Genomic DNA, 235,545 nt, shown 5'->3' on the forward strand with positions numbered 1-235,545 from the left:
CCAGCATGGCCGGTACCAGAGCCATGCTGCACCGAGATGAGGTGCCCCGATGGCAGGAGCCAGGATTTGCCCCTGGGTGATGGGGGCTGCTGCGTAAGTCATGGTGCTTCGGCCAGCTCTGTGCCATGAAACCACCCCGGGCACCTGAGCTTGTGCTCCTGGAGGGGTGTGATGGGCTGGGACCGAGAGCTGGTCCGTGCCCCACATGGGCACTGAGTATTCCAGGAAGACCCATGGTTCTGTGCAGAGTGCCTTAGGCAAAAGGGTTTGGGTGCAGCACGTCCCTCAGAGCACATATCGCACTCATGCAAGGCAAAAAAAGGGGGTGGAGGGTGGAGGCAGGGGAGAAAGGAAACAGCTGCCTCGCGTATGAAAAGATTTGCCGAGCTCCCATGGTTAGATTTAATAGCTGGGTGCTGTGAGCCCAGGAGAACAATGTAATTTATGTCATTACTGCTAAAAGGCTGGTTTGATGGCGAGGGCTTCATTTGAGTTGCCTAAAACGTTTAACAAAGAGGAAAGTGAAAACAAACATGAACGTGGTAATAAAAGTGATGAGGATTTTGGGGAGACTGCCAGGCACATTTTTGCAGCGGTACAAAGTTCTCTCCTGAAAAGCGGCTCATTTTGTCTATTTTAACTCTAAGACGTGAAGCTGGAGTTAGAGGTAGAAGGAAATAATGAGGTTTTGCTTTAACTACACAAGTTGCTGGAACAGTAGTTAAGTCACCCTGTTGTGCTTGAATAGCAGAAGCGATGGTGTGCTTTTTTCATTCAGAATTAATTTCCTCTTCTTGAAAAATGACTTCTTAAGCATCTTTTTAAAGTATTTTGGGGGTGGGAATGGAAGGAGACAGAATGGGTCCAAAGGGAGGAGGTCAGGGTGTTTGCGCTAAACCTAGCTTTTCTACCAGTACATTGAATACGACAATCCCATCCTCACAGGAGCAAAAGCAATGTGTGTGGCTAACCCTGCTGTTTCTCTTGTTTGTGTGTACGGTGCTATTTTTAATGCATCATCTTGTCCAGCATTGAGTGGAACGTGGCGGGAACTGGAGTTAAAAAATGCAATCAGCATTGCCATGCTGCCTCCTCTTAATTCTGGCTCTTAATGAGGCCACACGGTGCTGGGTACCGCTGGTCCTCTCCCCACACCTCAGCAAATGCCACTGTATGCTGCAAGGGGAAGCGCAGCTCAGAGGCAGCAAATTTGCAGGTTATTTTGGCGACGTGTTGGGTCAGGGTGCCTTCCTGGACTGCCTGCTCATCCTCTGCCAGCAAAACACACTGAAGGACTCATGCAGCCTTGTAGTGAAAACTGAGGCAGCATCAGCTTCTGATTTACCGTTTGGGCTGAAGCGCTTCTGTGGGGCACTTTTACCTTGAGCAGCCGGTCGGTGTCGGCTGCCATCCTAGCCAAGTGTCCTCCTGCAGCATCTCTAAGGGTGGTGGTGGTTAAATGACTGATATCAGGAATTCACCGCAAAGCTCCCCATCCTGCAAAGAGGGCTGTACCTGCCTGTATTTGCCCACTATTTGGCACCGCTGGGATCACTGGGAACAGGCCAGGTGCCACCAACCCCTTCCCTGCAGAGACATGTACTCCTCCCACTGCTCCCCGCTCCCACCATAAAGCCCTTCTCCTTTGCACAGCCACGGACAACCGCCCAGGGGGACATTTGAGATGATGGTCAGCCCACCCCCATGCAGCAAGGCTGATCTTTGCTTGCTGTTAATGCCAGCCAACTGGGTGGCAATGATTTTGCAACAGAACTGCTACCAAACCATTTGGATTATCTGCTCCAGCGCTTTGAGGGACAGCTGGTAAAGCAAATAGTAACAATCCAGAGAAATTATCTTTATTTGCCTGTAAGCATAGCATTGTAATGCAAGGCTCAAATGAACCTCTTTTTTTTGGCACGCAAGGTCAGCGTTGCCTTTTGCATATGGCATATATTAGAGTAAGTCCCAGCCAGGCACAGCGTCTCTTTACCAAGAAGCTGTGTTTAAAACTTAGATGTATTTTGCTGTTCTTGTCAGAGATCAGCTTACAGAACAGGCTGGCAGTGAGCTTTCCAGTCTCATGTGTGCAAATAATTGAATACTTTCAGATGAGTTTTAAGAATATGTTATTTCACTTTTTCTTGTTTTAGACTTGTTGCTACACACAGGAGATGGTGACCAATTGCCCACCAGCTTTAACAGTATGAGATGAGGGACGTGCACCCCAGAAAATCCTACCCGATTTTCACAATGCTGTATGGCCCGTTCCCCCTCCCTTCCCCCTTGCGCAGCTAATGTTACATGGTGGTTTCTTATAGTGAAAAATATGCCTTTTGTTGAGCAAGCCAGACCCATGGACTCTGAACATCTCTGTGATTTAAGGGTTTGCCATTGGTTTTCTGTGCCTTTCTTTGCATTGGCGTGTGCTTTGTGGCCCATTCTCCTCTGACTCTGACAGCCAGGGAAACACAGAGGCAGGAGGGAGGTGTTGTAGGCAGGACACGCAGGCAGCAGTGCGGCTGCCGGGGCATAAGCATCCTGGGCCGTTCGCAATGCGTCATTACACGAGACCTCCACAGTGGTGGGGCATTTGTGTCAGGACCCCCCAGGAAACCTCTGCACTCTGTCTCAGCTGCCGCTGTCAGTGGGTCCCCACCCGAGCATCGGCGAGGCACGGCACACGCAGCCAGCACTGCGCCAACCTGCTCGCGAGAAACTTCTCTTTTAGTCAGTGGACCTGCAGTCTGTCCTCTGGCTGGCTCCTCCATGGAGGTTTCCAACAAGGAGATGGCTTTGGCACTGGAGCCAGCTCGGAGCGGGTGCTGTACGGAGATCTGACTCAGACACACAGGTTGCCAGATACCCACCAGCTGGCAGAGTATTTTGATCATTAATAATCGCAGGATTAAATGCAAAGCAGCAACCGTGTTTCCAGAATGAGCCAGGACTTTCAGCCTTACTGCCGCTGAAAACAAGTTGCTTTTCCTTAAAGGATCCAGATCCAGTTTGTATAGTGCTCCTGGAAGGACCTTCGCTCTCCTTCAGGTTCTGTTCATCACGTTTGTACTATACCTCTGCTGTCACTGTCACTGGATGAGGAGGTCACCAGAAAGGGCCAGGCGCTATTCCTGGCATAGAAAGTACATTTGACTGACTCCCCTGGACCATCCCACCCGAGGCAGAGCATTTGATACACTTTGTCTTTTCCCTGGTTTCCAGCAGTGGCTACTGAAATTTCAAGACATTGATTTGGGCAGCTCTGGAGTATTATGAGTGTTGCTGTGCTTTTGTTCCTTCCCATCACTATCCATTTAAGTGTTGTATGCATTTCAGTGCTATCAGTTTCGGGACTGCGGTTATCACATGCAATAAACTCCACTGCCTTGTATTTATGCTGTCTTCAGATGTTTTCCATGTTGGTGTTGCTATGAGAAGGTGCACGGACTCTGCGGGATCTACATTTGCTGCAACTCACCGACTGTCACATCTTCACCTCTTAGTCTCATCGTATTAGTCTCATCTCTAACTCAAACAATTCGCATTTTTTCACTGCTGACTGCAGAAGTTTTATGTATCGCTAATCCTTCTTGTTCTTGTCTCTGGCTCGCTTTGCTGTTTCTGATGTATGCTGTGAAATGGCATGCTAATCACGCTCTACAGTATTTCAAGTGAGGGTACAATAAATTTATAAAGAAGCTCAATAGTTTGTCCGTTTTGAGATTTGCTGTCTTTTTTGAGGCCAGGTTACTGATCACAATAAAATGCAATGATGCCTAGATCAAAGTGACTTGAATTAGTCTAGGACATATGGTCCATATATGATGAAAACTTTCAAATCATCCCTTTCCATGTGCATCTCAAAAAGGATTCCCACCCACCGTTGTGCTATGTATCTAGTTTTCCCAGTTAGCACCAGGGCCCCCCAGTCTTCCCCGTTATTTACGAAGCTAGCTGTATATTTTGCTACCAGCCAGTTCTGCCCCCGCACTGCTGTTCCAGGTCATTAACAGCTCTATTAATCACTGTTGCCGGTTTGGAAGGAGAGCATACCCGATTCCTCACCTCTCGCTGCATTAAAATGAATCATTTTTCCCTCCTGCTTTGTCTCCTGCCTGTTTCAGTTGATAATCAGAAACATCTTTTACCTGCTCTTGCCATTTAGGTGCCTTGAGTATCTTTACTAAGCGAGTGGGAATGACAGGTTTGACAGTGCTGGTGAGCTCTTCTGCTGGGTGGTTTTTGCTGACCAAGTCCCAGAGTTGTTAGTGCTGAAGAGGGCCCCAGCAGGGCACGGCGCTCAGCTCTGAGCAGAGCGGGGAGCGGTGGGAAGATAAACTCCTTAGCAGGTTTCTGCAGCGTAAGTAGGATGGCGTTTCATTGAAGCACTTGAGCCTATTCCCCGTTCGGCACTAACAGTACTATTTCCTGTGCTTGCAGATGGGCAAACAGTCTGGCAGCCAGCCTTGAAGACTTGGCGATCACTTGATCTGTGTTCACGAATGTCCAGGGTAGCTCCAGGTGGGAGATGCTCGATACTTCCCGTCCCGCGGCCCTGGAAGAGGCTGGCAGAGAGGAGGGCAGCCTGCAAAGGCGTACGGCACATTTGCTACCCAGAAAGACAGCCAGCAGGAGGATTCACAAAACAGTGGATTTCAAACGCCTGCAGACCAGGCTCTGGAAGTGAATTTCAAATTCACGTCAAGCACCAGCAGAAGGAAGTTGCTTCTAAAAGCCGTACTCAATCAGGGAATAGATATACCCTGCGACCTTGCATCCCATCAACACTGCCTCGATGCCATGAATCTCAATTAGCACTGGCAATGCTCACAGCAAACATTAAACAAGCATCTCCCGGGCTGGAACGACTCATTCAAAAGCTGTTGGGCGGGGAAAGGAGAGAGCACATTGTCACTAAAACTTATCACCCATTGAAACAGGAGAGAGTGACAGCGTCTGTGAGTACTTCGATGAAAGCTGCTTTTAGCTCGAAAATATGGGGAGAAAAGGAAGACAATGAAATACAAAGCCCAGCTCCTGTCACGCACTTAAGGACACCCCTGCTGACTCTGTCTGAAGGAGGTCAAATGGGGAGGCTGCACTTTGCTGCTTCCAGTTTCTAATGATTATTGCCTGTGCAACAGGTGATGAGCGCAGGTTCTGCAAGTGGCCTCAGAGGAGCTTGTACCCACTCTTTCGCCTGGAAACCAAAGGTCTCTCTCTTCACTGAAGAAGAAGAAAGCGAGAACATACCAGCACGCTTTCAAAATGACAAGGTCACTTGCTCAGGCTGCAGGTACAAGAGCCTCCTTGACCACAACCTTCATTGAACAAGTTACAAGCAAAACTATATTTGGCAGATGAGGCTTTCATCACAAGGTGGCACGTTAGCATGCGTCCCACAAAAGGGCTGAGTGCTGGTACCGATGGAGGAGCAGAGGCCTGACCACTGGCCTTTCTCCACCAGCAGAGAAACCCCACGGCTGTGGCCCGGCAACGGGGCAGTCCCAGGGAGGAGGCCCTGCTCCTGGAGGCTCCACAACACGGCTGGGCCTGCTGCCAGTAGAGGCGGCCAGAGGCCTCCATACATGTGCCGGCTCTGCCACGGTGCTCGCCCACAGCGGCCAGCCGGGACCTTGCAGCCCTTCTGGTGTTTCCTCCCCTTTATCTCCCCTCCAGCAGCTCCCATTGAACCGTGAGGGAAACCACCAGTGAAAACCCAGCCACACGCCATCTTCTCCGCCTAGGCCGGGGCCAAACCCTTCCTCGGGAGGGTCGGCCGTGTCTCACCAGGCTTGGCTTGATGACACCCAAACTCTTTGATGGCCTCATCTGGGAAGACACTTCTGTGTGTGCCTCCCTCCTCCTTGCCCAACTCAAAGGCGTACAGGTCTGAAACAAGATTACATTTCTCCCCCCCCCCCTTGGAGGCTGTTTCAGGCAAACTGATTTTACTATGAGATGTCAGCTGGCCTCAGCCTGAAAATGGTTTTTTTTGGAAAAATTGTTTTTAGCAGCTCTAAGAAAGCGTTTCCCTATAGGTACGTGTCAGTGGAAACTGCCTGCTTGAATCACCTCACAAGGACCCTTCAGAGCAGCTCTCAGACACAGGCAATTTTGTTGGTGAGAGCAGGCATTTCAGCTATCGCTTTTGCTTTCCTCTTTAGGAAAGAAAGAGCATTTCGAGGGGTCTTTTTGGTGGATTTTATTGGATTGCCATCGTTTCTGTGGGGGAAGTTCACATGCCGACTTCTCTCCTGTAGCCATTTTCTTACTGCTCCCTCTCCAGCTGCAAATGTCTCTATCAGTAACAGCAGTTACTATTATTAAAAACTTTTTTCCCCACGTTTCTGCTGGGTTTTGCATGACAGCCAAAGTCTGCCTGTGGAATCACTCTTTCCTCAGTCCGTTCAGGCTATCCCACGCACTCATAAGCCGGAGTGCACCATGCTCATCACTTAAATAAGTGGCTGTAGGAAGATCTGCATCCCTGGGGAAGGGCTGGTGAGTCCCCAAATGAGCTTGCTGTTCATCACCACGCTGCCAAACAGACCCGTGAGCTTGCTTTTAAGTAAGTAGCCTCCAAGATCAGGTTCACAAAGCATTGCTCTGTTTTTTCCTTCTCCCCCACCACTTAAAGATCAGGGAGAGCATTCAGCATCTAGAACCAAGGCGTGTGCAAGAGACAAGTTCCCTCCTTGCTTCTTCCTTTCCCATCCAGCAAGCCAGAACCCAAAGACCTCCTCCCCCCCCCCCCAAAGCATCTTACATTCCCTCTGACCATTACATTTGTGAGCAGAAACATGCTGTTACACACAAACACACCCTTTGCAGTTTATAACAGCCCTTTAAAAATAATTCTAGTAATTTACTAAGCCTGACCTCCTGTTTCCCTGGCATGGCAAAGGCCGGCTGTATTCAGGCTGTCCCTTTCCAGGAGATTCCCCATTCAAGCGCTTGAAGTGCTTTTTGTCTCTTTTGCCATATACAGCACTAAAAGGACTGGAGTAGAGTTTATGTTTACCCAGACTATTTTTATAAGTACAAGACTTACAGAGCTACTTCTTACTTCATTGGGATTTTTCAAACAAGGGCAGGAGAAAAACTGAAGCTCTGAGTTTTTATAACAAACAAAAATAATACAAACTTTCTTTCCTCCCCTGTTGCCTTACACTCTGTACCTGTTGATACACTTAGAAGCAGAGTAGTTCCAAAACCAATGGTTTTTCAAGTTCCTTTAGTTTCAGAGTTCAATTTTTATTGTCATTTATTTTTACTACAGGAGGGAACTTTGCTGAGACACATGCATTTGGGGATCCCTTGTGCCATGGAGCACTCCTTTGGGCAAATAACTATCTCTACAACTTCCTTTCCGTAAGCATGAAATGAGGATGTAACGCATCCATTTTGCTCAAGAGTTTAAAGATCATTGCCCGAGAGCATGATACAGACTACAAACCCAACAAAGAGAAGCCAAAAAAATCATGGTTTTTTAAACAAATTTCACTGCAAGTGATTGTTAGCCCATTAAAACAAAAGGCTGATGATAAAGATCACATGCATGTCCAGATAAATTACTAGTAAAGGGTCTGTTAAGTATCAGTAGAGAAAAGGATTTCTTATTCCCAGCCTTGAACATGACACCTGTGCAAAGGTGTCTCCCCCACAACAGAAAAAAGCTGGGAAGGACAACTCATTTGAGATCCTGTGCCCCTGGGGTCCTGAGTTTAACTCACCTTCGAGGCACTCAGCTGATGGAAAAGCAAGTGCTCACCTTTTCCAAAGTCTTTTTACAATAGTTGTGCAGAAGAAAGAAGTCAGAAAAATGAGTCTTAGCTGGAAACTAGCTTTGTTTTCACTGAGGATCAACTACTACCTTCTTAAAAACGTTCAACAGATATTACCAGGTATTTTACTTTTTACAGACTTCTAAGATAGGCTTTCAAAAGCCTGCTTTTGCCATCAGCATCTGACTAGTCCTGGCAGAACATTTTAAATGCTGTTGTACTGCAATCAGTAGATGAGGAGCCTTGCCAAGTTTCACTAGATTTTAATTTGAGTCTTCTGTAGGAGTCTCAGAAACTTTCTGGTCTCCATGACTCTTCCGTACAGGAAAAACTGTGCTGCACTCTCAACTAGTTGCTTCAGCTGGCTATTAGAATAGCCAACACCGAGTGTTTTGCCAGTGACAGCAGTAAGTTGTGCCTCTTGAGGGATGGGCAGGTAAGAAATACCCTGTCCTTGGAAGAATCTCAGATGTGCTGGTAAAGAGACGTTCAGAGAGAGGAAAAACATCCTACGCGCTACCCTGACACAAGGTTTCCTATCACCTTCCGTGCCTTCAGTGACTTGCAGGTGGCCAAGTCCTCTTCTCACACCCTGAACATCTCTGAGTAGAGAACTGATTTCCACATCTCCCTTGATGTGTCCAGAGAGGGACCCCACCAGAGAGGGTCCCCCGTAACTGCGACATACCATTTCCAGCACGAGGACACTTCAGCTCTGGCTTGGACAGAGGGCAGGCAGGCCAAGGGCCAGGGCCTGAGCCACCCTGCAGTGGCATGGTCTGCAGCTCAACCGCAGGTAGCGGCACACAGGTTTTAACGCTGTTGTCAGGGTGCAGTGCAGGAGGCACATCCTGGAGAAAGCCGGCTAGAAACGCTCCCACAGTGCAGCATTGTGGGCATTTCATAGCACTAGAGACCAACACAAGCAAGACATTGCACTCTGGGGCATCGAGCCACTTTGCTCTTGGTGCAACTCAGCAAAATTAATGCATCCAAGCATCCTAACAAATCTGACAGCACAGATGCTGAATTACCCCGCTGATACACCTTTGGCAGCATGTTTATCTTGGCCAGTATGCGGTTGCTTCATCAATCAGGCAACGGCCAGAGCTTTTATGGAGTCTGTCCACACAAAGCCAGGGCAATAGGAGGTCTGCTCTAAGGGGATTAGACTAATTAAGCAGAGATTCCCTCTAAGAGGGCTGATCTCAAAGAGATTATTTCTTACACAGAGCAAAAAGCTACCAAGTGATTTTTGGGTCAGTCAATTACTGCATGTATCGGACAATGTGACAGAAAACAGCACCGGTTAAGACTTTTGATCCAGAAGAAATGTGGTAGCAGAGATATTTTGGGACCATACCGACAGGCCGCTGGTCAGGAGGAAGTGCAGGCTGTACTCCTCTCACAGGGTGGCAGAACAGCAATCTCTGAAATCACGGTGGCCCAATTAGCCCAGCTTATCTGGAAACATCCTCCTTGGTGGCTTCTTGAGGCAGAGCGAGCATTCAGCATGCTCTGGTTGCGCAGTTCCTGACCAACACTTTGAAGAGAAGGATGACACCCCACCCTTCCTCAATGGACAGCACTTGAAGGTTGATTTTTTTTAAGGAAAACACAGGTTTAAGAGCAATTATGTGATCAGTTAAAGTAGCTGTGTGTTTCTAAACATACTAAGTCCCACCTGTGATCTGCAGGGAAGCTTTGCTAAAGAAGGTGAATCTAGCAGCTGCTGCAACACTAATCCAGCCTTCCCAGTGCTCACAGCACCATTGCTGGAGCATGCTGCTCGTCACCCAGCACGTGTACGATGTGGCAGAGCACTTCCTTACAGGGAGACTTGTACAGCTAGAACAGTGAACTTCCATTTTTCTTGAACTTCTATTATTATTACTACCATCAAGCCCAGAGTGATCACCTGCTTTCATCATTTTATACTTGATCAGAAATCTTTATGGATTATTTTGATATTGCCATCCAAACTCAGTGAGCAGTCAGACCCCCCCACCCTCCCCCGAGTCTTCCCTTTTCCCTACTTTTTATTTGCATTTATAGGTTTCTGGACACTTACAGGTAAGAAATAGTAGCTGGGACTTTTTTTTTTGGAGTTACCAAGATGAGGAAATCTGAATTGGTCTTGGATTATTTTCTATCTGGTTTTTACTGTTTGGTATTTTTCGTTTGGTTGGTTTTTAAACTTTAGACAAACAAGCTGAAATTTGGAACAAGTGAAAAGTTTTAATGAGGAGGCAGCATTACAAACTTTTTAATAATGTGGTCTTCATAATTTCTTGGAAAACTTTGCCATTTATAAACAAGCAAACTAGGTTTATAGTTTTAGTGATACATAGGCTCTCTGTACATTTCCGAGTCAGAAGGTCTCCCGAGAGCAGGGGCTAAGTGGCTTCTGCCATGAACTATTGATTCAAGAACACAGAGTGGCTGCTATGTGTAAAGCCAAAACAAGATTAAAAAAAAAGGAAAAAAGGGGGAAGAACCTCTCTTGACCTACATGAAACAAGTTGTTCTCCACGTAGAAAAAAGCTGAACATGAGAACAGGATGCTCACCCAATGGCAGAGGTGACTTGCCTAGGGTGAAGAGCTGTGTACCTTGATGAGCAGTACATCTTCCTGTCACTATCCTTCCTCCATACGGACAAACATGAAATTTTTACCAATGTATGTTTCTGGACAAACCAAAGAGCTCTGAAACTGAGGCTGCCTTCTCCTGATGGGGAGAAAACAATGTTTATTACTCTTCAGATTTCTTGTAACCATGAAAAGTGACCCGGAAAATGAGCATTTTGCTTCAGATCTGAAGCAGAGACAAGAGCCCCCTCCCCACTGTCATCTCATAGAACTTGTCTCCAGGTGGATGCTGTCTTCCTGGATTAACGATGTCCACCTGATGGGTTAACTCTCACTTTAAATGCAGAGATTAGGGATTATCCGAGTAAACTATCATGCATGTCACACATAGCATTCCCCTGCTGAAAAGGGGAACAGGTAGATAACACACTGTAAATGCACCTCCACACTTCACGGTCTCTGACTGTTCAAGTAAGCACATTTCCAGAAGTAACCACAAATACCACCTTCATCAAGAAAGGATGCTTGAGTTAACCTAATAAAGAGGTGCCAACTCTTATGAAGACTTCTGGAAAATCTTGAATCTTCACAGCCATATCTCTCTCTGAGAAATTATGCAGAACTAGCAGAGGTTTTGATTATCTCCCTCCATCTTAAAACACAAAGCTAAATATGAAATCAATACTGCATCTGACTCACTTCAAGGGTGGCCCTCCCCACAACAAATTTACAATAGAGCCTCACAGGAAAAAAAGGTAAACTTAAAGAAACACCCTGAACTAAAACTCAGTTAGAGAAACACACAAGGTCTTTCCAGAATCCTACCCCTTTACAGCAGCACCAGATACTTCTCAAATTCTCCATGAAGCCTCAAGAGTTGTGTGTTAATTCACATTGCATTGAGAGTCCTCATCCATTTACTTTCTATCAATAGGACACTTACATGTCATCCGTTTTGCTTTGCAGAATCCCATCTTCTTTAATCAATTACTTGTGTTCCTGTAATTAAAATCTCACACAGCAAATATTGTAAAGGTTAACTTATTATTGCCTTACTTAAAGAGAGCAAGACTTCAAAGTAAAATTACACAAACACTTTTGGGAAGCTTTTCTAGTGTCACTGGGGTGGTCACAAGCCATCAGGCAGGTTATGATGTTCATGCGTTCAGACCAGTCCTCTACCACTGGTGTTCATGAAGTCCACCTCTGAACCTGCTCCTAGAGGACTTCACTGTCAGCAAACCTGATTTCTACAAGATACATTAAGATCTACAGTTGGAAATCCTTCCTGCTGAACAGTCTCATCCTACTCTTTCCCACTCTGTTTCTCAGCTCCTACCCAGTGTGTACGTATATGTGTATATATATATACACACACATATATAGATGTGCATGAGGACTGTACCTTGCACTCAGCAGTTACTATATATGAACTACAAAGGGCCAAAAGCATATCCACTGGCAGTGGAAGAGTTTATATGCAGACTTCTATCCCTCTTCATGCTAGGTAAACCATTTTTTCAAAGGCTTATATCTTGGCCAAGTTTAGACCCATGCCCTGAGATAGTGGGTTTTTAGGGCAATTTCCCAAGGGTTCAAACCAGAAAGGTGCCAGGTCTTAACAGAATGTTTTCAAGAATTTAGCATATGCAGAATGATGCATCTTCCTTAATTTTATCCTTAGAAACAGCTGAACCATTAAAAGAAGAGAATAACCAACCACTCCCCAAATCTGGGACAAGTAGATCACCCTGAGAAAACTGGAGCTCTACTAGATAGTTTGGAAAGCAATAAAAAAAAAACTGATCACATTGTCTCATATTGGAAAGTGCCAGGCAACCTTTATTGAGTTTGTTTATCTATTCCATGTGCAAGAACAGAGGGTGAATAGTAAAAAGAAGCCAATGTAATAACCAAAAGAGCTGTCATCTAGAGTATATTCTCAGCTGTAGGATGAAAGCATGTTTTGTTTTTCTAAACTATGTTGTACAACTGGAAAGCTAAGGTGCCACATCTCAAGTATTTGGGGATGACATTTGGGGATAACATCTCTTGGCTATTAAACTGTACAAGGATTCTAAAAGAAAAAAATCCAAGTATTCAGAATCTTTCCCTTCGACATCTCAAGAAGCAGCTTTATACTTCTTTCAACTAAAAGAGATGTCTCGTAGAAGGCTACTCTTAGATTCAGTTCTCTGATTTACCTAACTTTAGCTAATAGGCGTTTTTGTGTAGGAATACTCATAATCTTGGTCTGTGATAAACACCGTATTTCTCCCATTCAACATAACACTCTCTCAGTCTGCCTATATATTTTTCTTGAACAATCTTTCAGTTTTATACTTGCACCTCTTTACCTAGATCCCATCCCCATTCCCCTCCACTCCTGCCAGTTAACCACCTCACTTTCCCATTCTTCAGTGAGATTCTTATGTGTCTGTCTGACCTTGCAAACATTCCTTAGAAGAGCGGGCAGGCATGTTAGCCAGTTGCCTACATATGTGGTTCACTGCACCGTGAAGAGTTTGAAACAAATTCTCAGTGCTCCCCAACCTATTTCATATTCAAGTCAAACCAGAATGTGCGAACTTGAAAGTACACAAAAAAACAGTTCCAGCAGAGTGGGATGAAGATTTGCTGTTAGCGATTCCAGTATTGCTGGTGCCTGGTTCACAGCAACATTGCTTTTCCTTCCACCCACTTGCAATCCAGCCTGTAAATGCAACCCACCGTCTGAACATCGGTGTGGGCTCTGCCTGGTCTGTGCCTCAGAGAAAGAACTAGGGCAATGCCAATTCCTGCTTCCAAGCTGGATTGGTTTTGCTATGCAAATAGGCACAAAATCTAGTAAAGCTCGCACAGATACAACTCTGACTACAGTTAGGTAGCCCAACCATGGAGACGGTTCAACATCAAAGACTTATTTTTTTGCATCAGCTCCTATATTGTGCTTATCATGTGGTCTCTTAATATTTTCAAATGGCACTTTTACTTGAAAGCTGACCATAAAAGCATTAACTTGATACTTTTAACCTCCAATGTGAGAAGGTAAGAAAAACTTATGTTTGTTGTCTGATGGCCAAAGCCCAAATAAGTAACAACCAGGCTCAGAGTCCAGATGTATTCACATAGGCATTAACTGACCTCCCCACGAAGAAAGATGAGAAACCTGCAGCTCAAAATGTCTGCAAATTCAGGGACTGCAATTAGCACAGAAAAGGTCTTTCTGCAGGTTTTAGGGCAAAACAGGGATTATGTATAAGATGGCTGACTAGGGCACTAGTGCATCCAAACAGAGCTAGCAGAAACCAGAAATTTATGTTTGTTAAAAGAGAATTATCAAGTTGGTGCCTGTAAAAGGAAGACATGACTACATACCGAGTACACTCGTGTGAGCCAGACAGCAATAAAACCAGTTGTCAGCAATTTCAGAATAATTCTTCCTGCTCTTAGAAGAAGGATGCCATTTCAATGGAGAAGAAAGCACAAGGCAGCAGGTAAACAGCAAGGGAGAGAATGCTATTGAAAGTAACTTGGGATAGAAGATGTAGTCCAGTGACTCCCTGGTCAAGCAACAGAAGTAGTGACCAAAGATTGGTGATCCAGTAAGACTGATACCTGTGGAGGATTGATAACAAGATATTTATTTCCAATCAAAATATTTTACAAAGCTTTCTGAGAGAGTTAATGAGTTTCCTGCAGTAGCTACAAAACCAAAAAACAAACAAACAAACCACCCAAAAAAACGGGGCCCAGAGAAAGTATTTGTTAAGAGTACAATATTCAAAGTTTTCTAGCTGTTCAGTATTTGAAAAGAGCATGTCACAGACTGGCATTTTTTTGAACTGTTCAGAACAGCCCAATGAATTCCTATTGTCCCTGTATAGGTATCTTCTCGGGCAAAACAAAAGGATATTACTAAATTAACGGGGCTGCAAGAACCCATGAGCAAAAATTCCCTGGAACTGGTTTACAGAATGAATGGGCAAATCAAAAACATAAAATTAGCAGTATATGTCAGCCTTCTATATTATCCATAGAACTAAGAGCTTTTAAGATGTGCCAGCCTCAGGCTTCTTGTTCCTTATGGCATGCTTGACATGAAAACAAGAGACCACCAAGCATCCATCATTACTGAAAACAGGGTATTTTAGTGATGCTGGCATGACTAAAATGTAACTGCTGATCAGTGCCAATTAGCTAGAATAATCCTGTTGGCATTAGCTCAACCGTTCATTTATAAATCTCTGCAACTCTAATTGTATCTGAAGTTCTTTCTAACACTAACTTCTTTTGTATGGTGCTGAAAGCCTGCAAAACACTCATCAATTGAACAGCTGATATAACAAACAATCCTTTTTGTAACCCTTTGCAACCTCAATGTTATAAAAGTAGTTCTGCATATTAACTATAGCATATATTGACCAAGGTCGTACATCATTTTATTACATTTTACAATAAGCACTATTCTCTTGCCAGAGCAAGAGCCATATCTTATTGAATACTGAGTCTTACTGATTGTTGTCAATGTATATCCCTGTAAGAGAAGTAAACAAAAACCCCTTTTGCTATGGCTCTTTATCAAGCTTATAACTTAAATCACAACATGCACCCATCCACAAAAATTAAAGTATATTTGCTTTTTACTTATTGTTATTTAATTTGTACCAGAAGAGCATTTTGGCAAGAAATACTTAGCTGAACCGCAAATAGTTGACAGTGTTGTTTGAAATTACGAGGTAGCCTCATCAGCTTTGGATGAACTTTTTGATCAAATCAAAATAGACAATACAGGAAATGCAAGGGAGATTTCATTAAATAAATTTATTTGTTAAAATAATTTAACTCCAAATACAACTGCTGAGTTTGCATTGAGTTCTATGTACAATTCTTGTTTTATTTGAAACATCAAGGTTTAAACAACTGACATAGTTACAAAACAAACTGTTGCCCCATTTTAAGTTGCCAGTTGTATTAGAGCTCAACAATTAACTGTGAAATACACTAATTCACCCCTAGGAAACTCCAAATCAACAGCGTTAAGCCTGATTTCAGAACCCACTTCAGTCTTTCTTCAAACCCTGATCAAGAATTAACAGATGCACAACAATGCAGATAAAAGCCTCCTGCAGTTGTCAAACATTTGCTTTTGTTTGCGGAGTTTCACAATTAAAGCCTAACCAGTGCTTTGATGGCACACTGGTAAAAAAAAAAACAAAAAAAAAACCAAAACAAAACAAACATGCATAAAACCCCCCAACCAAATGGCTGACATCTTTAGGCAACATTCTATACAGGAAAGCAAATACCAGTAGTTTTCCCACAGAAAAGTAATGGCAACTGTAGCACTGGGGTTAGGGAGAGGCTAGAACCAGAACAGAAAATGTCCCCAAAATTTTTTTGATGCTCTGAAGGGGCGGGCGGGGGGACAGACATGACAGGAAAAAACAAAACAAAACAAAACAAAACCCAATGCAATTATGTTTAATACTCTTGATCTGATCCTGGTTTGTTTGCTTTGACTAGTTTTTGTGTGTACTTTTAAGGGAAAGAGGAAACAATTGCTCTCACTATCATAGCTTAAAAGAATAAAAGTTGCAACATTTAAAAAAAAAAAAAAAAAACAAAACTGGAGAAACACTGTCTTTGTAGAAAAATACAAAGCTCTACAAGAACAGCCAAAGGAAAAGTGGGTCTTTGGAACAAATCATAATATTTTAAGGCATGTTATAAGAAACTTTCAAATACTATAATTGGTAATCCTATCAGGGTACAAATGAAACAGTGACCCAAGACCAATGACTCCCGCAGGGTGGCCACGCAGCTGCTGCATGGCTCACTTACCTCTCCCCCTTTTCTGCTACCCCTAGAATTTGAAAAAATCTGTCGAGTGCAACTGTCATTGATTCAAGCTCCACTATCTTCACATTAGTGGAAATACAAATAGTGCATAACTACTTCCTCAGAACTATACAATGAAAAACACTTACACTTCCCCCCCCGCCACGTTGTGCAGTAGCTTACATATGGCCTAAATTTTTGAAAATATAAGTGTGTAATGAAGAAACGAGACTGGGAGATATTTTCATTAATATTTTCTGTTAAAAATTTTACTGTGCAATTTTTCCTATATTAAAAGCCCATCTGTTTTATATTATGAACTTCATGTTAGACTGTTCATATTGTACTTCATGCCATTTTCTTGGCTGATGAACAATCTGTGAGGTAAGATTTTAACATCTCTGTAAATAACATTGCATAACATGCACTTCCAACTCAGTTTCAAATTTGGGTTTGGTTTTTGTTGGGTTTTTTTTTTTTTTTGGGGGGGGGGTTGAGCGCTTATGCAGTGGAAGTCACACTGACAAGCTGTTTTACAGATAGGTTGTACTGCTCAATAAACTGTTTCCCAATCTAGATATTTTAAACATTGAAGTATCATTAATTCAACATCTTGCATCTTGCTTAAACATGGTGGCTGACACACTGGGTGGGCGGCGGGGAAGAGAACATTCATACTATCTAGTTTAGGCATATAAGTTGTGTGACTCGGAGGATCAAAGTTAAAAGCCTAAGTTTGCTATATAGTCAATGGAAAGAGGTAGGTGCCTCTAGGAGGGCGATTCAGAGCACCCAAAATGGGCATTCAGATGCCAGAAATAAACAGTGTGCCTATCTCCCTAAGAGAACAAAGTACAGTAACAAAAGCTCTGCAAGGTAGATGGGAAATGGGCTACATTTATATTCTAGTAAGGCTTAATGTTTTGTGACATCTAATGCCCTTTGATACATTGGTTGTGGAAAGGTCTTGAAAGATTAAGGGCAGAGATGGCCAGTTCTCTTCCATTAATATGATTTCCTTTAGTTATCATCCACTGAACTATAATTCAAAACGTTAAGGATATTTATGTATGAAAATCTGCAAAGCATTTTGTACTCAAGTTTCCTTTGTAGCAGATGAGAGCGTTTTTAGGAAGTTCTGCAGATGGAGGCAAAACTCTCCAACCTAACTCCAATTACAGCATTTCTAAGGGCCATATACACACACACATACACGCTCAACACACACACACACACCCCAGCACCCCTGTTTTCACTCATTTAAACACAAGGAACTACACTGTTACTGCACAAGATTGAAAAACTAATAAACGCATGGTGTTATTTAGACCACAGGCTCAGTGACTCTGTATTTTTATGGCCAATTTTAGCTATAAAAGATCCAGCTCAAGACAATCTCTCCAGCATTTAAAATCTAAACATTGTGATTGAAAACTCCTCTATACTTTGATTGTAAGACTTCGGAATAGGTATTTCTGTGCCATTAGTCATGCAAATGATAAATACTTCACTGCTATGAAACTAGCAAGTCAGAGCTCGAGCATCCTTTCAAAATAAAATATTTGCTCCCACCATTTAACACTCCAGTAATTGGGGCAACCTTTGAATAGTGTGCCAGGCAATTAAAGAGCCATTTCCACACTCACCTAAGGTATTACAACCGTAACTATTTCACCTCTGAACCAAATGATTTCACATGGTTATTCAATTTAAGTTTTCAACATTAAAGCTATCAAATAGCAAACTTGATTTTCAAAGGTTAGTTAGGGATCACACCAGAGAACGTAGCCCTTAAAGGCAAGAAAAACTGTTGTCTTTAACAAACTTAAAAATGCAGGATGTTCATACTGTCCCATGAGGTTTCTGCAGAAGGGAACATATGGATGCAACATGGCTTAATTTTCCTTACAAGATGGTACTAGTTAATCCATTAAAGTGTTCCTTGTTAGTAAGGCTCAGCAATTTTTTTTCATCACAGTTGCTTCCTCCTGGTTCAGTAAAGTGATAAATAAAGATGCTTCCTGCTTTGTAAACAGAGGGTTTGTTTGGCTTTTTGCAGACCAAAGCCTGAAGCGATCCTCCATTTTTGAGCAGCAAAATGACAATTTAAAACATTCCAATGCCAGACTGTTTCTTCACCCGTCATTTGTTTTCAGATCTTGCCCCTCATTTCACACACTGATGCAATGTTTTCTATTTCAAGATGTGGGATAAAGTGTAGAAATAATAGCATCAATTTTGAAAAAAATCCAAACTATATAGGTCTCTGGTAGCCTCTTCCTCTAACAGTCAGAAGTTCTGGTGAAAGCAATATATTTGACTGAACAAACTTGGCCACAAGTGATAGCGCACGTCTTGAAGCATGGTAGTTAGACACTGAAAGACTTGGCTCTCCTTTCGCGCTTATGCTAGTTGTGGATGGTCTTCAGAGATATTCTCTCCACTGCTTTTGTTTCCCATTTCCAAAAGTTTTCCAACTTCTTCAGAAATAGTTGCTGTTGTTGCTGTCTGACATGACAACACATGCACGCTCCACCGGAACAACCCTGTAGATCAACTGGCTATGCCATAAAATTGCAGGTGCTCAAAGGGAAAAACGGGTGAGATGTGGTCATTTAACCCAATTCTATTCAGAGTCAGTGATTGACTTCCAATGCTCAGCTCTGAGTTAATGTTGCTACTTCACTACAGATGTATTTCAAGTGACCCACAAACCAGGAAGTGAAGTAGACAGTTTTACCACCTTACAAAATTTCTGCAAATTAAGTCCAGGTTAGGTAATTTTTAATGCTATTGTATATTACACGCGGAACAGCATGGATCATCTTTGTCTGGCTGTGCTGCATAGTTCATTTGTCTAACAATTTCCGCAAAGAGCTCATCCACCATTGTTTTACTTTTAGCAGAGGTCTCCATAAAGGGGCAGCCCCATTCTTCAGCTAAGGCTCTGCCTTCACTCGATGATACTTCTCTCTCACTTTCCAGGTCCACTTTATTACCAACCAGAATTACTGGCACCTTCTCATACCTACAGTTTAAAAAAAAAAAATAAAAAAGCAAAACAAAAAAACAAACACAAAAAAACAACAGCAGTAATTATATTTTAAAAATGGCAACATTCTAAATGTAAGCATCTATTTGCAAATAGTATAGCCCCAACAGGAAAGAGACATTTGGATGATCTTAACATTTTACGTTGAAAAAAATGCTTTGCATATTTCACATTCTAGCAATTTCTTGCACATATCTTTTCCCCCAGAGCTTTCTTAAGACTTCTAGGGAATGCGTCCTCCTCTGAATTTTCTTGCCCACCAGGAAATCTGCCAGGAACACTTCCACACTACAAAAACTAGGAATATAATGATATTTTCTATGTTGGCCATCTCAGTTAGGGTGTAAGAACAGGATGGATGTCCAACCGTCCCTTCAACATCATGTCCTCCTTTCTCCCTGAACCGGTATCATGTTGTATTTCCTGCTTGTGATAAGGATGTATCACTCTCCCTTTCAAAGGGTACATTTATCTTTGATTAATATATATGGAACTCTCAGATTAGCAATAAAAGGGAGAAAACCAAAGGGCCAGTAAATTCATTTGAAATTTCAGGAAATGTAGCCTACTTCAAGTACTATATACACATAGAAGTATTGTTATATAAAAACATGTATTGACTAATACAGAATATATAACTCTCCCTTGCAGCATTCACATCATTATGCCAGTTAAACAAGCTGAAAAGAAAAAAATATAAAAAAATTAAGTTCCAGGCAATACTATCACAGTTCTGCTTCATAATCAACTTGGACAGCACAATAGATCATATAAGCTATGAAGGAATTTATTGCTTTGCACCTCCTTGTGAGGGGATCCTTGCCAATTTTTTTTATAAATTAAAATGCCTGCCTTATATGCATAAACCCTTCTTCAGACATGAAGCTAAGTAAGTGTTCAGTCAGGTTTTAAATTTACATATTTGCCATAGCAGAGAAGAAAACAGTGGGCCTATTTCCAAAACACTCTGACACGGGTTTTCTCATGAAAGCAACGAGGATTGAGTGAAAAAACAGATTCTGGCTTTTAGCACTTAAAATAAATGAAGATCTAAGAGAAACAAGATGGTTCCCTCTTAATTTAAACCTGATTTTCTACTTCGTATTAGCTTAGTAGTACTGCTTTGAGTCAAATCACTTGACTAAGACTGAGCTACGGACAGACAACAGTCATAGCCGACACCTGCAGCAGTTGAAGATGTCACTGTCCTTAAGCCACCCATTACTCCTTCTTCATCCCTCCCGCTCACCCTCCCTGCCTCCCAGGCAGGGCAGCAGAGCAGAGCTGGTGCATGTGCCTCAGCTGGTCGAGGGAAACATCCAGCAGCTTGGTCTAACCTACCAGCCATGATGAAACTCAGCTGTCAAGACTCTGCACTGGAACAGGGAACCTACGTGTTCCTGTTGGCTCTACTGCAGGGACAGTGGGCTCCCACAGAGTCAGAAAGGATAAGAGAGCAGTAACTTCTCAAACCACCTCAGCAACTCTTACACCACCACAGCAGTATCAAAAATTGGTCCAACTATGTCATAAGCTGCAGCTGAAATTCTAAACTTTGTTATGTCTCTTTGCTAACTGTGGGAATGTCATTTAATCCACAGTCTAGCGCTGTGGTCAATAATGGTAAAGAATTCCCCTCACTTTCACCATTTATCCTATCCTTGTTTACCATCTGAAGAGACACAATCCATTTCTTACTCTGTGGATATACAGTATTTAGCACAATGATACCTTTGGAACTCTTGCAAGAGCTAAGCTGCCATTAATTAAGTACCAAAATACACACAAGCATCTTGAAATCTGTCCTCCCGCGTTTAAACACATGATAGCATAGTCTTTAATTACATAAGATGGATGGCATTCAACAGATAAGACAGCAATTCAATATTTCTTTTTATCTTTATTGTTCAGATGCATGTGTCCTATTGTATTTGCTGTACAGCATTAAAAACCCTTAAATGAAAGTGGAATCAGGTACACCTTCACTGCATTTCTTGGTATCTGAGGGCCCCAAACTTCCCCCTGCCTGCCCCCAGCTCCTCCAGGTATTCTGTATCTTCTTAATTTTACCAGTGGGAAAAACTGAGAAATTTAAAGCAGCCACTTGAGAAGCATTCAGTGAAGAAGTAGATGAGCCAGAATTAAAACAGAAGGTCACCTCTCTTCTCGTTCTGCAAGACCACTCCAATTTGTTGAGAAACATATGAGGAAAAAGCCCCACACTTGCTGCAGATTTATAGCCAGTTCCACTGAAATATTCAAGTGCTCAAAAAGGTTTAGGAACCCTAGAAAAGCTGGGCAACTAAATATCTGTGGATCTGTTTACTACGAGTACTCAGCACCTGGGAAATGGAGCGGCAGAAATAGTGAAGTTTTGTACTGCAGAAAAAAAAGAAGAACTGATGAGCTGACAAGATAGATGTGAAAAGTCTAATTTATTTGCACAGGACCGTCTAGGAACTATTAAGTGGAACAGATCGGAGCACTTTTCTGTATTGCTTTTTCCTGCTTTTGCCTCTTGCATTTACCCTATTCACTACCTACCTTCACTACTTAAAATGAGACGGGAATTCTACAGTCAATAGCCTTATTCACCTTATAATCCAGATTCATCCAATAACCACTTTACAACATTGTGTAAGAAAGTGTTTCTGCAAAACTCTCATTATGTCATCTTATCAAATACCTCCTCACAGGGCAAAAATAAAGTTGCTTTTGCAAAATACATCCTTGTATTACCTAAATTTTGAGTAGTCAACTTTACAGAGAAAATACTTTTTATATATGTATATTCTGTGTGACTTTATATATATGAAATATATATAAATATAAAATACATATACTTATGCCGACCTATAATATAAAACCTGTCTATTTTTTATATGTATATATACACACACATAATATATAATCACACAATTTGTCTTTCTACATAGAAAAGTCAGTATCCATTATCTAGAATAATGGAGGTTGGAATACGGCAAATAATGGGAAAACAGTCCATGGATACTGAGCAGAAGACTGGCTCCAGTACGGGCTTATGAACGCCAGTGCAGTATCAGTCCTGCCAGACCCAAGCTGAGTATGGGAGAGCCAGACCAGATGTCTGTGCATTGTATTCTCCAAATATGATGATGATGGTCTGACTGTGTGTGAACTAATAGGCCTTTACAGAAACTATGTGGTTCCATGTAGGGGTTCCAGCCCCTGCCTCCCTTCATTCAGAGTCCCTTAGGGGTCTCTGCACTGTACCTCCCAGCTTTCGGGTTCTGGTAACACACCATGGAAGCTCTAGCTCTCAACTAAATCAAGCCCTACAAGCTCTGAAGTTCAAGTTGTCTCTCCACCCTTTTACCTCCCAACACTGCTAGAATTTCCTGCCTGACTTCGTATCCTGGGCAAATTTATTTCTGATGAGTATGGGGGAAGATCCCTGGTTCAATGCTCTCCTTACCACGGCTGCTGATCTTGCTGGAAGCGACTTCTGCCTGCCCCTGGAGGCTCCACTCGCTATTCACAGAGCTTTGGACTGGCCAGATGTTGGCACACCCACTGCTGAGGTGGTGTGCAGCAGCACAGACCCGCAATGGGAAAGGGGCATTTCTCAGATGTGGCAGAATTACATGATTCTAATGAAATTTGAAGGGAAGAAGAACGTCTCTTCCCCACAGGCTTTTCACCCTGTTGAATTTCAGTGACCCAACAGGAAAACAGCTTCTTTACAAAGGAAAAAAAGAGCCGCCTTGCAACGCCCAAGCAACAATGCAGAACCCTTCCATACAACCACACAAATCAAACCCAGGAATTCACAAATCCTTCCAAAAGCTTCAAGTAGGATCTATCCCACTCACAAATACTTCTAGCAGAGCAAAGGAGGCTAAAACCCTACCACCTATACCAGAGCCCTGAAAAGCCAGACTGCTGCTGCCATCACAGGATGCGTGAGAGGGCAGCTCAGCCCACTAAGGGAGCTGGGCAGAGGTCTTGCCTGTCAGTGCAGCCCATCTGCCCCTGCCTGTCCCCTTAGCACTGGAGAAGTGGCACAGTTCTGCTCCCCATTCCTGAAGCAGGAAAATCCAATTTTCTCAGGACTGCTGAAAAGCTTTGAGCAGCACTAACCATTCTTAATGAAAAGCATGAGGGCCACCTGAAAATGAGAACTGCTGCCCGTTTCCTCTGTATCAGTGCAGCACAGTATGTATTCTAGGGCAAGCATCATAGCAGAGCATAAGAAATATACTCAAATGCAGCACGGGAAGGCTTGACTTTTCAAGACCTCTTCAGGAACAAATTTTTGCAAGACCAATTACACGAGTTTGCAGAACATGTTTAAAGAACAAGGTACTTCACCCTGTTTAAATGATCTCACTATCTTAGGCTCCAATATGACAGACACTGAGCAGTGGCAACTCCTGAGGAGATAACACAACTGCAGTCGTTTATAGCTCCATGAAAGACACTGGTGCAGAGTCACATATCATCATATCTAGGATATCACTACTGGCAAGATACAGTCATTGATCCATAAAAGACAATCAGCATGTATTTCCCAGTCCCAGGTAACTATTCAATGCTAAACCCCACCCTGTTATGTATCTTTAATGAGCTTCTGGGACCAACAGGCCACAGTAAATCCCTCAGTTTTCCTCAGGATGGACACCACAGCCATGTGGAATCAATAAATACATGGACTTTAAATGTTTCGTGTGGCCCAGCTATGCACCGCTGACCACACAGCCTTACATGCCACACAGCAATAAACAGTTTCTACGTTTTATCTTAACTCACACGGCACACACATCATCCACTTTTCTGTTTAAATTAATATGTATACTTTGAATAACAGCTTAAAACATTTAGAAAGCCTTAAGATGAATAGCATGCAAATGATCTTCAGAGATTTTTACCTCCCATTTTTTCTACCTCCAGTCTTATTCAGAGAGAGAAAAACATGAGCAGTACCTGACATCACATCTCAATCTCTTTTACAACGTACTTTTCAGATTTGTTATCAGACCTGTCATTGGATAAAGACAAAACCAAAGATGATGTGCAGTGAAAAAATAATAAAAATGGAGAATAAAAAAGTAAGAATTAAAAAAAATTATGTACACCAAGGTTAATAAACTGATCTGATTCCCTTAAACCGTGCTAGACATTGCCCAGTACCCTTAAACTGGGAGTGGGAGGGAGAAGCGAGCTGGACTAATATAGGAGAAGACATTAAAAAGCTCAAATGGGTTCCTGCTTTCTAATTTCACATTCTGGAAGTGTTGCATCTTTCCTAGGATTTTTGCCTGAGCCAAATATGTTCAACCAAAATGCAGAAACTTTCTGTATAATAAAAACAAATTAAGAGGAAAAAACATGTGCGTTCTTAAAGACTATTTCTTATAACTAGCTTACGTCCTGTTGAAGTTTATGGAAAGATGTATGATTTCTAGCTTTACATGTTAAATACTGGGACCACTGATATCTATCCATGATAACTATTCCTAATCATCAAAATGAGTTTCCAGTACTAAGCCACGTTTATTACCTTCTTCTACACGCAGGGTGTCTTCCCCTCTCCCCCCCCCCCCCCCCCCCAATGTATTTCTGGCATTTTTGATAGTATTTCAAAAAGGAAAGTAATTTAAGGGATAAAGATATTAGGGACAATGATGATGCAAATAAGATCAGAAGGTCACAAAATAATTATTCTTCATTTTAGACTCACAAAAAAAAAATTGTGGTAAGAATCCTAACAAAACACACAGTAAAAGAATTCTGGGCAATATGAAATAAGGTATCAAAAATAACAGTTAAATCTATTAGATTGTTTACAAATTCATACATAAATATTACTAAATATTCTTTTGTAATGTAACTTGCAAACTTTGATTGCCTGCAGTAAAATCTGTCATACCTTGAACTACACATTTCCTCATCTAGAGAAAGAACATATTCCAAATGTAACTATCAAGATCTTTTCTTATCCCTTTCACACAATTCCTTGGATGTTTAATGCAGAATCCTCAATAGTTAAAACTCGTATCAGCTTCAGAGGATAAGACAAGACACACAGTGTTCCCTAGTCTGATTCTGAGCCTCTCAAACACCAGGACAAGAGGAAGTAAGACCACAGAATTGTCAAGGGAAAAACAAACAATCTTAACCCTTTGTTGAAAGCTTCTAACACTTGAACCAAAGCAGCAGGAAAAATACAGACGTACTTCTAAAGCAACTACTACCTTGTCTTAAGAAATTTAGGCAGAGAGGATATTTCACTTTTTCCAAACCCTGATTCCTTCTATTTTGGTAGCTTTAAAAATTTTAACATTATGAGTTAAATCAACAGCAGGGGCTCAGTCTGCAGAGCTTGATCTTTTTCCGTGGAGTCCTGCAAATATACAACAATGAAGATGTGCCTATACCTGTATACATGTAGAGAATGTCCCAGGAGATAGATATGTAAATCTAAAAATAAGTAGATTTCTACAAAGTTTGAACACTTTGCTCTCTAATGGAAATTATTACAGCTTCTCAGGTAAATCCATCCAGAACAGCTGTAAAACCCCCACCATTCTGATGCAAACAAGTCATTCCAGTTTACCAATTAACTGCATTTAATATTCAGTTTTGTAAGCTATATTGTGTAAGGATTTAATTACTTAAGCAACAACTCCCAACTAAAAAAAAAAAAGTCTTAAAATCATTTTTATAAATGAGTAGATGTTAAAGAGCTTATTGGAAGTCCCACTGCAATTAGGTGGCTGAGTCATGAATTATTTTGCTATAAAGAACAGTGTACGGCCTAATTGCAGGACTAGGGATCTAACATTTTATTCTAGGCTTTGACATGAACTCCTTATATAGCCTTTGGGAAACAAACTCTTCAGATGGATAGACTGAGGTATATAAAGTCAAGATAATTGTACTTACTCATAGGACAGCAAATTAAATAATAATTGTAAAACAACTCAAAGAATAATATTAGAATAATAAATAACCACCATACCATATCGCTTTTGAGGAGGCTTCAGAAACCATCTTTGTTCTTGTACATGAAACTTTCTGGAAATAATAACCTCAACTTAAATAAAATACTTTAAAGCCAATTCAGTTCTGTGGTTGTTATAGTCAGTTTACACTTTCCAGTTTGGTTTCAAGGTCTAGGAAAGTCTCAACCAATGCCAGTTTTGCTGAAATTGTTTGGCAGGCTTACCCTTGGTACTGCGCTTGTAAGTAGAGGAAATAGCTCTCTTCCAAGCAGAAGCCCAAGAAACAACAACAAAACGCAATGTAACAAAACACTATACATATTTGCTTCCCAACTGTTACTGTAAGCACTTTTCAGCCAAAGCACTTGAACACATTACTTCTAGGCAGCTTACAGCTGAGACCTTCCAAGGGACAAGAACAGTGGATGGTACTATCCGATATACATACTCAAAGGCTATCTAGTAAACCTACATTCCTTCACTGCAACAGAGGCAACAGGATGATGCATAACATTTCTGCATGAAGGACACTAAAGAACTTTCCAGGTTATTTTCAATCACTTCAGAGAGAAAGTCTTATCTATAGAGGATTCTCTGCATCTAAGATCTCATGGGGCAACTAGAATAATGATAAACTGCTTCCACATGTTCAACCTGCTTCTGCAAGTCACTGCAGATAAACCCTATCTTTGCTTCTGCAAGTCACTGCAGATAAACCCTATCTTCAGCTCTGTCACCTGCTTAAATGGTAAAACAGCAAGTATACCTGAAAATTCAATGGCCTGCCAACATGCCCTACGGGAGAAGAGTTCACTATTCACTAAAGGAAAGCCCTGAAGAAAAATCCCTGATCATCAAGATCTTAGAGAGACCTTTCCTCAGCAAGTTTGCAGAACTCCATGCATGTTTAAGCTATGTCCAATGCCATTATCAGTTCCCCTCGCAGCAAGGCGCTGGCATAGGAAGTGACAGGCAAACAGCAGTTTGAGCACTGGGGATGACAACAAGGAGCCTATGACAGGAGTAACAGCAGTTCTCATCCACTGCCATTTCAGATGCCCAAAAGCCTTCGCAAACAAGAGGTTAGCTTTCACCTTAAACAGGACACCTGTCTCTAGTATCTACCATTGCAATTCATATTTAACACTGAAGTCTGTTACCAAGACTGAAAAGACTCTAAGCGATATGTAACATCTACCTGCTTAGCAGCAGGTTTGCTGTGAGCATATCCAAACAATATTTTAATCCTTGAGTTCCCTCTCTATGCCAATCAAAATTCTCGTCTTACACAATCGAGCATCAACATCATCTTGTTGAAATCCTGAAGTGCTGGCCACGTTTAGCAACTTAGAAACACTGGAATTTTCAAATAAGAATCTTCTGTTCCTTGGTATAGTTTAAGAAGCAATAACCTCAAGTTTCAATTCTATATAAAATGCAAGGCAAGTGCTTTACCTGACTTTTTCCATCATTACTAATTCTCTTGTTTCTAAAAGCAACAGGAAAATCAGAATGTCCTACAAGTCTGAGATTCTCATAGGTAGATTGATTTCATTTAGTTCCTGTCTCTATACTCAGTTCGCATTGAAAGAAGTCTAGTTGTCAAGAAAACTATGAACAGATTATGAGGCACAGTATGGTTGCTTAAATACAAAAGTTCTTCCTCAAAATTACCAGACACTAAAGCTGAGAATCTAATTTTTTGAAAAATCACTGCTACTAGCTGTAGGAATGGCTCAACATCTTGAAAATTAGGCCTTATATTTAATTGGGTCCATAACTGAAATTATTCTTAATGACCATATTAGTTTTCTGACCTTAAATGTTTTTTAAGCCAGATGCCATGGTAATATATTAATGTTTATTCCAGTATAATGAGCTTGACTGGATACGTCAAGGTTTTCAGTACCTACCAAATGTACAACATATGGAAGATACTAAAATTAAAGAGACTACCATCTATCTTTTATTTGTACTTTAAAGACTTAAAAACAAGACAATTCTTTAAAATGGCTGGTTTTTTCCAGACATAATCACTTACAATTAAACTTTATCCTCTGATACCTTGCAGAAAACACAGTAAACATCAAGCAAGAGGAGTGCTGACACACGATTTAAGACATGTGGGTTCAGTTCCATACCCTGCTACATATTTCCTGCGCAATTTCTAGCAAGTCCCTTGAGCTCTGTTGTCCATGTGAAGAAAACAACAGTCATCAGATTTAACCTCTGAATGCCTATTGCACATAAACACTTCTGAGGTCTTCCATCCTTAGCAATGGAGGCAACATGAACATCCTGAAGGATGCATTAGCAGTTTCGCTCACTCTTCAAGAGAGAAACATCCCACATCCCAGCTATTCTCAGCAGTAGGCTATGTAAACACCACAAATCTTCCCATTTTCTTTACAAGTATTGAGAACAGATACGTTAGGGCAGATTCTGCACCAACATCAAGCTTGCCAGCAGAAAGAATAAAGCTATTGGATTAGGTGTGCCTCAGACCAGGAGCAAGAACACGAGCATGGGGGACAAAGCCAAGGTTGTTACCTCACTTCAACTCCACTGGCTTGAGCAGAAACTGCAAGGGCTCACAATATCTTAAAACATATGCTGACATTGAGGGATTTCTCCTCCTCCTTTCTTCTCCATACAAAACTTCTACAAGGTCAAAAAGCCTGCCTATTCTGATGATGTAGGATTGAATAGGTCCCTTTGCAAAGGCAATGAAAAATGCAGATACCTACTAAAACCAATATAAGCCTCTTGCACATCATACAGCAAATCAACGGATTCTAATTGTTTCATATTTTTAATTTATTACATTGCTGTGTTCAAAGAACTTAACAGTGACCCTAACATGCATTACCATTTATCTATCAATACATGCTTTGTCACAAGAAATTTCCCTCGGAAGCGTATCTCTTGACACGCAAGCCTTTAGATGAATTACTGTAATATTTTAAAATAGACTGTAAACCTACTGCACAAGGAAGGATTGACAAAGGTGGGGAAGGAGAATGAAAGTGACCAAACAGATTTGTACCAATTCAGATGTATCAAAGTTTATGCCTGTAGCTGGGTTAAAGAAAAATCTTTGAGACAAATATATTGTTAATATTCCATTTGGAAAAGCTGAAGCAGCATCCAGCCCTTCTACAAAGTACAGAGTCTGGCAAGTAATTTATGAGGACAACGGCAGGTCTAGTTTCTTATAGATTAAGCCAATGCTGATATCTAAAGCTCTAGTTTCCCCTTCTGCCTACAACTCTTCCCCTCACCATTCTCCAGTCCATAATTAGGGTTGAGCAATTGCCACAGTTTTTTTTACACAACTATAGCACTGACAGGGTCTCTTTCCCACCAACAATTCAGAATGAACTTAATCATTATTTAGATTTCTAATTCGTTCCAGACTTCAAACCGCAGAACCACTGGGGCAGGAAGGGACCTCAGGAGGTCTCTAGTCCAACCCCCTGCTCAGAGCAAAGTCAGCCAGGAGATCTCAACCAGTTTGCTCAGGGCCATGTACAGTTCATTCTTGAAAACCTCCAAGGACAGACCTTCCACAACCTCTTTGGGAACTTGTCCCACCATTTAATTTAGTTCAACTTTGCCACAGAATTCAAAACTTCCTGGCAGGTAATGGAGGAAGAGGAGACAAGCAGACAACTGAGTTGCATTAGGCTTCTTTGCGTAGAAAATGGGCTGAGAAACAAATGCCAAAGCTATACAAATATTTATAGCTATTTGTTTATGCAGAGGAACTGATAATCATACTTACAGGGCTCAAGATAGACATATATCCTAGTATTATGAAAGCAAAGTGAATCAACCAGATTTTACAGAATTAACTAAAGCTCAAGCATAAGTTAGTGACAACTTCAATCCCTTCATCCTTGTTTATTTAAACTATAGAAAGCAAAACTTTTTAGTGGATACACAAAGTAAAAACTGTGGCTAGCAAGAACAGTCAAATGCATATGCATTTTGGAAGGGCCAGAAGGCTATAGTCCTGTAAGGTATCATTTCACTCTTCAAAGTGAACACACTCTTATATTCCCTTAACCAATTTATAATCACTGATAAAAATCCCACTGCAAAACTTATTTAAACTATTCTAATAGGATTTTCTCTAGCTCATTAAAATTACACTTTTACAGTCTTCAAGAATAGGCCTAACAATTAATTCAAAACCTTCTTAGCAGCATCACCTGCTTCCAAAGGATTAGAGTTCAGGAACGATCATGTCATGCTGTCCAGTCAGAACCACACAAAAAGCAACAGCTTCTCCTCCATGTCAAGGTAAGAGCCTTCTTACTCCAAGAAGTCCAAGCTGCTGACTTTCAGTACTAGCCAGATTTAGCCTCTGAAACATATGCAAGTCTGGATCACAAAATTCACCTCTGACAATTTGATTGCCACTATCTGGTCTGTAGAATCGAGCATTACATATGTATATGAACTGCATTTCCATAATGGCTTTTATTTATTTACTTTTTAAAGAATTTGACCTTTTGCAATGAGCCCAGCTTCACGTCACTTAAAACTTAAGTAAAATAAAAATAATGGGATTAACAGGCAACTGACCTGGCATAAATTTCTGCTCTCTCATCAATTCCCATGTAGAAGCTAAGGCAGATAGATACCAGAATTTATATGATATTGCATAGCCTGAAGAGAATTTGTGTGTCTAGTACGAAGCAGAAACTTCTTTGTTGCCCTAGTAACCAAAGAAGAATACAGCTTAATGTCCTTCAAGCTAATGAAAATATCCTACAATGCTTATAAGAAAACTTTGCAAAAAGTGCTCTGTTGAGACAAATTTCCCTCACAATGGTACGATTAGGTTACAACTCTGGGTATTTTTCAGAAGATAGACTATTTTACAGAAACTCTAAGCCAGTGGCCATGTTGGTATAGTGAACCAGTTTAGGAGAAAATAGTGCAAGTTCTATCAATTTCTCTTTTACTTCAGAAATAGTATTATGACTTCATATCCTTTTGACTATAGTCAAGCCCTCTTTTACCAAAATAAAATTTGTCGCCAACAAAGAAAAAACAGACATGGATCCAAAAGCCTTGACTAGTTTCATTAGCAGATGCTCTGAAAGTCTCTTCACTCCTGCTGAGTTTCTACCAGAACATTTGACTTCTAACTTGGGAAAGAAAAACATTCTGCTGTGACTTCAGAAAGTTGGTGGCCCTCATCTTACAGAATAATTTATCCAATTACTATAAGCCTGGTTTAAATAATTGGAACGTCTGAATGAACAGAGCACCAAGAAGGTTTTCTCCTCCACAGTTTTCAGAAGAGACCTCCATCTTTAACAACTCAACTTTCTAACTCTAGAAATTTGATTCAGAAAGAGCACATCAGCTAGTTAAGTGAAACCGTTTCCATATCTAAACATGAATATACAAAAATAAGATCTTCCAAAGTCATGTGGGCATTGTTTGTTTGTTTGGTTATTTGTTTGATTTTTTTAAAATAAGTTTTGGTTCATCTTCAAGTATAAAATACTGCCTCCCAGCATACTACCTCTATGCAAATATAAAGTACAATTTACTGATAACCTCTCTTCTATGTTGAGCATAAACTTCAGAAATAATTTTCTTAGGAACATTTTTCATTCATCCTACAATAAGACAGGTACCAATTACAGAAAAAAACCCAACAGACTACTTCATTCTCAATCAGCGTCCTTAATATATTGGAAGACTTGAAACTAAGGTTTACCCATTCTAGTATCCAGAAATTTCCTAGTAAGAACTTGTTTATAAAATGATATCAGCTATAGGTATCTAGTACATAAAACAGTAAAATCTAGACATTTCATTCGTCCTTACACATGTGGGTATGTGTATCTGAAATCTAATATTTGAGCAATTGTTAAAATGAAGCCAGCTAGAATGAGGAGCTCAGATATTCTCATCATCTCAGATGTCGAGCTATTTATATTTTAACTACTGTGTAAATGTTAATTTCTTTGGGTCTACTCTAGGTTAAAAAAAGCTCCTTTTTCGCAGAAGGGTTTTACTTACCTGTCTGATAGCCATTTTATTGTCTATGAAGACACTTTGTGGCACTCAATCACCTTGAAGACCATGTTATCTTGCACACGTTAACCCTATCGGCTATTAGGCCATGCCTGCACCGGCAAGGTTAGCCTCTGGGACTCTGTCACCACACAGCTGCCCATGCTGCTGCATCTCTGGGGCTTTAGGCACCTGGATGCTTTGGCCAGTGCCAAAGCTGTGTCAGCAGCGGAGCAGGTTCATCAGGGTCAGAGCCCAAGGCTCCCGGCTGTCAGCATCCCTAGAGCACTGGAGTGCCTCCGCACTGGCATTTTGCTAGTGACTGTATGCTGGCTGATGGCCCGTGTCACCCAAAGAGACAGTTACTCAGCAAACAGAAAGGACGGGCTTTACTAGCTGATAGAAAAAGCAATGTGTGCATGCGTGTGTGAGAGAAGGAGGGAGGGAGAAAAAGAATTACAAGCTTCACAACAAGAGGCTATGTCTCTCACTGACATAATTTTTTCAGAGGGAGAAAAAACAAACAAGCCAGACCAACCTAAATAATTTCTTTATAATATTGCAAATTACCGCATGGACACCAATTTTAATATTGTTTAAATTAGGTAGGAAGCAAAAAATGTGGCTTTACGTTGGTTTAACCAAACTTGTTCAGAAAGTAACTTAGTGACAAAATTTTCATATGTGGGCAAAGCCCATTTAAAACTATTTTAAATAGGAGACGACTGCAGAACCTGGTGAAATCCACATTTTGGTTTTTGTCCTGACTCCTGACCCAACAGAGTGGAAGACTGAAAAATCCCTCTGCACATATATGCATATATTTGTGTATACATGTACATTTTAGCTGTCTCTCTTTCTGAGTAAACTTATTTTTAAAGTGGCAGCATTTAGGTAGATAACAATTTGTGAAAGACGCTAAACTATAGTGTACTTTGTTTTATTCTGAGAAACAAAATATCACCCCAATATTTAAACGTCTGTTTGTCACATTCTAGGTACAGAAAGGATGGTAATTTGTATAGTTAACCCTCAAAAGCGACAGTAATAATGGTAAGAAAATATTTGAGAAAGTTGGATTTCTTTTAAGAAGGAGCCTATATTTAAAGGTACCACACACCCTAGTGTCCATTACACCTTCTTCATTGAATCACTAATTGGCAACTAGAATTTCCTGAAAATAGTCCACTAATTAATTTTTCCACATTAAGTTGTCCTATGCAGAAAGGCCATTTCAATTAATATGAAGGTGCGTGCAGGGGCGTGAAGCCCAGACTGTTCCCAGTCCTTTTAATCTAACCACATTTCTTGCAGACAGACAGAAAGTCTTTCAAAGGAAGGTGTTTTGATCATCTCTGGGAGAAGAATGTAGACTTCAATTACCAGTCCAATTATCCCAGCTAGGAAGGCAATACAATTATTTAATTTTAGAGTAATAAGGGACTTTCAAGGTGTGCCTTCTTAGCTTTCATCCAAGATTGAGCTTTCCATTGTCCCTGTCTGGCAGATGAAGCTACCATGATGGCAGTCACTATTTCTGAATAAAAACCATCTGGAAAAGAATTCAACATACGCTAAGTTCAGTGATTTTCACACCTTTAGGTGATTTGTTTTCTTTCTTGAATATGTTCATCTCAATTTAAAAAAGGATGCTTTTTTGTATATTTTAGCCAAATAAAGTTTACTAGGGTTAGAACAAGATAAAGGGGAAAAAAGCAATATCCTGCAATAAACAGCAAATCATATTGAATGACCAAGTTCTTGAGAATCCATGGAAAGACTACAGGGTAGCCTCCGCCTCCCCCCCAGTCCTGTTTTCTTTCCTATGTTGAGTCTACAAGGTAGCAATTCTTGCTGGAGGCAAAAACTTTGTAACCACAGGTTTTTTTCTCAGTGTGTCCCTATGGGCCTAGGGATACACCAGTAAGCCCTGCCATACATGGTATGCACATCACCCTCCTTCCTTATTTCCAGAGCAATCCAGACCTTTTAAGTTCAAATATCCTGACCCCAGCTTTCTATATATTTTATTTTCCTTTTCAGAACAGTTATATTGTAAACTTTGGTAAAAACTTAATTATGTGGATTTGTTTAATCAAAGAGTTACAAAAGTAGTAAAAGGCAGAAGTCAGGAGAAACCACCTTCCCGTCATCGGATCACACTACCATGACGCTTATCTTAAGCTTCTTGTGATAAAATTTTTAGACAGACAATGTATTTTGAACATATCCACTATAGTTTAGTAGTATGACTGAGGGTTCATATTGTCTGCAAGTGCCAGTCACTTCCTTTCCTTGAGAAAGGGCCCTGCTTTTAGTTAAACATTCACATTATGTGGCCTCTCTAAAAACCATTACAACTGCCCAGTAGTTGAACTCTGGGCAATTACAAATGTAACTGACAGTGTAAATCAAAACGAACAGTAGCTCCAGTCCATCAGGAGGCTGTCCAAGAACTGCATTTGCTCCGTGTGGTTCCTGAAAAACACCCTCGCACAGATGCGGAGCGAGTCCAGCAATCCCCCAGTTACATGGTCAGTGCAGAATCTGAGGCATAGGGCCTGGTGGCAGCAGGGCTATTTCCACAATAACTCCAGACCTTTAAGTAAAAACTGGTACTCGGAGTGGTAATAGGAACAGCATTCCTCGCCAACAATTGCTGACAGACTCATCTGATGGGTAGCAAGCATCTGACTTTGGTTGCTATGAAATCTGGTTACAGAGAGCACTAGAAATAAAAGGGCTACAAGAGGTTTGACTAAAAACTGCTAGATGGTAAACAGACTCATCAGAAATCTTCAGCAGCTACATAAGCAGCATTTGCAGCAGCTTCCCAAGGAAGACAAACACCATCACTCTGAAAGTCCCCCCTTCCTTCTTCTTCCCCAGCTTTATATACTGAGCATGACATCATATGGTATGGAATAGCCCTTTGGCCAGTTTGGATCAACTATCTTAGCTGTGCCCCCTCCCAACTTCTGCACCTGGCAGAGCATGGGAAGCTGAAAAGTCCTTGGCTAGTGCAGCAACAACTAAAACATCAGTGTGTTATCAACACTGTTTTCAGCACAAATCCAAAACATAGCCCCACACCAGCTACTATAAAGAAAATTAACTCTATCCCAGCCAAAACCAGCATGTAAGACAGTGATACTTCGGTAAGCAACAGAGGCTACACAATCCCAGATGGAATGACTATAGTGTATATAGTGCCAGACTAGAGGCAAAACCATTAGATATCCATTCACACAGTCCAGGCAAAATTATCATCTGATCCATAACGTTATCTTTAAAAGCAGCAGCGAGTTCTTCAAACTTAATCCCACCAAAACATAGCCACTCATTCACCACATCAACAAGCAGCCTAGCTTCTCCACAATTTGAATCAAATTTGGGAATATTTGGATTGAGTGAAATTCCAGAATGTGCCGCTATACCTAAATTTCATGGAACATCATTGAGGATTGAGGAGCAGAAGGCTATCTATTCTCACATGGCCAACCTATAACAACTACTGGAGAAGCAGATGATATGAAGATAGGCTGCTGAGTGTCTGTGGCTTTTAATGTTAAGAGAGGCTGCAGATCCAAACTAGGGGAAACACAGAAGAGATGCCCACGAAGACTAATTAATCAAGTTTCTTCACATTTGATATTTAACATTAAAACTGTGTGGACTCTTGGCAGGCTATCTTGATATCATCTGCTTCTCCTTGTTTCTTCCTAGGAAAGAGTCTATCATCCCTCAGACAACTATTTGTATGAGGATAGCCACCTAAGCAGATTCTACTCCAAATATGTTATAAACAGCTATATAATATAACCTGTGCATAGAACTCCTTTTTTAGGGAAGGAAGACATCTGAAGTACAAGAAGTGTCAAGCCCATGCTGTGGATGATATGATCATCAAGTCTGTGGTCTACTCAATATTCTGTACTAACAAGATCCATACAAAGGCATTCAGGAATTCACTGCTTAAAATGTAAGGAATGAAACTGACATGAAAAAGCAGGAGGTAAAGAGAGGAAAACATTCTGATGGCAAATATTTCTGGGCCTGAAAGCAAAACCAAGGTAGGTAAATATACTAGGACTCCAGAAGGATTTAGGGAGCCATGTCCAAGACATTGTTCCACAAAATTTCTGCCTGCCCACTTAATTTCTTGACAGGTCACATCCATCTAAGGTTTTTATCAAAACAAGGTAGCTGCCCGAAGGCCTACAGCTGTGCAAGCCCAGCTGAGCCATATACTGGAACCACAACAGGGTCACACACCTCAGCTCTCTTGGGATTTACAGATGAGGCATGCAAGCAGCCAAGTCCCTCGAGAGGCTTAATTCACTAAACATTCCTCTGTGAATCTACCAAATAGTAAGATACTCAATAGCAAACACAACAGATATCAATTCCACGCAAAGCCATGGGAATAAAAGCAAGTAGCAGCAATGCTGTTTCTCGCATTTAACACTGCAGTACAGCGATTACAGCACTGATCGAGGAGGTGGAAGACCTGCACCATACACCTTCTTTAGTCATAGGAGTTTCACATCTGCTTTTCCCAGAAGACTGCCCTAACCACTAAGCTACAGGCGAGGTTCAGAAAATACTCTTCAATCTTCCTGTTGAAGATGAGCCACTATGAAGGCAAATACAAATACATGAAGGCAAATTCACAAATCCCAAGGGAACAACAACAGAAAAAGGACAGGTGTACGAGCTGGAGAAAGATACCAGGGACTGAAACCCAGGGATCTCTCAGGGCTGCTTATTCACTTTAGATAAAGAAGTCACTGCAAAAATACAAAAATCAATATCCCACACAGTGAGTGGTCACCAGAAGATCCCCCTAGTCCAGGTGACCACAATATTTCAGGAAAAGTCAGCTGTTGTTCCGTGATGACATAGTGGCTTCCATTTTTCTCCCATTCTTTTAGAATGTAACTGTTTTGATCAGTGAGAGGGCCCACCTCTCAAGAGGAGAGATTCTACATACATAAGGAGATAGTTCAAGTGGTTTGTTGCAACAGGACTACACACCTCAGAGCAAAGCAGATTCCTAAAGAACTAACACAGAAAAGAAACAATAAGCTATTTTGTAAGACCCGATTCTCATTTATTTCTCAATGAAATGCAAGAAAAGAGAAGGCTGCCATTGGGGTGGGGGGGTGGGGGATGAAGAAAAAAAAAAAAACCCACAAAAAAACCTATCTCCTCCAGTGCATTGCATGTTCAGAAGATCAGTGCCAGGATTCCCTGCTCTGGATAGCATCCTGCACACTTGGTATAAAAACAAACCAACCTCTCCTATCCCCAAAACCCCCACTGTATACTGAGGAGGTTATCTGTTAAAGAACCCAAGCAGATCAAACAGATTTAAGTGGTATCATATTGACTGCCCCTGCTCCCCTCCCCAAAACTAACACCACACCCAAACGGACAAAAGCAATGGGAGAATTAATTCCAAATTACTGCTTGGATTTCGATTGTGGACTGCAGCGTTAACCCAGCAGAAGGTGACTCATGCTTCTCTCTTCCAGGCATTGTAGGGAGTAACCTGCATGTCAGCTACCAAGACTCTAACTGCTTCTGAGACTAGCAGAGTGGATACCTTCTTTAAGCAGCAAGATGGAGAGCCTGGATTTGATGGAGGCTGAGCAGCACTCAGACTAGATAGATTGGGGGGGGGCAGAAGGGGGCAGTTATGAAAGGCATCTGATAAAATGCTCCAGAAGAAATAGTTCAAGGTGATCATCTTCTGCCCTCCAAATTATTTTCAAAAATAAATTGAATTCCTAAAGTTAAAAAAAAAACCTAAACCACAAACCCCCACTGTTTGACTGGTTTTCAGCAGAATTATTACAGCAGAAGAGGGGCAAATTTTGAACCTGGAGATAGACTATTACTACTAGGAAAACCCTTTACAACATCAAGTCCTTTTGGCAGTAGAAAGTAATCCACAGACTGAAAACATACCTTCTTAAAAACAGTGTACAAATAGCAGTATACAAATAAGGACTGCTGTCATTTGGTTCAGAAAATACACACATCCAGGATCCTGCAACATGGCCAAGTGCAATTAAATACAGAGGTGGGTGAAAAAAAACACAGATTTTTTTTCCCACTCATTTATAACTTTTGGGGAAAATGGTATAAACCCCAAACATTCCATATTCATTGTTTTGTTCTGACAAAAACAACGAGCTTCTAAAATTTAAAAATGAAATTGAAAACATAGTAAGGAAATTTCAAAAGAAAAGCAGTTCTTGAGGAAAGGTTTAATTTATGCATTTCTAGATAGGTCTTATAAAGTTCAGGGCTTTTTCAAAAGAAAAAAGCATGCCAATTATTTGCACATTTATAAAATGTTTCAAGTGAGATTTTGTACAGCAGTTAAAAAGATGTTATAGCAGTGTGGGAAACTGCAACTAGATCTAATCAGATAAAGTAGGTTGATCAGTCCTGGCTTATCCTCTACACTGTATAATTTAGGAGTAAGAAGGCAAAGAGTACAAACATTCTCCTACCAAAACTTGCTCATCACAGCAAGCGCACATATAGCCCAGAGGCGATCTATGTTGGTATTTCTTGAAAGCATCTTTTCTTGCAATGAATCAGAAATCCAGGACCAAAGCTCTTCTTCACAACATTCAGAGCACTTCAAGTTCAGCGCCCTTATCCAATTCATTTCCAGTTCAAATTAAATTGTAGTTGAGTTGATAGTCACATGGGAATCTCAAACACTATTAATCTTTTAGTTAAGGTGGCTACCTGTTAACCAGAACAATAACGGTAAGTCACCAAACCATTCTATAAAGTAAGAGTTATATTTATTTTACCCCAGAACACTACCCTGAGCTATTACATTCTAATATTTAAAAATGCTTTAATGTCTGCCTCATTACCCTGACTTTTTGCAGAAGATAATAACAATATTTTAAAAGACATTAAAGCTCTATCTACATGATGCAAGCAATGTCTCAAAACAAGCTAATCAGCTCTAAAAACACTTACTCTTTTTTTTTTTTTTGTCCTTCACCTGATCCTTCACCTTGTCTAGGCCTAATCAAGACAAGAATTAAAATATTGTCACCATTGCATTTTTAAAGAGTACAGCAGCAACTGAGCTAGCCCCATGACATTAATGTTGAGAAAGGATAACGTGCTCATATCACACCTTTAATTCTCTCGTCTAGACTAGGATTTAAGACAACACAGCTGCTAAAATGCAACCCATTGACAAAGAAAGTGTTCGAGTTGCACTCACCATTGTAAACTGTACCTAAACTATACTGTTTGCCTTAGTGCAGCAAAAACTAAATACTAGTCCTGTATTGGAAACCTCTGGAAAAAAACAAAAAACAAACAAACAAAACAAAACAAAACAAAAAAAACAGACCAGCCAGAAGCTAATGAATAAGAGAATATGAAGAAGCAGATAGCTATAGTTCTTGTTACCTTAACGATCATGTAAATCTTTGTACAAGTCACTACGTGCCGGGATAATTTAGCACTGCAGTCCCAATTGCTTCCCTGTTCTCTCTCAAAACGTTATCATCACATACCACCTACACAATTTACAAGGAGGAAAAAAGCGGGGGGGGGGGTGGGGGGGCGGGAAATGTGTTTGAGCAACACTTGCAAGATTTCAGAAATGAAATAACCAGTAACCCCAGGTTTGTTCTTAGGTGCAAAAAATAAAAATCTGACACTGAATTATTAAGGGGAAAAGTAGAAAAGGAATTGATTTAATGATTTTTGGGAGAGCCACCCACTCAGACATTTCGAATTTTATTAATCTAAAAACTTTCAATCGCCAAAGAATGTCTATATTTGAAATTTCAGTCCAGAAAGTATGCCTGCTAACATAAGAGTTTTAACTAAAAATACTGCTACCCAGAATGTTTTATGTATGACCAAAAAACAAAATTTGTTTCTATCCACATACTATCCAACTGAAGAGTAGAGAATCATGGTTATTTTGAAAGAAAAGATGCAAGTTACTGCCAACTGTGTTGGCTATAAAAAACAGTATTTAAAGAATTATTGTCCTCTAGGCAAAACAGAAATTCAAAGGCAAAACAGAAATTCTAATGAGCAGTGATTTTTTTTATAAAATTTTCCAAATATTCATTGCAAAAATCTGTGTCAAAACAGCTTAATGAATAGCAAGATAGAAAACATTCAACCCTAAGCATTAATGCTGTATTATTGTACTAAACTATGAAAGCCATTAAAGTCACTGTTATATTTGGTCTTTAACACATTAAATAGCATTTTTACAACACAGACACGATCAAGCAACACTGCACAACTGAAAACAAATTTAAGAAGTCTTGCCACATACTATTCTACTATTTGACAATTGTAGCCATCCATATTTATTCACACACCTCTACAACAACATGAGCTACAGCAGCAATTAAGACCTGAAAAGAGAAGATGATGCTAAGTGACACAGGCATCATAAAAAAAGATATGCTATACTCTAAACTAGCACAATCTAAACTAAACATGCATACAAAAGGAGCTTGCCTACCTGGCTTTTTCAATAAAAGTCCAAAGAACACCTAAAAAGCAGGAGGGGATAAAAAGATTTATTTTCAGTGCCCACATACAGAAGCTATCATGTCACTTTACCTTACAAAGAAAAATAAATACATCTTGGAAAGAAATACCTATACAATTAGCTGTGGGGGGGAGGGAAGAAGCCAAAAAAACCCATTAGAAGACTCTGGTTATAATCATGGCCTGAAATTTTAATGGTTTCCACAGAAAGTAACTAAAAGTAGCATGACTATTTCAGATCATCGGGGGGGGGGGGGGGCAAGAGAACTCTGCAAGTATGGAATTTAATTCAAAAGCTTCTACAGGAAAACACTAAAGGTAATATGTTCTTAAGATGCATGAGCACCTTGAAATATCCAAGTTTAAGACTAAGCCAAGCAACTTTAAAATAATCGTCTATAACTTAAAATTGCACACTGTCAGAGACTTTTTTTTTTTATAGGATTGTCTATGTATGAATTCCCCAGTTAAATCAAGAAACCTGTAATTTTGTCTGACAGAATTAGTTCATTAATTTCAAATTAAAACAAAGGTAGGTTCACTTAAAAATAAAAAGATCTGAACTCTATAGAGCAGTTATTTTAAAAGCACGAGAGCACAAAGAGAAACTTAAACTCTGAGTTAAAAACTAAATAAATTTTACAGTAATGTGCTGTATCCTGCAAACTTGTACTCTTTCTACCATAGACACTTTCTAGGGGACGTAGACGTGTAAAGGGGACTTTCAGTTCCCCATTAAGACCCAGAAGATGGCCATACAGCTGAAGGCTCTGATGTTATGTAGAGGGTCAATGTGATACGACTGACTACTTGTGTTTACCAGTTCTTTATGTCTCTAAAGATGCTTAAAATATTTGCATTTTCTTCTTGTAAATTGATAAGGTTCTCAGCTAGGAAACAGCTCTCCATAGGTGTCCCTTTTAAAAAAAGAGAGAGAGGGGCCAGTATAGCTCTTCTGTTGTACTTAAATATTTTAACACAATGGCTGATGTCTGCACCATGTCAGAATTCCATTCGGGTTCCTACGTTTTCTTAGAAATATGTACAAGTGTTTGACGGGATTTAAAATTCATTAATCTGTTCTTGCAATAAAGTGCTAAGTTTCATCTGATGGGTGCACAAGAGTAGGTGGCAGCTTGGCCAGGCATCCTGTGGAGGATGGAGGATGCTTAATACCTGCCCTGCCTTTTTCACTTAAAGATGAGTACTCTAATCAATCCACTACAGTGAGATTATTGCAAGAAAAAAAACCTCTTGCTAAAAAAGATTTCAGTCTGTTCTTATTTCTAACATCTCTACACAGCTAGCACGTATGAAAGTCCCTAGATATTTGTCAACCTTTTGCATACGGTACTTCAGAAGGAATAGTATTTTCCAAGTTTCACTTCTGAACACTTTGGTAGTTCTTCCTGGAAGACTGAAGACACTTTTGTGGTTGAATGTCATAGCAGTGTTTATGAAGAATTCTCTAAAAGGTTCTCAAAATTTCTTAAAATTTTTTTTTTAAAAAAAGAAGAGAAATACATAGAATTTCAGAAAACTGGTAAATTCAACTGTGCTTAAAGAGTACTTATTACAATGAAGAGCTAAAGAACAAACTAAACTATTTTATCTCCTCAAAACTCTATATTTACTGACATCTGTATGATTGTATTACCTAGTTTTAATGAGGATCCGGACCCCAATGTCCTACATGGTCTTTGACTAAAAACCACATTTAGTTTTCATAGTACTTGGAAAGCAACATTTTCAAACTAGACATGTGAGCAATTTGTAATTTCAAGTATAGTTTTTCAGACTTAATCACCATTAAGTCATGAAATACATCAATTATCATTGACTTAAGATGCTGATTTCACAATTAATAAATTTCAATAATTACATCTTTTGTACATTTTAAATTACCACACAGAATCACTAGACTGGGAAGCAGACTTTCATCCTGATGATAAACACCACCACAAAGAACATTCAACTAGGAGACACATTTCTGTGATATTTCATAGCAATACACCTATATCATTTAGTCTGTATTTTCAGCCAATCTAAATTAATAAATTTTCTGGTCTTTGCTTCCTAGAGAAAAAGCAATAGATTAATGAAAAGTTTTTTTCACTACTTGAAATAAAGCATTTCTCAAAAATACTATTTCAAGTAGAATCTGTTAGATTCTCTAAAACATGAACACAACAGTCCTGTCTTTAAAGTACTGGTCAGACATCTAGAGAAACTATTGCAAGTGAAGAACTCTGAATTAACTTTGAGTTCTTTTTTATTTCTGTGCTTTAGTTTTCTGCTTGAATAGAAATATTAATGCTTTTCTATTCCATGGGGTTCTACTAAACGTATATAAAGTCTGTAGGACAGATTGAGAAATTACATTATTGAAGGCTACATAAGCACCTAGAATACATACCCAACAAGGTTTAAACATACCTTCATGGGAGAAAAACATTGGGAAAGTCATATCCAAAATTAAAATTCAGTATATGGTAAATATCAGCAGATTCTCTTCAGAGAGCTTTCTAATCACACAAAAGACAAACACAGAAGTGTTAGAACTTACCTAACTCCTTTTTCCACCAAAAAAAAAAAAAGTTTACACTGCTTAATCTGCGTACTCACTACTTATTTCTAAACCTTGATATCTAACTGGGGTGTACCACTTCCAATGTTTCATTTGACAGCTTCTGTTCTTACTTCACTGCAGACCTTCACTGGCATGAGCCCACTCATCCAGTTTAGCCTTCCTCTCACAAATAAAAGGTTTCTCCAGAGAACAGCTCATTCTGAAACTATAGTGAGTTCTGTCTGCAGCGTAAACAACAGACAGTTCTTTGCTGCCAAGCTTGCAAATCCATTTTGGAGGGAAATAAGGTCTCGGAGTTGCAGCACCTACAAATGCACAGAGAACGTATTTTGTGTAATATCTCACCAGGAGGCAGTAAAGCAGCAGTTGATTCCCTTTATCCTTCTTGTATACAGAAAGTAAGGAGTAACCTTCAAAGCTATCACATGAAAAACATTATCCTTATGTACACTCCATCTTCCCAACACTACAAACCCTAAGTATTTGCAAGAATCAGAAGAAACAAGGCTTAATGGACATATTTGGCACCAGCAGGATCCAGAAACTGGTACTAGGTGCCTGAAACACTAAGATCCTGGGGTTAGAACAATGCTTTTCAGATAAGCAGTCAATTGTACAGTGAATAGGAGCTCCCAAACTGTTTACTTAGCTATCATCATCAGTGATAACAGCTTCAAACAAGCATGGAGGCACTCTCAAGTTCCTAAACCCAGAGACCAACCTTATACCTTTGGCCTCATTCTGCACAACCCACCACCCTACATTAGGGCAGAACCCCTCTGTCCTCCTACTTTCTGATTACACTCCTTATCCAGCAAAACAAGACATCCACAGCTTCACTCTCCTAGGGCACATTCCCTTTCACCAGTTTCCTAGATTCCTGCCCCCCATGTACTGATACTAAAGCACACGTTCCAGGTAAGCAGGGCTAGTTGCAGGCACTGCAAGAACAGCTGATTGCAGAAGCAATTGCTTTGTACAACACAAGCTACAGCCAAGCCACTCCTTGGGTAGAAACTATTGTAAGATGCAGCATCTGGAGGAAGAAGAACAGCAGCTGTGATTTTGTACCACCGAGATCCTTCATCCAACGCTGGCAGCGTGCTGCACGGTGGGAAACTCTGGCCCAGAATATAGTGAGCACTTCTGAAACCTCTTCCTTCTCCTCACCTAGGAGTCTAGGCAGAGCTGCTGGGGGTGCACCATCCACTCAGAACTGACAGGGCTCCCTTACTGAAGGTAAAGCACCTTGATTCATTCTTAGAAAGATCTAGACAAAAACGTTTTATGTACTTCAAAAATAAGAATATGGTTTACATTTAAACCATTTCCCAGGAAAGAACTTCAATTACCTGTTTAAAAGCTATGGAGGCATCCTCCACTCTTGTTAAAGCTGTGCACCATGCCTGAAAGGGATGCAAGGCTCCCACAGTACACAAGAAAGCTTGACTTTATAGTTTTGCCATTAGCAGACTTCTCTGTAGACTGGGAGACCTGGATTTTGGTCCTGTTTCTAAGTCTATTTATGCATTTTTTAATATTAAATAGTCATTTAATGAGAACAGAAACTATACTGGCAAGAGTGATCTCAACCGCTCTAACCACTAGCTTCAGAGTTAAGTAAAGGTCCACTTGTTTCCTCTCTTTCATTCATGAACATGTCATTCATTCCTATAAAGTAACTCAACTTCATCAGGTGGAGTAAAGGACTCCCTTAGCTTAGCCTGGTATGTAGTGGTTAGACCAGGGAAGCAGAAGACTCAACGTGCATCTCTTAACCTGAAAAGGGAATTTCACCTGGCTTTGCTACTTCTTGGGAGAGCAATTAAAATTACTCTCTAATTATATAACACCACAGGGATTCTTTCATCCAGAAAAAAAAACAACAAATAGCAAGGACAACATGTAAAATGCAGAGATACCTACCAGTTAAGAGACCTGGCCAATCGGTTTTCAGGTACAATGAAAGTTCAGAGATTTTTAGATCATGGTTTTGTATCGATACAAGCATATAGTTGTTGTTTTCAGGTACATCTCATCCAAAATCCCTAAGTAAACAGGACTATGATTATTTGTCTCTCAACATGGATTAAATGCATTTGTGCAACTGTAAATTATAATTTAGAAGTCCTTGTACAGATACATATTATATCTGTAAATACACATTCTTCCAGTTTAACTGGTAAAAAGGATGCAAGCTTAAGTCAACAACACATTAGGTCTTACACTGCCTGCAAACTTAAGTCAAGTTCCAAAACACAACAACAACATAACCCACAAATATAAGATGAGGTAAGTTGACAAGGAAAGACCTAGTACACTTGCTGAAACTACATCTTTTTAATTTTGCAAGTCAACAGCATATCCCTTTCAGCTACAACTCAATTAAAATTTTCAGGACTTGCTAAAATTTTCAGGATTTCAGCTGCTTTTAGATCACTTTGCATAACTGAAATTTAGGATTAAAACATTGCTCATATGTCTTTCACAAAGTACCTAACCAAAAGCTGAAGTCTTGCAGTAAAAGAGATGAAAGAAGAAAAAGAAGAGCAGCATTTAGACCCACTCTGAGCAGTGCTGAGTCAATGTAACTATGGAAGTACAAGTTGCTTCCTATCCTGCTTCACGTATCTACAGTTTGTCAGCTGGGGTCTGAATGCAGACGCTCCATTGCAAGGCACAATGTAAGCTGCAAAAGCCACAGCTAGGCATTCAGAGACTAAATGAATTTATACCACTGATTAAACACAGGAAAACCAAAAGCATTTATTAATTAATAAAGTCTACTCTGCTTAAAGAGAAACTGTTCTTCTATAAGGTATGTGTGAACGATAATGATCACAAGGATATGGAAAATGCATTTTCCATAATAGATTCAAAATAACTTCATTACATTGGTTTTTAGAAATCCCCAGTGAAAAAGTTAGGACAGACATTAAGAAACACCTACTACGAGGAAGTTGCAAGTCTCCAAAAATATCAGCACTTTGTCTCCTCCCTCCCTTTTCCCCTATTCTCCCTCCTCCCCAATTTCAAAATACATCTTCACCAGGCCTTGGTCTGGAATGGTAGTTTCTGTGAACAGACCATACCCGACCATATGATTAGCCTACCACCTTTTACGCTCCACTCTACATTAAGATGCAAATCCAACAGCTGTGGTCCCACTAAGTTATTTACAAGGGTTTCCCTTTCAGATGTCCAAGCCAAAGCTACAACCAGTTCTGCGACATAATTACAAGCTCTCTCTACGGGCAATAACAGATCTCGGTCTGCGATGATCTGGCCAGCGGCATTTTCTCATCCATGTTATGGTTCAAACGGTTGCTATGATTTCAAATGGTGCATCTACCCTTATTTTAGCCTGACTGGCTACATTTCAGCTGCTGACATCTAACTGATTGACGCATATCTAAACAACGTAGTGCTTATAAAAACAAACTGGCAGTATGCACCGGTGTTTCACCACTGTGGATCCACTCGTAATAGAGTGGCTGGCAAGGCGACCGTGGGAAATTTAAGAGAAACACGGGCATACATAAGGCCTAATGCTCCCAGCCGTCATCTCTTTACCAAGAAAGAGGCTTTGCGTTCTGCACTTTTAAGAGGAGTGGGAAGTTCACAGAAATACCTATGCAGGTATCCGAAAAGGTGGATCTCTATCTGCCTTTGAAGGCACGTGTGCTGCACGAAAACACCCAGGTGCTTCCCTTGCAAATCGACTACGGCACGTCCACTAAGAAAGTATACTCGAGGACCGACCCGATGCAACATTCGGGGAACTGCTTTTCGCCCCCCCGCTTATAGCCGTGGCACGGACTGCCGCCTGCCCGCCTGCGGCCAGCCTGTCTGCCATATTTCACGCAGGAGCACCCCAAACTTACCGCGTCGTAAACGCGAAGGGGGGGGCGGGGGGGGAGGGCGAGCAGCGGAAACCGCTGGAGCCCCCTGCCCCCGCTCCGCCACCCCTGCGGCTGGCGGCCGGCACCCGCCCACAGGAAGCCCGGGGCTGCGGGCGAGGCACCGGCGGGAGCGGGGGGGTCCTGGCGCCCAGGGGCGCCACCGGGGAAGGAGGGGGGGAGGGAGGAAGGGAGGGAGGCGGCTGCGGGAAGGAAGCCGCGGGGCAGGCACCTGAGCGGGCAGCGGGCAGGGCGTGGGCAGCCCCCGGGCCGGAGATCCGGGCACTGCGGGGCGGCCCGGCGCGGGGGAGGAGGGGACGGAGGGGGGGACGGGCGGCTCGCAGGCCCCGGCGGGCCGGGCCGCAGGTGGGCGTCGGGCGCGGCCGTCGGAGGAGCGGCCGCCGGGCAAGTCACCTCTTGACGCGGATGATCTGGTCGCGCATGGGTCGGATGTCCTGGAAGCTCTGCTGGTTGACCAGGCTGTAGACAAGGATGAAGCCCTGCCCGTTCTTGATGTAGAGGTCCCGCATGGAGGCGAACTGCTCGGTACCCGCCGTGTCCAGGATCTCCAGGACAGAGGGGGAGGCGTCCACCTCGATCTCCTTGCGGTAGAAGTCCTCGATGGTGGGGTCGTACTTCTCGATGAAGGTGCCGGTCACGAACTGCACCGTGAGCGCCGACTTCCCCACCCCGCCCGAGCCCAGCACCACCACCTTGTACTCGCGCATCCTCCCGCCGCCGCCAGCGCGGACCGCCCGCCCGACCCGCACCTGCCGACGGCCCCTCCTCACCCCCCCGCCATGGGCCGCCCCGCCCTGCCCTGCCCTGCCCGCCCCCGCTCCGCTCCTGCCCGCCCGGCGGATGCTCCCGGCCGCGGCGGCTCCTGGGCGGCGCTGCCGGCGGCGGGGCCGCGCTCACGGGCTGCGGCGCGGCTGAGGTGGGGCGCCGGCCCCGCCCCCTCCTTCCCCTGTCGCCACGGCAACAGCCAACCGGCCGGCGCGCGACGGGGCGGGGGGGGCGCTGAGGAGGAAGAAAGAGCGGGGAGGAGGGCGGGCGACGCCTCGTCACATGGCGCCCCCTCGCCCCCCCCTCCCCCGCCGAAGGGCGCCGGCCAACCGGCGGGCGCAGGGCCCGCACGTGACGCCGACGGCAGCAGCGACTCGGCGGGTCGCGGCGGCGGCTGCCCGTCTCCTCCCGCCCCTCGCCCGGCGCTGTCGCCGTGGAGACAGCGGCCCGCCTCCGCCCCGCTCTCCGGGCCGGCTCCGCGACACGCGCTTCCCGGAGGGCCAACCAGCGGCCGCGCAGCGGTCACGCGCCAGGAGGGATGAGCCAATGGCAGCGCGGGCTGAGGGCGAGCGGGGTCGGGCGGGCGCTCGGCGGCCCCGCGGCCGGAAGTGCCTTCAGGGGCCTGCGGCGGCGGCGTCGGGGCTCGGTGCCGGGGCAGCCGTGGGGGGGCGGGGGCGGCACGCTTCCCCTGGGCCCCGGGAGCGGCCTGTAGCCTGAGGGGGACCTGGCTTCGCACCGGGGGGGTGCAGGGCGGTTGGGTGAGGAGGCGGCGGCGGCGGCCCCTGCGCTGCCTCCTGTCCCGGTAGGTGGGCGGGAGTGGGGGAGGGGGGAGAGGCCTTTCCGAGCCGCCCGAGGGGAAATCCTTGTGCAGGCCCCCGGGTTCTGCTTCCCGGTGTGCTGGGGGAGGGGGCTCTGGCGTGGTAAATTCTGGCTGTTTTAAACTTGGCAGTTCTCCGGAGGCAGAAGGTGCCTGCGGCCGGGCCGCTGCGGCGTGTGCGGAGGGCCCGAGGCCACGCTGTTAATCCTGCTTGTGCATTTAAAAGCAAATGGGATTCATAAAATTTAACGCACCGATCCTGCGAGCGTTCTCTTTGAATGCACTGTGATCGGCATGCAGGCGTGCACTTGCGAGGGACGATGTGTTTGTTACTAGTGAGTGCCTGCCTCCTGATTCTGATAGAGACTGAGGGCCAGGAAAGATGGTGGTACAGTTTGAGAAAAATACTCATATAAACAGTAACGAAAATGAAGTTGATTGATGAGAAGACAGAGACAGTTTCTCACGGGAAACAGTATCCCTCTGGAAAGATGCTCACATTTGTATGCTTGTCATTCTACTATGAGACAGACTTCTTAACCCTTCTTTTTTTTTTTCTCAAACGTCACTGGTTGGAATGATTTGATATAGGGAGAAAAGGCTTTATTTCCATTAGAGGCTTAAGGTTCAGCCAGAGCCGTTAGTCTGCTGTTCAGATACTTTCTGAGAGCTGTCAGAAAAGGAGCTCATTCCTGGGGTTGCATTTCTTATTGTGCTGTTCTTCCCTCTGCATTGTCACGTCTTTGTCGTAGGTAAGGCCTAAGGTGTTGGCCTGCTTTCCGGGCAAGTCTAGTTCTGCTTCCTTGTTGACCTGTTTTCATGTTTGTGAACCTAACTGGGAATTTTTGAGTGGCAGATGTGTTTCTGGCTTTTTGGAGCCCATTTGTCCTCTGAGTCTTTTGGTTAAATGCTTGCCCTGTGCAGTGCTTTAAGCTTTCTAGTGTTTTGGGCCTTCTGCTGTTACAGTTTGGCTTTTCCTCTATGTGTTGTTTGGGGGTTTTTTTGTTTGTTTGTTTTGTTTTTTTGAACTGCAAAGCTTCAAAACAAATTTATATTAGTAGGATGCCCATAGCTTTGGTCTGACTCAAAGAAAGAAGATTATTCGCTGGCTTCTCGCAATGCCCATGCAGTCAAAAACCACCAAAGCAAAACCAAAACCCACACATCTGTGTAATGTAAATACATGCAATACCAGAGACATATACGGCATTTTTTACAGGAGTGTCAGAATCTATTTGTAAATGTTGCAGAGCCTGGTCAGTCTAGTCAGAAATGAGTAATAATTTCAATGAATAATCTCATATTTCTGTTGGTGACCTGAGACCTTCAAGGAATAGAAATGAGCCTACAAGAACATGTAATAGCACAAAACGCAAGATGCTGCCTGTATGGATTAATAAGTGTTTGTAGTATAAATCCGGGAACCCTCCAGCAGAGTAATGGGAAAATACCTAGGTTTATTAGTCAACAATGGAAGGAAGCTGCCAATTTAATGCGGTTGTGAAAAAACAAATGTGAATGTGGTATGCAGACAGTCAAGCTTCTGGGTGACTCGTGAGACATTACTGTGCCCAGTTCTGATAAACCATGTTCACGAAAGAAGAACTTATGCAGTAATACGCCCAGGAGGGTTACTGGAAAAGAACAAAGCTTATCTACAAGAGTACACTAGGAATATTTGCCTGATTAACCTAGGAAGAGCAAATGCGGAGGAGGGTTATGAGTAACCAATAAACCAGGGTGGAGTCAAGCTCAAGCAAGTAAGCATTTAAGCTAATGAGCAATATTGATAGAAGAGCATGGATCTAAACTGATTATAATCTAGATAGAAAACTAAGAGCTATCTCAGAGGACTGAGGGTTTTGCCTTCTGTTAAGAACAGTGAAAGAAGAACATGTCTAACAGGCTTTAAAATGTATTGTGCTTCAGAACAGGAAGATGATGTACAATCATACAGAATAGGTTTAAGTGATTGGTGTTGAAGGGAGGAGATTTGGGCCTCCCTTCTTACTCATACTGAGACTGGAACAATTTCCTGATGTTCAGTACTTCTCAGAGAAAAGCTGTCGACTGCTGGTTTGTGATGAGGATGATGATTAGAGTGAGAAGGCAACGGTTCAAAAAGAGGTAACGGGAATGCTCCCAGTGGAAAGATTTACACCACGTGTTCAGTCTCATAGATTGCTGAGTTTGATGGGCAGCAAAACGTTTTTTCACTTAATGATAGTGGGGTGATGTGTGCAGGGACTAAAGAAACATGTACAAAACCAAAATACAGAGGGACAGTATATATAGCATGGAGGATGGAAAAGAAAAGGCAGGATGGTCAAAGGGAGGAGTTGCTGGATGCCTTGAATGGCATCCCAAGGATCTCAGCCACTTCACTTGTGAGGCTGAATACCTTACTGTTGCTCTATTTTTCTAGCCTTCACCCTTGGTTGATTTTGATTCATCTGGGGAAAATGACAACATTGAAAATTCAGCTGATACATGCTGGAGGCTCAGCCCTAAAAACAAATACAGTATCAGTTCTGTGGAGTTATTTATAGTGAGGTGGAGAACATGGGGCCATTTAGGTGCGGCCAGTCTTTCTTTTATGCACTATTCTTGACCAAAAAGCAGGGGGAGGGGGGGACGGGGAAGGAGTAAATTTCAGTGGAAGAGAAACTTCCTGCCACAAAAGATTGAACTGGGCAAGGCTTGCCAGGCAAATAGCCCGCAGCATCACTTCCCAGCATGACTTCCTTTGCAGCTTCTCACAGGAGACTCAGGAGTCATCTGGTCCCTCTGTACTGTACAGCTGGGTTTTTGCTGGCTTCCTAGGATTTAGAAACTTTAGTTTTATTGCTCGCTTCTCAAGTCTTTTTATGTCTTATTTCGAACTATCTTATTTCAAACTTCAGCAGCCTGCGGGTAACCACACTGTCTTATGATAGGCTGGAGTTTCTCAATAAATATTGGATTTTTATTTTATGCAGAAACCAACATACTGTTTCCTAAGGTTTTTTGCTAGCTATTGTAGCCTCTGACTACATATTAGGGTACGTGTATGAAAGAGGAACAAGGCCTCTAATATCTGTTTCCATTCCAAAGCCAGGGTTTGCTAATTCTTCAGTAGTAACAGTATCAGTGGCAAGATGTAAACTGGAGCAATATGAAAAATGGGGAAATCCATAGCCCCCTCCCTCTGAGAGCTGATGGTGGTTTCCTGACACCAAAGCACAAGAGAACATGTGAAACAGAGCCTGTCTACCCTACAAAATTCTAGTGTCTATTTGTTTTCCATGGGCAAGAGCTCTTGCAAGTGCATGTTACTAGAACAACAGTGATTTCCTGTCCTTGCTTACTGTCATGTTTTTACATTCAGGCTAGCAATGCAGTTCTGTTGTTATCACATGGATTGCTCCTAACCATGTGTCATTACAGTATTTTAGGAAGTGTAGCCAGTATTAAGGATTAAGATTATGTTTAGTCTTTAATATTTCTTGCTAAATTAGTTATCTTATTATAACTGTCCATCAAGTTATCAAATTCAGGATGCAGCTAACTGGAGTGAAAGGGTAGCTTTTCTTACCCTATCCTTAGCATTTTTGGGTGATCACACTGTTAATTTCCCTTTAATTCTGGCAGTAATATTGTCCTTTTTTTTTTACTGGCTGCAAAATTGTAGGTGTTTGACATCTCTGTTCATGAAAACAGCAGCTTTCTAGAGGAGAGCAGGAACTACCGTAGTGCACTTGGAAAGGAGGTTGGACCTCCTCTGTGCTGTTTGGCAGCAGTCGGGTGGCAGCTCTAATTGCCCAAGAGCCCATATGGTGACAGCAAGTGCTGTCTCCAGTCTGGTGGAGGGCGTGGAGTGGGATTTAACTTATTGCACTGGAAAAGCGTGTTATGGAAGCTAGGTTTCATTAACTTCACTGCTTGCAGGCCAGTTTGGGTTTGCTGGGTTTTTTTGTTTTGTTCTTAAGGAAATCTAAGCGTTTGTTTTTGAAGGTATAGTAGGTGTGCTTTTGTTTTGTAGTGGTGAAGCCTAGTGTGAGCTCTGAGTGAGATGACTTTTGTGTCTGTGTTAAGCCTTACTGAAGTCGGGGTGCTCTGTGCAAAGATGAGATAGCAGCTCTCTGTAGACCTCATTGTAAGATCAAGAATCAAAATTTGCAGTGATGAATTGCAGTCATCAGTGTCTGCACTGGTTGGGATTAACAGTTCTTTAAGCGCAGGGAGCTGCCTGTGTACCATCCTGGGCTTAGCACCCTAAGCTGGTAACCTAGGGTGCATGGGGGCTGAAGCTCAGCTGATCCACCAAGTGTAGTAAGTGTGACAGTGATCAGCATTCCCGCGCTTTACTTCTGGTACCTGGTTTTGGGAAGACAATTCACAAAGCTGAGGTAAGTGCTAGGAAATTCTTGGCAAAATTGAGACTTTAGCACTTGGATTCCCAGCAGTCAAGCATGCTGAGCAGGGAGATCTTAAACCAGCTGATCAGAAATGTTGCGTGGGCAGCTCTTTTCTCCTCAGCTTAAGTTGCCTATAGCCTTCATTTAAGCCTATTTAGAGTCAGGGAGCCAAAATCTGAAATGGTCTCTTGCACTTTCTGCAACTCCATAGGGGTGTAAGGAGATCCTGCCTGCTTGCTGTGTTAGCTCCCCCACTCTGCCGAGACCCACACTGCCTTTCTCCCTCTTACACCTGTGCTGGGCTATTTCAGCTCCCTGAATTTGTAGAAAGCGAATCCAGACTAGAAATGCAAATTGTTTTATAATTGCTAGCTGCCAGGGACTCAACCATGAAAGAGGAACAGAGTTAACGCCATCCTCAGCTTGAAACCGTTTAAACCCCCACCTATTGCTTCCCAAGAGACTGTTTTGTGTTGTGAAGGAAAACAAACTAGATTACATTCCAGCAGAACGAGATTCAGTTGATGTGTTTTACCTTACAACTAGAGAGGACAAGTGTGAACACAATTACTGTGGCTCCACCAATAGATACTCATTAAATTGCTGTACCAGCCACTTTCAATTGTGTGCTCCAGTCCCCAGGGTGTGGGGTTTTTTGGTTTTTTTACAGTTTGAACGAGATGGAGACAATAGGAGTAGGCATACCAAAGTCCTATCAGTCATAATTTACTTTTCTAACCAAAAAGGAGCATTAAGGCTTCAGTCCCATGGGTTTATTTCAGAGGATGGCCAGTTTGGTAGCTCTGCAAATCGGGACAGCTTTCTGTTGTTATCATCTCATTAATGTTCTTTCCTGACATTGCAGATTAACCATTGAAAGGAAGGGGATCACTTGTCGAGGGCTAGGGCTGATGTTTTTTTAACTACTTTATGCAGTCAGATAGCCATCCCTGTCACGTAATAAGGTCGTCGTGTTTAATTGAAGATGGTGGTTAAATTTAAAAAGAATAATTGCTCCTGGCCCCTCTTTTTATTAAGAGTGAAAATTTCATCAAACCATTCCCCAAAGCACCAAGAAATCTCAGTGAAAATATTATGATTTAGCTTGTGACCTGATTTTTGTTGTTTTTAGTGGAGTTTTGGTGGACTCCTGATGTGTTATGGCATTTAACAACAAAGTTTTCTTTGCTTCCCATAAAAGCAAACAGGAAACCTTGGTGGTGTTATTACTTTTAATGAAAAGCTTCCATTGCATATCTAAGTCTTATAAGAAATACTCATCTGCCAATAAAGTTAAGTAGCTGTTGTTCAGATGTAGGTTCAAAACAGGGGAAGTCAGTTTCAGGATGTAAAAAACCACAGTAAAATAAACTAAAAACAGCTAATTTATTATTCCATTTGACTCTTTCTTTCTCCTTATGATGTTCAAAAATAATTCAATCGCAAGACTTAAGAGAAAGCGAAGATAATGATAGTCTGTTTTTATTAAGGTACAGAAGTCTTGCAATATCTGTCACAAGTCACATAGCCATTTTTTTTCTGAGCCAGACTTGAAAGGAAATAAGTTTAACTCCTCCTTTTTAATAACCAGAGTATAAGCATCAGGGACTTGTACTTCACAAACATTAGATTTTGTAGGCGTCAATAAAAATTTAATATTACAGTTACAATAATATTTTCTTTTTACATGGTTATTTTGAGCAAAATATTTAGAACTGAATTAAATCGTAAGATGCCTTAATTGCTGTGAGTTACACTGTAAATTCAAATAATATTTCAATACACTTTTCTCATATTTATTTCTTATATATGCATTTTCTTAAAAGGGGCAGCATTTAATCTTTGTCTCATGTGTGATCAATTCATAACTTAGGTCAGTTCAATTCAGTACGTGTCCTAAAACTGAGTTGGTCATTTTGGTGTATGTCCGAGTAGATGCATTTGTTCTTGATGTTTGGATTTACATCATCTGTTCTAGGCAGTGAAGCTGGTTGCTCCACGGAGTATCCAAAGCAAACCGTGTAAGACCCCTGAAGGGCCCCTGAAGAGAGGCAGGTTTTAAGGGCAGACCACAGAGAGGTAGGTTTTAAGGGGGCTGGCCACTGCCTCGGGGACATGAGATCCCCCAAGAAAGACTCAGCAGCCAATTTGGCGGCAAACGCTGGCCCCATCTTCATACAGAAATAGATGGACACGTGTGCCCAGCTCAGGCGTGGGCCCACACTCCCTCCCTCAGTGAATGCGCCGATGTAGGTAGGAGGTAGTTTGGGAATATGAGTGTGGGGATGCAGGTCTCACCTGTAGAGTAGCTTGTGTCTTTCTACCTGAAGGTCTTCTGAAGTTCCCACTTCTGGGAGCTTGTTGAACCCAACCTCTAATTAGTGGAGCAGGAAGTTTTAACTAAGTGCTTCAGAATCGTGAGTTTTTTATATGTTCTTTATCAACACAGGAGTTGCTAATTCCTGGCCTTCAAAGATAAACATTAAAGGCCTGAAAATCATGAGGGTTTGAGTCCCAACGCTGACTACTGGATTTGCCTTTTAGTCTGTAGATATTGTTGCTTCTTTTTGCTACTTCCTCATACATTAAACATTTGGGTGGGTTTTTTTAACAGAAGCCAGGAGTCTCGTGCTCTTAATTCCAGTAGCTGGTGCTTTAAGAAGACCCAGTATCATAAATTTGTGATAAAATCAGAAGTTTTGGCAACAGTGACTATGGATGGAGTAAAAATAGCTCAGTAATCATTCTGAGCCTCGAGAAAAGATTCATGCAAGGGAAAACCAAAAAGGAACTGAGTTTGTGAGGTGGACGAAGCTCCTGTACTCTTCTTTAGGTCTTCGATGCTGTACATGAACGCAACCCTGCGACTACTGCTTTCGAGCAAACTTTCAGAGCTGTGTTGTAGTGGGAGGCCTATCCTACAAGCGCGAGATATGCACATGCTACTTTAAAGAAGAACCACAGCTCATTTGCTTGAGGAAAATAATACCAAGAATTAGCTCCAGCCTCTCTTTGCATTTCCTCTTGGAACTTCAGTGAGGGCTGATAGAATTGCAGGTAGGTTCTTGCAAAATAATTTGGGAGCAACTTGGAACACACCAAACAAATCCATAAAATTAGCTTTTCCAGAATTATTCAGGAGCTTTCATATAGATCTGGTCCCACTGCGTAGAGCTGAACTTTATCAGGATAGCTTTTCTGGGGCAGATTCCAACAAGATTTCCTCATGGGTTTGGGATAAACATAGTGGGCTTATTAGATGACTGATAAATCTGCCAGAACTGCTCTATGACAGTCTTCTCAAGGCAGTCAGTGTCTGCTAGTTTCTGTCTTCTTTCTTGTTCTCCTGTCATACTCCAAGTTAATGTTTCTCTCACACTTGGATCTCTTTTCCAGTTACTCAGCAATGGCGGGGGGGAAATACATTACGTTTTGTATTTACTTAAGGAAAGAGTTTGATTCAGCAGTGCAGCAAGGGGGTTATCTCTTGGTCTTTTTTTTCATGGTGTCATAATTCTTGGTTCTACACTTGCTGCAAACTTCTCTTCCTCATATGGCTTCTTCTTGGCTTCCTTCTCCTTTTAATGTAGTGTCCTCACAACTCCTCTTCCCCAAGGCCACACTTTCATGGTATGTTAGCTCTGACAGGTAAACTAGATGACTGAATTCCTACTCTCCCCCCTAGCTACTCACCACATCGTCCGCCAGTGGTCTCTCATCCAGTTAGCACAGAGCCTTTTGGCTCCAACACACCATTGCTCCTCCTTTTTCAGTTGCTGCCTGCAGGGCTATTGCTGCAGTTTGAGGAGTTGTAGGAAGGAAACCAGCACTATTTTGGTTTCTAATTGTGATTGCATTTATGTGATTGTTATTTTCTACCTCTTGGTACAAAAACCCCACCAACACTTTCATTAGAAGTTCAGCATTTGCAAATTCTTTGGCTATATCACATCCTGATATCCCAGCCCTATAAACATTTACTGGTTGGTATAGCTCTCAGTTGCTGAAATCACCCATTAAGGGGGTTCCTTCCACCCCTAGAGAGGGACAGCACTGAAACATCTTACTCAGAAATGTCAAGATCACTGCCATGAGCAGCTACAATTGAAACATACTGGAATTTCTTTAGAGCCACAGAAAAAATAGGCTGATGAGTGGATTTCAAGAGACTACACAGGTCACACTCTCCTGTGAGGCAGTTCGAGTGCATCAGGGTCAGTCCTGGTGGACATCTGCACAGCCGCTTCCTAAAGACCTCATGTGATGGAGGTGCCACGACAGCCCTAAGCAACCTGTTCCTGTGTGTTGCTGTCTGCACTGTGTTAGTTTGAGGTTCAACTTGAATCTCCCTTTGTGTAGTTTAACCCTGCTACACCTTGTCCAGTTCACTCAGGTCATGAAGCCGCATGTCCCCTTTCAGCAGACTTTTAGGAACTGTAGTAAAATCAGAATTTCCCCTTGGTCTTCTCCAGGATAGAATTGCCATGGGCAACACTCTCTAGACCTCTGATGGAATTTGCATCTTCCCCGGAGTTTTTCTGACTAGAGCATCCTTTTCCTGAAGCAGAGCATCCCAGACTGGACACAGTACCTTAGCTGAGGCCTTCCCAGAGCTGAGTAGGTAGGACTCACCTTCTTGGCAGGGTAGGCTTCTGTTTATACCTACTGGTATAACCTGGAACTTCTTTTTACAACAAAACCATGGTGGAGTTAATTCGTGTTAAGCTTGTGATCTGTAATTAGTCTTTGCCACCCAGCTCCTTCATGAAGAACTTTTGCTCAGCTGGTTGCATCTCATCCTGATTTTGTGAAGCTGATTACTCTTATCTAAGTGCAGTACCGTTCACTTGTCTTCACTGAATTACATCATAGTTTTCATACTATTTTTTTCCCAATTTGTCAAGACAATTTTGAATTCTAATTTTGTCCTCCAGTGTACTTGCAGGTCCTTCTCAGCTTTGTATCATCCTCAGATCTAATAAGCATCATCTGTTCTAACAGATGTAATACACCAATAAGTGACTGTTGCTGGATTGTTCCCTAATCCAATAAGTATTTATTATCTTTACTGTTACTACATAAGAAACTAGATTTTAGCAAGTTCAGCAGCAGTGTGTGTCAGATACAGCTTAAGAGGTATCTGCTCTGTGACCACAAAAGTGACAGCAATGCAGAGTAGGGAGACCTGAACCAGCTAGCGTAGATAGCACATAAATATTCACTAAACTTGAAATAGTAATTAGTAGAATAATTTGCACTGCTCCATCTAATTCTCTAGGTAGTGGTTGTTTTTTTCCCGGAGAATCTCATATCTGCAAAAACTTGCTGCCTGTTTAGATATGGCTGCACCATTAATCATGCCCCCACTGAAAAAAAAATCATCATTTAGGTAAAATTTGTGATGGCTCAGCTTTTTCTTGGGGTGGGACATAATTCACCTCAACAGCCACATCCCATCCAGGCAGCTGTTAGTAAAATCTAATTGTTTAATAAAAAAGCCTAATTAATAATACGTGTCACAATGTAACTTTCTTATATTTACTTTTGCGTCCTAAAATTTGCATCACTGTGTCATCAGATGTACACTGGCATCAAAGCTACTGATTGCTTACAAATCAAATTCTTGATTTGCATCCACGTAAAGGAAGGAAGATCCTGAAAAAGTCCAGAATTGGGTTTACTGCTGTCTTTTGATAAAGATGCAAGACGCCGGTGTAAATACTCAGAGGCCACAGAGACCTATGGGAGCCCTGTGGGAGACCCACCCAGAGCCTGAAGACCTGCGACCGTGGTATTCAGACCCCTGTGCTCACTCCAAATCTGCAGTTTCGGGGCTCAGAGCCATGCAGTGGTGCTTGCACCATGCTAAGGGAGTAACCGGGTTTGCGGGGGTCTGGTACCACATGGGCACGGTGCTCTTCGGTCGGGCTTCCCCCTGGTGCAGGCGCCCGTCAGTGCTGCTCACCCCGATGGGACGCAAGGACACCTGAAGGCAGAGGCAAAGTCTGCAGGCAGTATCTGCTGCAGGCTGCTCAGCTGATCTGTTGCTTTATGCCAGTCAGTCCTTTAAGTCAAAAACATTTTCATGGGCCCTTCTCAGTTTCAGATGGGAAGGGATCAGATAATATGCAGGCGGCAGATAACCTGGAAAGCACATAAGTATCCAGGGAGGAATCATGGAAAGCGGTGGTCCAAAGAGACATCGTCACGCATGTAGCATGCAGCAAATGGGATCTGCTTGTTGGATGAGAGCTGGCAGTAAATCAATGCAAATTTGAGCTGGGAGAGCACGGAGTAAGGGACATTTCTTTCCACGCAGCTCTGGTGTGGAGGGGGCTCCTGCAGTACCACGCTGTGGCTTTTGGCCTTCAGTGCCTAAATCACCTGTGAAGGTGGTTCAGGAGCCCCTAAGTCATTCAGGTGTTTGAAAATGTTATCCTATAGAGCTTTTCGGCTACAGTCTCTAATGGGATACAGCAGGGAATTCGTGTCCCTGAAGTAATTTAAAAGCTGTTTGGAACAAAACCCAGAAAAGAACCATTTAGGTCTCCAGAATAATTCTTTACAAGAAGAAATAGCTGCAGTTTAACATGGGAGGAAGAGAAACCAAGCCAGTAGTAGCTCCAGATCAGCCACGAACGAATGTGCTACATGTCAGATGGTGATATATCCAGAACAGCACTATACCTATACGTCTCCGCTGTGGTGTAGGTATAGCTGCAGTTCACATCGGGGCTAACTGCACGTCTGGGACTGTGGCCATGCAGCCTGGCGCGTGTGTCCGGGGGGGATAAGTGTGCGTCCCCCTGCTCCCCACAGGGCTATACTCACTGGGTACTGGAGCTCCATCTCCTTTGAAGGTGGGGTAGGTGCATATGTGTGTTAACTGTGGTTATATGTGTAACCGCTGTGCTGGCATGCCCCACGCCTGTTTTAGAGAAAATACATTTCTGTCAGATAACCTTATATTTTTCTTTACACAGAGGGAGACAGGAGCAGCAAAAGTTACTGGTCACTGTGGCCCTGAAATGTTCTCTTATCTACACAAGTCAGCCACCGCGTGTCTAGTTAAGGACTGGCTTTTCATAAAATACTCTTACAAGCAAAGTTTTGAAATTATTAAAAGCATGCTGGAAAAAAAAAATCCGTGTTGTATTTTAAAAAGTGATAATTCAATTTGCATCTATTATCTAAGTACCTGTGTGTATATACATGTAAGCGTAGCGTGCATGCGTGTGTCTGTGTGTGTAAACAAGCTCAAACCCCACTGAGTTTTATTTATACCTGGTCATGATCAAGAATTGTTTAGAGTGTAGTTAATTTTTGCCTGTTTGAGCAGGAAATATTATTTTCTCATGTTCTAAATTAGATAGCTGTCTGGGTAAAAATTATGATAATATAGTTCACACACACACACCCCCATTTCCAAAGAAAAGACAAAGCAGTATGTTTTGGTTAAACAGACTATTTACAACTCTCTTTGCACTTTTTTATTTCCTTTATTTTGGTATTTTAGCTAGTGCCTAAGAAATGGGTTGTCTCTGATGCAGATATATTGTTACACAGAGCCATTTGATCAGAGCAAGAAATGTCTATTTAACAACACATAAAGGAAATTAAAGAGCAAGAACGGTTTTAGCTGCAGTATTTTCCATGGCCTTGAAAACCTTCAGCCAGAGTCTCAGCTGCTATAAATTGGCATAAACTCCAATATCTTAAAGCTGCGTTGGTTTATGTGACCCGAGGAGATGACCGCTGGGATTTGTGGGACCACTGTATAAATACCAGAGCTTTCAACCTGCCAGGCTCAAAATAAATAATGCTTTTGGTCCAGTCCTGGCTCCGTGCTTACGTGTCGCTCCTTGATTTAAGCAGCATCGCCTGAAGCAGCAGAGGAGAGAAGGGAGCCTTCAGCAGCTCTGCACTTCTCCCCAGCAAAACCCCCACCAGGGTCTTGCCATTTTCGTCTTGCAGATGAGGAAAGTGCTGAAGAGAGAAGCTGTCTCCTCACTGCCATGCTAAAGAAAATGCACTTTTTTTGTAGCCAAAAGAGGCAGTGGCAGCGCTTTCCAGTACTGAGTGAGGGGCAAACCCTTCTCCTGGGCAACCTCTGCCAGGGCAAGAAAACTTTGTTCCTCCAAGCCCCTCACTTGCTGCTGGAGTGACATGGAAATAGGTGGAGAAGAGAGGAACGACAGCAACAATGTTCGTGTCCTCCAGAGGCTAAAAGTGCAGGGGCGAGGTGCTGCTCTTGCAGTGCTGCAGCACTCCCCTTGCGCCCACACAGATGCTTCATTCCTGTGAGGGCAAAGCAAATTAAACGGTAGGTCCCCACCAGCTCTACCTGTGCAGTTGTGCCCGTCTGCAGCGGGTGGGTAGATGGACACCCAGGGACAAAAGTGGGCAAGCTAAATTGTTGGGAATGTAAGTGCCTGAGGAATGGGATTTTTAAATTATTTTATTTTTCCCCTGAGATAAAAGAGGCAGTGATGAACCCAGCCCTTGGGAACTGAGGATTGGCAAAAGGTGCCAATCCGAGCTTTATCCAGAGGAAAAAGGCAGCGGTCTGTGAGGTGCCAGGGACGCTCCCGGCAGCGGCAGTGGAGCACAGAGCAATTCCTCTCCGCAGCAGGCGCAGGAGGTTTGCCGTACCAGCAGGCATAGCTGCAGGCTGCGATCATCATAAACCTCCAGCTGTTTTCTTATCAAAACATACACAAAGTTCACCCCTAAATGGGTACAAAATGCTCTAAAAGGGTCTTGGGCTTTTCCTAACATGGGAAACACGCAGCGAGCCAAGCCCTGTGTCTCGTGCCAGCGCGGGGAAGGCGTCTGGAGGGACGCCGGGAAGGGCTGAGGAGCTTTTGCTGCGGGGCTTGGTTGGAGGTGGGTGAACCGCTGAAGACATGAGCCTGTGTCAGTAGCATTAAGTTAGCAGGACGGTTGCAGGGTGGAGGGCCTAAGGCACACAGATGCAGCCAGGTCTCTCTTCTGAAGGGGCAGGAGCTTCGGCAGCACCTTGGCTGCCAGTGACAGTAGCGGAGCAGATGCCATCGATAGCCAAGGGAAGCTCAGGGCAGAAACAGGCAGGCGCGTTACAGGCAAGCCTCGTCTCACCTCAGCTGCCTCCAAGGTCTGTAGGTGCCCCACTGGGAGCTAATCAACCTCCCAGGCTCCCAGCCTTCTCAATTTTACTGAATTAAAAATAGCCTCAGGCTCCTTAAGGGGCTGCAGCTGAGGAGACTCCCTCATAACCCGGCTGGCTGAACAGGCCCTGTAAAACCCCAGGTCCCTCCCAAGGGTGTTTTCCAAGTGTGGTAAAAATAGACATTTCTACATTTCTGTCTTTGCACGTGCTCCAATTCCCCCATGTTTTGCAAGAAGTAAACGTGGCAAAATGGGATGGCTCCAGGGCAGCCAGCGCTGGCATCCACCAGAGATTTGGCGGAAGAAATCCCAACAAGAAGCCAACAGGACTTACTGTAGAGGCCACAGACTTTCCTTCTTCATAGTTACTAGCTTCTCAGAGAGCTCCTGCTACTGCTGACGCCAAAGGTTAGGGGACTTCGGGTTTTATTTTGAACAGTGATATTATTTTGCACGTGCAGGAACAGGGTAGCTGGTGAGGCCGTTAGGATTCTGCCACGGGGATGTGCCGGACTGCTCAGGATGAAGACACATCCGCACGCCGTGCCTCTGAGTCCTCTCCTCTGGGCCCTTCCGTTGCCTCCAGCTCTGCCAGGAGGCTGTAGGACGTTCCTATAGTAAATCTAGTAATTTGGCTGGTGGACAATGCTGCTCTCTTTTACTCAGGCGCCTGAGGAGACCTTCAATGCCTTGTTCACGGCCAACCTGGTTATCCATGTGCTGATTGCCACAGACAGACCCCTTGGGATCCTGAAAAAAAATCATTACGCTTAAAAAGATGAGATGCTTGCTTCCATTTCCAACAGCCATGGCACTTTTCACTGCAGAGCAGCTACCCACAGCTCCTGCAGAGCACCAGCACACGGGCGGTCTCCATGATCCACACACTAGCTTATCCTGATACCTTGCTCAAGTAACCCAGCCCACGTTTACTCCTTTCAGCTGCACATCCAGCTCCAGTAATAAGTTTCTAATCCCAGGGAAGCCCAGCTGCCGGAGGTCTCGCTGCTGGGGAGCCCACCACAACCTCTGGCTGGTTCAATGGGCATCAGCCCTGTTAACGGGAGCTCCTGAGACCACGACACTGCTACACGCGTTTCTAGATAAAATTCACGCTGGGACATGTTTCCATCACTGAGCAAACTAAATCCAAGTTCTATAAATGCCACATCTTATCAGGGGTGTTTTCTTTATCAGTTTTATTGCAAATTGGCTCAAGTGTATGGACTCCTGGAGCATGAAGCCACATCCAGCTACGCCTTAGAAAGAAGCTAAAAAATAAAGGAGAGGCAGCTGTTTCTCTCTGCAGTATTCGTGAGGTAATAATAGTAACAATAAAGGGAAGTAAAATAGAGCAGTTTCATTGTGATATTTTTTAAAAAGTAAGGATTCCATTGAATATAAAATGATGATTGATTTTAGGCACTTTGACGGGCTAACATTTGATTCTAACAGAGTCATTTTCTGAGAAGAGCAGAAAGAAAGCTGTGTCAGGAGGAAACAACCATCACTTTGTATAGAGAGGTGCTGCTGAGTAGCACTGCCAGAGTCCTTTATTTAAATAGGAATAATTATATTGCACAGGAAACTTGGATTTGAAAGCAGGTTCTCTGATAATTACTCCTGAAGAGGAATGTATCTGCTGCATTCACCAAAGCCTGAAGGCTGGTCTCGTATCACAGAGGATCTTCTGTATATGGCTAAAATAAAAGCAAAGGGAGAGGAAACAAACAAGAAAGGACATAAAACTCCGAAATGCCAGGTCCAAAAAAAGTCCTTTCCACCAAGAAGTGGTGAAACGTCTTTTAGAGTGAATGTCTGATGTAGACGGAGGTGAGAGGCAAATAAGAGAATAATTATGCCACATTTGGTTTCCACTTGAAAAGGAATCCCCACTGGCCCCTTGCCGTACGATGTCCCCTCACTGCTCTACACCTCCTGCTTTCCATTGGGTTTCTACCATACTCGTGAGCTCTCATCAAAATCTTTCCTGTGAACAGCATTCACTGTGAAAGACTGGAAAATTTCTCTGGCCAAATAATTGTAAGCAGAGAGCTGCTTCTAGTGCTGAAGCGAGGTTTGTTTGCAGTCAGCCTGGATTGCAGCCTGCCCTCTCCATCTTCTCCCCGACCTTAAAACATTGGACAGAGCAGGCGAGGCACTGCCTGCATGAAAGTGGGATCCTCTCCAGGAAGGTTTAGACTACTCTACCTTCCATGGAAAGCAAATCTGTAATTAAATGATGCTTTAAATGCTCAGACTGTTGTGGTTTCCTGCTTTAGTTATGAAAATGAAGACCATCTGGTCAGTCCCACTGGAAGTGACTCACACAGGCTTTCGTAAGCTTGCGAGGAACTTCTCTGTGTGGTCAAGAGCAGCGTGGCCCATTTTGGATCCAAGGGTCTCCTAAGGAAGGCCAGCAGAATCCAGTGGGTGAAGATAAAAGCCTCTGTGCACAGATTAAAACAGAATTGGCTAAAACTTCTCATAAGTAGCAAGAGGACATTTTCCCCCTGAAGTTTCTCTAAGCAGTAAAGGATTTGTATTAATGTGCATGTGTAGCAGTGGGGAAAGGTATTTGATTACTGCAGAACAGGTCACTTACTTACAAATCATCTCCTCGCCTTTCAGGCAGCATGCTCAATCTGTGCTGGCAAGAGAAATCAATTCATTGCAACTAAATGGGCCTAAATGACCCGTTAAAGCACTGCGACGGTGCAAGGACCGAAATGTGCTCCTCAACCACATGACGGTAAAAAAGCCTACGTCATTTCTAGAACGAAAGGAAGAAAAGAGGAACAAGATGCTTTAAAAAAACAACCATCCTCAGACAAAAATAAAGGCGCAGAAGCTGGCAGGTGGCATGGGGTTCCCATGGTGCACATATGCTCTGAAGAAGCTCAGGTGAAAGCCAGAGCAAGAAGGATCTGGCTCTCCAGGAACAGGGGTGCACAGCACCTTGCCGTATGCCCCAGCTCAACAGAGGAGGGGGTCACCCAAGGCATCTCCATAGGGAGCTGGGCTAGGAAGGCTCCAGAAGAGGCAATCCTGCCTAGAAGTTGAATATTGTTGCCCTCTGGCAAAGCCTTGGTCACTCTCTCTGCATTTGCTTATACAGGAAGCCTGGGGCTGAATGCAAAAGGCCTGAATTTTGTGTGGCAAAAGCATACTTCTGTTCTGCCTGCACACAGAAGAGGATGCTCAGAAGAAAACTATTGCTACTGTTCAGGCAATCCATATAAATACTGTGCTACATCTGGCAAATAGAGTGGCTGCAAGTAAGGAAGTGTGGAGCTGGCTGACAATTTGATGTAATTCGGTTTCATTTGCCTTATAGGCTCTCTGTATAGAATCATAGAATCGTTTGGTGGGAAGGGACCTTTAAAGGGCATCTAGTCCAACCCCCCTGCAATGAGCAGGGACCTCTTCAACTAGGTCAGGTTGCTCAGAGCTCTGTCCAGCCTGACCTTGAATGTTTCCAGGGATGGGGCATCGACCACCTCTCTGGGCAACCTGTTCCAGTGTTTCACCACCCTCGTCGTAAAAAATTTCTTCCTTATATCTAGTCTAAATCTACCCTCTTTTAGTTTAAAACCACTACCCCTTGTCCTATTGCAACAGGCCCTGCTAAAAAGTTTGTCCCCATCTTATAAGCCCTCTTTAAGTATTGAAGGCTGCAATGAGGTCTCCCCAGAGCCTTCTCTTCTCCAGGCTGAACAACCCAAACTCCCTCAGCTTTTCCTCGTAGGAGAGGGGTTCCAGCCCTCTGACTATTTTCGTGGCCCTCCTCTGGAACTGCTCCAACAGGTCCATGTCCTTCCTGTGCTGAGGGCTCCAGAGTTGGACGCAGACTCCAGGTGGGGTCTCACAAGAGTGGAGTAGAGGGGCAGAATCACCTCCCTTGACCTGCTGGCCACGCTTCTTTTGATGCAGCCCAGGATATGGTTGGTTTTCTGGGCTGCGAGCACACATTGTTGGCTCATGTCCAGCTTTTCATCCACCAGTACCCCCCAGTCCTTCTCTGCAGGGCTGCTCTCGATCCCTTCATCCCCCAGCCCGTATTGATACTGGGGGTTGCCGCAACCCATGCGCAGGACCTTGCACTTGACCTTGTTGAACCTCATGAGGTTCACACGGGCCCACTTCTCAAGCTTGTCCAGGTCCCTCTGGATGGCACCCTGTCCCTCAGGCGTGTCAACTGCACCACTCAGGTTGGTGTCATCTGCAAACTTGCTGAGGCTGCACTCGATCCCACTGTCTATGTCACTGACGAAGATATTAAACAGTACTGGTCCTAGTGTGGACCCCTGAGGGACACCACTTGTCACTGATCTCCATCTGGACATTGAGCCATCGACCACTACCCTCTGGATGTGACCATCCAACCAGTTCCTCATCCACCGAACAGTCCACCCATCAAATCTATCTCCCCAGTTTAGAGAGAAGGATGTTGTGGGGGATCATGTCAAAGGCCTTGTAGAAGTCCAGATAGATGACATCCGTAGCTCTTCCCTTGTCCACTGATGCAGTCACTCCATCATAGAAGCCCACTAGGTTGGTCAGGCAGGACTTGCCCTTGGTGAACCCATGTTGGCTGTCTCAAATCACCTCCCTGTCCTCCATGTGCCTTAGCATAGCTTCTAGGAGGATCTGTATGTTGTTATAAATTATTTTTCAGATTCTACTTCATAAAGCAGAATATTTGAAATACCTTGCTGCAGAGTAAGTTCTGTGAAGAGTAAGAGGAACTGATCTAGATGACAAATGAGCACATCTGAAATGTATGTTTAAAGATGACTGAAGCAAACTTGAAATATAAGTAGCCTGGCCCTTAAAAGATACAAAGGATGCGTGATCAATCTAACAAGTAAGTTGGGGAGGGGGGGGGAACCAAACAAAAATCCCCATACATAACTGTAACTCCAAATAAAATTGGACTTGAAGAAATTCAGCCTCTCCAATCATCCAATCAAAAGGAAATAAAATGAAAAGTCCACAGGCTAGAGGAGGAGTTGCCAGCTTCTGCTGCCGCCCATAAGCACTTGCCACGGACTGCGAGATGACAGCTGAGGAATGGACAGTGCCATCAGCCCAGGGACTTCTCCAGCGACTGGTCTTGGAAAGTTCACACTCACGGAGGAGGGCACTGATTCTCTATTAGAAGTGTTCAACCTCATTTATTTCCTCTAGAATGGGTATAAAGTAATCACTTTTAAGGTCACTAGAAAGGGAAAATGCATTCTATCACATCCTGCAGTTAGAAAGCCTACTGAAATCTGCTCAAGGCTGATCACTTTTTTTCCATGTGAATCCTCATTTACTTGTACTTGCTTATGTAGCTTTCCTTTAGAGCACATTTGGCTTGAGGAAGGACACGAAACAGGACTCTTGCCTTTCACCATTTATCTTAAACTTGGAAATGAATGTGTAGGCTCTATCTAATGCCTGTCCAAGGACAGCTTGTTATCAAGCCTTACAGACAGAGAAATTAAAGCAACATAACTCCATTGGATAGAGTAGGGTACAATCGTTTCACATGAAACATTTAAACAGAATGATTTATTTGCATACAGGGACAGTCCATCCCATTGCAATTGCATTCAGACTAAGTAAGTTATACTGATAACATCACCCCTTCATTGACATAATAATAATTCAATAAAGCCCACGTGAAGATTAAGTCTGAAGAAATTCTATTACATGCCAAAGGGTTACCATATTTCTTCAGTCCTCATTATAATATGGTAAGAGATAAGAGCATCTTGAATTCGTGTTGTCAGTTTTCATGACTTTCTCCAGAATTTTAGGAGCTGCTCTTTAACTTTACCTCCATGAGTACGTGGGCATGTTAGGTGACACGAAAAACATTTCTAGGCATCATGGTAGGAGAGAAAAAGCTTAAATATACAAGCTGAATGTACTCCAAATACCTACAGAGAAGAACAGGGGTTTTAACCAGCAGACCATTTAAGCCAATCTCATGATTTTGTGATTTCTCGTGCACGATGGCATTTTAAAATCCATCAAACCCATTGTTACAATTGCCAGTCCCTTGTGGAAGCAGGTGGGATTCACGGACTGAACTCATCTGAGGTGTTGTAGAGTATATGAGACACCTGCCTGGGGCTGGCAGACTTAAGACCATCCGGAGCTGTGCTCCTCCGTAGCAGCAGCTTTAGGCCAAGTGGGTACCCTGCAGCGTCTGAAATGATACTTGGCAGCTACAGAGAGAAAGCTGGATCCCACCCTAACAGCTTTCCAAGTGTGAAGAACTTGCTTGCTCGCAGTCCTGAGCCGTTGCTGTCAGCTACCAACTTTAGCATCTCTCAATGTGCTCCGCTGGCATTCAGTGTGGTGACTACAACCATTAAAACAAGGAAATAAAAGCATTTCCTCCCTCTACCCCTCCGTGAAAAGGAGAGGCATTCATGGCAAATGTAAACACAGCCCAGGTTTAGCGGAGGCACGCACCCGCGTGACCATCCCCGGGGGCTGTTCCTACAAGGGGAACCTTACACCATTGCGGTCACCCTCGTCACCGCCACATCCCGGCATCTATTTGGTCCGGTGACCCTCTGAGGAACCACCCACCACGCAGGCTACACCCTGACTGTTTTGTGACAATTAGACTAAGGAGGACACTCACCAGAACTTGTTTTCCTTAAAAGTAGTATCCAAATCCAGCTCTTTGAAGATGAGAGGAGCAGGGCGTCTTTCCTGTAGTGATTTTCCTAAATCCTAAAGCCAAGTGTATTTTCCTCACTCTCTGAGAAGCTTTGGTGGAAATAATGCAACTGCCACACAACATTGCATAAGCAGCTCACACCAATATCTTCCTTTCACATTTCTTAGTGTTTTTTTCCCCTGCTACAGCAGAAAGTATTTTCATGTAATGAAACATGTACTGTATTTTCTACAGTTTCTATGATTTCTATAATTACAGAATTAGAAGAATAAGAATTTAGAAGACATTTCTGTAATTTATCATTCACAGATAATCTAACTATATATTCTATACCTATCACTATTTGCTCGAATACATTACATACCAGCAAGAGTAACTGCTTTAATGCAGCAGCTGAGATGGTATTGCCCTCACCACCCCCTGCCCCCCAGCAATAAAAATCATCTTGACCCATGCAAAAAAGCCTCCAGAACTGTCAGTTATATGACATTAAAAAGGCAGGTTACTCAACAAAAGGCTTGGCTAGAGAAATGATTGTAGGCATAAAGAGCATGGTATGCATATGATCAGACACCAAGGAAGGTTTTCAGCAATTCCAGGCACGGCATCTTTTTTGGGTCCCATGAATTCATGCAATAAATGCCACTAGCAGATTCGATGCCCACACTGTCAAGCAGCCTTCCCACAAATCTTTTTTCCATCATCACCCACAGTACAGAAATGTTGGGTTGTTCCTAGGCTCTCTTCTGGAGCGAAACAACTCTTCCTGAAACAAAACCCAGCTGCTGTTTCAGTAACTTGCTCAACAGACACTCCCAAAATGCAGCGTGGACGAGGCTGAACCAGTTTTGGCTTCCTTTGCTGTATACAAACATGCAAAGCTATCCCAGCAGGCTCTGATCCCTCAAATGTCACATCCCCTTTTGTTTCATGCTATTAATTCCAGTGGGCTGCAAAAAAACCCCAGCCCTCAGATTACTGCAGACTTTTGAACTGAAAATCAAGCAAAACATACTGAAAAATAATAATTATGCCTTACGGACATGGCTACAGCGCGTGGGGCCAGAGGAGATACACAGCCAAGTGCCGTGAGTGTGGACCTGGCCGGTTTGCTCCAGAGAAGGCTGATGGTGAGCAACGCGATGCTGCTGCAGGGCTTGGCCTGGGGCGAGGGACCGCTCCCTGCAGGGGAGCAGCCCCTGGCACCAAAGCCGTGGCCACCGTCTGTCCGTGAGGACGTGCGTGGCAGGGGGAATACCAAAGGTTTCTAAAGCCTCTTCTCCAGAAGTATCTGGCTTCATTTTGGAAACACCGACATTATCTGAAGGAGGTACGCTCCGCACACAGAGGTGTACAAAGAGAGCGGTTTGGTGTGGCTCCCCAAAGCTCATGGCTCCCACGAGCGCATCTCCACTGCCAAAAAGTGCCGAAGTTGACAAGAAACTAAGCAGCTTTTAGACAAGACAATCGATATGTCCTGACCCTCCTTGGCAGCTGACCCTGTCCAGGGGGGGTTTAACATAAGAAAGTGTGAACAGACAGGGTTTCCACTCCTGAATCATTAGGAGTTGAATTTGAATCATTTGCTGCTTCTGCTCTGCAATGCCCTTGCAGCCCTCTAATGCTGCAGTCCTTCTCTGTCCCTGCAAGTCATCCCGTATCTCCTCTCCATCCCACATGCTCGTTCTCAGCAGGCTTCTGGCTCCGTACATTTGTGACACATCCAAATTGACTGGTTGACCCCGTGCTTTTCCACATCGTTTGTGACCTTGGGCTCCTTTCAAACCAGCCCCGTGCTGATGCAATGTATGCAACTTTATGACACAAACTCTTCTTGATTCTGCAGAAATTGTTATTTCCTTTCTTTAAAGCATTTAAAAAAATAGATCAGAGAAGATTGTGTGAAGAAACCATGGAGCTGCAAGCCAGAGGTTCTTAATCCCTCCTCTGTCACTAGCTTGCCGTGCGATCTCTGCCCTTGGGCACGCAACTCCTCTGCGACGCTGCTCTCCCCAGAGGAACTAACAGATAACAGGGATTATTTCTTGGTGTAATACTCTCTGAGATGTAGGCAAGAAAAGAGGATGCAGAGGATGCGCCGGCGAAAAAATCCCCCAACGGTTAGGCATCTGCGACCCACACCGCTGAGATAACCACTGCCTGCCTGCACCCCAGCAGCACGGCGTCCTCGGCACGCCGTCTCCGGCAGGAGAAGGGTACGTGCTTCCTCATGCAGCATCCGTGTGTGCCCTGAACCAGGGAGCTGCACTCAAGGATTTGTTACTTGAACGAGCAATTACGGAAAAAAATAGAGAATAAATAAAATAAAATAAATGATACACTTTTTAAAGACTCCTCCACTTTCTTTTGACTTTTTCTGTTACCCCAGGCCCCTCTTCCCACAGCCGCGCCACAAGAAAGGATCGCCCCGACTCCGCTCTCATTTTAAAATGCTTCTTTTTATTTCAGTGGTTGTACATTGAGTGAATGAATTTAACGTCACAACGGAAATAGAATGGCTATTTAACAGACCACTAGTAGTTATATGCTGAAAAAGAGTGAATGGAGGGGTTTCTTTTAACTGTTACCGAAATATTCATCATACGCGTCATCAATTATGCTGGATGAGAGAGGCAAACAAAAAGGTATTTTGGTGAGGTGCCGTATCCTTTGAAGAAAATAAATGCTGAGACATCTCAAGTAACTTGAAACCGTGTCCCAGCTACAGTATTCACTGTCTCCGTGTTGGCCCATCTCATGGTTCTTTTAGGGGGTTTTATTTGTTGGGTTTTTTTTTAATTAAACAAAGCATTTAAAATTTAATCCTTTTCATTAGACTTTTTTTTTTAAAATATAAACAAAGTTTTGGCAAATAATATTTATACAGAAAAATAGTTTTAGATCTTCCCAAATTTTGAAATAGTCTATAAAATTACTTTATAAATAAATAAAATGCAGAATCTGTTGTACACGTATTTGCACATCTCTGTAATTGCCTCCTTACTGTTAGCATAGGTTTGTACTTGTACAGTTTTCAGGAATATTACAAAGTCATAGAGTCGGAAAGTGGATCTCTTATTAAAAATACATTTTCTCTTTTTGTCTGTCAGTTTATCTGGATGAAAGACCTGATGAATCTGAAGCTTCGTCATCCATGGGCAAAAAATAGTAGTATTGGATTAATTGTAAAAAACATAGAATAACAGTTATTTCGAAACATAAAAAGATCACACAAAACAATGTCTTGAAGAGTTATCTACATAAAATATTTAAACAACATGGATAATTTACCATTTAGTATTATACAATAAGCTACCCAAATGCCTAAATTAACTATTATAAAAAAATAAAAACAACTTTGACAGATATAGGCAAGTTGCAGTGTCAACTACCTAGTTATAATGACTGAGAAAGTCTACAAATATTAGTGTTTTAATAGTATATAATGGTGATACCTTAACTGCTAAAGTAACAAGTTAAGATACATTATTTTTGCACAAATTAAAACTAACGCAACGTTACAAGCACTATGTTAATTTTACAATCGAATTGTGATTATTTTTTTCTTCCGGATGATCAAATCTCCAGCTTTATATATAAATAGATAGTAATTAGACATCGGACAAACAAGATTTAGCCCGGAAAACAATTTCATAGACAAATAATTATATGGTTAGTGCCTTCAGTCGTTCAGAACAGGCAGTGCTGCCAAAGTTTAAAATAGTTTACAATCAATCTGAAGAGGTTAAGTTAAAATACTGCAATCACTAATAATGTCCACATAGAAAACTTATGCTGCAAACAATTATACATAATATCCACTTATAACAGCTGTCTTGTTTTTTTTAAACAATAATTTAAAAACTATGTCATTTATGTGATACATGTGCAACATATAAAATGTGAAATATGAAATATTTGGTACAATAGTGCTTGAAACAAATCTCAAATCAAACAAACGAAATTTTAATTATACATATATAATTACCTTGTAAATCAACAAAGTATTTAAAAAAGTAAACAACATTAAAATCTGCTTCATCCATATATATGTATGTATGTATATATAATATGTATATAATTGTATTAAAGATATCTTCATACTTTTGTGACATAAAATATGTTTTTAAAGAAAAACAATTAAAAGAACTATTTTTTTCTCCACTCTAATCTGGTTACAATCGTATAATCCAATTAAAAAAATGCAAATACAGTAATGATTTATTAAACTGAATCTCATTCTACATTCTTAGTGTTCAGTTAATAGTCTAGATTAAAGTCACCTACGAAGTTTCAGTGACTCAACTGAATTTTAATTAAATTAGAGTATCATACAAATCTCTTCATCTACAGCCTTCTTTTTCGCCTTTTCTTTTGTTAGTTTGGTCTTTTTTTTGTTTGATTTTACACTTCTAGGAGTTACTTCTTAACAGCTTGGATCTTTTTGGTAACCTGACTATGAGTTTGAAAGATTATTCGCTTCTGGTGAGATTTGACTGTTGGCATCAGGCTCACTTTCATCAAGTCTGATGTGACAAAATTTAGGCACTTCTGCAAAGTCTCTTTTAAAAACATTATAAATATACTTGTAAAATAATATTCTCAAGACTTTGTTCTTTTGGGGATTGAAAGGGGTATGAAGTTCATACTGTGCAAAATTTTTTAATTTTCTTCTGCTATTCTGCTATGATTCAAATGCAACTTCTCCATACAAGTCAAACACCAACCATGTGCATCTAAAGAATTTGTGCTTTACTTTGGACTCCTGGCTAAAAATATCCAGATTAGCAGGGCGATGTGCAGGACACTGGGCTGCGTTTCACTTCCTCTGTCTTGGAATCAACTCGCTAGGGGAGCAAAACCAAGATTGTTTTTAACCGAGAAGAAAAACCCCAATCATAGTTCGGGTGAAAACTAAACCTGCAACTGGGATAAGTTTTTAGCCGATACAACTTAATTATTGCTGAGCTCGAAAGACTCATAAACACTGAATCTCACGAGACTAACTTAACTGGACCACTTCCGTTAGGTATAGTTATGGAGAAAAGACAATATTTGCAAGAATTAAACTATGCTTAGAAAATCTTTAAAACTAAATGTTACCCTTTATGTCTTGAAACATCACAGCTGGTATCAGGTAGTTAACTATTTTAGGTTGGAGTATAGTAAGCATACCATATTTAATATTCATATATGACATAGCAGCACTAGCTTTTTCGAGTTTGTGATTTGTCCGTAAGAACAAATTCTTGACTTAGCATGCAGTTTGTGGCAACTCTAGAGAGGAGGAGACGGGGTAGTATGTACAGTAGCCGTGCTTGGCCGTCCGCAGGGAGGCTTCGTGACACTCCGTTCCGCTCCTGCCGGCTATTTCAGGATTATCTGTTAAGAGAAAGCAAAGCATGATCGCGCTTTTAGGTGACATGGGGAGAGCGGTTCGCCCAGACAGCCGGCACTGGACTAACTAAGCCCGTGCGCAGCTCATACGGGACAGCATCCCGTATCCTCACGCTGCCTGGCAGGCGTCTGCGTTTCACAAACCTGGTCGTCCTCTTCCCGCGCACACGTCCTCGCGTGCGTGAGAACGCACAGAGGGGGTATTTTATGTGTCAAAATACGGGAGACGGTGCCGAAGCCACAAAGGAAGGGCCTGGCCGTAGGTAGGGCGCACACCCTCAGCGCCCTGGCTGTCGGTGGAGGGGGAAGCAGCCCTGGCCTCCCGAGGAGGCTCACAAGCGCATTGGTGCCTGGTGCGATTCTCCAGCTCCCACCCTGCTCCTGCAAAGTCAGGAATGACCAGGGGAAACAGTGGAGGCAGGGCCCCCCGCCACTAGCAAGCAAAAAAATGTACTGGGCTGGGTGTTTTCAACAAGCTAAAGTGTCTTTTCAATGCACTTTTAGCAGCTGCTTATGTCCTACAAAAATTATCTGCAGGTCAGCAAACTTGAGAGGTTTTTCACGCTTCCTTATGTCAGGAGATCGAGGGGGATGATCGTAACAGTACCTCTGTGTGCCTAGCTAGTCACTACCCTTGCTGCTTTACCTCCACAATGTCTCAAACTGAGGGAGAAGCAACCATTTTAGAGACGCAAACTCTCGCGCTTCCAATACTGCGAAGGTTAAATGCACAATGTGCCCAGCGACTGGCTCAACCTGCTCACAGTATTGGAAAACAGCCCAGATTTCCATCACCTGCCTGAAAGGGCTGTCAGTGAAAGTGATGTCAAAAGCCAGGGGTGTGATGTTTTATCACGTCACTGCTAATCTGTGCTCCAGACTTAAGCGCAAGTCAAGGAATCAGAGTGCATCGCCTGCTCTTCCTGTTTCATTTGGCACTTGACGTACTTTTAAGCTGTATTTGTAGGTGGTACGCGAGACAGTCATGACAGTACTTTGACCTACTTGTGTATTACGAAGCTAGACCGCTGCTTAATGCAATACTTATTTTAAAAGGAAAAAAAAGGTGTATTGAAAATAACTTCAGCAACATACTACCTCTGACATACAGATTGCCGAAAAGAAACACGCTTGCCTCTGCATGGAAGGCGCTTGTTCTAGTCCCCTCCCTGGTCACATTTTAAAACACCTGCAGCCACTGCATGAAGCCTGCTCTGAAACCAGGGAGGACTGCTTTGTTCTAGGTACAGCATGGCGTGGCACGCCATCAAGACTCCTAACCACTACAGACAACTGCCTAGAGACCTCAGTTCAACCAAAATATTGCCAATGAGATGAAGCAATTGCAGGAGCGACGTACATGCTGTCACACCTGAGAGTTGCCCTCCTTTCTCCCAGAGGAGGAGGGGAAGAGCCCAGTTCTGGAGCGAGGCAGGATATGCAAAACCTGTGAACCCCAATTCCTACAGCACCTACAACTTGTCCCTTCTGCTTGAGCTTGCCATCCGACCGACACAGCGGGAGTGACAACTCCCATTGCTCTGGGAGACAAGGGACCGTCTCCATCACTGTTTGCTCTCTACACAACTACCAGCTCCCTGACCCCACCTAATTTGCTGGCATGCCAAAAAGTCATCTTTGATTACCATCAGCACTGAAAACCTGGTGACACTCGAGGCCCCATTGTAATGACACTGTACAAACACCTGCTGCTCCAAAGGCCTTAACATCTAAATACATCATACATACAACAAGGACATATATTTTTAATGAACTTCCACCCATTGTGAGTTTGTTAGCTTATCGCCTATCTTCTGTTTCCTATTGAAATAACAAAGAAATACCTTTGCTGGAATAACAAAGCCCGGCCTGTGATAGCCCTGGACCATCTACAGCACGGTGATTTGAGAGTACGTACAAAGAACGTAGCCATGCTGAAAATAAGAAGTGACCAAGGTTATCAGCACTGATATTTTTAGCATGTTACAACCCAACATGTCAATGTAATTAATAAAGCAGCTTTAGCTATACTGGGTTACCCATAATCACGCAAGTGTATTTAAAGGATCCTAAGGTCTGATTTAATGGGACACAACCTGAAATCTACTCAGTGTAAGAAAAACCAGAATTTCAGACACTGCAGCTGCACTACATCGTCTGCCAACTTTTGAGCGATAAACTTGCATTTTCCTATAACTTTTCTCTCCCTGTACAGGGCAACAGATCACTGCCCCTTATGCCCAGATGTCCTAAAAGGTCAAACAGCCCCACAAGACTAATGCTCCCAACTCCTCCAAAACGTGTGACAGAGGAGGCAGAAAGCCTAATCTCAGGTTGTATCTCGGGAAAAGAGTAGGACTATCCCTGGTGCTTCGATTAACCCAAGTGCAACGCACCCTGCCGTGGGCCAGGCAGGATGGAGGGGCCCTGGGTCGCACGAAAGAGCAGGGACCCCGTCTCTGCTCTGCTCTGGCAAGTGGCAGAGCCCAGGTAAAGACTTCCACCGCCCCGTCCCTATTCCTGCCATTTCTTCCCTCCTCTCGAAACTCAGGAAACAGCAAAGACAATGTCAACACTTTCCTTTTGTGCGCGAGCACGTCCTGTTTACGCGGCTGCGGGTGCAGGAGGAGCAGCTGGAGCTCTGCCCACTGTGGGCTTCTCCTGCTGCCGGTGGCTACGGAGCCGGCTGGCTCCCACCACATCGTCCTTGCCGTGCCGCTGCTCGTGCAGGGGATGTAACTAGGGCATGTTACACCCCGGCTATTTCTAGTACATGTAGGAGTCCTCCTAGGAAAAAAGCCTCAAGTCTCTCCTTCAGAACAAGCTTCTCCAGCGCGGAGACGCAGAACTGAGGAGCTACTTTTTCTTTTTTAACCTTAGCCACAAAGTGTAAAATGTATCCCGTAGTCTTTAATTATATGTTCACACCCTATTTCTCAAAAGATATCACAACTCTGCCATAGCTCCATACACATGTATCAGCTTCTGCAACTGTTTTTTTCACTGTGTCTGAGAGAGAAACATAAAATGCTTAACTACTTTACATGGAAAACACACTGCGAACCTCTTCTGTTTAATCTACAAATGAAGTAATAAACTGTGATGGAAGACGGAGGCTATCTAAGTCTGCATCGCTGCTAATTGCTTCATCGCTTGCATGCTGAAAAAGGAGAAGCTGTACAGAACATACCGACCAAGGAACGTCCCTGCAAACACCTATTACAGAGTCTGCACTCCCTCGTTACCTGTAAATAGGTCCAACAACCTCCATGTTCGCTACCGTTTGAAGGATTACATCTCAAATGCTGTATTTGTATGGTGTATCATACATAGGTATATGTACATATTTGCAGTGATACTATTATATCATTATACTTCACAGTGACTTGAGATAATGTATTGACACTTTCACCATGGTATATATAAGCATGAAAAACTGAAAAATAAGACTACGCAATGAGCGTGCGTTGTCCCATGTACAAAGGTCTACAGGGCAAGCATGGGAAAGCATTTTCTCATGCTCTTTATGAATAAGATCCACAGGTATGCATACAGACATGCCAGAAAACATACCTTCTGCTGCTGCAGTAAGAAATCTAGTAAGAACACTATTTCTAGCAGAAGCAGAATGGCCTGGCACTTACAGTCTGGGGTAATACACAGAAGATTTAATAACAGCAAACGGCATTTTTTGGAGGCAATCACAGACACAGGGTACCCTCTCCATTGCCTTGGTGCTTGGTACCTCTTTGAAGTGCCAGAAAGCTGGCTACCCTTTAGACTAAAATCACTAAAATTGTGCCCATGTTTGTTACTAGACCTCACTGAAACTCCGAATACATAGAGTGAACCTAAATTCCTGCAAACCACTTTCTAGCTGCCAAGAAGCATTTGCTCTTCCAAATTTTCCAGCTTTTTAGAGGTGGCATTTTCAGCTCCCAAATGCCAAGACTTTCTCTCTTTTCTATCAGAGCATGGCTCTTTTAGACCTTTACCTTCAGGACCTCTGAATGACCACGGTGGTCATTAAGCCCCCTGTGCAACACAGAACATCCCTAAATTCAGCCAGGGTTGCTCCTAAGGGTGATACAGTTCTGCAGTGTGGTCCATGGGAATGACAACCAAAAGAGATGTTACTGCCAATGGTTTCAGCTTCTCACCGAACTACCAAACCACGGTACGCAGCAGACAAATTGACATCAGCTTGGGATTTCCTCAGACTCAGCAAAGGCGGCTGCGACTGGTTATTATCTCAAGACTTAAAAGGTAAAATTGAGAATCTCTTTTAAATTAAGGTGGAAATTCCACCCTTGTGAACTCTTTTCTGACACCCAGGTTACTATGTGCACTGCTTTACTCGATGCCGTTCACAGAATTAACCAAATTACCTAGAATCACGACTGGGTACTACAAATTTCAAGAATACCGTTTGGCTTGAGATCTTCTGTTTTGAAGCTACAACTCATGAAGCGTCTTTATTCCCTGTGTCTTAAATTCCGTTTCCAGTTGCGGATTTATTATACAACGATGAGTACAGAAAATGTACCATTCCGCATGAATTCAGTGTACGTGAACTCTTGTTCAACTAAAGACCTGTCACAGCGGATCAGCTGGAAAACATGACTTTGTATCTACTTCTGAGATGCTTCTCTTTCAGAAGGTTTGAAATTTTTTTCTCCAAATTACACTTTGCTCTATAAGCGCTAATACATTTTAAGTATACATTTAAGTAACATACATGAAGGGATGAAGATCGTATTTGACCTCCACATTGTGAAACACTTATCCCTCCAAAAATGAACCCACACATAGTAAACATTTTGGACTGCTCAGCTTTTCATTTTAAGAGCAATGCAGTAACAGGAGTTTCTTGTAGAGAAGATTCATTTCAGATTATTTCAGACATGTATGCCTCAGCTGGTCACCCTATTTTACATCTTCCTAGCCTACCTCAGGCAACTTATTTTAGCATCAGACAGATTACCAACTCCTGATGCTTTTTTCCCCTCCACCAAATGTAAGAGTCTGTGGCAAACAGTTCACACTGAGGTATTTAACTTCTACACACCTGCGTCAGGGCAGATGAATCCTACCACAGTGACATTTTCTATTTTCATGTTTTTCACACGAGTAGCAGACTGGTCAGATATATCTAGGGTATACATTAAAAACGACAGATATTTTCAGACAGCAGACTCATATCAGGCTGTCTCATAACTTCTCCCGCTTTCTAAAAATAAAACTAACACCAAGTATTTCTTCCCTTTGACATGAAACCCAAGACTATTTATATTTCTCCATGCCTTTGGGAAATGCCTCCATCTCTTTATTTTTCATTTTCTCTTAGAATGCTCTTTTCTGGCATACGCCTTGTTCTTTTTCTCCAAAATAAATCAGTCTTTTTTTTTTTTCCCCATCAAAACTGGAAAAGGACGAGTAAATACTCAGACATTTACTGAGAGCAATCACTATCGTATCCGTTATGCTCGGTCTTGCTTAATTTTTCCATAGCCTTACAGACGGACTTTTTCACCTCCTATTTCTCCACGGCTTCAGCACCAGCACCTCCACGGGACTGAGCTTTCCAATCCCCCGCCCCAGGACTCCCACCGACGCTCCCCCAAGGGACGGGATTTGCCCCCCGTCCTCCACTGGCTAGCAGCTGAGCTGCTCCAACTCTCGCCAGCATTAAAAGCAGCCTGCCTGCTCCCAACGCTCAGGGTGGAAAGGGGCTGGGGTGCACACCCCTCATCTCTCCCACCCTAGCTGTTGTCCTGCCTCCTCTCCTGGTCCTGGCACTAGCTGTAATCCCCTGCTGGAAGTCCCCTCCTGACCTACTGCCTGCCCTACATTGCAGGTCTTGTCACTGCTGCAAGAGCTTCTCCTCCTTGTCTCTATCATATACATTTGCGCATTTGTGCACCCATCGTGTAACCTCAGGCCTGCCTCACTCATCTGTCCCTCTCCACTTTCAAAATTCATGGTCACCAGTTTGTACCCCCGTAAAACTAGTGTCAAACTAGCATCTTTCTACAGGGTCACCTGCAAACACCGCAAAGAAAAAAACCCGAATAAACATATCCCCAAACAAAACCTAAAGGACCTACTAATAGGGTTGGAGGGACCTGCTGAAAGCAAGCTGTTACCCCTGCTATCACTGCCTACCACTTCATCACTTTTCATAAACACACTGAGCTCCACCTTGCGTTGCTGGCTTCTCTCCTTCGCTACTCCTCCTCTCTTGATGGCCAGAAATGTCATTCTCATTTCCAGCATATTATGATTTAATGTGTAAGTAAGTAAGTGCTTCGTTTTTCTCACTAACTGTGGACCTCTCCTTAATTCACGGGTGAAGAAGGATTTTTATCTTATTGCTTCTCCATTAATCCAATGCATCCTCAAGACATTTCTCTACTTTGCTCACCAATAAGGTGACCTCTGATTTGTATATAAAGGGTGAGATGTCTAGGCCACAGATGATCTCCTTGGTTGCCTGCCCATACAGTAACTAATACAGGGGGTCTCAGGTGTTTGTTTCCTGAGGGGTGGAGGTCCTATTTGCTTGGCTTTCTCACAGCCCATCCCTGAGATGGTAATTCTGGTGCCCTGCTCCATCCTCTCTTTTCTTCCCTAAATCTGAGCGTGCCCAGTTCTGCCTGTCCCATATGTTGATAATACGCCTCTGGAAATGGCTGAGGGTCAGATGTCCATGCTGAAGTGGACACATCTGCTAGCACATTTTCATTCCATCAGGCACAAGCTGTTGGCCATCAGGGTGTCATAAAGCTGACAAAGACCTTGTCTGAATCCAGCTTTTCATGATGATCTAAAGAAAAGATCAACGCAACTACGGGTTCCCAAAGGGCTCACGGGTTCAACAGCATCATTCTTCTCATTTAATATTCACGAGGTCCCGAAAGAGAGTCCAAAGCCACTTGCACTGCCAACTCCTTCGCATGCCTATGAGCTTCAATAGGTATTTACTCAAGTAATAATGTATAATATTTAAGTTCAACTTAATAGGTATTTACTCACTCCAAAGAAACAGGACTAGTTGTTTTAAAAATGAAAGCAATCTGGCTTTATTTATTCTTCTTTAAAGTAATAAATAATGCAGTACTAAAAATTGATCATAACATACTCTAATATATTCTACCAAAATCTATTTTTAACTAATCGCACAGGCAGCAGACGGACTACATCAAAATGAGAAAACCACTGCTGTAGTATTCTAGGAGCGCCTGTGCAGTGACTGTTTCGAATAGCCACTCAATTCTACCTTTCAGCAGGTCTGAGCTACTGCAGTCACCTGTGTTTTTCACTTCCTACTTCCAGGTCATTTTCCTTCTCTTCTTGAATTTTAGAAACTGCCAGAATAGGCTTATGCAGAAGAACTGAGAGCACAAAGGAGTGAAAGGCCAAGCACAAGTTGTGCATTACCTGTGGGAGTGCCCGTATTCCTCTTGTAGGGGTGCTACTTCTCCAAACCTGCATTTTCTTAGGTGTCCTCACCTAGCATTTTTTTTTCTTTTAAAAAAACCTGCTTTATATTTTCCTCTTATACCTCATGCATGCCCAAATCATGCAAGATGAGGCTGCATTACACATATGGCATCCCTTTTAGGCGAAGGCTGCCACTGCACGCAGAGCACGGCTAGCATTTCTGCAGATTCCCCAGCAGTAACCACCGCTCTGAAACCCCTCCTCTCCCAAAACCTGGTGCTCCAGTTCAGACTCCCTTCCAAGCAAGAGATGGTCCACTGCAACATCCAGAACTTAAACACAGAAAGGTACCAAATTTATGTTCATCAACGCTACTCATGAGGCCCCACACTTATAACATTTGTGTCAGTTTTATAAAACTCACTATTACTTACAACTTCTCTGAGGAAATCTTAATGCTCCTGACTTTTGACTGCTTACCGCTGCCTTAATTTTCTTCTTATCTGAATACTCTCACATAAACAGACATACATGCTATTGTGTGTCACTGCAGATAATACTGCGCCAAAAATGAAGTCAGTCAAAGTTAACAAATCTCTGCCTCAAGCTGAAAGTCACGACAGGTACAACAAACAAATACATAAATAGATGTTTCCACTGCGGTTACGTGGGCAGCCTCTTGCACACTCAAAGCCAAAGACTGATGTTTCTGGTGGACAATAAATCATACACTGAGATAAAAACATGATATTTATTTAATTCAAGGGAAAATAGTTGGAGCAGCTAGAGATGTCCAGATGCAATTATTTCAAAGAACAGAATCCCAAACAAGTACATCTGGAGCTCTGCACTGCATTCTGTTGTTAAAATTTCATGATGGAAAAAAACAGGCTCACATGAGCTGTGTGTACATGCTAAGCACAATGAAACAAACTCATTTTTCCCAAATGCCTACAAAATGAGTTGACCTCAGAAAAATTTTCCCATGTTTAAATAATAAATATATGCCCCAAAGACTTTTACTCAACTTGTCCAAGTATCATTTGTTGAATAATTGAAAGCAAGAGCACAAAAGCAAGTTATCATATCAAACATAAATACATTTTTTTAAATGGAAATGACATGAAAGCTAAAACAGTCTATAACAGGAAAGGGAAGTATGTCTTGATTTTTATTATATAAAAGAGATGTGTTTGCCTGTGCTTACTGCTCATGTTATATGATACTGCCATCTAGCAGGCTCTCAGAGGAAGTCAGGTTTCAGTCCTCTACAGGGGCAGGGGTGTGTGAGGGGGGAATTTCTAAAAAAAAAAAACAAAACAAACCGAAACAGAGATTTTCTGTTTCTTCCCACTGGCTTCTTGTATATGAGCATGTGATCTAAAACTCCATATGCAAGCCTGCCAGAAGTCTTAATCATCTACAAAGAAACAACACTCTATCTTAAGAGACCAAAAAATGTTATTAAAAGTAAAACAAAGACTTGGTTAAAGTTTGCATGAGACTTAAAACAGAGTTCCCTTAAATTTTCCAGGGTAATCTTTTGGTTTTGCTTCTTTGCTGCCTTACAGTTTAAGAAAACAAAGTTTTGCCACGTATTTTGTAACGTCAGTTGTTTCAAGGCAATTCAAAAGGTCTTCTCTTGACACTGCTTGAGATTTGTTGTAGGCTTTAAGATTGGAAACTCTCACTTCTTGAGTCTGCAAACTGTTAATTCTGAAAGTTACAGCTACTTACATGTAACTCGGTGTCTTCGCACAAGGTAACTTGATTGAACTGAGGCTTGTGATTCTTGGGTGTCTAGCATGAAAGAGGCAGCAAGCAGTTTACATTTGCCTTTCCTACCGTGACAAGCTATTGCTATTCAAATACCTTCTCTAGAGAAATGACTCTTCACGATCAAGGATTATTGAGGTTCATTTTTCCAGCCTGGTGCAGACACAAGGCAAGAAGTTCAATCCTGCAGCCCAAATGCCAAGGCTTGCCAGTACCTCTACGTGGAGCAGCATGGCACCACACATGGGCTAGCTAGATCCCCAACACTGTTCTGTCCAGGGCTTGCTCCCTGCAAGCATCCCCTCTGATAATGTGTCTGCGAAAGGAACCTATTCTTCTAGCTCCTTTGTTGGACTTTTCATTCGAATTGCCTTTTCTGTCATTAGAACAGAATTTTCTATAGGAGTATTTAATGTGGGACTTTATGGAATTTTTAGACCAACACTTTCAGCCAAAAAAAAGACAAAAATTGTTTAGATACCTATTATTCACAGCAGAAGTGCTTTCTTACCTGTTCCCCCACTCCTTTAGAAACTGCAATTAAAGCTTTTCAAATCACTAACAAGGATTTTGCCTAGGCTCTTATTTGTAATGTTGTTGTATACTGGCACTAAAGATGTAAATAACATTTGTTTCCCCTTCCCACCTTCCTTCTCAAAAGCTTACCTTCAACCAACAAAAAAGGCTGTTTCCTACTACCTTCCAGATTTTTCAATTCATTTTCCCAGTATATTGCTACTCTTCTCCCCGTTTACAAGTTCAGTGGGTTTCCACAAGGAGGAAAGGGAACGTGAGAAAAAAGCCTTGTCACGCCTCAGCAGCACCGATGACAGCCCTCTGCCCTGCCAGAAGGCTTCCCGGGGTTAGATGGGTAGACTGCGGAGGAAGCCCTTTTTGGGGACACCAGGGAATATTTGCAAGCGGGAGCAACTGGTGCTTCTGCTTTATGCAGAAGAAGAAAATAGGATGAGTAGGTGCCACATGACATTTTGGTCTAAGAGGAATCCTCCTCCTCCGGGAGCGGTGGCTGCCTTTGCGGGCACCTTGGCAAGGAGCGGTGCTCTGTTGCTGCACGTCCCGGCTCCCCTCCCTCCTGAGGGAGCTGCCACGCACAGCGTCTCAAATCCCCACTAAACATTTGGCATGTTTGTATTTTACGCTATCTTAACTACTTTTTTAATTCTGGGGCAAATATTTTAATTGTTCTTTTGTTTGTGGTACTCAAATGTACCATAACTATTTTTATTTCCACTTCATTGTATTTTTACAGATTTTGACAAAACTGAAGGCTACTGAATGATTTCATAATTAATATCTGCATAATTGCCACCTAATTTAGTGTGAACACTGATGCATAATTTAAAACAGCTGTGCTTGATAATCACAAGCCTTAGCATGAGCCAGCCTGATGATCTTCTATTTCTTTTCAGACACGGCCTACGAGTATTCCATTTTTCTACTGGATCTGCCTGTTAATTTTTTCGTCTTGGTTAAAGGTCATATAACCAGTAGAATAATGTTGTCACTAATAACGCCTTTAAGCAGCATCTCTGTAATGCTGTTTTTATACTGTCAGTCTTTGGCCCATTTTCATTGCTATAGAAAATAAAGCCATGTACTGTTCTGTACTGAAGTGAAGTGAGCAAGACTATTTTCTTTAAAAGAATTTGGAATTTGGTAATTGTCCTGTAATAACCAAGAACTAAGGAAGCACCCACTGAGCCTGAGGACACAGATTAAGACACAGAAATGCTGCTGCCTAATCTCCCGTCGCAGTCAATGGGGTGATACAACCTAGTTGGTGCGCCAGCGGAGCCTGCAGATCACTTTGTGTGATCACCCACTGGAGGCTCAGGTCATTTGCTCACCAGGCTTTTACTGCCATTTGGGCTAAGGTCTCCTGCCTGTTGTCCAGATGTCAGTTCACAAGCGTGCAGATTTGTCTGTAGGTCCTGAATTGCATCTGCCAAGCTTGTCAAAATGTCTTGGATAACCTAGACATCCAAGGTTATCTTAGGACAATCTTAAACATCAGTAGACACATGTTTAGGCAACTGAACCAAGCCCTGCGTGACTTTTGAAGGGTGACCCAGACTCTTCTCCAGACTTCATCTGACTGTGCTGATAACCTTCACAGTCTACAATGGGCACTTAAACTTCTAGCTTGCATGTAGACACCCATACTCAGACATCAACACTTAGGTGTCTTAATTTCGGGCTGAGTCCTAACCTTTTAATCTTTGTAGGACTCACCAATGCATATATGTAAATGAAGCAATAGTAAGCCTTTCTACTTAGAAATTTAAAGCCCCCCAAAACAGGTGTTGGCATTATTCAAAATTGAAATTCAGTCCCAGAATTCAGAATAACAGCTCTGTCAAATAATGTTAGGATAGATCATCCTCTGTGACATCTTATGGCTACCTGTAAGTGAAGCTGAGCAGGTAACAGTTTCCTTGCTTGCTCGAGTACTGCTAGTCCACTAGCTACAGGAGTAATGATTAAAAGCTTTGTTAAAGATCTCTGAAGTATGTATTTACACACAATTACTGTATTAATAATTTAAATAAGATGTTTTACATACCTCTGCCTACACGCATGCACTAGAGGGAGCTAGGACCAAACCCTCTGTCTACATGCCTTAACGCTGCTTCTCACCATCATTTCAGACTTTTTGGAACCTTGCTGGTTCCATCCTCCAAGAAAACGTTGTCAGCATCCCCAGACAACAACTGAACGCAAGTTCATTAAGGATCTAACGCTGAAGCGAGGTTAAGCAGCTGTGGCTTCCAGCCCCACTCTGGTGGGAACGGCTGGAGCAGTTGTGAAGCGGGGAAGGGGAAAAGGGGAAGGACCTCTCACCTCTGACTGGCCATGCTCCCACACTCCTCACGTACCTTCAGAAGTCCACCTGCCTTTCACTGGAAATCCCAAGCTGAAGTCCCCCTCCATCCCCTCTCGTCACAGCCTGGCAGCTAGAGTAAGCGGGGACACCCCCTCCCAAGGTGTCTACACTCAGTGAAAGGCAACACCACCAGCTCCTGTATCAACTGAGTCAGTTTTTAATCAGGATTTGTAAAACAGGGTTTGCTAAAACACTTTTGCTCCATCCTGTTTTCATTGCACTGAGCCAAAGCGATTCTCCTCCCCTCTGAAGTACACTACAAGAAAATTATTTTGGTTTTAAAACCTAACTTCCATAAGTCAGGAAAAGCAAGAGACTTCCAATTTTCCATATATTCTTAACTGGTGTCACCCGGCACGGTATAGCATTACACAAAATCTTCTCACATGCCTCATGCCATACACTGAACACACAACGCGTAGAGTTGCTAGCCAAGCACGACCAACTGTGTGTGTGTCAATGCAGGCACATTTTGAGCTGTTACTCATGTTATTTTCAGAAAGAAAGGACATACAGAAGACATGAGACATCGTTAATCTTTTTTCAAAATACAAGCTGACAGCACATACTAAATAATTTACTGGACCCAACAGAGTTGTTAGGTTTTTTAGCCATCAGCTGAGACTCCATAACTTTTGGGATACTGACTTCTCCTTCCACAGGTGCTTCAAGGATACTGGGATTATCACACTCAACCCAAGGAAGTCCAGCAATCTTTCCCCAGGCTAGAATACTAAGCCAAATTATATTGAGCTAAATGATTAAGCCCTTCTACAACTTTCTTTTTATGCCTGGCATTGTGAGGAGAAGCTGTGGGAGCTGAAATGGGATGGGCTGAAGGCTGCAGATTGATTTAAAAAGTGCGGTAGAGACACTGGAAAGAGGAAACCGTATCCCATGGATAGGTAAAGCAGTGTGGCACAGACCACGAAAGGAAATTTTATCTAGATGGGAATAAAAAAGTCCTTTTCTGAAATACACAGGACCGTTTAAATCCATACAAGAGGACACAAACAAAGGACGTTATGACCATGAACAAGGTCTTAACCCAAGTTAATTACCTGCTCCTCCTGTGTTTCTTGGGCTAAAGAAATACTGACAGTTAGGACCACAGAGTTACTATGGGGCCTTTCCCAGTGTTGTAGCTTTGTGTCCAACTCTTAGGAGGTTGTAAATAAACAGCAAACTTGGAGATTTGCCTCTTACAAAGAAGCAATTACTACTACTTTCCCTACTTTCAAATACCCAGTTTTTTGCAGTAGCTTTTAAAGACTTGCAATGACTAAAACAAAGACAGGAGTGAGAAGAAAAAGACGGCGATGGCACACGCTACAGAAGCCAACAAGAAAAGCTGCGGGGGTGGGACTCATCTCCTTCATGTGCAGTGGTGCAGAGCTTTGGTTACGCACCTACGCTCCTTCCACAGGCAAGAGAAAGAGGCAGGACCCTCCAGGGCAATCTACCTTGCCCTAACATGGACTTCTAGAAAAGCAGATGAACTGGATGCCGAACTTCCAAATGGCTGAAGTTAAACAAGTGGAAACCCATCCCCGTGTTAAACCATCCTGTAATTTCAGCATAGAGTTATATGTATACACACACACAAATATATGCAACTAAATTGATACAGACAGACACTTTTTACAACTCCTGTTAAACTTAAAATGCTCTAATCCTCCAATGCAAACAAAACCTGCACTGGGAAAGGAGGGGCTTTGCCTGCTATCCTGCTAGATGAGAAAGAGAATTAAGGCACACCTCCGTTTTCCCAGTGGCACTAGTTACTCGTGTGAAAGTATTCCCATTAACTAAAAAAAAAAAAAAAAAAAGACTGCTTACTGGTCCTTTTGTAGGTGTACAGGTATTTATTCTACTTCAGCCACAGTCGGCGCCTCTGGCGCTCAGGACCGTGGGTGGTGGAGCTGCCCTGGCTGCACTCCTGTGCTGCAGAGGGGCCCCAGCTGACCCCCTCCCCAAACCACCCCATTTTCTCATAGTCCCTTGGCATCTTCAAGTCCCTCTGTCACCACTTTGGGATCACAAAACTACACTGGATACCACCAAATAATTTTCTGCTGCAGGCACTGTTCTGGGAAGGACAGTGAAATGCACCATTTGCCTGCTGCACTTTCCTCCTTGTCCCAAATATTTTTTCATTAAAACAAGATAGCTCTCAGAAAAGAACACACAAAAACGACAACCCTCTTTTGATGAAAACGCTAGAAGCACAAACACCACAATGTTGGCAAATGAGCCTTTCAAAAAAAAAAAAAAAAAAGAGAAAACAAACTGGCTTGTGTTTCTTTAAGAAAGTAGGGTGTATTTCAGAGGTAGTATATTTTTCCTAAATTATTATAAATAAACTCTTGAGGCAACTTCTGTTTTGCCATGGGATACTTGAATAGTTTTGGGACCAAAAGTAAAAAAAACAATAGATCTGCTGGTATAACATTATTAAGCAAAACATTTTCACTGATTTCTTTGTAATTCCTTGGCAGGTGGAGGGGAATGAATCAACGGGCGAGCGTTTCTACTAGGTCTGCAACAGCTTGTCGGTCTGGCCAGGAGCAACACAAGGAAAGGTGATGGGGACATAGCCCTTCGCTTTCGCTTGGTAGCAAATCTGCTTGCTTCCTCCTCAGTTTGACCTCTCAAAACCCGAGGGAAAACAGCTCTCAGGTAGAAGTGCCTGAGCGTGGTCCCGAAGCAACAGAAAAGCCAGAGCGACCCAACTGCTGTGCAAACCCCTCTCCTGGCAGATGCTGGGTGCATTGGGGTGGGAATTTCTATAGCCCCAACAGAGGAGTTAAAGCTACATGCTCAGAGCTGCAACAGATACATCTTGCCTGGGAATCAGGTCCTACAGGAGGAGGGGGAAACCCTACCAAAATGAAAACTGCCATTAACATAACAAACCGCAGAAGAAAAGGAGAAAGTATCATCTTTCCCAGCCTGCCTCTGCCAATAACCCTAGGGGTTCCTCAGGGAAATATAATTCCCAGGTTAAAGATACACTTTCAAACATAAAGCAGGCATAGCCGTAAATATCTCGAGTGCTGTTTTGATCACTAGCATTTACAGAAAACATTCAATTTTGTTTCCCTCTAGTTTTTTTTTCAACTACCTTGTCTCGCTTGTGATTTTAGACAGCTTCCATGCTTACAAATTAGTCACTTCCACACACTGCATGGAGAAGGCTACATTAACACACCTGAACCGTTTGAAACTTGAGATGATCTTCCTTTTGAACTTAGGAGTTAATAATAGACTTTTGTAAGTAGTCCAGTACTACGGTGATTCTAACTCCAGCTGGGTTAATTACACAGTAATTAGGTACAAACATCGCAACACAAAACACAGCTACATCATTATTTGCAACAAATGTTAACTCTAAATAAGTGCAACCTGTCCCACAAACACGTGCTATAAACGACTTAAAAATAAAAGTAAAATTTGATGGGGTAAACACAGGAAAAAAAAAAAATTCTCCGGGAGAATTTTTTTTGTTAAAAAAAAAATTAAAATAAAAATCTCAGCACTCATTTAGAGTTCGGGATCTTGTGAAAGAAAGCTTTAAAAGGAGCAAACCTGATTTGCTGTGGCTGTTGCGGCGAAGGGAACACTTGTTGCAGGAGTTGTTGCTGCAGAGACAGTGGCGGCCGTAGCGTTGTGCATCATGGGTACTTTCAGGAGGGGAACCATGGAAGCAATGAACAGGAGGGTGCAGCATTATGGTAAGAGAAGTGGTATTTTTGGCATGGTGAATATCAAGAGCAGCAAGCCATCGTCATGGGTTAAACCGGCAGATGGCATGCAATCACAGTGCAAAGCGAGAAAGCGTGGCGGAGAAATAAAAAAAAGGGAAAATAGCTTATTACAAGTACAATTAAAGGAAGGTTGTCAACACAATCGGCGATTCCCAGAAAAAAGAGCAAGGACCATTGAAAACGTGGGCGTTATCTCTAAGACCAGGATTACTTGTGCAAACGAGGTCTCTACCAAAATAGCCCGTTACCCACTTGTTACATGGGCAATTTGTTTTCCTCCAGTATCAATATAAAGCACTCCAAAATAAAATTCTACTAAAAAAAAATACAGTGGTTTGTACTGGGAAGGAAACTGATAAATGTGTATCTTAATTTTTCAACACAATTAAAAAATGAATTATTTTCATGTATCTTCATTTTGAAGTAAGCCAGATACTCACTGTCTTCCTTTATAATCCAATTTATGCATTTTTTTCTACAAGCACTGCGTAACTGTTAGACTTTATCAAAGTTAAATTACCATCTGCTTTGAGGCAAAAATCAGGAGAAGGATGATAATAATTTTCCTCATTTAAATACTACTTTGTTTGATCTAAAAAAGCAAGGTCGATTTTGTGAAAGTTGCTGCTTTTGCTCATTTTAAGAATGAATTTTAATCAGCCTCTTCATGGGAGAATTATTAACTTGATGTTTTAAAGGCTTGGTATTTTAACTGCTTATCTGAGTAGTCCCACCAAGAAAAAAAAAAAAAATCACTGGGAAAGGGCTACAGAATAGAAAAAAGGTTACTTTTCTGTCTTAGAGGCTGTTGCACTGGACTTCCATTTTGCATGCCCAAAATGTTAATTCCGAGCTGCAAACATATTTCACGGAGGAGCGAGATTCAGATCATGGGTTTCAACAGAACCTCTGTGGATCAAAGTAGGCATTTCTGGGAAACGCTGATAAAACTTTCTAACACACAGCAAAAAGGAGAAATAGGCACACCACTATGAAACTTTAAAACACTGATGAAATTTGCTGGCTTTTTCCAGTATTTTATGATTTTATAGTACTAGACAATATAAAATATAAAGAGAAATAAAACTTTGAAAACTGAAAAGCAGACTGGAATTCATGGTATTATGCTTTTGCAGTGTAGTTGTTATAGCAGGTGATATCACATCTAAACTACGCCTTTCATCTACAAATCTAAACACTCTGCAAAGTCAACCAGAAGGACAAGCGAACCTTTAATTCTAGTCATTGTCTAAATCTTGCCTAGGATTTTTGAAACAAGTGAATATACATCATATACAGTATAAAAAGAGATCAATAAAGAAATTTGGAACCTACCAATACTGGTAGCGGGTGTCATGCACAAAACTGACCCTGTGTGTCATGCAATGATAGGTGAAAAAAGTGGATAAAGGGAAGAAACAGGTTAGCCATTTAGAGTTAACATTCAAAGTGAGATTCAAGCATAACCACAGAGAAGTTAGTTAGTTAAATGAAACTGTAAGGTCATTCATAGTTTTGCTTTAACACAAAAAAAGGTCATTATGTTCTTACTAAACTCCTACCTGAGTATACTGTGTGACTTCTGGCATGTTTCTGTGTATATACAAGATACTTAATAAACTTTTTTATTTAGTACTTTTATACTTTCACTTAGTGCTTTTGCAGCAACAGGTTTTTGTTTATTGGAACATCTTTGGTTAAATAGCACATTATTTGGGAATTTTAGAACTCATTGCATAATTCAGACAGCTCAATGTTGCACAGATCAACATTCACTGACTTTTTGATGTGCAGCAGAGAAAGAAGTTAAAATAGAATTAGCCGATATTGTTCTGTGGGGGCTTTGCCAAATTTAATGTACATGTTCTTAACACAACACCTGAGGTTGAGAGGTGCTTCTGACCAAAGAAAACAATCCTGGGACAATTCCTCAAGCTAAACACCTCAAAGTGTGTAATGTTCCAGCAAAAGGCTCTCAGTGCACTTCAAAGATGCTCTGGAAGGACTGCTCACCTGTCATGCAGTTTAGGTTTGGTGTCTAGTCCACCTTTAACCCTTCTGGGAAGACCGAATGAAAAAAAAAGAATAGAATATTTTCAGCACAGCACGTATAGCAAGCTCGTGAAGGTGAGCAGGTTAAGGAGACTAGTCCCAGGTACAGCATATTTGATACGAAGTCAAACATGCTTCCTGTATTCTTGCTTAATTACTACAGCAGCCCCTTATCGGACCATCATGGTAGCAGTGAAACTATGAATGACCTTACCCAAGAACAGTCCCCGGAGAATTCCTCCTCTAGAGGCTATAGAAACACTAACAAACAGCAATGGGAAGAGAGAAAAGATCTGTTGTTTTTAAGATCATTCACCAAACAATAAGGAGAAGGTGACAAAGCAATCAAACTGATGTAAAACAAAGTGCAGAACTTTGGAGGTAAGCCATGCTAAGTCAAGCCCCACACTTTTTATTAGGGGAGCAAGTGGTTAAGAAAGCAGAGAAGTTATATAAAACAATGAAGTTTTATATATATTCCAGCAGCAAAACTTGTCTTAAAATTAAACTTAACACACACACACAAGGAACACATTTGAAAATTATACCAGTTCAGAAAATATCACATAATCATTTAAAATCCAACAGATAATGTCATGCATTGCTCCTTAGACCTGGGTGGCATGACAGTCCTTACACTCAACAAATCCAACCTTCCCAGGAAATGAGGGAATGTCAGATGTAGCATCTTTAATGAAAAGCTCAAGACACCCACTCATATAGAGAGGGTTCCCCTTTCCTAACCCCCTCCCATACCCCACTCCTCTCTCTAATATCCTTTCTAGGCGCTGATGGTGTGCACAAAGAGCAGGAGGTTCAGCACCATGAGAAAGGTTTTCCACCCTGGGCCTGGGCTCCATCTGCTGTCTTATCCCTCTGTTTCTTCTTTTTTCATGCACTTGTTTTGGGGCTTGCCAACAACCTGGCCCTTAAGGTTTGGTTCCAAGATCCACCCTTCCTACCATCAGAAATTTGTAAGATAAAACTATAATTACAACCATTAGTTGGAAAGAGGGATGGACGATAAAAAGCACAAAGAATGAGCTACTTAAAGAAGCATGAGCACTCCAAAAGTCTGGAAAATACCCAAATGCTATTTCACTGAAAAAGGTTTAAACTACTGTATTTTCCATAGTTAATTTAAAATCCTTGGCAATTACAAATAATAGCGGTAAGCCCTGAAAGGGAGTGCTTAAGAGAAGGAATAATGCATATCATACTGCAAATTCTCAGGGTTACGATGTAAAATAAATTTGTGGAAATCTCTGTACGTTTGTAAGCACAGGGCAGTCTTCCATTCATGTCCAAATAGGCAGTCTCACAATTTATTTATTTTTTTCAAACACTCCCATAAATGTCAGTATGTTTTCTGCCAGAGATATTCTGGTGCACCAATGTGCTAAAAATACGGCATGTTATAACTTACTATTATAAATACAGGGGCAGGCTCCAAGGTTGTTACTCAGGCCTTATAGCAAAATTCCATGAAGTCAAAGCCATCTGTGTTTGTTTTTATCTTTAAAAACATATGGGAATGCTGATAGATCGGGAAATCATCGTGTGTTGCGTTTTATTCCTTGTTTAACAGACATTATTTCTATAAACTAAACCAACATCGCTGAAATGTCAAGTGCATTTGCAAACACATCGTTTTAAATGATTCTGGAAGTTCACGCTCCATAACATTCTGATACTAAAATATGTAATTTGTTAATTACAAATGAAATCACAGAATTCATTAGGCAGGGTATCAACCTTTGGGAAGTTTGGAGTGGGGGTGACTGACATAATTTAGAGGGTTATGTTGTTATTGTTTACATGAGTACCTAGCACATTCTTTCTTTCGCAGTGTTACAGAGAAGCCCTGCCACCGGCCACGGTGCAGTTCAAGCCAGCTCTGAATGCTCTGATTTTTACAGGGTTCCGAGCACTGAAATGCAAATTATGTTCACTCGTCTTCAGATCACCCCTATGAAGAATTATAACCCCAGCTATTAGCTGCAAATGCTAGGAAAAGTTCTGGTGGCGTTCCAAAATGAAAACCATGAAAACACATCTGATGCCTCAAAGCCCTTTAGTGCAGCTGCGGGGAGCGATGTGTTTGGCCAGTGCTTCCATGCAGGTATCGACTGGAAGGTTATGGCCGGTGCTCCCCTTCTCGCTCCGCTTGTGCGCGGCTGGGCTAATCCCCACGGCTGCAACACAGCACCCGAGGGAGCAGGAGGATGCGCCTCGGCCACGGCACACTTCCTGCGGCATCTCTGAAGTGTGGTGCTTTTCCCAGCATTTCTGTTAGCGGAACCTTGCCCTCTCATCTCCTAGGAGAGCGCTGGCAGATAAAAGTCAAAATACAGCCAATTTAAGGGAGGAAAAACGGGGCAAACTCTGGACAATGATGAAGGAGGCTATGAATGTGAAAAGCAGCCTAACGGCATGTTGAAATTTCTGCTTCAATTCTCGTACTTTGCAGGAGGAATTAAAATAATGTGTAAATATCTGTGCAGACTTCGCCTCAAGTAGGGCAGGGAGCTTAATAAAACCTTCTGTTAAGTGCAACTGCCTGACACGGAGGCTACCTAAGGAACACAAAATTGGTTCAGTGTGGGTACAACATACCTGTTGGGATAAACGCTGCATGTTGCTGCAACTGAGCATTGGCAAGAGCCTGTTGATAGTGCAAGACACTGGGATTGAAAACGGCACTGGCACCATTGCTTTTTTCAAGTGCTTGTCTCTTTGGTAAAGGGTGAAGAACACCAGGAGGAAAGGCCTGTAAATAAGAAAGTTAGTTAAAATGGCGTCATTTTTAAGACATTGTCTGTAACATATAGATAAATACAAAAACTTATTATTTTTTAAAGCGGCTAAAGATGCCTCGCCATGCATATTAACTCAAAGCACAGCAATGTAAAATGAGTGAAGTTTTGTTATTGATAGCAAAGCATGGTACTATTAACCTAAAACTGTAGCAGCACAACTACTGAAAAGAAAGGCTTTTAAAGCAACAAAAATGGCATTGCCTTTAAATAGGTTTTCAAATATTATAGGGAGAAAAAACCACTTGTGTTTCATCGCCAAGTATTTTCATTTTTTAATTTAAATATCGTTTCCTGTTGTTATACAGATTAATGGATTACGTTAAGCGTTTTCAATTACAGAAGCAGTTTTATCTCAATTCGACTTTTCATGAGAGGATATTTAAAAAAATGAAACCATGTTAGGAACCAAACTAAATCGTCTGCGTTTATTACATATGAGAATGAGATGGATAAATAGAGTTTCCGGTAAATTAACGAGTATGTGAAATCATTTCCGGTTGATGTTCAAAAGTAAAGCGATACAAATTTCATTAGTTGCTTCTCGGAGAAAAAAAACCGACGACGACGACAACAACAACAACAACAACAAAAAAAAAGCTACATGCAAAGCAAAAGGTGAAAGGTCAAAGTACCAGGTCTACAGTTGCTTCGAGAGGTCGCTTCATTGCTTTGGCAGTCGACTGAGTCTTTTAATAACAGGCAGCGAGCACATGATGGCAGTGGGCCAATGGGATTCAAGCGAATTAACATACAGGTAAACAGCAAGCAGAGGTGCATCATGGGAACGGCATTGCATTTGTGGATAGGTGAGAAGGAAAAAAATATTCTGAATGCAATATACAACATACAAAACACTAGGCATGCACAACAACAAAAATGTCTTCTAAAGAAATGAATATTACATTTCGAATTAGTACCGAAGCAAAAATGCATCTACTATACCTTAGTTAAAAGCATATAAGAGAGTAAAATATAGATGTTTGAAATTCAGGAAAGTTGAGTAAAACAGCAGCTTGCAGACACTATTAAGCATCGTATAAACACTTCACAGAGATGCAGAAAGTTGTAAGGATACGCCTATAAGAATTCCTGATAAGTTAGTTACGTCACATTTTAAAGCGGAAAAACCAATTTGGAAGGCTACATTTTCAAATACAAAGCACCAGTGAAAGCTGTAATGCATTACAAATGCTGTTAATATCAGTGCTTGCAAGGTGAGGGTCTTTTAATGAACAGAACTGCGTTATTCAATAGATCTGGGCTTCAAAACGAGAGAGGTTCTCCTTCTCCGATACAAGGCAGAACAAGTAATATGTCTAGTTACACTAACTTATCATTAATTCCTCTTTTTCCCCTACCGCTGGGTCGTTTTTGTAGATTTTTTTTTCTTTATAACTTACCACATTACATCGAGAGGGAAAAAAGTCTTTCAGAATTTAAAACATATTTTCTAAATTTTTGCTACAACCTTCAGTACTAGCTTCAGGAGCAGGGAGTAAAAATACTGCTCTCAGTTCATAAGCGAACATTGACATGTGAGTTATGATACTAGTCCAGCATTATTAATTTTTTTAAAATAAAATATTTAGGCATAGTACATAGGCATATACATTTATGTATACTTCCATAATAAGATCAAACCTATGGCTGATATGATGGCATTCTGTAAAAAATCTTCTCATATAAAATATTACTTTCAAGTTTTATAGCGGAAATAATTCTTACAAACCTTTAGAAAGGAAAGGAAGATTTACTTAGAAATCAGATTTTTACTTTTGTTTTTTAAGCACAGGCTGATATTTAGCTCTTTTTAGGATATGCAGATTATGCCTATCTTGACATCAGTATGTGGAAATAGGGAACAAAAGTGGGGGAAAAAAAAAAAGAGGACAAGGCACAAAATGCCTACAAACAGCTTACGGTCACAAGATTAGCTAGTGCCAACAGGGTATTTTGCAGGATAGCCCTTGCTTTGCCTATTCCTTGTTCCCGGCTTTGTGGCACCTACGTTGCATGAGGCTTCCCAACGCCCTCCCCATCCCTCCTTCGGCACATTTCTGCATTACATGCCCTGATCTACATACCCTGATCCCTGATCTACCCAGGATTCTGATTACATACCCAGAATCAGAATCCTGATTCTGGATTACATACCCTAGCTCATCTGTCTAGGTCCAAGACTCAGATATAACAAGAAAGACCTGGTGCAAAGTGAGGATCTGGAGAGCGTTCTTGCATCTAAGCAGGGTGCTGTGCAGCCGACGTGTGGTACCCCCATGGGCACCCTCGTGGGGGACATCACTCCGTCTGCATGGGGCACAGCCTCAGATCCACTCTGCAGCCACCACAGATGGAAGTCTACACGGAGGTGAAGCATTACGACTGAATTCAGCATTATGTGATGATGAAGTCCCCAAATTCAAATCAACATCATTAAGAGTAAAGCATTACAGTTAATTACCTTTATTATGCAGATCTTATCTGGTCTCACTCGTTAACTTATTATCTCTGTGTTTATGATAGCCTTTCTCCACTTCTTCTCCATGCTCTTCTAAACCTCACCTCCCTGTTTTCAAGCTTTTTGCTGGCTTTCCCCTCATCTTCAACAGCAAGTTCAGTCTCACAGTTTTCCCAACCTGAAGGCTTTAACTTGATCTGTTTCTAGACCTGCTCATCAACCTTGTTTCCACGTCGTCTCCCCCTCTTTTCAGGCTTTCAGACCAACTGTCCATTTTTCTCTCCCACCTCATCTTTTCTTTCATTTTGTCCTGATAGTAAAACCTCCTTTGCCTCTTTCTGTTCCATCAGGTAATCTCCTGCTCAAAATTTGAACCCCTACATAACTAACAACGAAAAAAATCAATAGCTACAGACTGGAGAGGAAACGGCTGTGGAAAGGAAATCAAGATAATAATAAAAATGATCAAAGAGACTGAGGCATAGTATGTCTGCTGTATGTCACATTGGTATGCTAGAATATCTCCTGGAATATGAGCAACATCCGCACAGCGGAGGCATGCATGGATGTGCAAGGAGCTCCTGACTAAACTCAAACCCAAGAAGGGAAGCACACAAGAGGTGGAAGCAGGGACGGATGCCCCAGGAGGAATAGGGACACAGCCTGAGCGTGCAGGGATGTGTTAGGAGAGCCAAAGACCACCTGGAGTTGAATCTGGCAAGGGATGTGAAGGACAAGAAGAAGGGCTTCTCCAAGTATATCAGCAACAAAAGGAAGACTAGGGAAAATGTGTGCCCGCTGTTGAATGGGGCAGGCGACCTGGTGACACAGGACATGGAAAAGGCTGAGGTACTGAGCGTCTTCTCCACCTCAGTCTTTACTGGTAAGACTGGCCTTCAGGCCAGTGGGAAAGTCTGAAGCAAGGAAGATTTACCCTCAGAGGAGGAGGATCAGGCTAGGGAACATTTAAACAAACTGGATGTACACAAACCCATAGGAGCTGATGGGATGCACCAACGGGTGCTGAGGGAGCTGGCCAATGTCACTGCAAGGTCACTCTTCATTGTCTTTGAAAGGTCACTCTGACTGGGGGAAGTTCCCAAAGACTCTAAGAAAGTAAATGACACTCCTATCTTCAAAAAGGGCAGGAAGGAAGGTCTGAGGAATGACAGGTTGGTCAGCCTCACCTCAGTCCCTGGGAGAGCCATCGAACAAATCCTCCTGAAAACCATCTCCAAACACATGAAAGCCAAGAAGGTGATAGGGAGTAGTCAGCATAGATTTATGAAGGGGAAATTGTGCTTAACCAACCTGACAGCCTTCTACAACTGGCTTGGTGAGTGAGGGGAGAGCAATAGATGTTGCTTCTCTTGACTTCAGAAAGGTTTTCAACACCGTCTCCCATTTCATCCTCACAGACAAACTTATGAGCTAAATGGGAAACAGTGAGGTGGACGGAAAATTGGCTCGGCTGCCAGGCTCAAAGGGTTGTGATCAGCAACACAAAGTCCAGCTGGAGGCCAGGCACTAGCAGTGTAAAGCTCAGAGGAGTGGCTGATACACAAGACAGATGTACTGCCACTCAGAGGGAAAGGCTGGAGAAATGGGCACAGAGGAACATCACTAAGTTCAACAAAGAGAAAGACCAAGCCCTGCACCAACCCCAAGCACCAGCAGATGCTGGGGGCCACCCAGCTGGAAAGCAGCTTGGCAGAAAAGGCCCTCGAGGTCCTGGTGGACACCAAGTTGAACATGAGCCAGCAATGCGTCCTCACAGCAAAGGCAGCCGACAGTGTCCTGGGCTGCATTAGGAAGAGCATCACCAGCAGGTCGAGGGAGGTGATCCTCCGCCCCTACTCAGCACTGGTGAGGCCACATATGGCTGCATATGAGCACTATGTCCAGATTCGGGCACTCCAGTACAAGAAAGACATGGACATACTAGAAAACAGACCGGTACAGGGCCCCAAAGATGATGAAGGGACTGGCGCACCTCTCATATGAGGAAAGGCTGAGAGAGCTGGGACTGTTCAGCCTGGAGAAGAGAAGATGCAGGGGGATCTCATCAGTGTATATAAATACCTGATGGGGGAGTAATGATGGAACCAGACTCTTCTCAGCGGTGCCCTGTGACAGGATAAGATGCAATGGGAACAAATTTAAATACAAGAAATTCCATTTCAATGTAAGTTTTTGTTTTTACTGTAAGCATTATTTAACCATGGAGCGGGTTGTCAAGAAAAGTTGTGGAGTCTCCATCCCTGGAAACTTTCAAAAGCCAACGAGGCACGTCCTGGGCAATCTGCTCTAGCTCACCATGCTTGAGCAGGGGGGTTGGACTAGATGATCTCCAGAGGTCTTTTCCAACACCAACAATGAATTCATATTTTAATTTAGGCTGTACATTCTTCAGTGACTTTTTATACTCTCTGATGCACCACATGAATATTTGAAGCTCCCCAAGTACAATGACAGATGACACTGCCTTCTAATGCACTTCACATTTAAGCTATACATGGTCCACAGCCCTTTCACAGCGTCTTTCCCTTCCTTTCTACTCCAAATGATGTGGTCACCTAAGATACCTGAGTAAAAATTCCTAAACTTCAATGTACAGAAATATAGATAGGGCATTTTCTGCAAGGTCCCAGGCTGCAGAATTCATTGACCTTCAATGGTCTTACAAGCTCTGCCTACAGTGCTCTAACTCTATCCACAATGCTCACCTATACAAGCACCCTCTGGACCAGAGTAATGCAGCCAGCTCCACAGCCAGGAAGGAAAACCTCTCGGACACAATTTCAACCTGGGAGCAACCTGCAAGTGAACCCTACAGGTAAGTGTTTGTATTTCTGCCTTACTTTTGCTCTCTAGATCCAACTGAGTAGTCTTGGTCGTTCTTGGGTGGCTTTGCAGGCACGTGTCTTTTTTACCACTTTGTTGTTGTTATTGCCATTCCAGTGATTTTTCATTCACTCTATCTGATTGTTTCAGATCTATATTAAACAAAAACTAGTCGGATTGTAAAGAATCTTTTCTGTTTGGTAGTCTAAATATGCCATTAAAATATTTTGTACCTATTTTTCTGCAAGTTACCCTGAATTACAGGTCCCTGCCTTCTTCTCCTGTGACATTAGAATGCTAACATTTCAATTCTGTGTTTCCAAAGATGCTTCATCTTGCTTTGAGGCTAATGCAATTCCACTTACGGCTTATTTAAAATCACAGGATATATATCCAACCATTACTGAGGCGCAAAAAAGTGAATCCCCTCATCTCTCTCCTTTCTTCTTTAGTATATTGCCTAGAAATATTACATTCTCTAAATGGACAATAAATATTGCACAATAGAAGCTAATTAGAATTTAAAAACCAATCTCCGTTGCTTTAATTTCCACATGGTATTCAATTTCTGCAAGCACAGGGAAGTTTAACTAAAAATCACCCAGTTTGAAACAGAGACTGGGGATACTATAAGAGAAAGAATATTAAAACTTAAGAAATGTTCTTCTGTTTGGAGGTTTACTTTCTTGCATAACTTACCCTTTGTCCCTCAAATAGTCTGGTCTTTGCTAATTTGCTAAATACAATAGCTTGGGGTAGTTATATACTGTACTGTATTGTGTTTCTGGTAGGCTTTCTACCCAGAGAATAACTGTATTGTCTATAACTATTGTATGCACTGCCCACAAGTCCACAAACCACATCTGCTTAATTATTCGTCCACTGCCAGCAATGAGGACAATGATTCTTTGATTTGCTGCCAGCAATTTTGTCTCCCAAGTCAGATCCTGCATGCTCGATTTATTTAACTTTATCAATACCACTCTATTTAAATTTATCAACTTTCCTGGTAGCAACCGTAAGAGATATCCAGTACTGGTAAATGGATGGGCTGACTTGTCTGAACAGTTTTCAGTAAGAGCTTAAAATATCTGAAAAAAGAAAGTCCTCAATCTCTTTTCTTCTGACTATAGTTCCTATGCTTTTTCTTAATGATTCCCATTTTAGTTTACTACTTTTTTTAAACCTTGTCTTTCGAACAGAAAAATTGTATCATAGAGAGATTCAAGTAACTTGCCCATGACAATGGGAGAGGCAAGAGAAGTCTCTAGGTGTGAGATTCATCTAACCAAAGTTCAAAAAGGTGTAGTCAACACTTTTTAGTCAGCGGGGATAGACGTGTATCTACAGAGGGCAGTTCTTTCTCATCCTCAGACAGGAACTAGTGGTAGATCAGATGAATGTGCTGCTTTTTCTCCCCTACCTATAAAGTGAGACCAAGGTGGCCAGGCTAGGCTCAGTTGTCTAACTGTCTGACATCTAAGGTGGGGCGAGTTGAATCCTAATACAGGTTTCTCTTCTACTACCAATCTCTGAGGCAAAAGCTCCCTCTTTGCTTTCCTTGCTTTTCTTCCAAATTTCCACATGTGTATCTGTCGTCAAAGAGCTAAAACAGCATATGTGCCCCTATTTTCCAGGGGACATTGAAGCTTATCAGTTTTATTTCTGCTCGGAAATACTGGGGGCAAATTTAACAGATAATCAAGGCAGAGAACAGAAGTGGTATAGAGTGTCATTTGCTTCACTGTCTTGGATAGAAATACAGCATTAAAATAAGGGCATAAAGAAAAAAAGTGCTTTCTCCCATCAAGCAATAGTAATAATTTTATAAATTCTTATATTTTACCAAAAAAAAAAGAAAAGGAAAAAAAGAGGCAAAAGAGAAAAGAAAGTATAAGCAAACAGCATTAAACTGAAGCAAAATAGGCATCAAAGAGCTTCTGTCAAAAAAAGGCAGCCATATATGCCAGCACTTACCATCACTGTCGCAGCTGCCGCAGCTGCCTGGGCTGCCACCGCAGCCTGGTTGGCTTGGTGTTGCGCCGCTTTGATTTTGGCCTGCAAATGTGCAGGAGGGTGAAAATACTTGCATTTCTCCCTCATGCAACGACCTTTTATGTAATCCATACACACGGTTACGGTGTTGTCGTTTGTGTCAATCATTGTGCTGTCCGCTGGATGCGCAAAGCGGCAATCAGTCTCTCCACGTGCACAGTTTCCCCGCTGGAACTCCCTGCACACCTACGTGCAAAACAACACGCGTTGCAGGGGAAGGGCTCGGCGCAACGCAAAAGGGCAGGGAGAGCCCCGCGCCCCCAGAAGACAGACCTGCCCCCTTCCCCGGTTAGTTCAAGTTTTTCAGCAAATTCGATTTAATAAACCCTTCATCTTCCTGTGGGAGAGGGAAATGCATCTATTTTACCCTTACGTGCTTGGCTCCTCAGGTAGCTCTGCAGTACAGCAGCTAAATGAACTTGACATGCAACAGAAGCATTCCCAAATGCCTTTCCTTTTTCCTGTCTAGAAAACACCTGGGAAGGATACTTACTGAAGTAACCGCCCTGCAAAACTAGCTGGGAATAACAAAATATTCAGTCCCTTTCTGACTACACTTTATATTCTTGCAGCTCCACTAGTAGGGAAGGAGTTCCTCTTGCTGAGACCCAGGGAAGATATGCATCAGATGCACTGTATTTTTTTACCGAGTCTACAAACAAAATGGAGAGCCTCCTTAAAAATAATTTGCAAAAATGGGCAGAATGAACGCGCTGATCTTCCTAACAAGAAACGTGCTCTAGACACTAGTGCTTAGGCTTTTGGGAAAGGACATTCATTTCTGCAAGAGCCGTTTGGCCTTCTCGTGTACTTGGATCAGAGACTCCACTGAGCCCAGCCATGCGGAGATCCACCAACACCAGGGAGGCTCTGCACATATCTGGGGGCTTGTCCTTTCAGCCTGCTGCAGGGTTGGTAACATGCGGCATCTCCATTTGTAGCTCAAGGCTGAAAGGCTATACCATTCCCCATCAATCTGTAAGGCTATAAAATTATTCTAGTATCAATGCATAAAAACCGGGACAGAATTAATACTGAAATGAAAATGTGCTTGTTATATATTTCATCAAGGCATACCTTTATAGGCATGTACACTTGAGGTATTTTGGAGGAGATGAACTTTACAGAAGATGAAAATTCATGTTGTTAACTGTGTATTAAATTTGAGTGAACGCACTACCTTAAAAATAACAGTGTTTGATTACCACTGGCTGCAAGTGTAGAAATCCTGCCTGGTTACAAGGTCTTTATTTGCAGCAACCAAATTTAAGCATCGTTTCTAAAACAATAGCGTTTTTCCCTCCAGGATCTTTCACACGGCCTCACAGAGGATTGTATTTCTAATCACGGCGGTGTCTACAGTACCTCCAGTTTATCAGTCCTGAGGAGTTTCTGGGTAGCAGTTGAGCCGGGGACTGAAACCGGTGGACTTCCAGGAACAATGACAGGCGGCGTGGGTAGGATCTCAGTCGGGACTAAGCCAACTCCCGGTGTTACCGGCGTTAGGTAAGGAGCAAAGCTAATAGCCGTGTTCGTTCCTATTGTGGGACCCACTGGAAATGTGGGCTGTAAAAGGAAAACACAGACCAAGATGAAAAACACCAACCCCTTAATCAAGAGCTTACTAGTTGTCTTTTGTGTGTTCTTTCTGGCACTGATTCATTTTCTTAATGAAAAAATTTCAAACAGCTGGCAAAACACACGGCATACTCTCTTCTTTTAATCACATAACACATTCCAGCGGCATGTGAAGAACCGCCTTTGTAGCTCTATTATTGGAAAAGAGGCCGCCGATGCAAAGGAAGTCGTACTTTGAACCTGAATCTCTATGGATGTCCAGCTTATACTGCAGGCTTATTTACACATCCAAAAGTAGAAATAACACAGACTTTATTACTTTTTCTCAATACCTGTTTTCCTTGGGAAAACAGGCTATTTTTCAAAGTACCAGATTTCATAGGTGAAGCATTATTAACTATATTAAAGCCATATTTCTAATAAGAGTGTATATATAATGAGCTCTTTGGCATGTAACTTCCATCTGTTTGCATGCTGTATTTTGCCACCTCCTGCAATCATATGTTACTACGGCTCACACTTCCAAAAACCTCACCTTTGCGAATGTTTGTGTGCTCAGCTGTCACCAGTGGCAAGCAGAATAAATATTATAATCTCAGCTGGACACAATATTTAGAAAGGGATTATTCAGGCTTAGCTAGAGTTCATCTTAGGAAAAGATTTGATTGGAAGGAATGATATGGGTCTAAAAATCTGTTTCATGCCTTCCTACAGCGAGTCAGTGAAGTCATGACCAGAAGAAAGAGCACTTGTGTGATACTAAAATGCAGCCCTACCAAGGCAGAATGGTGGGTTTGTTACCACCAGCTCCATGGGGGGTGGAGGCAGAACATCGCCATGGCCAGACCACGGTCAGACCTAGAAAGTGCTTTAGTTCTGCAGAGCTGACGTTCACCCCAGAGAGTGAAGCTACGATTATAAATGAGGAAAAACTATGCAGAAAAACAGGACGCATCTCAGATTAGGTTTGTCAGAAATTAAGTTCCCAAATAAGCCGGCAGCTAGAAATGAACCATGCAACAGCAGAACACTAAGAAGACTTAAAAACACTTAACGAAGGAGGAGTGTCTTTCTCATCAAGGTGGCCTGCACGGCCTCTGTTGGAGAAGGGAAGCCAGCCATGCACAGTACATAGAAAATACGCAAGAGAAAGCACAGGAGCTAGAAGGTTTATTTCTGTTTTGTTTTGGTTTTTTTTGACTTTGGAACCAATTACTGAATTATAAATGAATGTGAGTTAGTACCAAGAAGATGCTTTGAGCAGCAGATTAGCCAGGATACCCAACTGTATGGAAATGGGATCTACCTGCCCTAGGGAGTTAAAAGTGAATAATGCGCTGTTTTTATCAGAGGTCAAAACTGCTTGATATCAAACAGCCCAGCTTATATGTCAAGTGTGAGCTAAATTCTTTAGAGCATAATAATGAACATTTATACGAAACAACAGTTCAACTATGTTGAAGACAATATGTATTATGTAAAATATAAATAACGGCTTTGTATCAGATATAATTTTCAGAATAAATCCACATGTCAAATGACTTCTATGGAATTTTCTTTCACTTTTTATCCATTTGGTCAAGGCTGAGTCATCTTAATCTGGCAATTTATGCAAGACAGAGAAATAAAACCCGGCACTTTTATCACAGCAATCAGTACAGAAGGCATTACATCAATGAAATTGTCAAGTTCAAATGATGAAATGGGGGAGCAGAAAAAAGTATAATTTTGCCACTGCAATTTTGCTTATAATACTAAGAGGTGGAATCTCTTACTTCATCAAAACTTTTTCTGGTGAAAACTCAAGCAGTAAAAAACCAGGAAATATCAAAACACATTATACCAATATACATTTAGATGAACATGTACCAGAAATTTGGGGACTCCTGACACCCAATTTTTGTTCATGCCTCCCACCTTACAGCAGATGTTTCAAGTGTAAAAACACATTTGAAAAGGGCATCTGGGGTGAGCTTCCTGTGACCAAATACAGATGTCTTCCTCTGAGATGCTTACACTTGGCTCCTGTGATAGCCCGTGAAAAGACAAAGGCACTTAAAAAACCAAATCGTCTAATCCAAATGCAGATGTCTGAAACAAGCCAAGCGAAGAGTAATCAGAAGTGCCTATGTCTTTTGATAAACTATAAATGGACTTTGGAAGCCCAGCATAGAAGTTGATGCCAACACTCCAGATGCCTCAAATTAGAGAAAGAAATCCCACTCCAGTGCCTTACACCAGGCATTCAGATTGACAAAACATCACTAGCAGTCATGTGTGAAAAGTTTAATTCGGATTACTTGCCTAACCATGCTCTGGAAGTCTGGTACAATGAGGAGCTCAACTGCAAAGGCAATGCAGAGCAATTGATCATTTTCATGTATATCCAAAGACGCTGCTCATGCCTGCAAGACTCTAATTTTATGTTACCTTCTGGATTTGAAGTGTCCCAGGCACCATACGCATTACCTTAAGATAAAACGCTGAGTTTGTAAAGTGCATGCTCCAGCAGTTCTCTGTCTTATTCTGGGCCACTTCAGATTTCAAGAGAGTAAGAAAATGCTACCTTGACTGACATTAACCTTTGTTCCTGGTACTGGGATTAAATACTATTTAAAGCCACTCAAACCCATAGACTCCTGAGAGGGGAACTTTGCATTCCTACTCAAATAGCTTACTAGCAATTATTATACAAATTTTCACCTCCAGAAGGATTATAGGTAAAAATCTTGCAAATTTAGACTAAACCTGACATGAACTGAATGAAGGAAAAAAAAAACCAAAAGAGAGAAAGAAAAAAAAAGGCAAATAAGTAAAGAGAGAAAGAAAAGAAAAAGGCAAACAAAAAAAGGGAATAAAAAATATATCAAATCTACAGCAATGCTCCATTTTATCTTCAAATGCAAATATAAATGAACGTATCTCTATCATCTCGGCAATTCCTTAAGTTAACAGATGGGGACTATTTTTATTGGCACTAGTTTGGAGAACTTTTGCACATCAATATAGTCTTCTACTTCAACTTTACTTACCAATAACACCATCACAGAAATATACTTACCACTGGCTGTAGCGGTGTCCCTGGAAACATGAACTGCATTTGCTGGGCAAGCATTGCTGCTGCAGTTTTTTGTTGGATTAAGTTGTTTCTGCCATTGATTTCCAGTTGAGTTTTTAAATGTGTTGGTGGATGAAGGTACTTGCAGTTCTCCCTTGTACAACGACCCTGGAGAAAGAAGTCACACTAATTGGTCTACTGCTTTTGATGATAGTTTAATGCCTTCGAGCAAAATATTACACCATAAACTAAGCAAGAACTAATGAAATACAGGCTGTTTCCTGGGAACTATGTTGCAGACTGGGAGGAGCTGATGGCCTTGAGCTCTGCCTCAGCCCGCTACCTCTGATTGATCATTAAGATTATTAGCCATGAAAAAAGAGAAAGACTTTGAAAATAGGTGATGGCATTTTCATTGTTAAGTACAGATCACTGCTACACAATTAATACTCTGAGTATTATGCAGACTGCCTGAACTGCCTCTCATGGTACCTTGGCTAGAGTAGCTGGTGTTACCATAACATAAATGTTTTTATAAATCACATTACATTATGAATAACAAATTTAAACCTTCTTTAAGAGAAATGGAGCTTTTAAGCACATTATATTAAAAAATAATTGCGTGTTCATGGCAGTAAGGATCTAAAGCGGCCACTCTCTGCTTGTGTTCTCTCATACGTTCACCCTTATTCCAGTCCACTGCCTTCTGGCCTCCTGTTTTTACTACATCAGCACAACTTTGAACTATTTCCATTCAAGTATAAAGAACAGAAGTCAAGCTGGTACTTTTGCAGCCTAAATTCAGAAGCAGTGCAAATCTGAAGGTACACAGCAAAAGGAGAGCTCCTGATCAACCTGAAACCAGGAATTTTTAGACAGTTATGAGACAGTAAGAGACAATAAAAATATGGGTGGGCAGTCACCTCTTGTGTTGCAGAAGACGGACAGGGAGCACACCTCTACAAGCAGTGCATGCTGACCAAAATGTAGGTAGAGCAGCGTAAGACGTGCTGATATGTGTTCCCCCAGAAAGGGAAATCGTGGGGTGCACCAGCAGGTTGTGCAGCTGCAGGGCAGAACCTGCTGAGTTGAGAAGGTCCTCCATGACACGGCTCACAAACAGTCACAAAGTTTTGAGAGCTGTGACCAGAGGACCTAGAGCATTAGTCAAACTGCATGTGACACACTCAACTTGTAGAAGGTAAGTTTCCAAATTGAGGCATTTTTAAAAAGTGCTTTTTAAACTTTCCGTTCACTGGTATAAGGGCTTTACAATTTGTAGCCCAAGCAGGAACATCTTCCTATAGCCAAGAAAACATTAAGACCCCTATGCAAGAACATCACACAGTACACACATACACTGACTCTGTGTATGCATACGCACACACACACACACAAAACCTTCAATACGCTTTGAATGTCCCTGAACAACAGTGTTCATGTTATACTTCTTACTCAGACACCGAAACACTGCTGATTCTGCCTCTAATCTGCTATAAGGATGTAATAACTACCTACACAGGAGTGAGTTAAACATGTTCAGGAAGGTTCTCTTGCACTGAGGCCGACGGGAATGCAAACAGCTATTTGCACACTATTAAACTATGGAGAACAGCCCTCTCCTCAACTGCACCTGGCCACTGCTTGGGAGTATGCTAAATGGCAGAGGCCAGAAGAGTTCAAGAAAGCTAAAAATTTAAGAAAAAAAATGGTCTCAGTGCTCAGGAACACTTCTTGGTGCTGTTTTAACCTGCTAATATAGATGCAGCCATTTTCAGGACATCATGCCTTCCTTCTGACTTCTGTTGTGCGAGCCACTAATGCCGTCTGCTTTAATGAAGTACACAAAAGGAACGTTACTTTGTCAGCTGGCATGAGCAGAACCAGAAATAGTCACAATTTGATGGACAGAGAAGCAGGCTGGCTCTTCCATTTGGGGGGAACAAGGCCATTGCCTTCATAATGTTAAATTGAAGCATGCTCAGCGCAGGCAATGAGCATACGCTTTTGTGTTGGCTGATGAGGCCAACTCATTAAGACATTTTTAACTGAGATCTATTTAACCTTAATCTATTTTGTATATGAATGGTTCATACAGCAAATCTGAAAAATAAACCAGCAAAATCAAATCAAACTACCTGATGGAAATATCTACCTATGGAAACAAAAGTGCTCCTCAAACAAGGACTGAGAGCGACTCTCAACACAGTAGCTTTTGAAGTACCTTAACCCTGAAGAGTGCCTTCAGCCAGCCCTCCGCTCTTACCTCTGAAAGCACACAGCTACTATATACCATCACTTCAAGCTCTGCAAAGCAACCCACAGCGCACAAAAGATTGGTTATTTCAGAAAACTTTCAAAAATAATCCAACCATACAAAACTGTACTGTCCTCTCTAAACTTATTCATGTCTGTGCCTCATTTACTGGTTTTTTGAGCTCCTGGTTAGCAATGAACATACTATAAAAGAGCTGCGTGGCCCCATCACGCTACTATAGAAAGCACCGTAAACAGATCAAGCCTTGTTGAAATTAAATGACCCAAAATAAACCGCAGTGGAATGAACACTGAAAATAGTGAGCAAATTAAACCAGCCCCAGCTACCAAAATTAAATAAATTCTGAGACCAGCTTTCACTTTTTGGACCTACAATAGTTGTGGGAAAACACCTATAAGCAACTTTTCATTCCTCTTCTAACAAATGCTCTATGTCCCTGTGAACTCCTGATGAGATCAGTTTCAGAGAGGAACTGGGCTGATTCCCAACTACTGATCATTGCAAGAACAGAAATTCAAACTTGTAGTGTCATCTCAGTCAAATGGGACCCTGGATTTTTTTGTTTATTAAAAAGTCAAATATGAAGTCCAACAGAGATGACAGCACATATGAACCAAACAGCAGAACAGGCAGCTGTACACAACATGCAGGGGTATTTCTACATGTTGGTTGGGTCAACATCTACAATAATGGTCCACTTTGGATTCTTGCAAAGAACTACTGTGCTAGCAGGCCACCTCATAACAAATACAGAGACAAAATTGAGTGCTTTAACTTTAGGATGCATCAGTATCAAGCCTCTGGAGCGAGGTTTGGTTCATCACAGCACTTAACACCACAGCAGTTCAGAAGCTGCTCCACAGACATTCAGTCTCCTCGGTGCACGGCGGCACAAACTCCATCAGCAGGAAGAGGCAGGCAGCAGAGAAAATAATTCCTTCATACAACTTCTAACCTGCTCCCACATATGAGTCAGAGCCCTGAAACTGAGGGCGCAGACAGATTGGTTTGAAACTTGGTCCCTAGAAACTCCTGTCACCCATGAAGCGAAGGTTATCAACAAGCACACCATAAGCTGTTGTGCACTTCCCATGCGAGTTCACCTGAAAAAATAACTTTCAATAAGCTGTCTCCTTATCTGCAATGGATAGTAACAACGAACAGACATCAGATTAAATTCCCAGCACTCTGTTACTCCTCTCATCCTGCAAGGACAGTACCTACTTCTGACCTTTCATTTCTCTGCCTTTGTCCTCTGCGCCTAGCCTCGCCTAGCACATAGGGCCACATTTCAGGCAGGTAATGGAAAGCTTTAGCAGAAAAACTACTTTTCTGCTTCTAATTATCCAGACTGGGAACATGCGGTGGCTCACGCTGGGGGTGTGCCACAGGCTTCATTCCAGTAAAGACGTGGGAGAGGGAAAGGGTGCACCAAGGAGCTGAGAACTCAAAGGGCTCCAGTGCCCATCACCCAGGCACAGCAACGAGAGGCTCTGCATCGGCGGGGGCAATGGTCTTGGGAGCTGCTACCTGACTGGCTTAATATCAAAACCACATCCCTTAACAAGCCACGTCACACCATTGACTTTTTTAAAAAAATCAATAGATTTCCCTACTAAGAACAATAGGTAGTTTGCCTAAAATCAATGGCACAAGACAGCCCACAGACTGGTGTATAGTAAAAAGCTAGGTATGTGCTAAGAATTATAATTTTAAAATAAGCAAAACAAGGCAAGTGCAGAAGTAACACCCTGTAACTTTGCGTATTAAAATACTGAGAACCCATTTCCTGTGTACAAGTTGCACGGCCACATCTCTGTATTGAATATTTTATAAATCCACAGCTTTCTTCACTATTTTACTATTGCTCTAATAGTAACAACAACAATAATAATTCATCCAGGCCCAGGCTGGGAATTGCTTATGCATAATAGTGAGTTAGTTTTTACTTACTAAAATTACCTTTATCTTTCATAAAAATAAGATGCTTGAATTTAAAAAAAAAAAAAAAAAGCAAACCAATGTTTCTTTTATCTCTTAAGCCGAGAATCAACTAATGCATCCACAACCATTTCACTCAGGTACTGAATTCTGCTTTTAAGATGGGGGTCAATACATATTCTTAGCATGCTTTTCATAAAAGTCCCACTAGTAAATGTAACAGCCCCAATCTATCCAGTCAGTCCAAAAACTGCTGTAAGACACTTTTTTGCAGCACAACGTGGTACAGTTTTTTGGCAAAAGGAGAGGCTAATTCAGGTTGGAAGGGACCTCGAGAAGTCCTCAGTCCAACCTGCTGAGCGCAGGGTCAGCCCTGGGGTCAGACCAGGTTGCCCCAGCCGGGTCTTGGAAACCTCCATGGATGGAGCCTGCACAATCTCCCTGAGCAATCTGATCTACTGCTTGGCTGTCCTCACGATGAAGATGATTTTCCTTATCTTCAGTCTGAACCTGTCTAGTTTTGGCTTACACCGGCTGCCTTGCATCCTTCCACCACGCAGAGCTGTGAGGAGCTGGGCTGCACCTTTGGACAACCTCCTTGTCCTTGAGGGCTGCTCTTACAAGAAGAGCGTCACCATGCAACGTCGTCATGTTGTCTTCTGTTAGTGTGCCTGTCTCAGGTTTGAACCCTGAGGGATACATGTTATTTTTTTTAAACCCTACCAGCTAAATTAAGACTCTCTCTACACTTTACCTCGTACTTTGGGAAGGCAGCAGCCATGGTCACCTGCCATCCTATCAAAGCAGCAGTGTTATCCATCATCAAACCAATCAAATTATTTATATTTTCCTTAAATAGTTGAAATGGGGAAAGTTCAGCTTGAAGCTGAGCATCCAAAAGTTAATCAAGGCAATTTATTAATACTATTAGTGGGAAATAACAGAGCATGCCCCCCCCATCTCACAGCATAGCCTAACATCTGACATGGGACACCCCATCACCTTTAAAAGACAGGTTATCCAACGTGGAGCAGAAACAGGGGGCCTCCTTCCTTGCAGATGTCTGTCCCTCGTTCCTAACCTCATTCCGCACGCTGCTTCCAGCTCCCCCCCCCACCTCTGTTCTCCCTAAACTCCCAGCTTGCTCCTGTAGCCCACCTCCCTCCTTCCTTCTCCCCCAGAACACCCTCCCACCTCTCCTAACTATAGACCACAAAACAACTCATACGATAAATATAACTTGCTCAAGCCGTGCATGTCCTGAAGGGCCAGCCAAAATGTGCACGCGGCTGGCAGACCATGCTCGGGAGCTGCTCAGTGCACGCTCTAGCCTTTTCCTTAACGGGGTAGTCATTTGGATCTCTCTCTTCTACCCACACACTGATTTCTGCATAACCAGTAAGAACTTTGCAATACGTCTTTGAGATGTCTGCTTCTAGCAACTTCGCTTAAATTGGCCAGGGTGTTCAAAAGTTATTAGGGTGCAAGGATGATGCCGGCAAAAATATGGATAGTGCAATTATGCAAAAACCTGTTTCCTTAAAAAAACAAGCTAAAACTAACAAATGCAGATGAAATTGTATGATCTCTCAGGATTAAATATGCAGTCTTATGGGGGGAAAAAAAAGTATATGACTTCCAAGACATGAATGGTTTTAGAAGGCATCTGAGCAACTGGTTCTACAAGGACAAAAAGATTTTCTGGTTTCCTGCTAGATACTATGAGGTCCAAACATTTGCTGGAGTTAGAAAAGACACACACGCACACAAATTTTTTTAAAAGGTAATGATCACCTGGTGCCACAACCACCTCTCCTACTGGAAAAAAAAAATTGCAATTTTCTGTATCATGCAGCTTCAGCAAACTTGCACATGCTTGTAAAGATTGGATCACATTTTAATAAACTAATGCCCTTGCAACTGTGGGCATGCTGGTTAGCTAGACATCACCTGCTTGATATTGATATTAGATAGCTGAAGATATTACATACTGTTCAAACCTTGGCAGAGCAAGAGCTAGCACAGGCCACTGTCTGGGGTGGTGGCAGCACACAGCAAGAATAGCCACAGAGATAGCAGTGTCAGCAGCTGTGGAGGTACCTAAGCCATAAATACTCCTCTGGAAGAGTTTCTGACAAGAGCAGAAATTGTTTCTTCTCCTTTGGGATTCCTCCTCGGCAGCCCCTCAGAAAATTCTGGTTGGGAATGTGTGTGGCCTCACCCAATCAATTTAACAATTTCACCGTTGCATAAATCAGGAACGTCTCAATTACAATAATCCCGGGCTCCCTGGGACTAAAAATAGACCCAGTCAATAGGAGGGCAGGGTATTTTGAGATACTTAAGCTTCTGCTCCTGTCCATAGACAGCCACACTAACTCTACCACCCCAAAACATCCAGTTCAAATGTCATTTTTCAAATGCAGAAATACCAAAAAGGAAAAAAATAATCTAAAGAAAACACTGACTGTGTATTCATATGCAGAGAGGGATGATTCCTCTTGTTCTACAGGACTTGCATTTATGCATCTCCCTATATATTTTAGTACATGAGCTCAATCACCAACGGCACTTTCAGCACTCAAGGAAAACCACTAGACTTCAGTTTGGACTGAGTTAAAAAGTATTTTCCATCTAGCATCACAATGTGGGAATTCAATTTTCCTATGCAGGTCTATCTGCTTCTTAACTTCTCTCAGAAAGTAAAAAAACAGATACCACACCTCCATTTAAGTATTCCCTTTGCACTTGCTGTGAATATGTACCATCTCACACAATCTGTAGTACACATGCTCGTAGAGTTAAGCATATGTGCAAGGACTTAGGGGATTTAGTTAAGCCTTAAGAATGACTAGCCATAGATTTTTAAAAATATAACTTAGCATTTTATTTCTTCCTTAAGGTATACAAAAAAGCTTCAAACGTTTTTTGAATTTTGCATAATTTCACATCTAGAGTATGTTGACTTGCAAATATGCATGCTTATGAAAACACGATTCCTTTAGCCTAAGTAGAATTGTATCTAATTTTATAGAAAGAAATGGAGAGCAGAATAAGATCCCCTATCTTGAAAATGAGACATACTTGAACTATTTGAGAAACAGAAAAATAATTTCAAAAGGACCAAACTGTACTAGTAACAGAAATATTAAGCTTTTGATGGAGAGTTCAAATGCCTCAAACTTCACTTGTTGCCATACACCTTACCAGCACAAAGACCTAAAAGAAAAAACGTATTCCAAAAAAACACAAGCATCTCTTATATTATACTTGAAATATTTCAGCTCTTCGATCTGTTTTCCCGGGAAAAAAAAAAAACCCAAACAAAAACAACCAACAAAAACAACTCAGAAACTTTGCTGAGAAATTAATTCTGTATTTCTAAAGCCACCTTGCAAGTCCGCCCACCGAAGTTAGTGAGTGTGCATACATATTTATATGCACCTACACGCTTCCGCTTCAAGAAAAAGTAGAAGGCAAATTCACTTTCTTCCTTTAAAGCAGAAAAGGAAAAGAAGGGAAAAAATTCTCAGGTGACTTCAGCTTGATTCAGTTTCCAACAAGCTAAGAAAACCCATTAGCTGCTCTTCTAATGATTTCAATTATTTGTAAGAAACTAAACGCTGGTAAAATAAAAATGATCATTTTATTCATAAAGTTAGAGAACAAGAAATGCCTGTAACTGACAGAAAAAATAGAAAAATATTGAAGAAAAATTGAAGTCTTACAAAAAGATGGACTGTCTAAATGATGTAAGAGTCTTAACGCTAAAGACTTAATAGAAGATATTTACTTAAATGGAAAAAGACAAAATGTTCTAATGAAGAGCACATTTGCAATGCACAAAGAGCTCCGAGTCTCTCAAGATGCTCTTTCAAACAAATGTTGAGAAGGATGGCTATAGAGAATGGTTTAATAATTTGCCTTGCAATATCAAGGGAAGTGTACTCAATATTAAATTGCTCAGAAGAGAAAGAACTCAAGCAGATATTACAGACGCCAAAAAAAAAGACAGTTATGAAATTGTAAGTCATTTGACAAACATCCTCAAGATTACTCTAACAAATAAGACAAAGAAAATTCAGACAAAGAAACAACAGTTTAATATAATTTAATTTTATTTCTGTGTTTACTGCCTTGAAAATAATTTGAGAATAATAGGGCAATAAAGATTATTTCTTCCCCAATTATTTAGCTCCTTTTCTTTTTCTTTTCCCATTTTTCCCCCTCACTGGCACTCAAAATCTAAACCAGTTATTTTTATCTTCACTTCATGTTTGGCTACCAGCGTCGATCAGTACATCACAAGCAAATGTGGACAACCCTTGAAATAAAGCCTCGCTCTAATGAACGCAGGCAACTTTCATGGAACAAGAGGCAGCCAACGCATGGTATAGGGGAAGACCCCTATGGAATGAACATAAAGAAAGCAGAGGGAAGCGTGACCTCATTTAGCTAAAATTCCTCAAATGTCTGATTTCTATTACATGGGTGGTGAGACCCTTCAGAGGATGCAAAGTCTCTCTGAGCAGGGCTCTAACCAACATACAGCTCCTCGCATGGAAGGACTAGATGCAGCCCGCCATGCGACTCGAGACGGGTTGCAGTAGCAGAGCAGTGATTTAAGCCCTCCAACTCTGCCTGTTCTGAGAAGTCAACGTATTCAGAGATTCCTGCATTGCAGAAAAAATGTCTAAAACCTTTATGGAGTCTCACGATACAGCATTACACACAGTTAACTGATGGCTGGGCAGCTTTAACGGACCCACTCATCGCGAGGATTGAGTGTTTTCGTGGAAGACACAAGAGAACTGTGTAAATTGCAGGTGGGACCACACGGTAACTCAAGGTGACACAGATTTTTTTGCTGGTAAACAACACACTCCACCATTAAGTTTTACTTGACTGAACTGTAAAAGAAGTACAGCTTGGAAAGAGGCAATTTTCTTCAACTTTTCTCAGTATCTCAAGAGCAGACAAAAATAGCCATTCCAGAAGTAATGCCAGTAAAGGAAGGTTAAGTTGTTTGACTGCAGGTCAGCTGGCAAGAGAAAAGGCAACAGTGCTGTAGCAGAAGAACAGCAGAAGACCAAGCAAGAAGATGGGCATGGCATGGTGCCACTGCCTGACGTACCTCTTTCCTCCTTTACAATTCCCATAAAAGCCTTCAAGCAGACGTATACTGACTTGAATGCAAGCTTGCTCATACGAACAGGACCGAGATTAAACTCCCTTGGTTTGGAAACACCACTGTGCAGTGAAAAGGTAGGCAAAGATAACTGCAGAACTGACAGTCAAGCCCTGAGACACCTTATTTCTCTCCCGGTAGCCTGTGAAGGAAAGCTACCACATCTCAGCACATGGACTACACCCTCCAATGTCTATACCACATGTCCTCCACCACAACCAGGTCAGAAAAGAAAGAGCGAGTAGTGAGGACAGGTCTTTGCTGCCGGGATGCCTGTGAGCTTGAACGGTGAGCAGCCCAGCAAGGAGCAGGCAATGGGCTGGTATGCTGACAACAGTTCCCTCAGCAACACAGTGGGAATCTTAACGCGCCTCAGAAAAAGCCATAAAATCAGTTATATGGCACCAAAAAGGAGCGGGAGACATGTCTTGGTAGTGAGGAGCCTGGCTGACTGGATCAGAAGGAAATGGGAGGAGAGCGCTGTAAAACCAACCATGCTAGCCTCCTACAGCGCATCACCTGCCCAAGGGAGCCTTGAGAAGATGCTTCATTTGAGAGTTACAGTGAATCAAAACAGATTTGGAAAAGGCCCATTATTTGGAATAGTCCTGCCATACGGAAATGGTCATCAGCACAATGTAACAAGTCCCTTATGTACCAAGGGACTCCGCTGGTGGGCTACGGAGAAGGGAGGACCTAACGTACCGGGAGCAAGCGACCACCTCGGCCACTGGCGCGTCACAGCCCCCAGCTCTCGAGCTGGATGCCCAGCAGCCATGAACTGCTACAGGGGTGACCTGATCTGCCGTCAGCGAGTCCCTCTGCCGCTCCTCGCAGGGATGCTTTCACCCCGCCCAGGCCATCCAGCGTCCGTGTGTGTGCCAAACACCGTGCCGGGGCTCCCAGTCCAGCTGGAGCTTGCTGGGCCTCTTCCCTGTTGGGGATTTCACACTTTCTTGGCCAATCGCTTTACAAACTAAAGGAAAAAGCAAGGGCCGAGTTAAATACACAAATTGCCGAGGACACCTTACGTAACTGCAGAGGTGAAAAGTACACTGTCTTGTTGCTCTGCAGAGGAGGAGTGTTTACCCACCAGCAGCAGCAGCACTGGAACTGCAGCTGCGTTATTAATAAATCATCGGCTTTGCTCCCGGGACGAGCCAGCGAGGGCTGGAGTCTGACACCAGCTCTCAACTCCCTGGAAAGTTGCTGAAAACACCAGAAACTTCTCGGTGTTTTAGAAACTTCATGTATTTGGAACTGCATTAAAAAGCACAAGTTAAAGAAAAAAACTAAGATAAAGAAAAAACTTTGGATATTTGCATTTCCAAAGAAGACTCACACGTAAAATCCCCCATACCGTCTACAACCACATGAGAAGCGGCAAACAAATTATTAAGATGAAAAGACACCATATCACTATGGGACCACCTAGAGAGAGAAACCAAGTGTGCCCGACCTGAAAAGCAAAAGGTAAGCAAGCACCTTTCCTAGCCTTTTCTATACCCAGTCCATGCTCCTCCTCTTCTGGGAACTGGTTTCTTAACATCAGTGATGCGTTTCAGTTTCTATCTTTTCTTGCAGTCCGACACACCTCGGATTTCCCTCTTCAGGGAAGGGGGAAACCAGCACTCCTAGCAAGAGGGGCAGTGAGACCCCTGCCCCAAAGCAGCAGGACGTGAGAGTTACCAGTGAGGAATACCCAGAGAATCAACAAACAAGATCAGCTTAAAAAAAAGGGGGGGAGGAGGGTGGCAAGGGGTCCAGAAATTCAAGCAAGAGGAAAGAATGAAGCCCTGGCACCCCAGTAACTCAAAAAACCCCTTTTTGCTGAAGGGCTGTCTGTCCCCCTCCACCTGGTATTAGGAAGCTTCCAGAAGATCTAGCAAAAATAGCAAGAAGCATAACGCAGTTACATTTATCTCAAACGGTAGCTTACAGAATTAGGCAGCTAAATCATGGTTATGAGAAAAGATAAGACACATTAGAACATCTTACTACCTTCCTTGAGTGCTATATTCATCTAAGTACTAGAATATGTGATTGTGGGCTTGAGAGTGCTTACACCTTCTCAATACTGTGTTGAAGGAGCAGATACTTATTCTCTTCCTTAAGACAGATTCAGCGCCGACTAAATAAAATTCTAGGTTAATCTCAAATTAAAATACTGCCTCTAGGTTTTCCAAGGCATATATCCGTGACTTTCAGGGGAACACACACACCGGACTCCCTACCATTTATTATACTGGAGTAACATTGTTAGTGTATTCTGATGTCCATGGTACCTGTCTTCATCAGTCGTGAGTAGATGAGTAGTAGACCCTAACAACCTCAGCTACATGACTGCATCTACTATTTTACACAGTCTTCTTTCCCAGACAGCGAATAGGCAGTCAAATGGTATTTCTTTTAACCCTGACAGTCAGTGGATAGTAGTACTCCTCTAATGCATGTTCATCTATCTCCTGGTCTGAATGCAAGATATTTACCTCCTTTTGGGCCTATCCCTAGGGCTGGCTCTATAGGATCACATAAGGAATGGCTCTGTTGAAATTATTAATGGATTTCTCGGTCTTCTTGAGAGATGAGACAGCATTACTCCCACTCTACGCAGAAAAAACTGAGACCAAATATGGTTAAAGAGCTGAGAAGTGCCTGCAGTTTTTGGATGCAGATCTCTGCCTTCCTTCCACTTTGCCGTTGCATCCGCGTGGCACATGCAGGTGCTCCACTAGACTCCTACTGCTCTTGGGTTTTGGGAGTCCAACCACCTAAGAGCTAGCAGTGAAGATGCCAGTTTCGGGGACTCGCTGGCTGGCCTCCAGAGGAGCAGTGAACCCCTGACCAGGCAGCCAACTCCTGCCAACTCTGCCACTGCCCACCTCCCTTGCTGCACCAGCACCCTTTGGATGGAGACCTGACCCCCTCCACACGCCATCCCCTCTCCAGAAAGCTGTCTGTGACGTGCACCCACTGAGGCAGAGGAAAACACAAGGCTGGAAGAGAGCCCACGCTAATGTTACCTGGACAGCATATCTCCGACACATTTTCCTCAACTCTTGGCTCCCACACAGTTCACCTGGGCAAACTCCCACCTTGTCCCAGCTCTCCTCTTCCTCTGCCTTTCCTCACCTTCGGCATCGCCTCTTCCCCGCTGCCGGCACCAGCACCTGACACCAGACGGAGCAACCGCAGAGAGAGCTGTGCTCGGTCCTCGGTCTGAAGCCAGCTCAGTGCACACAGAGCCTGCCTGATCTGCACGCCAGCCTGCGCACACCCTCTGCTAGGCAGGCATAGACGGCAAGTTTTCACACTTACAAAATGACCAAATTTGGGTGAATTTTCACAAAAATAGCATAAGGCAAATTACTGATATCAGAGCAACCCTTCTGCTGCTAGATCTTGAGGTTCAGCTGTAAACAATGAGAAATCAAGTTTATTATTGAACCAGTTTTAAGAAGCACTTAAGAAGGAAAAACAAGGTATCTGCGCCTCAGCTGTTTCTCAAAAATGGTTGAAGTGTTTCACCAAAACTTTAAATAAACACTCTGAGTCAGTCACTCATATGTTTCAGCCCAGATAATTGCATTTTGAGAGACTTACAAACCACGGAAAAGGAGGATATTATTTGGAAAGTGGTGGGCAAGATTAAATCCAGGTGATGATGATGGCACACTGTTGGTAATAAAACACTCATGCGTGCCTCATCAACACACCCAACCAAAGGCTAATGATCCCAGGAACTCCAAGCACTTATGGATAAACAAAAGTATTTAAACACAATGACAGTAAACAAAACTTTCAGTAACACGTTAAAAATGAAATCTGCTGGACCATTGTTCCAGAAATACTTTAATGCAAGTAATCATTACACGTCCCAGCTGATGCACTCCACAGACAGAATAAAGAGTTACCGAACAGCGTTTTGGAGAACATAATGCCTATAAGGATATAAACGTCATTCCAAGGGAAACTCTTTGTTATATTTCAAACTGCATCAAAAGGGATCACGTACCAGTGTACCAAGTTTTCCAGTGTCACAGCAAAGCCCTAATGATCTATGCAGAAAGAAAAAAAGTCATGACCATTTGACTTGAACAAGGACTTCTCTCATTTGTCTTCTTCAGCATTATGAAGATGATACCTTCCCACCCTGACTCTTACCAGGTAAAAGAAGTTCATCAAGTATTGACAGGCTATAACAAGATCTACTATAAAATGTGCAAACCCACTTGGATAAAGGAACCACCTTTGTGACTTGTTCTTCCTTCCCCTTAAAGTTTCTATAGGAGACAAGCAGGCTTCCCTGCAACAGTGACAAACTGACAGCTTTCAGTGTCTATCTCCTGGAAGCCTTCACAGGTTTGGCACCACTCTCATCTGTTTCTCAGGAGAAACTAACACAGGGTCTGAAATACTGTTCTCAAAACAGGAACCAAAGGACCACATAATTTATGACTTTCCTTTGTGGGTAAAGTGTTTTCACTGCCTCCACCTTATCTGAGCAGCAGTCACAAGACGGAGATTCCCATCAAACATCTTTTTGTCAAATGCTTCCCTTTGTTTGGGTGCCAAGGAGGAGGAGGCAGGATGCGGTCAGAAGCCAAGGGCACAGCCAAGGCTTCCGTCACTGCTTTTTACGCCAAAGCGGCAACAACAACCAAGTGAGAAACTCTAGGTGAAGATTACACCACCTGCGGTTGACAGACCTTCTCCCTCTCTGCTCCCAAGCAGGACTGGAGAGAACAGCAGCGCTGAGAACATTCCTCTCTGGAGCAGGAAGGAGGAGAAGACCACAACCACCAAGTCCTCAAAACTGCACACAGACTTTGAGAAGGTATCTGGCTCACCACCTGGCCTGGCAGCACAGCTGAACCATGTCTTCATCATTCCCAGAAGAATCATTCATCATAGCTACACTGCAGGACTTTGGGTTAAATATTCTTTATAAATGTCAGAAGGCTGAAGAAGATATTAAACTAAAACTCCACTAACCAAAACAAAGTTTTATGGAAGAAAAAAATGCATAATGATCTCATGCTTTTCACAAGAGTGGCTCTTCCACAGCCAGGAGCCATGAAGTATTTGTTTCTATTTCCTATTTTTATTGTCTAATACACACATCATAAAGTGATTACAATTGCCGTGGCACGTCAAATTCAATCTGAAGGACATTCAGGTTAAAATGTAGCATGGTATGAAATGTTAATCATAATTGAAACAATCTTGATTCAGATTTTTCTAAAAGACTTTGTAATTGCAGACAGTCTGGAAAAGAAGTATTTAAATGGCCAAATCAGTGTTTTTTCCCATCCTGCTGCTTTTCAGTGAAGAAAAATTGTGATGGATGAGTACCATTCATCAGGAGAAATAGTCAAAATATGAGATCACTAACCAGCATCCAGACAGGGTTTAACCAACTCCCTTGTTTAATCATTGGAGATTCAGCGTCTGGATGGAGAGAGGGTGGGAGGGAGTTTAGACGATTCTACAAATTTAACACTAACATATTAAAACCATTTTAAAACGTTTTAACCAGTCTGTAGTACCTAGCAACATTCATCATGGGTTTCCAGTGCAGCAGAGAGAGGACTCTCTCAACCAACAGTGACCACATGAAGGTTGGCATATGTAGCTATTTTGCCATGTTAGGAAGACAAAGACTAGAGTTAGGTTTTCTTTGTCAAATGTAATGTAAAATCATGCCCAAAAGATACAGCTCCTGACACAAGCCGTCATTTACCTCCTACCACTCATTCACAAGGCAGCCTACAAAATATCACTCTTCAGGCTATTAAATCCCTCCACTATACTACTTAGTAAATAAATAAAACAGGGAAAGCAAAAAGAAAGATCTACTTTCAAAGAGGTTTTAACATCTTTAGGCCAGTCTTGGGGGCACATAAGCTGCTCTGTAGGGGTACCAACGAACACAGTATGGGAACCTAAAACTCATTAGGGATCCTCTGGAAGGCCTATGAGCCAGACGGAGCATCTTCATACGAGGGCAAAGCTCTGACCCTAGGCACTGCCAAATAGATTGCAAGCACACAGGTAAAAGGTGCAGGAAGTTGGAAGGACTGCACTCATCTCCCCTTATTGGTAGGGAAGCCACACACTACAGGATATGTGGATTATACAGATAGGCAACCAACCACATACAAAAAGTGAAATTTTTATAAGGGTACCTCTACACCTCTAAAGATATGGCCTCTGATGCTTTGGGGATGAGTTAAACACGAATGCACCCCAAGCACATCATTATTAGCTTTACAATTATTTAGTTCCATTTGTTTTCGTAGATTTTTAGAGATCTTAAAAGCAGACTGATTACAAGTATCTTGCCTTCCTACAGCAGATCATGTGGAATATAGTAAATAATCTCAATCTTCCTTGGCAAGTAACTTTAGTAGAAGGGAAGAAACTGCCAATGGGGAAAACGTCTTTTAATGAATTTTAAGTTGACATTAAGACTACAGCAGCGCTGTTAACATTTTTAAAGAAAATTGTCTCCTCCAGTAGATGTCACCGGGCTTTTTATTTATTTTACTTTACCATCCCACACTGAAAGCCCAGTGTTTCATCAGCAAGTATTTATCCGAGTTCTTCTCAGCAATGGTAGTCCCAGTCTCGAAGTTTCACTGAACAGAGAATGCCAAATTAGCTTTAAATGTCAAGTCTGCTTTGAGAAGAAGAAACACAGTGAATTTTAAAGGTATCAAGGCCTCAATAGAAGGTTCATCATACGTGCAGCCACCCACCATACTGCAGACCACGCTTTATTAGTTTTCCCATGCTATAATCCTGAGAACAATGAAATAGAGAGGCAGCAAAGAATGGGGATGCATGCCCAAAGGATTCCCTTGGCTGGTTGTATTTAACAAATAAAGCATTCAGTTTTAACTAGTTAAGGTACATTTGATTAGCATATCATAGCAAAACCAAATAAAAGATAAGAGCTATGAAAAACCTTTTCAAACATCAAACAGAAATGAAACAAGCTTATAGAGTTGCCTGCAAGCAAACAATTTCTGGAATGTACTGGGGGAAGCAAAGGAGAATCCCACAACAAAGGAGATTGCAAAAGCCAACCCAGTTTAACAAGTGGAATTACCAGTTTGGAGACTACAGGGAAACAATGCAAAAACACCAAAAAGTCTGATACAAAGAACTTTTCTCAGCATTTAACAAAAACCCCAACATAAAGGCCAATCACCAGGTGATTAAATATGGCTCTTTGGAAATACAAAGCCTTACACAGAGTTGTTAACTACTTAAAGAGTACTAGAATTAATGAGGAACTGAAGGTCTCTGAGAGTAAAGCGGAACAATTTCAGATACATCCGATCACAGTTGGAAAATGTTAAGCTATTTGAGTACCAGACAATAATTTATATATCATCAAACAGCTGTCTGCCAATTTATCATGTACTTCTTGCAGACACACAAAGAGCTGATAACCTATGAAGACCTCTAAAACATGATTCTAATGCTTTAAATCTATCTTTTATGCTTGCTATTAAAAACAAACTCACACACACTAGTCCCTACATGTACAATGAAGTACTTTTCAGATCTCTCTGACTGCAGCTAAGAGGACAATGACAACCCTGCTATGATGGAAACATGATGGCTACCACTGCTCTCCAACACTAAAAAGCTCCACAAACCCCCTAATGCTGTAGGGGAGTACGGGTAATTGAGCATTCGCCAGTCTGGGAATGAGAGAGTCATTTTGCGACAGTTCTCCATGCCCATGCATGGCCCAAGCAGGCACTGTGGCTCATGGATCCATGCAGCTAACTGTCTACAGAGGCCGGTGGAGTCCCTCAGCTGTCGGACACCACACCGTACTCCACACCAATATTCAGTGTCCCCAGTTCCCATTGCCTCTTGCCACACGGACAGAGGGATTATCCAGGATGGCTCCGAGTAGCTGCACCAGGAGGTGCGGGATTGCTGGTGCTCTCTACAAGCCAATGCCCATCTCTGAGGACCCAGCAGAAAAGACAGCAAAGAACCCTACCCATCGCAACCCAACCTGACCCAACCCTCCTCACCTTAGCACTGGCAGATCCCACAAAACATGGAGTGGGCCAGCCTGAGATTGTGTGTTCAAATAATTAGCTATACATAAGCACCTATTTAATGGCCTTCAGATAAACAACATCTTCCCTTTGGAAAGGTAACTTACATACAAAACAAACTGTATCCGGTCTTTTCTTTTGCTCATGTTCATGAATAGATTCGGGGCTAACACTAATACTCCTACATCTCTTTAGCTGCCCTATAGTTAGAAAAAATAAAATCATATTCCAGAAGTTTAAATTTTTCTTTGTTTAAACCTAAAAACAAAAAACATGTTGGCATTCCTTAAAATGAAAGTGCTTCAAGGACAGTGGAGTCAGATAAAAATATATTGCCTGTTGGCTAGTTCACCATCACCGGAGAAGTGGAAACTGCTATTCCAAGTACCACAGCCAGGAAGTATTTAGGACAGATATTCAGCCAACTTTAACTAACTCCTGAGCAACAAGTCAACAAAGCCCAGTATCTATAAATGCTCTGAGAATTTATAACATAAAAATAAGGGTCAATGTTTTCAAAATTTCTAGCTCCCTTTAAAAATTTAAAAAAGAACATACATGTAGAAGGCAAATGCATCAAACAATAACATTGCAAAAAAATTGCAGTAAGTGAAAAACACTAACCTTGGGGAAAATAATTAAATCAGATGATAGTGCACTTTATTACAAAATCAGTTCCGATGATTAAATGGGTAAAAGTACAGTGAAAGTAAAGTAAAAGTCTAACTTTGAAGTCCAAATGTAGAAATTGGTTGGAAAATCTGTGAACACAAATCCTAATCCCAAGAAAACTTTCACCTTTACATATGGCCATGTAAACAGGTAGAATTAATGCCCAGGAATCTTAAAAGACTTCGCTCCAAGGCTATCATTGTAAGACCATCTTCATTAGTCCAGTGTCATTAATAACAGTATTTCTATGATTCCCAGCCACGTCTGGGCTCACTGCAGCATACCACAAACTTGTTACTGACTTCAGTGGTATACGAATTAGGAATACAAAAAAATGAACATTATAAGGCAATAGAGTTCACATTTCCATGTCTGCTTCTTAAAAAAAAAAGAACACTAACTTTTTATTATTCTACATGTTAAAAGGAAAAAATATTTAAGGATCAAAATTAACATTAAAACATAGAAGTTTCAAAAAGAATGTGTGAAAGGTTGTAGTTGTGGGCCGTTAAAGTTTTGGTAAACTGACTATTTAATAAAAGATTTACCATCTACTGTTTTGATAAGCTACTATGGAATTTGGACCCTCCCCCCTCAGTTCTGTCCTATTCCCCTTCCCGAGCAGTGGCAACAACAGCTACCAAGTCTCGGGCAGATTTTGTTCCCCTCTGGCACCACTTTTTCCCTCCAGAGTGCAACCTGGGGTAGCTCCCCTCTTTCCCTGCTGTTGGGGTCTCCAGCTCTTCTCCCCCTCAAACATCCAGACTTTCTGCAAGTTGCACGCTCCATTGCAACACACGCTTACTGCCTCTGCGCTCAGCAGAAGGTTACAATTAGGAACGCTTGTATAATTACTTCGATGAGCCGTTGTACACCTCTGAATTTGTCGTCATACTCTCAAGAGCAAACCGCAGGCTCCGCTTCTCAAAAGCCACTGCAGCTGCATACAAGTAAATAAATAAAAATCACTTTTTCTGACAAATGATTCAGCGTTTAGGAAAATAAAAACAGCTGTACTGTGTTAGACCAAGGTCCATCCAGTCCAGTATCCTGTTTCCAAAAGCAGTCAGCAGCAGATGCCTAGGGAGTAGTATAAGAACAAGGAAACCATTTAATGATATATATTGAAAATATTTTTCACATATCCTTGATGGAAAACAGAGATGGAATTTTGACAGAAGAGGGAAAAAAGCAAAAGAAAACAAAGAGTCCAACACACACCCCCTTTGCAAAAGCATGAAACATTCCTTTCAAAATAAAAAGAGAACTGAGGGGAAGATAAATCTTACAGATTTCCTCCCCCCCCCTTTTTTTTTTTTAAAAAAAAAGAAGCCTGCAGGGGCAAGAAAAAAACAGAATCTCACTTGCTATTCACAGAAACAGTGTAAGCACATATTGATGCACATCACTGGCCACGTAATTTTTAAGAACCCTTGACTATGAGTGTCAATGGCTTTTTCTCTTGCAAAAAGGTCCTCACGGAAACCTCCAGGTAGGGATTCATGTCATGATATCACAGCTGAGAGCTCCCAAAGTATTTAAATTAATGGATTATAAATACAGCTTCAAAAGTATATACCTCAGACAGAGGGAAAGCCTGTTCCACTAAATCCCCAGGCCAGGGAACAACCATTAAGGCACCATACTGGAAACAGGCAAAACAGGCTGCACTTCGAAAGGTACAGAAAATGCGGGGACAGTGAAGTGCCCCATGAAATCAACTGGAGGTTTACGACTGACTTAGTTGGACATAGGATCAGTCTCAGGAGAAGTCATCCATGGGGACATAGGCTGGGGGGGCTATAAAGTCACAGATGCAGAAACCAACTGCTTTGATTACACTGTTAAGCTTCATATCTCCGGGACACCAGATCCATGTTTTTCAGAAGCTCCAGATAAGCTAATGAAATGTGCTGATGACTCAAGCTCATTTGGCAATGGGAAGAGAGAAGAATCAGGGTATGGCAGAAGATGATCTTGAAATCCGGAGAATGAGAGCCCGTACGAAAGAATAAAGTATTTCTAGCCAGCAACATGAACCCCACAGATCAGTGCAGACACAGATAGGAAGGTGTTTGGCTACAACCTGAGGATGGAGCTGGCCGTGGCGGAGGAGAAGATCACGGATGCTCTGATCAACCACTGACTGACAGTGGAGACATCGGTGTGACAAACCATGGAAAAGGCAATCACAGCCCCAAGGATGTATCAAACAAGGATTGACTAGGAAAGGCACCAAGCTGCTGTGGCAAGGCTGCTTCTCTCGCGGTCAATCTCTGCTTGCAATGCTGCGCGTGCTTCTGGTCACCAACATCCAAATAAGACGGATTCGGCCTGGAGCAGGCACGGGCGAGGGCTACCAAGGTGACCCAAGGAAAGGAAAGCCTGTCTTACAAGCAGAGAAAGAGAGCACGGTGGGGTTTTTTTGGCTGAGTAAAACAAAGGCTGAGGAGGGGTATGCCTGTATCCAGTGAATGTCCTGGGAGAAGCTGGGGAGGCAGGGAGGGGTGGTGGGAAGGGGGAACGTGGTTGCTTCAGCTGCAGAATAACAGTGGCATTCAGCTGAACGGAGGTAAACTGGCAGTGAATAAATCCACGCTGGAAATTAGAAGAATGCACAAGAGGTGAAGCTATAGGAAAGTCTTCTGATGGAAGCAGAAAAAAATCCTTCCAAAAAAACCCCACCCATGTTTCGTATGGAGACCCCACCCATGTAAATAACTTCAGCGAGGAGGTGACATGGCTGCCCATGATAAAAAACAGCATGGAATGTCTGACTTCCACAACTCCCTCAAAGATAGCTTTCTAACCGGTCATTAATAAAATATGTATCTGCTTACGTACCAGAATGGTATTGGGGATTCAGAAGTCCTTGCTCAATAGAGCACTAATAAGCAAAGCACTCGAGTGGGCTTATGTCGCTCCTGCCTCTAAAACACTGCAGCGGGATGCTAAAGGAAAAACCTTTGCTGAGCAGCAGGCGAGGCGAAGGATAGATATATAAAAAAAGATATCATATATATATATACACATTAAAAATATATCCCATATATACCTCTATTAAAAAATAAAGAAACAATCAACCTCACTGGATTTGTGAGCATCCAATTCCACACCGAAGAGCTGTATTACACGTAAAAATTAAAAAAGGCGAGGAAAGAGTGTTCAGACGTTACTGTATACCTTTCAAGGGCCAGTTTTGATGACTAGAGAAAACCTCAACAAAAGAGCGCATTTTCCCACTCAGAAGTTAACAGAGAAGATTACATCAAGCTTCAGCAGATACCCTAGCACGAAAACAAAAATACTGTGTGCTTGATAGGTTTTGAGAATCTTTGGCATGCCTTATTTTTAAAAAAGCTGCAGATGAAGGGTCACTCCCTGCGGGAGCAGATGTTAGTCTCTCCCAGTGCCAATCAGCACTTGTAACCCCCTCTCTGCAAAGCCTTCAGCGTAGCACCGGGCTGTGGGTGCGGCTGCGAGGCGGCTGGGAGACGTCCCTCGCTCAAGGGGCTTCTCGTGCAACCTGCCTCCACTTTGGGGAGCCCAAATTTAAACACCTGGGCCAACAGCTCAAAAGGGAGAGACCTGACTTTAGGTACTACGTCCAGGGGACCTAAATTAAGGACCTGTTTTTCCCTTGAGCATTGGATTCCAACTTACACTTCAACCACCAAGCTGCTAGAGGTAGACAAAGGTTCCTCCATAATTTTGTGTATGAATCTCTCCTCTGAGCTGCAGAAGCAATCTATGGTGCTTTTAATTCCTCATAATTCTACCGCTTCACCCTAATCTACCAGGTTTTTGGGTGTCAGGAACCCGCGGGCAAATTGCCGTTGCACTGCAGGAATGACTCTACGTCCAATGCATTCTGGGTCCACCAACTCTAGTGCTCAGCACCCGCTAAATATTCTGCATCTCTCTCTATGTATGTAATTTACGCATTCATGGACTCCTAAGTGAATAATAAGTTGCATTACAGATGCAGCCTCTTCCAGATATTTTAAAAAGCTATTTTTTTTTGATGAGTGAGTATTGACAGGCATGCTCTATATTTCCAAGACACTCTATAATTATCTATAAATATGACCCAAAGAAGGGCTTGTGAGCACAAAAGTTTGTCTGTTTTTTCCCCAGCTATGTTAGCAGGTCTAACAGAAAGTATTGTCTCTCCTTACTAACCTTGAACAGCTTATTAATTTCTCCTACTTCTAGAAGAAAAAGAGAGGATAAGCAAAAAAAACCAAAACACCAACAGTTACATCCCTTTCACAAAAGGCAAAACAGAGACTGAGATGTTGAACAATTTGCTTCAAGCAACACAGCACATCATGTCAAAAGCCACTATTTAAATACACATCTTCCAATATCCGCAGTTATCTATTTCTTATCCAACAGAGGTCTGCTATGACATCAGTGGTTACTATGACTTGTAGACTGAAGACTTACTATTGCAGCTCAAAACAGGCAGATACAAGTATTTTGCAAGCAGAGATGTGCTTAAATATACATCTAAAGATTGATATCTTCTGATTTACCACTCACTAATTTTAAGATTGGTATAAGAGAAAGCCATACCCACAGCAGATCTATAACTAAAAAAAGATTTACAAATACTGTAAATTTTACACAGGTTTTTAAGAGGTCTGCGCTGCATCATCAGACAAATGCAGCCTTATAAAGAAAACAGAAAAAAATACCACATTTAGGAAACTAATTAAATAAAATTTAAGCATGTCCTCTCCACATTCTTTGGGGAAGAGAAAGCATGTTAAAGTTACTGTATTTATTGATAAATTATGGTTATCTATTTAAACTGAGGTCTTAACTGCACACAGTATGCACACAAGAAATGCAAAGTCAAAAAAAAATCAAACTAATCCATTTTAATAACAGTTGCCATATCAGAAAGTTCCAACCCCCCCTTCAGATCAGTTAAGGTCTTTTTTCATTTTTCTTTGTCTATAGTTGCACAGCAAATTTTTATTCCATATGATATCGCTGTTCTCTGAGCCAGTCTGAATTAAGCAGCCAAGCCAGAGAACATGCAATACCATCTAAACAACCCTCATAACAACACTGGCATTCCCATACTCTCTGCACCTCCTGGTTTTTATCATCATACCAGAAAACAGTGAGTTTAGAGAGAAGATTGCTTTACGTTACATGCAACAGCAGCACATAGTTCTGCCCGTGGCTTTCCCCTTTCTACGCGCCTGCTTTATTCTTACAAATGTTGCTGAAAAACCAGTGCAGCGTTTTCCAAACTGCATTGGCCTCTCTGTGGTCTTCTGGCATCTGCAGCGATGTAGGACATCAGCATCTACTACTGGGCTCTGCTACCTCACCAGTGTCACCCTCTCTTCCTTTGGGCTGCTCGACTCGCATCTTGTTTCAAGCCATAAAGCAGTCTAAGATCACAAGCACGCTGGGATCAACAAAACCTGTTAGGTATATCAGTTAATTAACTTCTGTTGAACTGAACCAAAACCCAATTTGCCATCATTTCTTTATGGTATCTAAAGAAGCTACACATTTATTAACTTATTGCACTACTTTTCCACTTGATATTTCCACATCTGTATCAGCAAGTAAACCCACTAGATAGAACTTGGCCATGCATACAGACATGTTATGAATTAACTGACCTTCACTCGCTACTTAATTAGCTGGTGACAACATTTCTCATTTCACATATAAAACTTGCTGGCCACTTTCAGACCCCTGATTCTCACGTGCATCACTGAGATGCACAGCTGCTTTATAGCAAATCAAAGCACACCAAGATACAATTGGCACAGATCACAGCGAATCTTTTTGCAACATCCAGGACTGAAAGGCAAATAACTAATTAGAAAGAAGAGCCTTATTCAATTACCTAAGAATAAACTCCCTTGCTCATTAAACACATTACGTATATTGTAACAGCTGGCACGCTGAAATATCTGATATAGGAAAACCTGCCTATAGTATTGTTGGTGCTTAAGGGAAAGCTGGCTAAATCTGTTTTTTTATATTAGTACTTGTTTAAAAGATCATCTACACATGGAACAGTGGAGGACTTTACACTGCAAAAATGTCAAGTTTGGGGGAAGAAAGAAAGAGCAAACATCTCTTAGGCCAGCCTTGAGTAATGCCAAAGACCAGCTTACTCCTGCACCAGCAGTGGAATAGCCTTGTGGGCTGCTGCCCTGAAAACAAAATGAGATGCTAAGAGCTCTCACAATAGGACAATATTAGGACATAATAGGGCAAAATAGCATATGGTTCTTACATAAAACGTAGTCACTTCTGCTTCCAGGACAGTTTTCATTTTTTTCATCGAGTGGCTGTCTAAAGAAAAAATGCCTCAAGAAACCTAGCAGCAGAGATGGTAACCGCAAACTCCCTCCTTCCAGATGAGCTCTAACCACATACTCTAGAGAGTTACACCTTCTCTTGCTCTCTCTTACTGCCTTGTATAATTTCTGTGGTGCTTTCTATACATCAGCCAGCTTCAGTGAGGGGTGTCACCTTGCCCACCTATCATCCAGGACCCTTTTAGTACCTTGCACACCCATCTAAAATAAGACCTAAACCTGCATTCCTAATGGAAATTTCCTTCTCCCTGAAGAAAAAGAAGTAAAGGTAAGTACCAATGACTTGGTAAGATAAATCTGCTATTTGAAAAGGTCGAAAAAGGAAAATATCATGAAAACTATGCCTAACAAGCAAGCGGAGGCTAAAGGTAAGAGGGATGACTGTAAGCAGTCCCCTGCAACAGCTCTGCTGAGCACAAAGACCGCTAGTATCATTAAACGGGTAGTGCTGCAAGCACCAGCACAAATGAAGGCAGGGGCCTTACGTTTGATTGCAAACCCCAAAACCCAGCTTCCTTGTGGCTGACTGAGTTTTAAGGACCTCCTCTTGCCTGCTCTCTCTGAGAACCTCTTCCTTCATTTGAGAGGGCTTATAGGTCTCTCCCTCTTTCTCCACCCTACTATTTGGCTGCCTGTTTTTACAAAACTTGTAGGAACTTAATTATCCTTGAGACTATGATCTCTTTGTCAAACTTGGCTGAAACTGGCCAGTGGGTTCACAAGTTAGTGGGGGAGGAGGGAAAGGCAGCCTGACTGCGTAAGCCTCATTTCCTCAAGAATCCAGGCTAAAAACAATTACAGCCAGAAGGTTCAAGTAAAGAAAGAGAACCATAGACTTCTCCCGCACTTGGAACACAAGCCACTTCATACATACTAATCAGCTAACGCTGCTCTCACTGAAGTAATGAGAGTTTTGCAGCAAATTAATATTTGTATTGATTTATACTGAGGACTGTCACAGGCTGGAACTTCAACGGAATCAATGTGTTCAGCAGGAAGCACAAAACCACGTCCATACCAACGCTGTAATTTACAGATGCTCGCAGTATCTCCATAGCTATATCCACACACCTCTATCTCTGCACATGCAAACCCCATGCCTCCATTTTTAATAACACTGACATATATTGTATGACTGGTACTATGAAGCACACAGGTAAGGCAAAATGTGTTTGGGCAGTAGCCTGCATTTTCATGACATTCATTATTATCCACTACCTTAGGAAAATCACCTTTAAGATACTCGTTGAAAAGCAAAGATTTTTTCCCATTTTGTATCAGAAACCAACTACATGCATATGTGATGGCACTTCACATATGTTCACATCTGCAAATGAAGTAATGGAGAATTACACTTCAGGGGAACAGGATTTCTTTGTTGTAACTTTCATGGTTTTTCAAATGCATAGACCACATTCTGGTTAATTTCTAGCTTTAAAATCTTCATGAAGAGGTAGTTATGGTTGCTATTCAATTTAAATTTGCAAAAGGTTGTCCATCTTTTTATTTTTAAATAGACTGAGTTCACTGTCGTAACATCCCTGTGCCTAGAAAGATTTTCTTTCTTGTCATAGATAGCAAAAGACAAGCCCAGTTACATGGGTCACAACTATTTAAAATTAATGAGTTTACATTAGCTGTTAGCATTACTAATGGTGAACTACAAAGCACACGCTGAAAACGTTCATCCTCTTCTTGGTCTCCGCAAGGGCATTCTTCTCCTACAGAAGACAGTTTCTTCTGGGTTTGGCCTATACCCCGGCTTTCCTCCCAGCCAGGTCATTGCTGTGGCAAATGCATCGTCCACCTTTTTACTCAAAGCAGTTGACGTCAGAGTCTCAGTTAGCACAGCCAGTACAAGAGCTAATGCTGCCTCCCGAGAAGGGCTTCACTGTTGCCATAGAGAAGTCAGCAGGACCATTTGGAGCACCCTGGGACATCCTGGACCTCTGCATGGTGCCAGCAGATATGACACACTCCTCTGACATGTCACAGGAAAGCCATCAAGAGCACTCTAGGGCATCTCAGATAGTATCACATGCCTCTGTTTGGGCAACTGAATCAAGCCCGGAGGCTCAGGTCCTAGCCACAGCCACTAAATACATATTAATTTTAAAGTGATGGCCTAATCTAGAAAGTGATCTTAGAAAAAAAAGCATTATATGTCTCTTGACTTTCACATGTTACATCTAGCTTACAAAGTTGGCTTTTGTTGAGTTTTTTACTTGGCTGTGGGTGAGGGCTAGGGGCCTGTTTGACAACAGCCAGTGGGGTTTGGTCATGTCCGACATGCTGGATTTTATTTTTTGGCTCACTGTGAACCAACAGAGAAAGTCCCAGCAGCAAAGTTAGCTTCTGAATCACAGCTGAGCTGTTCTTCTGGCCACCGTGTATCTTCACAGGTGCCACCAGAGGTAAGATCCTTTCCCGACAACACGCAAGATGGTACATGAACCCGTTCAGTCAGGTGTATAGCTTCACTGCAGAGTGCTCAAGGCCCAAACTGAATTTCAAACAGAAGTAAATAAATTAGCTTTTTACAAAGTTTAAAAGGTGTCTGGCCTATGAGACAGGCAGGTGAGGTGGCAGCAGCACACCTGACGGGCCTGCTAGCCCAGGCCATCCACGCAGCTGCCATGACACTGCGCACTGTAGATCCCCTCTCGTTCAAGCCAAACAAACCCAGGAGAAAGCAAGGGCTGAGAACTTGTAATGCCCCATGAAAAAGGGTACATCTACACTGCGGTGACTGCACCAGGTCATCTTTCAGTCAGGAGCGTGGCACCGCACAGTGCCGTGTTGTGGAGCAGTGCATGAGCCTGCAGGGTCACAGCTGCCCGCAGGGAGCAGGACGGCTCTGCTGGCCCTGGAGCCATCGAGTGCACACAAGGGTGTTGCACCACAGCCACTACATCTTTCATATGTTTCCACACTGTCTTCTGCTGATTTTCTACTTTCTTATTTTTACTCCTCAATGATTTGTCCTTCCAAGCGTTAGGACTATCTGACTTTTGGGGCATTGTTCACAACACCTTGCCATACAGCTCACAGACAAAGCCAATGAGAAGTCAGTTTCTTTTCCCCATTATTAATTTCTTCTTTGTTGTAGTCAAGTCCTGGCAGGAATCTAATCCCGGGTGGCACAGCATGCCTACAGCCACCAGAAGCACATCAATGTGGAAGAAAACAGATGCTTATGACTTCCTCTTGCGTTTCAGTTGTGGGACAGGTACCTCACAGCAGGCTTTCAACAATACGTTCCAACATCTCTAAAACCACAACAGCTTTCCTTTTATTGCAAGGGGTTTCTAATACAATCCACCCCCTCAAAAACAAGGTGCCAGTCTTCGTATGAGGAGATACGAGTTGGGAGAGGGGTAGGGTTGTCAAACAGACTTGCAAATAAACTCCCCAATTCTTCTTGTGTTTGTCGGTTTAGATTTAAAATACCTTTCCAGTGCTGGGGATGAGCTGGACTAATAGGAACATGGGTCTTGTCTCTGCTAGGCTTCTACATCAGGAAGCTCCCTGCATGTGAACACAACCCTGCCTGTTGTATTGATGATGCAGTCGAAGTATAACAGCTTGGGAAGAACAGCTGATGCCTGAGCTGAGAGAAAGCTACATACATGGGGCCAAAGGGAAAAAAACAGAGCCTGGAGTGAAAGAGGAACCACCTGCCAGAAAAATAAAGGAGTAGGTGGGGAGACCTGGAGAGAGCAAGCCTGTGGGAACAGTGACCTGAGTTAATAGGGAGCGTGGGGGAGGAGTGGGCAGCAAGCAATTGCTCTTGTGTTCAAAATCCTAGTGATGGGATGAGTCAGAGGCTCTGATTGAATTCTGCCTTCACTACACCCGCAGACTGGTTATTATAAAGCTTAGGGGAGCACGGGTTGGTGCAGCAACAAAAACTACACAGTGAATTGATGGGTATATGAAGCACCCCCAAGTGCCCGAAAATCTGAAGAACATCTGCCAAACACCAAGCCCTTTCACACAAGGTTTCCTGCAGCTAGTCTACCTAGCTGCTCTTCTTCGTGTAATCAGACTTAGACTGATAACCGAGTGGCAGCTGCATCTGAGATGAAGGGGTATGGCAGACTACCTGGGAATGCTCTTCATGAGTCTCCGTTGGGGCTTGTGGAAGCAGCAAGCTCCAGGAGTTAACCCAGCAAGACCACTGTCCAGGAACTACTAAATACTCTTTTAGTCCCTCAGGACAACATGATTCAGTGAACAAGAAGATATATTTTATTGCATCCTTCAGTTACTGTTCTTTAACTGCTTGTTCTTTCAACCATTTCTGCTCCTAGTGCTCATCCTCCTCCTCAGGCCAGGGGCCAGGCGACCTGCTCAGCAAGTTCTACCACACCGAAAATGACAGTGAAAACTGCCAGTAAACACCCACTCGCTCTCATCGGGTGGTTGTAACGGGCCAAAGGAGGCACAAGCTGTTGCGAGAGGTCTCCCGCTTGTGAAAGGCATCTACTCTGATCACCGAGAGGCTTTGCCACTGAACGGGGCGACTGGAAAGAGAGGCCTCCCATGTCTTCAGAGGGATGGAGGGTCTGGGTAGCTCAGTGATCGAGTGTCCAACTGGGCTCTCCTTTGAGAATGTAACTTACATCAAGTTAAAACAAGGTGCACAGGTTTAAAATCTGACAGGAAACAAAACAGGGCCTGAAGGAGACACCTGGCTTTTCTAACAGCCTACCTAATGAACTTCAACTGGTTCAACTTCTCTGCTTTTCATAGTTTCAGTTTGAGGGCAGAGGCAGTAGCAGCAGGTTAGGACTTGCTCCTCCGAGCTGACTTGATGGGTAGTGCCCCTCTGCTGCAGGGCCCAGCCTGGGCTCAGCCCCGGCAGCCCGCCGGGCGCTCCTGCCCTGCACGCTCCCGCCCTGCACGTTCCCACGGGCTGAACACCCCGGGTGGCGGGGCTGCGCTGCGCCTCCGCGCTTTCCTCCAAAACAGATGAGAAACGTCCCTCGAAAGAGGGACAAATCCTAGCCCACGGCACAGCCCACTCTGTAGTAAGCAAACATCCATGGCTTTTTTTTTTAATTATTTTTAAAAAAGCTAAACACCATGTAACACAACAGCTAAAGGCTTATTTCGGTTTTGTTTGACTCTGTCCTAACCAATTTAAACCAAGCTCACAGATTTTTAAGGGTATCTGCCCAGCAGTTCAGCTAGTTGGTTTTTAACCCTACCTTTAGTTAAACCAGAAGAGCTGGCATGGAGACAGCTACGTGAACAGACAGGAGGGAGGCAAACAGGAAAAAGGAAGTGTTAGAGGAAGTTGTGCATGCTGGGAGGACTACAGGAGACAACTCAAAAACAAAAAGATAGTTTTTTGCAGAAAACAAACAAGAATAGGGGATTGACAGCGCAGGGAATACTAAGAGTCCCTAAACTCAGAGATAAGGGGGGGTCTTCAGAAAGGGATTCCCCTTTCTTAAACCCCATCGTATCTCAATTTATGCTAGATGTTGCTGCCTAAATTCATAGTTTCATCTTACATTTAATGCAGTTCTTCCCCTTCCTTTGGATCAAGTCAAACAAGTTGCATGGCTGCATGATCAGTTGAACAGAGATAAAAAAGGGGAGCTAGCTGTGATAGGACACAGGACTGGATGTAACAATCTCATTTTAGCAGCAGCTCACAGTTGCACAGGTTGGGTATAAGGTGAAATACAGTCTCAGGAAATAGGATGGCATGATTTCATGCAGCATCTGATGCCTCACACTTTATTCTGAGCCAAAAAATTCCTATAGCCTGAAAAAGCAGGGCCTTCAGGAATCATACCTGTCCTAGGAACGGTATTTTCACGGAGTAGATTTAAAACAATGAGATGAGTCTTCTCTCATGAGACTTCCTCTGAACTCACTGGGGAGAAACATGCCCCTTCTAGAGAGAAATCAGTAGAACAAACCCACCCAGATTCATCCTTAGGACAATTCACAGGACATTCTCTTCTGCTTTTCCAAGACAAGAACTGGGGGTACCCATGACATGATGAACAACAGAAGTTGGTTTCCACGCTGTACGTAATGAAGTTGTGGAAGTCCTCGCTGTGGCATGCTGTGGGTGCTGACGGTGTACACAATTCAAAAAGCAGTGGGACAAATCCAGGGGAAAGACGGGCACTAAGAGCTACTAAGTACAACCGTATCATGCCTGGCTCTCAATGTCCTGAGACACTGACCAGGAGCTAGGAGAGCACTCCAGGAAGCCATTGCATGTCTGCACACCACCTCCTAAATATCCACTACTGGCCATTACTGGGTCACTGGGCTAAATGGGGCTTTGGTCTGACCCAGGGTGGCCACTGTTATTCTGAATACAGAAGGAGCCTACAGAGTTAATTCTCAGTCATCTAAAACTGGCCTTGATTGACACTTTCTCTTCATGCCCACACTTTGCAGCAACTCAGACACAAAAAAGCTTCTGCCAGGTGGTGTTTTCAGACTACCTGTAGTTTATTGGACTTTTTACAAGAAAAAACAGAAGTGGGTGAAAAAGAAAGGATGCGACCAAACTTGTTGCTCTGCAGGAAGAGTGAGATCCGGATTCTGCATCCCCCACCTGGAAGGTTTCAGCCTGCAACTTCCACATCCTCAGAGCCCACAGCTACTAAAAAGGGCAGCCTATAGCCCACCCATCCTGCTGAAATTGGGTCACTGTGCAGCAAAGCAGGCAAAATTCACGGGCACAGAAGGAATAAGCCACTCTGTCTCCCAGGAGAAATGAGTTTGCCCGTTTCAGTCATTCCTCCCCACCAGCTGTAGGCACAGCCCTTGAACTCACCTTGTCTTTGAGCAGTGTCACACCACATAACCGGGCAATGGGCAGAAATTCAGCCAGCTAGGACACTATAAACACCCATTTAAATACTTTCTAGTACAGACAAAACTAGCAAATCCCCTCTGCATATGGTGCTCATCTACAGTCTATCCAGACTGCCTCACCTGCCAAGTGAGAGATGATCCTGAGTCCTTGACGTTTGTAAAACATTGAGACCCACAAAAGAATGACAGGAAGGCAAATGACTACCTACTGCATCCCAACTCTGAGCTCACTCTCTTACAAACAGTCTTCTCATTTTACAAAGACTTTTTTTTCCTTTTTCTAAATAAAGCTGAGGCCATCTTAAACAGATTCTTTTCAGCTAAGTGAATGTTCCTAAAATTTATTTTTTTTCCTGGAACCCTTTTAACTTTGTAAACAGGTCTCTGTGTACAGCTTTCAATTACCTTTTATTCTATGGTGCCAAATGAGACCAGATAGACATATTCTTAAAAGGCCTTCATGAAAATGCAAATGAACAGTTCACACTAGTCTGCTGGCTCAATAAATAGAACAGTTCGAAGTGTTTAAACACTAGTAAGTAGATAAAAAAATACAGAAAAAGCCATCTGTAGCCCTAAAGAAGCTTTCGTTTTCTTGTTACCACCATAAAACTTGCAATGACAGTATCTTCAAGATACCTCCTGTTATCTGTATTAGCTTAGACAACATATCCTTCTAGTAGCTGACCTGCAGAAAGGGTATGAATCTGAGTCGAGAAATAACACCAGAATTTAAAACCCAGACTTGCCTGCAAATATGAGAGTCAACTCCCACCAAAATGCACATGATCATATTTTAACTGCCAAGCTTTTCCCCTCTCCCCCTCCTAGACATTACCATTCATTTTAATGTTGTTTATTTTAATTCCAGCTCAAATACAGCAAAGTGTTGCATGTTCTTGTCCCCAGACATTATTTTATATATTAGTGTTCCTTTGAAAGGATTTTGTTCTTTACTACTAGTAGGACAAGAAAGCCTTGAAAACAGGTTTGCTTATAATGTCCAACTTTGAGGGATCAAAAAGTGTTATATATCCAGGTTCTTCACTTTTAAATTAAGCTACTTGAACCCATTGAGAAGTAAAAAAAATATAAAGAGAGCAGTTCCTGAAATTCAAACTTCCCGGTTAGACAGGCCTCTTCACAGACCCTTCCCACTGTACAAACACTGCAACATCCAAAGGGGAGCCTAGAAGGGCTCCAAAAAGGCTTTGGGAGGGTTTATGGCAGCAGATGAGGCTCCAGCTCTGGCAGTGCTTCCTCAGCATCCTCCATCTTCCTGCCCACCAGCAGGGCTCTGGGCCTCATCATGGACGTACCCCTTCATTCACCTCAGGCACAGTCAACCAGATTAGCTCGGAGACACCTTCATCCTCACATTAAGCTCACCAAGGCCACTTGCCCGGTACAGTTTTGGGTGTGCCTGCATGGCCACACCAGCTGGCCAAGTCACGGGGGCTTCTGCTAGAGGGAGCCCCATTGCTGGAGGTGATGTTATGACTGGCTAACGGGCACGCATCTGGCCGACTGCTGCATCCATCATCCATCGCGTGCACAGGAATGATCCACCCTCCTAACACCCCAAAAAGGCCCTGTTCAGAACAGACCAGGCTCTGGCCTGCACCAAAGAGCAAGAAACAAATGCTGAGCCGCATCTCAGAAGCCCATGCGGCAGAACCTGGCTTGAAATCAGCAAGTTTCTGGCCTGAATCTGAACCAGACTCATTAGTCTTTAGCTATTTCTGTCTAGCCTGGAGCATCTCACAGATGAAGGATATTCAGAGCCCAGACAGTGAGCATTTTGGATCCTCCAAACTGTAATCACTCCAATGGGTTGCTGTTGCAACTTTTGCTGGGTTTAAAGTCAAGTATTGCAAGGACAGGTATTCAGAGCCAAAAATCCCTTTTGAGTTAAAAGCAAACAGGGTCCGTTAAATTCTATTGACCTTTTACTTGGAACCAACAGACCTACAAATATACTTCTTTAATACAGGAAAATCTGGATTCTGATGCAATCATGTTACTCCAGAAGCCTGGCCTAAGGTCACGGCACTGTCACCGGCAGAAGCGACCCAGTGCTCTGCTGGTCCCACACGGCCCCTCTCCCTTCTGTCAGCAGCAACTACAACAGCAGCTTAGGTTTAGCCACAATCAATTTCCCAGCCTGGTGCACCGCACAGTCACAAAGACAGCAGTGGGAGCACAAAGGAGGATGTGGCACGGCGTGGAGGCAGATGTCCCTGACTGGGGTTATTTCCTTCAGTCCCAACGCCAGCTTTTGGTAGCTTAGAACAACATTGACGCTACGGGCAAGTCAGCATGAAGATGCTTCTGGTCACACAATCACAGGATGGTTGAAGTTGGAAGGGACCTCTGGACATCATCTGGTCCAACGCTCTGCTCAAGCAGACCCACCCAGAGTCGGTTGCCCAAGGACCATGTCCAGACAGCTTTTGAATATCTCCAAGGATGGAGACTCCAAAACCTCCCTGGGCAACCTGTGCCAGTGCTCAGTCACCCTCACAGTGACAAAGTGTTCCCTGATGTTCAGAGGGAACCTCCTGTGTTTCAGGTTGTGCCCATTGCCTCTGGTCCTGTCACTGGGCACCACTGAGCAGAGCCTGGCTCCATCCTCTTTGCACCCTCCCTCCAGGTATTTATATACATTGATGAGATCCCCCTGAGCCTTCTCTTCTCCAGGCTGGACAGTCCCAGCTCTCTCAGCTTCTCCTCATAGGAAAGATGCTCCAGACCCTTCATCATCTTAGTGGCCCTTTGCTGGACTCTCTCCCATAGCTCCATACTGGTGCTTTGGCAGTCTGATCCAGCTGGCAGATACTGATACCACGCTCCCTCATCTACCCTGGAAATCTGGAAAGAAGGCGGCATGCAGGAAAGCACATGTCCCTTCCCAAAACAGGGGCTCTTTTGATCAATCAGCGTGAAAAGGAGAGCCTGTCTCAAGAGGGCTGTATCTTGTGTTTCACTGACTTCTTAGGGAGCAGCTGTAACTACCAGACACCACCTAAATGTAACACATACCTCAATCTGAGACGAAAATAATTCTCTGTCTTCTCTGGGTAGGAAGATGTTTATTCAAAGAGACTCAACGTACTTGCTATAATTTATTTTTACAGCAGGTACACCAAACCAAGACAGTTAAAATGCTAAGTCTCAAAAGCTCTAGATATTATGTAAATAAACTCTAAATAATTGCCTGCATTAAAGTGTGGTTCAGTGTTCAGCAAGGAAAACTGCTCTTGGGTTTTTTAATTAAATTCTGATTTTATCTATAATCCTAGACTGTTCTGTTTGTTTATTTACATTAAAAGTTATCCTGCTTGTTGAGTGCCAAAGCCTTATTCTGAAACTGTATGATTAACACCAGTATTTCCGAAAGCTACGCATCAAATAGATTTACGTGACTAACGACGTAAGTCCCTCAACCAGCAGTACAAGCAAACTGAGCTAACCAGGCACAATTCTTGCCGTATATATGGCGATTTACACTCTTCTGAATAACGGAGATAATGGCTGCGAGGATACCAGCTGACACAGCCAAGAGCCATGCACTCGCGATGATCCCCAACAGCTTTTAATGTGCTGCGGGGTCAGGCAGCACACCAAGACGCACGGCTCCGACTCGTGCTCAGCGGCGAGGAGCTGCAGTTGAAGACACTGTTGTCCCGTTATCGGATCTCCCTCTGCCTGCAGCAGGGTTGGCGGGAAGAAACCTATACCTCCACCTCTGCTGCTTCAGGCCACAATCTGGCTTCTTGGTATACTTCTTGGTATAATCCCATTTTTACCAGCAGTTTAACCCAATAGCGTCAACTAGAAAACACAAGACGGGAGGCCCAGGTGCATGCTTCCTTCTGCCAGCTGGGAAGAGGGTGATGATGGGCAGCAGGACGGAGCAGCACCGCTTCAGCCATCAGAGCCGGGCTGGAGCGAGCTGGCCCCTCGGAGCAGATGCCTTCCCACACTAGGACAGAACACGCCTGCTTGCTTTGACTACATTTTTTACATGGTTTTGGGACTTCTCTCCACTGAGCAATGAAGCTGGCTGTCAGTAAGTTATCCACAGCGATCCCTCAGGATTTCTCTTCACGGTATTATTAGCTTAGGCTGTGACTCCAGTTCCGATTCACGGGCGATAACCATCCCTGCACAAAAGTCTCCAGCTCGAATAGCTGGCGCCTCTGCCTCCTGCGCTGCCAGGGAGCGCGATGCTGTCTGTCCTCGGGCAGCGAGGACGGGCACATCGCCGCTTCGGCCAGGATGATGCAGCAGCAGCACCTCTTGCGCTGCAAACCCACCACCCTGCCAGCCCAGGGCTGACCGAGCCCTGCTGCCTGCCTCCAGCCTCCCAGCCACGGCCCGAGTCTTTACAATAGTTAAAAATTGTATTTAAAAAAAGCTTCTATTGACTTGTTTATTTTTCGTAAAAGCTGATTACTGCTCATTTGCTGCAGACACTAGCCTGCCTGTTTAAAAAAAAAAAGTTATCCCATTGGCAGGCAACCAATATACAAGAACATCTACAAAGAAGCTGTTAGAGTTTATCGTGCAGTAATCCATGGATTAAGGTCATTAACAGCACTTGATGACATACTGCCATGACTCCTAAGGTGCTGTTCTGGCTTGCAGGATATACAAAACGTAACCCCCTCACAAACATTTCCCCTGAGTTACTTTTTTCTAAATCTTCAAAAGAAGAAATGAGAAAACCCAGAAGAAAGATGCCTAGTACAATATCTTGCATTGCACCAAAAAAAAAGTTATAATGAAAATAAATTAACATTTTAAAATTACACTGAATTTTCTTCTCAATCACACCGATGTTTTCACAGTAAGAGAGCCCTTGGTGAGTAACCGAAATTTTGCTAAATTTAAAAAGCAAGCCAAGACATTCTCCCATGCCCAAAAGACAACTAAGACTTTCAAAATAAAATCTGAAATGCTCAATTTTGCCCTTTAATTATTTATATGAAATAAGCTTTTTCCTTCTGTTGACATGAGAACACGAATGTATCATCACAGAAAACACTGTGTACTCCCCAAATCCCACAGGGTCATTAATCTTCTTTTATGCAGTACACAAAGTATTTTCACAGAACTTTTAAAATAGTTTTTTTAAAGCGTGCTTGATGTCATTAGGAAGTCAGAAGTTGTTGATGGCCTAACAACATAGTTGCTAAATATCCTCCAAAGGAGAGAATCCCTTCACTCTGTTCTAAACTTACGCTGCTATCTGCACTATCCATACATGTAATTATCAATGCTATTAATTTACCTGAGAGTCCCCAATACCAAGGGTAAACAACCCGTTGTGTTAAAATTGAAGTAATGCATAGACTTTTCTTACTTCTGTTGATTTAATCGAAAGAATCTGCGCTCTTCCCATATGATTTGTTTCATTAGGACTCTGGTAATGGCCTAGTACTGTGCCACCATGTATTTTAATTTGCCATGAAACAATGATAATTCATAAAATGTACTCGGGAGAATACAATTGTCCCTCCAGCTGTAAGCAATCCTGTATCCCACAGCCATACGCAACTTTTGTAAACAACATATTGACACTGGAAAAGAAAATCCTTAGAAAGACATCTTTTCAAAGCTTCAATAAATAAAAGTTAGGACAAATGACATTTGTACTAATATACATCTTACCAAGAACGAATCACTTTGATTAACCTGATTTAGTCGTAACTCATAATTTCACATTTTACTTTCAGTACAATGTAGCAGCATTTTCACGACACATGCAATTTTTTTTCTTACCTTTAAGGAATCAAAGCAGGCAATAACTCTTCCATTTTCAACCTGGCAACTTTTAGGGGGGTGTGCAAATTTGCATTCTTCATCAGAGCGTGAACAAGTTCCCCTCTGAAATTGCCTGCACACTTCTAATGTTAGCCATTTTGTATCTCTTACCGGAGCAACATTCAAAGCCATGATGAAAAGCTGATTTCAAATTTGTAAATTGCTGTCAAGTGAATTATGCCAAAGAAATTTCCAAAACTAATGACAAAGGAAAGGGAGAGAAAAAGAAAAAAAAACCCCACAACAACAAAAAAAAAACCAGAAAAAAAAAAGAATTTCAATTACAATTGAAAAGAAAGTTAAAAAAAAAGTGGGGGACGATTAACGATGTCCAACGCACACAAAGCAGAATAAACAGAGAAAGTTTATCAGCAAGCAAGTCACTCATCAATCATTAAGTCCCGCTTGTAGACTTTTGGCTGGGAAAAACCATGCTCAGTCGCATTTCTGTCTGTAAAACACGTGGGCTTGTTGATTGTATCACAGATGCACCAGTTTTAAGCCAAGGTCCTTCAATGCAATGGCACTCCTTGATAAAATAGTAGTTCTCTGATGGTTGCTTGCTGGTATTGATTACAGAAGAAAAGCAATGCAGTCATTTGTTCGTGTCTCAGGAATAGTAATAACAATTCTTCCTCCTCTTCTGCTTTCAGTTTCCCATCAACTAATTGGCAAATGGAGACAGCTGAGGTATCTTCCGCCAGGTGTAAGATGAAGGCAATGTCTGGCTGGCAAAGTTAGGATTTTGAGAACACGGGCGCAGCAGTCCTCGCTCATAAAAGTGACTTGACAAAGGCACTTTTTAAGTCACTGACCTGACAAAACAAATACAGTATCAGTTCACGTGCAACTCATTCAAATCAACATTACGAAACCTATCATCCCTTTTTATCAGATATTATAAACGTACTGCCAATGCTCACTTGTATTTCTTTTTTTCCAAGCAAAATCAGCCTCCTTCGTGAAGTTACATATGACAAGGGAATAACCAGTTGAAACACGTACTGCAGTAATATTCTAGGCAGCAATCCAAAAGTGGGGAATGATTTAAATAGATAAATGTGGCAGACACAATAACTAGGCACACTGGTTGTGAAACAATTCAATCTAATGTGCTTAGTCTCCAAAACAATATACAAGAACCCGTTTCCATTAATTTATCATTTGTCCCTTTAGATTGTGTTACTACATTATAAGCTGTAACTTGTTATTTGTTCTTCCTTAGAAATGAGGACAGTGGTATTCTGTTCAGATTTTTTGTCTCTCCCTCTGTTTCTCAAGGGAAAAACAAAACAAAACAAAAAATTGTCATTCCATAATTACATGGGGGGAAAAAAAAAACCAAACCCTCAAACCTTTCCATATCCAGAAAATAGAGCTAGTTTCCCTGTTAAGCTAAAGGCTGTTCCATAAAGGCTTCATGAAGGGGCTCACCACTAAGTCATCATCCTCTAATGAGCTCTTTCTAATATGAAGCAGTCTTTATCTAAATTTTCCTTTGATTAAATTAGCTTTCATGTACCTTTACAAATATATGGTTCAGCATCAAAACCTAAGACTTAAATATGAAGCTTAAGCTATTTGGGGACTATAAAATACCTAGGATATTTTATAAATAAACAGATCTGAAAATCAAAGGGTTAGATATTATCAATATTTTTAAATAAATGACTGTATTTTATACACAGACGGTGAAACTACAGACATTATGTTTCCTTCTATTCAGCTTCAAAGGAACACAACTTTCACTTTGCAGATACCAGCCAGAAACAGTTGATGGATTATTTTTGTGCAAAAATAAAGAAAGAGGGAAGGACTGGAATAAGTGAGGTTTTAAAATGCATCAATAAAAATAGCTCTAAAAACACTGTCAGCTTGCCCATGCCAGAATAATTACCATTCTGTGCTTGGATTCATCTGATTTAATTGAAGTCAGTATTGTTAGTAATGTGAGTAAGAATTACTCACACACAGTTTCAGGAACAGATCCCAGTTCTGACTTCCAGGTCTTCACACCCAAAGGCTTTTCTATTACTTAGTAATGCTACCAGAAAGGGTTTTACTACATGACTGATACCTACACCAAAATTTGCTACTGCTAGCATGAATAAAGGTAATGCAATGCTAATTGGTCAAAAATTCAGTTTCAAGTCCAACATGCAATAAGATGGGTCTGGATGATACTTAGATAGCTTTACCTGGGCATCAAGAATAACGAGTTGCAAAAGAATTAGTACATTTTAAAATAATTCTACACAATTGTAGTATAGTACAGTACATGAATTAAATATTCCTCAAATTAAATATTCCATCAATGTTGTCCCACAGCATCAATGAAGAGTGAGGTTAAACTGAAAACGTACAAAGAGGTGAGAAAATACTCATAACTGATGGAAAGGAAAGAGAGGGGGAAAGACAAGGAGAGCCTCTCCACAAGAGCTTGTTGAGCTGATAGCTTGTTGGGCTGATGATTCAGCTGGCTAAATGTAAAAGAGGAAATATTCTCCCTAGAGGCACCCATTCCAATTCAGAAATGTCAGTAACGGTTTTCAGTAATAGATGTAGGAGACAGGCAGAAATTTGGGGAAAAGGGTAAATGTTATACCGCACACTGCTCAAAGTCACAAGTAGTAATACTCTGCCGGGCTGCATACTACTAAAATTGACAAAGTCATTTCTCAAGTAGTAGGTGTTAAGAATGAAGAAAACCAGACTTGCACATGGCAGCAAAGCAAACAGCACATGTTATATAAATGGCAGTAGCCATGGTTTTAAAAAAATATGCATGACAGAATCACATACAAGATTCATGAGACTGCGGCAAGAATTAATACCAAAAAGCATTTGGAGGGTAGAGGGTAGAAGAGGAGTGAAATACAGCATCATCCTGTTTCCTATCTTCTTACTACATGAACGTTTTCTAAAGAAAGGGAAGCGTGAAAAGTTGGTCTCAAAAATCCACGTCTTGTCAAAAATAACCACGCTATCTGATTTCTCAAGAGGCATTGAGTGCTTCAGCCGTTTCTACTGATGCAGGCTTCGGAAAGACAGAGCCAAGACCTTTCTGAAGGAGACCATGCCTTCAGCAGGAGGCAGGTGCAAACACGGTGGAGACTGAAGAATTTGGAGTGCTTCATCCCTACCACTTACATGGCCTCACGTGTTCACGACCACATCCTAGGCAGCTGCTGTACCTCCTCTGCCCATCACCTGCACCAGGAGGGTGAAGGAACAGATTCCACCTGGAAAGCCTGAACATGAGAGGGAAGCAATACAAGGAGAAGGGATAAGAAAGACATTGGGGGAAAAAAAAATATGGGAGGCACCAAGGAAAGTAGAGTTCAAGATATGAAGAAAGAACTCAAGAGAAGGAAATGGGAGTAGAAGGTAGGAAAGTGAAATGGCTGGTTGTGGAAGAGGAAGGAAGGGAGAAGCTTCATGGGAAAGGAGGAAAAAATAAGATGGGTGTGGACGAAAGACGGAAAGAAGATGTGAACACTGGGGGAGAGAAGGGCAGGAAGGAATTTCAGAAGGAAAGCAGAAGAGACTATGGTTATAGGGGAAAATCCAGCAGTTTGGGTAAACAGAGGGAAGTAAATGAGGGAAAAGAAACATGGGGTTTACAGAAGAAAATACAATAATAATAACAACATCCTCAATAAAACGCCTCCCAGGCCACAGGCCATTACTAACATCACAGCCTACCCTGACCTTATGTGTTGCAAACCCCACCCATATGGAGAATATCAGGGCCTCCAGCAAATGTGAACTCTGCTCTTCTTTCCATGACTTCTATTTGTGTCCCAACGTATTAGCCAAAGTTAGCTGTCCTGCCAAAACCAACAGGATCTCACCATCGTAGAGCCCTCAGGACCAACGGGGTCCTTCATCCAGGCAGAAGGTTTGCTTCTGGTTTGCTCAGGGGTTTTGTTTAGTTGTTTTGTTGTTATTGTCATTAATGATTCCAACTCAAGCCCGCACTCCCCACTGCAGCTAAACAAACTACCAAAACTTACACATTGACAACTGAGATGCAAAATGTTCTTACTGAAGCTGAAGAAAGCACTCAACATAGTAAGTACAGAAGAACTGCTTTTGTTTGGTTTTGTTTACAACTATTGCTGTTTATTTCCAGTCTCTCACACACTTGGATCAATGGAATAGATCCAGAATACACATCTACAAATGCAGTTTTTCGTATGCTAAGTGAAATAAATTCATGGACATGTATTTGTAAAAACTATTTAGCTTTAGACTCCTCTTTTCAGATAAGCATCACTTCCCTTTTGCAGAAAGCTAGCAAGATATGGAGGAGTAGGAGGCTTTTGCCAACCTCTTGTTCTCCGGAGAGAGCAGGAAAGAGCCTGCGTTGGGCTCCAGATCTTTTTTCAGTTCTAAACCACAAAATCATTTATCCTTTTCCAAGTAAGCAAACAAAAAAAAAAATTCCCAGTTAAAAAAAAAATCCTTTTAATTATTAAACAAGGCAAAGCACACAGGCACTAGGAGCCCCCAGAAAAGGTTCTCGTTCTGAGGAACACTAGGCAGCCAGCATCTTTAGGAGCTGGCAAGCGAGCACAAAGCCCTGCCCTATTACAAACCAGCTGGATCTCTCAGCTGGAAAATAGGAGCTCTTGCTATATACAAACTATGAGCTGCTCTGGTACAGTAGTTTTACTTATCAGACAGATTATGTGGCAACAGATTATGTAGTATCTGTCTAATGGAGAAGCTGAGACTTCCTGGGCATGTTGTATTCATGCTTCAGTAGATAATGTGTAGTAATGAGTGAAGACCTCACCTTCAAATAAAGTCAACTCTGCAAATTATGACTTCCAGTAAAGGAGCAGAGTCCTCTATATGGTTCCAACACATATCTCTAGTGGAACCACTAAGTTAACTCAAAAGGCATTAAAACAGTTTCTCACTTTACTCTTAGAGAATTAAGCACTCTGTATTATTCATCACATTAAAATCTTCAGCAAGAGATGTCAAAACTCAATTTGTTGCTCCTACTGTCAAAGTTCATCAACATGATCCATATATTTCTTCTATATATACACACCAGAAACTCAAGAATTAAAAAGTTAGAAAACCTTCAGTTGTACCTAAGAAGGATTGCACAGTTTAAAGTATACAAACTCTTCTTTCCCAGCAAGCCAGAAGAGATGTGCTAAATATACTTAGCTTCACAAGTTTGATCATTTACAATGATCTGTTTTAAAAATAAGGAATTAAAAGAAAAATAAAAAAACCAAAGGCTCACTATGCTGTGGAAGCAGGACGTTCCTCCTTTAGGTCACTAGCAGGGCAGAAACCTGTTGACTGTCAGAATAGATTGCTGCCCAAATTCAATCAAACACCTGAACTCAGGTGGGATAAAACTCACCTTCAGGACCCGCCTACAGTCACCAAAATTGACTTGCTGGATACTCTAATGCCAAGAGAATGTTTTGAGAACTTAGTTTTCAACCCAGCATGCATATACTGCAGCTCTTCAGAGACAGACTATTAGCTTAGCCAAACGTGGGAATGCTTTCAAGAGGACCAAAGTCACATCTCTAATCCCAGGGAAATGGTACTGCCCAATTTTAAGCCCTTGACCCAAAGCAGTTTGCTGCTACAACTTTTATACACTTGCACGTAAACACAAATTCATGTTGCTTACTTCCAGACAATCATGTCCACAGTCTTAAATTCACTTCAGGAATCTTTCAACAAAGAAACAAAACAATAACCCTGCAGTAGGCACAAAGACACCTGCAATAACCCTGCAGTAGGCACAAAGAACTTCAGGTTGAAATTTTAAGCTCTGGCTGGAAGTTGAACAAGCAGCAGCAAACAGGCTCTCTACCCTTAGACACAGTTAACCGTAAGCATCACTGGCTTCACGTTCCACAATGCAAGTTCACAAACCAGCAACACCTTAACCACGTATCACCTTAACTCAGATTCTCATGACATTCCTGTTTGTCCAGGAGATAAACTAATCTATAAGAAATAATACCCTCGGTTTAGCCACTCCCTTCAGCCTGGACTTACTAGTTTTGAGTCAGTGATTTTAGCTGGGACAGGTGATGTGGGACAAAATACAACCATTCCCAGATGTCCCAGGATATCCCATGGCATCCAAACACAAGGATTAACCAATGTGTCCCACTCTACAGACGCATCTTCAGACTACTGACAAGGATTGCATTCCTTCAAAAAGCTGCTGCTCCTTCAGCACCTGACCACATTTGCAAAGGAAACCTGCTCTGCAGTTCACTATGTTTATAGCCAAAACCTAGTGGAAAGATTCCCTGTATAAGTGTAATACGTAGAGATCCCTCTACAACCAGATCAAGTCAATTAATCTTGAACATTCACAATGGAAATACAGATATTCGAAGACTGACAACTACTGAACCCTCACCCTTAAGGCCAGGAAAAGGCATCCAAATCCTGCTAAGTCATACCTCTTGTTTGCACCTACACAGCAGACTCCATTTTCAAAGCACTCGGGACACAGCCACACGTTTAGGAGACACTGGCAGGTGTTTTAGTCCAAAAGATGGTGGGACTTCGCTTCAGTTTTTCAACTAAACCTCACTGTTACATTCTTTTAAATGTCATTTTTTCCCCATTGTTTGTGCTTTAAATAGCATTCAAGGCCTCCAAACCGAAGAGAAGCTGCACACCAAAGGACCGCCGCGACCCCACGAGCACACTCCAGCACCGCTTTCAATTCCAGCTACCTGCCATTTCCTTGACTCCCCCCGCGCTGTTTTCTCTTGCCCTCCCTCAGACTCCCTGCCGAGGAAAGCAAGGCTGTAGCTTAATCCTAGGCTAAAGCTGGATCCGTTATGATCTGCCTCCCCAGGTGCAGAATAAAGCCAACACAGCAGCATAAAGTACTCTGCGTCATGCTGGCCAACTCAACTGAGACGTGCCCACCTGCCCATGCCCCACATCTGATGGAGTAAAGAGCAGAGCCGGCGCGACGGGGCATGACGGCACAGGCTGCAGCCCCGATCCCTCCCCTGCACCCCACCCGCGGCAGGTCTGGCACCTCGTTGCAGGCTCCTGTAATTACGACGCTGTATTCCACGGGACGCGCTCCCTGTCCCTGGAAAGCAAGGCTGACTCAGTCATTGCACGCTAATTTAAGCCTCACCGTGCAAAATCCTCCACTAACCAAATTTAAGCCTCACCGTGCAAAATCCTCCACTAACCGATACAGAGAGGATCTTATGTCAAAAGATGCTAACATGAATTTAAAAAAAAAAAGTAATTTTACAGACAAATAATATGACAGTTGGCACGCCTGTTAGTCACATTTGAACAAATTACATTCTTAAAGAGAGAACATGCAAGAGATTTTCGATAGGCTTTCCTCACTCCATCAGCCCACCAGATTAGGAAACAGGACCAGAAAGTGATGCGATAGCACAGAGGTATCATTCATCAGTGACTACAGTGCTAGCTTCATATTCTTCTCTTGAACCAATTTCTAACATCTCATTTATATTTTGGATATGTAGCCGAATATTAGAGTATCGAGTAAGACTGGACAATGTACAGTAGAGTTTAGTAATGTCATTGCACAGTTCAGTAAAATTACAGCATTTAAACCAGAATCAGGTGTCTGGCCCTTTTCCCAACTGTTGTGAAGTCACAAAAATAATATTCCCTATATTCAAGAAACAAGAGAAAACAAGACAGACTTCCATGAAACATCATCCGTTCTTTGGTGGCAAATAAGAACAGAAAACCTTTCTGCCACCATAATGCTTTAAGAAAAATCATTCAATTACAGTAGAAAGTCATGAATGCATCTTCTTCCACAAATTTCAAATGAAACTTGTGAACATTTCTTTAATCATTTTGAGGGTTTTTTCCACTTTGTTAAAATGTTAAGCAGCTTCCATTTTGCATCGAGCAAACCAGTATTGCTCAAATGAGGAAGAAGCCAGAACTGCCCTATCAGAGAAGCAGCCCACTAGTTTGACCAGGTGGCCGTGAGCCAAAAATACTAAAATTCTAATCCCGGTTCCTGTACTAATTTGACCTGAACTCTGCTGAAGTCAAGTGTCCTGACTTACAAAAGAACCATGATTAATTTTATTTGCTTGACTTGGAGATAACTATTGCAACATCTCCCTCTGCCTATTATACAATCAGAGATGAACACTTGTCAACTGTAATTCAGATGAGCACATTACTCAGAGTCAATCCTAACTGAAATAGTTAGGCCAACAGAAGTCCAGGGACAGGTTAGAAAACACCGGTCTGTTTTATTTAAACTGAGCATGACCTCCAAGTATCAGTTTTGCTAAACGAGCCATATTTTCCTTGTCAAGATCACTAATGTGCCAGATTCAGGCTTTTTAGTATGTCCCATGCTATTTACAGTATGGCAATGAGCTTCTTATTAAAACCTGCCGGTTGACTTTGAAGCTGGCTTTACAATATAATAACACTAATGTCCTTTGGCCCCAGGGAAGCAGGTGAGGAGGAAGGTGTACCACCGACTGCGAAACAACAGGCACAGCCCAGGACCTTTTCAGCGATCCACTGTACTACTTTGCTAATGGACCATGAAATATTTCTGCTGAACTCTAAGTCTGTAGATGACTGGAGCCCACAAGAGTATTTTCTAACATCAAAGTGCTTCAAAGTCATGCTGATAAAACTAATGCTTATTATGCTTCAGTTAAAATACAATTGCAGAAAACAGTTTTTCTTCTTCTAGCAAACCTTTTTTTTTAAAAAAACGATTTTCATTCCACTCCACCAAACCTTCTCCTCCTCTCTTGGTCTGTACCTTCTCTCACAGTCTGTACCTTAAACACATCTTATTTCTCAGTCCAAAGAAACCTGATTTTATCCTCTAGGTCTATGAACTTCATACACAAAATTCTGCTCCCACCTTGACAAGAGGACGAAAGCAATTTCTGTTTCTGTGCCTCTGCGAGCAGAGTTAATCATCCCCGGCAGCAATGACGCTATCACTTGGCCTCTTGCGGACACAAATGTTTTGCTTTTGGCAGAGTGCACCATGTAATAGCTATTAATCAAACCCAGTTCCCCAGGGAAGGGTACCCCAGTGCATTAGGAGCTTCTACTCACACCCAGCTGCCGACATGCATTGTATTTTATTTTTTTTTTAGGACTGTAAAAATATTTACAGAAAAGTGTGCTTACGTACTGTGAAATTTTTATAGACTGGCATGGAGGGAACACATGATCAAATGGCTGTTCTCACCTGCCAAAGGACCGATAACATGCTGTTATACAGGAGCACAATTTAAAAGAGCTCAGGCTGTTGTCAATTTTCTATTTTCTCTACTCCAGTTTCGCACTAAGCCCAGAAGGCAGAACTCTTACCGAGGTATTTGTTTATGTGACAAACAGCATCCCTGTGCACTGAAAGACAAGGATAGGTCTGAATAAACAAAGGACTCCATGTAAATTAAGATACGTTGAACTCGCAAGCTGAAAATATGTTTAAGACTGCCAATAGTGTTATTAATAACATACTCCTACAAATTACCCAGCTCAAGGAAGTTGCACGGCACATCTAAACAAAGCTCCCGAGGCAAGGGTAGCAAGAGCACTACCTAATGCTATCAACTCCAACTGCCTCTTAAGCTCTAAACCCATTCTGCTGAACAGATTCCCTGCACAAAATCCAAGCAGCATCGCTGTTCCGAGATAAAATACCTGCATTCCTATGCTGTTTTCTCCGTTTGCATTTTACCTGAGAACAGGATACCAAAGTGCACAAGGATGACTTTAGGAGGTCAGCTGAAAAGTCCATCTCACCCAATATCCAGTCTTCAACTGTGGTCAATACCAGTTGTCTACAGATGAGTGCAAAATCAGGGCAGGCAGAGCGTGATAATTTCCATGAATCTTCTCCCAGCCTCCAGCAACCTGTGACTGATATCTCTGTATTTAATAGGTCTCACTGGGTTTTTCTTCCATGGATTTGCCCACTTCCTTTTTGAACGCTGCTCTGTTAGAAGCGTCTTTCATCAACATGTGCGGGGAAAGTAGGATACCGAGATGAAGCCTGACTGGTTTTCACAATTGTTGACAAAAGCTTGGACTCTCAGGAGGAGAGTGGATATGGAAGGAAACACTTGAGGACTTTGGAGATTTACAAAAATTTGAAAACAGCAAATGAAGCTGGGGAATAAGATGACTGATTACAAAACCCCTTAAGTAAATCTCTGTTGTTACTGTCTTTTTATTACCCCTGAATGGGTTGAACTAGAAGAGAGGATGCGCCTTTTCCTTCCAGCGAAAGTGGAGCTTGGAGAAAAGTGCTTTTAAAACCTACCAGAAGAGAAAGAAGCAGCAAGATCCCTTCTTCTGCACCCCCAAGCTGCATCACCTAGGAGCATTCCCAGAAGCAATGCTTTCTTAGTCATCCAACAGAGAAGGAACACCCGAGAGCATGCCCAAAGGAGCCCAAGTGAGGCACTCCGATTGCATTCTGCCAGACCTAGAGCATTTCACAACCATCTCAAACACACTTCGGAAGCAGCAACTCATCACAATGGGAAAGCGCTTCCAACAGGGAAAAGATAAAACCTCAGTAGTGTCTTTACTTCTCAGAGGGTTGCCCAAGCAAGCCTTCATCAGCATCCATTTTATCTCAAGGATCCAATTCCCCTTTCTCCCTCCATTAGTAGCGCGCATGTAACACGCAACAACAGCTTTATTTACTTCCAAAACTAAAGAAATCCTCATGAAGCAGAACATATGCAAGTGCTTTACTTGTTACGTATCTCACGCGACGTACTGCAAAGCCAGATTAAGCATCTATGTCAGAATACTTTATATCTCACAGCAGTTAAAAAGACGGACAGCAACCTAACTTTAAAGTCACCTATGGAATAGCAGATTGTTGTCAAGTACCTTCAAATGCAATTTTATTTTTTTTAAATAATGTTTTTATGCTAACATTCACACAGCAATGTTTTATATAACAGAAGCTGAAATCTTCCACTAAAAGCCATTTTTCAAAGACCCTTCCCAGTCAAGGAGAAACCAGTAATGGTGGTGGGGTTTTTTTTGGCACGGCCCTGGAAAAAAAAAAGTAGTAGTATTCAACAGGTTATCGGTCTCTTCTGAAGGTAGGTTGCCTTTTTGTGGTTTGAACAGAGATTGCTTCCTGCCTGATTATCTTTGGTCCTCCAAGGTGAATAAAGAAAATATCTAATCAAGCTCAATATGAAGATGACAGTAAAAGACTTTCTTTTCAAAATTCACACCATTTATTTGTCCACAAAAAACCCCAAAAAATCCCCCAAACCCCAAAACAAACAGAAAAAAAAAACCAAAACAACCCACCCCCAAAAAACCACAACCAAAAAATTTAAAACTTCAGCAGCTACCTGTGTTGTGTTTGACAATACATAATGGAAATTTATTCTCCCTGGAATAAAATATATTTGCATTTAGTGAACCACTATTCTGTTGTCAAATAGGTATCATGAGTTCAGAAAGAGAATGCTTTTCCTCTAAAATTGTTTTCGCAACTGGTGGCAGAGAAACAAAGAAGAGCTTTTCTCAGAGTACTTGCAAGTTCAGGTGAACTTCTCTTTTCCTGGAAATCTTGAAAACTTCTATTTAATCCTGAGGCAAATAACGGAGTTAAACTGGAAGGAGTGCACAGTAACTGTCTGCAGATACTGCCTACCAAAGCAAACACTTATTTTTCTTTCTGATCTCTAGGATGATGAATTTTGGGTTTGGTGTGCAGTACTGCTGCTGACCTTCCTTTTTGCTTGAGCGCCGATTAAGAAGCATTGATCCAATAAAAATGGGTCATATCGATCTGCTGTTTTAATTTGTGTAACACATCTCCCTCTGTCCAAAAAGCTCACCAACCGTTGCCACTTGAAGAAAGTTATTTTTTAACCCACTTTCATTTCAGAAAATAAACTTTTTTTTTAATAAGTAACAGGAGACAAAGTACTTAACCAATAGAGAGGACACACAGGAACAAACTTGGAAAAAGTTTATTAGTCTACAGTAAGGACATCGGATGAGTTCATACAATTTTTTCTGCCATGTGCATAGTTCAGTTGTCTGCAACAGTAAAAGCGGACATAAACTACATTCCAATTTCTGGAAGGAAAGAAAAAAAACCTGCCAGTATCTTGTAAAAGCAACTTTAATGTACAGAGCCTTCCTCTTCATTTCTGTCAGCTTAAAAGTTGAAAAGGGAATGGATTCAGGCAGCAATACTGACTGGTTAGGCAGCATTAGTCCAGTACTCCTAGGTCCCAGACCCAGGCATATCCCTCCCTTAAATGAAAAATTTTCTCAATATTTAAATGACAATCCCTCTCTGTTTTAACTCAGCTATTTAATATGGAAAGAGAGCAATAGGAAAAAGTCTTTCCTACTCTCACTAGGTCTTGTTGAAAACCTTCCCGAAGGAAATTTCAGCATCTCAATGCCTCCTCAGACTTCGAAAGGTGAAAATATGTGGGGGGAAAAGTAGAAGTATTTTAGCAATATTGAAACAATTCTACCTCAACGCTTTATTTTCATACGGTTGAATCATTTTATCATAACTTAAATATTACCATGGATAAGCACAGTTATTCAGGAATACATCGTAAATTGTGTTTCAATAGGAAAGCTAAAAAAAAGGAGTTCTTTCATCCTTTGACACCAAGAACTGCAATATTTTTTCAGTGAAAACTGAATACATTTCCCAGAAATGTTTTGACAGAGCACTTTTCCAGATCTTTTTCTACTATCTCTGCTTACCTGTAACTGCAGAGATTTCTCCCTCCTGCTGGGGATGGCAGTACTGCTAAGCACAGCCCGGTGTTCACCAGCGCTTCCAAAGCGATGGATATGCTTGTGACATGGAGTACAAGCAACTGGCTTTTGGCAAGAGACAGTTTTCTGCTCACATTGCAGAGGAAAATTTGGACTGGTTGAAATAAGTCTCGACAGTTTTGTCCTTTTCAAAGGTTTAATTCATTTGTTGTACTTCAAGCTGAGTCCCAAATGGGTATTTAAAGCCACATTTTGTTTTGCACTGTACGATTTGTATTGCCTTGCACAACTTCTGTGTTAAATCGTAATTCAAAAACTTCCTTTAACCCTGCGTAGATCTCCCCTTACAGACAGCACTATTTTTGAAAGATAACTTCAAATTTTCTGTGTTACAAAGTCAATAAATAGCATAAAAAAATATTTTGGATTTGGTCAAATAAATTACATCAACAACAATATTCAGAGATAAAAAATTGTCAGAGAGAGATTAAAAATTATAAATGAAACATAAAAAGTGGACTGCTGCTGTTATGCTTACACACATTTCTATTCCAGAAAACAACTTTGCAAAAATGACTTAACAGATTTCTATGTTGAACGTGCCTCATTTTAATGCAATATTTGCTTAGATTGTAAATAAGAGATTTCATATCTTCTAACCTCCAGCCTATGTACACACACTGGCCCCTGACACTTGATTCTTTCCATTTCATAGAACATTTCCAGGACAAAGCAGGTGAGACACAAAATCAAACCAGACCAAAAAAAAACCAACCAAAAAAACCCTGGACAAATTAACCAACTCTCTCTCAGTCAAAATTATGCCCTCCAGCAATCCTCTACAACTTTACGGGCTGCAAAGTATACATTACCAATATTTGGCTTTCACAGAGATACCCACTTTATTATAATGCATAGACCCTAGAAATCTTGAAAGCCTACCTGAAAGGCCCTTCTCCATGTTTACCCCTCTGCCCATCATCTGAAATAGTAGTAACCATGGTACCACTTTACAACAACTGAACAGAACTGCCTGTCCGCTTCCAAAAAAAGCACTACTATACTCTGAAAAGACAGAAAAGGGAGACACTAAAAAGATGCAGTAGTATTCTAGTTTTATGCTTTTAGGATTTCCTACAAACAAAGTTCAGTCAATTTACATATTAAGAGGGTTTGGGTTTTGGTTTTGTTTTTTCTTTTAATTTAATTATTATGGTTCTGTAAAGTTGGATGGAAACCCCCAATTTAAGGTTCCAGGTTTTTTTTGGCTTTGTTATTGCCAAACATTCACCAGACAAGCAAGGTCCACCAAGAAAATTTTCAAGAACAATCCTGCTGATGCACACAGCACAACACAATCTAAATTTCATAACTGCAGCACTGGAGTCGCTACAGACACACAAATAAACAAGTTTAGTATTCTTAAACCAAAAAAGTAAACACTCACCCGCTGTTTCTAAAGTCCTATTTCAGGGCAATCATTTTCACCTTGCAGTGAAGCACTCCAGAGATGGACACCATCACATTTACCTCTCCCCTAAGTGAAGTTTGCTAACATTTTCGTGTCTGGAGGCCAAGAGGGTTGAGATACAAGTGATTATCTTTACCAAAGCAGACCACTACTACTAAGTCTTTTTTAATTTCATTTCTCTCTAAGAAAAAAAAAACCCCACACCTATATTGACTCCTGTAAGACGAATCCTCAAGTTAAAGGACCCGCTACACAATCGTAGTGCAGCACCTCTCACCCATTTCACTGGAAGACTGAAAACATCAAGTGCACTTCATAAAGCCTTATCACCTACAAGTATGTTTACAAGGAACTGTCAGTTTTTATTAAAGAGTACAATTCTGACAACTGTAGAGAAGAGCCATAAAATACAAATCCTAAAAGCTCAACATTAAGCAAAATAAAAGCAAATGGAACATCTCACCTTTGTAAGCTGATGATTTTTGTGGGACCTAGTTCTCGTGATGACATCAGTCTTACGGATGTTAGAAGAAATTTTATTAAAGAGGGTAGCTAAAAGTGCTAAGCATTTGCAGATGGCATAAAGACTGAAGTCAGAGCAGAAGTTCAGGGTCAACAAATTCTACAAAAGCCCCCAAACCAAGAAACTCACATGGTTAAACATCATGCTTTTACTTCTAATAATCTGTTGTAATTTTCATAATGAAGTTTACCAACAGAGTTGTCCTCCTCTGCTTTGCAACATAACCATAAACAATAAAAGACAGTTTGCAGTTAACATAAAATTTTTGCAAAGTCATACCTGAAGCCAATGGCGAAGAGTTACAAAAGTATCTCATGATAACTAATACACTGGATAATAAAATGACATAAGAGTTTAACATAAAGACAGGCAAAATAACACAGTTGAGGGCAAAACCCAAAAAGTAATAAATAGTACACACAAAACACTAGGTTCAAACAAAACACTACTACAGAGGAAAGATCTTGTGAACATTATGGGTAATTCTGTGAAAACTTCAGCAAAATACTCAGCAGCTGATGGAGTATAAAGCAAGCAGAACATTTGGCAATATCAAAGGAAAACAGAAAGGAATTATGCTACTACAGGTAGTCATGGAGCATGTAACTATTGAGTGATAAATCAAGTTAGGATCCCCCCCATTTCAAAGAGATTACCACAGAGCTAGAAAAGTGAGGGAGAACAGCAACATCACCATCAGAGCTACAGAAAGGCTTACACATACGGAGAGGCAACGATGAGGCTTTTGACAACAGAAGGAATGTGACATTCATACAGACTTATGACCAGGACCACTAAATTTTGCCTAGGAGGCAGTGGACAGTCAGTGAATTACCAGTCAGGAAGCCATACAACAGAGTTATCTTTGCACATGGCAAACAGCTAGAGTATGAACTTAAATGGCAGGTGATGTCCTGAAGGTCAAAAATATGAACAAGTTTAAAATAACTTTTCAACCTGAAAAATCAGACTATTGAAATAGTCATCAGAATCACCAATGGCTACTAAATTCAATGGTTGAGAAGGAAAGTCCTCCACAAAAAGTCTCTCACCCCTGGCAATTAACAGCTAGAGTCATGTGCCCGTCAGGGCACGTACTCCTGTCCTCAGCTTACCCTTTTGCCTTCTCCGCCTCAGGACGGCAGCTGCCTACAAGCAGCCTAGTCCTGCAGCCAGGGCTGGCTACAGATCCATAGGGACACGCTGATCCTCAAGCCCTCCCATAAGAAACTCAACACTTTCATCTCCTATTTCAAACAGACAGATTTCAGAGACAGTGGACTTGTTCCGCCTATCTTCAGGCACTCAAATGCATCACTGGCGACCAAAAAGCACTATGTCCTTCATCGTCCTCATGCCAAAGGGGAGACAGGCACCTCCAAAGGGCCACTCAGAACATGAAGGCACAGCTTTATCTCCTGGGGCCACCAAGAAGCCACTGACCTAACCAGACAGACACATGCCCACAAGGACTGGCAGATCACACGAGCGACTGTGCCACCTGCTCTGCACTCCACAGGGATGATTTACCAACTTGGGGAAGCAAAAAAAACCTCGCAGAAACACGCGTTTGTTCTCAGGCCTCAGTCCGTTGCCCTTCAGTGGTTGTATCCTGCTCCTCAAGAGACTGGGGAGAGAATTGGGGACAGAAAGAGCAGGAAACCAGAGAGGGAGAGAAGGGGGACTGGATCCCTCACGTCCTACAGAAGTGTCCAACCACTTCCAGCTCCACGGGTGAGGTCCAGGTCCAGAAGATGGATTCAGTTCGAGGTATTGCTCTCCAGCTCCCCCCCCACCCCGAGATGGACGTTGTGGCTTCTTACCACCTAGGACCTTTTACACCAAGGATTAAGCTGCTGGCTTGTCCCCTGCTGGCGTTTCCACTTCAAAGAGCTGCTACTGTGGATACCAAAGCCTTTGAAAGTGGCCTCACTGCACAAAGTCATAAGCATTAAATGAGGTCTTTAAAAAAAAAAAAAACCACACCAAAACACATACACCCCAAAAAAAGCACTGGCTTTATAAACACATCAGTGCAGCCACTTTCAAAGCCTTTCATGCCTTCCCCACTGTGGCAAAGAAAACCTTAGGGTTTTTTTGGCTTCCCCCTGCCCCCTTAAAATTATGGCAATAAAGCAATCCAGCCCCAAAGCGCGTCCCAGGATTCGCAGAGGGGGACTAAAATACACAAGGGAACTGTAAAAAGAAAAAGAAAAAAAAAAACCCACCCCAAAACACGTGAAGATAAAAGTTTTTAAACGCAAGCGCTAGAGCTCCAGGACAGCGGCGCGCCGTGCTGCCGGCGCATGTTCAGCATGCCAATAAGGACTGCAGCACTGCAATCCCCAGCACGAGCAGCCCACACACCCGCGTCCTCCTCCACAAACGCCTGTCGCCAGCCGGAGGACGTGCCCCAGGCCCCATCGCTTCTGGGCTGCAGGGCGAGGAGATGAAGGCGGGAAAGCCAGCGCTGGTCTCCTCACGGCAGTTGGAGGCCGTAGCTGGGGATGCTGTGCCACGGGTGAACACAGCCATCAAGTAAATCCCGTAGGTGTTATGGCAGCCTTTTAAATAAATAAAAGCGGGGCAGTGCTGAAGTCCTGAATCATGAACCGGGTGCAGAGGTACCGCTCCTGCCAGCGATGGGCCTGCCCATCCCACCGGAGGCACAGCCAGAGGTGTTTGCTGGCAAACCAGTGCGGCTGTAGGCTTGAAATACGTATAGAGCTGCTGCTAACAGCACTGCACACCATCTGAAAAGGGGGAAGGAGTACCCAAAAAAGACAAAAATGGACTAAAACTAGGCTTTGATATCCTACAAGGCAGCCGTTTCCCCCACCTTGATGTCAGGAGGAGTCTCCCACAGAGAGCTGCTAGAGAAGAGCGTTAAGGTATAAACGCAACACAATGAAACCCAGCGTTGAAAATCATCCTTCTGAGCGCTTGAAAAGGAAACAGAAATCTTGCCACTTTACAATTTAAGGTTAGTTTTAGACTAAGTTCAGTACACTGCCCATAACACCTATAAAGTGCAAAAATCATGATAGATTCAGGAAACTGGGGGATGGGGGGCTGAGTCATTTGGTATACCTGAAGCATATATAACAGAGCATTTTAAAAAAACAACCATAAAAATCCTCAGAAACCCGGGGGAAAAAAAAAAAAGTGTTCAGCCTGGATAGGAGAGAACGCTAGAGGGTTAAAAAAAAATTGGAAAAAAAAAAATTTGCTAGGCCTATCTCTTAAACACAAAAAAGTTGCAGAAAAAAGTTTTGTCTCTTCACACACAAAAAAGCTGCCTTCAGAATTCACAAAAAGAAAAGAAAAAAAAAAAGGGGGGGGGGGGGCATTTCTAACCAAGCCCTAGCTTCCTTCCATAAAACTAGAGGGAAAACATTTCTGTATTTTTCCTTACCTGTATTCTCTAATTCTGCCTATTGTCAGAGGCACTGTACTCTCTGCAGGAGAGAAGATTTTACAGCACATGAACCTCCAGACTGAGCTTGTCTCTATTTATGCGTTCAGCAATGTGCAACACTCAAACCTTCCTGAAACGCTGTTTATCATCCACTCAGAAACTGATAAAAAAATGATTGATCCAAAATAGAAAAAATTAATAGACTCTGATAAGAACCACCTGTTTCTATTTCTTTATCTATTTCTTTATGCAACAACTGTACCACTAAATCCCTCCTACTGTCTTTATTAGCTATTGTTTTTGTATTGCAAAAAATCACAAAAATGAAAAAACATATTTTTATGAGTGTGTGTATATTACATACATGTGTATGCATTTGTGGACATACATCTAGGTATAAAAATGGGGGCTGGGGGGGGGCGGGGGCAGAGAAGAGTGTGAACATGCATGTTTATCCCTTTTGTTTACCAGAACTACAGCTGAGCTCTTCTAACTTGCAAAGTCTAAGGTATCACAAGCCCACCAGGTCCTTTGCCAGACTTACAGCTCCAGGAATCCTACAGGTCTTCTGCAGAAGCGGCAAGCTGCACACTGGCAGTTCTCAACAGCTTTAATAATCATCACTATCACAAAAAGTCCCTTACATAATTAGTATTTCTTTGTGTTATAGTTATAAGGATTTTGCATTTAATCTCCTGTTGGGTATGCTCTTCAATTTTCACAGCCCCAAAGTTTTCCTTTTTAGCGTGCCCAAAATACTGAACTAAGAACTTTACATCGCCAGCATTGTCAGAGGGAGAGCTCGGTGTTTTAACAGCCTTATTAAAAAGAATAATTAAAAAAAAAAATCGGGCAGACTAAGAAGTTGGCAGATTCTAGAAAAGGGCTGCATGATTTCTTTCTCCTCACACACCCTCTACCCCAAATACAGCCGAAAAGTTTGTTTTTAAGAGGAGACTTTGGACTCTGTATATCAATAACCAACAACTGTCACTGCATTTGCTAATAATGTATAAGAAGATTAGTTTAATTAGTCAAGCAGTTAATACTACTATTATTTGAACTAGTTTTCAGCACTGACACCCTCTTGAAATGAGTTTTATTTTCCTCAGGCTATAATTTCAGCCTGTCTACAGACCAGTTACATAGCACTGGTTCACACTAGTTAACCATAACACATTGTATTAAACATATCAAATTAGCTTGACAGTCCAAGGCTGGAAAATAGTTTTAAAAAGAAAATACATACTAAGAAATTCTAAAGCCAGTGATTTTATTCTCTTTTGCTACAATTTTGTAATAGCCATGTGTTTTATTCACAAAAAAGGGGAAAAAAAAATCATTGGTCTTAAAAAAAAGTGTTTCTTCCCTGAAAGAGAAAAAAAAAATCCTCAAAGTCAGAAATTTCTGGTAACATTAGAAAACAAGGTATCACTAATAGCTATTATGTGAAATTTAAATCTTAGCAATGTGTCTAACTAATGATTTAGGAAATTAAAACCATATGTGAAATCATTAATGGGGAATTTCATTTGAACACTAAGTCTTTTTCTCATCTCTCAATACTATAAAAACGGAACATTTTACAGAGCTTTTTGCAAATAAACACAGTACAGATTATTCTTGACATACTTGTGAGCAAGAGAACAACATTCATTCACAGCAGAAATGAGCTACCAGACCTGAGTGCCTGAAATCCCACATAATGTTGAGCTACTTTTCTTTCTCAAAAAAAAAGAACAAAAAAAAAAACAAACCCCAAAGCACCAACCTGTAGCACACGATTATTTTAGATTTCTATAAAATATATGCTTGCAAGTGAAGAACTTGATTTGTCTTTATAAACACTCTTGTAGTCACTATACTTCAGAGCAAGTAAGTCATTAGTAAACCCTACCTTAGGAAATGAAGAAACTAATTCTAAACAGACTAATTATTCCTTGGAAACAGACAGATTGCACACAGTAAGACGATACCGCACTAACAGCTCTGATGAAATCCACAGAGCAATTAAGAGGAAAAGATACTACTAAACGAAAAGAGGTACCAGAATCTGGTCCAAAAATACTTTTATTACCAACTATTTACATAACAATTGTAAATACAGAGTACTTACTGCCACCTCTACCCTCCAAGACAAAAGCACACCTACCTATCTATATAAAGTACTCCTTGAGCAGGAAAGAATTTTTTTTATCCCTTTGTCACTTGATTATCTGTCAACAGTTTGATACAAACTATTTGATTGAGTGATGACTGCAAATTTTCACTTTGTAACGTATAGCATTATCCTCCTTATGCCTAACTGCCAAAGGTATGAAAAACAGCCACTTAAATTATCTGAAAGGAAGAGGCAGTCTCAAAACATGAAGCTGAAAAGTTTTCTCTGTAAGCTGTGCATGAAAATGATTTTATTTGCAAAAACTAAAAATTTAGCTCACATTTTACAGCTTGGAAAAAGATTATTTTGACTTTTAACACCACATTTAAACATCAACAATGATAGATATTTAAACATACATATCCATACCCCATGGATTTTTAATAATAATGCTCTATACGCTGACATGTGTTTCACTTGCTAGCAGAGTTTGAAATTCTCAGAAGACACGAGGTTGATTCTGCTCAGAAGGGTGTAGTGTTTAAAAATAACCGGTTCATAAACTGAAGATGTGTCAACAACCTAGCTGCAGGTCTCCAGCAAGTATTTAGCCAGGGAACCGGGAATTTAAATCAGCCTCCTCTGAGCAGGGTCAGCTGTGAGGAGCCAGGAGGTGACATCGGAAGTTTTGAGCCTGTCCCCTGTACTTCTCCTTGGAAAAGGGGGGACAGTTGGTCTAGAAGGGCCTATTTAATGCAATAGTTTTAAAACTAGCGTAACTTGTTCCTAGGAAAAAAATAAAAATCTCGAAACTTTCCCCAAAATTACACCATCAAAAGCTTTTCTAGGCAGTAATAGGTTCTTTTACCTAATTTCTTCTTTAAGACATTGATCTTTAGTCCTCCTCAGCTCATACACTTCATTTTTCTACTCACATCCTATTTGCATACAAGTATGTATATACAATGTTTGTGGCTATTACAGGAGAAATAAGATAACATTTTCTTGCTGTTTCACCAACTGTTACATCTTTTAAAAAAGCAAAAAAATATTTTTTTTTAAACTATATTATGTACTGTACATATACATAATGCTGCTGTAATGCAGCTGAAGACAGCATGCTAATTCGGGTCACTAATTGGGTGGGATCCAGAAAGGTACTGAGCACCATCAACGCATATGGCAGTTTAAGAAAGTTGAAGAGGCTTCAGTGCGTCACAGGATGAGGCAATGTCCTTGGACCCTTCCCACAATACGATGGTAGTTTGCTTCCAAGGTCTAATAGATAACAATAATTAATACCTCCTCTATTCTTCCAAAATTGTACAGACTTCTGCCTAAAGAACCCTTCTCCTTCTCTCCAGAGCATTTAACATAAATCTTCTCCGCTCCTTCCTGAGGCTCCTCCTCAGCAAGAAAGTTGATGTGCCTCAGCACAGTGAAATCATTGCTCTAAAAGCCAGCCTGCTCATTAAATTATTCTGCTAGCTGTGTGTTCTCTCATTAAAAATGTATAAAGATCAGATAATTACAGCACATACTATTAACCTTGTTTTCCTTGTTTTCGTGTACAGGTTCTGTTGTGCTGTCGAGACAAAGACCTGGAAAGGGCAGGGGAAACGCTACAATACGGAAAGCTCTCCCAGCTTGCCTTCAAGAAGAGCACAAGGAATCACGGTGCAGTCAAAAACACCCATACTTTTATAACAGGGTAAAATATTGTAATCTCATTGTACAGCTCCTAAAAGTCTAAGACAGGCAGTCTTGGCTTTAGTTCAAGCCTCCAATAGGGAATTCTTTAGATCAGCCAGTCTAATTCACCTAAATCTTCAAACATATCTGCTATAAACTTCACAGATTTCCAGGTTGGCTCCTTCTCTTTCTCAAAGCTAGGAAGCACTACCAGACAACAACCCAGCAAAAAATCCAATTAGGGTAACAGCACTTCTGAAACACACTGACCTATTTCTTTTTTCACTTGCGTTATTTTAATATGCATATACTCACATTCTGTTTCTGAAGAGAGCTGTTTACGTTGGAAATTAATTCCCTTAGATAACAAGTTACCACAAAATCCACGTACTGCACCCAGACAGTATATATTCACTGGAGAAATGCTGTTTCCCTGACTCCCCCGAGCAAGACATACAGTATGCAGCATACTGCAGCAAACTCTTTAAACATTCAATAAAAGACAACGATCCTCCTACCTTGTTTAGCTCTGTCTATTCGGCACATTCCCAACGTGAACAGGAACATCCGATATAAACAAACAGCCATATCTTTCCTATCGCATCACGGTAAGTAATTTTCACATGAAACGATGAGCAGCACGTAATATTTTTTTTTTTTTTTTTTGGCGCTCGGAAAGCCTTGTGCCTTATCTGGGGATTTTTCCTCAGATGATGAAGCAAAGACACAGCCTAAACTCTGTTGCTGAAAGACTGCAGCCCTTCCTTCTCCCAGAGCCCTCCCAGCATATGGCAGCCAATCACACCCAGCTTCGTCAGCCCTACTGCTCTTAAACTGATCCTAATGGGATGATTGACACGGCAACACAGCACTTCTAATGTGTAAAAACAATGCATCCATACTGATGAACCAGGAATTTCCCTCACGCAGGGAAGGAGTTTTGCTGGTGAGGTAAAGCAATACCTCCATGAAACAACATACGCAGCAAAAGCAAACAACTCCCTTCCCCTCCACTGCAACGGCAGCTACACCATTACTTGCACAAGGATTTTTAAATCTTTTGCTAATCATAAATGCTTGCACAAGCAACGTTTCCAAAATTGCAGAACTGCAGTGCTGCTGTTTTGGTTGTAAAGGTAAGCCATGCACTATAAACCAATCAATCTATCCTTTCTTTTAACACGCAACCAAAATGCACTCTGATTCAGGCAGCAATATTCTCATTTTAATACTGCATAATCTTACTGTGCAGTGTTTGCACTGAACAGCAATATATGCATAATGTCTTTCCGAATATTTGAGACCACTTGTTAGGGACTGCAGGTATGGGATGCCTCTCAATGAAAACATAATCCATATGATGGTGTTTTAATATTCTTGGCAGACAAATCACATCAGCAGCATCAAACTGCGGTTTGTGTGATCACCTTACAACTGATGTTTGTTTGTATCAAGGTTCTGGCATAAGGACTATGATACCAGTTGCCGTTTTCAGGTCAACTGTAGGCAGCTCGATACGCTTGGTACACAAGGTCTGCTGTCAATCAGTTTTCCCACAAATTTTGCTGAAGTTTTAAAACAAGAGAACAAAGCAGCCAAGGATTATTGAACAAGAGTTGCAATTAAGAAAAATACATAAAGGAGCTTAAGCTGAAAGTCAATCTTTATCCAGAAAGGGATAAAGATTGCAGTGCAATACTACTTTAGACAGCAGTTTATGCAATTCAAGCCATTACATAAAAATGTGTAAAATGTGTTTAAAATTCCACTAAAAGTTTAGCAATATGAATAGACAAGAGGAAAACAAAGCGCTCATTCACTGGCAGCTCTGTCCCAAGGCCCCATTGTTTCCTATGGACTGTTTTGCATATTATAAATGCGGCTTCCCAAAAATCCATTATTCCTCTATCCCACAAGCAAAAACTCTCCTTCAGGCTCCACCATCTCCCACCCAATTTGTGAAAACCCTCCCCTCCCTGGCACGGCTGAAATGCGCTCCTGCCAACGAGGCTCCTGCCAGCCAGCCCTCCCTCTCTGCTCAATCACCCCCTCCACTCTGCTCTATTCTGCCCTATTTAAAAAAACAAAACAAACCCCCCAAAACCCAAATAGTTGATTCTGGTGGGTCTCGGGAGACCCGGGGACAGGGGTGGTAACTCCATCCGTTATTAAGATGGTCTCATGCATCTCGTCGGTATTTTCCACATTTTTCTGACTTTGCCAAACTCGAGCTGCCCATGTTAAAAATTTTCCATGCTGGACATCTGCTGCAGGATTTATTTACTTTTCTGCCAAGACACAGTTTGCCCATTTCTGAGATAGCCTAGACAAAAACATGTTGCTCTGCCACACTTGTAACTCACTCACCGGGGAACTCTGGCTCCCCTGCCCATGTTGGGGCAGTCTTGAAATTTGACAGAGTGCTAATCCCTTGCTTTTTTTGTTAAATAAAGGCTACGTTTTTTTGCTATACTCATGAAGATATTTTCCTATTTGACAAAGCTTTAAACCTGCTAGAATTCAGCTGATAGACACCATCTTTTAATTTTTTTTTTCCCAGCCCTCTATAGCGCAAGCTTCAGAAAATATTCTGCAGTAAGTGTCCACCGCCTCCTCCAGCCGTCCATCCGTCCGCATGTGGCTGGAAAGGCACCAGCCCCACAGTGCGAGTGAGCATGTAATGGGCTCAAGTTACAGGAGATTAGCAGGATTTCCCCTGTAACTGCTGCTCCCATCTGCCACAGACCAGACATAGGAGCTGACAGCAGGAAGACAACCTCGCCTGTTGCTTTCATGACCCTTCGGCTGGTGCCCCACGGACGTGCAGAAGACAGGCCCTTGAGAGTGCACTGCAGATCAGGTGTGATAAAGGTCGGGTGGACCAAAATGTGACACGAAGCTGGGCAGAAAAGGGAGAGACAGCGACGAGACGGAAAGGGAGGATGAGATGCAAGAGCCAGAGTTTGGAAATCCTGGGTCTGGTGGAGCAGAAGGTTACAGCAAGGAAGATGATGATGCCCAAGCCGGATGAGGAGCTGGGGAGAGTAAGCAGCACAGGCACCACCAGTCAACAGGAGGCAGCCACCCTCCCCATGGACCACATGCACGTTCATACGGCAACACGTGCTGAGAGCTTTTGTGGTCCATTAGTTTGCTTCTAAAGAGGAAGGAAACTTGCAAGCTACCTCAAAAAAAAAAAACAAAACACAAACCTAGACAAGTCACTAACACAACCCCCTGACAGGTGAGGGTTCAGCACTGCCTGCGCAACCCTATTTCAGTGCCACCGCTTCAGAGCTCATACGCCAGTCTTTGACCACTGCAGAGCTTCAACTGCAGTCAAACGGGGTTGAGGTGCTCCCAGATATCACTCCTAGGACTCTAAAATCATGAACACACAACTAGCAGCCATGTGCCCACCCAGCTCCTCACGTGGGTTATTACATTTTAGTTCCTCCCTTGCCAAAGGATCAGAAGCCCCTCAACTTAATAGGGTGTGCTGAAAATAAATCACGTCACATTTGTGAACCCTTCGGCTAGGCCTCATCAAAAAGCTCAAGAGAAAATGTATGATCTTTCTTAAAAATGGCGCTTGAGTAGTGTGCAGCAAATAAGGCATGAGTTCATGGACTAAAGAAAAAGAGATTTTTAAAAATACCTGCTCTGTACATCGAGGAGTGAGGAGTTCCAAAGTGACTGATCTCAAATTGAGATGTGCCCATGCGCCCATTCATTTTTCATCTCAGTTACAAAGAAAAATGCCAGGATTTCAATTTTCAGGCCAATTTATACCATCACATTACATATTTAATTGCAAAATGACATCATCTTAGAGAAGCTGAGAAATTCAGATGTCAAACACAACAAAGAGTAACAAATGAAGGTAAATTCCCAACTCAGAAAATGCCATCTGCTCTGCTTGACATGCTCCTATAATTAATGAATCAAGGAAAAAATGCTGCTAAAGGTGACTATTACACACAATTTTCTGAAGGGTGTAGATATAACTTTTGGAAAAAAGTGGACTATTTTGGAAGTAATAAAGGAGGAGAACTGGAACATGCAGAACGTGCACAGTTGTTTTTTCTTCTTTACTCTGGAATCATAGCAATTAGGTCTAATTCCAGCAACAACAAAACTTCTCAATTTAAAGGTTGTTTTGCAAGAAGCATGGAATATATATAACACTAACATTGAAGACACCAAGCAGCTTATGTGACATTGCGTACAGCAGAAAGATGATTTTGAGCCTTGCATAGATGACCTATGGCAACAGTGACATTTTGGTAAGTTCAGCAACGGCAAGAAGAACTTCAAAACTATTTCTTGTGTCAGTAATAGACTCTTCCCTTAGTAACTTCCCACAACTGCTACCACCAGCAAAATTCAACCTTGGTAGCTACGGTCTGAATGACAGCATAAAGAAAAGTCAAGGCAGCTGCCAAGATTTTAAAACTGGGCACTTAGACCTATTCATGCATAATACCACTGATGCCAGCCTTTGCAAAATACCTCACACTATCTCTCTATTGGGGCTGAAGTGATGGTAGAAATCATTACAAGTTACAAAAATAGAGAGTAATGCCAAAATTCAAGTTACTAACCAGAAGCAGGTATGCTGTTCTGAAAGGGCACTGCTAGGTCTAATTTTGGTTTTAAAAATATGCTTATCTGAAGAACTTTAAGTCCAGAATTTAAATTGTTTTAACTTGCTAGCACCTAGACATCCCAACATCTTCCTAACCTAGGAAAACTGGAGATTCATTGTGCACAGACATTAAAACAGACTATTCTATTTTCATCATATATGCTGAGAGGAATATGAAATGAAAACACACCACAGAAGCAAGCATATATTCAAGTTACATGTTAGGATTCAATCTTACCAAAATTAAGGTGGCTTCTGGCGGCCTTCCAAATCCCCTCTCTCCTTCCGCTGGTTGCACAAGGAATTTAAGCCATGTCTAAATTGTGAGATCCAAACACATGGGTTCAGTCTGCATCCTGACTTTATTTTGGGATGACACCAATTCCCCATCACGATGAAAACTGAGTTCACGTGCACCGTTCCTTCACAGGGTGGTTCCAGTTGGGAAGGGCGATGAAGGCACCAGCCAGAGGAGAGCTGCAGAACACTCCAACCAGGCTTTGCAGCTGAACGTTTGAGACACATATCGCGGGTGCCATGGAGGGCTGAGCTGCCTCTGGATTGTAGCCTTATGCACTTAGCTTGAAATATATTTGACCAAATATAAACAACCACATCTCACTGAGTCACTCTACTCCCCCTCTCTCTTTATAGTCACTGAAGAGAAATAGGCATTTGTAGGCTGTGATTCATCCTATCCCAAAGTAGCTATTCTAAGAGCTTCTATCATATCCTAAAAGCATCTGTGTTTCTCTATTGGCTACCTGAGATGGTCACCCTTAGGCTCCTTCTATCATGTCCTTCATTAAACATTTAAGAGGTGAAATCTTACTATGGGAGAAGCTTTATTAGGAACATAAATATTTAGACACTTAAGTAACATACGCTGGATAGCACTTTTGATTTTCAAATTCATTTAAAATAACTAAAAACATTAACACATAGCTAAAGAACACCTGTATTTTGACAATGTACAGTTACAGCTTTGGTGTAAATCCTCAGCTTGCCATAAGCATGTTCCAGCTATGTTGCTATATAAGCTACATAAGCTTGTTCTCTAAGCTATGCTGAACATGTTCCAGGGTATTTTTTCCCCTGACTGAACATCAATCCTTGCACTCACTCATGCTTTCTTCCTCTGAACAACTGATTGACACCAAATTAACCTAAGAGGAGTTGGACTGGGATCCTCCTCCTGATTTTCTTTTTTATTTTGGAGGGAGGCATTTTTGGGGGAGGGAAGGTTGGTAAAACAACCAATATCTTGCTGACTCTGTCTATATAAGCTAGGTAATATAAACTGGCAAAATAATAAGCTAGGTAAAATAAATTGGCAAACCACCTATATTGCCTTATTCTTAGAACACAGACTTATGCAAAAGTTTTTCCAGGAAAGTGATTCTATTTTTCTTCATGACAGCTGAAAAAAAGCTGTTTGCAGTTTGCTGATCTGAAATACCAAATCACAGAAGTATTAAAACATTAACATTTAAATTTTAGTCATCCAAACCCAGACAGCTAGTGCCTTCTTAGATGCCCTAGGGAATTCCTGTTGGCCGCCAGTGGCCACTGCTGGAAAGACTGGGTTACTGGTATGTCCTGGCTTATATCTGCCAGCCCCATGCAGATGTCCCAGATATAAAATGGTCTATTGTCAGTTTAGATGCCATATATTTAGGTACCTGTACCTGTCCAAAAATGTAAACCATTTCCTCAATACATATTAGAGCAGATCTTCCCAACTCTTCTAGCAGAATGTAAAAGGGTTACATACAAAACAGAAATCCTTTCTCTTCAACTGCTGAACGCTACTCAGAATAGATGTTTTACGAATCACAAGGAATCATAGGGTAAATCACAAGCACTATTTAAGCCAGCAACATACATTACAAATTCAAGATAAATCCTTCTCTTTGCTAACTGACTTCATGTCCCCCTGTTTCGTATAGCCTCCACCACAACCAGGGAATTATCTGATGGAAGTCTCCCAAGCCTCTCACTCCAGCTGAAATAAACACCAAATGCTTAAGTCTTCATAAAAATGTATTTTGAATCCATGCGGTTATGAAGAATACTTTCCAAATGTGTCAAATTAAGAAGAAAGCAAGCGTTGTGCCCTTTAGTCTTTAACACCCAGTTGGAAACAATGCAAAGGTGTAAACTGCCACTACCCACTAATGCCTAAATTATCTTTAGCGAGACCCCTGTGCATTGGGAAGTTCTTCCACTGCTGATAAAAACACGCTCCTTCCTCCTCAGAACCCTCCATGACTAATTTCCTCCATAGCTATTGTTCTGGCCTCAGATTTGGAGCAGCTCCTATTAAAACCCACAACTGGAGGAAACCATTTGATAAATCACCGTTGTCAGAGAACCTCCTAACCTCATCCACGAAGTCACGTGGGCATAGGAAAACCCTCTTGTGTTTCAGGGAGCACAGGTGGCAGATGCATATACTAAACTTCTACCCCTTATCCCAAGAATTTGCTGGCTTCCTATAATAGCCAACCTACTGGGAAGACACAGGAGCAAGATTTGTCCTCTAAAAAGTTCCTTAATTACCAAGAATAATACTTCATATAACTACATGAGAGAAGATTACGTTTTCTGCAGGTAAACCAAATATTTCTTTAATCTTCTATGAAGCTTCAGTTATTGGCCTCTAATGTATTCAGATCCTGCATATAATTCAAGCAGTGGCTGCAAATAATAAGTCTTCTGACCAGTGATGTAATGAGGACTCTCTAATTATCCTTTAAATCCAAAAGCTCCATTTTATTACTCCATTATAAATCCAAAAGGAAAAAGATGCCACTGAAACTAAGCTACATTTTGAATTTTCCCATCTTCAACTAGCACAAAAATAATTCGGCTCACTCGAATTCACTAAAATGATCCTATTGTTTTTGCACACTACCGCAATACAGGTGTAAAACATCCTGTTGCTATTTAACAGGTGATGCTAGCTCCTGTTTCCCTACAAGCTGCCACTTAACAGCCTGAGCCTGTAGGGTAGATGCTCAAGGCCATGCAGCAAAATCAGCAAGCAATCTCCACTGTAAGCAGAGAAAATAGGCTCCAGGAGACTTCACAGAAAATGAGAGCCAATTGGATAATTTTTGTTTTTTTAAAAATCAGTAAGAGTAGGATTGGATCCCTCACCCTTTTACAGCAATTAATAACCTGCACATGTAAGAGCAGAGGACTCCATATAATTAACAAAGCATTACTTTGGCAAGGAGGGAAGGCCTGGAGTATGTAAGTACAGGGTTTTATTTCTTTCTGTGAAGTATGGATGACAGGTAGGAGAAAGCTATGCCAAGTGAACTGCTGGCAAGGAACTAGTCTTTCAGTTAGCAGGCAGCTCTGTTTTGTGAAGTCTAGGAGTTTGTGTTCACATAGGCAAGCTCTTCTTTAAACAGCAGAGTTACATGCGTTCAAACAGTCATGAGTTTTGCACCAAATTTCCATTTTCACCACAAAAGAGGTTGTTTTGTTTCAGCTTGCTCTCTGATTAATGTGAAGTGCCAGGAATACTTTTATTTGTATAATGTTTTTAAACATTACATGTGGGTCTTTGCCTAATTACTCTGCCACATAATACTATATACGTGATCACAAACCTTCATTTTTCCCTATGCCATGTAACAGAAACCAAAAAATAAGTAGCTGTATACACAGGAAGAAACAAGAATTGTTTTCACTCAGGAAAAATAAGCAAACAAGTAAGAGTAATGAAGGGCAAGAAACAAGGTCCTCTAGCAGAAGCACTAGGTGTGGGATAAAATGGCATCCAAAAGCCTGATCTCTGACGACAGCATGTTTCAAGCAGCACACGTCAAGATTTAATCCCACCACCTCAAAAATGAAGTAAATTACAGAAAGAATGCCTCAGAAATCAAAATGCACACAGGACTTCATTCACCACAGGTCCAAAGACAGAACGGAGAGTTTATTTGTAGGGAAAAGTCTGTAAGTGGATAGCATCCAGCTTTCTAACACGGCGTACTTCACCTCTTCTGTACTATTCTCTGACTCTCGTCTCCTTCCCTCCCTCAAAAAAAAGTGTTATAAAATTGACCAAGCCATTCATTTGGCTATTCCCCCTCATACCAACTCTCATAACGATAAAATATTAGCACTAATACACATTAGTAGAGCCAAAATAAGATTAGAAGGCATCCTGTCTGCTACCTTTGGCTTACTTAAAGGTAGTACTAGGCAAAAGGGACTGCAGAGGAAAAGCGCAAGATGAAGATTACACAGATCTTTTGCTGTGGGGTATACAGTCTTATGAACTTAAGATCTTTAGGTCAATTTTACTGCAGTCCACCTGCCCTCTTGGCGATCACAATGCCACCTCATCCCCTGAAGCCATCTTCGGCAGGCCCACGAGGAGGGGTTGGCCTGTTTGGGCAGTATTAACCATCAAAGAGTTCTCTGCCCCTTCCCTCTGGGCCAGTTGAGACCAAAAGAAACCTGTTGACAAAAATAACCTGCAGGTCTTCAGGTCATAAATACTTAGGCCAACAATACTGATCTCAGTGTTGGTCACTGAAGCATTATTGTATGAACTACAAAAGCTGTATTGAGGATGTGAAATTAAGTTTACCACCAAGCATCCCAAAATAGCTGGTCAGCTCAGTTCAAAGTTGTCTAAAAAATTCTTCATTTTTGGGCAATCTGAGCCAGGCTTCCAGAAACTTTGGTTGGAAGAAACCTCTGGAGGTTACCTAGTCCAGCCTCTGCCTCAAAACAAGACTATCATCAACAGCAGATCAGGTCAGCTGTGGCTTTCCCTTGATGAGGTCCTGAAAAACTCTGAGGACAGATAATTAGCTTCTCTGGATGACCTGCTGCAGTGCTGCACTACCCTCCTAGTAACAAGATTTTCCCAACATCCAACCTGAATCTCCAAAGCAACAATTTGTTGTCATTGCCTCCTGCTGCCATCTGGCACTATTAAGTAGGGTTTGGCCCCGTTATCGTCATAACCATCCTCCAGTAGCTTTAAACACCTGTAAACAGCTACTGGATTGTCCCTTACCCTCCTTTTCATCCAACTAAAGAAGCGCATCTCCCACATCCTAGACCTCTATTCATAACAGTAGCTCTTCACTGGATCTAGACATGGCAACAGGACTTCATATGAGCTAGAAGTACTACCTTAGACAAAAGCCGTGACCATGTGCTCAGTTCCCAATGGATGAACTAAAGAGACTTCTATCTCTATCTCTTCCCTTTACTGTTGGCAGCATATACAAGGGAATATCACTCAGGTGTTTTGCATTTGCTTCTTTTGACTCTTCTTTGAACTGCTGACAGAAGGGGTAGGTTAAAAGCTCTGGATCCAGCACAGAAAGGTCGACAGAATTTTAGGCCTTACTATTTCGGTCCTCTCAGATATTTTGCATATTGAATCCACTTCATTTTACAAAGATATATACGACCAAGCCACCTAACAACAAAAAATGAAGTTACCAGTGCTTACTTTCTAGAAGAGTTCTTTCTAGTTCGTTCTAGAAGGTCCTTCAAAACCCAAAATTTTATGCAGATGCTTCCAATTATGGACATCTTCAAAGATTTCTTTTTGAGACAACGTAACTTCAAGTATATTGGCAGCTCCAAAAAAACCCCCAAACCTTTAAGGATATCCCATTCATTCTGGTCCTTTTTTCAGTCTACTATGCAGAAAGCAACAAATAACTATTAACCCACTGACAAAATCCTGCTGAAGTAAGCAGTAATCCCGAAGTAATCCTGCTGAAGTAAGTGGAACTACAGCAGTTTCAGTCATTCCCCCTGTTTAGAAAACTCATCGTCTCAATCCTAAAAGCCTTCTGCACAGTTCTACACAAACCCACATTTCCCCCTTTCCAGTTTGTTTCCAGCAGCAGATGCCACCAGGGACTCGGCAGCAGCAGGGACCAGCTCTAGCAGGTTTGGCACTGCTAGTACCACGTAAGGAACAGTGCTTCAGTCATCTCTGAAATTTGTAAAGAAGAATGAGGTAAGCTTTCTAGAAAAGCGAGAACAATGCTGTAATAATCCTCCTGTCAGCCCTAGGGCCATTGCCACAATTCAGATGACCAAACTGCTCAGCTGCTTCATGAGGGAGGAGTACTGAGCTCCACCCAGCTCTGGCCTCCAGTTATTGCCACAGTATTAGTCAAGAGGCCTCTTTATAGCTCAGAAAGTGTATTGATTTTTCTTCCCCCTTCCTCTAATTCACAACAGCGAGGACAGGTTATTTCATGAAAATGACTGACTGAAGCCACCGATACCTCCTCCTTCTGCTGGAATGTGCCTTAATCTTACCATTACGGCTATTACGCCCTCACTCTTCCTGTCCACACTCACCACTGCTCCTGCAGGATGCACATCCAGGTCTAACCATTCCCAGGATTCAACAGCTTGCACCTCCAGAAAAAAAAATCACAGGGTATCCATGCCTCTCCCGTGGCACCCAGCAATCCGAATGGCACAGCCCACTTCATCTGCCATGGTATAAACTGGAACAGGCTCTTCAGGGAATTAGGAAAAGAACCAGAGAAATCAGATACCTTCTCAAAGCTTTAAGTAGCAGGAGAAATACACTCCACCACAAACAGGAAGCAAAGAGCATAAAGCATTATGAAATTAAGTGAATTAATTGAGTAACATAAGACCTACCTCTAACTGCCAACAGGCAATACACAATCCCAAGAGTGAAATACCTGATATGCATTGCATCACCCAAAGCTGTCTAGATGAGACCTAAATCCCATGTCTTTTTCCCCCCCCCCTCACAATACTGAATCAAAGACTCAAGCACAAGCAGATGGCAGGAAGCACTTCGTTCACTTGTTCTGCAAACATGAAATCTAAGGTGCCTCTAGTAAGGCATCTTTATTAGATTTCATTAATCTGAAAAGCTAAAGCTAACATTTATTCACTTAAAGACTACAATAAACGAACGGCTTTAGGAAGGCTAGCTTTACTAATATCATGTAATGGAAGGTAGCAAAATGTCCCAGAATGATAAATCTTGGGAATTTCAACAGATACACTGACAAGGCTGAACATGCTGTAGTGCCCAAAATTAATCTTTTCATATTTTGTATGAAAAGCCAGTTTCCTCATGGTCCCCTTGGCACCTTCACAGCTCACCTCTGGTCCAGCCTGCAGAGTTGGTTGTATTTTTTACCTGACCCTTGACAGAGAAGTTGAACATTAAGGATATCACAACACTACTGCTGCTATGGAAAGAGCATCATCACCTCATTCAAGCAAGTGCAAGAATGTCCAGTTTCCCAGGAATTAGAGAAAGTTTCAGTAGAGCAAAGACCAAGAAACTCCAAAATCTTCTCCAGCTCACAAACAGCCAGCAGGACAAGGGCCTGAGGGCTCAGGGAACCACTAACTGGTACCACTAGCAATAATCAAAAATACAGTCAACTCCTAAGAACCACTGCTCCAGTAGTGAACCCCAAAATCACCTTGATGTTTTGATATCTCACCATATACACACATAGGACAGAAATTCCAGATTTGAGAACAGCAAATAAAGGCTGAAATAATTAATGCATCAAAGCCTATGTTAAGGCCTTCAATGCTCAGGACCTACACGTCCATATAGACACGTTGCACTGCAAGGAAATGCTCTACTTCGTGAAAACCTTGTGCGCACTTGGAAAGCCCTCTCGGGAAACAAAAATGCACCTCACCCATACCCACCAACAGCCAGCTTACACAAGTCAAGTCAAGCACATTTAGACACCCCTGTACCTTAAAACAGTTATTTTTCTCTGAGACCTGTGAATTCAACCCATACCCTTTCCAGTCTTAAATCTTTAACAAAATATTCCTTCCTCCTTGAAAATGTAATAGTCCTACCATTGCTGAAGAAACTCGCCATGGATATACTGTCCCAAGCAACCACTGGCTAGGGCCAAATCTCCTGGTCCTGAAAAACGTCAGTAACAAATCCAACTATCAGCTCGCTGATAGTTGACCAGGGACACCAAGCTAAAGGGAGGACACGGACCTTCCTATACTTCAAATTCTCTCCTGTCAGAGGAGGTGTAGGCTGATATATACTCAATCTCCTAGACCTCCCTTTTGAGGCCACGAGGCACGAAATATTTGTCTCTCACCGGGGGGGTAGGAACACCTCACAGAGGCCCACAAAAATACGATGAACAGTCTGGCTCCTTCCTGGATAAACCAGGAGCAATGGCAAACCAAGCAGCAGTACAATCCAGCAGCAGCGGGAAGCTGCTCCCCCATCACTCGATCCTTCCCCTGTAGACACCTACGAAGCTCAATTCCCTCTACGCTGCTTTCTAACATCAGCATCAAGCCACCAGGTGAACCATCCAGAAACAGTCTCCAATTCTCTCCATGTGGAGACACAACAGACCGATTTATCCTTCAGCACAAACAGCTGCAGCACCATCAAAACAAGGAGGAGTAGCTGAAGTTAAACCTAAACCTGGAATTTGGTGGTGAGCAGAGGAAAACACTGTCAAGATTTTGCAGCCACAGACAGACCCTGGGTTTGTTGCTTTAAGATACATGATCCCAACTGGTCATAGGTCAGAAGTATTTCTGGACTTTACACTGACATTATACTTTCATACGGAAACATTACTCAATGACAGTGTTGCTGTCTCAGCTCTATCTAGGCAAAGAGTGACCTGCGTCTCCAGTACGCTGCAGGCAGCTCATGAAGCCTTCCAGTCTAGGAAATTTGATTACTCCAGAATGTGCTATGTCTTTCCCCAGTAATACAGCTGCGTACCATCATCCGCCCGTCTTCCCGGATGCATCCTCACAGTGCTCACACATCTACTCACAATCTTGCAGCTCTCTGTGGCCCCGGCCCTGGGCAGCAAAAGGGCTACCTTGGGCAGCAAAAGGGCTACCTTGGGCAGCAAAAGGGCTACCTTGGGCAGCAAAAGGGCTACCTTGGGCTCCACAGAGGAACAGTCCCTGACAATCATCGTTGCCATCAGTCAGCCAAAATGTTGGTGCGCAGCTGCAAGTCAGGATAAGCTGTTGAGTTATTCAACACTTTAAGCTCTTTGGAGAAGTCTACTCTTCCTTCATACCTGTAGTTGACTGAGCCATACGGACTACATTTTTATTCCAAATCTAGTTGAGTGTTTCGATATTACATTTCTCTGAAGCCATAAGCTAATTGATAGTGTCAAACCCAGTTATCACAAATAATCCAACCACAATGATCAAAACAGCAAAAAGCGCAGGGGAAATAGCAGCAGCAGAAAGGAAAGACTGTTTTTGTTTTTAAAGGTTTATTCACCAGAAATGAGTAACTTGAAACTGAAAAGCATTTTTGATCAACACTCTTCCTGACTTCCACTTCAATGACATTTTAATGAACACTTCCTAACTAGCTCTGCTTATGTAAAGTTGCAAATGAACACAGGAGAACACTGAAAGAATGAAAGAAGGGGGGGGGGGGGAGGAGGGGAGAAAATTCCATCAGGCATTTTATTTCTTGGATGCCTCTCAGAAAGTGAATAATAATTCATCTGGGGAAAAGTGATCCAGCAAAGATTCGATTGGTAAAAGACATCTGGAAAGGAGTAATAAGTAAGACAGAAAGAGTCTGAATTATGATAGAGGGACATGAAGAAAGATAGAGATCTGGAAGCCAATTAGGTTACTTTGTAATTCTGCAAAGACGAAGGTAGTGTGTTCACATCTGTCCCGAGTACTTCAGCCCCAGACAACTAACAATAAACTGCCAGAAAAACAAATTATAGAAGAGCAGTAAATGTTATTGTAGGACCGGCTGGAGCCATCTGAAGCGAGATTTCTACCCTGAAAACTGACAGTATGAAAATACCTTCTTCGATAACAGGTTTAACATGGTTCATGGTTCTTTATTTTTGTTTTTATTGGCAGGTTGGACCAAATTCTGAAACCTTCCAGTAGAACCACAATAAGACCTATGAGGGCCTATTAAAAGTGGGGGAAAAAAAGGCAATATAAACAAGCAGACTGTTCATTCACCTAGCATGGCATGAGTTTCAGTGAGAACATGCCAAACCTAAATAAATGAGGCTGTATAATTTTACTCGGCAGCGTAAGGAGCAAAATAATCATGCAGTGTTACTGAGATTCCAAGAGCTACCCAGAGGATGCAAAAACATCTAACACCATCAGGCAGCAATGGGAATACCAATTTAGTACACTTTTTCTTCTTCCTGCCATAAATTTTAAACAGAACTTTTTCCAGTGTCTTGTAGCCGAGCTTTTAACCCAAGAAAAAGCAAGAGTTCCCAAAATGGCAGTCACATGCCACCAGTGGTAGGATTCATGTACCACTTTTGCTACGGTAGGTATACCACAGTTTAAGAATCCCTAGGTTAGTAGAAAAAGTAGTCTGTTTAATACTGCACGCTACAATTCTAGAGACTCTGCAACCAGCAGAGAAACTACAGAGCAGCTGTAGTAGAAGAGATGAAAATTTCACCCACCAAGTGTTAGCAGCAAGTAGACTTTATTTTTAATCTTCTTATGACAACTGTTATTCTATAAAAGCCAAATTCAAGAAAATGATGCTCAAATGAAGATTTCAGACTCACAATCCCAAACACACCAATGCCAAAGATTTGAGATTTTGGCAGGTCTGCTCATGTCTAAAAACAGGCCATTTCTTCAGAGAGAAGGCCCTAAATGATAAAGGATATAAGTTTCAGAGGGAAAGTATGTTGAGGTGACACATGTCATGTCGTCCGCCCACCCATCTGCACAATGCAGAAGTACCACTCCTGTGGTGACAGCAGGGATACGCAACAAAACAGCCCATCTCTTCGGCTATAGGAAAACATTACTGTATAGCCACCGTCTTGCAAGTCACCTTGGACGGAGAGACAGACCCTTACATTAGTGCAAATCACTGCTGTAGCCTACCACTATTCCAAATTTCACTCGCACCAGATGAGCCATAGCATACGCCAGCAACTACAGCAAGTGCCAAAGACTGACGTGCCCCAGCTTGGAGCTCCAGCCTGTGTCAGAAGTTTTGTGGCTAAGGTCTCCAACGAGCAACACCGGCTGGCACCCTCCGACCACCTTATCACAGGAGAGAGAAGCCGCAGGGGTCTACCTGGAGTTCATACACCCCCTAAAAGCATACGAAGTTGACACTACACAAAAGGGCCTTGTCCACAGCGGGAAGAATTACATGCCTCCCAGCAGCGGTATCAGCTGTACTGGATGTATGCAAACAGCATTAATGCCAAACAGAAGTTACAAACTGGGATCACTGATGCTGAAGAAACTTTTTTTTAAAAAAAAACATACTCAAAAACTGTACAAAAGAAGCCTTCCACTAGTCCTTGACAGTAATTTTAGAGCATTTCCCAGAAGAGTTTAAATACGTATTTGGCCCTAAAGCCTACTACAGGTACTTTTTCCATTTGCAGTGTGGTATGTGCACACACGAAGGGAAAAGGGAGGACAGATGGCTAAATCTATGCATATTTACCGAGGTATGAACACCACGTTAAAATCATAAGCACTAGGCCAAGTCACATGTTTAAAATTAATTACACTTCCGCTACTACCTACAAGTCCACACTGCTTTAAAAATCTGCAAGTCTGAACAAGACACATCAGTGTGACATGATCGCTTAAGTATATTAATCCCACATGGATATCCTCTGCAGCTGAATTAAAGGCATACAAGTTGTTCCATGCTACTGTTCAAATACATATTCAGCAACATTACTGCTGTCTGTTCCCCTCCCAGCAGCAACGCAAATATGCCTAAAAGAAACAGAAAACAAAACATCTGGAAACAGAAGCCTACAGGCAATGTTCTCATAGCTCAAAAAAATATGTCTATATTCCATGTATACACAGAGAAATATACACATATGTGCATAGAAGGAATAAATATATGGGGTTTCCGCACAAAACTAGTAGTAAGAAAAACATTTTAATTTCTGACAGATTTTCCCTCCCGTCACACTCACCTTCACGGGTGGCCATTCCCCCCCGTGGGTCTGCCCACGAATTGCCCAGCGTTGCGCACTGCCGACCACAGCGAGCCCGCGGCCGCAGCGCTGAAGCGGGAGGCACGGGGGGGCGATTTGGAGGAGGCCGCGGGGGCGGCCACGGCTCCCCGGAGCCCTTTTCCTCTCCCTTCCAGAAGTCACAAAAACTTAGGACTGCCGCTCGCTGCAGCTCCCCGCAAGCACGCCGTGCCAAATGCTGACTTAACAAAACCATAAATCACCGCCGAACCAGATGCAACGGGCAGGCAGCAGCGCCCGCCGCCCCGTCCCACGCCGCGGCGGCTCCCCCAGAAAAGCGAAGGGGAAACGAGCGGCGGGGGCCGGGGGCACCCGAACAAGTGCCGGGCTCGGGGCGGCGGCAGGCGGAGAGGCCGAGGCGGGCTCGGCGGCGGCCGCCGCCCGCCCAGGTGCGGCGGGACGGGCAGCGGCTCGGCCGGGCGCGCCCCGGCGGCCGCTCCCCGCGCAGAGAGGCGCCGCGGGCCGCCGCCGCCGCCACGCTCCCCCGGGGCCGCCGCCGCGACTCCTCCCCGGGGCGGCGGAGAAACGCAACTCCCGCCGCCGCGCACCCGCAACGTCCCCGCGCGGCCCGGCCCCGCGGCGGGGGGAACACGGAGACGCCGCGGGACCCGCTGTCCCCCCACCGTGCCCCGGCAGCCGCGGGGCGAGGGCGGGCGGCGGCGCGGGCGGCTGCCTTACCTCGGAGCGGGGCGCGGGGCGGGGGAGCACCCGCTTCTCCCACCCGGACGGAGGCGGCTCCGCGCAGCGGCTTGTCACCTCTCCCGCCGCGACCGCGACGGCGGCGGCTCCTCGCGTAGGGGCGGTCCGGCCCCTCCCTGCCGGGGCCGAGCGCCGCGCCGCACCGCCCCGGGGCCGGGCCGGGCCCGCCCGCCGCCGCCCGCGCCGTCCCGCGGCGGCGGGGGCTGGAGCCGGGGCCGGGGCCCGGGCCCGGGCGGCGCCGGGGGTGCGGGCCGGCCCCGCGGGGTTTTGCCCGGCCCGCCCCGGGGACCAAGCCGAGCGTCTCCTCCGCAACACAACGGGGGCGGCAGCGGAGGGGGGTGCTGCGGAGGGGCCAAAATACTGGGCTTGAGGCGTGTTGTTCTGCTTCCTTTTTATTGCTGGAGCCATGGAATGTCACCGTTACTGTAGGCGATTTTCTGGAGGAAACAAACGCGTGGTTGGTTTGGCTCTCGGAGCTCATTCTTACCACATTTTGACCCGAATTCGTGAACAGTTTCTGTTCCCCTTAAATGACGTTCACAGGCGAAAAAGTGCTCTCCCCTCGCCCACGGCAGCCAGCGCAGGCCCGCGGTACCCCTCGGCCCCTGTTCCCCTGCAAGCCGCTCTCCCTGGAGCAAGGGCTGGCACCTTCCCCTAAAAAATACGGAATATCCCCAGCCAGAGAGAGAGGGGAACTGCAGTGGTTCCCAGTTTGCCTCCAGCCCGTCAGACTGCGCTTGTGCTCTGCCGGGTGAAGCTAAAGGTGGGGTTCGGTGGAGCTGTCGGGGTACCGCCGACTCCGGCCGTGTGTCCCCCGCGGTCCCCTCGCCCCCCGCGATCTCTGCTCTGTGGGCTGGCAGGGCTGAAGGCTCGTTGGACAAACCCCACGATTGGTTTCCAGGCAGTTTAGATCCCTGAGCAGCCTCTCCAGAAAGTCAGGCAACAAGGAGATGGTCGGGCATGGCAAGGAGTGAGGCCACAGCTGCCTCACCCTAAGTGGATCTAAACTGCTGCAGCATCACAATGTAAGGGGAGGGGGGGAATAAATCAGAAAGCATCTGCACTTCAATTTCAACTAAATTCTTTTAGTCTATCTATCCCTGAGGTCTTCTGCAAGAATCGGTAACGGAACTTTCAGATTCTTGCTACTGCCAAAATGTACTGTACCAAATTGTACTGTGTTACATTTTGAGAAAGAGAGTGAGCCTTTCAACTTAGCCACCTCCTTTGGCGTTCAGAGGCTGAAAAAGAGACAGAAAGAAAAGCATTTTCTTTATTTTTTTAAAGTAATGAGCAGAGTGATGAATTAATATTTTAAGGCTAATTGGAAACCAGTTCTAACCAGTCTGTTAAGGCGACCCCGTGGGTAAAGGTGTTTGAATATAACCAATGAGAAGAAGTATGTTAATATTGCTCTACTTTGAAAGGGAAATATAGTAAATGGAATAAATACAAAGCCCAGCCAGAGCTTAGCTGAGGATGCCACCAGGTACAATAAGCACCCTCCCCTAGTTGGTAGGAGGAAAGAATGGCTTCGAAAAGGGGGAAAAAATAATAATAATAAAAAAATCTGCTGCTGCTGCTCCAGCTTAACCCATTGCTGAAGACGGTAGTCCCCAGGCGACCAGGAGCAGCAACAGCAACATCTCTACCCATTCCTTCCTCCGTTTCTGCGATTTTGGTCTTGGTGAATGGCAGTTCCGTGGAGGAAAAGAAGTGAGGCTGTAAACATTTTCCTGGCACATTGTTTTTTAATCTTTGTTAAATGAGAGAAGGTAGAACTGAAAAAGACGTTGTTAAATAAGCAGAAAGCCTCCACAGGATGTTCCATCAATAAGACTTTAGTACACAGCTGGTATCGTAAAACGCAGGCTCTCCTGAGGCCTTCTATTAGGCATCTACTCAGAGTGAAGCAGGATTAAATATATTTCAGGCCAAATACAACATGTTTTTTTACCCTGCTTTTAAAAACCTCAGGTGGAGTGCCTATTCTTTTCAGGCAACTTATTGTGCCCATTAACTGTTTTTGCGCAAGCCCCTCTTTCTGCAAATCAACCTGATTACATTTTGTCTTCCTCTTGTGATTGTGGAGGACAACTGATGTTATCCTATTTACGACAATCTTTTACATATACGTCTAAAGCCATCATGAGGTATCTTTTCCCTTCAGACTTCTCTTTTTGATTCAAATTGTCGTGTTTTCCCAAACTTTTATCATTCTTGTCGCTCTCCTTTAGACACTTGAATGTAATGTCCACAACAGGGCACTGTGGACCAGTAAAGAACAAAGTAGAATAATTAATAGTGACTTACGTACAGCGTATTTGCTAATAAATCCCTCAATGAGATTCGTCTTTGTTGCAATGATGACTTCATGTTGACTGCGTAGGGGGTCGGTGCCAACAGCACCCTTTCTTCGCCAGCTATTCCCTGCATGAATTTCATGCCTTCCTAAGCGCCTACTCAGCACTTGTCCTCATTTGGGATACTCTCCACCAATCGAGAGTACTTTTTTAGTAGCGATAGTTTATCAATGTACATTCTGAAGTGGCTTATTGATATTAGAACATGGATCATTAATTTTGCTTTTTTCTTTAAAAAACAATTTTTAAATCAGTTTAATGAGGCTTGGTCAATATTATCCTACTTTGAAAGGTACAGCCTAGAAAATTGATGAGAAAGCAAAACAAAGTTAAATACCATTAACTCTTTAATATTTGCAGGAGGTTTTGTCTTATTTGTATTATTACTTTTTACTAAGAACATCGTAATAAAGACTCAATATACTTACCGTTAAACAAGGCACATGAAGAAAGCCATTCATATTGTACAAAATGATAAAATTATATTCAGAAATGTTGAGTACACTTAAAGCCGACCTGTCAAATCTTTTAACAGAGCATGAGAGCCCATTCTTTTGGTCTCCACGCTGCACTCCCCTACTGCACCACCTGCACCTCAGGGGCTTGCCATGAGGCCACCAGCCACGTCTCCTGCCTGGAGTCCAGGAGCGTCATACGAGCTAGCCTGCAGAAGGTGCCCATAGACATCGATTTTTCCACCAGCAGCCATCCCCCACCCAGTGGTGCCCTCATGTGTCTCCACACGTGAATTTCAAACACTGGGATTCCAGGAATTGGTTCAATTTTTACGTGACACTAGAAATGTGGCGTACGTGATCTGTACACTGTGCAGCCCCTTTCCCTGGAGCCTCAAATCAGTTTGGGAATTTCATACAAGGGAAGATGTATGGAGTGAAATAACTTGAGCCCATACTGGCATAAGCCATACTTTTAATTGAATAATAGTAGGTACCGAGAAAATCCAACAACCTGTTTTAGATCATGGCAAACTCCTGAGTTCAGACATGACTTCTCTTTGCCCCTTAACTTTCAAGGCTACCAGTAAAAAGAAACTTTACAAAAGACCATTTTTAGTATCTATATATTCACATGCTGCAGCAAGGGAAAGTTGGCATGCTTTCACTGACGTTATGCCTGTCTACACAAGTTGAGATTAATTTGTTGTTTCAAAGGCAGTCAAGTCAGTTCAATCTCATTTTTTTAAAGAACAGAAAAATTTAGCTGAGTATGAAGTTTTCCTATATGTGGGCACCTATATGTACATACAGAGGCCATTAGTATTCATAGCCAGTGCTATAACTCATTCTTTTCTTTCCTTTTTTTTTTTTTTTTGTTTTTTTTTTTTAATGGTAAAGAGAAAACATGAAACTTAACCTATGAACTCATGCAAGTTAATTGAACAAATATTTTATTATTTAATGCTGGAGCATCAGGTTTCCATAAACAATTCACCCAAAGTTTATGCAATGCCATCATCCAAGGAAACTAAGTCTGCAAGCTGCTTCTTCTGCACAAGTTTTGCAATGCCTTTTTTCATGTATGCAACATGAAATTTGTTCATGTGACCACTGGGGCATCTGCCCCATCTGTTCAGGATGCTTTTTCAAAATAATACTTCAAATACCTTCATGATATATTTATTAGGAAGTTTCACAGACCTTCATTATTTTAGCACTTAAGGCCATAGTGGATCAATAGATTACAGACACCATGCGCCATGTGCTATTAAATTGTCTCAAGACATAGCCACGGAGAGCCAGCCCAATGACTTTGTTACTCATCTTCAGCAGTCATATCAGAAGCCATCTTATCCCACAGCAGACTGAGTTTTGCGTGCTATACTCAAAGAAAAGGAGAAACTAAGGTTGACCAAGGGCCTGGTAGGGGCTGGCTTCTTCTTTAATCTGCAGTAGTGCCATATCTCCAGATGATCCTAAGAGAAAACCCATGCCTTGTGCTCCAAAGAAAGATAGGATCCCCCTGACTTGGAAGCAAATTCTTTCCCATTTATAAATTTGTTGAACGCTTTGGCACTTTGTTCACTGTCTGAAAAAGCTGTAGCAGACAAACATCTGAGAAGAAAGGTTCTCCATATGATTTCAGAAAACGAGTGCTTTCCCACCTATGTTCTAGCTCTAGGAAAGCCTCATTTCTAGTGCGTCAGAGAGAGATAACCCTCTACCCACAAATTACAATTGGGCTATTGTGCACGAGAGAGGAGCCTTTCCTTACTGTGACAGCCAACCAGCTGAAGTCCAGACATACAAGATTTTAATACATTCATTGTCTTAATGAAAAGCTGCAAATGTAATGAACATGCTCAGGGCGATACAGTGCTCATATCCTCCAGCAGGCCTGCAGAGGGACGTCTCTATACTACTACATATGACTCTTCTCTGACGCTATGGCCACGTGACGTAGTGTGTGTGGCATGCAGATGGCTAAACTCTTCTACGTCCAATAAAGCTGGCCACATTTGTGCTGCCTGCTGTGCACGGTTATTCCCTGAGCTTAGGGGATGGTAGTGTCTGTTTGCAAGGTCACTATTTTCTGAAAGCGTGTTAGCTGTCATGTAACTATACCATGTGTTAGGTAGTCATTAAACAGTACGGACCAATGCAAATTGCCAATGCTGAGCCATTGTCCTGTGCAGTTTGTGTGCACGTAACCTCGTAGGCTTCTCAGCCAGAAGAAACATGCAGCACTATGACCATCCATCCTGAAACTAGGCTAAACTATATGTGTGGAGAAGAATTCTGATTAGGTTTTCACCCACTTACAAGCGTGAGTCCTCCACCTTCCCCAATAACCTATCCGACAGTTACATTTGCTGCTAGCACGCCGTCTCTCATTTCAAGTTTGTTTTTAGCCAACTTCAAATTTCCAGCCACCAAGTAGCGTTGTACCTTTGACACGCAGGTTCAAAAGCCAGCCCTGACTGAGATCTCTCCTTCGCTCTTTGCTATACCTAGCAGTCACTGTAATTCTCTTCACTCTTTGATAAACCACACGCACTGCACTTCTCAAGCCTCAAATTGTAGAATTCCTTTCTGATCTCAAGTCTCCTACCCTGTAGATACAGCTAGTCTTGTCAGATCCCTCATGGAATACATTGTATTTGGCCCTTTTAATTTGCCTTTTTGTTGAACTGTGACTCTCAATCAGATAATTCAGCCCCACTGGCAAAAGTAGTACATGCTCTTCAATATTTACTATCATCTGCAAAGTTACTATGATATTTTATGTTGCCTAGATCATTGATAAAAGCATTAGGCAAAAAAAAATTGATCTCTGGGAAAAAACCCTCAGCACAATAATTGTCTTTGTTTATGTCTTTTCATTAACAGTGACGTCTGGAGATCAACCAGTGAGTCCGTTTTTAATCCACGTAATGTTAATTTCATATAATGGAAGTTCTTTTAAATCAGTGCTATTGTGGTATTGTCTAAAAAGCTTTGAAGGACTCAATGGCTGTTACGTGAACACAGTCGTCTTCAGCACTCAGAATTACATACTTTTCAAAGCAAGCGAAGAAGCACAGACACCTCCCTCAGCAAAAGAACTGTAGTAAGATCTACCTTCTGGGATGCCGTGTTGACTGACCTAAATTATATTTTAACCTCTAATTTTTGTTAGTAAGTTCCCAAATTAGCAATCTCTTTTCTATGGTTATGAATGACATCATTAATTATTCAATAGGTCCTTTCAAGCTTTTAAAAACTGAGGGAACTTCGACAATTCTCTTCTGGAATTACCCATGACCGAAGGAAATGCATTATTAGCAGCTGAAGACAGGTACTCGCCTAACTCTGCTAAGGCTGCAGTTTAATTTGAACAGATCCTGGCCTGCTTGCTCTCTTGCAGGTGATATTTAGTCTTTTTGCCACTTCCTCACGTGGATACATAATTCCTTTGTTCCAAATACCAAACAGAAATCTCTTGTACTGTTTACTCACCATACTTCATGTATCCCTGATGTAGGATTCTTCCTTTTTTTTTCCTTCTAATACTTAGTAAAAGTGCCCTTTTACTGCATTTAATCCAGTCGCATACTGGTAGTCTAGCAAGTAACTGTTTTTTATCTTAATACTTTTAATCCCTGTCATTAATTTCTTTTTTTCCCACCTGACTCTATACAAATTTATTTTATATTTTCTCATCTCCTCATTTCATTTTTTAACCAGAGTGGCTTTCTGGCCAGTAAAAGCTTTACGTGCTAATGAAATTGTGGCTATCTACATATCCAACTGGCTATCTTTGAACAATTGGCAGTTTCTCTTAACACTTCCTACTTCAAAGCCATGTTCTCTGTCCGTTATGCTGACAATTAGTCTAAGCTTTGGGTAATTAGCTCTTTTAGAGTTTCATAAATGAATATTGGTGCTAGCATTACGTGTTTACGCAAATGGAGTGTAATCAGATTCTAATGAGAAATACATAAACAACAGAGTAATTTTTAGAGTGACAATTAACTATTCTTTGTCAAGAGAAGGTCTGATAATGAGTCATTCCCTTTGGGAGCAGGGCATACTGCATTAAGAAGCTTTGAAAAGAAAATAACCCTTCTCCTTGAAGTTTGTCACTTATTTTTCCATACAAGCTATCCAGCAAACGTTCCCAAGGTTGAATTAACCAACAGTACGTATTTTCCATCTTGATGTTTTATATGGAGTTCATAAGCTTTAGCATAAAACAATTTGTCATAAGGTAAGATCCAAATGTTTTGACAACTCATATATAGGAGAACATATTTCACGCATTTTACCCTATAGCTTTTTAAGGCTAGTAGTGACTACAGCAATAATCCAACCAGACCTGCAGGCCTATATCAAAGCCATATTCCCCTAAACTCATAGCATCAAGAGGTCAGATGTTGCACCAGTTATTCCTACTGCCATGACATTGTCTAAATCAGGGCAGAATTTAATGCTGCAGATGCTCATCTGCTAGGGAAGTTGTATTTTTTAAATAATATTCTTTTTGCTTTTATACAAAACTCCATCGTGTATCTGTTTCTACACATGCTTTTTAAAATACCATTTTTGTACCTAAATGTAAGCAAACTGTATAACTCTGTAAAAAGATAGCACACATATTTGTAACTATTGTTAGTTCCCTACCAGAGAAGTTTTCTCAGACTCATTAGTAAGGTTGCTAAAGTTCATACTTTACAGTTTCACCTACATCTATTTAATAATTTACAGGGTGGGAATTGCATCACTGAATTCTGTTTCAACAAAGCACTTAACTTTAAGCATTTGTTTAAGTTCATTGCTATTTGTCAGGCCACTTAAGTATGTCTTGAAGTTCCAGTGGAGCCTTGGTATGTTTAAATGGTTTGCTGAATAGAGATGAATTTAAGTACACACATTTGGTTTTTGTGGTTTTTTTCTGAAATAGAGACTTATTCTGCAATTTAATTTCAGCGCTTCTCCTACTAAATGTCTAAAAATGATAGCTGTTTAAGAACTTTGATTTTTAAATTACCAAGGAAAAATATGCAAATATTTTTTATAATTTGTCTTTTGAAATACAGAACAAAGCACTGAAATATCCAGTGGCTTATAAACTACAGTAAATTTTTAAAATGTGCAAATGACTTTTATAGGGATATGCTCAATGAATACTTAACCGATCCCTAAAGCTACTGGCACAACTTCACAGAAGTTATGTCAGAGTTTTATACCTATGCAGCACTGCTGCAAATGGATAATGTTTAAATAATTCATTTCCTTCTACATGCAATGCATTGACAAGCATAGGTGCCCTCCTAGCTACCTGAGCCTCAGTTACGGTGTGAAAAAACAGTTGAGAGTTTCTGGAAGCCCGAAGGTGCAAAAGTAACATAATGAAGTAAATCGTGTAAATTCTGACATGAAAAATGAGGGCTGAAAACAAGAGGCAGCTGATCTATTTAAATAGAAAAAAAATCCATTTAAAAATGTACAGTATAATTGTCCCAGCTGCAGTGCAGCAGGTTCACAACCAGGCAATACTGAGTGCCCCAGTTCCGACTGTGCCATCTGAGTTGGGTATCGCCACGCTCGGTGCAATCAGAGAGCAAAGGCTCGGAGAAGCCAGCCAGGAGCTGCAGATGAGACGATCAAGTTGGGCGACCCTGGCAGAACGTGGAACTGGAACTGAGCAACCGATTAGAGCAAAACCAGAAGGGTTTTTATTTCCAAAATCGATAGAGAGAGCAATACAAAGTGAAGTTGCAGATGGGAAAATGATGCATGCTTTCACATCTACATAATTCACCACTAATGTATGATTCATATAAACGCTTTCTTGTGGATAAATCCAACGCTGCACTGTGAAGAAGCAATGCATCTGTAGGTTAACTAATAGAGTGTCTGGCACTGAACGGGGAAATCTTGTGCTTGATTTTACATCTTGTACTGATGTTACATATGGAATAAAACTCTGCTTTGGCAGCATCCTATTTCTAATTGTGATTTGGCTAGTCTGGACCAAACGTACGGCATGTAGGGTACAAGTGGTGTCTTAAGTATATTGAATGTTACACTTAAATGGCCGTCTACACTGTGTTCTACAAATCTGAAGAGGCACATATGTTGGGTATAATCGCCATTATTTTATCTTTGGCTTTTCTCTCCTACAATTTGAGTGCCTTTTTTTTTTTAACTAACATAACTCAAAAGAACTTAACAGTGGAAGTCCTCTGCCTACCCAGGTTAGAGTCTTCTTTATGTTGAAAACTTAAATAGAGCTTTATTTGGGAAAAAAAACTTTAAAAAGTGAAGCTGTGAAACCTGTTTCACCTGGAAGCATTACGGAAACATGGTACTGAACCAGTGAAAGTTCAGTTGTGGTTTGTGACGCTAGAAGAAGTTATATTAGATAGTATATCCATATACAATAGAAATTCATTTTACCTAATCTTATGGATAAAACACTCATCTTCAAAAAGTATGGTTATTTTATAGCAACACATCTTAAGGGAAACTGGGTAGGGTTGAAATTATATAAGAATATTTCTGTTCCTTTTTGGTGGATTTTAAACTGGATTGTGAAAAGCAGTTGCAGCTAAAAATCACAACCATATGAATTCCTAGGTAATAACAAAGGTCAGCAGGATTTAGCCCTTCTTATTCTGTTATTTTTACCTACCATTATCTACCTTTAGATGTACCATTGCTGGGGCACTTGAGTTCTCTACAAAGCAAATTCAATTCAGTGGAACTATAATACAAAGTAAGAGTGGCACCATAGAACAAATGAGTCAGGCAAAATGGATATGAAATCACTGGATAATGAAAAAAGTGCACTGTGTATAAATTGAGGGGGTTGTTGCAGAACTATTTCTGATACTGATATTTCTAATAAATTTGGAAAACCAGGGGATTACATAGAATAATTAACTCAGTGGAAATCTCAGTTTTGGCCTTCAATTTCTCATTGCCAAAACCAAGAGCTGGGAGACTGATACAGTCTTTTCTACCCCCCAGTAAAACTATCAGTCTTTTCAAATACTCAATAACATCTTTTTGCTGCGTGATCAATACTTCACAGCACTTTGCCTTTCCAAAGTACAACATAAGTGCTATGAATTCAATATAATGTTAGACTAAAGTTTAATAGGCTAAGGATTATATTCATTTAAGAGAACGCTATCAAGTCAGAAATTACATTAAAGTAAGCTCTCTTATTTGTGTTATTGATTAGAACTAGCTACGTTTTCTTCTAAGACTCAGTGCTATGCCCACCTATATGGGTCCTGTCTATTTTAACACAAGACTAACACCAATCCTAAACTGCCTTATTTCTTTTAATCTTTCCCTGCCTGAGCCATCATAGGGTTTGTACACTTCATACCAATACCACAATATAAACAATGTCCCCATACCTCTAAAGGGGCAAAGGCTCGTGCCTTAATAATCTGCACTGAACTTAATTCTTTGTATTGAATATATATTAACAGATTGTCTGTCACAGCATCTTTTTTTTTTCCTTTTTCTGTCTTTTAATTGTGGATGTGTCTCACTATACTAGAGGATTTTCCTATTTTCTCCCATTGCACCTGCAATAAATACAGTAAAGATTAGTGGCAAACACTACTGTTTTGAAAATACATCTTATGTATAGGTTTCCTGAGATGGTGCCTCATTTGTCAGGGAGAAGAGGCAGCAATGGCACATTTCCCCTTAGGGACAAGGCATAAAGGCTGCCTGGATCATGGCCAAACCGCCTTGGCGCACGCACCACAGGTATATATTCTCAGTGCGTCAGGCTGCCTGGTCTCAAGAGCAGTCTAAGCAAAAGGAAGACTTTATTTCTAGGCCCTGCAATGAAGCTAACAAGCAATATACTAATCCAGAGCCAGGGAGCATGCAGAAAATGATGGTTTTGAGAAAACATGGCTTCTCCAGGGGGAAGATGTATGTGTGTGACAGAGGCTCTGGAAAGAAAACAGACTTACCCAGATCCCAAAACAGGCTGGCCTGTCTTAAGGATGGAAACAGGATCTGTTCTTTTGCTGTACCTGAAGTAATTAGATAAGATGAAAATGTGTGTAGGTTGTTTGCTAAAGAAAACAATTTCTAAGCAGCAATTTACTCAATTTGCTAATAATTTTCAACTTGCTTTCAGAAGGCTCTTTTCTCATCCCTATCGTGACTACCATGACAATGGGAGGTTCTCCCAGAAGACAACAGAACCATCTGATTGCAGTCAAAGGGGAGGAATGCTATGAAATTCCACACCTACCCATGAAAGGGACTAAGGCCTAATGCTTAAAAGCATGCACTCATTTGCTCTTCCAAATCACAAGCCACTGCTTTACTGTATTTTATAAAATCATTGCGCACCATGTGGAATTAAAATAGCATCTGGGAATTGGCTCAGAATTCCAAGTTTCCATATAATCCTCAGCCATATCTTTCCTATTCATACATATACCTTGGATATCTTCCGAATTATTTATAATGTCTACTTTCTAGATGACAAAAAAGACTACCTATGTGGTTCTTCAGGAATTTCTTGGCCTGCTGTATTTTTTATGCCGACACACAGGATTAGAATTTTATGTCCCTTTTTACTTATAGACATATATACTTATAATCTGTAGGAGATCATCAATACCATTTCATCTTTGTATTTAAATCCCCATCCAAAAGATTTTCTCTTACAATTTTATTAATAGTATTGAAAGCAGCACCCATAAATCTGTGTTTCCACTCTTGCAGATAACGCTGAAGACCCTTACATGCATTTTGCAGCTGTGTACCAGCACTGTAATGCTTCCAGCAGATCCTTCAACACTCGGCACGCACACATATAGAGACAGTCTTATTAATATTTGCAATCCTTTATAATGATGTTTTTTGGACAAACAGAGAAGTGGATGTCTACAACCATTTCAGCTTCCCAAGGAGACACGTAAACGAAGCCTGATGTACAAGTCCTTGCTTCTCATCAGATAGATCCAGAAAGAAACAACAGAGAAAGGGATAGATTTGGAGACATCATTTTATGATGCTGGAATTCCTTACAAGAGGAACTGTGATACCACAATTTTCTTCAAATTGTCTTCTGGAGCATGTGAAATGGCAATGAGCAGTGACTGATACTACACTTGCATTATTTACAACTCTTTAAAAGGCAGATTTAAATTATTCTTTTAGTTACTATGGTAATCTAGGAGACCTTTGCAGCCTCCAGCTTTTCTGAGTAAGGAATGAACTGTTGCTTCAAAGCACTTTCAATATTGCTACAGAAGATTATTTATGATGCCTTTTTTTTTTTTTTAAATCTTTTCCTTTTATATTCGTTTGGCTGGTATCACATTAGATTGCTGTCATCTGGAGTGGTGACTTCAATATTATAATTCTGGCACCAGATCTGTAGACAGCATGGGTTAAAGATGCTCAGACTTTTATCCTCATGTGTAATGACGTAAACCTAGATTTGCCCCATATCAGATCATAAAGGTAGTCCTGATTAATAAAATATGAGGTAAAAATTTGGAATTTATTTTATTATAACGTTACATAGACTTTTTCATTTTTTTGTATGTCTTCATTGGAGGATTTACATTGGAGGTAAGATTTAAGGTACCTTTACAGATGCTGTTTTTCTGTTGAGACTTAGCAGAAGTGTTTCCAACTACTACCTCTGAACTTCACTGAATAGTACTAAACATTGGTAAACCGCTTTAAAATATTACTCTATTACTCAATTTTAGTGAAACCTGGATGCAAATAAACAGATGTTTTATAAACAATTACATAGCTATGAAAGGTGATGGACTGGGAGAGCCCTGAGATCTTAACTCGCAGAGAAGGTGCGATGATGAAGTGTGGTGAAGCATTTTGTGATACACCCGCCAGTCTTCAGGGAAATCAGCCTGACATCACCTCACCTGTTTTAGGGAATGGTCATCCTGATGATGTTTCAGCCATTACTGACCTGGATTTGATTTGTATCACAGATCAAAGGATTAGCTTTAAACTTGATTTATAGTTGATTTTTTCTTGTTCGAATGTCAGTGGATATAATTCGTATTCCTTTCATCCTGATTAGAAATTATAATTTCAATTAAAATATACATTTTAAAATTTTCTTCTGCTGCATTTTTCCCAAGTTTGCAAAGGTAGAGGCACTTAAGCGTTCAAGGGATTTGGGAAGGTTTTGCGTTCAAATCACTTTCGTTGTCCAACCTCCTGTATACACTGCACGGAAAATTTCACAAAAATATAACATAACTTATAAGTTTGTGTAAACAATCACGGTGTGGTGGTAGCCACCATCTCAAAACTTCTGATAGCTTAACTTGTTTCTCTGGCGTTTAAATCCATTATCTGTGCAGCATCACAATGTAAGTAAAATTCGTATTGTTAAAATTCATGCTTCTTTCCAGAGGAAGCCATTGAAATAAAACATTTGGATTTTTCCACCTCATTATAGCCCACTCTTCAATTTCAAGCTACTTTTACATGCTCTTTCAGGAGAATGCATATGGAATGACACTGGGTTTAAGTTACATGAATTGTACACATCTTGCTGATCTAAAGGAAATGTTGAATCAAGTGACCAAATATAATTGGAAAATTAATTTGGCTGTGCCTACGTTGACATTTTGGCTCGGACCCTTAAAGCAGTTTTGAATCAAATTCCTCAGTTGTTCACACTTACTGCACATTGTTGCATAAAAGGAATGGGTTTTGTATATACAAACTAGATTTCTTTCAGAGAAACTAAATCTCAAGCCCCACACCAGGTGCTCCCCAAATATGTTCCATCCCCATGAGGGGGTCCAAACCACAATACCCACACCAAACTTCAGGCAGTTTCTAATGGCATGTGTGTCAGAGACATTTGGTCCAGAACACCAGAGTAGACCTAGTCTGAGTCAAAACTTCAGACTGCATTTATTGAAGATGTAGGAGGCTCAGCATCTAACAGTAGATCTATTGATCCACTCCTAATGCATCAAATTGCTGGCTGACATACACATTGCCTGAGTTTTCTCTGCATGTGTAGGCCTGGTGCAGCTAGAAGGAAGGACGTGCCTGCATACTTTTTGCAAACCAACGTGCAAACCCGTGCGCTGAGACAGACATTGCTGCGGTTGACTGGATCACAGCTACAAACCCTTGCTATGAGACGTGCCGATCATCGCACTACCACTGCTACATGGCTACTGTGCGGCTCGGCGTGCTGGCCAGCTCGTGCCTGCCCACCAAAGACTGCGTGCCCATCCTCAGGGCACTGCTCCGCATGTGCTGGACATGATTCTGCATGCAGCTTCCTTAAGAGCAGGAATATCACCCAAAGACGCTGCTCCCAGGCTCAGGGCCTGTTCCGGTGCCCCTCAGAGGAATGTTCTAATGATGGCATGCAAAATCACACAACGCTATCAGATTTCAGCCAAATCGGGACCATAGGTCACGTACAACACAGAGATGTCTGGAAAACAGATGCTCCTCATAGCTCTGGTTATCTAAATGTATGTGGTTGATTGCCTTTTTCACGTTAATGAATAGAAATAATGGGAAGCCTTCAGATAAGAGATTAAAATAATCACGACTGCAGCGGGTCCAAGAGGTCCAAAGATGTTTGGCAAACACACTTAAAAATGCAACGGCTCTGAAACTACAGTGAATACTTGACACAAAGAGTCATCTCTGTCAATATACATAATGTTCCCCTTATTGTTGTTGATGAGATATTCAGAATAAAATTCTGAGGCTTATTTTTAAGCCTATTTGTGGATTACTTCCAGCAAGTCGGTTTTACAAAACAATCCTAACAAAAAGCACACGGTGTAGCTCTTCATAGCAATATATTTCCTATTCCTCTTTTTTATAGAAACTTTATAGTCCACCCATCTTATCACATAAAAGGAAAAACACTTTCATTACTGAGAACTGGCTTTCATATGAAATAGCATAACTCCATCCTTTTCCGCTAGGTAGGAAAATGAATCCTTCCTTGTTAAAAAAAATCTGTTTTCATTTCACTCTTTTCTCTTTATCAACCAAAGTAAAAATGAGCAAACTTCAAACATATGTTCAGTATTTCAGCTAAAAATCCACCAGTGTATTTGAAAAAGCCAAACTTCAAACAGGCCAGAAGACAGTTTCTCTCTCATGACACAACTTCGAAGGACGCTTACCAGGAGACCCACTCGCTTGGCGAGATAACCTTTTAGTAACCAGAAATGACAGTTCAAGCATACATTTAAGTCCTAAATTTTGATGCCCAACATTAAATGCTCGAACATCTCTACAGCCACCATGCAAAAAAGCTTCGCTTTCTCTTTTTCTGTCTTCCAGTTAGTTCAGCCGCTTGCCTGTACTCATCTCTCCCTTTCTTATCCAACATAGAGACATGGTAAGATTAATATCTGTAACAGCTTGTTCAAAAAATAGCATTATTCCTGCAGGGTACAGAGGACTGGATGGCTAAGCAGCAAAATTTGCTACTGTGAGATTTATTCCTATAAAGTAAATGAGGGAGAGGTCAAGAAATTATTAATCTCCCTTAAAAGAGAACTTCTGAATGCAACCTTGAAATGCTTTCTAGCATGTCACAGAATTTCATTTTCATAAAATTGATCTTACTGCTTAAAACATCAAGCAAATAAGAAAGGAAGGAAAAGCTTAAGTTAGTAACTCCTGACTGTCCTAGACCAAGACAAGCCATCTTCATTGTTCTAGAGGTACTCACTAGAAGCTGTTGTCACTAGCCAGAGATTCAAAGTCATCGCATGACTCAAGACACTTTAAGATGTGCAGAAGCAGAAGGTAGTTTGCTCTAGTGCAACTCAATAGTGAAAAAAGGGTTAGTTGTGGGTAAAAAAGGACCTCTTACCCTCAGCAATTCTTCAAACACACTTGCTGCACAAATGTAAGCACTCTCTTGCTGCTTTTGAGAATGGGTCTTAAATCAGCCAAGAAAGTCTTGCTGGAGTCAAGCAAAAATTAATACCACCTACACATAATGTGACCTCAGCTGGACTCCCGTGTGCAGCTCTGCCCACCCATGGTTAAGAGAGAGGAGCTGAAATTCCAACAGTTGCAAATGACATTCAGATAATCCAGGGAATGGAGAGCTTGTTTTACAAGAGGAAACTAAAAGGCTTTGGATTGCTTAGTCTAGCAAAAGGGTGACTGGGGGGGGATATGATTCATGTCATGTGCTTGGGCTTGTTCCAAGCTGTGTGAATCCTGAGCAGCAGGCCAGTACACACGTGCTAGCTGGCTAATGGGCAAGCCGAACAGATCAAAGTCATGCTGGAGCCTCTCCAACAGTGGCCTGCTGATGTGGCTGCCTACCTAGCAAAACTTTTAGTTCCTTAAAACTCACAAAAACTTAATATCTGAACTTTCAAGCCCTCTGACAAATTCAGCTGAACCTGAGCCATGGCTTCTCATACTGAGGCTAGAGCAGACTGAAACGGACTGACTGACAGGCAGAGAGGCAGAATCAATAGTTTCTTAGGAAAGCAGCTGTGGACACCTTATTAAAAATGTATAGTGACAGTAAACATATCTTCAACAAGGAAACAATGGTGAGACAGAGAGGTAAGGGAAGAGCAAGAGATATTTGCATGCGTTGAATAAGCCAAGAGAGAAAACAGCTCTTTTGTGACTTTGATCAGCAGGAGCAGCGTATTACATTTTGAGCTTCTCCATGAAACAAATATAGTCTGCAAGTAGGAACAACTACATAAAAGATACAATAAACAGCATACTATATTATTATTTCAGATTACAACAATCATAGTTGAAGGAATTGCACTGAGGGAAAAAAAATCAGCAATGTGGTTAGTGAATCTGGTTGAAACACAGTCTGCCTACTATAGGTGCTACATTTTAGCATTTAAACACTTATTTTAGGAGGACTGATTCACCAAGGTATCTGCATAAAGAAAGAGATGGGTGTCTCTGAAGACCTCTACCCCTTCAGTTCTTAAAGAACTTAGGCTCTTCCTTTGGGAATGGTGATTCAACAGGCATCTAAAATTGAGATACAAGTCAAATATCCAAGACGCGTGGATGGAACATGATCCTTACAGTGAACTATGTTCTCAAATCCTGTTTTTTTGAATCAATACCTTACTGATTGCAAGAAATCACTTAATTTCATTATTTTTTACGTGTACACTATGAACAACACTGTTTCCTGGTCCCCAGCATTGTGAAGTGTAGATCCCTCCCACATACATTCAACATTTCAACATCCCACTGAAACATTTCAATCTAGTTAAGGAGTTGGCTTGGAAGGCTGATGGAACGATCAAATAGATTTCACTTTCAGCTGATGTCATTCATGAGTTTCCATAAAAAAATGTTGGTTTGTTCTCCCTTACATGTCATGAGGGAATTAAATTATTTTTCAGTCACATTTATTTACAGGAAGCAAGACAAAAGTTTAAGACTCCACAGATCACCAGACTAGAAGGACTTGTAGCCAAGAGTTAAACTCTACTTGAAATACTCAAACATTGTTGTCTTGTACTTATGGCTTGTAATCAGCAAGTCCCATTGGTGACACTTTCTGCTAGTGGCCAGGGCTTAATTACCGCTAGGTATCAATTGCAACAGGTTGTCAGTAAGGGGCAGACAGATTTTCTCAGGGGGATGAAGGCAATGAGAAATGGTAAAAGAAGATTTTGTGAAAGGTGGAGGGGGTCCTGTACCACCTGCCACAGGAGGACTGCCAGGAGGGGTGGCTTCTACATCATTTGTGTGGAGCGGCATGGCTTCTGAGACAGACACCCACAGCAGAGAAGAACGGAAAAAAAGAAGAGCACCGGGGATCCCTTGTCACTTGTGGTCAACTAGAAGGAGGAGCGCTGCATCACGTCAGTCAGCAGGGCGATGTATGCAGCACTCCAGGTGACTGAGAGACGCCTTCCTCCAAACCCCTGCCGACGGCAGCTTCTCTGCCTTGCCACTGCCAGGGGCAGTGCACACAAAAAAGACCGAATTCCAGATGTTGGGAGCTCTCTGGTGGCCCTCGTCTTCTGGATTTCTACCAGAAAACACGAGAGAATAACAGTGAACATACTATGTTTGTCTGACAAACATGTCCCCATGAAGAAACCATATGGAGACTCAGAACTGCAGCTTGACAGGGTTTTTACAGAGGTGAGGACTTTTCCACAAAAACCTAACTCCTAAAAAAAAGAGAGAAAGGAAAAAACCAAAAAAGAAACCACAGCCTTTTCTCTTCTCTCTTTATTCAGCCCACTGGTATAGAGATGAGCCTGGCTTTTTATTCTGGGCTGTTTTGCAGTCTAGTTCTCCACAGGAAGCCTGTCTCATCTCAGAACTGCCTCAGACTGTCTCCAGGCCAGTAACTGGATCTGAGCAGGAAGACCAGTGCATTGCTGCAAAGCCCCACTGAACTGGACTACCTTTCAAGATCAGGTCCACCTAGCACCATAATTATGGAACAGTTTTTCAAGTGAACATGATGTATTTCAAGGAATATAATGTATTTAATACTTGCGGTATCCTAGCACTTGTGTGAGACATTAGAGAGCGCGCAGCAAAGCGCAGTCTTGCCAGATGGACTGGATGATCCAATATAATGAAAACCTTTCATTTCTAACATGTGTAACAATGTCTCCATTTCAGGCATTTGTGACAATGATCTTCACTTGCTGTATTTTGGATTAGTCGTCCAAGTGATATCCTTTCCAAGTATTAGCAGACAGAATAATAATAGCTCATCGTTGTAGATGGCAGCAGGCATAAACAGTAGGAGACATTAATTATCACTCTTTTGGTTTACAGCAGCAGAAACCACCATTAAAAGAAAAAGAAAAAACCCTAAGTACCGGATAACTCATCACTATCAAAGCTTCACTTGCTACCAAAAGGTGACCTAAAAAGGAAAATAAAGTTGAGATTATGCCAAATTTGTTTGTTTTGGGTTTTTTTAATGAAGCACAGAGGCAATCTGGAAAAATATTTTTGATCTGCCTATTGGTTACATTTGAAATTCGGACGTAATATGCGGAGAACAAAAGGGATGGTGACCTAAGATGTACCAGTAGAAGGTGAGCACAGGAAGAAGGAAAGGACTTACTCACATTAAGTGTTTGCCTATCTATTACTAGTAACAAGTCCAGAGTATACTGGGACAAAAGGATAGCTGGCACAAAGCATAAAATACCACTTTCACCTCTGTTAAAACAACAACAAAAAAAGCAGCCACGTTATCTTTTGCTTGTAGGCTGGTACCAACTCTTCTTTGCCTTAATTGCATTTTCTTATTTTCATTATTATATTAATAAATCTGCTTTTTATGCTACAAATATTTTGGGCATTATTGCAGGGAAGGCTTTCATAAGTGTAGTGATTTTTGGTATCAAATCAATTCACAGCAGTTGAAGTAGTGTTACAATCATTAAAAGCGTAAGGTTCTCTATCTGCATCACATTTCCCAACTTTATTACTAGTTCTGTGATTAGGCAATTTTCATCAAGGTTTTAGAAAAGGTAAAAGAAGATGATGTTAGCTCCGAAGTCTCCCTCAGAAAGCCATGGATTAGGGAATCTTCTCTCAAAAGGAAATGTGATTAAAGTTGAGGTTATAAGAATATACTAGCAACATTTAAAAACGATCGGGATAGAATTGAATTTAAATCATGTAATGCGACTTTACTCTGAAGATCTTTCAGTGCAAAATCTGCATCTTGGAATAATCCTGCAATAATTCTGTTTTAGCAGTTTCATCTGCTTTCATCTACAAATTTTCTATTTGTAATCCTGAAGTTGACCAGAGGTGTTTGATATAAAGGCTGCATACAAGCTGCTCAGGGAAGAGCATGCATTAAAAGCAAAATCTTTTATCCCACAGAAGATCTGACACCAATCCAATTGACCCGTCACAGTATAAACAAATTGCTGCTATACCACATCAGCTCTTCCAAACCCGACCTGTGTGATTTATTGGATTGTGTGTTTGTGATCTCATCCTCTAGGTTTTCAAGGCTAATGATTCTTCATGTGCCTATTGTTGGAAATTTCTAATAGCCTCTGCTATGTATCTGACGTTTGATATATACCAAACCAATTCAATTTGATTTTTAATGCAGCACCCCAGCTCTACTTTTCAACAATATCTAATTTCAACATTTAGATGAAAGTTCTTGAAATGGCCTTTCTGACAGGGTTGCAGGAAGGAGAGTTCTGGGGCATGGAGAGGCACACACAGCAAACCCCCCTGCGATAGCAGGCTTCAGGTGAGGCTCAGCTCAGGTGTCATCAGTCTGTTCATTGATAACAGATACTTTTGCACAAAGCTTGTTCTAACAAAACCATAATTTGTCATTCCTAAAAAAGGCTGTGAGTCAAAGAGTGCTTAGCAGTTTAGGATAGCACTGCCACTGAAAGAAGGGGTCCCCAGTCTCCTCCACTCTTGGCAGCTCATTCCCACCCCTGCGCTACTGCCGCCCTTTTGTGGACACAGCTGCTTCCACAGCTCCCTGCTCAGTCAGACGGGAGATGGGGTCAGGCCGTGTGTTAGCTTTCAGCCTGCTCTGTTCTCCAGCCTAGTTCATGGCGTAACCATGCAAACATGTACGACTCTATAAAGCAGGGAGTGAGCAGCTGGGGACTAGTGAAAGCTTTTTCTGTCTTAAAGAGTTCCTCAAATTACAGGCTTGGCTATGAGCCACACACAGTGATGGCTACTGAGGCTGGTCAAGTCCTGAAAAGACCCCTAGGAACATCAGAGGGACTTACCCTAGCTAGGCAAACAAATAGCACAATGGCAGACTAAGGTCAATGTCACTAGATAACGCACATGTGAAGGGAAACTTGGAATTATTTGGGATTCTTATTCAGGAAGGACACCACTAGGGACAGCTCAAGTGAAAGCCTTTCTTCAGTACGCAACTATATTCAGAAACAAAACCTGGCATTAGATTGCTTGAGAATGGCACAGAAAAAACACCAAAAAATGCTACGTACCCATTATATTAAAAGAAAACAGGTTGCAGAAGTGATTGCACCATCTGCCAACAAAACACGGTACAAAACAGAGGTCGTGGGTATTGAGAGGAAGGCAACAGGAGTACAGAAAAACCATGCACAAATAGATTGAAATGATTGGGATTGTTCATTTCACAAAGCAGACATTTAAAGAGAACATGATAATAGTATTTAAAGTAAGGAATGGTACAGGCAAGGTAGATAAAAAGCTGTGTTGAGACAGCTTTGTTCCCTGGCTCAACACAAGACTAGGGAGACGCTCAGTGAAATTGTAAGGTAGCAAATTAAAAACTGATAAAAAATAACACTTTTTAGCACAATATATAATTAGAAGACGTAGTGCTGACGCAGGCGGTGGGGTGTATGGGGTAATTTGAGGTTGCTTACCCCTCAGTGAAAGAATGAGCTACTTAGCATGCAGGGTAAGGTAAAAAAACCATGAAGTTAGGCAGTTACTGTAGCGCAACACTGATTGCCACCAGCTGCTGCCCTACACGAGCTTGCTATCTGTCCCGACTTGTAACTGTCCACCTCTTGTCTTGCTGAGAGGTTCATAATTCGACGAACAGCAAGACTCCCATCTTCTGAATCATGTGAGAGGTGTCTATTCAAAGGAAGTCAAATACATTCACTTTATGGGATTAAATATATGCAAGCACAAAATCGGGTAGAAGGGGATTTCCTAAAAAAGAATGGTCTACAAAGGGACTTTCACTGCATACGGAAGAGATACATCCCCACAGAACATGTCTGTTCTGTTTCAGAAGAGATAAACTGTCATGTCTAAAGATTTAGGCCAGTTTGATGCACCTGACCCTCAGTACGGACCTGAGGTGACAACTCCCGTTTTCCCACCGTTGGGCAAGCAGTGAGGACCAATACATGAAATCATCAAAATAAATCACTTTGGAAACAAGATCTAAGGGTGTCTTTGTCAGAATTAAATAAAAAATCTGCACATAAAACACTTCGGGGGGGGGGGGCAACATTTCAAAGCAGACTGTTGACAAGTGACATTATCCTGTCACCTGCTAAAGACAAATGACTTGCCGAACACAACTACGCTCGATGCAGCTATGTTCCACCGGTGGGGTTTTTGGCTCCCATAGTCTCTCGCTATGAAAACGTGGGTCCATGAGGCCGTGACTTGGCGTCGCCACACCGGGCTTTCCCACACACACGAGCACGCCGGTCCCCAGCCCGTGTCACCCGGGTCTAGTGGCCCTCTCCGCCACCAAGCACCACAGCACGGAGGCTGCAGAGTCGAGCGCTGGGAGGAAGCCCGGTCCTTTAAAGACGCTGTTCCTGCTACGGGGAAGACGCTGACCGGCCGACGCGGTGTGCCGGCGGGGGACGGAGGCTCTCCGCCCGCTCAAGGCCCGAGCAGGCCGGCGGTGAGCGCGGCCCCCGGCCACGCCTTCCACCACCCCCGCCGGGCCCGAGAGGGACGCGGCTCGCCGAGACACTCCCACCCGGGGACGGTCAGGAGGAGGGAAAACGGGGGAGGGAAGGGAAGGGAAGGGGCGGTCCGTCCGCTGAGGGCCGGCGCGCTCCCTCCGGGCTCCGGGCGGCACCATGGCGGGCGGGGCGGCGGCGGCACGTCCCCCGCCCCCAGCCCCGCGGCCTTTTCCCTTCCTGCGGTGCCGCCTCCGGTCCTGCTGCCCTCAGGCCGCGGGTGGCGGGGCTCCTTCCCCCCGCGGCGGGCGCTGCGGGCGGCGCGGGGGCCAGCGCTGTGAGGCGGCCTCGCTGCCCGCCATGAGGCGCGGGCGGTTGGCCCCGGCGGCGAGGCCTGTGCGGCGACACGGCTCCTCGCCCAGGAGGGCCGGGCCGGCCGGTGCGGCTCCGCCGCCCCGGGGTGTCCCAGGTGTGCGGGAGGTGCCGCCTTGGCCGCCCTCGGGGCCGGGCCGTGAGGGAGCGAAGGTGCTGGCTTCCTTGCCGAGGAGGGTGACCTCCACTCTGACACCGTGGTCTGTGAGGCTCGGGCTCGATGTTAAAGAATCCTGTAGAAGGCGTCTGGAAAATGACGACGTGGTGTGTGGGTTTCAAGTGCAAGGTGTGTTGGGCCCAGCAACGCTAAGTAAAACGCTGCATTTACAGTGCAGGTGGAGAAGAGAAAGCCACATGATACAGTTGGGGTACAACATAAAGCCGAGGGGTGGTTTTATTTCAGTTTCTTGGAGCTAGTGACCCCTTTGAAAGAAAGAAAAACTGAGCAGTTGCTATAATTTTAGTCACTAATTTTTTTTTAATTTTTTTTTTTTAAGGGGAAGCAGAGACGCAGAGAAGCACTAACAACTGTACTGGTTTCTCCCACTTCAAGGTCCTCTGCCCTGTCAGCTCTGCCCACTTGTTCTGTAAAACTATTTTCCTCTCTGGGTGAGCTGGCTCTACCAGGCCAGCCGTTCTGCTCCCCCTCAGTCCCCTCCCCTCATCCGTCCTGCCGCCACGAAGGTCACTCTTCCCCCTGCCTCGTCAAAAAATGAATTACGGTAGCAGCTCCTTTGCTTCATTTTGGAATTAGCTGCTGCTATCTCTTTATGCAGCATAGCCTTATGTACACCGTTATCTCCTCTCTTCCTTAGCCCAATTTTTCATCTTTAATAATGTCTGGGTTTTTTTCTGTTATGTTACTGTGTGTTTGGCGATTGGGCTTAGGACGGAGCAGAGTTACTCAGGCTAGTTATGGTCAGATTTTTGCCTTCCTGTGATACAATTTTGAATATATATTTTCTGACTTCTTTCCATCCTGTTTGTGAGGGATACAGCAGCTCTGTGGTAATTTATATATATATGGTATGCAAGGTGAACCCACACTCTTGTAAGTATCTAAGCATCTCTGTTTTTCATAGGACTTCAGTAGGGCTGAAAACACTTGAGGATCTGGGCTTGGTTATTAGTATAGTCACAGCCAGGTTGTATTACTTTAGTTTGGTAGCAGTTTGTTGACACTCGGTGAGAACACAAGCAGAAGACAAGACAGTCATTTAGCAAAGTCCTTGCAATTTGATACAGAACACAGCAACTGTCCGTATAAGGTTAGGACCTATTTGTTGAAGAGCTCACCAAATCATTTTTGACTAGTAAGGTCAAAAACTCTAGGAAATGAACCAGAAAACAATCTAAACTGACAAGGACATCTTTCTACGGAGATCTGGGGAGCTGTTTGCGCAGAACAAGCATCTGCCTGGAAGGCTGCAGAAGACTGGAAGAGTATGTTCTGGAGGTTTTATGATGGCAAAGCTTTGCCAAACTAGGTACCTGTATAGTCCTTATAGCGTTTGGGGAATGGCAAATCCTTCTAAATTATCCTTTGCCTTGACTGTTAAAATTTGCTTTCATCTCTGAACAGTGTTTTGATAAAACGATCTTGTGTTCACAGACTACAAAGGGGAAGAGTTATACCCAGACTGCCAGTATGTTTGGTACACAGGGTGATTGAAAAATTGTGGAATTGGCACCCCGAAGTTGTCAGATCTCACACTTGAGAGGACATACCCAGACAGGAGAAGAGACAGCGCGCTTGGTGCTAATGGTGCCTGTGCCAAGAACAGTTAAGTTGTCTCGAGTTCATGGAAATGTTGGCAGTAGCACTGAACAGTACCTCTATATTTACTGAGTGAAGAGACAAGAAGGAGAGCAAGACAGTGGTAAATCCAGGTGACCTATTTGTAAATGTAGAGGTAATCCCATTCATTTTGTAACAGCTTTTGTTAAGTAATATTAGCTATATGAAAGTGCTCAAAATTGATGTTATTCTGGGTATGTTTTTCTCTGAGGAAAGCTGAACACCTTTTTGGCTCCGAACTTTAATGTATGTCCTGTCACTGTTTTGAAGGAGAGCTACGATAAGCCAGTGAAGCCAAGCAGAAAATACTGGGCATAAGTGAGAAAGATAGTGAGAAAGTGAGTGTTTCTCCACATAGCTAAAATAGACCAACACTGTTCGCTAGTTGAAAAAAAGCTGCTTGTTATGTCAGCAGAAGCACAAGGTTCAGAGTTTACCAAGAGAACCAAAGCAGAGACAAATGTTAAACTACCTAACTTTTTAATGTCAACACAACTTACATTCAATAATCAAGTATGAGGCTGACCTAATGAGACAGGCGATAACCATGTTTCAGGTTCAGTGGTTCTCAATAACAGTACTGGAAGAATGCAACCGAGACTGGAGACAAAAAGGTTATTTTTAGAAGCACTAATATGGCAATGGTTAGAAATAAGGATGCTTTTCTCAGGTGATGAGTATTGTAACCAACAAGTGTAATTCCCAACATTTTGAGACAAGACTGTGCACCAGGAGTTAGGACCAAAAGCTTATATAAGAGCATACCTCTAGTAAGCAAGAAGCAAAGATTAACTGCTTTCCTGCTTGAGGAAAGAGAAAAAGGGATGTCTACTATGAGATTCGCTATAGTGTAATTAGGGACTGGCTGTCTGCTCCTTTGGACAGGGAAAAAAGAAAGAGGGAGCCCAAGAAGCAGGCTACGAAAGTTGGGACATAGGAAGGAAAAGACCAGCACTGGCAGTTAATGGGGGATGAGAAAGGAGACTTCACTAGGGCCATGGCCAGCCTGTGTCTAGAGGATGTAGAAAGTTCTTGACCTAGCTCTTTACTCCTGAGCAGGTCTGCAAGAATAGGGAAACAAGTCCATGCCATCAGCAATCCAGTAGCTCATCATACAAGCCTCATCTTACAATTGAGCTAAAGGATGCAGCTGTGGCTGGTGGCATAACATAGTGAAATTCCACGCACGTGATTGAGACTCCAACCTTGAGACCATTTTTTGTGGAAAGAAAACACTGTGGGCTGTGGGTTTATTTGGAGGAAAGTGAACCCAGAAAAATATTGTCAGCCTGAGCCTCAAAAAGAAATCTTATGGAATGAAAGATTGCTTCTGTGTGGCATTTTCTTCTAAACTTTAAGTGAATCTATAGAGGTTTTGGTCTCCCTGAAGATGTAAAAAAATCAGCAATGCAATGATCAATATTTTTGAAGAGACATTAAAACTGTCTTGATGTGTCTGGCATCCTTGGTTTATTGAACTAAGATGAGGTTTAAACTAATCCATCGATATTTTGTGATCTGTCGTTTACAGCTATTAAACCCTTACATACATTCATCAGTAGAAACATTAATGGTGACTAGTACTGCTAAAAATTGGGTATTGCAATGAGACTACATGTAACAAATAAATTCTCTTGACCCCCATGAATGTAAAATATTGGGGGGGGGTTACTAATACCCAGTGGGATGCAGAAAAGCATTCCTGCTCATATGCTAAACTGTTCTGTGATCAATAAAAACTGTATGAGAACACGGGACTGGATAAATAAAGCTGTCCATATAATTAATGTATTCTCTTCTCCCAGAGTATTGCATTGCTCTTCTGTACCTCTGAACTTCTGTGCTCCCACTGCACCACTGTAGCCCTTTTACATTTTTATCGTCTGCTATTTTGTTCTGCCTTCTCCCTTCTCATTATTTTGTAGTGTGTCAGGGACAGAGGAGGAAGGAAATAATGTGGTTTTGTCAAATGGCTACAACTGGGGGAAAAAGCACAAACCCAGTAAGCAAAACAAATATACTAGCTCTTATCAGTGACCCATTGTGAGAGCAAGAGGATGGGAAGGAGACCTTGAGCTACCAACAGACCGGTATTCTCTACATCTACTTATTCCAGCTGTGCAGCTCATCAAAATCCAAAGCATTTTTGATACAAAATCCTAGGTCTGCCAAAAATGCATACTATGCAAAATTACATTTGCCAACCAAAGTAATCATGTGTCTTCCCTTTTCCCTTGCTTTTCCACTGACACTCCTTTGCCAGTCATGTTTTCTCATCTCTGGGCTAATGAGTGAGGAGGGAGTGAGTGTGCCCCCACTACTTGGCATGTCTACTCCAGAAAATGATGCCCTTTAATGACATTTTAGTTTTGGGCTTTTAAACAACAGAATCTGGTGAAAATTCACAGAGTATCAGATTACTGTCATCTCCAAAACAGCTGATTTCCAGTGCCCATTTAACCAGGTGGAAATGGCTGTGCTTTAACGGAGGTGAAATGGCCAAGTCCCATTAGATCATTGGTGCTCATGGATATAATAGCCCCTCCATGTTCAGTAGTTATCTCAACACATTTAGTAAATCTCATTGCCTATAAATTAAGCTAATTCTCAGTGTAAGTTGTACTGTGATACTAATTGGCATCATTTTGACCCGCTGGGGAGCAATGATAGCTGATGACGCTGCATATAGCATGCAGTAGCTTTGTGGGAAGGAATATGTTGAAGGAAATCCTCTACAAGTAGAGCAGATGAAGTTGATTTTGTTTCTATAGGCCCAAGACAACCAGTGTGTTTTTTCAGCATCTACGACGCAGAGATAATGCCCCTCTCCAGAAGGGGAGGACTGGCAGGGTACAGTGAGGGCCAGCTGCTTGCTGAGGCCGGGGTGATGGGAGAGGAGAGGGCTGCCTGGGCTGGGGGACGTTGGGGCAGGACCCGGCAGCCAGGACCCGTCTCACCGCCCCAGCCAGGAGCAGGGCAGCCGGGGGCACCGCGGCAGCCCCAGCCCCGGGCATCGGGCACCTCCTGGGGATGGGGATGGGCCGAGGCTGGGATGGGACCTCAGCCCTGGCTCATCGCGGCGCAAGCAGCAGCTGGCTGGGTAAAAATCCTAGCAGCAGGGTGTTCAACCAAAGCTAGAGTACACAGGCTGGCAGTCCTAGAGGCAGCACCAGGTTTTGCAAACTTCGCTACTGAGAATTCTTACGATTTCAGAAACGTCCTAGAATACATTACTTAAACTCCATTCAAAGCAGCTACTTTGAAACCTCTCTTACATATCTCTAAATGAGTGTATATCCTGCATTTAACATGAAAGTATTTACTAACCTCTGAAACAAAGGCCACTAAAGAGCTGAAAATAGAGTTAATTTGCTGTTGAAAGTAGTTTGTCAATTCCTAGTACAAGGTCTTCAAAGGTTAAACAGCTATATTTAAGGTAATTTGAACAGATTTATGATTGCTGGGAGTGTTCTGGAAGCCCTGGGCATGGTGAAAGATAAAATGTTGCCTTCTTAGTTTTACAGAGTGAAAGACATCTGAATTCAGTCCTTCCTTATCTATGTATTTATTTTTATAATTATGGTATCACAGAAATAGATTCTGGGGGGGAAGAGAGCTGCTGTTTTGAAAAGATTTGTATCCCTGGCAAGGGTAGGGAAGCAAGGAAGTTTCTGTCAGAGGGATTTCGGGCTGTTAGTACTCACTGAATGGATGACGAAAAAACAGCTTGAGGAGATGGAAAATATTTAAGTATTGTATGTTAGTACATTACACAGTTCCTTTAACCAATGTCCCATGAAATGAAAAAACCCAAATACTGGGTTTTGCTTCTGAACCACTATGTTCACTGAGCACAAATGGCGAGCCACTTTTCCTGCAGGAACAGGAGACAGTCGTGGCATATGTAACTGTGTGTACAGTGTGTACACAAGTACGTAAGCAATCCCTACGTCCTTCACCACAGGCACGTTCTCCCCATGTTTTTCTGTTCTGCTGAATGTGCAGTGTGGTAGTTGCTGTACAAGTTCTAAAGAGCAAAAGGTTTTGAACTAGACAGTGCCAGACCAGATACTAATTTGCTCCAGTGTGGAGCAAAAATATGTTTCTCCGTCACTTACCATAGGGAATGGGTGAATGAAGCTTCATTCTTCCCTCTGTTTGAAGACCCAACTTCGGTTTACTGAAAGAGAGCAGAAGTTTGACCTAGATCTCCTGCAAATTCTAGTTCAACGTCTAAGTCACTTCCTGCGTATACCAAACTCAGAAAAGTTCACACCACCTAGTTGAAGGCATCTAAATGAGGCACCTCCTTTGAAAGCTTAGTCACCCATGGTCCCTGTGGGGAAAGTGGAGGGAGACAGCCCTCTAGAGGTGTCTATTTTGCCCTGTTGAGATATGAATTCCTTTCTGGACATACCACTATAGGAAACATTAAGAATCTGCATTCTCATTCAAGTGTTTCAGTTAAGTAGCTAAAATGAGAGAGCACAATTTTTTCCCAAAGCTCTCAAACAGAAGTTCCCTCCTTGGGATTTCTGTTATCCAAGTCTTTGAACTATTGCTCCAAGATGTCTTTAGTCACTGCCCAGGCTCCTTATAGAATTTATTGCAGATGGAGGACTTACATGCACCTTTCCCGGCATCCCGTCCTCATCCACAACTTCAGGACTTCCTGAAGTGAAGACAGTGAGGAAGCCTTCGTGCCCAGGTCAGGGTCATGTCTGAACAAAGGTGCTGCTAAGCAGCCAACAAGGCTCATTATAGGGTTTTCCAGGGCATGGGGAGGGGAATAGTGGTATTAAAATGTATATTGTTCTGGAGTGCTTTTGTGTATTCCATATTCTCTGTGACCAGATCCTCAAAGGCTCCCAGCTGATACTGAAGTGCCTTAACTTCTACCAAAACCTCACTTAGAGTTAGGAGCCTGGTTGCCTCTGTATATCGTGGGCTATAGACACTGCGTTCAGGGATATGGAAAGCTGATGGTCTATTTATGAAATGCCTTGTTTACAGGCATGTAAATAATGCAGATAAATTTTATTTAATAATGAGAATAAATTCTAGTTCTGTTTCCTATATTACCAGTAAGTGGCTGCTGTTTGGTATTCCTTGTGCAAACAGTGGATCCCACAGAATAAGACAGATCATAAAAGGCCAGATTAAATTAAGTTGAGGTTCATCTTGCACTGATGGAGTGATACAAGATGGCAAGAGTGTGACTTAGGTCCACAAAAAGACTGAAGAGAAAGAAAGGAATGATAATATTTGTAAATCATACCTCAAGAGCACAGTAAGTTTTTTCCTTCTGCATCAACCTGACTTTAAAGTCCAAATGGCTTTTAATGAAAGTTAGGCTGCGAGGTGCATATGGAGTCTTGAAAAATGTAACCTGTACTCTTAAAGCTTTGATAAAGTAATAAAAGCCTTAAAGAAATGTACAAGCACGAAACATTGCCAGACAGTTGCTTAGCCTGGGAAGGAAATAGTGATTTGGGGTATTGCTGTGGCCTGACTAATCGTAAGTGCTTGCTTTAACGCCAAGTACTGTAGAAGAGTGCTGGGGACCGATGCAGCTCTGACTGGGAAAACATTCCGCTGTTTTCAGTGAAAGCTGGACTGAGGCCTTGATTTTGAGATAAGAGGATGCTCTTTCTCACCTATGGTAAAAAGGCAGGCTGAGTTGTAGTCAACTTGAGGGCGTTTTTTTTTCTTTTTGTAGTTTTTCACTTTCTAGATGCCCTTGCAGGCTTTTATCTATTCTAGGAGTCCCGTGAGACAAGAACATTCACGCTGATTTCATGGAATGGACTGAGAAGTTTCAAGAGGCTCTCTGAGAAGCACTGTATGCCGCTGGCTAAAATCTGAAATACAAATCTACAAGAGAATAGGGAATTAGGCTAAGAAAAAGAAAAAAAAAAAAGAGACAAGAGACAAAAACAGGGCAACAGCAACAAAACCACATTTATCTCTGAAGCCATGGGCTATTACATTTTATTCTCTGTAGAAAGAAGAAAGAATTAGAATTCTACTTAGGTATCTTCAGTTGAAAGGCATGGAAGTAGGGGACTGGAAAAAGATATTGATGGCTCTAAATAATCACTTTTCTAGAAAGGGAATAGAAAGTTCATCCTGTAATGCACTCAGAAAACTGCTTACCTAATGTCACCATCATTTTAAGAGGAACCTCATTACATGTTTGTTACTTGAGAAAGAAGTCCCATATATACAAAGCTTAAACAAAGAAAAAGGAAAATATAGATACTGGTTTTATCTGTCCACTCATTTCTGAAGGTCTCCATCACAGCAGCATCTGAGCATCCATGGATCCCAGCCAGACCTTCAAAACATCCCCAGAACATGCTAGAGTTTCTCTTATTTAATCTTACGGATATTATTATTTCCTATCACAAGTTGTTTCAGTCTGGAATTTAACTTCTTCTACATGCATTTTTTTCACTTTCCACTGGTATATATATGAACTTTATTAGTATTTGGAAAGTACAGTGTAAGGAAAAGTACTAGAATAAAAATGAATGATGTTTATTTTTCTTTGATTAGATCGAACAGCAAACAGCGTGAATTTGGGTAGACAAAGAAGCCTGTTATTCCATTTTTTGGTGAGATTAACTGCTAAGTAACACTAAAGCTTGCACAATGGTCTAGAAAACTGCTATCAGACTTTAGTCTGATAGGATAATAAAATGTTTTGGACAGAAATCCAAACAATGGTGAATAATGAATATCTAGCGATCTATAATTCTGACAAAGGTTTTTCTTTGAGGCTATGTGTTAGAATTACATGCACATACACATGCTCAAAATACTGCAGTACTCAGCATGATTTATGTACTTGATAAAATGTCTCATAGTAGCACAAAAATAGAATTACACCAGGTGCACAACAACCAGACATGCTACTTTTAAAAAACTCAAGTAAGCCAACTGGAGTGGGAGCCAATGAGAGCAGATGATCGACATATTTATTTTGAAAGCAGCCAGAATGCCTCAACCTTCTTCAGTCACAACTATCTAAACTAAGTCATGGTAGTCCCAGATTCAGCTAATCCCAGTCATAGCTCTGTTACCAGTTGAGAGTAAGAGCAATTCTTTTACTTGGGCCAACTTTCTCATTTCTCATGACTGTCATAATTTTTTGCTTTCTCTGTCCATGGTCGGATAAACCTGGGGCTTCCTAAAGCCGTACCTAAGTTCATATAACTTGATGTCCAAATTAAAACACAGAGAAGTCCACAAATCCTGCCCCAGTAGCCCTAGGCTCCAGGGACACAAGAAAATAAGCCAGTAACACAAAGAAGAGAGTTGATACAAAGTCCAAGGAAAGGGGCCATAATTGCTTTGGTGGAGCTGAAGGACAAATATGACTCCTCCTGCCAGTATAGTGGCGTCTTCGAAAGAAGTAGGCTGCAACTCTGAATTAAAACTGGACATTCCTTCTCAATAATTTTCGCTAAGCAAAGAAAAATATCTTCAAATATTGGGATTCGGATTCTAGGTTTTAACGTGAATGTTCAAGAAATAGATGCTAAGATTGAGGAATTTTAACTTATCAGAGGGAAGTAATTTTACAGAACTTTTTTTTCAAAAATAGTCTGGGTGGCAAGGAAAATCATCAATATAATATCACAGTATGGTCAATGGTAGAAAATAGGAGAACAGGATAAGCATATATTTGGTGAGAAATAACAATCTCGCAGAATCTAATTCTAACATCAGAGTAACTAAGAGTCAGCAAAATGGAAATTCTGCTGATGTAAAGTCATCATTACCTAAAAGTTTTAAGGGACATAAGTGCCCTGTCTGTCAGCTGTAAGGATGACATACTGTTTGGTCAATTTGATATCTTGGCTTTCAGAATTTATGGCTGGTGAAAGCACTTGCTGATAAACAACTTAAGGTGACTGTGGAGGCACTTTGTAGAGAACACAGATAACTGCATAGGACAGGATTGGAGAGCAGAGTCAGATAGAAAGAGAAAATACAAGAACAAACAAGCAGATCTGGAAGTGACACAGAAAAAGCAGTAATCAAAGGGTTTATGTGAGCAGAGAAAAAAGTTTGGGGACTGTGATAGGTAGGTGAAGTACAGGAATTGGACAGCAGAGGAGGTGGCTTTCATGGAAGTACCTTAACCACGATCCAGTGATTTTACCTTGAAAGCAGGTTGAGGGTGCTGGGGGAGAAGGATAGGAAACCAGAAAGAAATCAGGAGAGGACTTGAACAAGATTGGTAGAGACCCAGAGGTACAGTGAGACTGGCAGTGCACAAAGTGAATATTGTTCATAGACTTAGAAAGCAAGCTGTTGATGTGGATTTCAGTTGATGTGTTGTGTTGGCTATGAGAAAGGTATCAAAATGGAGACCCATTTAATGATGTAGATCTCTCCTGGAACTGTGATAGCATACTTTTGTCGATTAGCATTTTAATGAGTCATAATAAAATATAATATGCGGATGTAATCTGTGCACAAATGCTCGAGGAAATGAAAGACTGACTAACAACCATTGCATAATTTCAGCATGGAGGAGTTATTGCCCAATTCAGACGTCAAAACCATGCAAATAGAGATGCCTTGGTCCTACTAGGTTAATGTTCAATTTGTTCTATTACCATTTCAAACATCAAGAAACACAGGCAATAATATTTCTGATTTGGATATTTAACCTTTATTCCAGTAATTTCTCTTCTGGATGAAATGAAGCCTAGAGCTAAAGCACTTTAATTGATAAAAGGATCTTCACCTAATTCTGTGATGAGGCAAGGGTCTTCACATAATAAATCGAGCAATATTTTCCCTTAAATGAGTATTTCCAGGACAAAAAGGTCTGTTCCCTAGACCTTCAATTCCTAATTTATTGAACATAGCCATTCTCAAATCCTGAATTCCTTTAGAACAACAGATAGTAAAGCTGAGAATCATTTTTTGCCTTTTTTTTTTCAGTAAGAAAATGTCAATTTATTGAAACCTCAGTGATGTCTGGATTCTGACTGCAGCACAGGGACCTCCAGCTGAAGTTATGTCAGTCAGCTCCTCAGAAGAACAAAACCATCCTGATTAAAAAAAAGAAACTTTTAAAATAATCCTTTTTTTTCTTATGATATTTGATTTGCATGCTTCATCAGAGTAGAAATGGATTTTGAAATCGGTTTTCTATACAGTTAGCAAAGGTTTTTTCCTAAATCACTTTTCTTGCACAATGATATTTAATGTGCCCAAGAATAGCATGAAAAGAAGAGAATACAAAGTACCAAATCAGGGAACAGATAGTTGGGTAAATAGGGAATTTAAGACAAGGAGCCATTAAGCACACTCCTCTTACTTCAGGAGTAAGCCCTTATCAAGGACAAGGGAAAAACAAAATGTACAATTCAGCTCCGTGGCGGTAGGTGTAACATTTTAATAGCTGGCACGCTGCCTGTATCTGATGCACTCGTTCAAATAGGCAGATGCTGGATTGGATAAATGGAAGGGCATGTAAGGACACGGAGTCTAGCTCCTCGCTGCATTTATTACCACAATATCTCACCGACTGCAGAACGTGGGAAGAAAGTTCCCTGGATGTTAAGAGAGGCTTTATACTGACAACCCGAGGAGGAGGCTTTTGTTGTGATTGATGGACACTAAAGTCATAGAACAACTGAAACTATTCTATGTCCAACTCAAGCACCCCTTTTAACATTTACTGGTGGAAAAGCCTCTCTCCCCCAAATACCAACTCAAATTCAACTCACGTGATTTCTATTCTCACACGGGTAATCTTATCCTACCAAATTATTTATTAGCAGCTATTTTAAAGCCTGTACACTTTCATTTTTATGCAAAAGTCAAATACTACTTTTTTTTTGGACGGGGTATGACGGATGGCATGGCTGATTAGAGACCCCAGGTCCGTCTTGCCATGCTCCATGTCACCCTGTAGCACCCAGCTGGTAAAGCCTGGCAATCACTAGAGTGATGAGGAGAAAGCTCACCATTTTAGAGCAGAAAGATGTCAGGTTTTCCTTCTTGTTTCTTATGTTTTAGGGTTGACATTGACTTTCATCTCACCCAAGCCACTAGGGATGTGTTTTTCCTTAAAAAAAAGTAAGGCTCTCTATGTCTCTGGAAATGATTTCTCATACAAATGTGTTTGTCTGCATTTGAAAAGGAAAGCTATTTTTTAATGTGTGTATTCTTTTAGTCTTTGATGGTAGCACACCACACATTTTATGTATGTACGATGTTGTTGTTACTAAAAAACGTCTCGGGAGAAAACTGAGACGTATCACCCGGTTTCTAAGGAAAGATGCTCCGATTCGCAGAGCTGCAGAGCACCTGCTTGTGCTGGGTGAATTACAGTCACGGAAGGTGCGATACCAGTCACCCAGGTACGAAAACCAGCGTCTTAGAAAGTATATCCTCAAATATCTGTTGCTGCCATGAACAACGTCACAGGTGTCCATGAGTCAGCACTGCAGTCCGTCCTATTTTAACGCAGAGACCCAAGCAAAAACTTCCGCGAGAAAATAACGCAGCCTGCAAGCGGGGCTGTAACGTGTGCAGGGATCCTCCTGCCGCCTCGCAAAATGAATTACAAAGGAAAGAAAATGTTTATTTGCCCGTGCAGCCCTGGTTTTTGGGGGGTTTTTTGGTCTTTTTTTTTCTGGGGGGGGGTGAGTAATGACTGCTCTCTGCTACTTGACAGCCGAGGCTGGCAGTGCTATGGCAACCGGGCTGCGGGAAGGGCGGAGGGGAAAAGTCGCTTAGCAACTGGAAGCTTTAGACAGGCAAGGCTGGTTTAAAGCACAGCAGTTAAAAAAAAAACCACACACACCCCCCCCCAAAAGAAAACAACAACAACAACAAAAAAAGCAACAAAAATCCCCCCGCCCCAACAAACCCACAGTTGCCACCATCAGAAAAGATGAGATGATTCAAATAAAGATGACAAGAGTTGAGGATTTAGAAGAAAAGAATTAAAAAAAGGCATGACAAAGCCAATAAAAAAAGGAGATAACAGCTTAGGGGGAAAAAGAAAAAAAGTAGAGATATTTTATACTGATCGTCCTAGATGCAAGCTTCATCAATGCAAACAATAAACCAGCCCAGACTGTTCCCTGACAGATCCCAGTCCTGTTCTGCAAAGCCGAGCTCCATAGGCGGCATCTCCCCGGCGCCCGAGCTTTGGCGGGGAGCCCAGAGGGGCTCGCTGGGCGCAGCCCCTGGGCAAGGCTGCCGTGGGCTGCTGGCACCCCGAGCCCGCTGCCAGCGCGGCGGCCGCTCCCTGGGGAGGTGGAAGGAGCAGCGCCTGGGTAGTCTTGCTCCTGCTCGTTATTATTTATAGCCTTCCTCCGGCATGATAAGGACTCTATGGGCAAGAAAAAAAAAAGAAAATATATGAAAGGTTATCCAATACACCAATTCAGGTTTTTAGTAATAATTTTCCAGAGGTGTTTTTCCAGTGCTCCAGGCACCCTAACACTTCATTAATAATGCAGTAAAATCCCAGCAACATTACATTAATCACTCCGGTGGGAACCCAGCCAGTCAGGCACCTCTTTTTCAGTCCTCCATCCTCAGCCTTCTCTAAGGACTGTCTCAAACAGACGTCTTTCACTGCATGCTTGGAAAGTTGCCCAATTTGAGCTATTTTGGACTAACAAAGGGACAATTTCATCCAAAGACACAGAACCCCCACAGAGCTGCTGCCCTCCCCCTCTCTAGTGCAGTGGGGGTTGGGTGTTTCTGCTGACCATCGCCCAGGCAGGAAAACATGAAAGGAGAGACTAAGTTGGTCTAACCTTCCCTTCTGAAGTCTACCTAGAGACCGACGGGGAGCTAGCTCGCATCTGCAGGTACGAGGAGCCACAGACTCCTTGCGGAGTGTGGGATCCAGCGACTGAGCTGCTATGTTCTGCGTATGCCACGGGGTTTGGTTTTGGTGGTGGTTTTTTTAAATGCAGAGAAATCAGCTTACTATTGGAAAAGCCTGATCAAGCAAAAATGAAAATAGACACCGGGAATGTGTCAGTCTGGTCAAACATCAGCATAGTCAAGTCACAGGCAGGTTGGCAGGCAGATCTGGATGGCATCGCTTTTTTTCCAGCCAAGCGACTCAACCAGCAGCCAGAAGGAAGATGCTGCCCAAGCTCCCGGCCGGCCCTGCGCCCTGGCCGGCCCCAGCAGCCGGTCCTGGCCTGGCTGCCTGCCTGCTGCCCCGCACCCCGCAGCGGGCAGCTGCTGATGGGCAGCCGGCTCTCCGGCTGCAGCCTCGCCACCTCCCAGGCTCCTGGCTGAACCAGAGTTTTTAGGGCTTATAATGCTAGAGGATTTTGTGTTCACGTTTACCAGCAGCATTGTCTCCCCAGTAGATAATGCTGACTAAATTGATACTTTACAAAGGCACAAAGGAGTCAGCTTGTGACTGATACACAATACTGGTTAACAAGACGCGTACAATGGTGGTATTAGTGGGAGGAAAGAAAAGCTCAACTTTCTGTCAGTCATAGGTTCATTAGAAAGTAAAGAGTTGTTAGCAGGCAGAAAAGCTCTTTAGATGCATGAAAATGGTACCAGTTCCGAAAAAAAAATAAGAAAGGAAAAATTAATCTTGCTTTAATGCTGGTGGAGCTAACTCAAACTTGTCTTCCCTCAAGTAACCTTTTCTAATAGAATTCTGAAATGTGTAGATTCGAAGAACAAGATCTATGAAAATCCCATTTTTCTTCGTTAAAAATGCCCTCAAAGCATCTTATATATGCTTTGACCAGAGATTGATACTGTCAACCTGAAGCTTCTTGAGAAATGTCATACATTATTGTGACACTAATAACCAATAAAAGCTTCTAGAGTTATAAGAAATAAATAATGTGAAAGGTATGTTATTTTTTCCTTTTGTCTCTTCTAATGTTTTTCTAGAGTTCAGGGAGGTCTTACAGTCAGAGGATGTGAGAAGGAGGTATATAAAATGCTTTAAATCCTCCAGTCACACATAGAGAAAAGAGGCTAATTGTCGCTAATTTTTCTTCCAAAAAAGTTCAGTGATTCTTGGATTTAAAAATCCAAGAGACATACCAGCAAGCCCTAACAGCTAGGTGTTCATCTCGTCTTTTTTCTTTCCAACAACTTTGTGCTCATCGGATGAGCTGTCAGAGCCTCCAGCACAGCCTGGAAGTCCTGCGTCTTTATTGCTGTACGGCATTTTTGGCTGACAAGTTGTCCAAGCCTTATTGCAGTTCTGTTTGTCTTGGAGCAGAAATGGCAAAATGTAACTCACCTCACTCACGTGATCTTATAATTCAAATAGCCATAGATTTTAACATTGCCCATGGAATAAGGTACCACACTCAGTTGAGGACATAAGGATCCTGACACAACTGTGAATATGTAGATTCACTCATCTCTCTACATTCTCACTCACCCCTCCACTTGAAAAAGTCCCAAAGGTAGAAAAGTCCAGGTATTAAAAACGTCAATGTAAGACATATGAATATAATGAAGTGCATGGGCACTGTCATTTACTGGGCTGCTGGCTGCCAGTGGCACCAGTGAGCTACCGGATTAAGCTATATAAGCTGTAAGGGTTAGTTTTGCCTTGCTTTGATGCCATATATTGCAGCAAATAATGTATGTGTTGGTAAGGACAGGCAAATGAATTAATTTTTTGTTAAATGGTAACTTTTGGGAAAAGATAGTGGCAGGATCTAATTTTAACATAATTCTTACCATTTGTTTTCTGTAGCAGTATTCTAAATTATATATGCCCTTAGAGGACAAATAAAAACACAAATGTGGAAAAATGAACATGTTATATGCAAGTGAAGATTGTCGTAACAGATGCAAAAGCCAGCTAAGCTCGCTCAGGCCACCTCTTTTCTTTGCTAAATTGTGAGCATTTCACCTTGAAAGTTTAACGGTCTTCACCAGAAGTTTCTTGCACCGCGAAAAGCCTGACCGCTTTCTGCTTCTCTATGCAGGGACACTGCATTATTATGCTTATCATCGCTGGGAAAGCCTGTGAAGACAAATGTGTTGCCCGAGTACCATCTAGTGGAGGGAATGCTGGAGAGAGGTATAAATGAACACGCTGGACCCACCGCCTCTCCTGGGGCTTTCCTGGCCTCCCTCCCTCCCTCGCCGGCTTCGCCGCTGCCCTCTCTGCTGCTGCGGTCGCATCCACTGCTGAGCACTCGCTCCAGAAGCGATTGCAGAATTTGCAGAAAGGAGAAGAAATTATTTGAGGTGGGAGCCAAGCCCATCAGGGCAGTGTCGGGTCTTTGGGGAAAGACGATGCAAGCCCGATAAATAGTCGTCTTCAAGTCGCACAGAAACTTTTTCGAGGCTCTCTCTCCCCAAGTCCCACAGAGACGACCTAGGACTGAAACACCTTTTAATAATATAGACCATCAAGCTTAAGAACATTTTGAAATTTTAGTCTGTTTTCTGAAGAAATTTATAGGCAAACCACACGTCAGTGATGCCACCTGTTTCTTCCTTGACAGCAACCATCTGGACAGCAAATACTCTAAAGCCAAGAAAGTCACTGCAGTCTGCAAGGCAAGATAGAGAGCTGTAATTTAAATGCCCGACTGTCAACCGCAATATGAAGAATTATATGCGGCCCAGGGGAGGGATGCATAAAATGGAAAGCATGCCTATAGCAATAAGCCTTGCATTAGAGGAAACAATGATTAAATATGTAATATATGGGCTTGAATGGCCTCCTACTCACCCTCCCTCTGTTTGCAACAACCACTAGACAACAGAGAAAAACGTTTCCAGAGATTAAACCAACTTAGAGGTGGAGCAAGCAAAGGAAAAGTAGCAAAAAGCTGAGCGGATGCACCGCATGGCCCCATTCTTTCACACCCCCTGGACAGCAGTGAAGTAAAAATGAAAAAACCAGAAAGAGCACTAGGAGAGTTAAGGCCTGTATCTCATTGCAGCAGGGCAGTGCTCTGCACAAATAAGAATAAAATGCAATAGAGAGTATAGGGCGGTAAGGCAAGAATAGGGAAGGCATTGGAAATTGAAGAGTATAATTTGCTTTTGGAAGGTGGAGTACTGAGCCAGGCAGAATAAAAAAGCGATGATTTTTAGTGCTGCTTGACTAGCTGGCAATCTTCCCATCTTCAGACTGAGTGCTAATTTTTAAACTATGCAAAGTGTCTCCTGGGGCCATGGAGCGTATCTGTAAGTGAGAGCCAGGGGAGGGAGGGCAGGCTTCAGTGATGGGCACTGAGCACAAGAGGAGTGCCTCAAGGCGGCGGTGAGGCAAGCAAACCGACAACCCTTTATTTGCATTCTCTAAGTTCCTTGTAATAGTAGTGGCCACACAGCAGTGATCAAGAGAAGAATTACCAGTGACAAAAAGAGGAGGAAATTGCTGTTAGACAACAAGGTGACGGTGTTCACTATCATCTTAAGCCATAGCTGTAGCATACATTGGTTATGATTAGTATGAGAGATCCAAGATATTTTGGAATCAAACTTGAGTATCTGATGCTTTCACCGGGAGATGGAGTAGAAGGTCTTTCCCATATAATTCTCCCAGACATAGGTATCATGAGAGTGTTATCTCCATGGCTGTGGCCTGTGCTCCATTCTACTGAGACAGGCAGCCCTACCTGACACCCGCAGTCCCTCAGAAGACTTTAGGCCTCCACCTCCTTCAGCACCAAGAGGGAGCATGCCTTCGACGGCCAGCTCCATGCTGGAGGACCTTGAGGGACAAGCCCAAGCCAACATCCCCTGTAGTCTTAGTACTGCGTGGAGATGCTAAAAACCTAGCATGGTTACCTAGACTGAAATTCTTGCTGCATATACATCTCACACCTAAACTGTGTGACTTTGTATGAGAACATTTAGCTAGACTCGTGCCTCTGCAAACCGTGCCTCTGCAAACCATGCCCCAAGACCTGCTTAGAGGAAAGGTCCAGAGAGGATGGCGTGGTAAATCCTGAGACCACGAGCCTCGAGGAGATGGCATAGTCATGGGTATCAATGCTACTAACTGTGCAGCCATGCAATATCCCTAAAGCTTAGTCTGCAAGAGGAGGAGGGTGTTCGAGTAAGCACGGGCAAAGGGAAGAGAGGCAAAGAGCAGGAAGAGCCCATCTGTCTCTGCCATGTGATGAGTCCCATGGCACTTCCCTGCTGAGTCTGTAGGCTGCACTGCCAAGTGAATGGATAGTCTTATGCTATTTCCAATGTCTTGCTGGGAAAAGGAGAGGACATTCGAGATCAATAACAGAGCTTTGGCTAGGTTTGCTGAGTGACTGCTGGCATGTGCCGTGCTGCTCATTGGCAAGATCTGGGAATGCTACCAAAAGCACTCAGCTCACTGGGAATTGCCTGTACTGGTCTGGAACTGGCTGCAGAGTGTCCTGCATGAGAACTTTGCTTCCCTCTCCTAACATGAGTCACTGCATGTGGCAGGGGGAAAACATAATGTTCCCACAGGAGCGTGAAATCCCAGGGAGCTCTGCCCAGGGTTGGTATAAAAGGTTTCTCTCCAGTCTTGGTGTTTTCCCTGCCTCTGTTCCTCTGTGCTGAGAAGGGAGCAGTGCCTCTTTTGTCCCAGACTACACGCAAGAGTCTCCTCAGTCAAACCAGTTCCGTTAGGATCCTGTCCTGCAAGTGCCAAGCTCTCACTGGAAAAGCACCTGGAAGGGTCTCCGTGCTTGAGAGTGAAAGACTGCGTGTTATGCAGTGTCTTCTTGCCTACAGAGATTACGGTGTATTTAGCGTAGCCCATGTGGTTAGTGCTCTCAGCTCATCATTCCCCAGCATTTGAAACACTGGGCTTCTGGGCTGGAAAAAGGCAGTGGTAGAAATGTGGGCAATGTTTTGGAGCTTCTTAAGCTCTTTGGACACCAAAATAGAGACTAAGTCTCAGGCTGAACTGTGTAGAGTTGTCCACCACAGTAAGCTGCATTGTATCCCCAGTTCAGGTCAACTGGGGATGGACTTTGCTGAGCTCCTGGCTCTCACCAGTGCCTGGGCTTGCTTCTGCAAACTAGTTCACTCCAGGACAGCATGGACAAGACTGCACTAAGCACGACTCCTTCCATCCTACACAATCTTCCAGTGCTATCCCAGCAGGTTTTACACCCTCAAACACGCCATACACATATGCAGCTTCATGTTACAAAGCCACCGCTCTGGCAAGCTGCAACGCCGGTTATACATTACTTTAGACATCTTGAACTGGGAAAAACCACATGAAAAGAAGCATTTTCCGTTGGACTGCATGTGGACCACGTGGGATGAGACAAGTCAGAGGGACAAGAGCTATGTAGCATGGATCTGTCTGTGCTTACCACTTGGACTCAGCACTGAGGATTAGCTCCTGGCTCTCTTCTATTTAGCAGTGTAGCCACAGGGTCTAAGTAACCTCCTCCAGCCCTATCACAGCTAGGGTTGTAATAACATAATACTATTATTCTTAATATAGCTCAAGCTTAGGAAATCATTGTCAAATTCAGCCATCTTCCATAGGTACACTTTCAGACTCTTTGAAGGATAAGAATCAGCATTTCTGAAGAATAATTTCATGTTGGTTTAGATCCATATCCTGCATCAATAAATACATTCTAGGCCAAAGAACACATGTATAGAGGTGTGGTTCTTATTTCTTCCAATTTTATATTTGAGGAGATTGCAGGTTGCTTTTTTTTTTTTCTATCAGGAAAAAGTATGATGTGGCGTGCATACGGCTATGATATAGATGCTGTATTTGGAATTACCAGAAAGATCAAATTTACTAGGCATTTCAAGAGCTCTTCAACTGAAATAATAAATCAAATATCATGGGCCCAAGAGTGTTCTTTTTATACAGTAGCAGCCAGAGTGAAATTAATTCATAAAAGTAGAGCCAGAAGGATTTGGCCAAACACCTATTTACCTTAAGGAAGAGTAAAAAAAAAATTAATGATGCTTCGGGAAGATGTCAGATTGATAGCATGAAATGCCCATAACCAGTCGTAAAAATCTACTCAGTTAAATGGATGCCATCTGTGTATTCTGGCATTTGGTAACATAAACAGCTTTTGATATATTTGGACTTAGAAGCAAAACTAGAACCGGTAAATCTTCCAGAAATCATAAAAGACAAGAAAAGAGTATGAATTCACACATTTCAGCAACTCATATTTCACATTTGTAACTCAAACTTTGTTCCATGACTTTATGACAGAAACAAGAAGAGGGACTACAGGTACAGCAGCCAGAAAATGTCTTTGTCATTGACAAGGATTAAGGAAAGAAATGGGAGAAAATGGCTGCAAGAGGCTCAGTGCCAGAATATAGCCCAATAGACAGCCGTGATATGGATCCAGCCTGCTATGGGCTTGCCTGAGTCTGGGTCATCTGTTACCACTGGACAGTAGCATTGTAACATAAAAACCATTTCTTTCATCATAGTTGTTTGCATTTGCAATGTGAGCTTCTAGTAACTTGATTCACCCATGAACCAAATATAAGTTGGTCTGATCTGTGTTATGGGAACACTGGTCTAACTTACATGCCCACCTAAATCTCTGTGCTTACCTTACCTGAGGTAGCTTAAATTGACTTTCCTTAAGGCTTTTAGAATTCCTTTTGCTAAATGGAAACATGGAAAAACTCCATTTTGAGGCAGATTTGTTTGGGAAAAAGTAATGAACCAGTGGTACGGAGTATCATTTTTGGAAGGAAGATCATATTGGAAGATGATCATATTTACAGCCTCAGCTAATGCAAAACGCTATTCCCAAACACTACCAAAGTGCAGTTGGTTTTCAGAGGAAGGCTGGTAACTTTATACAAATCTAGCAACAATATGTAATATTTTATACTTGGCAGAGAGCCAAGGAAATGCCACCAGTCTTTGAAACTGCAGACGTAATATGCCTATTGCCTATCTCAACTGAATTTGATCCAGAATGCTGAAGTTAACGTAGCTACTCTGTAGGGGAAAAACAAAAAAAGGGCTTTGAAACAAAAAGAAGTCAGGAATTTGGATTTCCTTGCTCTCCAGCTGACTGCTCTCCAAGAGCACCGTACCTTTTCTCAAATGCGCACGAGGGGCCCCAAAACTGGCGGTGCCTGTAACCTGCCTGAATCTCGGTGCTGTCAGAGTCACAAGGAACTTCTTGGCTTTGGGCTGGGAGGGGGTTTGGTGGTGATGGGTGGCGGCGGACCCGGCCATAGTCAAACGTGAGCTGCAGAGCAATGGAGGTCGGATTGCATAAAGTGATGTCTCAGATAGGTACCTAGACGTAGATGGGATGTATTTCATTCACAGGTGCTTTTTTAAACCACGAAGTAGTTGATTTTATTCAAAGTACCAGAGAAAACATTTTAAAAAAAATACGTTGATTTTAATATTTTCTGAGGAAAAGAGGAATGACTAGATCTGCAGCGGAAATTAGGCACTAGAGTGCTCTGTGTTCCACTGAATAACTAACATAAAACGCTTTAACAACCGTTGCAGATGAAGTGGGATCCAGGCTGCTATTATACCATATAATCGCCAAGGAAGCAACTGGCTTCGGTTTCCAAGAACTGAGTGCAAGTTGTAGCATCGTGAATGACACATCAAAAGAGCCCTCAGTGAAAGCCGGATTTATGGCAACTCAGTGTTAACGGCAAAAATCATCTTCCTGCTTTGCACTGAGCTAGGTTGGAAAGTCCTAAGCAAGATGGACGATCTGTCCAAAAGTCTGCAAGTATCAGATATTTTAGGAAGTAAATTATAAAAAGGATTTTACAAGGTATTTTGTGAAAATATTGACTGCCCTAAAACTCTTTAAAAACCCAGTGTTGTGTACCCGTGCTGAATAAACAACATACATAGTAATTTATGAACTTTGCACTGAAGTTGTAAATGTAAGTATTGACGTAGTAGCTGTGCTATACTTCATATAAAATAATGAAACATTCATCTTGGGAAAAACAATCTTTCAAAGCTGTAAGCCTTGGTCCTGCATACTTTTTGGTTTTTTCCATTGAATTTGCTAAAAAGTCAGCTGGACTCTGGAAAGGCAGAGGGACAGACATCATAATTTCCCTTCTGCCAGCTGAAAGGATTTTATAGGGACACTGAAAATATGAAATGCTTTGTTGAATAGTTGGCACTAACGTCTGTTTTAGGAGCATAGAGGGAGTGTGGCAGTTCCTTTCATGGTGTCTGGAGACCTTTCGTCAAAGAGGCACTCCGTAAACAACTGCCATGCACAGGATTTAGTATGTAGAATGCTATTTAAGCAGTTAATTTAAATGTGAGGTAGTGCCCTACACATTCGAAAGGGTTGTTTTCTTTCTTACTCTCTGGTTTCCAAAAAGGATCTTTGTCAAAACATAGTTTGTAACGTATCATACAACATATCTTAATAGAATAGCTGAGATGGGTTGTTCTTCGTCTAAAAATTAAAGGGCCCCACCACCATCGTCATAAATGCTGCATTACCTTTGAGGTTTGGCAGGCTTTTAAGGTCACCTCTCTTTAAATTTGAAAATGCTTGCTCACATTCAAGTCTTCCTGCCAGGAGGACTCAATTCATTAACTTGCACTTATATGGATGGCTATTTTACTGTTTCTTTAACTGAACTTTTATGCTGGCTGCCTGCTGTGTCCTGAGTGCTGCGAGCATTTCAGAAAGTAGGTGCATGCTGTGAAGGCAGCCCTCTCTGTAAATAATGTTCCAATTAATAAGACAATTATACAGCACTGCAGTACTTTATTGGTGTTCTCTGTTGCTGCAGCATTGGTCAGAGCACAATAGTTAAGAGCATCAACATTTTCCTATAAGCCCTTCTCTCCAGAAGCTTAGACTTAGAAATTCATACCACTCTGAAAATTCAATAGCGAAAAAGCAGAAAGGCATGCATTTTACAGTGGTTTTATAGAAAATTGTTTATAGATTATATAAGTAAAATTAAAATGAGAAGAGGGGATTTGGTTTAGAGTTTATATGAAATGCTTTCTACTTTATGGGTTCTAAGAGTAAAAACAGAATGGAAATGTATCTTCAGTTATGTTTTAAAATGTTTACTATAACTCTCCAAAGGCATTTTAAACTGAAATTTTACAGGTCATTAGTCTGTTATATGAATGGGTCCTGGAACAACTGCAGATTGAAATTGTTAAGGTCCAGACACAACCTGTAAAGACCTGGGTAGAACTTAGCTGCCCAACACAAAAGATCCTGCACCCTCCTGCTGAGCTGCTGTGTCACCCTGGGGATGCCTGTGGTCTACAGCCGCTTTGCTCTTTAAGTTCCCCAAAAGCCCAGGTTTGTGCTTCTGAGCACAGAAGGAGTTTCTGTCTAAACCACTTGGTACCTATGCCATGTCTTAGCCCAACAGAGATGCAAGAAGTAGTGGCTCTTTTTCCCTCTGGGCCCCAACACTGTAAGGGAGCCTCAGTCTACCCCCTCGCAGGTAATGATGCCCTGAAGAGCTATCAAAATCCCACTACTGCTTTCTTTTAAAACATGCGAGCAGAAGATTTTGTCTTTTTCCTGTATGACAGCTTTCTCATCAAATAGTCAGAGAACTAATGGAAGAAGGAGGATGTCCAGGGTGAGGCCAAGAAATAAATGAAAAAAAGAAAGCAGAACAGACCTTACAGCCCAGTGGCGAGAACATGTGCATGGAGGTGACAGTCCTGGGTCTCTGCATAAAATATAGAATTTTTTAGAAAATATAGTCTTCCGTCATGTTCACCTGTGAGTACATTTCTATATACACCTATATAAATGTGTATATATAAATACACATTCCTTTTTAATCAGTTAAAATGCTATATCATATAAAGTATATTTCAGATGTAATCAACATTCTTCCATGCCTCTGTTGCAGTTCATCCAGCCATTATGAACATTTTAATTCTATAAAATGTAGAATGTCTGTGTTGTATATCTGTGCACATTCCAGAGCAATGCAGTTCTAATACTCAGCTGGGATCCTTCAGCTCTGTGATAATATTTAATAAGTATCAGTTTTGCTTGTCTTGTGCACACGTGGTTATGTATTTTTCAGCTTATCAGTTTGGAAATCCTGCTCCTTTCTGTCCTTATCAGCTCTCATGGTGTTACTGCAGGTTATTTACCGTGGCTTAGATTTTACAGTATAAAATACAGAATACAAACTTCAGGGGCTTTTCTAATCTACTCGATGTAAAATCCACTGGAGAAACACCTGTCCTCAGCACCGTTTACCTCACAGGGTGAAGCTGTTCTTTAAACTGACCATCAGCCAAACCACATGAATTTGCACTATTGGTGTCAAAGGATGAGAAAAAAATATAGCTGTTCATGTGCCTGCATTCACTTTTCAGGAGCACTCCAAGGTCAGCTCCTAAAACCAAGCTGTGACCTTCCCGCCAAATGCATCTGGCCTCAGTTTAGGTGCCTGTGGTGGTGGGGTCCACACCTGAGCTGGGTATCTCATCTCCCGTTATACCCAAGACTGGCCTCGTCGGTTAGTAAAGCCAGTGGTGTTTTAAGGTCAAGTGGACTTGCTCACTATAGGATGAGGTGACTGCAGCCTATACACTGACTGTATTGTCCAGCTTTCCATCCCCCATGAAGACAACCTGGATTATTTGTTCCTCTGTACTGAGGTGAAGCCACTCCTGACTTCAGCGTTCCTGCTGACCGCAGAGCACAGGCAGACTGGAAAGCCATCTTGTCATCCGTGTATATTTATGCAGTTTTTTTACACTGGAATCGTATGGTGAAATCTTGAGGAGAAAAAGAGAGCTCTACGTTTATTGCAGATATGAGAAGCCAGGCACGTGGAAGAACTAGCAAATCTAGCCAAGCTACCGACAACAGCTCTTACGGGGCTGTATGGCAAGCCAGGTCCAGAAGAGTGAAAACCACAAAGCCATTCCTTCCCCATGTTGCAGAGAAGGTTTTTTCCTGTCAACCACACAGAATGTCACTGAAGCTCATCATGTTTCAGTACCTGGATGCCCAGCTCAGGATATCTGTGCTACAACACATGCGGGCTGCATTGTGCTTGCCCGCAACGTCATACCGATAGCTTAGTCTGACTAGGGGATTTATATCACTCGCGTGCTTCAGAGATGCTGGCACATGAACCCGGCACAGCACAGATAAGAATACATGCAAAAGTGGAAGCCATTTTCATCACCTGGGCAGAAGAGCTGTTTTGCCTGCTCCCTTTTGTCCCCCAGCTCTGGCAGGGCTGTTGTCAGTGCAGCGCGGAGGCCTCGGGTAGCACTTATGTCCTTGCTCGCTTTAATCAGGCTGACTCAAGTGCAAAATAATGTCACATCTGAGAAGACAAATTGTATTAGTTGAAACATTACTTCGTGAGGCTACACATGAAGGTCTGTCAACGGACAGTGGGAACCACTAGCGTGAGACTAAGAAAATACGGGCCATTTACAGATTGCTGTTAATGAGTTTAGTCTGCCCATGCCTGCAAAGTGTACATAAAGGTTTTCATTAGGCCTTCTGGGGGTGCAGATGTTCCCTCTGTTGGGTGTCCAACATAGTGCAAAGGAGGTGCGCTGGTTTCCGTAGGGCATGAACCAGAGGAAAGGCGACTGGGGGGAGGAGAAAGAGGAAGCGCGACGCAGCAGGAGACACAAATAGACCTCGGTAAAGTGATCTTTCTGCGCTGGAAACATTTCTCCTCCTAATACATCGCCTCTTCTCATTGCCGTTGGTGCAAAGGTAGGAAATGGAAGCTTCTGGAGGAAGCCAGGTTTCCCCTTCATGGGGGTTGTGGAAAGGCATGGAGGCACCTGGAGTGGGAGCATTTCCACTTGTGTGTGGCTGTGGGGAAGAGGGCGATGGGGAGGGAGGTGTGCCCAGGAGCCAGGCTGTCCTGCAGGCTGTCAGGAGAGATGAATGGCCTTGCTCCAGGGTTTAGGTGAAAAAATGTTGTGACAGCTAGAGAAGGTTGGGGAAGGAAGGGTGAGCGAGCCAGCTTCCACCACCGACCTCCTCTCCACCAAGAACCAGTGGGGAGCAACAACGTCTCTGTCCTTGTCACACCAAAAACTCCGCTGTCCTGCAGGCAGGGCACTAATGACTAATCACTAATGAGGTTTATCCCTGGCAGCCAGGGCTCAAACACTATTTTGGGTGCCAACCATCACATCATGCAGTAATTTTACGGAGGGGTGTCACATACAGATCCCAATGCCTGTTATGGAGATTGATGTGGCTGGAAGTGCTGAGCAGAACGTCTATTTTTGTGCTGTTCCCGTTACACAGCTGAACAGCTGGCTCTGGGCTCTGACAGCCGCCGAGGAAAGCCCAGCATGGCTTCAGAGCGAGAGAGCAGCGCACAAGAGGAGTGCTGTGTGGGTTATTGTGATGCCCCGATCAGGTTGTCAAGATCCTTGCATTTCTTTTGGTAGTGTATAACAGAAGCAATAGAAGCAGAAGAACTAGTAAGACAACCAAGACTTGTATGTCTACTTTATAAATATGTATATGTGTATTTTATATACTTTATTGTTAGGGTTCTTCAGGCACCTTGCTTTGGGTTTGTCCATGACATTACTTTTTCATTTCAGTGTTCTAGTATTATTCTGGAAGCACTTACTATGAAATCTATAAATTCATACAAGCTTTTGTAAGGAAAGCCCAGTCTTCTGATGAGCTTTGTGGAGAGAGATTGTTATATTAGGTCACTTGTGTGATTACTCTCCAGTGCTTTCCTTTGCACAGCCTTTACAGTAAGCCAAAGACTTTGCCAAGAAAGTAGGCTGAAATGAGGGTGAAGACTGATTACAACAAAGTTATTTATAACAACCATAGAATTAAGTCTTATCAAGTGACAGCATTATCCTGTGGTAATAGACAAATTCTTTGTTGGGAAAAGCTGATTTGTATATAAACAGATTCAGGCTGACAACTGAAGCGTGATGGTTGATATGTGCAAGATGACTTGCTTTCCAAGGTTTAGTGCATTTATTGCAGCTCTGAAAGCTCAGACAAACTGTTTGTGTGCCTAACCAGTGGCCCAAAATGTAAGATGTTTGCAAACCCCATAATGTTTTCAGCAGCTCCATTTCAGGCTATTGAAAACCATTAGAAATGCACCACAATAACTGGTTAAAAGGAAAACCTACTGTTCAAACAAATCTCCATTAAACTGTCATCTTTATTTTTATATTTCTTTTATTGCTGTCACGGGGATTTGTGTGTTTTTTTCTCTGTTTTCTCTGTCTCTTTCATTAGCAAGAGGTAGAAAGTGACTGCCTAAATGGACTTTTTTCATTATTTGAATTGTACACAAGTTGAGCACTGTGCACAGAACATGGAAATAACACATGGTGGTGCCGGTTTTGTTTGCAATTAAGCGATGCAGAGTCGTAAAGCAAATTCAGCTACAGCTCCTACAAATATCACAATGACAACTTATGTCTGCTTCTTGCTCCTGGGCCAGTAACCTTCACCTGGGCCAAATAAACTGCAAAGATTCTGGCCCGTGCATTAACAGCAAATAAACGTCAAGGTGGAAGAGTAGGAAGTTTATTAGACTGAGATACAAATCAGGAATGGCATTTTAGTATTTAAACTGTAAATGAAAACAAAATGACAGAAAAATGCTGAGCAGGCTGCCAGAGCACTAATTTTTTAAAGGAGCCCTTCCCTGCCTCCCCTGTGGTGACGGCCTCCCTGGGGTCCCCACTACCTCCTCCCCACGGGACGAGGAGGGAGGCGTTAGGGCTTCCCCACTGCAAAAATGAGCCAGGCTCCACAGGAGGGATGATGAGGGTGGTGGAGCACGACTGGGCTGTGCTGCAAGGAGGGGAGGCAGAGTTTGGCTGGCGAGAGAGGGGGGAAACCCAATCCTTCTCCCAGGTGCCCAGCAAAGGACAAGGGGTGACACGGTCATTGGTGGCAGCAAGGAAAACGCCAGCGGTACGTAAGGAAACAAAATCTTCCCTGTGAAGGTGGTTAAGCGTTGAAGCTGTTTGCCCAGAAAGGTGGTGGATCCTTGGAGGTGTCCAAAATTAGACCGGTGTTCGTTATTCCAATTTTCTGCACGAAGTGAGGGGCACCGGCAGCACCACGGTCTTTTGCTCTGCACTTGCGTCTAGCCACATTAGTATAGAGATGTTGTTTAAAAATACTGTGCCCCGTAGCAGCGTGACACTGGCAAATATTTCTGGTGTCGAGCTGGCCTTAGCCACCCGTGCCTCCGCAGTGCCTTCTGACGAGTCAGGCTATGAAGGTCAGAATATCCTATAAACTGCATAGGATCCACGATGCCTTTTAGCTCCTGCCAAGTCACTTGCTCGTGACTGCAGGGGGAAACAAATGTGTGCCCTTGGCAGCCGTGCGGCTTTCGCTATGCTACAGCATTTAATCACATGCTAGGCGTAGCATCTGATACAAGAAGCTTTGCTTCCCCCACTCTCTTTTTTTGGTAGCTCTTTTGCAGTTCTCTTCCCAGACTCAACACTCATTTCAGTGCTTGTCTCACTTTGGGAAATCTTTAGCGTTGCACGAACTCTACCTTTTGATTTTCCTCAGTGAAACTTCAGACTAAGTTTTTAACAGATAAATTATTGGTGTAATAATAGCAGCTGCAAGTTACTTTTTTAGTATTTCCTTTTAACAGAAGCAAAAAATCTAGGCTGTACCAGGACAGTTTTCCAGCATGAAACCCCTGGTGAAAAAATTTTCAGTGCTTTCTGTGGAAGCTAGAGTTTGGTGAACAAGGTTAATGATTAAAACCAGCTGAGAATATCTTTTTGGAAAACACTCTTCTTACCTTGAAAATATCACAGTATAAGCATCCCACTGAAAAGCATTTTAAACCATGATACATAAAGTTCACACAATATAAGAAAGGCATTAAACTATAATGGCAGGAACGTCAGTTGCCATTGCTGGTCAGCATGGAGCTGGTCAGCAATTTAATCAGTGATTTGAAAGCACTGACTAAAAATATTCAGTAGTCAGCACTAAAAGATCATATACCCCTTAAAAGACAGCAAATGACCAAAGAGTGTTCCAGCTATAGTTAATTGCATTCTAGCTGCACGTTTGTAACATTTTCTTGACTTTCACTGAAAATTTGGCAGTTGGACTAGATGATCATTGTAGGTCCTTTCCAACTGAAATTATTCTGTTCTGTTCTATTCTATTCTATTCTATTCTATTCTATTCTATTCTATTCCATTCCATTCCAGTCTTGGTCCCTGCTGAAAGGCAACCTGTTTCTGAGGTTTAAGC

The 235,545-nt window shown here is 42.3% G+C and overlaps 2 protein-coding genes and 1 long non-coding RNA gene across 9 annotated transcripts; all 3 read right to left on the minus strand.

The window, feature by feature from the left end:
• Positions 1-15,016: 15,016 nt before the first annotated feature.
• RAP2A (RAP2A, member of RAS oncogene family) lies at positions 15,017-48,149 on the minus strand. The gene is made up of 2 exons (XM_072849960.1): positions 47,761-48,149; positions 15,017-19,246 (listed from the first exon to the last, which is right to left on the minus strand). The coding sequence occupies exons 1-2, from the start codon at positions 48,072-48,074 to the stop codon at positions 19,009-19,011; spliced, it is 552 nt and encodes a 183-aa protein (XP_072706061.1). The 5' UTR covers positions 48,075-48,149; the 3' UTR covers positions 15,017-19,008.
• LOC140646293 (uncharacterized) lies at positions 39,818-43,312 on the minus strand. Its single transcript, XR_012040398.1, has 4 exons — positions 43,294-43,312; positions 40,829-40,859; positions 40,683-40,718; positions 39,818-39,857 (listed from the first exon to the last, which is right to left on the minus strand). It is a non-coding gene; the product is annotated as an uncharacterized lncRNA (long non-coding RNA).
• A 26,241-nt stretch (positions 48,150-74,390) lies between the features above and the next one.
• Positions 74,391-184,044, minus strand: MBNL2 (muscleblind like splicing regulator 2). 7 transcript variants are annotated; one of them, XM_072849965.1, is made up of 9 exons: positions 183,907-184,044; positions 144,495-145,351; positions 107,334-107,498; positions 104,060-104,260; positions 102,617-102,880; positions 95,970-96,023; positions 95,135-95,288; positions 90,288-90,382; positions 74,391-74,560 (listed from the first exon to the last, which is right to left on the minus strand). In XM_072849965.1, the coding sequence occupies exons 2-9, from the start codon at positions 144,666-144,668 to the stop codon at positions 74,546-74,548; spliced, it is 1,122 nt and encodes a 373-aa protein (XP_072706066.1). In that variant the 5' UTR covers positions 144,669-145,351; positions 183,907-184,044; the 3' UTR covers positions 74,391-74,545. The 7 variants fall into 7 exon arrangements, with proteins under 7 accessions (XP_072706066.1, XP_072706068.1, XP_072706062.1 ...); XM_072849967.1 differs by lacking the exon at positions 95,970-96,023; XM_072849961.1 differs by lacking the exon at positions 90,288-90,382.
• Between the last annotated feature and the right edge of the window lie 51,501 nt (positions 184,045-235,545).

Source organism: Ciconia boyciana, chromosome 1 (assembly GCF_034638445.1).
Source record: "Ciconia boyciana chromosome 1, ASM3463844v1, whole genome shotgun sequence".
Lineage (NCBI taxonomy): Eukaryota > Metazoa > Chordata > Aves > Ciconiiformes > Ciconiidae > Ciconia > Ciconia boyciana.

Coding starts and splice junctions, on each gene's coding strand:
- RAP2A (XM_072849960.1), bottom strand. CDS start 48,074: ATGCGCGAGTACAAGGTGGTGGTGCTGGGCTCGGGCGGGGTGGGGAAG. Junction 19,247..47,760: donor CAGATCATCCGCGTCAAGAG/GTGACTTGCCCG, acceptor TTTAAACTGTAG/GTATGAGAAGGTGCCAGTAA.
- MBNL2 (XM_072849961.1), bottom strand. CDS start 144,668: ATGGCTTTGAATGTTGCTCCGGTAAGAGATACAAAATGGCTAACATTA. Junction 107,499..144,494: donor CCTGCTTTGATTCCTTAAAG/GTAAGAAAAAAA, acceptor TTCTTTCTCCAG/GGTCGTTGTACAAGGGAGAA. Junction 74,561..95,134: donor TGCAGCGTTTATCCCAACAG/GTATGTTGTACC, acceptor TTCTCTTAACAG/ATAATCCTGAAATAGCCGGC.